Source organism: Xiphias gladius, chromosome 15 (genome assembly GCF_016859285.1).
Source record: "Xiphias gladius isolate SHS-SW01 ecotype Sanya breed wild chromosome 15, ASM1685928v1, whole genome shotgun sequence".
In the NCBI taxonomy this organism is placed as follows: Eukaryota; Metazoa; Chordata; class Actinopteri; order Istiophoriformes; family Xiphiidae; genus Xiphias; species Xiphias gladius.
In genome coordinates this window covers 13,884,162-14,163,272 of record NC_053414.1, presented here as the reverse complement: position 1 = coordinate 14,163,272, position 279,111 = coordinate 13,884,162, and the positions used below count along the sequence as shown (strand labels likewise).

Below are 279,111 nucleotides of genomic sequence, written 5' to 3'. Positions count from 1 at the left end.
TTGTTTACGCTCTGACGTTTAATAGTGGAACTATCACGAATAGTCAGCACTGATCTTCAGCCGGTGACAGTAACGTGATAGCTGTGACAGACCAACATGTCATTATTATAATTGGGGAAAGAATTAGCACGCTTCAAAAAATGCCACACTTTCAACATTTTTTTAGATGTATTGTCAAGTTATTCTTACATATTTTGATGAAAGTCCAATCAGCTTCTTCACAGAATGAACATTTGAATTACAAAAGGGTATATTTCATCAAAACGTAAAAATGCAATATTCAATCCAAAATATCACTTTTTTTGAAAAGTTTGAGGAGAGCCTCACCAGAATTCAGATTATGACAGCAGCAGCTACAAACACAAAGAAATTTACCTTAGGCCTGCAACATAAGCTCTTAAAAATAATCTTCTTTTGGTGCCAGGAGGAACATAGTTAAATATTTTCATTTTTTTCATCTTATCCAAATAGGAGAGGCGGCCCATCCATGTAAGCACGACTCTGTCCAGCCTCTTAAGAACACCTGGTGTTCATTCATGGCCAGCTCTATTACATTTACTCAATGAGAGCACAGATAGCCACTGGTGAATTTACATCCAGATCATGGACCAGACCAACTACAGTGTCAGCTGCCTCAGGATGCGACGTGTGTGTGTCAAAGTGTGTGTATAGGTGTGCATGTGTGTGTGTGTGTGTTTGGGTTGTGGGGGGTGGGGGTGCTCCATTTCCTCTCTCTCTCTCTCTCTCTCTCTCTCTCCACTAGTCTGTCTGGGCTTGGTCTCCACAGATAAAAGCCCATTAGACACATCTCCCCCTACTTCCATTACCTTTTTCTGGGCTTTCTCCCTTAATTGCCAAAGCTGATCCATTGCTGGAACACTAAAGCATTTCAAATCACTTCCATGGTGCTACCCAGCAACTGTCTCCAAAAAAATGAACTGGAAAATATACGCACATGAAACTGGAGAGATACTACTGGGTGGCATTATTTAAGTCCTCTGAATACTGAAGCGCATCCCCTTCTAAACATGTCCTAGCAGGTAAATATTCGCCTTGTTAACCTATAAATACCAAATTATTCAGTAATATTGTCCCTGTGGCTTTAGGCTTTTCCCCCCCAAGAAGTCTGAAAGTCTAACTTTTTTTTAGCATGCACTAAAACATTAAACTATTATTATTTCTAATTTTTATGGCACAAATGTGAAGCCGGAAGTGCCCTATGCACCATCCATTCCAAATCAAGAGGTTCAGTGTCGATGTGGCATCCAAAACAACCCACGACCACCAGTAAACAAAACCTCCTTGGCTTAATGATCAGCCCTCCTCAGGGTCATTATTACTTAATCAATTCACCCCTGGAGCGAAATACGCAGCCCGAAGGCAATCAAGTCACGGACATTGATTTTCAGCCTGTAAACAAAGTTTAGGGAGACAGCAATGTTCAATACTTGGAGCTGGAGAGAGACACAGGGAGAGGAGGGAGAGGGGAAAGTGAGAGAGAAAGGTGGAGAGTGCGAGAAGGAGATTGAAGCAAGAAAAGTAGGAAAAGCCACGTCCGATGACGAACCATTGTGCCGCTGCTGCACCACGATGCCATTAATTACACTCAGTCTGGGTCTGTGGTAGACATTCAGATCAAAGGTCATGCATAGATAATCCGAAGTGGGGAGCGCGGTGCGATAGTGCAAATAAAACCCCGTAAAAATTAATCTGACATTGCCTCGATCACTTAGCAGTCGCACGGACGCAAATCGGGACAGGAAAAAGAGGGTGAAACGCATTTAACCGGACGGCAAGATATGGACGGACACACACACACACACACGCACACACACGGAGCATCACCTACCAGGTTCCCGTTGAGAAGAGCTCCCAGGATGCTACCAGCCTGCGACCGTGCAACGGCACATTACTGCGAAGCGATACGTGGGGGGAAAATAATGCAAAGATGCGAGAAGACGCACAGACACAGGCTGCCGGAGGAGAGCAGGGCGAGTGTGTGTGTGTGTGTGTGTGTGTGTGTATGTGTGTGTGTGCGTGCGTGCGTGTGCGTGTGTGTGTGTGTGTGTGTGTGTGTTCAGTGCGCTCAAAACAAAAGGACCATTTTTTATCGACTTTCTTGTCACGGTAGAAAAAGGTTGGAAAGTGCATAAATAAGCCAAAAGGTGTCGTACAAAAAGAGAGAGAGGGGGGGGAGGGAGGAATCGCAGATGGGGTTAGGTGTTTCCTCTCCGCTTGATCCGGGGGCTGTATTGTGTCTCTGCCTGGTCTCTGCTCAGTCCGTGTCTCCTGTCGCTGTGTGTGGCTGATTGGTGCTGAGGTGAGGAAGCAGGGCTGTGGACACCTACTGATCATTGGCTGGAAATTACTATAGAAACACTCGGGAGGTGGGAGGGATGGATGGCTCAGGGCGCCCAACGGGGAGAAAAATATCTACGGGAAACATCAGCGTCTTGCACTCTTATAACCCCCCTTTAAAAAAAAATCTATCTTTTAAAATACATTTCTTTCATGACGAGGTATTTAGAGTGGGGTAGGGGGTTGTCATTTGCCAGACGCGTCTCTTAATAAGGATTGGGGAAACTTGTCAAATTAATTTGAATGGAGCTGAGCTGTGATTCAGATAAAATGCCCCCCCCCCCAACCGCGTCCAACGACAGCCATAATTACTAAGACCCCCGGGATTCATCACCATTATAAATCCCGCCTGCTGGCCACCCATGCCTACAGCTCCCACAGGCTGACAACACAGGCACGCGTGGCACATTTATCCCACGAGCCCCCGTGTGACACTGTAGGTTCATTCATGTTGATGCTTACAAGCGTTGAAATAAAATGAAGTTATGACTCCAATCAGCGTCCGGGATTATCACCCCCCCCCCCCCACATCCGCATTTATCTTTCAGCTTCAGGATCCAGTTTAGAAAAAAAAAAATTAACACAGGGGCCAACACATCTGTAACTCCGGACTGAGGCTAATTAAACAAAACAAGGTTTAGTGGGCATATACTGTATTTCAGACAGAAGTTAGAGAAATGTCAAGTGTTTTTAGGCTGTAATATTACTGGACACATTTTTAAACACACAAAACTATATGGTCAAACCACAGGATAATAAAAGATAGTATATGATAAGGTCATTATAAACTAATTGGAAGCAAAGACACACCTATGATAACCTTTATGGTACCACTTGTTAATAAAGCATGCTTTATGACGAGTTTATAAGTTGTAACAAATAACTTTATTGAAGGTTAATAAATCGTTCAGTGTGGCTTGATAGATCATTTATAAACACTGATAATAACAATTCTTGGGTGACCAGGTTGTGAAAAATCCCACTTGCTGGAGTCAAGCCTTTTTTATTTGGTATTAATGCATTTGTAAATGGTGGTAGTCAGTTTATAACCGCTCATGGGTTTCTCACGTTCTGATAAGAAATCGGGTCTGAAGTTAAAAATTGTCAATAACTCATTAATAAAAGATTTCAATCCATTAAGTCTGCAGGTTTAAGTGTTTATAAATTAAATGGATTTTGGTCCAGGTTGTTTTTGACAAAAGCTGTTAGTTACAAATTTAAACCAGTAATAAACAAAAGCTTATTAGAAAGTGGTACCATCTTATATTCAATAATTAATTATGTCATTATCACAAGGGCTGTAACTAACAGTCGATTTTATTATTGATGACTTTGCAGGTTATTTTCTCGATTCGACCAGTCAGAAAATAGGAAAAAAAAACATCAGTTACAAGTTTCCAAAGACCAGGTTCATACCTTTTCTCACAAACAGTCCGAAACCCAACGATACTAAGAGAACCAGCAAATATTCATATTTGGGGCCAAAATGGAAGCTCGAAACAGTAGATTTTTGCTTAAAAACTGATTTAATCTTGTATCGAAATGATTGCAGACTTGATTAATCAGTTAATCTGTTAATCATTTCAGCTCCATATGAGGTATCACTTAAAATGACGTCATGTCACTGAGGAATAAACAATCCCTGCATTCCTTCCACTTTACGACAGGCTTAGGTGTGAGTAAACAAAGTGACAGCTGACACATTTCTAAGTCATACAGCCCTTCCAGGTGAGCTGTGTGACACAGGCCTATAGGCTGCTAAAGGCTACACCTTGATGAATTTCTTGAGAGCTGGCAATAGATAGGACTGCATTAAATGTTTCACAATCATGCGTGAGCGTATATGCAAATATGTTTTGGGGGTTGGGTCGGGGGGGTATGACTGCTGTTGTCTTTTTCATATGTGCTTTAGTTGATACAATGCCACACCTACAAGAAGCTTGTTCTCACACACACAAAACAAATCGTCACTCTTTCCGTGGCTGTCAGTCATCGTGTGCATGGTGACGTACCAACAACTTGGCCTCGGAAAGACTCGAGGGGTGCAACACATCAATGGAGCCCCAGAGCAGCAGTGGACCCGTGGATGTGTCACCAGGAACTGTTAGGTGTGTCACCAGAAGTGAGTGTTCAAGTAGATAGCAGTTGGTTGGTTTGGGTTTGGAGTGGTGGAGTTTAGCATCGACAGTCTGCCGACTAGACCTACACCACACGGTCACCTTTAAGCCCTGGATACTTTCATATCGGGTTCAAAGCCTTCATCTCTTCTTTCATCTAAATGCTTTCTTCATCTCGATCAATAAAAATAACTCTTTGACCACTTAAGTTGCTGTGTTACAGCTTTTGTCTGGTTACGTTAATGAAGGTAGAGTCATCATCAGTAACCAGTTGACACCCAGATTTTTGCCTTTCTTCCATGTGAAGTTGTTTGGCGTGTGAAGACTGGGTTGGACATATTTTGCTTCTGTTTTCAAACTGCACGTGACGTCACAATTGCCAGATGCAGACATGAAACGAGAGAAAATGCAGAGAAAGCATCTCATTTCATTTCTTTACAGAAGGATCATTATGGATCCATTTAAACTGGGTCTTGACAGCAATATTGTTATTAGACCTTCTGTTTATAGAATGACTTAACCATGTATACATTGGAGTAATCTACTGGTGTACATAAAAACAAACTCAGTGTGTCAATATTCGACTGTGAACTAAAACATCTATCTAATGTGGCCTACTGTCCACCTTGAACCCCAACCATACCTGTCATTACATCTATGACTTCCTCCTCTCCTGCTTATGGACTCTTATTTTGGAGGGTCTGTCCGTCTCATTTTCATTTCTTCGGTCTTTAAACAGACATCCCAGCTTTCAAGCTACGAAATGTTTCATCCAGTTGATATGAATTCTGTTCTTTGCAAAAAGGAGTTTATGAATAAATTTGTCTCGACATTTGCCCAAAATAATGATGAATCAGAAATTTTGATCTTTGACATGAGACACGATTGATGGTTACAATTAGAAAAAAAAAAAGGACCCATCCTTAAGGCATCTTTTTCCTCAGTATCCTCAGTATCAGTGGGATCTGTGTGAGTGGAAACTCCTCTGTCTGAAAATCATTTTATCTTTCAGGGGATAATAGCCCCCAGGGGAAATCTGCCTAGGTGGTCCTAACCTCTGTCTGCAGAGCCTCGGCAGTATGTGGGTCTCTAGCAGTGGGAGGCATGAACCCTCGTAGCGGGCCTTTGTTCCTGTCTGCGTGCTCCGGCGTTACTCCCCATGCGTCTACTCCTCCCCGTTTCCCGGGGCTTTCAACTGAACTTGGAGGAGTAATTAATAACCGTGGCCTCAGATTTAAATGTAGCAGTATACTTTAGTCGATGGAAATAGAATCAGGGAGCAGAGAAGTCATAAGACATGGGTGGTTGAGGGATGATGGTGCGAATCCATTGATTCATCTGTCTCAGTTTGATCTGGACTCTGTGCTCACATCTGTCAGGGGAAAGAAAGCGAAGACACAAGTAACATGGACATATCCGGTCTGGATTTCTCTTCTTTTGAAACTAGAAAAATCCTGCGAAACAAATTTAAACTAATTTGACCAAACTGAAATAAAAGAAGAAAAATATTAAGCTTTACAGCTGTACAGGGTATAAAACTGTTGGCTCAGCTGGCTTTCCTTATGTCTTCATTGTTATTTCAAGCATACTCTATACTTCCCTCTTGTTAGGATGCCCCGAAACACCAACAGGATGTATATATTTATGTATACAAGCAAAGCAATCCACAACAGAGTCCCCGTTGTTTCTCAGTGGAATTATGAAAATAAAAATCTGACCAGGAAAAGGGAGGAGCCTGACTGTGTCTCCTGGAGGTGATTCTGATGGACTCACACAGACTGTTATGGTAAACAGCATTCCTCTGAGGCCTTTAAAGCATGAAGAGAAAGACAAAGGCAGAACGTGAGCAAAGAGACAAGAGAGAGAGAGAGAGAGAGAGAGAGAGAGAGAGAGAGAGAGAGAGCAACTTGGGAAAATAAACAGTATGAGATTATAGGTTTGGCAGGGATGCGCCACATTGCAGCAGCAACCTTGGCAGTATTTATTTAGAAACCTGCCTCATTTCCTCCTGCAGGCTGGAGGATGTATGGTGCCCTCACTTCGCACACATTAGCCTTTCGCTGTGATTTGATGTGTATCACCCGGTTTTACACTGCTTTCCTCAGTTACAGTCGAGCGATCCCTCCTCCCTTTGCCATCGCCTGCTAATTGGAGTGTACAGAGCACCCTTAATTATCCAGTTAGTAGCTTTGCTGAAAGAAAGCCAACTCCTGGCACATAGTCTGGTACAGAGGACAGAACCCGTCACACATTCACTTCCAAACCTCGAGTAACTTGTGGATAGAAAGTATCTGCATGTAGGCTGCATGAATGAAAGTTCATATCTGATTTTAAAACTGTCTTCAGATAGAGGGAACGACACTGGAGATTTCTGCTATTATCATGTCTGGTTGTGTCTGTGGTTTATTTGTGCACATTATGCACCAGCAACGTAAGATTAACATTCCTACTTTGGATTAATCCATCACTCTCAATGACTGGATTACATAAATGGCATTTGCAGGCGTGTTTTCTTTAAAGCCGGCATCTCCTGCACACTAAGAAGCTACGACAGAAAGCTTACTGGGCGACAACATATAGATCAAATCAAACTGAACATTTATTTGAATGTTGGATGTTTTACCTCAATGATGATCTACGACGAACACAGGAGCGGTGGAAGAAGTATTCAGCTCCTTTACTATAGTAAAATGTGGCAGTGTCACAATGTAAAAATACCCCACTACAAATAAGAGTTCTGCATTCAACATCTCACTTGAGTGAGAAAATTGGTATTACCAGTAAAATTTAAGTGCTAAAAAATGCCCCCCCGTGAGGGAAAATTGTACTTGGTTACAGTACTTGACCAAACGTACTTACTGTATTTTCTTTCCTCCACTGGAATATTTAGGCTACTTGCCTCTTTAGTTGACATTAATGACTCAATCATTGTCAAACTTTTATGATCTTGTACAAAGGGGGAAAAAATGTGACCATTTATTTTGTCAAGCATCCAATCGGAATGCTTTACGAACATGTACTTGTGTGTATTTTGTTTTATATGATGTCTTTTTTCATACTGGTTTCACCAAACGTACTTTGTATTTGGTAGTTTAGTGTCAAATTTTTTTCCTATGACATATTCAATATGTCTCTTTATGAGTGTAGAGTGCAGTGCAGTGCACTGCATAACAATGCAGTGTCACACAATTCATTGGTAAAGGCCAGATAGTGGCTTGCATTCAGAGCAAAAAATATTTAATGCACACTCAGAAAACAAACATAGCACCAGTAATTACATTGAAATTTTTCCACAATAGACCTTGACAGTATGACAAAGTATATTGTTTCATTTTAGATTTGTGGAGACTGGAGAGTAAATTTTTAGTTGGATCAGGTGAGCGTGTCTGCCCTGACTGGCTGCGTCACAGACAGGCTATAAGAACAGTAGCGTTGTAGGTGACAAAGGTCATTAGCTGGAATGGAAAGCCAATGTACAGTCCACAATCAATATTTGCTCTAACCTGTCACAGGGCTGTCCTGCCACATGACTGTAAACACTCAAACATCAATGATCCTTCTTTTCATGTCATAAGCTATTAAACTGACCAGAGAAGATAGACAGGACTGTGTTGTAGAGGCCGAGTTAGGTGTCTACAAAGTGTCAAGCCTTTGTCGGAAATTCATGTCGAACATTTTTGAATGTTCTCTTATTGCGGCTGCTGTAGTCAAACTCCCACTGCAACAATGTCAGAAGGATTTCTTGCCCTCATTGAAGGTTTCTCAACCCTCTCCTTGCCTGTGACCCCTGTGTTAGGTCCCAAAATTCTAATTCACATGATTTTTGTCGGTTTGATTATTGTTTTACGTTCTGTTTTCCATAGGGAGCACCAAATTGATTGTAGAGAAATGATGATATATTTCATATCTAACAGTTTTTTTAAGTCATTTAATTTACCGCAAACTCATCAAGAGACCTCACACAGTGTCTAGACTCGAAGGCTGAGAAACGTCCTTCAGCCGTTGCACCAATTTTCAACAATCTTTCAGGAGAATGTTTCTTATATACACCGAGGCAGTTACCCATTTAAAAAAAAATTGTTCAACAAATAAAAACCGAAACTTATGAAACCCTGACAAGCGATTCAACTTTAAGTGTCTCTCCTCATGAAGTAGGACTTCTGTTTTTTGTGCTAATATGTGAAAACACAGTCACGATGCTCATCTGTCAGTGTGGGTGAGCAAACAGCTTCAGCAAACACAAACATCTTGGAAGCACCCGGTTAAGTCCATAAGTCACATTCACGATGTGACTCAGTTTTAAGCGGTTCAAACAACATCGGGCTTGCACTCTGACTTTTCGGACTTTCTGGAGAAAGTGTTTAAATCTGGACATGACACCATCGAATCTCTGCTGCCCTGCTAACGGCCGCTGCAGCAGTGTACTTTTATAGAACAGCAGCTGGTAACGAGGCCGCTGGAATTTGGTTGTTGATTGTGCATATTTTATAACCAAATCTGGATTAATGACATAAAGACCCCATTTACACTCGCTATTAACATGCAGTCTGTGTCTGTCTCTGTTATCTGGTTAATGATATGTGATCACGGGCCTTTGCATTTACACCTGGTATTAATAAGCGTTCCTGTTATCTCATTTCTGCTTACACTGTGATCAGAACTTGATATGCAAATTGGATACTTTAGGTGAGACGGATTGACTTATCAACAAACATTGTGTGTCCTAGGTCAAGGGAAATGATGCTGTTTTTCATGGGCTCAACTTATTTTGCTTTTGTTGAGCTCTCAGATGTATTTAGTGGATGTATTTCTTAAACACATCCATGTTTTTGCCAAACTTGCTCGACCTTTTAACTGGTTGAAGGGTAAGCAGATTCCTTTTTCCTTATCCAGACACCGTGTGATATCCCGATACATATTGCCTGCTAATACCAGGTGTAATGAGAATATGCCTTGATCTAAATATTGAGTTTTCTTATCTGCTTTACATAAAGAAGACAATTAACATATTCTAGTTTTTAGCTACAAAATGTAAGTGTTTGCATCTGGCACACAAAAACTTTTACTTAATGATCTTTTGCTTTCTACGTGGCGTCTGTGATGAATGGTGATGACTGAGAGCATGACTTTCACTTTTTCCTAAAATAAAAACAGAAATTCTAATGCTTTCAAGTAGACCTCACCAGAATGCAGTTTTGGTTTGGTTTTGGTCAAATTAGTCCTGCTCTCTCATGCATTTAGGCTCGTAGGTTGCTAAGAAGAACATTTTCTACCTATCTGCTCAGTTTGTATTTTTAACATTCTCCATCGGAACGCGATGTTCATGTATACTTTAAGCAACCCTGTCTGCTAGAGATGACATTCATATACAAACAGCAAATACATTTTGTATGAAACGTAATGCAGACAGGATTATGTTTTCTATTAACCTAATGAGGAAATGTTGTTAATTTATGTATTTTGCAATTCTGATCGGATATCTGATCTTGCAGTAAAATATCCACTTGTAGCGACAACAGCCTTATTAAACTTTTTTATGGTTATGTTCAGGCGCTCTTAGCACTTGGTTAAGGTTTGGGAAAGAAAAAGTTCACAGTGGCTAAATGTGTTTATTTACATTTAACCAAACCACGGTAGGGACTGTGGATGCGGACCCTGGTCCCTGGTCAGAAAGCTGTGCACGTCGTACACCTACAGTCCGGCCCGACCACCTTCTTGAGAATCCACTGCTGTTAATAAATGTGTTGCTTCATTCATTCAAAAAACAAGTTGACTCGGAATGTAATTAAGCCAGGAATTACATTTGCTACAAAACGTATTGGCTGTCGCAGTTTAGTCGTATAGAAACGTAATTTCTGGGAGACAGGGTTGATATTGGGTGTCTAGATGAACTGTTTGCTTTGATACATCAGATTATACATTGGGTAGAAGTGAGAAACACTGCACCAGCTATAACAACCATTAATATTATCAATATGGAGATGGAGAAAGAGCCAGGCAGGCAGAGAGACATGACACATACTGACACTATCAAAGCTACTTATCACAGTGATCATTTCATCAACATTAGGTGAAATGAATACAACTTTTTATGCTTCTTTCAGAACTGTCATCCAGAACTAGCCTCTATTCATCTGTGTGTTGACTCAACCTCTGAGCCGCAGCCTTGGCTTTGACAAAGTCAACAATGGCAGATGCTGAATCTGTCTCCTGCACAATAGCAGTGCAAAAATCAATGTAAGGGAGCAAAAACTGTCTGGAACAACCATAACAGTGAATGAGCTCTGAGTTGCAGTAACACAGAGCACGACTGACCAAAGTTTTCGTGACAGTGTGGAGAAGTCAGTGTCCTCAATTCTGTTATTTTAAAAGGGTGTGTGTATCTATGAGCTTTAGTGTGACAGAAAGTACTTTTTAAATGTTTCCTGCCAGGTAACATAGCACTACAAGTATACTCTGAGTGATGCAATATGCAGCATTACTGGGGACAGATCCCCCAAACTTGCTTAACTAATCCACAGGCATGAAACCAACCCATTTTCAGTCCTAAACTGCGTAAATGTGGCATCATTTCCTGACTTTTTGAACGTAAGTGCTTGACGTTTCAACATGTCAGGCCTTCTGTTCAATACATTCAAAATTTGAACGGCATGTGATACAAAAATGTTCACAGACTAGTGGGTCTCAGTTTGTGGCAGCCTCCTTAGCATGTAACAGCATAGATAATTTTTTCAGTTGTCTAAAAGAATACCAGTCTCGTACTTTGTTTTGTATTGCGTATACATACTGTAGGCTACGGTTTTTTCTTTTCCTTTTGTGGTTGCTGACTGTGCGGCTCCCATCAACGCAAACAGCTTCAGACTGCTGTAAAAAAATATATTTAGCCGGGTCGAGACATTGTCAGCTTGTATTTACATTGCATTTTGTTCCTGCGAAATTTTGAAAAACAGGTAATGTTTATAGGAGAGCAGGTAATCTTGGCAAATAAAGTTGGGTTACACACATACTGTGCTCAGGGGCCACTGGTCACTGACGACGTTACCTCTGTGTTGTTTTTTAAAACGTTGCTTTAAACCTCAAACCTGCATTAACTGATATTTTTGGCCACATGGAGGCAGCAGATACAATTTGTGAACATATCACTGCTTAAACTGATATTGCTAGCTAGTTAGCAAATAGTTCCTCATTTACACATCCAGCAGTTACAAGGGCCATTATCATTAATTTGGACTCATGTTTTGTGGATTGGAAGATCAATATTCACTCTCTTGTAGTTCTTTTTTTTTTTTTAAATCTTTGCCAACTCCTGAGGGAAAATTTTGTTTCTAGCTGCTAAATGTTCCACTATGTTCACCATCTGATTGCTAACTGTGCCTGCTAGTTGGTGCCGATCAGGTAGTGCACAGTGAGATTTTAGATCTTTTTCTCTGAAAAAAGCTGCCTACTGTGGCAAAAAAAGGGGATGCTACGAGAGCAGTGAGAGAGCACCAGAACAGTAAAGTTGCTGGCCAGACAGCTTAACAATGCGCTGAAACTCACTATAAAGCTGCGTAAAAACCAAGGAGAGCTGCAGATTCTGTGATAATCTGTGGGCTCATTGCTATGAGTGACCCCGTCCACATTGTCACATTGTTTTCACATTGTCATTTGATACATTGTTATGGGAATATGAATTACGGTCACTTCAAAGTTTTGTTCTTGTCATCATGATATTTGGGCTGGACCACGACAGCGAGGCCAGCCCTAAAAAACGTGAACGTCTGTGACTGAGTGTCTGAGTTTCACTATTGGCCGTTGCTCTTTCAAAAGGAATTTGTGCAAACAGTTTCTAACATATCATCAGGAGGGCGTGTTTCCAACCATTGTTGCTAGATTTAGCGACTTTTAGATTTAGCAACTTTTTTTCAGAAAAGAACCTAGCGACAAATCTAGAGACTTTCTGGACAAACCTTAGCTACTTTCCATAGAAGGGAGTCTTCAATATTATCCTGCGAGCGTTAGGTTGGGCTTTCCCTCCGCAGGCACGCCTCTCTATGCGTCTCGTTTAAGTGACAGCACGGCAGCTGACACAGACGTAAATGATCTTCTAACTTTCTCACTGAGTGATAATTTTACAAGTAAATATAGCTGAAATCACAGCCGACTTTAACTTACGTGTCTGGTGATTTTGTCAGACGACGTCGTGGTTATAAAATGAGGATTTTAGCAGTGCAGAGCAGCAGCTTGGAAATGGCTTGGAAGTGACTGCTGGTTAACATGTAGTCTTAATTGGCTGCGTTTCAGTCACTATTTCACACTTGTTCCATTGTCTGACAACAGAAACAGAAAAACATGTAAATGAGAGGAGCTTTATAGGGAATTCAGCTGTATTAAATTACTGTATATCTGAGAACAGAGACTATGAGAGAAGCAAACAGAGAAAGAACTGTCCAGCTACATACTAGGTTTTGTTTCAAGGACTCTGAGTTACTGCAATTCAGCACTGGTGACAATATTACCGAGATCACATCACATAGGTAGCTTGCAAATCAATAGCAAAAATCCTCAACAGTACATAAAACATGATGTCCAAAATATAGTTCCTTATGCCTCATGTTACTAATCTTTCACACTTATAACCTGGAAAATATGCAGGCTGACCAACTGTGTGAGGCAGCCCATGGTAAGATGAAACAGAAAGACATCCGTGGTCAAGTTCAGAGTTGAAATCCAGGTTAGACTCTGCTCTACTTGGTTTAAAAAGTTCAGCACTGAGCTCGAGTTTGGTGTCACTAGCTGTTCAAAATGTCATCACCTGTTTCTGAAAGCATTATAATGTAACTGTGCATTTGACATTTCCATGAACTGTATTTTTTGAGAGAAAGGCTCCGTTGCCAAGATGATGGACCTGAAATAACCTACTGAAATATTCCCTCCCATGTCACACATGTGAAAGGTGCATTCACGTGTTTCCTAGAGCCCTGATGGATAGAAACACGGACCAGACGCACTCTTACACTCTGTGTCAGTCATTCTGTGAGGCAGGGAAACATAGAGGGAGGCATCCATAAAACAAACATGGTAGCAGCGGTGGAAGGGCAGAAGTGGCAGGATGGGAACTGCAGCCAGACACATTACAAGGAGCTCTAATGAGGGAGCCCACACTACCAACCCCCCCCACCACCACCACCACAGAGGAACGCGAGGCGGGAATTAATTGTGAGGGCGATGATGGCGAGCGAGCTGAGGAGCAGGTCATTACTGCACGCCTCCTCCTGGAGCGCCGCGGGCAGAGCGTGGAACGCCACGCTACTTGCACAATTCCCATGATCCCACAGGAGGGAGGAACAGATAGCAGTAGGGGGAATGAAGGGGACATAGAGAGAGAGCGAAATAGGAACATACTGTATATTGGAAGAGGAGGCAGGCGGTTTCCTCTCTGTTGGAAACAAAAAAATGAAGTAAATGTGTTCATTGATATACATGATTAGAATACTTATTTATCTGCATTTGATTATAAATATTGTCATTTGCTATATATCTTTCACTGTAGATTTGATTTTCTTTTTCCCTCATACCATGGTAACTGCTAATAATAAACAAGTAATAGTGTAACAAGAATGTTTTATTTGTCCCTTAAGGTCCTTCCTCTTTCCCCTTTTTGTTTTTTAATAAATCACTGACTGCAAGCTTGATCTTTACTAGATTTAATTTGCAATATGACACTGCAAGATGGACACAGTAGAAGAAAGAATTAAACATTGGCTGCAAATTGTTCAATAATCAGGTGCAAAGGTGTCCCACACCTCCTTGTCGAAGGAGAACCGAAAAAAAAAAAAAAAACGGCTGATTCGGGCTGCCTCATTCTTCTAATCTGCACACGGTGTAATAACTGACTCTTTGTCATTTCTCTTTGTGTGGGTTTGTCGCCCTTATGAAACCTATGACATCAGATTGAATGCATTGGACACATTGCCCTCTAGTGGATATTTAATGTATGTAGGTAATGTATATCACAGCCACAGACAAAAGTGACACGTGTAGAATTTCTAATGCTATTATCAGCAGTTAAATTCAACAGCAGATGTTAAAGGACTACGATTAATATTAAATTATTTATAGTGTCCTCTGTGGTTAGGAAGAATCATAGTTGCGTATATTTCCAGCAAAATTTATTTATAGCAATAATAAATTGAAAAAAAAGTTTAATCTTTAGTTCCATGTGGATGTGAGTTATCGTGGCTGTGACAAATAAATATATTCATGAATTACAAATATAAGTTGAATTCAGATAAAAGCCATCATTTATAATGGATTTCTCTGATTAAATTCATCTTGATCACAAAAGAGAAGATGTAAATATAGTGCAATGGACAAGCTAAAAAGGATTTTTAAACTCTGAGACAAATTACTGCTCACCTGCAATTCAGAACGAAGAAAATGTCCCTAATGTTTTGTATATTCACTGGAATACATCCAAGCTATGCAACTGGTGTTATTAGCTGCGACAAAATTAAATTTCCTTCTTAGATAGGGAAAATTCATTATGACTCCGTAATTAAATACAAAACCAGAAAAACAAGCAAACACTAACTGACTTCCCCCTACACACACCCCCCCTCCCCTCCCCCAGAACAGAGGAGCTTTTTGCGTTATCTTAACTTATAACGAGAGAGCAGAGACACACCTCTTTGATGATATATTTAACGACCCCATTCATTGCTTTTCCTTTTTCACTACTTTCATGACTAGAAACCCTAATGAGACCACTGTCGTTGCCTTGGGGATGGCCAAGCCCATTGCATTAGCATATGAAATCATTTAGGCCATGTCTCTCGGAATAAAACATCATTATGGTGAAGCTCTCTCTAAAAGTGAGGAGAAACCTCACCACTGCCAAGTTTTTTTGTGCAGATGAAGTATTCCAAGACGCAAGAGGGGACACAATGAGACTGGACTTAACTAAACTGCTCATCTTGCTTGCTTTGCTGTTGCATAAATGACACGTGGTAAAACAACTACAGTTTAGAGCCGCTGGTGAAGCTGAACTTAACCAAAAGTCAAAGATCTTAATGCAATATTCAGATACATCACCAATAGCTACAGAAACAGGCCGGTTTAATGGTCTCCATGAAGACAAAAGGCTGTGTTTGTTACACTTTTTAAATGAGACTGAAAACTAAGTCCTTTTCATGTGTTATTGCTCATTATATGATGACTCTATGACACTTTAAGGACTGAACCCATTAGTAAAATCTCCTTCATTTCTGATGAGTTCTTCTGATTAGTTGATTATAAAAAGCTTGAGTCGTGTTTTAGACGACTTTATTTGGGGCAGATTCTATTTATATAGCTTTAGACAGATGACAAAGTTCTTTGTTTGCAATCTAATGTTATATGAAAGTAGTTATGTTCTTATCTGACAAATGTTTCACCTCTGCATCAGTACTGTTGGTCTTTATATATCCATGTGGGATGGGTACTGGTGTATGTGTATGCAGTGGTGGAGAAGTATTCAGATCCGTTACTTAAAAAGTACCAATGCACAAAACCTAAATCCATCAAGAGTAAAAGTACTGCCTTCAAACTCCTAGCTAAGTAAAAGTTTATAAGTATTATCAATAAAATGTACTAAGAGTATCAAAAGATACAAAAAAAAAAAGACCCATGTGACAGATCAATCAATCGATCAATGCGGCTTGTAGCAGGTGGAGGCAGAGTGAGTTTAGTTTTGTATACAGTTAGGTAGTATAGTCCAGTGGTTCCCAACCAACCAATTTCCCAACCAGTTTTTACCGATTTATCATATGTCACAACCTTGACGCAGAATATAATATTGATTGTGTTTGCACCTCAGATTCTCCGTTTGCTTGACCTCCCTGTAAAGGAGGTCTAGATCGTCCAGTCTACTCTTTCATCGCAAACACGTCAGAGAAGTACAAAGTGCTACGGCTCTACAAACATTCGTGATTTGGTAATCTATGAGTCATCTCTAAATGTCTGGAGCAGGACTGTGACTGAAAGTGAAAGGTTAGAGCACATCACAACAACATCCAACATCCTCCCTGCCTGTTGCCTCCTGCAGATTCGTCTCAACTCACCTGTAGGATTTATCAGCTCTACACAGCATTAAGAAACAGATTTGACTTCTTTTTAACAGCAAGTATTTATGGAAATGAGTTTTTTGAAATGTTGGAGGGTCAAATAAGGGTGGGAGACACAAGGGTGGAATGGGGTTGAGGTTAAGATGATCAATCACAGGTCAAATGGATATCACTGACGGGTGAAAGCCAGAAGCATTTGTGATGAGGAGACTCCGGTTGGGGCAAAATCTCAGAGGTATTCCCCCCCCGTGGATCACATTATGAGAGAACAGGAGGCCACAAAAGTGTATAGGTTTTTTTTTTTTAGAGGAAGTGATGTGGAGAAAAGGGTTAGACACATCTTTAGGAATGATAAGATATAAAATTGGATGAAAAAGGGTTATAATACCTTCATTTTTTTGCATCCCCATCACAAGTTTTAGAGCTCATATTGTTACAGAGCAGCGTGTCCAGAAAGGCCAGCTGAGGCTCCAAATCCTTTCTGCTCAACTTCAAATATATTGAATAGCAGTACATCTATCTACTCAACTAAATATTTTATCTTGTTGTTTTGTCTTCATTTGTAGTCTCAAAAATATCCTTTTAAAAGTATGAACCCTTGTAAAATGTGATTGTTCAGGTTTATTAAAGGATAGGGTTGCAATTTTTCTAGTTTTTCTTGAAACAATACTCACATGCCAATATGCACCTTGAAACAGTTTTTGCTTTCTGTATTCAATCCTCCTGTTGGAGTCATGTTAGGAAGAAATCTGTTATTGGTCGATACAACCAAGGAAAACGGTTTCCATTTAAATAGGGGCATGTGGATACTGTCTTAAGGTGGACCTGAAAAAAGTGAACATATCCTTTAATACCGTATATGACTTTTTCTTTGGTTTATCCAACAGTCTGAGCTGCAGGTTTTACATCCTTTCCAATCTACCATTCATCCTTTCTTTGCTAAACCCCAGACCTGCAAGCAACATTACGGATACACCAGAAATATCTGCAGCAGCACAAAACATGATAATTTATGTAAGTATTTGTTTGCGAGTGGAGGAGGAGGGGGGGCATATCAGGGAGCGCTCGTGTTTGTACGTAAATCATGTCTAACCATATGTTGGCGTCCTCCGCAGCGCATACGCAGGTGAAATTGATCGTCAACCATCTCCTGCACACAACAGCATGGGTAGAGGGAGAGCAAGGTCACAGCCAAGGACTTGCCACAATCAGTGATTGGCTGCGGAGGGGGGGGGCTTATGTGTCATGGCACAGCTGTTACGCTACATACTCTGAGTCAGAAGCACATCTTTGCTGCCGCAAAATATCACCTTAATTACCTTAATGCCACAGTCTCTCTCCTCGTCTGGATGGATTCTGCTCTGCATACCTTAATCTGAGTTTAATCTCCACCATCGCCAGATACAGTTACTGTCTTAGGCGTAAAATCACAGCTTTGCCTTTCTTATCTGCGTTTATTTCCTGTCAGGTCTAAGTGTTTTATGGTTCAGCAGTTCAGAGGAAGGGAGGTTTGTCTGGTGATAGACAACAGGGCTGGGGGTGGTTGTTGCGCTGGGTGCTCATCATGCTGAACGAAGCCCGGAGCAGGTGAAGGGATGATTTCATGTCTGTGCTATTTAGAAGGACCGTCTCAGCTGCCAATGCATAGATAAGCAAGGAGGAGGCAGCTGCTGCTGCTAGGCAGCTGTGTGACTCTTTTCTGAGCCATGAGCTGCAGGCAGCTCAACAGGCTGGTTGTGCATCATTCCAGCCTAACAAACAAGTTGAGCAACAATTTTGAGCAAGTGCATTGTTTACAATCCTAGCAAGAGAAATCTTGTAGCCCCTAAGCTAGGTGCAAAATTTCAATGTTTACTCATTTTAAAAACAACAGTATTCCTGTGTGAGAATAACACTAAAACATCAGATTTTTGACTTACAGATGTGGGACACACACTATATTAATACTAACAAATGGGTGACAAATCGAAGGGAAAAACAACATAAAGTTTTGAAGTAAAGTGTTGTGCTACCACAAGCCACCAGAGTAGCTTCAATGCCCCTTGGCATAGACTCTACAAGTCTCCGAACCCTCCTGGAGGGAGGAAACACCAGACCTCCAAAAGATATCCCCTCATTTGGTCATTTGATGATAGTGGTGGAGAGCACTGTCCATAGGTTTGAGCTGAACTGACTTCTGTTGAATGTGGAGAACATACATTCGTGTCATTTTCGTAATACTCAAACCATTCAAATAGACTTCATGTCCTGTGTGGGAGCATCTGCATTTGTTATGTTGTTATTTTGATAGTTAAAATTAGCTCCACCTTAACCAACTACGGCATTAAAATCTTACTTACAAACTAATGTGTCGTTAATAATAAAATAATCTATCATATAAAAATACAATAATGTCATTGGGCCTGAATAATGAATATTAAGAATGTATATTTTATTGGTAATACCCTACTTTACTTTTAACTTACGAATTTTTTTGAATGTAGAACCAAGTATTTTACTAATACTTAGTAAAACCTCTATCTTACAATTCACTTGACAAACAGACAATCAGGCAGGAGTGAAAGGGGACTGTGATGTGCTCTGGCTGCTACAGCAGAGTGTTTGCTGCAGGGACAGTTGGTGGGCAGGTGGGACGCAAAACCAGAGGCCACCTGTAGGAGGATGGTGAATTAGGATGTTGTTCAGACTGTGGGGACCATTCAAAGCTGCTGTGGTGCGATGTGACATTAACAGTCACAAATGTCAAGTGCCAACTGTCTGCACATGGAGCGGCTGCATCTCATTTTCGTTCCTCTAAACAGGCACAAGTCATAACTCTGTTCGAAGAACAACTTTGTTGCTCTGCAAAACAATTCTCTGATTTCCCCTCACTTTAAATGCCTTATTTTTGGAGTTATATTACTTTTCTGAAGACCTAGACTGCAATAATAAAATAAAGATTGAAAACATTGACATTTCAAAAACAACGCAAGTTGCAGAAGGTCTCTGAATGCAAAAACATTTCTCTAGACTTTGTGAAAAGCATGGATCTCTATATGAATTGCAAAACAGCAATGAGGTTTCACAGTTCGTAGTAAAGTTTTAATATTAGTGTCCAGGAAACTAACTGAAGAAAACTACATGTTCGCTCAAACTGAAATACACAATCTCTATAAAAGGAGGATCAGATGCATTGTAGGTCATCGTGCTTCACCAGTAGGGGTCATCATCTGCTCCACACCAAACATCAGAGCATGTATTGTTAGAACAGTGGGGCTTCAGTACTTAAAGAGCAGTCTGTCAACTAGACCTTAATCCTGACCAGCCCGGGAACTGTAATTCTTCCGTTAAATTGTGTGACAATATTCCCAGATTTTACACGGATTTATAGTAGATAGGGGTCATTTCTGCTGCACTGGCTTCATGAAAAATTGTTGATATCTGTAACATTTTTATGCTTTAACAAAGTGAAACCTTTGAACAACCACAGAGTTTTTACTGTGTTTCCCCTTTCGGTTTAAAAAAGACTGTTACAAGCTTCGATCGGCACCAAAAACAGACAGTGGCTGATAGCAATGACCCAAACAAGCGAGGGCCAGGCGATGATTTCCCTCTTCAATAAGGGGGTGGAGAAGTGGGTGAGAGGCTTACATCACACAGCTGGTAAAAAGGGCTTCCCCGCTCTTAATAGAGGGCTGTGCCTATGGAGGTTTCAGCTGGGGGTGGTGCATACGGGGAGGATGGAAGCACCTGCAGCCTAAATGCGAGAACCAGCTCTTAAACCTCTCGCAAGCCGCTGGTCGCCACGGGAACAGCGGCAGGCCACGACTGGCCTTGTCCAACCCTGCTGTGCCCAGGGAGTAACTCTGTCAGATGGCACACACATGGCAGACAGAGAAGCACTGTGAAGTGGGGAAAAAGGTCCTGCAATTGCGTGTGTGCAGGAAATGTGAAATGAGACAAAACTGCACACAAATCTTCAAATTTGGTGGCTTTTGGAGCTCAATAATATCAAACAACTGTTTTCCAGTTACTCTCCCTTGCTTTCTGTAAACCCCCGTCGCCACCACCCTGCCCCACACCCCCTGCTGTGTCTTAAACAATTAGGCTATGTGAGACCCACACTAACGACTCTCTCTTGTCTTTTAAGATAACTACAGGAGGAGGGGCAGCAGTGGCTGACATCTTGTTAGGACGGAATCCTGTGGTCAGTCGCTTGTGTATTGGGCTCAAGCAGAGGATACCTAGTCATTACCCTACTTAAAGAGTTTGTGTGTGTGTGTGTGTGTGTGTGTGTGTGTGTGTGTGTGTGTGTGTGTGTGTGTGTGTGTGTGTGTTTAGATTGCCCCAGGTGAGATGTGTGATAATACCGCTGGTTCTTGAGAGAAGTGCTGCTTTTCTCAGCTTCACGATGCACCTCAGTAGCTCTGTCACGCCTCAGATGTCACCCTTTTCTCCCACTTTCAGACCAGTGTAAAGGAAGCTGTAAATCAATGCTTTCATCACAAATCAGCCTCCACCTTGTTTAAGACTAAATGACTCACACCAAATACAAAAATAAAACTTTTCCCAGCGGCAAAGTAAAGTCATGTCCTCAGTTATACCTTTTAAAAGTTGCTGTTCATACTGAAATGACACAACAATAGGAAAATAAGTCTCCAGTTTCCAATGGGCATGTGAAAGCCACTCGAGTCAGATGACATGACAATCACATGTTTTCCTTGTTCACCCAAAAAAGAAAGGTTTTGGAAAGGAGAAAAAGAGATGTGGTTTGAAATTAGTATGTATTAGTGTGGACATGGCCTGAAGGACTGTAAGATATCAAACAACCGTCATGCTGGTTCCACAGAGCTCTACATGAAAAACATTCACAATTGTGTCTCCCTTCAAATTTTGTGGCGAAAAGTTCTTTCTTAAACACGGATCAAACAGGGCACCATTCAAATACTCACTGTATAGTGTTGTGCTCAATTAATCTAGTATCTTATGGTAAAACATTTTACATTTTAAACATGTTTTAAACATAGCTCATGTCTCTAATCTCTTCTACATCTGCGCCGGTGCTGGGAAATGAAGTAATTCGGTATAAAACTGAGTTGGCTTTATCATTCTGACTTGTCAGTTACAGTTTCTTTTTTCCATGGCAAGTGAAACGTCAAAACGACTGACTCATTTCACTCTGGTTTTCAACAGACAATTTGATAAAGCTTCTTCAGGGAGTGGGACTATAAACCACCACATGACTTAAAGTGACACAGATCTCAAGACCAGAGGCCCAGATCTTTGACCTGGGGAACCAGGAGGGTCATGTCTTTGTTTAGTTTGGCATAAATCAACAAGAGCACCGGTCCCAGAAGAAAAACAGTTAAAATCCCTCACTAATGCTCATCGTCATCTTTAGGTGTGAAATCAGTCAAGTGACAAGTGTGCCTAAATTTTGATGACCCTGGGTCGGCATGAGGCCACAGCTCTGTGTTTACAGATGAGGTGACGGCACATGCCTCCATTCCTTTGAAATGTGACAAGGTGAGAGGAATAACGAGATAATCTCTGATTTACGAGTTACAGTAGCTTTCAGGGGAAGCAGCCCAGCAAGGAGCTCGCCTGCCTGATTGCTGACAATACACATGGCTCAAATCAATGCAGCCATTTTAAGTTGCATCCAAGACAAGCACTGATAAATGCGCTGAGTAAGAGTAAGAAAGAAATGCATTCATTTAGAGAGCTCATTGCCAGAGTATATCAAAACTCAACCTTATATTTAGCCTCAATGCAACTGACTGAACATAGAGACGTCTAATTTGCACAAAAGTTAAGAAAACTGTAATGTGTAGCTGAAATGATATTGAACCATACAAACTGACTGAGTGAACTCTCTTGTTTATAGCGGCGGCCAGAGGGCGCAGGGAGATGGAAGGAAGCTGACCAGTCGAAAGCCCTGCAGCACTGATCACAGGGATACTTCATGGGTGCACTCAGGTGCTCAGGTGCACTTTGATGGCCATTGATAAGGGGAAGGGGGGGAGGGGGGTCACTTCTTTTAACACCGTACTAAATGTAGTTCCTTGATCAAAATAACACCAAAATAAGATTTTTTTTTTTTTTTTTTTGGCCTGACACAACACTATGATGTCCATTAAAGGCTGTAAACTGTAATGGAGCACGTGCAATGAAGATAATAGGGGCCTTTACCTACTGTATATTTCCTCCTTTGTGACCAGTATAGATTTAAAGGGGGATCAATGAAGGCTTTTACCGAGATTCACCTCAACACTATTCCTCACGAAAAGAGTAAGTGTTCCTGATAGTCTGGACATTTCTATGTAAGCTTACTGCTAAAGGGAAAACCAGTGAACTATGTGAACTAACAGTGAACCACAAGCAGCAAGAGGTTTAAAGACTTAAGGAGGTTCATATCCATCTGTAACAACTGAGTTATGTCAAGAAAGAAGTCAGACTTGATGTAAAAGGGTCTATTTTGTCTTTGAAAGCTTTGTGTTGCAGCTAGTGACTCCTCCTTCCTATCTCTGCCTCTTCCCCTCCCACATTCTGTGTAAAAAGAAATCTCCTTTTCTGATCTAATTCTGAAACTACTGAGTCAACAAATGTCACTGCAGATAGGCAAAGGCTGCTGGGAAAGAGGTTGGGTCTCCTAAACTGCAGCTGAAGGCAGATTATTTTCAGAATTGACTCACCTGTTAGTAAATAGGCAATGAAATAGTAAAGTGAATGGAGGTGCCATTGAATATTCAGCATGCTAGTTAAAGCTGTAGCCAAATGTTAAGAAATGACAACAGGTTTTTTCAACACACCACTGCTGACAAATATTAACATACATTCTTTTTCTAAAAACATATGTTGTCCAAGTAGTGTTAATGGCACCAGTGGAACTGTTTTTGAGATTATGTTTATGGCCTTTAAAATCAAAGATGCAAAAAAAAAAAAAAAACCTCATTCTTGCACACTTGGCAAACTGAACCTCAGACTTACAACTCTGCATTTATGACCTAACACAGAAACCCACAACAAAAACCACAGCTTAAGTTTTAGTACTTGCCTCATTAAAACAGATTTTTACTCATGTAATTCTAACAACCTTTCAAGACTGAATTTGCCTTTTAAACCACCCTCAGCCCCTTTCTCTTTCACACTGCTCTCTCTATCTCTTCCAAGCCCACGTGGCCAGTGTCAACAGGAGGTGGGTCTTGGCAGACACATGAAGCAAAGTATGCTGTCTGTATGCAGGCTGAAGAGTGGTCTTACACCCCACTCTAAAAATGAGCCATCCAGCCAGCCAGCCAGCCAGCCAGCCAGCCAGCCAAGGGGTGCCAAAATAAGACACAGCCATTGCAAATGAGCACATTGCTCAACTGGTTGGGCTCCAAACTGGCCACATCTGATTGTTGCTTTTAGGCACTCAAAAATGAGAGCTATTACACCAAAGGGGAACTTCTGTAAACTATGACAGAGGAAGAAAAAAAAAAGAAAGAAGGAAGTTAAAATAGATAGAGTGAAAAGGGAGGGGAAAACCCAGAATAACTTGGCTTCCTGTCTGAGAAGAGGAAGGGGGTGGAGGTGCTTTCTACTCTGCTAGTCAGACAGTTGCAACCAGTGTAATGTTCAAGATAAAGTGTACCGGGGATGGAGTCCTGTCCTGCTCACTGAATCCACTCCAGTGCTTCAGGGCAGCCATCATAGTGTTCACTATTGTGTGCGGCTGAGGGAAGAAGAAAAAAAGAGGAGGGAGCAGAGGGGGAAAGAAAACCTGCCTCTTTGTGTGGGAATGACTCAGAAGGAAAGTGAATTTGTGATTATTTGAATATGCCAGCAAAGTAGGGCTCTTCCTCCTGACCTGCAACCAAATCTTGTCCACTCTGCATGCCTCTGCTGCCTTACACTAGAGTCACATATGAGTGTGCTTCTCAAGCCGGCAAACAGCGACACCCGGGCTTCTCCTGATGATGAGAGCTGACGTCAGAGTGGTTTCCATGAATATTGATGTGGAGGATAGTCTGTTTCATAGAAGAACAGAAGGAGGCAAGATGGCTGCCCTTTAGGATTTGTTAAAGAGGAGATCCAGACGGTTTGTTGGAATTTCTACAAAGTGGAGGGACGTAAAAAGGAGGTGAGAATTTGCTCAGTGGGTTAATACTCTGCTAACTCTTATCTCCCTTAACCTTGGATGTATTTTTGGTGGGTTTTGTATCAGGTGAGGTGTAGCAAATGTTCCCCACCGTAAAAGCAAGAGCCAACATAATAAGGAGGGGATATTAGATAAAGCTACTCCAACATGGCTGACGATTTTCTTTCTTTTTTTGCCAGCTGAAATTGAAATACACCTTCTCTGTTTTCGTGTCTGTTCTGTGTTCATTCAACATTCTTGCTGCTTTTGAATGCATCATAGAAAATGGTGTACTTAGACTGCTTGATCAGGAGTTTTTTCTTTAAGCATAATGTAAATGCCTTTATAATGCTCTCTTTCTTTTCTTAACATTTCATCCTTGCTTTTTTATTAGGCACATATAATTAAAGGTGTGTTTGAGTATGTAATAAGAGTGTTTTTGTATGAGTGCATTTGTTTTAAGAGGAGAAACACATTTTTAACATTTATGTGTAATTACTGGCTATTACAGAAAGATGATCTTTTTTATTAAATATGTTTAGATGCATGCAATATTACCTTCTGTGGCTTCTTATTTTAATATCCATAGCTGTGTATGTGTTTGTTTGTGCTGTTCAGGAGGGAGACTATATGTAGGAGAGTAAAAGTCCAACCTGGACATGTCCAGCAGTAAGTGCATAGTGTCTGCACAGCAGTGGAATAGCTTCTGGCTTTGTGTATCTCTGTGAATCAGCTTTCATTGCTTTCACCACTGAATGACAAGAAGACACAAAGGCAAATCCCAATGAGAAGCAAAAGAGAAGAGAATTGCGGGCGGCAGAGTGTAGTGAAGGCAGACAAGGTCAGAAAGCTCTGAAGGAACTGAAACTCAATCCTAACACACCATTAACTGGGGGAACAAGACTGGTAATTCCTGAGCAGGTTTTTCTTTCTTTCTTTCTTCCTTTTTTTTTTTTTTACTAGAGGCTAAACAAGCTGCTGTTGCCAGAGAACAGCGACAAACATATTTTCAATTGACTCAACTCAAACCAATAGTAACTTGAGAGGATTGTATATTTTTAATACAGTATAAGGAGTTAAAGGTTACAACAATCAGACTGGTGGATTCTTTTGGAAACTATTGATGAATAGATTATTGACAATACAAAGAGAAATGTGTGTCTGTGTGTGTGTTGTATAATCATTTTTAAAGGAATTGGTTTAGAATAAAAGCATGGTGACCTGGTTCTTTGTCAGATAGAGAAATAAACTACAATACAGAGTGACAGCAGTGAGATAATCACCTACATACCCTGACAGTTTAGGGTTTTGTGTTAGTATGCGTATACTTTAGAATTGCAGTAGTTAAATAAATGATAACATGTAAATTCAGATTGGTTATAGGACAGCAAGTCTCCTCTCAATTAGCAATAGCTAATTTGTTGTTAGTTTTTCCCCTTAACTCACTAAGTACTACTTCAAGATTAACATCTGAATGGCCCATTTGAATATAACCGTTCTCCCTCAGGTTTGTGAATGGGGTTTGTGTATTCTACTGACTACAGTCGTAATATAACTACAGCATGGCCTCAGGTAAAAAGCACAGTAAAGGTATGCCTGGAAGCTGGAGAATAATAACTGATCATTAACTGGGCATTGTAGCTTAACAGTGTGGGCTAACTTGTAGGAGCAATGCAGGACTTCAGTTTTAGTTAAGTCAATGCTGAAGTTTTCTGAATCTTAAAACTTCAAGTGAATACTGCCATAGTGAAAATAGTGACATTTACAGAGTGAAATGCATGGATAAAAGAAGAAGAAGGTGACGGGGCAGTGAAGTCAAAATAAAGTCAGGTGCATGTCAAATGACCCAATGAGCCTTTATGTAAACAGCCGATGATAGAAAAAGAGGAACATTATCCTCTAACAGCCAATTATTCCCTTTTTGAATTGAGCATTTATTCTAAAATGCTCATGTTTATATGCTGCATTTCTGTTGTTGCCTGCAGAGCATGTAGCCCTTACACTACACACACACTAACCATCTCCCCCAAAAAAGTAGAGAATCACATTTTACTTCTAGCGAACTGTCAGGAAACTTTTTAACCAACAATGGTGGTGTGCTCCTCTGACGCAATGGCATGACAGTGTTTTGATATGGCAGGCATGGTCATTGACTTCGTACTGTCAACACGAGTGCGTAAGCGGTGGTGTTCTCCATAGTATTCATAAAGTATGTTGTGACTGCATGAGATCAGGTGATCCCCGCTTTTGTGTGTGTGCGCCTACATGTATGGGTGTGTGCATTTGTGGTGATCCACTTGTCCCATTCATAATGTTAAGACACCCTTAGATAATGTTTCATGTGAACATCCAGATTAGGTCATACCAATTGGATATATTTGTTTTTATTTACTTAATATTAGAGATAAAATTTGTAAAATTCTTATTTGAAAAACGGGCCCACAACAAGTCAGTTCTATATCTTGTGTACTGAGTTGTCTATGTTTGATTTCTTGATTTATTTTTAACCACCCCTTCAAGCACATTAAACATTACATTCCACACATTATCTGCTGCATAGTTTGAATGGATTGCATCTAGCACAGTTCACTGCATACTAATGAAAACACGTTATTAATGGTCATCATAGTTTGAACGTACAATTTGTTATCTTCTTTGTGCTCAGTTGCACTGTATGCAGGATTTACAAAGGCTAATCCTGACCTGCATAATAACTTAATATTATGAAATTGAAAAATAAAAACACACAATCTTACTGGAGGTGATTTTATGAGGCTCTGCATGGCTGCTGTTACATCAGAAGCTGAAAAGGCACCAGAGCATTAATGGGCCCATAGGGGGCCGAGTGGGGGAAGGGCCAGATAGATCAATCACATGCACATAGCTTCTCTCATCTATCCACACCTACAGATAAAGCCATGCGGTTGGATTGCTCCTTCGTCATGGCCGTAAGTCCCCTTTATGTCTCTCCCAAGGGAAAGACAATATCACCTTTAGGAAGAATGTCCAGTTGCCATAGCGTTCTACAACAATGCTGTCCACTTACAATACCAAAGTCCTTACCCAAGCCCTCACCTCTGACCCAGCTCTATCCAGCTCATGCATCATATTTCCAGCCAGGGGCGGTTGCACAAATGACACAGAGAAACAGGTCCACTGGCAGGTTAGACATTTTAGATTGCACTACCTGCTGGCTTGCTGATCATAGCTCGACTGCTATGATACAAAATGGCGAGATACTGAGTGTTGTATTGATTTCTACAATATTGATTTCCCTCTTGTCTGCTATTGAGGGTTGGTTTTCTATAGAGAGTAAGGGAGAAGCAGCAAATAGCAATCAGTTGTTTCTGCAATGGAATCTGAGTGCGATAATGTCGTCACTGTTTTACACACATTTTTATACATCTTCACTTAATTTACCATCAATAATGCACAGCTGTGATGAATTTTCTTGTTAATGAAAGCCAAGCTGCAAACTAAAAGCACTGAGAAATGTGCAAATTAACATGGATTTACTGGATAAGGTTGAATGGTGTTAACCTCAGTCATCCCTGTTGAGTTTAAATGTATGCTATTTGTCATTTTACTCATATTTGCATGAGTTTTACCTTTTAAAGGACGGTTATCCATGTTGTAAGTACTGATCAGTTCTGAAGCCTGCTGAACGTATCAAATGGACTTTTGACTTGTGAATATTTTCTTTAAGTATGTACGTATTTCAAACCATTGTAGGTGTGAGAGAGTTACGCACTTGTCTATGTCTATTAATTGAAGCCATATCACAAAAAATATGTCAGTCATCAATAACTGCCAAACCAGATCCACGCCAAACCCCAACGAGAATCTTGGCTTTCCATCCCATGAAGGCCCAACCTTGTTGAAGAGACTCGATGGTTTATTGGTCGTCGCAATAGTAATAATGCTTTTATGAGTCTGAGATACAAAAATGTTATCAGTAATTGCCACACCGGACACATGCGAAACCAAAATATGACTTGTGGCCTTCTTTTTCCACTAGGCTGTGCATTGTTTACTGGCTGAGGCGTAATTATGGAGTGAGAGTGATAAGGCTCGTTTGAGTGGCACAGGGCTGGTGGGAGTGTTGCTGGCCCTCTGAGCATGTATCGATGTCAGGGTTTACCTCAGGGGTGAGATAGCGAGGGCAGCGACTCAAAAGCTTCCTCCACGTGAGCACACGCACATGGCCGCTCTGTTTACAAACACTATCCTGGCATTCTGCAGAGAGAGAGGCAAGTGATATGTTACGTAACCACCCCAAAGCGAATAGCATCTCTTCCCGCTTCTCGCCGGGCCGCTCCTCCTACGCTTGGACAATCTTCTTGAATGCTTTTATGCCAGTTCCGCTACTAGAAGTTAAGAACAAAAAAAAAGAAATTAAGAGCCACAGCCACAAAAGCGTCTGTGCTCGAGAACACGGCGAGACTGAGAGCAGGACTTTTCTTATGTTGGTGCCACTTTAATAACGAATAGCTCCTACGAAGGTCACGGTCTTAACAGTTGCACATCAGGAGAATAAACTGGCTGTAAACTTCTCTGTCAAATCAGATGATTTCATAAACTCTCTTTATAGTGCCAATTTTGGTAATTGAAAACTAAATTGCAATATTTGTAAGGTTTCATGGATCATCATAAAATGTCATCATAAAACTCAATGCCTGTAGTAAATACAAACACCTAATTGTGCCAAAACACTGGCATGGGCACATTTACTACATAGTGACACTTTCCATTGTGTTGCACTGCTTCAAGGAATTATTTATTTGAGGAAAAAAATAAATTATTCAATAATATTGTTGCTGTGACAAGAATTTATACAACCTTTGTTAATTCTAGAAGTAAAAATAATGTGAAGTTAAGTGAAGCTGAAATAAAGCTAGGGCTCTTGAAAGGGATATTAAAAAAGTCGTTTATTTATCATTTGTGGACAAAATTACTAGTGTGTCAGTATTGGAGAGTGGAAGATGCCTTCCTACCAGCCAAGTGGTAGCTTTTTAAACAAATGCTAACAACGTATGACAAAGTAGCAAACCCGCACACAGGTTGTCAATATGCCTTACAAAACTTGATGAGTGACCTAACCTCATGTTAGGATCTGACCCTTAGTAGGACTCTAACATCAAAATTTACAGAGGTCCGTCAGTTCCAGTTAAATCAAATATGTGAAAATGAGGAAGCTTTGCAAGAGTTTTAATTGGAGTTCATTGGGGAAAAAAAAGTTTGCTTTCAGCTCAATATAGCTTGTCAAAATTCCTCTTCTGCTAAAAAAAAAAAAAAAAGGCAAATCTAGATCAATATCTGAAAAGGAATTTCTATAGCTATTGCCCCTGTCACATGATATGCAAAGCTTTGTCATGATAGCACAATCTCAAAAGGGTCCATGGTGATCCAAACAACTGCTTCCAATGGGTGTTTTTTCCCTCCTCTAAAATGGCTGTCAGATGTGGATGGTTTTGCTGCTAAGAGCTGTCATTGAAAAGGTTAGGCCCCATGACCCCCTGTTGTCTACACAAGGAGCACAAAGACAGACAGCTGGTCCTGAATGTCATTTAGAAGCGTAACCCTACCAAAAGCTTTGAATGACATCACTAACTATTTCTGAGGGCTTCAAGTGGCTCAGGCTCAATATTGGGTTTCGTAAGTGGAATGTACGAGTACAGCAGCTGGTGTCTTTCCGAGCCAGACTGCTCAATGACAATCAGGTTGGTTTTGCGTCCATATATGTATTTGTATTGGGAAAGTCACAAAGTCTGATTTTAGCTCTGGGTCTGAATGGATAGAGAATCCTGGATGGGATAATATGCAGCATTCATGCACAATTAACATTCCTACTCTTGCTATACCAGCTTCCCTACCAAGAAAACAACCTTACAGATACGGTAGGTACAAATACAGTTTTCTGTGCCGTAAAACACCAATTTACATGGCGGAACGTGACTGATTATTCCTGAACCTTTGCCATATTTGAGTAACATACTTTGTCTTTAACGGAACACCAAAACAATATGCAGATCAACTTAAAGTACTCCTTGTTTACAATCTTAGTACTTGCTGATGAATTGCTGAGGTGTGAGAAATGCAGTGAAGGGTTTATACATCCTTACACTGAAGCCATGAATCACAAAAAATATCCCTCAGTCAGAAGGATTTGTAATTTCTATTCAATGAGAGTCACGTGCCTCCCACTCAGTGGAGGGAAAGAGGGTGCTTAGCAACAGCAGCTTAGGTCAGGCTGCTTAGAAACCAATGAGGGAAAGAATATCACCACAATCACTTTCCAGATGACAAAAGGGCACTTCGGAAATTTTTCTAATTTAAAATTATTCTAGGCACTACTGCAATATATTTTTGGCTTCACATTTGATGAATAGAAGAAAAAAGTAGAGATTTCAAAACTTGCTTTGCTTTTTGTTCACAGTGAACCCCTATATGTAGCTCAGTCTTTCATGAAACTGAAATCTGCCCTGGTATTGAGCCGATTTAGAATTCCTTCACTGCCATGTTGTGTACCACGTTTTAATTTCCCTCCTACAATAATGTTTCCCTTTGCTCTGTTTACTGTTCACCTCCGCTTCCTGTTTAATTGGAAGCTGGTTTGGATTTGGATCATGCAAACACAAAGGAAATATTTGCTAAATAAATGTGCCTTTGAGCTAATCACATGCCAAGACTTACAGGCCGGAGGGTGAATTGAAGAAACATGGGAATCAACGTTTGGACATCACTTGGCTTTGTGTATAAGTTCCATCTCATGCCAGATTGTAGTGGATGGGAAAATGAATGAAGAGGAAAAGGTCGATAAAAAGTCTTTCTTCCCTTACAATTCCAGCCAAGAGCAACTACAATATCTGTATTGGTAATGCTCTAAAAATAAATGTACTAACTCAAGACAACACACAAAGCCGAGTATCTTACATTTCAAGTAGTGCAACCTTAATTCAGAAAGATGTGGGCTAGAAATGTACTATTTCAGGCTTTGTGGCCCAACACATTTCTAAAATGCAATTTTAAAGGTGTTGATCCGCACAAATGCAAATGTAGGTTTCTGAATATGTGGCACTATTGATTTACTGGCAGGATCAATGCATAAAGCACATGTGCACACCACAGCAAAGCAGCCTATTCTGCAGTCAGCCATGCTGGGGTAATGTTTAGACCAGATGGGCTTTGTAGCGCTCATAAGATGGTCGCCATGGCTACCACGTACTCTGAAAGAAATTAACTTTGCTCTGTGCACAGTTCATCAAGTTACTCAGATATATTGACTGTTGCATAGACAAAGGTTTGGAGGTCAAAAGAGACAGGCAGCTTTGAAGAAAAAGTGCAATATTGTGAGGGGTTGGGGGCAGGTTAGTGGGTTTGTACGCTCAGAAGCCCATTTCTTAATTAGAGTCCACATGTGATGCAGTTTGAGGGCAGAGAAAAGGGTTTAGACTCTGCGTAAACTTTGCACAGGGTGCTTCCAAGCTGGGCAGGGTTTCTTCTCAGGTTGTGCTGATTAAACAGGAAAAATCAAGGACTAACAGGTTCATGAAGTCAGATCTGGGTTTAATGTTCAACTGCCTTCTACTATCAGGATTGACCTGTTCTGGGAAACCTTCTACACTTAAATGAATGTAAATGTCTGAAAAAAGGCACTGTTTTACTGAAATGGTTTCATATTTGGAAGAAAGGCTGATGATCAATAGATATGATCCATGAAGGACACTGTGGCCTGTTACCAGCAGTTGGTTGAGCAGTTTCAGTACTAATCAAATTATCATATTTCTGGGTTATAATTAAAAATAATAATTAGAGAAATACATTACTATCTAGTTTTTCATTTAGCTTTTACGCAGACATGGCAGAAAAATGCTAAAATGCTGAACAAATTAGACATATTTGAGTAGACAAGTGTAATCGTAGCACATGCCAGCATGATGTTTTCTGTGTGACTGTTGTGGGTGCAGTTTTCCCAGAATACCTGCTAAACAAGCTTTATCAGCAATGTACAGAGGCGGAGTTCATCCCCTACAACGAAAGCTGTTGAGTTATTCATACAAATGTCATCTACAAGAACTTAAATTTTCTAATCTCTCTTACCTTTGCCATTAATATGATGCTCAAACCTCCTTCATACTCTGACGCTGACTCATCAGACGTTCAAGACCATAAATCTTAAAGTATTTTTAAAGTCTATCAAGACTTTGAACTTCCTTATCTAATTCAAAAATCTCGAGACAAAGGCTCTGAAGGATTTGTCTAATAGTCTACGGGCTTTGAATCCACAATATGGACTGTGTCAAGTAACAACTGTCAGCATTTCAGACAGTTCAACCTCGCCCTTGAAAACTAGACTTGAAAAAAACAGTCATGTCCTTTGGTCCTTTAAAAGTTGCCACAAATTACTGACTCTTATGATCCTCAGAAGAGAACTTTGTGGGTCTTTGTGAGTAAATATATTTCACATCTTGCCCACTTCTTCCTGAGCTCCACAAAGATAAAAATCCCACTGAAGCGTGTACATAATTATCAAACATCTTTGATTAGTGTTGACATTTATCTTAATTATGGCTATGAGCACTTGGATATGGTTTATTATTATGGTGCCAGATAATCTCTCCTGTCTTTTCCCTCTCTCAGTTCATCTCTTTTTAACTTGAGGCAGGCCTACCAGTTTGACAAATAAGTGCAGCACTTCTTACTGTGGTGTCTGTAGACTCAATGCACTATTCCAGTTTTGCTTGTGTCTCCCTCTGACTATTTCAGGTTCACTTTCCAGCTGGATCATTTTAGACTGTTTTTCAGTTAGCCATGGAAGTATATAGTTAAGAAGCAGTTGTTGTAGTTATTAATACATCCTCTTGATAGTCGAGTGTACAGCCACAGACATTCATTTGCTGGGTTCAAGTTGTCACCTATCCGTATACCTGCAATCACTAATTTATCCATTCATTGGTGATAAAACGTAAGAACTCACAAAACTAAATCTCTATAGATTTGGCTGCCATTAGCCAAAGAGGGATAGATAATAGCCCTTGATATTTCCCTTTACATCATGTGCATGCTAACATAACATAATGAAAATCAGACTCTATATATAAGGCTTCAGATTTCCCTGAAATCCTGTTGCACACCTTAAAACCTGGGTACTCAACTGTTTCCTATTAATGGAAAATAAGTTAACTCAATAAAATAATGTTGACTAGTTCAAATTAATTTGCTCAAATAATACTATAGTTAGTTAATAGGTGTCAAAATACAATCAAAGCAGGCAAAGAGACAAAAAGCTGTTGAAACATAAAGACTGCAGTGGCACTCTCCACTAGTTGGCCACATCTGTCTTGCATTAGACATAAAGAACAATGTAGACTGTACAGATCCCTTTTTCGTATGGAGGGGGAGGTGGCTCTCTGGGGAAGAAATTACAAACAGAAGTATAGGTCTTCTGTGTTTCTTTTGCAATCCATTAATTTTGTCTTCAGATTCAAAGAAGAAATTCATGATGACCAATAGCATTTGCATGTATCTGTGTGCATATATCACTGAAAATCCCACAACACTTTGGAAAAGGCCTTGAAAATAAGACACAATTGCTAGATAATGGAAATATAACTGACACAATGTATCCCATTCAAATGTAAGGAGATTTTCACATGCTATTTAATGGAAGGTGTGAGTGATTTGTTTATGAGGATTCAGTTTCTCAGAAGGATGAGTTACCTGCAGAGCTGTACTGATTTTGTTCAACCATCAAGGAAGTGGACAGAAACGTGAAGAAAAACAGAGATCTGTTGCTCCAGGCTGTCATGTGATGTAGCCATCATTGCGACACAATCTAGTTATTAAGCCATAGTGAGAATCAACAGGAAATTGCACTGCTTTACCTAACAGAAATATGAGACCCGAGGTTGTACAGTGCAAAGTCAGGCTCCTCATGCAGCTACCATTGCTGTTATTAATGGAACCAACATGAGTCAAATCACCAACTCAGATGCTCAAGCCTGTGCATTCCTGGTAATAACCTACACATGTACCGTATCTGAATCTATTCAGTAACCAATACAAAAGACCGCCACATTTTAATGTAAAACAGAAGCTACATATGCCCCAATATGAGACGGGTGGAGCAACTGTTAGTTAGGGACAGCTTATGTATATCAATACAAGTTGATGCACAGCTGTGGTCTAAAAACAGTGCTACACCTTAAAATTTCAGATGACCTTGCAGTCTTAAAGCAATACTTCAATATTCTAGGAAATTTGCCAATTGGCTTAGTTGCAAAGAGTTAGCTGAAAAGACTGAAATCTCCCTCGTATCTGTACAGTAAAGGCTAAGCTTAGCTTAGCACCAAAAAAGGAAAAGGTGAAAACCACTAGCCTGGCTCTATCAAGTTTATCCGTTCCTCTGTAGCTCAGTAATACATATTTTATATCTTGCTTGTTTAATCCATTCAAAAATCAAACTGTAAAAATGGCAACTTGTGGTTTTTTTTTGGGGGGGGGGTTGTTAGTGCTGGACTGTTACTTGGCCGGGAGCAGTGACTTCCTGGAGCAGCCTTATATTTATGGTACAGACATGAGAGTGGCATTGTTCTCGTGTATAGCTCAGAATGTAAGCAAACAAGCTTTCCCAAAAAAAAAAATAAAAAATTCCCAAAATGTCAAACTATTCCTTTAAAGGAAAAGAAAAAGATATGTTGCTTTGATCTGACAAATGCGGAAATGGCAAGATGTCACGGAGCTCTGACCAGTGTAGGTGGTCTACTTTTATCTAGGGTTTTTGTTCTGGATTTCACTTTCAAGTTTAATTTGTTTAGATATTTCCTCAGTCCATGCTGGATGGAGTGCTATCAGGGCATAGATGCCACATGTTGCTAAGGTTCTTCATGTGAAAGAATTGCAACAAGATCAAAGCACTCCGAAGGAAATGCTGCAATGATCTGCCTAGCATGTAAATTTGGAGGATTATAGAAAATTACTGCAAACACAGTGGGCTTCTGTCTCTTAGCCAGGGTGGAGGGCGTCATATGTTCAGACTGATTAAAAGGAGGAGAGAGAGAGCACAAGCAACCATGTGAGGTGCATTGTACACCCTGCATGAGTCTGCCATGTGACATAAATCACAAGTGTTAGGTGCCTGACTGCAAGACTTCGTGAGATGCAGAACACTGAATGAACATCTGTCCTGCCGTGCTCGGTGAGCACAGTGGTCATCAGTAACAACACGTGCTACTGACACTTTACTTCACATTGTGCTTTGTGATTTGGTGTGTTGCGACCTTGCAGACTTTCCGGGTCCACCCCCTTAACTTTTCCCCAAAACTCTCTCCAGTGGAGTCAACCCCCCTCAGTTCATATGCCAACCATATGTCATGAACTGCCATAATTCAAAGTCTACACAGATGTCTAAAGGAATACTGAAACACGGCCTTAAATCAGGCAAATGTGTATGATTAAGAGCCCTCTCGTCTTTGTCAAGAGAGCTGCTTCAGGCTGTTTGATGATATGGCATCAAAAACCTATCAAAGACACACAAATTTTGAAGGTACAGTATGTATGATTTAGTACTAAGATGAGTGACAAAAGCAGAAATTCGGTCTAAGATTTTAAAAATGATCTGTAAGAGATTTTGTACTGTTTTTGAGTCTACATCTCTGCTGTTGACATAGGCAGCTGGAATGCAGAGTTGTGAAAATGTTGTCAGAGGTCATGAGGTTTGCAGAGCAGCGAGTCCAGCTCTATATTTACGGGAGGGATTTAAAACACTGTAGAATGCAAGTCATCTGACCTAATTAGACTGGTAGGGGTTGCTAAGGATGAAGTTTCACTTGCAGCTCTGCTGGACGCAGTCTGAACTGTCTAACTCCAGTTTGTCAGCATATACCACCATTACAGTATTACCAAAACTGATGTTACAAACAAGGACTTGGTTGTACGTCAGTTTCCTTATCATGATTTGTATTTATGTTTGTTTGAGTAAGATGTGAGAGGTTACTTCATCTCTACAATTCCAAGTAAGGGATCTTACTGAATTTAACAGTGGCTCCAATGAGGCTCATATATTTCAATTTTGCTGCTTTTGGTGTATTTCATTTTGCACCATGTTCAAATGTTAAGAATTACATTCTTCTGTATAAGTTGGGGCATTGAATACAGTAGAGGCCTAGAGAAATTGCACAAGCATTACACTAGCAGAAATAATTCTTTGACTCTTTTTTTTTTTTTAAAGTAAAAGTCTTTTCATTATCTATTGATACTTTCATATACATTTAAATTAAAGCCTGAGTTATATGAAATAAATATCAAGACTGGATTTCACTTTGCCTCAGTACATTATCTATACTATCTGTTGTGTTCAGGCAATTTGAAGACTTACAGTTAATGAAAGAGGTAGCGATGGTGTAGGTACAGAGGCTAAATGACTAGCAAAGTTGCTAAGAGGAGGAAGTGGCAGTTGCTATTGACTATTAATGTTTAACAAGTTGATAATAAACTGTCAACACTGACTGTTGACAAGCTCAGTTAGGTGAATGTTATAGGTATCTATTGTTGTAGTCATCGTGTCTTAGCATTGAGTTAAGGTAGTGAACTTACAGTTTGTTAAAGTTATAATATTCAGTCAGGTGATATTACGATGAATATTCGTATTGAACAGACTTTGTTTTGACCCAGTTCACAAGGCACATGGGTTTTTTTTTCCTTTACTAAGTGCTCTGAAAATTTATAGTCTCTGGACTGGATGCATGCTCCATGGTCTTATCTTTTAAACAGGAAAATGCAAATAAGCCTGTTTCAGCAAAGAAAAGGAAATGTACACTTGAGATTATGGCTTATTCTTGTGACTATTCTCCAAAACAGCGGTGTGGCTTGGAAAGTGTGCTTGATTTACAGGGCCGCTCTTCATCTCCCCTTCTCTCTCTCTTCAACAGCGGGGCTCTTTAGCCCAGCTGCCTAGGTCTCAACCTGAAAGTGCAGAGACCTGAGTCTCCCAGCAGCTGTCGTTAGTGGTGAATGTCACATACGGCTGCCAAGTCACGCCAAATAGACCCCGTCTACTATGGCAGCTCTCATATTTCACTGGTTCTCTCTGGGAATAACAAAAACACAGTGCGAGTCCAGCACACTAAACTTCGTTACACTAGTGTTATAATGACAAAGCCTTGTGCTACTAGAGGTGATAGGAAGCTCATTTTTTATAATCTAGAGTGGACAAAAAGATAATATTTTAGCAAGTCAGTGGACAAACTGAAAGACATATACTCTTGCATTTGGTAAGCAAAGCTATATCAAAAACAAGACATTCAGTTATTAAAATCAGGCTCCACTGTCATGTGCATTAACTGTCGCCTTTAAATGACTCTTGTGCAAACTGTGTCCATTGTTTTACAACACTGATCACACTGTGTCCAAGAGTCCACCCTTGCCCCCAGGCTTCAAAGCACTAAAGCAACCGACCATCTATAAATCCCAACAAATACATAGCTGCATAGGCAGTAACTCAGGGCAATGACTGTCTACATTTCTACAACAGCACTTAGCAGCCAGGTTCATAACTACGCAGACTAGATGACAGACAGAACAGGAGGGAAGTAGATGAATGGCAGATAGAAGTACAGAGGAACCTGGAGTATAATTACAGGGCAGAGGGCTGTAGATGAGGCTGTGGGAGAGAGAGGGAAGCCAAACAACAGCATATAGAGACAAAGAAACTGACATCTGGAGGGAAAGGAAGCTTTGTTGGGAATCCAGTCCAAGCCAAGCAAGTTGAGTTATATCATAAACTGAAACAGAGTGCTCATTTCCCTGGTGGACATTAGTTACTAGAAAGAAAACCAAAATAGATCAAAGCATTATAACTTCCAGTCCTAAAGCCGCTGCAAAGCAGTGCCTCTGCTTTAGTTTAGTGCTCCACTTCCAGAGCAGAAATAGATCTCCCTGTGAATCTAATAAATAATGAAGAGAGTGCAGCCAGTACTCTAAACATCTAAAAGCAAAGCATATTCAAAGTTGGACTTACACCATTGTGTAATTGTTAATTATTTGTATGTTTGTACGTGTACAGGCGCGCACACACTCAGCTGGGATCTCTGGCTTTGTTCTGGGTTTGCAAAGATTTTTTTTTTTTGTTGTCAGTGTGGGTGTATCCAACTGTGACAAGCTGCTTGGCTCCATTCAGTCCTTTGTAAACCCTGGAGTGTCCCTTAGGAATGGAGCTGCACTAAGAGCAGCCCAGGACCAGTGTTCATCTCTCGACTTAGTTACTGATTTACAGACTGCACTGAGGGCCAGACAAAACAAAGGAGCAGTCACATGGGGATGAGAAGTTGTATTCACTTGCTTATCTCATTGTTATGTTTTCAGGAATTGGATGCTTTATATGTGACAGAGTGCAAAAAAGGTTGGAGCATTAGTTTACTCCTTTTTCTCTTACCAGACGTAGTTACAATGATGTGGTCACTGGCGGATCGCAAACCAACAAAGTGCACTCCGCCACCTACTGTATTGCAGTGTGTAGATACGCAAGTGTACTGGGGTGCAGAACAACATTACTAATGTAAAAAACCTGAGCGGCGGGGTAGTGGAGGGGGGGGGGGCAATCGTACTCAGGCACGATGGGAAGCAATAATGCCTATTATGAAAATGCTCTTCGTCAATACTCAGGAAGAAATTACAAATCCAGGGAGAAAATATTGGCAAATGGACAACTTGTTGGTATACAGACATTGTGATTCACTGTCAGTCATTTTTTTGATCAATTTGCAGCATCCATATTGATTGAGACCGTTAAGTTAAGATGCAACTCCATGCACTACTCTCTGCACTAAATTCAGTGTGACTGATCATAACCCCCTCATCTCTTTTCAACAAGCCACACAGAAACCAATGCTAATCCAAACAGCACATTAGAAATGAACAGATCTGCCACAGATGAGGACATCCAAATGTCGCTTTGTATGAATCAAGATGCCTTCTGGATGCAAAGATCATTTGCCATTCATCCAATGGAGCCATGCACATCTCACAACTTCCACGTGGTTTCAATTTTAATAACTCTGACATAATCATAAAGAGGCTCTGTGACACTTCTGATTATAAGGCTGGTGGTGGCATCCCGCTGTGGCATTTTACATCCGTCTGTGTCTGACGGCAGAAAAAAGGAGACTAGTTGTGCAGCCTGTCGCCTGAACAGCTCATGAGATGTTCCATCTCCAGGTTCCAGTACTGCCTCAATATAACTTGCAAACTTATGAATAGTTTTATCCATAGAGTTTATAGTTTAATCTTATCCGTTTTATAGTAGTCACTTTGTTTGAGTTGCTAGACTACAGCCCTTGACCATAGATTCATATTTCATTACAAACCAGATCATCCTTAAAAGACATTACACAAGGAAATTTAGAGGCATTTTTAAAATCAGTCATGAACTAGATCATTTTAAGCATATAATCTTTTTAAACAAGCTGAAACAATAACCTACATGGGACCATCCTTAGAAAATAGACAGGGAATCTTTGTGATTCTCACTACCACTGCCTGTCGGTAGATGCATAATAGCTCGATTTAAGTGATGTGTGAACAGCTTCTGACTTTGAGCTTGCAAGGCAGTTATTCGAAAAAAAAGTTGATGGAAGATGCCCACTCTTCACCCAACAAGGACGAAAAGACACCTTTCAGGCTCTTTTCTCAAGCCATTGACCCGAGAGCTGTCTTTTCGTTTTCAGTGTGCTGCTTTCCTCTTCCAGCTGCTAACAGGCAGCTGCCTTCTCTGTTGTGACAACAGTGGGAGCTTCCAGACACCCTTGTAACAGCTCGGCTCGTTAGTGGGAGATTTAGCACTCTAACTTTGGGGGTCTGGAGGGCTGCTAATGTCCTGGAGGGGTGATTGACACAGGGAAGAAGATCATTAAGTCGACCAGCTCGCGTGCCTGGGCAAATCTTGGCCTCACAGCTTTTCTGTGTAGGTTGTCTTGGTCCAGACGGTAGAATGTGCTACAATTGCAGAAGAGTGCCTTTCTGTTGTTGTTTTTGTTTTGTTTTGTTTTGTTTGTTTGCCTCATTCAAGGTCCACATGACCAGGCTGGACATTTTGGTTAAGGAAAATCAGGAGCCGGTCTCTGAAAGAGCATAGTATCTTGAGGTCTTGAATTACTTTATGAAGTGAAAACTTTTTGAAAGCCAACTGAATTGGTTGAAAGATGACTGAAGCGGTCACCCAAAATTCATGTCATCTGGTGCTGCATTTTAAGACCTTCAAAAAAACTTCTGCAAACTAGCCCAGTCTACAGTCACCCCAGAGTTAAAATATTTCTTCTATGTGTAGTTTAATATATTAAATTGATATTTTTCAAACCATATTACCCATCTGTACAGTCAAATCTAATTCACTTAAATTTTAGACGTTTCCATGAATTCCAAAGCATTACTGAATCTTACCTTTGTTTATAGTCTTTATTGAGTGAAGCAATGTACAGGATTAATAGATGATTTTTCTTTAAAAGGCCGTGCATTTAGTGGTTGAAATGGATAATGTACATACACAAGCATTTTTCAAAATAAGTTATCAGTCTTTGGATAAAACATGTCTTTCGAAGACGACAACTCTTTTGTAGGCATTGTAAGCAGCTGTAACTGGTTCCAGATGTGGTAATCAGGCTCAGTGATGGAGCAAAATATGCCAAACGAAACATGCCATAGTACCTCAAATATTTGGCATTTTTTTTCTTTCCTTTCCCCCCAAACATCAGTCAGTGCCTATGCTGAACCTATAGTAGGTTTACATTAACAGGAGGGCTTTGTGGGAATTTAAAGCTGGATCCAATTATGTTTTCAAAGGTTGTATAGCATATTTTTTTGAACTTGACTATAGCAGCCGGCAGTTGTGACCCAAGGCTTCACTCAGGGCTCAAAGACATAATTTTCTTTTTAAGCACACGTACACTGTTTAGCTGACATAATTTCTTAGAACATAAATCAGGAATAGTTATAGTTATAACCACTTCCTTACATGATATATTTGCCCAAATCTTGGAGATACTTGGAATTTTTTTTTTCAACTTACTGGAATTTAATTTTCCTTGATGAACATGTTTTCTTATATTGCTGTTTACCTGAATTGACCTAATTGAAACTGTCCCCCCATTTTGACCAGTAGGCATATAGTGTGAAAAATTATGAGTTATGACAGAATGCCTCATCATATGCCTGCTGTAACTATAGAGGCATTTAACACCTCTAACAGTTGTCACCTTCAATTAAACATATTCAACATTAACGCAAAGGTTTTGAAAACTGACAAATGAATAATGTGAATATGGACTGCTGGTTTTTTTTTTTTTTCTAGGTAGCTGGTATTTATTAATTCATTAGGATCTTGTTATGACCTTTGTTGCATTTGTGAAATGTTTTGGATGAATTAAATTATCGCTAGCTAACTTATTATTTTATAATAAAGTGTGAAAATGAAGGCTGTTAATGGCTGATTAATAACATATGTTGACTTTAAAGTACTAAATATTGTGATCAGCCTGTTGGGTTTCATATTATATTATCATCAAAAGGGGTCATACACTATACCCATCCAAGTTTTACAAATTTCTTTAAGTATTCATAGTAGAAGGTTGTTGTGATTCTGTAGGGTGTTTGTATGTAGGTGGAGAAACCACTATTTAAATTTAGGAAAAAAGGCATCTTCTCTTGTCTTCAACATATGTGGGAAAATAATGCTCAGGGACAAGCACAGCGTGTTTGAAAAGATGGCAGCCCGTATTGCATTTGATATTGATTACCACAAGCTAAATGGAAAATCTTTGTTGAAATCAGTCAAAAAAAACTTAAGCAGTAAACAGATAGAGATGTTTTCAAGATAACAAATAACAGTGGGAGGAGGAAGAGAAACTGAAGTCAATTAATCTGAATGACTGGTTTGTTATATATATTGTATAAGGACATCTAAACTCTTTCATCTCCTGCCAACTGCAAATCTGAATTATCAGTAAAATCAGTTTCTCTCTTCTGCCTTTAATCTCCAAAACTAGCTCTTTTATTTTAACACTGAACACTAAATCTGGGCCCCTCTTGGTGCTCATTGGCTGCCCATTCCTTTAGCATCTGCACGAGAGTCGCTCATAATTATGATGGATTAGACAGCGGCTCTTTGTGCCTGTGCACTGCAATTGTTTTGCAGATGCTGTGGATGTGACCTGCATTAATAATGGAGGGTGGCAGACAGAAATCAATATTCTACTGGAATCACTGGAATCTATTTGCTTTTGGCAGAGAGAGAGCACAGGGAAAGCAAAATGAACCCACAAGAAACCATAAGCTCAGCTTGCTGCTGAACCTTCTGCAGTGATCTCGTTTTCTACACCTCACATTTACTTCCTATTCATATTACTTTGTCACTAGACCTACAGCTCCAAAGTTATAAAATCAAAATCTAGCTCTCTTTCAGCTTAATTTACTTACTTTTTCATCACTTTTTAAAAGTCCAGAAATAGCACTGATGTGCAAAATTGTCGTGTCCTGTGTTGTAAATGCTACACTTAATGCTCAGCTGAAACTAGACAGAAAGACTAATGTAAATTGCCATGTGTAATATTCACCCACATTTTGCAACCAAACTGTTATTTTGAGGTTTGTCAGTTTATCCGTGGAACCAACTTCAACAAGACTTAATTACATTACATTTATTTGGCAGGCGTTTTTGTCAAGCTGAAGAAACATTAAGTATAGAAGTTTATCAGGATGATTAAGTCAGTGTGGGAAACCTTTGTGGGGGTGAGTTTAAATTCTGTGCTCATAACTTCAAGACACAATCTTACAATGCTAGACTGTAGACCTGATTACAAAGGCCTTAAACTTGAGAACTGAAATTATAATTGCATATTTGACATTACAATGTGGTAAGGGTGCGGAATACGACAACAGCTGACAAGCAGCCAACTCTTCCTCCCATCTACCATCTGGGGCATTAACCTTGCATCCTACTGCCTTTAATCAACTGGACTTATGCTTTGTTTACTATATCCTATCTTTTGGTATTATAACTAATGAACCAAATTCAGAAAAAAGTCTGTTCTGTCATTACAATTTTACTCAATATTGCAAGTTACTTGAAACCTGTGCAAAGAAATGTTCCAAACACCTCTGCCCTGGATGGTGCATTTTAAATTGATCATTCCTCCAGCCTCTCTTTTCTATTTCCTCTTAGAACACGTTCCTGGTGTTTCTATTTAAAATGATTGCCATTGTATACTAATGTTTAGAGTACAATGAAGTTGGATATACATAAAGTTCCCTCTATGTTTTTTATGAAAGCAAACTGAACACCAGCTGGTTGATGGACATTTTTGCAACCAGTAGGTTTGTTTTAAAACAGTGTAGTCATAGCAATTTCCTAATATTCCCCCAGTTCTTAACCTGCACAGCAGTTGTATAGGTGATAGTATGAATTTGGGCTATTGTGGTATTTTTGGAATTACTATCCACATACAATAAATAACAGGAAGTGACAGCTTTCAGTTTGAGATAAGCGTCTTCAAAAGGAAACACAAATATTGCCAAGCAGTCCAGATACTGGGCACTAAAAATATTTCCACAAAAATTGGTGTTGATTCAGGACACCCTTTGTTAAGCTGTGTATGTTAAATTCAGAATGGTTACTCACAGTCCACTGTCAGCCATAATAGCCCGGTCATAACCTCTAGTCTGTATTCATCTACTTCCTCACTTTGTACTTGCTATCTGGTCTTCAGCTGGTTGAGGGATGAGGCTAGGGTGACTCTACTTCTATGACAGGTTCGCGTTGCCAGCTGATACACATTCAGTGACAAGCCTAAACACATTCATCCACTGACTTTCCCCCCACTAAGGCCATATTCCAACCTAAAGTAAGGTGTTTGTCAGCAGAGTGTGACAGTAATGGAATCCGTGAAGTTGATGTCAAATGACTAAAAAGGTGGGGCTTCCTGAAAATAATTAACTAGGCTTCAACAGTTTCAGAGACAATTGAAAATTAAAGATGATAATTAGAAACCCTAATATTTAACAATATTTCAGATCTGAAAAGTTTTCAATTCACAATATAGTAGCTTTACAATCCAGTAGCCCCCAGACAAATCTGATAAAGTTCCTGCACACATCTATGTTAAAATAAATCCTCTGGGAGATGCTTTGTCCTATATAATCTTTATTAATAAGGATATACAGTGCATGTCCTACAAGTCCAAATTGGCACATCTAACTTTTGTTTCTAATGAACTTTCTAATTTATTTTAATAATTTCATTTCTTTGCAGAAAAATTATATTTAAATGTTAACTATTATAGATTATTTTGCCTTTATTCTATAATGCAGTGAGTCTGCATGGCATCTATAATTTTACTCACCATTAGTATGCATAATAAGGCATCATAAAGTAGAAGTTTATACAGAAAAAAAAAGAGTAGGCTACACGTGATTAGAAGATGGATTTGGTTCACTTGTGTGAACCACTTGTGTTGGAAGCAAATTGAAACTTTGTCATATTTGTTTGGCTTAGAAAAGTTAACTGTATCCAACTGTGTCTGGGGGTTTGTCATACTATATGTACACTACAAAGTTGACTGGGTGGGTCTTCTTGCTTTTACACTATACTATGTTGACACATGCATGACCAGACCCCAGTGCATCTTCAATGCATAGGGGTGCAACCGCATAAAGAATATTTTTTTGTGAACACTAAAATATCAGCACAGCAGTTTGAATTACATAGTACCTACAAATTACTGTATTTCAAAACATAACTCTGACTAAAGAATGACGTAACCAAACATCTGTCCCATATTCTGCCTTGCAGGACGGACAGAGGGCAGCCCTGTGGATGGACTCTGAGCAGGCCAGATGGAAACAGAACAGGCCAGACATGAGACGGAAGAAAGTCTGATATTAGCACAGTTTGGCACATCTCGCAACATCTCTAACAAATTACAAAATGGAATCCAGTCCTCGGAGGGAGATTCTATGCAGATCACTGGGGATACGAACTGGAACCATTACAAGCTCAGCACAGGTGCCAACTCCATGAAGAGGCACAGGGAGAACTGCAACAGCCCTGCTTCAGGACAGGAGCTTTTCGATCAAGGAGCCTACATGATGAATGGAGAGTTGATGAATGGAGAGTTGAAGCACGCACTTACTGAGCAGTCTTTACTGGTCCACCAGCCAAAAAAACTTAAAGTAAATTCTGAGATCAAAGGAAATGACGACATGAGCTCTGGTTTGGTGGACAACTTTCCTGAGTTGACAAAAGCAACAGAATTTGAATGCAATGCCCCACAGACAGAGACTAAGTTAGACAAGAGGAACTGTAATTTTCCAAATGGTGATATTTTCTATCTACCAAGGAATAAACAAGTTTCGATTCCAAATGGTGCTTTATCACCCCCCTCAACCATAGAAAGCACTCCGGGTGATCTTTTGGAGAAAACTTTGTCTCAGTATTATCCTGAGCAAGTGTCAATTGCACCACAAACATCTGGATCACCACTAGATGCTGTCAATGGTTCACTGGCAAATAAACTGCCCAGTGAAGGTGCTCAACCCCCCTCTTTAACCTCAGGACTGCCCAGTTCAGCTCAGATGCCTGACCCACAGCAACAGCAGCCTGGGGCATCTGGCAATGCTGAAGGAGGCAAAAATTACAACTCTGTCAACTATTTAGTTAATGGATACTGCAACAATTTTGGAGTAGACCACCAGCAGCAACAGCAACAGCAGCGGCCACCTTCTTACTCTGGTCAGGAGCTGTCTCTAGGTCAGCTGCCTGGTATGATCTCACCTACGAATACTGCGAATAGCTCACAGCAGCATCAAAATGGCTCACTGTGTTATCCAGATGATACAAATCCTCAAGGTAAATATGTGAAAGCCAACCAGGAGTTTAACCAGAACTCTTTTCTGGAGCGTGGTGTTTCTCTACAGGCGGCAGAAACAGGTGGATATGGACCCTATGGTCCCAACTCTGGGATACAGAAGATGGTGCAAAGTGAGGGACCCGGGTCTGGTCAGGGTCAGCACCATGGCACTGACAGGGGCCATCAGTATGGAATTCAACCCCAGAAGTTTAACCAAAATGCTGGGAAGCCACGTGGAGCTGACAGTGTGGGACCCATGGGGCCCGGTCTCCAGCAGCCACATCATGCTGGGTTAAAAAATGGGATGGAGAATGCGTCTCAGCAGAGATCATGTTCGAATCCCCACCAGAGAGGCTGGATAGAGCTGAACACTTCACATTCCCAGCAGCAACCAGCTTGTGGCCAGTCATCTCAGGCACAAGAGCAGGACATATGGAGGGGCTTCTCTGCTAAGCCTCAGTCAGAGCAGCAGGCAGCTAACGACCAGGTTCACGGCCAGATGTTGGAGCCAAACCCAGAGCAAAGATTCCAGACACAGGGAGTTTTCACTGATAGCAGCCAGGGTTCTAACAGCTTCCAGCAGCAACAGCAGGACTGTCTCCCAGCAAAAACACGCTGTGCTCCAGCCCAGCACAGCACTGGCCCTGAGTGGCAGCAATCAAATTCTAAAGCACCTCAAATGCAGCAGTCACTACCCCAGAAAATGCCTGAGCAGCATAACTTCTCCCAAAATCAGCAGGCAGACAGCCACTACCACACCCAGATGCAATCAGAACACTTATGTGAAGACCCTGATTTGCAGGATATACTGTCACCTGGGTTTTTAGCAACACAGCAACAACAACAGCACTATCATCTTCAGCGTCCACTGTCCCATCCACCACAATTTGAAGGGCAGCAACTCAAGTCTCCCAATTACAGACCTCACAGTCAGCCTCCACCAGGTCAGCAGCAGCTTCAACCCAGCCAGCCACTTAAAAACATTTCTGCTCAATCCAACAACCAACACATCCAACAAAGTGACCATGCAACATTCATTTACAATAACTCAACAGAATTGCAACAATTACAACAACATCAAAGGCGGTATCCACCAAATTTAGGCAGCAGTAACCTCAAGCAATTTCAACTACAGCAGCCTAACAACCACAGCCACCAGCCCAACCACACAGACTTCCCTCAGACCTCTACGCAGTCACAAGCTCACTTACCACAAGGTGCATTAAACCAACAGGTATCAACACAGATGTATCCTAAAGCTGAACAGCAGCTGAAGACATCATGCACTCAGTTCCAAAGGGGACCTCGACTACCTCTGGGACCTGTAAGTCCCCATGGAGACTTTCAGAGGCATGCAGCCCTGCGTATGCACTTGTTACAAAAGCAGGAGCGCCAGGGCCCTCCTCATCCCCCTCAGAGCACTAGTGACCCCAAACATGGCCTGAGAGCTGTGAAAATGGAAAATGGATCCAGATTTGAGCTGCCCGTTTCACAGCAACAGGAGCAGCCGTTACAGATGCGAGAAGCAGGCATAAGCGGAATACAAGTCAAGCAGGAGAATCAACAATCCTTGTGTGCGCAAAGCAAGAGGCAGGGAAGCATCTTGGCCTCTATGGAACAAAGCCTGAGGCAGTTCCAGCTTTCAACTGTGTTTGAGAAGAAATCCCTTGTCATCAATTCAGCAAATAGAGTCAAGGTGGAATCTTCTGGGCCTGTCACAGTCCTGTCAACCAACACTGACCTTAGTGGAGTGGAATCATCTGCAGCTGCCTCAGCCACTTTAGCTCTAAAAAAACCACATGATTCCACCCCTAAGAAGGAACACCTCCTACAAAGTTTTATGGACTCTCCTATGAAGCTACTGGATACACCTATAAAGAATCTACTGGATACCCCCATGAAAACACAATATGACATTGCATCCTGTCACTGTGTTGGTGAGTCTCATAATGTTGGTTCTGAAACATGATTGATCTTTTGGTATGTAAATATTAATGTATGTTCCTTTATGATATTTAGAACAAATCAGTGAGAAGGATGAAGGCCCATACTACACTCACCTGGGGTCAGCACCTAGTGTTTCTGGTATACGGGAGATGATGGAGAAAAGGTTAACCGCGATTTTTACCTCTTGAAAAAAAATACTGTAAACATGGACTGTGTTACATAACCACTGTGTACTGTTGTACTTGTGTTTACTTTAATGCCTTCATGCTTTTTTAAGGTCTGGTCTAACTGGTCGTGCCATCAGGATTGAGAAAGTAATATACACCGGCAAGGAAGGAAAAAGTACACAGGGGTGCCCCATAGCCAAATGGGTAAGAACTATTTTTGTATATTTAATTTGAGAAGTAGGTAAATCAGCTGCCCTTGTATTTGCCTCAAATATCTGCATGTGAAAATATTGTAATACTTGTGATGTTTCAGGTGATTCGTCGATCCAGCGTAGAAGAAAAGCTACTGGTGCTTGTGCGAGAACGTACTGGTCACACGTGTGAGACAGCCTGTATCATTGTGGTAATCCTGGTCTGGGAGGGCATCCTGCCCAGCCTGGCTGACCGCCTCTACCTCGAGCTAAGTGAAACTCTAACAAAGCATGGAGCCCTCACCCAGAGACGTTGTGCTCTCAATGAGGAGTAAGTGGCTGAACCAGAGAACTAAAATCTGGCCAAGTGGGATACAGCATTTTTTAAGTCTAACACAAGAGTGTTAAAATATAATATAATACATACACACACATATATATATAAAGTGCTATTCAGAAAGTATTCAGACTCCTTCCCTTTTTTCACATTATTATGTTGCAGCCTTATGCTAAACTAGTTCAAATTATCAGTCCCTCATCAGTCTACACTCAATATCCCCATCATAACAAAGTGAAATTTAGAAATTGTAATACAACATTTAGTCTTCTTGGGTATCACGTGACAAGCTTTGCACACCTGGATCTGGGGATTTTCTGCCGTTCTTCTCTGCAAATCCTCTCAAGCTGTCAGGTTGGATGGGGACCATCGGTGGGCAGCCATTTCCAGGTCTCTCCAGAGCTTTTCGATTGTGTAAAAGTCAGGGCTTGGGCTGGGCCACTCAAGGACATTCAAAGAGTCATCCCTAAGCCACTCCTGCATTGTCTTGGCTGTGTGCTTAGGGTCATTATCCTGTTAGAAGGTCAACCTTCAGCCCAGTCTGAGGGCCTGAGCACTCTGGACCAGGTTTTCATTAAGGATATCTGTGTGCTTTGTTCCGTTGACCTTTCCCTCAACTCTGACCAGTCTCCCTGCCCCTGCTGCTGAAAAACACCCCCACAGCATAATGATGCCACAACCATGCTTCACCATTGGGATGATATTGGGCAGGTGATGAGCGTTGTCTGGTTTCATCCAGACATGATGCTTAGAATTGGGGGCAAACAGTTCAATCATGGTTTAATCGGACCGGAGAATCTTGTTTCTCACAGTCTGAGTCCTTTAGGCACGTTTTTGCAAACTCCAAGCGGCTTTCATATGTCTTTCACTAAGGAGAGGCTTCTGTCTGGCCACTCTGCCATAAAGCCAGATCGGTGTAGTGCTCCAGTGATGGTTGTCCTTCTGGATGTTTCTCCCATCTCCACACAGGATCTCAGGAGATCAGCCAGTGTGACAATCAGGTTCTTGGTCACCTCTCTTACCAAAGGCCCTACTCCCCCAACTGATCAGTCAGGCTGGTTGGGTGCCTAGTTGAAGAATCTTCAGGCCACTGTGCTCTTGGGAAACTTTGATGCAGCAGAATTTTTTGTAGCCTTTCCCAGATATGTGCCTTAACACATTCCTCACTTTGAGGTCTGGAGGCAGTTCTTTCTACCTCATGGCTTGGTTTGTACACTGATATGCATTGTCAGCTGTGAGACCTTATATAGACAGGTGTGTGCCTTTCCAAATCGTGTCCTATCAATTGAATTTACCACAGGTTGACTCCAATCAAGGTGCAGAAACATCTCAAAGATGATAAAGAGAAAGCTAAATTTCAAGTGTTATAGAAAAGGGTCCGAGTACTTATGTCAATGTGATATTTCAGTTATTTCTTTTTAATACATTTGCAAAAAATAGATAAAATTCTGTTTTCGTTTTGTCATTATGGGGTTTTGAGTGTAGATTGCTTAGGGGAAAAAAAAAAGAATTTAAATGATTTGAGCATAAGACTGAAACATTAAAAAATGTAACAAAATAAAGAAAGGAATGTTTGGTTCTTTGTTCTTACTTGTTACTTTGCAGCAAGTCAAAGGGTACCAATTCCCAATTTGATCCTGAATCCTCAGTTTTTGTTACCATTGAACCTCGCCAAAATTACCCATTTTGATTTTCTGTCTTCCCCCTTCAGGAGGACCTGTGCATGCCAGGGGTTAGATCCTGATGCATGTGGAGCATCTTTCTCTTTTGGCTGCTCTTGGAGCATGTACTACAATGGCTGCAAGTTTGCCCGGAGCAAAATCCCAAGAAAATTCAAGCTACTAGGAGATGACGTGAAAGAGGTATTTCATGGAGATATTACAATATTAGTCTTAATGTGCACCATGGTTACGTTAATATAACATGTTAATTAAAGTAACTTTCTATTGCCAATTTTTGCCTTACAGGAAGAGAAACTGGAGTACAACTTTCAAAATTTGGCAACCTTATTGGCTCCCTTGTATAAAACTTTGGCACCTGAAGCTTATGGAAACCAGGTGAGTATATGTGGACATTGTAAAGACTGCTTGTCTATCCAAATCTACATCCTAATAATTTATTATAACTAAAAAATATAGAATGAAAATGTCCTGTTTCTCAAAGGTATTGGTTTTCAGATCAAAACTAAACGAAGCAGGGTTTTAAGACACAATGTATAACATATAAGTGATGTAGCTTGCATGCAGGAATTCATTACCAACAATAAGTATATAAGTATATTGTTTAATAACGTTCAGAAAATTTTAATATTCAAAGTTACCTCTCGTCGTTCCTGGACACAGGTGGAACATGAACACAGGGCACCAGATTGCCGTCTGGGGGTCAAGGAGGGCCGTCCCTTCTCTGGGGTTACTGCTTGCCTGGACTTCTGTGCCCATGCTCACAGAGACCTCCACAACATGCAAGGCGGCAGCACTGTGGTAAGCAGAGTCTGGGAAACTTTCTAAGTATCTTGTATTTTTTTGAAGACGGAATAGATACTGACACTAAAAATGCACATCGAGCTTTGCATTAATGTCCCATCGAAACATGGCTTTGGAACAGATATTTGAATAACAATAGTAACTTGTTATTTAAGGTCTCTGACATTCTCACAAAACGTATTTAACTCACCCTGTTTTTCCAGGTGTGTACATTAACAAGGGAGGATAACCGAGAGATTGGAAAGATACCAGAGGATGAGCAGCTCCATGTCCTGCCTCTTTATAAGACTTCCAACACAGACGAATTTGGCAGTGAGGAGGGTCAGCAAGAGAAAATCCAGTCAGGCGCCATCCAAGTCCTCAGTGCCTTCCGACGCCAGGTGCGCATGCTTGCAGAGCCCGCCAAGTCTTGCCGGCAAAAGAAGCTGGATGCTAAGAAGGCAGCGGCCAACAAGAATGCAATGCTGGACAGCTCTAATGATAAGGCAGAGAAGGCCCTCCTGGCCAAGTCAAAAGTTGGCACTTACGAGAATACCACTCACAGCACTCCCTTGGCAGGTAGCGTAACATTTATTCTGACACATTTTATAAATTGCATATTAAAAACTTTATATCTTTGTAGGGATATATTGCCAATATACTAAATTAACACTGAAAAACCCAGGAGCAATTAATTGACAAAAAGTGATACGATTGGAGGTTTGTTTATTTATTTTTTTCTACTGCTTAGCCCTTTATCTTTTGGGGGTTTTATTTTCTAGGACCTATTCAAGGTGCTGTGGGAGCAACCCTACAGCCAGGTCAGCCAACACATCCCCAACTACAGCAACAACAGCACCAGAGCATTCTTCCCCCTTATCCTGGATCAACACATGCAGCCAGCTACCACAGGTTCCCTAACCATCCTGGATCTTTTCCAAGCACTTCCAAGCCAGGCAGCATGTATCCCCCTCAGCCACCAACACCAACCAGCCCTTATCCCTCCCCACTCCATGTACCAAACTCTTACATTAATGGATCAAATCGTCCATACCCAGGTTATCAATGTAATGGAGGAATGCCCCTTGACAATTACCATGCATATTATGCTTCGAACCCAAAGCACCTGGACATGTATCGACAACAGCGGCCAGCGCTTTACACAGAACAGCAGTACGGTGTACATCAACGTTATGAGGTCAATTATCCCCCGAGGTACAGTGAGCCAGGTTTGCAGGTCAATGGTTACAATGCCATCAGCATGAGGCCAGTTCACCCCATGAGACCGTACGCCCCCTATGGTCCTAATGGAGCCTCAGAACCCCAGTTTATGGACCCCCTCTCAAGAGCACCCTCAGCTCATGGAGGTCTTGACTATACAGCTGCTGTGAGCAAAGGCAATCAGTTTGGAGGATACCCAAATCCATACCTCTCTCGGAGCCCTCAAATCTTACCCCCTGGCAAAGATCCTTTCCATATGCAAATCAAGACAGAGATGGGCATGGCTGGCCCACAGATGCGTTCTTCTCAGTTAAGTGGTGGGTGTTTAAACCCTGAGACACAGCCAGAGTTAGGTCTGGCTAATGGAAGCTTCATGGGCTCTGGTATTAAGCAAGAGCCTGGAACACCACAAATACCCACTACACCACAAAAGCCTGAGATGTGGTCAGACAATGAGCACAACTTCTTGGACCCTGATATTGGTGGTGTGGCAGTGGCACCTAGCCACGGCTCAGTCCTCATTGAGTGTGCTAAACGGGAGCTCCACGCCACAACACCCCTTAAAAACCCAGACCGCAACCACCCAACTCGCATCTCCTTGGTTTTCTACCAGCACAAAAATATGAATGAGGCCAAGCATGGCTTAGCGCTATGGGAAGCCAAGATGGCAGAGAAGGCTCGAGAGAAGGAGGAAGATGCCGAGAGGAATGGTGGTGAGGGGACACCTAGCAAGGGCAGCAGGAAGGGGGTGAAGCGGGAGCATCCGGAGTCATCAGAAACCACCGGGGAGCCTCCTTACAAGCGTTTTATTCAGGCACTATTGGAGGGATCCTTGTCATGCACAACAAACACCTATGTCAGTACATCTCCATACGCCTTCACCAAGGTCACAGGGCCTTACAGTCAGTTTGTGTAGAAAACACCCATGATGAAGAAAATTGAAGGTGCTTTATTTATCACAAACAAAGACCACAAGCGCAACTGGGCTCATCTAAACACTCCTTCCTATCTGTAAGGTTAACAACAGCGTTGCATAGAAAAAGGAACCTGTGATCAGATGAGATAAAAATCACCTTTTACATCAGGTCTTTCACCTCTTTAACAATCAAGCTTTACAAGTTGACGCTACCGAGGATGTATTTATTTTTGTTTGGTAACTTTTGCAAGATACACACTGTCAAAATCTCTGGTGCTTCTAGTCTGATACATAAGAACCTATTTTTACTGGAAACAAAGTTTCTTTTTCGGTGGCTTTATTTTTCTTACACAAAATTTGGAGATGTAATCTTGGCATAAATAACTGACTTTCTAAATGACAACATTCACGGTGCTAAAGTGTGTGCTTATTACCATTTTTTAAAATTCAAATGCCTTCACACTATAACCATAACACACTCTATGAGTGACACACAGTGACACACTGAAAATATTATCCCACTGTTAAATTATCAGCATCATAATGGTTTTTGGCAAGTTAGTGTTTCTTAAAGCACTTTTTGATAATAAGAGTAAAATGTTTTGGAAATACCGTTAAATCATAAAATCTGGTTATAATGTATTGCTGCAGTGACAGTAATGAATTTCCTAGCATCAGTAAACTGATGAATTTATATCAGAGGGTTGTATGAGCAATCCATGAAACAATTTTGAGTTCATGCAAAAAGATTTTTTAAAAACTATCATTGTGTTGGTGCTTCTTTCACTTTCCTATGTCATTTATACTGTAAATTGAGCCATTCTAATGGTGCATTTTTAACATTATGACGAAAAAAAAAAAATCTATGTTTGTGTTATTTTAGTTTTTTCCAGGAGTACTATGTTGTCAGCGACTGTTTTTAATGTTCCTTACTGTAGGTTCATTGAACAAACCTGGATTGTGAATATTACATGTAGTTTTATGTCTGTTGTGCTTAGTAAATGTGCTTTTATACACTGAGGAACACGAAACAGGGTAAGCTCAGTGTCAGTTTCAGAGGGCAGCTGGCTTGCTGTGGGGTCTTTAATTAATGTAATGTAACTGTAAGATAAACAGGTGAGATTTGTACAGTAAATTAATTTCCCTTTTTGGAATTACTGTTATAGATTTTGTGTTGTAAAGAATGCTAACAGCCTATTTCATTGTCTTTCTTTGGGTTTTATTTCATAAGGTGCTATCCAACCTACTAGAAACATACAATGTGAGACTCTTTGGGCAGTGAGAAGGCTTTTAAATAATGTACAGTACAAACCTGTCATATACCTCAAAACTAGTTTGGCAATAGGATTATAACATTTTTCTTTCTTCCTTTGTATATTACTTTCAAAATGTTAATAACAGTCAAACTTCAGGCCACCAAAAGGCATAAAAGTTCATTTCTTACTTTCTTATCAATCCCATAGAAAGTATTACTTGAACTTGAGACTTTGATGTTACTGTAAAATCAGGGACATTTTCAACTAATCTTGTGTACATGTTCATCGCCTGTATTCATCTTGTCAGTTTCCATTCAGGGACTTGCCATTGCATCCTGAATCCCAATATAATTCTTCTCTACTACACTTCACATGGACAAAAAATATTTTGTGAGGAAACAGATACTTTCCTGCAAATCTTTACTTATATTTTAGCTAGTAGGATGGTGGTAATCTTTAAAAAAGTAATTTGAACATTTATGCACTGAGTTGATTAAAGGGAAAGTATGATATTGACGAAGTAAAAAGCAATCTATTTGCTTTTGTTATGAGGCAAGACCAGGGCAGTGATTAACGTAGTTACACATCTTTGTGCCCATGTATAGTTAAATTTATTTATAACCACTAAGCAATTGTATAATGATTTTTCTTCCCTGTCTATCTGATTTAATTAATGCCATATATAATGGAATGACTGTCATGTTACAGTAACAACTCACCCCACTCTTAAACATATTCATTTTCTGAAAGCACTTCATTTTTTTCAGGAAAATAAAATATGTAATTAAGAATTGCAAAACATTTTATTTAAACAGATTGTAAATGTGTTTAAAAAAATAAATAAATAAATTATGTCACAGTGTACATACCAAGAATTTGTATTGCAGGAATACAACTCATTCTTTGATGTTGATGTAGTTTCTTGTTCTGTCAAACTGACCCACAGCTTCTCTATCAGCAATCCTCATCATATCTTAAAATATTCTTTTGACTCTTTCAGGTTAAAAGAAAGATCATGGTTAGATTATCCAGGAAGTCTTTGTAAATATTATGCTCACTGTCACAGCAAATGTTTACAGTTATAGTATCCTGTTAGCTCAGACATTAGAAGTTCTAGTTTGTTTCTTTTTTTTTCTTCTTTATTTTTAAAAAACTGTTCCAGTTTTGTAAAATAAATCTACATCAAAAAAATGTTGAATTTCATTGTACAGGACCCAGCTACAGTAGCAGGTTGTGGTTGAGAAAGCCGTGGTGTCTAAGATATAGCGGGTTACAAGCATAGCCATACTTGAAGATGCTTCAGAGTGTTTCTGAGTGAGTCAACATTACTTGAATGACTTTCTGGGCTTAACTAGCGCACTATATGTGCTCAGCTCGAAGGTTAAGCTAGCAGTTGATACACATTTGGTTTTTTTGCAGTTAGACACTAAAGGTATAAAAAATGTGCAACTTTTTGCCTGTCATTTTATTTTTTAAGGCTTTCCTAGTTCTCCTGAAGTTTGGTATGCTACAAAAAATGGATTTAAGGATGGGTATTGATACTGTAAGTATTGTAATGTACTGAATGCAGTTTATTTGAAAGCTGTTTATTATATCATTCCTGATATTGCTGAGATGTGGGTGTTTTTTTTTTTTAAATAAAAATTATATTTATTTAAAGCAATCTGATTTGTTACTTCAAGTTAATACTAATATCTAAATTCTGTGCTTTATTATCCACATGTTGAAGCTTTTAAATGTGTAATTACGGATGAAACTGTGAAGAGCTCTTGTCATGTTCACACCTTAATTTTATTATTTTGCAAACAAGAAGAAATTGTTTAAACGTTACAAACAAATTTACATTGTATTTGTGGTTGCAAGTACAAACTGATTACAGTCTTAAAGGCAAATTAGAGCATATCAGCATGACTTTCAGTCCTGTACAGTACAAGGCTGGACCTGGACATTGGCTGCCAAAAATACTGCAATACATATAAAAATGTAATTTACAATTTAATAAAATTAAATAGAAAGGAGACCAATATTTTTGTGATTAACCTCTAAATTAGAATTGCTGTGAACAGCAATAAATCAATCTGGTGTCCAACATGACACCCAAAATCACATCTTGCTTCTGGCTTTTTACTTAGCATAACAAAAGTACAGATCTTCGTTGGCTCACACTATCAATGTACTGGGTATAATCCTTCTCTTTCCTTTTTCTTTTTGAACATATTATTGGATGGTAAATGCAGATTGCACTTTATACAGATGAGAACAAGTCCTTACCAAAAATAAATCCACCTGTGTGCGAAAAATGCAGCAATATTGGTACAGCTTCAAAGGATGTTAGGAGTTTTTTGCTGGTTTCCAAATTGTCTTTGCTGCTCAGACAAAATGCCACTTGTCCACTGTACAAGAAAAGAATTACATAAAAATTTAAGCATTAAACCCTATAACAACTTAAATTCTCCAAATTTAGCGTGAGTCACTCACTATTTACTTACCCTCTGAAGACACAGGATGTGGGCTACCAAATGCTGGGGCCTGAGGAGTCACAAAATACACATGAAAATTACTAAACATAACCCTCGTACAGTTTTATATGCTATTATAGTGTTTGCTATCACAAACAGCATATGGAACTTCTCACCGACTGGACCACATCTCTGGCCTCATCGGCACTGCATTTCATAGGGCTCTCACAGCAAGAGATATTTTTGCTGAACAAAGAGGAATTATTCAAAATAAAAAGTCAGTACTGTTAATGACACTTACATAGCCAATTCATTTGTTCACCACACACATACACACTGCAGAGGCCTCACATCCCAACCAACTTACCATTCAATCCCTCCACTATTTGTCTGCTTCTGCACTAGTGCCCTCCAGTGCTCATGGGTGGACTTAATGATCTCAACTGCAAAGTCCTATAAAAAGAACAAAGAACATCGGAGAAGACAACATCATTTGGATTTCTTAGGGAGCAATCCATTTCAGCCAATTCAGTTTTAACCACTTAAACCAGAGTGGACCGCAGCCCCTCGTATACCAACTGTCATGGCTTATCTGTGTATGTAGTATTACAAAGGTCTCAGTACCTTGTCTTTAAATTGTCCACTGAAACCAAAGTCGTTCTCAGGCTTTCCGTCAGGCACCTTATATTTCCTAAACCAGTCGACGGTTGCCTCTAAATGACCGGGTCGGCTCTTGCGGACATCCTCTATGCCTTTGGACACAAACGCATTAAACAGAATAAGAGCAGAGGGACCAGGATTTGCAGCTTGTTTGGTATGATTAGATATGAAACTGTATTCCATTTACACATGGCATTAGGTATATATCTTAACAAAAAATTAGAATATGTTATATATGTATGTATTTCTGAAGGAAATTTAGAGAATTGTGCTGCAAATAGTGGTGGTGATTACATATGACTGAGCTTGTAATACATTTATAGTGGGTCACAAAAGGTAGCACTGCTCCGATACAACAACATAAGGACAAGGTTGCTGCTGATGTAAACAATGCAGGCTTAAAAATGTTCAGAAACGGAATTTGAAAATGACGTATGACGAAAAAAATGCATTCAACATGAATGATACACCTTAAGGATACAAACAATATGTTTTGGAGAGAAACGTTTACCGTAAACAAAACCATGTTGACAATAAGAATTCCACAGGGTACGTTTCTAGGTTTGCATTTAAACAACAGACATCTAGTCTGAAGTTACTGTCTGAGCTGCCAACCATCTAAAAGGATTTCCGTGTTGGATCTGCAAATTATTCTCTCCAAATTCAATCACTTGGATGCAGTGCAGGTACACTGATACCTTATTCATAATATGAGGTCAAATGCAGGTCTGATAAATTGTGGAGACTGGCTGGGCGGCTAATCTTAAAAGGCTGTGCATTACTTCCATTGACACATGTATGTTATTATAAACCTTCACCTTTGTACTCGATGTCTTGTTTTGCAAATTCCAGGTAAAATTCTAATTTCCATAACTTATAATCATGCCAGGTTCACTGTACTTAATTTCTTCAGGGTAGAGAATAGATCAGTGTAAGGCAGTTTCTAGATGATGACTGTTGCTATGATAACACCCACTATTAAGGTTTCTGGCATCCGGGTCCTTAGCATTGATAGCAATGACCTTCCAGTCCATTTCTCCCTCGTCGATCATGGCCAAGATGCCGAGCACTTTCACTTGGATCACCTGACCTGGAAAGCACACCTGAGCAGGCCAACAAAGTACAAATAAAGGGTCAATCAATTAACCAAACAATACCAAAAGTAATCTTTGAAAAGTATATGTAAAGTAACTAAAGCAGTCTTACCTGGGTGCCAATGTCACAAACATCAATGGGATCATTATCACCGCAACACTTGGTCTCCGTGTCTGTGTGATTTGGGTCCTCCCATGTCTTTTCCAGGGAACAGTTCAAAAACATGTAAGAAATCTATTTTTCTAAAATATGTTTAAAAAAAAAAACTAACTGAGTGAATGAGTGAATAAAAAGGATCACTTCCTAATGCACTGAAAAGCTTAAAAACACCGGACTAAATTGTGAGCATCAATTATGAAATGCAATGAGCACTGAATTAAATTCATCACAAGGCGTTTAAATTGCTGTATTGTTATTTGTCAGCTGCTGACAAGGATCGAAATAAACACAGCATGGGGATGGTGGACGTAGAGTATACACAAAACTAAAAACTCTCAATGAACTGAGCTCTATTGTATCCCAGACCCATTTTCCTCACCTGTGGTAGTGCCCCATAATTCCAAATGTAACCTTTATGGGGAAATATATTGGCAACATATCGGAGCTTGCCTTTCTTTACATCTTGTTTGATCGGATTCAGCGGTTCCTTTGTTGCAATCTGGAAAGTGAAGCAATTGTGAAAGCATACGCAGGTCTATGTATTTATGTGTGAGTGCATACGTGATTTAACACTCAGTGTCTCAGATTCTGGCTACTGCTATGCTAGCTAGCTAAATAACAGTAGCTTCAGGCTACGGGTACGCTAACTGGTATGTGAAACATTTTGGTTCTTTGCGAGTTAGCTGTGCAATGTCACAACTGGTATCGTCAGTTGAGGGGTTCATCTACTAATACATAAAATAGCTTCAGAGTACCGCTATGCTAGGTCATTTATAATCCAAAATACACTCTTGGGAAATGTATAATGGAGCATCACTGAGTGAAAGTTGACATACCAGTCAGTGCATAACTACGGTGTTAATACTTAAACATTTCAATTTGAGACAGCCTTTACTGAAGTAGTAGTAGTAGTGGCAGAAGTGTAATAATTAAATTATTTATTTTTAAAAAAAGTGAGATTCTGTATCTATAGCCTGTATATAGATGTGGATATACTGTCTCTAAACTTACCTCCATTTTAGCATTTGACCATCGAGGTACCTCCACAACCATGTTAAAGAGCACCTGAAAGTAAAGAAGACAGCTGTATACAGTTCATGCGGGGGTAAAAGTAAAAAATGACATAAAACATTTGAATTTGACACTACCTCATTCTCATCACGCCTGGCTTTTTTAGTTGGCACAGCATTGTCCTGTTGAAAGGAAGAAAATTAGCTGCTAGTTCGACTATTATGTTTTTGTAGTTCATTTGATAGCTAAAAAGTATTCATGACTTTTCTGCGGCAGTTATCACACAGAAACTAAAATCTCCACTGTCGCAAGACCTACCTGTTCTGTGTCCGCTAGAAGTGGAATATCATGGAATGGTGAAATGTATTTCCCTTCAGAGGTTTCTAAGAAAAAAAAAAAAAAAAAACACGAGTAAAAATACAAAACAAACCCTCTGTTCACATACACACAAGGCACCATGAAATCCCAGAAGACTGTTCATTGTAAGTACAATGATTATACCACAGATAGAAATGGCTTAATCTCTGGTCAGTATAGTTCTTAGTGTCAGGTTTGTCTTTAAAATGTCTAGATTTGTGACAACAACGTCAAGTTAAGCAAAAGTGTACATAGCTAATGGCAAGATAAGCAAAAGTGTTTGGATTTTGGCTAATTGACTAATATTTCACAGAGAGGATTCTTAAAATTTTGCTTTGGATTCAGTGCATGTTATCCCAAATACAGCTTTTTTGACTTAAAATTTTGACTTAAGACTAAAGATGTTGCTCTAAACCACAAAACAACATTTCAAGTTAAGTATGAAAGAAACCAAAAAAAAAAACTCAAGGACCGTTTACAAGCTTCTTCCAGCGCTTTCAGTCACATCTCATGGTCTTCCATGGCAGAGGGAGTTTGCATGATTGTCACTGAGACAGCTCAGACTTATAAGGACACTGAAATATCTCCATGACAACTGAGCCAACTACATCCACTATGGAAGAGTGTGAAGATGCATTTGAAAGCGCTGGAAAAAGATACTTAGTTGAGGTTTTTCTGTCAAACATTACATTTCTTGGTGAGTCTCAGGTAGTTGTGTACTATCAGTCACAAATAGTGTCAGGGCTCATTAAAAAAAAAAAAAAACTCACTGTTGATTTATTTATTGACTAATTATGCTGAGCATCATTTCCACATTGCTAATGTTTTCTCAGACGTTATCAACCCCTCATTTGCTTATATAAAAGGGGTATTTCAGCAATTTATTACTGCACTCTCATTAAGTCACAAGAATCTGATTAAAGGAGGAAAGGTCAAAACTGAAGCCGCAGAGGCCAAAATATCCCAACTTCTAAAGTCCCTAGCATGGGTCAAGTTCCAAAACTGCTGGATCCTAATCTTGCATATTTTATTAAAAGTTTCTCTGCCTGATATAAGCAAGTCCCCGGTAACAGTGGTGGACTCTGAAGCAATTTTGGTGTAGTGGCTGCACTGGGTTACTACAGCTAACACTTTCGTGATGCACACTGGGCCAAAAAGCATCCCCCCCCCCCCGCCCCACACGCAATCGCTGGAAATGAGGCAGCTGTAAAACAGTGCGTGCATTTTTTTGTGTGAGCATCACAAACTCCTGAAGATGAATATTTTCATTATAGAATTTGATCCATTTGGTCCAGTAACATGTGGAAAGTCTAGACGAGCCGTTTGATTAAATTATTTTATCCCATTCATGTATGCGGGGAGCCAACAGGAAGTCAGCTGGCTCGGGCTTTGGAAGTCTCAGACAGACATGCTCTCAGCTGGCTCAACTGGAGAAGGACTCTGGTGCTGTCTTTAAGCCATGTATGAAAACACCAGCCATCATAGTGAGATAAAAAAAATTACCATCACAACATTCAATACTGCGATATTTGATAAACCAATACTGTTTGGCTAGTGCTGCGAGTGCTGCCTTGCTATCATGGCTGGATTAACCTCCCTAGAGGCCCCGGTGAAAAAGATTGTTGTTGGGCTACTATTGATCCTCACTATATGTGGCATTGTCATTATTTCTCTAAGCCCAGAAACCAACCAGTACTGCAATTATTAATTGTTTAGTCCACTGACAGAAATTTTATCTGCAACAATTGTGATGATTGATTAATCCTTTAAGTAATTTTAAAGCAAAAAAAAATAAAAAAAATAAAAATACTGGTACCAGCTTCTCAAATATGAATATTTGCCAGTTTCCCTACTTTTCTACAACAGTAAACTCCAATTCTTTGGGTTTTGAGTGTTGGTCAGACAACAAAAGCAATTTCAATATGGTAGCTTCGGCTTCAGCCAACAATGATGAATTTTACACTTTTTTCTGACATGTGAAAGACTAAACAATCAATTGATTATTTAAAAAATAATTGCCAAATGTATTGGTAATTAAAGTAATTGCTGTTTACAACCTTACAGTACTTCTGTGATGGAGGTTTTCTGTGTTGATGACTTGACACGCAGAGAAAAAAGGAGGCAGTTTTAAGAAATGCTTTACAACAAACAACCAAACTACACACTTAAACAGTTAAGGTCTTAAACTAGATTTAGCCGCTGGCTCGCCGTACATGACAGAGGATCCGTCAGAGTTGATACTGCGCCTCCAGTGATGCAAATTTCCAACAAAGTTGCGATTAATCAAATTATGTAGACCCAAATGATGAAGAGTAAGCCTGGGGCACCTGGGCAGTCGCCCGCTTTGCCCGGTTGGTAATCCAGCCTTGATCACTAGCATTACTAGTTGACGAAAACTAAATAAGAATTACTGAAATCTCCTGTGGTTAATTTGATTATACAAAAGAGTGATCATCATCATCACTTGTTGCATCACAATTCAATAAGTTTAACTTCATATGATATGTGGGACTGAATTTAACCACTGCTGCTGGGAAAATACCAGTGTTTCTCTTTCTGTGATGGTTTGTGTGTGTGTGTGTTTGTGTGTGTGTGTGTGTGTGTGTGTGTGTGTGTGTGTGTGTGTGGGGAGGGGGGGTGGTATATGTCCACGTGACCGCCCAACAGGAAGAGAAACCATGTGACCAAAAAAAAAAAAAAAAAAAAAGCCGGGGACTGACAGGAGCAGGGTTTCGGCTCCAAAGCTAAGTGGTAAATGTACCACATGCCACCAAAACCCCCTGCGCGTTCATCCCAAAAGGTCAAACGTTAACCTTGACCCGGAGCGCAGTGGTTACCTGTCAGGCACGGGGCCACGTTACTAAAGCGTTGGACCAGGAAATGCAGGGCGATAAACAGGGCTTCTCCCGCTCCCGCGCACGTTAACTTACTAAAATAAATCCGGTAGTCGGGAGAGTTGGGGTGTCCTCGCTCCTCCGTTTGATAGTGCATCGCTTTTCTCAAATAACACAGACCTGCTCGTGTCAGGACTGGGTTTCGGGAAGCGGCAGGCGGGCCCAAAACAGTCACCAGGCCGCCGAGCGAAGAGCGCAGCAGGAGCAGCAGCGGCGGTCTCATTGCGGACGCTTCGCCTCGCCTCGGTTCCTGCTTCCCGTCCGCCACCTCCGCCGCATCCAGAGCAGTCAAGCCCGCCAGGGTGAAACCGGCACTTCCGATCAGCGCTTTTTCAAAAAATAAAAGCAGGGGCTGTGGCAAGTCATTGGAAAAGTCTATGGAAAAAAAATCTAACTTAGATTTTAATGTAAGCGCTAATGGAAAATATAATAGTGCAGATTGGTCATTTAAAAAAAAAAAAAAAGGCTTTTATTCCCTTGGGAACATTAGAGATCATCACATGCGTAGCGATTTGCCAGTAACTTGTGTACAAAATGGACATTTTTGTTTGAGGTTGGCGCTGTAAGAAAGCTCCTGGTGTATCCGAAATGGAAAGGGTTCATTTCTGGATGACTGAATGTGTGATGTGAATTACGCTCCTGTCTGTCCATTCAGTTTTGGTGTGTCTTTTGATCGTGTGAGCTCTTTTGCCCCGACACCTGGCGCTATAGGCCTGGAGGAGAGGTGATCGCAGTGACTAAAACATGTATGAGACATAAAAATATGTTTTATACCAATATTTTTTATTCAATATTCCGAATGTTTCAGTAACAGCTTCTGGTATGTGACACTACATCTCAACAGGCTACTTGTTCTGATCAGAGAATCGTTGTAACTGGAAGTGAGTGAGGTTTTTTTCGACGCCGACTTGACGATTCCTGCGTCGCACGCTTTTGGTCCCCGTGTAGCAGCTTTATTTTACCGCCACCTAGCTGATCTCCCCCGTTCCCCCCGGAGGATGACTGACATAGAAAAACACATTAATCACGATCATCGACTTTTTCCTTTCCTTTCCTTTCCTTTCCTTTCCTCTCCTTTCCTCTCCTTTCCCTCTGTCCTTATCATTGTTTCTATCAGCGAGCTACAGTATAAACAATAAAGGGAGTGTCAGTATCTGTCACTTTCTATTGTATTGACAATAATTATAACACAATCCGAGCAATCTATATAACTACTACCACAGAAAAATGAAGAGGAAGGAAAGCAGACGCAAGACATTGGTGTCCAATCATGCTAAAACACATCAGGCACATCGTTTTCCAGAGCGAATGGAGAAAAGAGCAGCGTTAATCCTCCATTTCGAGACCTTCCCCTTTGCTTTGGTTTTTACAACCTGAGGTTAATGGATTTGATGGTGGCAATCTCCACAATAGATCACGAGATCAAAGTCCATATGTATCCATTGTGCTATAAACAAACACACACCCCAGATGCCTTGATGTGTAGTCTAGGTTGGTTTCTGTCCAAACAAATGACACGCACATGGGCAGCCAGAAAAAGCTGGTTTATTAAAATCCTAAAGTGCATGCTTGCCTTTGATGCAGCTGCCAAAGGCGTTTGGTTTTGCTGTGCACAAAATTCATATTAATTCTATTAATTCTGTGTGTTTCAGCGACCAGGACACATTTGACCTATCTTGCTGAAGTTAGCAGTTGACAAGGAAAGATTTCAAGCTGTAAACCTGCAAGTTAGACAGTATTGCCGGGCTGTTGTGGCACAATGTTAAAAAGCGAGACTGTGGAAGGTTCACAGAGAACTTGAAAGCCTGGTGTCCGATCACATCGAACCTCTTTACTGATTTGGAGAATTTGGATGGAGAGCCAAATTAAAGCGAATGTCCCTCTCTACAAGTGCCCATAAGCAAAGCATTCAGCCACGACTCTTCCCGTGATGGTGCCTAAGAGGCCAGCAGCACTTGGGCACCATCACTGTAACGGACAGTTTCAGGCGTAACTGTGTTTTTATTTCATCTCGCTTTATTCACTGATGCAGCTGCTGCAGCTACTTTCCATGAGAAAATAAGGTTTTCTTTGATATTTTGTCTCAACAAAGAAGTTTCGAAAAAGAAGTTCTGGTGGTATTTTTTTTAAATTTCATTTTAAGAATTTTTTTTTCTGACTGTTGATTGAAAACATATGCTGTCAATTGTCATAGTCATTTGTCAAACAGCAGCTTGTTACAAAAGTATTTTTTTCTGTTTAACTAATGTATTTCACACTAAGTGCAACAATCATCAATCAATCAACAATCGAGTCCTAATCTAAAGATGAGTTTTATTCTGCGGGCAGTATATGTTTAGTTTTAGTGCCTGACATTTTTTCTTAGGTGTGAATTCATTCTAAAGAGTACGCTTCTGTCTTTGAGCAGGTCAAGAGTAGCCACACCCTGAGTGACATGATGTCCCGTAAGCTCCCTCAAGGCAAAACACTTGATACTGGCATGCTGACAGCACACAGGAGATGACACTCACTTGCATGTTTGTACAGCATACGTGATTATTCGCTTGGTTTGCTTGGTTACATAATACTGCTAACACTGACGTCTGTTATGTTTTTACTACAATTCAACTGTATTTGTTTGACAGGAAGACAATCAATTAGCATTTCATTGTTTAATTCTTAGGATCTTCTTAAATACACACATAGCTGATGATGATAATGATGCGATGTCAGATACAGTCTTGCGTTGATGACCAGCTGACATATAGCTGTGAGCCATATGAGTGCATCTGGTCTAAATAGAAGTTAAAGAGGTGTGCTATGAGCACACTGCACAGTGATCTGAAACCCCAAAAAGGGTCGTGTGTCGGTGAATTACCAGTCTAACTACGTTTGATATTTTATGAGCGTCAATTTATGGCTTAGCACTAGAAAGAATACGTTTTTGTAAAAGGAAACAAAGACTTAGAAAATAAATTGTGAATAACAATGTGAAGAGTTTTCCAAAAGTAGATTTTCATTGTTCAAAAAACACAACCCACCAACACAACCCATTCTATTTTTCAACACATATGAGTTTGTCCCGTCACACAGAAATGTGACGTGAAACTTATAGAGCATCAGTGCAATGCATTTGTATAGACTGTTATGGCACTATATACTGATTTGTTGCAGAGACCTGATGAATCCATTTACTGTATTTAACATTAGCTCAGCTGCTTACAGCTTGACATGTCGAGTGGTTTGCCTTTTTATTCAGTTAAAGAGTACATCGTAGACATACATTTTTTGCTCTGGATATTCATGTACTGTGTGAATAACACACTCTGTATTGCCAAGTGTGATTTATCGTGCCCAGGCCATTTACATACATACGTTCTTGTCAGTATTTGGCACATTGTGTGCGTCTCTGTGAGGGCTCACATTCATTTGATTTTGAAGAGCAAAAACAAGACTGTAGCTGATTAGCCATTGCTCCGTCCACAAATGTTTGAGAGTAAGTGATGAGATGCACTTTCACTCCCGGGAAATAATGTTCTAAAGGGAAGAAGCATAGCACAGCAGTGGAGAGGTGTGGCCACACAGCTCTCATGACAGGTAGGCATAGGGAGGAGCTACATTACCTGCGGAGAGCCGGCAGTCAGTGCACAGTGAACAGTACACCTGTTGCACTGTGTCTGTCCCTTTCCCTGCCCTTCTCTCTTCCCCTCTCTTTTCTCTTTGACTGGTCTCAAAGCACAAGGTAGCTGACAGCCTCACTATGGACCCCAAGGAGGCCAGTGGGAGTGAGAAGGAGAAGGAAAAAGAGAAGGAGAAAGTAATAAAGAGGAGGAACCGGCCTGTGTTCCTGCGTTACCTGGAGAGGAGAAAGACGGACACTATTGTGGCTGATGACATGGCCAAAGGTGACATCAACCTGGGGACGCTGGTGAGGAGGAGTCAGTCTGACAAGACGGAGTACAGCGCTAAACTTAAAGGTACGTTAGCCAATGATCTCCCCAGGGGTCAAAACTATAGCAACAATCTAAACACACACGTGAGCCAATACTTAGTCTGAAAAGTCTCTCAACTCTCCACATTGCAAACTTGCTGATAACACACTGGCTAAGCAAACTTTTAGACAAATATGTCCACTATAGATGGACTATAAGAACACCATCTACGGCTTGAGGGCAAACATTCATCACACACAGACACACGCACATAGAGAATGCACTGCTCTACAGCTCTGGATACTGGGCATCTGTTGCGTTACTATGTGTTGAGCAGGAGATACTCCCAGAGGGATGGAGCCACATATGCAAACTGTGCTCCAGACTCAGGCACTGAGGAGTGGCTTCAGAGGTGTTCCAGACCAGCTGGTAAACAAGATCTAGATACCAGTGACGTGTGAGGAAGGACATTATACACTTGTGCATATTTTTCTTCACCAACTTTAGTCAAAGAGTTTCAAGATATTTCAGGCACTTGGTCTTACAGTTTGATTTACACTGATTATAACATTTGACCAAAGAATTTGTAGTTATTGGCCTGGGACGTAAGAACCAGATGGGAAAGGTAAATTCGATTGTGATTAAAAAAAAACAACATATGTATATAGATGCAGCTTCATGTTGCCTCATCACATCAGCTGACACAGTCTTTTCAGAAATGTCTGCGTTTCAGAAAAACTGGCTGCACCTGTCCTTAGAGTGCGGTCAGTGCCTGGGAATGCTGCACTTCAGGCAAAATGACTGATATCACTGTGTCAGCAGGGGGTTAGTATTAAAGATTAGCCAAAGTATGTAGGTTTTCCTGAGCCACTTGTTCCTTGGTTTCCTGTCCCGTGAACAGTACACATAAAAAAAAAATGATTCATGCCACTTTCTTAGAATTAGCAAAGTATAATCTACTTCTCACTTGGTGTTGTGCTGACAGGATAGCTTTCCCTTGCCCTGTTTGCCTGAAATAGAGACACTTTCTGCTTCTTTGCACTTTCTGTTTTTCTTGACCAACCTGCATCATAGCAGGCGGGGTTGTCAAAAGAACAAACAAAAAAAAAAACACTGGGTTGTTTTCAGTAAACCAATCACCCACCCTCTTTGACTTCAGCCTCACACCTGACGAGCGCTATTACATATTCACAATAGTATTATCATTGTACATATTGAAAGAATGATGACTCGACTGAAAGAGGAAATATGTGAGCTGCTCCTTGACTAAATATCTGATATCAGATCACGCCTAACCTCTGTACTGATTTGGAAAATCTGGATGGAGAGCCAAATTAAAGCGAGTGTCCCTTCCTTTAGTTTCTGTCAAAATGCCCATAAACAAAGCACTCAACCACGACGGTTCCGGTGATGGTGCCCAAGCAGCCAGCAGCAAAAGTCTATGGCTGTAAAGGACAGTTTTACGGCTCTAGGAAAATTTTGATGGACATCTTTTACTATTTTTTTGACATTTAATAAACCAAATGATGACTGGAGAAAATAATCTGCAGATTATTCATTAATAGGGGTCCTAATCTGAGGCCGATGTGAGAGGCCTCACACCTGACGAGCAGTATTACATATTTACAGTGGTGTTACCATTTCAAATATTGACAGAGCGATGACCTCATTGAAAGAGGAAACATGTGAGCTGCCGCCCGACAGTCAGTTCTCATCTGCTTGTCAGACAGGTTGGTCGAGCCACAGAGCCATGGCAACATGATGTCAGTATGTCTAATTATTTACAGTTATACAAGTAAATATAAGAGTTCTGACAATGATTTACCAGCACAAAACTCACATATAGGGACAGTCATGAACCAAATATTCCTCTGTATTTATCAACTAATCAGGCATGGAGCAGGTTACTTGCTGTAGGTTTACAATGTTTTAGGACTGACTTTTCCGTGTGTGTGTTGGTGTGTGTGAGTGTGTGTGTGTGTGTGTGTGTGTGTTTGTGTGTGTGTGTGTCACCCTGAGACTTTTTGGCATTAAGCTTTTTGTGGCACTTTATTTTAATGAGACATGATATATTGTTACATGCTTAAAGACAAATGTCCATCTTTCCTTTTAGTGATTTTTAAAAAAAAAAATAGATCTTCAGGCTTTGTTCAAACTCAGCACACTTCCCTAATATATTCTCAATATTCTCAGTGATAAAATCCAGTTGTACTTTGCTGTGTGGCAGAGTCATTCTTCTTGATGGCGATACGTGATACATCATTCCTTGTATTGCGTTCTGGGGCTGCCTGCTGGATCCCTTTCAATGGGCTGAACACTGAAAAAGCCCTGTATCCACTTTCATGGGAACTCCTGTGCCGGCGACCGTACCTAAACAAACATAATGCTGGCAAAAGGATAAGTCAGCACAGCCAGAGATCTGCTGCTGAGTGTTGGTAGGCTGTAGCGCATTTCATTTTTTGTAACATTGTGAATGAATCAGTGTGGGGGAATCTTTTAAAGGCCAGTTTTGAATGGGACACATTTCACAAAGAATTCAAAGTGCTTTTACAAAAAATCTGTATGACGTTTCTCTTATTACAACTTCGTACCGTGGCAAGAAAATATTGGGGTAAAAAGTGACGATGTATGAAAAGAGTTGAAACCGGATTAAAAATAGCATACGCTTCTGTCCAGCAAGCCATCAAGATACCTCACCTGATCTCTCATTAAGGGGACTTTTCTCACGGGTGGAGGTTTTCAGAGATTCTAGGGTCTCTCTTCACACTGAAAGCCCATGTAGACATGTGACACTTGATGATACTGTTGAAATGGGAATGTGATACTTTTTTTTTTTACATAAGGTTTCCACTAGTAAAACTGTGTCTTTGATACTTTTACTAGAATTCATGAAAGTGTTATTCCACAGTAAAACATAGATTTATAGGTAAAAGGAATTTACTCCAAAGCTTCATCAGACTCATACTTATTGTCTTTTTCTGGAGGCACTATCAGACACTGTCAAGTTAATTAATAACTCCTGAAGAAAAAAATGACTGCACAGCTATGGTCCCTCTTATGACAGTCAAAGTACTGTATATACACTGAGTTTACCAAACATGTTTTTACTGTGTAATACAAGGGGAATTCCTACAGATTTCACCTGTTAAATTGTCTTCAATCATTAAGAGGAGATTAAAACAAACACGAGGAGGAGGTTATAGCAACTTCAGTTCATACGCTGACTGAACAAAATGCAACTGCATTTATACCAAGTGTTAAAGTGTGAGCTGCATGAAGATGCAAGGGGAGGACAGAAAGCATGAGCAATGCTTTACAATCAAATAGTCCCCCAATGACATGGTGAAGCTTATAATGTTCAGGGTTTTTTTTTAAATGATCAGAAAAGTGATGATTCACCGCCGTAGGCGTTCACTTTGTCCTCGTTTCCTGGGGAAAAAGAAAAACGCAAGATGTAACTGTACACAGAATGTGATCAGACCTCTGTTGCAGGCAACCACCTGTGAACACAATCCGTGCATTCATACGAAGGTGCTGCCGACTGGCCAAAAACACACAACCCATTCTACTCAGCTCCAGCAAAAGGCTCCAGCCACTGGTTTTCTGTACCTTTCCATTATCTGCAGTCCTGTTCCTATAAAAACAAAAGACTTTTTGAAAATGAAATGATAAGGAAACAGAAGCTACAGCTGCCATACTTGTTTTCTTTGACTGTGCAACTTCCTCGCTTTCTTGCCAAAAAAATTCGATTTGAATTAACCCAGAATTAATGAGAACACATACAAATACCAGGTGTAAATGCAAAGCTTGTGACTGGTCTAATCATTATCCACACAACTAATATGTGACGTATTCCTGTGCAAATGGTCCCTTGAGTGCAGCTAACCTTACTGTAAGGAAGGTCTTGATAATATTGTTGAACCTCTTATGGTCAAATCTTATGCATGTTTACCCCCCGTTTGTGTGTGTGTGCATGTGTGTGTGTGTGTGTGTGTGTTAGTGTGCGCATATATTTGTAAAATGAGTAAGCTGAAGTGGATGGAGTTTGTTTGTATTTACATGCATGCCTGTGTGTTCCTCTTTTGTGTGCACCTGACCTGCATGACTCAATGTCAGCGTGTGTGTGTGTGTGTGTGTGTGTGTCCTTGCCTCTGTAGGTGTGTGTTCATCATTGCGTGCCACTCCCCCATCACACACACTCAGTCTGAGCAGATGGAATGCCTGAGCATATCGTAGCATTACATCAGCGGCACGATTAGTTCCGTAACCTGACACGGGCTTCGCAGTCTTCTGTCTCCCTCCCTCCCTCAACCTCCCTGTCCCTCTCTCTCTCTCTCTCTCCGTTCAACCCCCCCCCCCCAGAGGAGGAAGTGGTATGTGGTGTCGATTAGGCAGCAAGGAAGCATCCCTCTTCCCTGAACAGACACTCCTGCCTGCCATGCAAAGCACAGAGCAGCCACAGACTGATTAGGCGGCGGAGCAATAAAAAAAAAAAAAAAAAAAAAAAAGAGCAGTGAGCCTGACTGGCATGTTAAGTGAGGCCTTTTGGCGTTGGAGTCAAAATAATTAGATCACCGTGAAATACTGATGGCTCCTCAGGCGTCAAGCGGATGTGTTAGAGGAGATGTATGTTTTTCCATGCATACACAGTCCGCAGGGCCAGGGTGTTTACCACAATATGAACATACGCATATGTGCCACAGATGGCCTGAAATGCTGGGGGAAAAAAAAAAAAAATTTTTTTTTGAATTTGCAGATTTACACCAAAATGTAGGTGTACGCTGTAAAAATAAACTATTTGTTTAAACTTTAAAAAGTTAGTGTCAAGGCTGCCTGAAAATTTTAGGATGACTGAATTTGACAAGACAAGTTGAGGTAATTTTTTTAATGACTCAAAACAAGTAAACTTGATATTAATTCAGTTGTACTTAAATCCCTTAGTGTATGCAACTTAATCAGAGTTCAGTTCCTATAGAATTCACTAGTAGAGTCAACACGATCTTTCAGTTTCTTTCAACTGGAATTCCAAAGCTGAAAATACTTAATTTACAGTTCAGTTTACCTGCAATATCCTCACATCATCGTTAGCTTTGCATGACCTTGTATGGCTTCTGATAGACAAATTGACAAAAAAAACAACAACACCCGAGCTTACTTACATCTTTGTTTATTTTATAATATTGTTATAATGCCATTTGTACTCTCAGAGAAAATGACACCACATGACCTGTCCACACCTCCGTCTCCAGCCCTGGACCTTGAGGAGGTTCGTTTGAGGAAGATGAACCGCAGGGCGAAGATCATCCAGGAGCTTGTGCAGACTGAAAAGGACTACCTCACAGACCTGGAGCTGTGCATCAGAGAAGTGGTCCAGCCTTTACGAAACATGCAGGTAGATGTCTGCTGTTGTTGTTTTTTAACAATAACATTTGCTTCGATAAAACTCCATTTGCAAAATTCAACATTAATACTCAACTAGTTTGAGAATAATCTACATCGTGACCAGCCTGACTTTAACCTGACTCTAACCTTATTTCTAACCTCTATACATTATTTATCAGAAAATCATGAGAATTGAATCAAACTTTAGGGACATTTTACTAACAAATAGGGAGTCAGGAATCAACACTTAATTATCCAAATAAAGTGCGACCAAATAGTTTTATTAATATTAAGCACAGTTTATTTTTATAGTAAATAAATCATTGTTTTGATTGACATTTGGACATAAAATGTACTATTATTTTTTGAGTTCTTTTTTTTATCATTTCATTTGGATACAGTAGTACAAACCCATATTTTACACTATAGTTTCCTTATCCCCCATTAGGTTGTGGATATAGATCGGCTGTTCACCAACACGGAGACAGTGTGTGAGGTATCTGCAGCCCTCCTTCACAGACTGCATGAGGCCATGGCTGAGCCTGATCCAGAGGCAGTGGTCATAGGTAACCCTATTTTGACTCCTGCCTGATTTAATTTTTTGTTGGCTTTTACTGCTCTGGATAATTTTGAGACGAAAGAGCTGATGTCCCATTTTTCTTTGAAGGAGAAGTATTCATCCAGGCGAAGGCAGCTTTAGAAGATGTATATAAGATTTACTGTTACCATCACGATGACGCCAACATGTCACTCAAATCCTATGAGAAAGAGGAAGAAATAAAGCAACATTTCACCACATGTGTTTTAGCACTGAAGTAAGTGAAGTCACTTCCTCCAAATATTAATCATATTAAAAAACTTAACTTCCCTGCTATTCTAAACATTATGATTTGCTTTGTAGAATCTATGATGGTGACTGTGCCTTCTTTGTCTTTGTATTTACAGGAAAATCTACGACCAAGAGTAAGTACCCAATGATGAAAGATTGATGTCGGCATTTAAAATGTCTTGAATTAGATACTGAATATACAGTCATATATAAATCTTGATTATTGCATTGATTTAGCAGTTTCATGCACATCATGTTTACTATATAATAAACTTATTTACACAGAGGAAAACCTAACCTGCTGGACATGGGCTCACTGCTCATCAAACCTGTCCAGAGGATCATGAAGTACCCGTTGCTGCTTGGGGAACTGTGGCAGGCCACACCTGAAGACCATCCTGACTATCGGCCGCTGCAGGAGGCATTCACTGCAGCCAAGATCATAAATGTGAACATCAATGAGTTCAAGAGGCGGAAGGATATAGGTGAGATTTTTTTTTATCAAAAGCATGATTTTGCAACCTTATTAATCCCTATCAAATGATATTAGTGGTCCTGCTGACTTATCTGCTATCCTGCCCTAATTCCATGTCTTTTAATCTTCATTATTTCAATTTTGGTCCCATATTTTCATCTATTCTCAGTTATGAAGTACAAGAGGTTGGAAGATGAAGGCACACTGAGGGGCAAACTACACAAGTTAAACATACACTCCATCCGTAAGAAAGGCGACAGGTTTGCTGGCTATCTCAAGATCCTCACTGGAGTCGAACCACAGGTAAAATGCGGTGGCAAAAACTTTTTTAGAGTTCACTGCACAGTCACTATGACTGTAATAAAATAGAAGTAAAAGGAATAGAAATGACAAAAGTTGCATTTTGTAATTTCTGGCCTAAAGTTTTCTGGCCTAAAGGTATATTATTAATATAGGAATTGCTGCTATTATACAGCCGCTAGTGGCATTTGCAAGTGCAGACATTTAGTTTAAGGCAAAGGCATAATTGGCATTTAGCTAGTATTTAAGGTACATATTTCAATTGTTCTTTTGTAGGTGAGAGATGAAGTATTTGATAGAGAGGAGAAGCTGTTCAGGGGTCTGGAGAAGGCTGTGAGGCAGCTGGTCAAGAATGTGAACTGTTACCTGCAGCACACTCAGGTAGGTATATATTAGCAAACCATTTCCTGTTGTAAAATGGGCATGTTAGATGCTGTTTTAATGTTAATATTTTGTTAAATATTTTTCGTTTTTTTCTTAATGTATTTTCTGCAGGAGATGGTGTCTGTAGCTGTCCAGAATGTCCAGGACATGGAGAACATGGTTAAGGATCCAAACAAAAATGGCATAAACGGCTCATTGCACAATAATGGAAATGACCCCTATAAGCACTTTGTAAGTATGGCTTTTGTTGTACTTCACAACAAAAACGTTATCAGTTTTATTCAGGGCATAACTTACTTTACTGTCCAGCTTTTCCCCTCTTCCCTTTCCTCCCTGAATCGTCTGTATTTGTGCCTGTCCTTGCTTTGCTGTCCTGTTCCTACATGACCTTCCATCCACCCTCCAACTGTGGGTCATCTGTCACTTTGCCCATAGCTGCCTGTCTTCTGTCCATTTTATTAATCCTCTCCCCCTATGCCTCTAACCTCTCTAGTAGATCCTCTAGTTACGCTGCCACATTCCCTTTCCTACTCTCTTCTCTCTGTGGATTGCACTGTTGCCAATTCTGATATAACTAAACCTTTGAATAAGATTATTTGTGTAACAGCTCTTCACTGCAGCAGTTCAGCACTGGCCCAAACAAAGTCTGTAATGACCTTTACAAAAATAACTGTAGACACAAGGCATGTGAACGCTAAGAGGAAAAGCAACAGACTTATTTTGTATGAAAGGTTTCCATTGTGCCTCCTACAATCAAAACATGACTGCTGTAACTGGTGTTGGATAATTCTTTTTCTTTATGTGTAGTACTACCCATTACATGCTCCTTGCTATAATAGATGAAGTCTTTTATGTCTGCTAAACTCTATAATATAAGCTGAACAACATCAGTGCCTTTTGTTTGTCTGAATGCAAATTAAGCTGTAGCAGCTGTCCTGTTGTTGTGTATTCAAGGATAAAAGATACTTTACTTAAAGGATACTTTACTGTCCTCCCTTGGAGAAAATTGCTGTGAAACAGAGACACTGCTGAATACTAAAAACAAGACATTTCATACTTTATACACTATAAAAAAGTCATTTAAAAACACAGGAGTACACTAAAAGTACCAGTTTACATGTACAGAATACATAATGAAAATAGGCAGACTAATACTGTAAATCTCTTTTCATCTTCTGCACTCTCACTGACTTCTTTCCTCAGAGAGACAGTATGGAGCGCTTGGTCCTCCTCCCCCTCTCCTCCCTGCAGGGCATGTTCACAGCCCCCCAGAAGCTCATACAGAAACGTTACGACAAATTGCTGGATTACTGCAGCCGCCTGGAGCGCTCTTCCTCTTTTTCATCCCCATCATCCACCGCTTCGTCCTCTCCTTCAACGTTGTCAGAGGACCCGCCTGGTCCTGCGAGGAGGGACTATGAGGCTCTCAATGCCTTGCTAGTGGAGGAGTTGCAGAGGTTCAACATGGCTGCCTATACTATCCTGTCCAACTGTGTGGTGTATCTAGTTGCCCTACTCAGAGAGCTGATGGATAAAATACTACTCCGTGCTCCATCCATACAGCAGCTACCAGTGAGGATCCTGATCATAATACACATTATTAGACTCATTTCATTTTTAGTCTATTTAATACTGAAACTTAAATTTGTCATGTTTCCTTTTCCAGGCTCCATTGTCAAACATTGCTGAAGTGCAGAACAGCATCATGGACGAGCTGAATAATCTGGCTTTTGTTAAAGATAATGCACAGAAGCTAATGGAGCGCAAAGTCAGCTTTGAGAGACAACGAGACAAGAAAATATCGGTAAGAAAGTGGAAATAATCTATAATTATTCACATCTAGAGACTAATCTAGAGACTAAAATTTGCCATTATAGCTTGCAGTCTGTACTATTTAGATCCCTGATGAGTTGTGTAAGTGTCTGTGGGATCCTCATTGACCCCAGATTAAAACAAAAGCCCCACATATTCCTGTGAGTGTTTAAAAATGTTTTTGAACCAATTCCAAGCCATAGATCAGCCGCTATAAGTCTCATCAAAGGCAGACACAGAGAACGGCTCTAGGCTGTGATTAACTGGAGCACTTGGCAACCTAAAGCTCCACCCGGTATCAGTCCCCTGAGATTTATATATCTAAATGTGTGTAGGTGTACACAAATGCACATACATCTGTACATATATGAGTGCTATTGTGCTTGGACATGTGAAATTTTTATTTGAAGCTCCTACACCCAGGAGCTTATTACCTTTGGGCGTTCCTAGAATACTCTCCTACACTAATAACCAGCAACATGCCCGCATTTGCCCACACACCGTACCCACTTCAAATATTGACACTCCTCTGTGCCGTGCTATCCTCCAGATGCTGGAGGTGCAGCATCAAACCGAGGAACAGCGTGCCTGGCTGTTGGCGGAATACCCGCTGAGCCGTCTGTACCAGCTGAAGAGGAAGTGCAACGGCTGCCAGGAGCAGGACCTCAGCCTGCTAGAAGGAGAGCTGGTCGCCCTGTTGGAGGACACAGACCCATTGGGCAGCAGCAGCCGCTGGCTGGTTCACACCGGAGGCAAGTGTGTGTGTGTGTGCATGTGTGCGTGCGTTCATAAGGACAGAGACCCTCAAAGCCGAGGCAGCTCTTGGCGCATACTGTTAGTAAGACATAAAAGGTGAATTAAGTTGTCACACTCGATCATCTGCAGGTATGGCTGGTATACGTCTCTTTCAAAGCAGATACCTCTGCGGAGGGACCTGTATCTATTAGATGACTGGGGCTTTGTAGACACACCAAACTTTACTTTTCTGACTCTGACAAGTCGTCACATAAGAATCAGTCCCATGAGCTCCTGTGATGTCATGGTTGCTGGTACCCCTTTGCGTGCCTCCGGAGATGGTTGCCTCACAACAGGGCCACAGCTCCATAGCTTGTCTCTATCTCCCCTCGATGTCTTGCAGCAGCACCAGAGATCCCGACGTCTTGTTTGGAACAAACCGCTGTGCGTTGTAAGCAGTGTTACTTAGAGTACAAAGCCTTTCCCTTTGGGTATTCAGAAACAAGGATAGAGAGATGCTGCTTGCATGCCCCTCTGTACTCTGCAATAACAAGTTCTTTTTTTATGAGCCCTAGAAAAAAAGTGTGTGTACGTTTCTTGGTACATTCTTCACAGAATCGTCTTTTCCTTTGGGATACAAGCATTCCCAGGAAGTTGTTGTTCATCCTTCTGTTGATATCAACACCATGAATATGCTTGCCTCATATTTACACTCTTCAGGTTGCTCACTGTAACTGGATTTAAGATTGTGTAAGCAAGTACTCCCATCTTATGCTTACAGCCTTAATGCGAGACATGCAGTCCCACATATTAAACACATTTTTTATCGTCCAGAAATTATGCCCATTTATTTGGAGGAAGCAGTTTTGTGATTAACAGAGGAAAATGTCTTCAACAGTAGTTTGTTCTGCAATTACTTTACTGTTAGATATGTAAAGGGTCAGTTTGCTCAAATTTCAAAAGAACCAAGTTCTCACCAGTAATATCTGGCCATTGAGATTTTGACGTGCATCTCTGAGATTTTGCTTTCTGCCCAATACAATGTCAATGGAGTTTTGCACTAAAGAAACTTGCTTTTTTATCTTGATTTCTTGTGCTGCACAGTGTTTAGTATTCTTCCTCATTTTATTCTGGTGGAGTCAGAAGACTCAGAGATCGATATCTGGACAAAATAAAACTAATCTACATGGTTAGCTACCACTACCACTACTTTGTAATTTGGGTGAACCAACCCTTTGTGGGTTGGTTGGGTGGAGAAGTCAGCCATCCTGACAAACAGCCCATGTGTGTCCCTGTTAGGTACACAAGGCTACGTCTATTCCACATTCCTGAAGCAGTACAACCCTCTGAGGGACTCACAGCGGGCAGGCCAGATGGCCAAAGAGCAGCAACAGCAGCAGCCACCTGCCATGGCGGACGACGACTTCGACGACCTCAGCCTGTTTGTGTCAGGCAGTGGCAGCAGCAGCCTGCGCAGCTTCAACCTCAATACCACCGACAGCAGCTCAACCCTCTCTGGTCTACAGGGGGAGCTGGAGAGCCCAGAAGACCTGGAGGACACACTTGACGCAGAGGCTCAGCAGGTGTGTGTGGTCGCCTGCATGTGTTTCTCTGAACTGTTCTTTCACCATATAGATACGACTTTAAGATACTGCATTGCTTAGCACGGCGGAGGGTTAAAGAAAAACTAAAAGCTGCAGAATGACTGTGCTTCAAACTACACGTACTATGTGCATGTACACAAGTGTGTGTACAGACAAACTCACAATTTGAAATCAACCAAGCAGTATCAAAACTTCAGAAAAAACAAGGGGACAAAACTGAAACGCAACAAGCCACACACCACGTAAACCTCATTATTGCAATAAAACTCAGCAGACCATGTAATTTTAACTGGTTTTCAGAGGACCACAAGGGTATTATCAAAGAAGAGAGTCCAACTATAAAAATATGAGTCATCAGAGGGGCAGTAAAACCGAGGTGTGCATGTATATTGACTGGATCAGCAGATGTGTTACTGCAGAAGCACATTTGATAGCTTTATAGTGTCTATGTCTAGCTTTGCATTTAAATTAAATGGGTTGAATGACATCACACGATGACAGTGGGCTTCGTCCTTCTTGTGGTCCTGTCTTCATCTGCTATGACTACCCAATATGCCTCTGATCTTCATCATAGCGTGACACAGATACTGGCCTCAAAAAAATATAAAGGCGCTGTCCAGGGTCCGTAAATTGTAATGAAAATTAGGAAGGGATGGTAACAGTCTGTCGGTGTGGAAAACTAATAAACAGTGCCACCTTCTGGGTTTACAGTAAGATACACTTTAACATAATTTCATGCCAATTTGCTGTTTTGGTTTCATAAAAAACACCGAAAGAAACAAAGCTGCTGTCAATTTTTCAGACGGTTGATTTTTTTTTTTTTTGTGTGCCTATGACTACATTTGATTTGTGTCTGTTTCCACAGTTTTATGCCGTGTATGCATTTCAAGCCCGCTGTGACCAGGAGCTGACCTTGCAGGAGTACCAGCATGTCCGCATTCTCAAATTCTGTGACCTGGGAGGCAATAAGGAGTGGTGGTTAGCTGAGGCTAACGGACAGAAGGGATATGTCCCTGCCAACTACCTTGGCAGGATGTCCTATGCCTAAATAGAGGCCCTCTATTAAGGTATTGGATTTCCGCAAACCCACTTATTCTTTGATACATAATTCAAGTAGTCCTGAGCAAACCCTGGACAGGTTGCCAGTCTATAACAGGGCTGACGTATAGAGACAAACAGCCCTTCACGCTCACACCTATGGGCAAATCAGAGTCGCCAGTTAACCTAACCTGCATCTCTGGACTGTGGGACCAAAGCAGGATTGGGGAGACTATACAGGGGATCCCCAGCTGGCAAGCAGGTTCAAACCCAGAGCCTTCTTGCTGTGAGGTGACAGTGCTAACCACTGCACCACCATGCCACTTTAAAAAGTTATTATCAGATGTCTCATACCAAAAGTATTGATGTTAAGTCTGCTTTGCCTCCAGAAGATCATAACAAAAGAGCTCACCAATGGAGCTTGACCAATAATCTAACAAATATGGATAATGATGGTAGCAAAATACAGGGCACTGTGCGGAGCACTTTTGTACTTCAGTGTTGTTGAGTTTATATTGATAATGAAGAGATTTATTCATGAAGCAAATGTTATATGTGAAATGGTTTATAGATGAAGCAAATGTTATATGTGAAATGGTTTATAGATGAAGCAAATGTTATATGTGAAATGGTTTATAGATGAAGCAAATGTTATATGTGAAATGATTTATAGATGAAGCAAATGTTATATATGAAATTGTTTATAGAATGAAAATGTTGTTATATATGAATGATTTATATATCAAATATATGTTTTTATATTTTGTGAAATGAAGAAATATTAAAAATTGTTTTTATTATATATATTATAATATATATTATATTTGTCCCCTCTAATATAACTATTATTTCTCATTCTCCCCACATGCCTATATAATATAATGAGTAACATTCAGGGACACCACATGCTACAAAGTCATTGCTATGGCCAGTTTATAAGAAGAGGATATTTAATGACATTTGTTGAAAAAAGTGAAAGTCACTTTTTCGATGTTTGGATTTGTTAGGACAGAACGAGGCACACAGAGTCCAGCAGCATTTACACAAAGTAGGATTCAAGTATTTGACTGGATGGTGTTAATCCATGTACAGATACTCTGGTAATACAAACATAATGTTCTGGCACTAATTTCACACTGTTTAAGCGTTTATTTTCTACTCCCTCAGATCTCCTCCTCCTCTTCGTTTCGCTCTCTCTCTACTCATTTCTTCAGTTTTTTCTGCGCCGCTTTCTTCTTCACCAGTTGCAACCGTTTCATGGCGTTAAGCTGAGACTCTTGAGATGTAGGTGCTTTGTCCCCTGGTGGAACCTTTGACCCATTCCCATTGTTCCCATTACCTCCTCCATTATTGCCTCCATTCCCTCCTGCACTCGCCTGGGAGCTGCTCGGGGAGCCGGCCCCTGACGAAGCAGAGCCTTTCCCTTGGTTTTCAGCACTAGATGAACGGTTCAGTGGCTGCTTACCCAGGGTCAGGGGTGGAGGAGGTTTCAGAGGCACTTGGCTGGAGCCATTTCCATTGCCCCCACTGGGTACCTTTGAACCCCCAACTCCTGACTTGGCTCCAGCTAGCCCAGACAGCCCGACAGGTTTCTGGCCAGAGGGAGCTGTCAAGGTCTTGCTGCTTCCACTTGGGCCTGAGGATCCCAGTTTGGAGCTGGGAGGAAGAGAAGGGCTTGTCTTGGCGCCAAATGCAGCCCAGCCTGTAAGACCACTGCCGGAGGAGGAGGAGCTGCTACTGGTGGGATTGGCGGATGTTGTGTTTGCCTGCATGAAATGAAAAACAGTCACCACAATTATCACAGTACAACACACATTCAACAGATAATGAATGAAGATGACGCCAATGACTTCTGGAGTCAAATACCAACAAATTAATTTCACCACTGCAACTACTACTGTAACAACAACTACTGCTACTACTACTACTACTACTACTACTACTACTACTGTTACTGTTACTGCAACTACTACTACGAGTAGTAGTTACAGTACAAAATAACCACAAAATAACTTTGTGGTGAACTCCAATAAGTAAAAGTACTTTGAAAAGTTTTCAACCCATTCTCTCTGGAGAAATGATACAGCAGTAGAAGTCTGCGGTCTAATCCTTAAAAGTAAGTGTATACTTTCTACTCATTTTCCTCTGCAGAGATTTATGCTGTCTACCTTTTAGAGAAGTCTTGCACATTGACAGCTATTACTCTTTTGTCACTTGCTACCATTAAAAACAATTCAGAATCATAGTTTTTGCTTGATTTCAGGATGACACAGAACATCTGAGACACAACTAATGGTTGCTTATTACACAGGTTAGCCAAATGCATGTTAACCATTCACATCTTCTTACTAAACATGACAGGCCTCACTACCACCTTGCATGCTTTTAAAGTCTCATACACTGTGAAAACCATAATGAGTCAACATATACCTTCACTTCTGTTCTTTTGAAGGCTTGGAAGGTGCTGGCTGTGTCAGGTTTGGATTTAAACTCTGTCTTTTTCACCAGTGTGTCTTTTACAACAGGGGCTGATGATGCAGACGCAGGGGACGGCTTCTGTGGAGGTTTCTGGGCCTAGGGGACAAACAAAAATAGTTTCAAACAGAAACAACAGGTCCTAGTAACATGACTATGCACTTATCAGTCATATAGTCAGTGGTGATGTGCTACAAATTATTACTAAGTTGATACTGAAACATAATTCATTTTCCTCACCATACGTTTCATTTGCCTGGTGCAGCGGGCACAATACCAAACAAGCCGTGGGTCATTAACTTCTTTGTCCGTCACCTGGGGCTTGTGACAGTCCTGGTGGTACAGATTATGGCACTCTTGGCACTCCACCAACTGGTTTCCCATTGTAACCGTCATTTGTCTTAGGTAATTAAAACCGCAACAAGACAGAATGTGAATGGAACACTGTTAGGTTAGTCACCGAGTTTAACTTTCTAGGCTTGAAAGCTGAGTAGAAATGTTAACAACTGCACAGGAATATGCACTGATATCCTCAAGCTCATGCAAAAGGGGGAGAGAAGAAAATAAAACAAAACAAAACAAAACAAAACAAAACAAAAAAAAAAAACACCCCACTTTATTTACACATACCTGCAAACCACACAAGCCAGGCCCATTTCCATGGCAAAGTCATCAGCGTTGGTCTCATCATAGTCGTTTATGTTTGGCAGGAGGTCTTTGCTCGTCTGAACGGTAATTGGAGAAGAACGATTTTCCTGTTTCTCTAAACGAGGCTTTTTCGGAGGGTCCACCTCACCCAAGTCCACCCTAACCTGTTTGTCAGTAAGACAGAAAGAGGTCAGTTTAGACACTGCATCAAATGACGCTGATTCATCACATCACGTCAACATTTGGCCACCTTATACTAGTAGTCCTTTATGTAATTATGCATGCATGCTTCTTGCACTTCAAGGAAATCTCTGAACTCTACTCTCCTCATCACGTTATCAGTTATGACCTGAACTGTATGGATCTGCTTAGTCTGTCTTGCAGAGTGCAGCTCTGCAATATAGTGCAGTAGGTCTAAAAGAGACTTGAAAACCAAGACATAAAAAGCATAGCATTTTTCTTTCAGCCATCTTGACGGTCATTCTAAAATGACAGATGTATACACGTAGTTTTACCTTTGGATCATGAGTTAAACAGTTTCACAATTTATGCTGCACTACTTCACAAAGCGACAAGTTCACAGGCAACCAAACAGGATTAGAACATAGTTGACAACGATGTACAAAATGTTTTTGAGTGATTTTGAATTTATTTTGGAATGTCCATTTCCTCCTATAGGATAGTATTTGACATCTGGCACACATTTGCATGCAAGATCGTGTCAGAAATGGTAATGCTTTAAGATCTTTCCTAGCATAAACAAATTTTATTCTGATTAAAAAAAAAAAAAAGATACAAAATTTATCCAGTACCTTCTCAGAGGGTCTCTTCTCTCCCTCTTTCTTGCTTTTTTCGGAGCTGGATTTGCTACTGCCACTGCTGCTGCTGGAGGATGAGGAACCTGAAGAGGATTTGGAGTCCTGTTTACTCAAGCTCAGTTTTGACACGGACCCCTTGGACACCTCTATATCCTGAGGATACACAATGATAATACAGAGAATTTAGCGTTTAGTTGTATATATTTAATACAAATTAAATCGAGAGAGAAAATATCAATAAGACAGCGCAAATTAAGAATGAATCAACATAAATACGTGATGAAATTCGTACTTTCTGTGATGAACGGTAAGATGAGTCACTTCCTCTTGCAAGGGACTCATCTAGCAAAGCTTTGAGTTTCTCAGCTGAGTCTTTACTCTTGGAGTGCAGGTAACTCAATCCCTTTAGGAAGATGGGATCCAAGTCCAGACTGACAGGTCCAGCCATGGTTTAAACTGGAAATCATAAATAATGTGAGTTTATTCGGCTTCAGTTACGACTTCATCAATTACCACTGCTATGGCCATTCTGAGACAATTTTGGTTGAATTAGTTGCTGATATTATAATATAAAAGAACAAAATAAAGCAAAAGCTGTAGCTGTCATAGACATTGCAGTGTTACCTTGGACTGACCCTACACTTGGTTTAGGCCTTGAAGATTAAATGCCGACAAGGTACAAAGAAACTCTGCATTGATTCTAAGAACAAAATGTCTTTTCAAGGCCTTTATCTGTACAGATCTTTGCTACATTCAAGACATCCGGTAACAAAGTGTAAACAAAGGCTTTCTTGCATCTGCAGCTTCCTAGCCGGAATCACTTACTTACTTAATGTGCAGTCTTAATGTCCATTCCCACATTCAGCTGTATTTTTGTTTTTAACTGTGGGCTGTTAAAATTAAAGAAAAAACAAAAAAAAAACAAAACACAAAACACAAAACATTTCCCCTCCACATTAAACATTTAGGAGGACTGAACTAATCCGTGGTAACTGTCTGTGTGTTTGTCTTAAGTGAAGCCTTGCCCCAGTTTGCCACTCACATAATCACTGTTTTTATATTAGAGACATTTGCATTGATGACCATGGCCATCAATAATAATTACATCAGATGACACAACAACAATAATACAGTGAGAGGAAGGGTGGAGAGAGAATAGGCCAAAGAAAAACCTCTGAAGGGTGAGGAAGACATTGTAGTCGACTCGGGCTGTTCACGCTGATGCTTCATTTACACCTCTGTCCTTTACCGTAATTTCACATCAGCTGTAATGATTATTATTATTTTTTTTTATTTTAGTGGGAATATTACATTATTTTCGGGGGAAGGCTGGTCCTCTGCTTTGAGGCCCATGCGTCCTCGTTGCCCCGATTCAGACAGTTGGGTTTCCTATAAATAAATACATACCTTAAAACCGAGTTAACTGACTGCTCCGCAGTGTTGTCAGTCCGGCCAGCCCGGAGCACCGTCACGGCGGTGCAGTGGCCAAAGTTGCCCTCCCCCCTCAGCTGCCAGTAATAAAAAAAATAAAAATAAAAATAAAAAACCAAGTTCCCAGGTTGCTAACTTCAGTTGGGTTACAGTTACCTCGCGCTCTGTTTCTGGGGCAAATCCTGTCCCGCGAGCCGGTGTTTTCGTTTCGGAGAACAAATGACGGTTGCGCGGCGCTTCCTGCGAGAGACGCGGACGGCCGGGACGGACCTTCGTCTTGCAACCCGTGCAACCGTTAAATACGCCCGGAATCTAGGCGCGCGGAACCTTGTGTAAACTTTGGTTCTATTCAACAATCCTGCAGAACCATCTGCATTTTAAATTCAATTATACATGTTTTTTTGTGTGTGTATTTAATACAGCATGTTAATATACTCCATATTTCCATTTGTATTGATTCGTACGTTTTGACAGCAGACAGCTGATGGCGCTGTGGAGCCATCTTAGCTTTGTAGCATAAGGGAAGGAAGAAGCGGCACTGCGCGTACCAACAGGAAGCGTGTACCGTAACAACGTGGTTTTATTGAAATTGCCAGTGTATATGTGCGCATTTCTAAAGCTGTTGTGCGTATCTATTAATGTCAGTTTATCCAGTATGGTGTTTTAGCTTACACGTCCTAGCTGCCATCCTTTAAGAGATACTCGACAACATATCCAGAGCTCATTACTGGTTGACCTACCTCTGTTTTTACCCCAAAGTCGTAACGTTATTTACAATGAAGCACACGGACGAAAAGCAGCAGCAGCATCCCTCCCTTTATTTAGAAATGTGTGTCCAAGGTGAGGAGCCGCGTCTTCCGCTGCACACCTCTATTGCCCTGTTTCTCCTGTCGTACTGCGAGTGCAAGTCTTTCAAAGTTTTTCTGGTTTCCACCAAGCCTGCCAGCTCCCAGTCACCGAAGAGCCGGCTACCAGAGTCCCTGGATGTGTCTGAGACTCAGGTGGAGGCTCTGCCTCAGTTGGTGAAGGGCTGCCGTCTCCCCGCGGTTTTGGATGAGTCCCGGCGGCTCTGCAGGGCTGGACTGGCGGTGGTCCTGAGACATATCATCAACAAGACCTTAGAGGCCGACCCTTCTAGGAGTGATGTGCTGGCACTGCTGGGCTTCAAGAAGACCTGTCTGAAGGCCTGCGCTGAGGTTAGTTGAAACCAGGGACACAAATCACCAATGCACAACAAAAGAAACAGAAATAGGTATTTAGCAGCAGTCATATAGAGTGGGTGTTGATAGCTTCACCTGCTTGCAAGGTGCAGGGGGGAGGGAGGAGAGCTTTAAAGGGTCAAAACTTCAGCAACACATGTAATATCAAGAACAACTTTATTGTGAGATCTATACATTTTGGCTATTATGACAGTGTCAGTCAGTCAAAATTTCAGTAACACTTAATTTTAAGGGGTCCATAAATTCCTAGAAAGGAACTGAGACGCAAAAGTATATTAATCAGAAGGTTATTAATAATTTGGTTCCAATCGTAGGGAATATTGAGGGTTTCCAATTTACACACTTCCAAATAATTAATTCTGATCAATTGCTGGTATAACTTAGTCTTTTCGTCAGGACACAGCAGGTCAGATGAACATGCAAACATTTAACCTTTATCCGTTTCTACATGTTCATTATATGTTTATTTGCGACCTGCTTATAAATTCAGTACATCTAACAAACCTCAAATAATTGCCTCACAACTTTGTCTCAATTTTTCCAAAAATGTGATACCGAATTATGCAGTTCTTCACCGGACACTTACTTGTAAGTGTCCGGCTTGTTGTTCAGCTGATTGTGGGTTAAAGTCTTAATGGGTTCTCGACTCTATACTTAATCTTCGGCTGATGAAATTTCAAGGAGCTCAGTGGTTAAACTGCTCCTCTTTCTAATGGTCTAACAAGGTTTCAGCCGAAAGTTACTTTTACTTTCCTATAATGACCACAAAATATAACCAGGACCAATCAAAGGTTTTTGTTACAGCAGGTTAGTTAGGTTTTGATCACAGTTTCATAGGCTTAGACAGACATCAATATAAGATTTCACACAATAAACAGTTAACCAGTGTCTTTCAGTTTAAAGACAGTGCTGTATTTGACCTCACAAATCTTTTAAAATCGTTATCTCATCTCATTTCCTCACTCTCAGGTGAGCAAGTGGACCAGACTGTGTGAAATTGGCATCCCCTCTGCTGTAGAAGAACACCTCCAAAATCCTACAAATCAATATCAGCAGCTGCCTCTCTCCATCCTCACCCTAGAGCAAAGGCTTGCGGAGCCTGTCAAAGTCCACAATGATGACAAAATACGGAGGAAGAAACTCCAAGAGCAGAAACAGAATGAAAAGGATGAGTCCCCTGAAGCCCAAGGGGATGTGGACGCCGAGTCCAAACCTGGACCTCAGGTCCGTGATGGACTTGAACTCCGGGCTGCTTTGGCCAAGCTGTCTGTGGATTCAGTTCCAGCTTTGACCACTAGAGAGAACTCTGAGATCAGGAAAGTGAAGACCACAGATCTCCCTCCCCTGGAGCATGTGTTTGCTGAGGGACTGTACTTCACTCTGACTGATGTGGTGCTGCTGCCATGCATCTATCAGTACCTGGTAAGGGCCTTGGAATTTCTGATTTATGTTTTAGAGTGTTGTCTGTAATGAACCCTTGTGGCTAAGGGCCCTGCTTTTAGTACTGTCTCAAGTTATTGCATAATTTGTATCCATGAATACACATCATATTTTCATTTGATTTTAGCATGTTTCCTGTGTAAGCCTTGTATTTTCACTGTTTGACACAATATGATCTTTACAATATTTAGTATAAGCAAAATTCCCATTATTGTTCCACGAGTAATCAAATGTAACCATACAAGACTACATAAACAGTAGCACATACGACTTAGGTCCGATGTCACCATATAGCTGGTGCCATTCAAGCTGCAGAACCCCTATTACACGAATTTACTGGCTTTTTAATGCCATTATTATGATGACTTGTCAAATCATGCATGGCTTTTGGTTTTAGCACTCTGTTCGGGGTGAGCTGACAGTACATCGGGCTCCTTTTCAGATCTATCTGGGCAGAAACTTGAGTTATGAAGACTCACTGCTTCAGACTTGGCACAGGTTTTGCTCTCAAAGGTGGTCTAGAGCCACCTGGCAAAGAGTGATAACAGTGTATGGGAGAGTTTCTATTCAAACGCAGCAGGTTGAAATGCATTTCAATGATTTTACCTTGGGAACATGTTTTTCTCTGCAACAGATCTAGAATTGGTGGGTTGTTATGTTGACCTTAAAACTCTTAACTTCAAAAAAATTTTCTGCAAGACTTGAAGAAAATCTCACAAACATTTTCTGAGTTTTCATTAACATAATATTTGCATATTTTACAAGTAAAGTTGCTAGCAGCAATTAAAGTAACTGCAGTGGAGACCAGAGAGTACCATGGCTGTTAAGTTCCGTGGTATATTGTTATTGATCAGGAATGCTGCACTGTCAGCCAGTGAAGTGGATCTCAACCTCCATTTCACCCTTCAGTCGTCTCCCAGCTAGCCTCGACTGTGGGAATGAACTGAATTCTCACAATGAGGCTTTTAGTAGTCAGCTGTGCTCCAGTGGTTTCCAGTTTCACACTCAGCCTAGCGTGTCTCCTCTTAACGGCCATCACTGTCCACGACACAAGCAGCCACGACTGATCCCTTCCACTCCACCCCCTTGTCCTACTGCAGAGTGCCCCTTCTCGCTCTCTGTCTGTGTCCCTCTGTCTTTCTTCTGCCTCCCACACACAGTCACACACGGTGACACTGCTTCTCTGATCATGTCTCTGTTTGTGCCCCCCCCCCACCTGCCAGCATTGTTTTCATGTTTTTCCTGCTTGCCCCTCGTGTGTCTGTCCACCAGTGTGATGAGTGAATCCCGTTGGAACCTGACATCTCGCTTCGCTGGCGATGACACGTCAGATGAGTCACTTAATCAATATCTCTTTGTTTTTCTTCATTCGCTCTTTCATTCCTCTTATTGTCTCCGACAGTTTTCCCTCCAAGCCCACGCCGCGAGCACTCTACATCGGCTCCCCCACCTGCTGCGTTGGTACAGCCATGTACAAGAGGTACCTGGGGTCCTTCGGGCAGCAAAGGCTTGTGGGATGGCTCTCTCCATCCCCCAAGTTCCCTCATCCCGACTCCCAGGGACGTCAGCAGAAGACAACCCGACTAGCTTACTGGAGCAAGAGGAAGACCAGGAGATGACCACACAGCTGCCTTTTGTCGGTGGCCCCAGGCCCACAATGACTAAACTTAAAGTAAACTTTTACATTCCTTACTTATTTCTCATCATGCTTTACCTCTCTGTGCTCTCCAAATATATTTGCTTTAAGTCACACAAATACAGACTGTAAATTTAAGAAGCTATATACCATTGTTCCTTCACAACACAATAGACAGAGTGGAGGCTCCAACTGGTTGTTAACCATTATCCCTATAATTTCATGCCTCCATTTTCTGCTGATTGTGCCTTCAGGAGTGTAGCTCTAAGTTAACGTTTTGGCTTCTGGCAGACTTTGTTAATTGATTAAATTTTCGTCTTTCTGCCAGTGCTTAAACTTTAAATGCTTTCAGTCACAGGATTAACACTTTAAGTGGGCTATTTAAAGGTTTTAGGATGGTTATTTGTATACATGATTTTCTTCTCACAGAGGTTGTTTGTATTACAGTATATTTATCAGTCAAGACAAAAGTGACCTTTCTTTAAAAAAAAAAAAAAACAATCTGGTTATAAGAACAGTATTTTACTGCCCTCACTACATTTTAAAATGCTCAGCTCAGTAATATCAGTGGATCGTGTTGTTACTTGGAATATTGCAGACAGCTCACATTCAGTTTATCCACATTTCCGGTGCAATAACAATGAATTAATCCACAAAACAATGTGTTATAGCCAGACTAAGTACTCACTAATAATGGCTGAAAATCTTAGTATAAAGAGACAAGACAGCACACAATACTAGCATAATGTGTCCACACTCTTAAAATGTAGTTCCGTCATCAAGCATGGGCAAGACGCATACACAATCACACATATTTATAGCTTTCCTAGCTCCAAAGCACACCAAAAATTGCCCCTGCAACATTTTTTGGAAAGCTTTTTCAGCAGGAGATAAACAATCCCAGCTGTTTAAAAGGAGACTGACTCCTCAGCCCTGACTAACACCTCACCACTGAGCCTTCAGACTGTCCTCTTAGCCTTGTTGCTCTGCTCTCTCAGCAAAAGGTATTTCTGAGATTTCCTGCTGGCTAAGTGTCCATAACAATGTGATCTTAAGGGAAGGGGAGAGAGCAGAGGGGGAAACCAGCTGGGTGGTCAGGACGGGATGTGTCTTAAACGTGCCATGTTGCCGGATGAAATTTGGTTATGCACAGATGTGCTCAAATGACAGTCTTGACGGCAGGTTGAAATCAGAAATTAAAACTGAGAGGAATGTGTGCACACACACACAATGGCCACCATTCTTTTTTTGCCTTTAGGGATTACAAGGGTGTCTGTGTGTCGCCACCATCATGTCTGCAGTGCAGCTGTTGTGTGGTCTCGGCCAAGGTGCATGTGTGTGTGTGTGTGTGTGTGTGTGTGTGTGTGTGTGTGTGTGTGTGTGTGTGTGTGTGTGTGTGTGTGTGTGTGTGTGTGTTCATACGTCCTCTTACATGTATATGACCGTGTGTCTGCCAAGGCAAGTACATAGTGACAGAGAGGTCTGTCATCTGACATGGCGACACTCGATCCTTCACTGCTGCTTACCAGAGGCACCAGGCTCATCTCGCTACACTAGCCACAATGTAAATGGCCCATAAACTCTTTCTCCCTTCAGTTAACACACACTGATCCATGCCAGTCAAACTGCCTGTGCAATGAGGTGTAGACACACAACCTGTGAAATAAATGTAAAAAAAAAAGGGTAGCCCCAACACCACAATGCAAGATTGAAACCTGTCTGCTCTTACTCCCTACTTGATTGACAGGTCTGTTACTCTTAGCATCGTACAACTATGGTCTAACTAAGTCAAAGTATATGTATTAATGATCTAGATAGATTTCATACAGTTTGATTGTGAGGACTATTTACTTTGAACTCTACATAGAGATCAGGTGTATATAAATGTAAAGCATTTGTGCAGTCTGTTTCATGTATTTTTAAATTTGGTAATACATTTTACTGGATTACCTACATTGAGTATTTCAGGAGAATTAGACTTCGTTAAATCAGTAACGGTTATTGCGGAGCATGGCTGGAGCCACATATTGGCTTGGTGGAATTGCTTAAAACTGAATCACTTGTTTTAGGTTAAATTAATTCTGGCTTTTCCAGAAGCCCAGCTCTACTTAGTCTACTTTCTGAAATATACTTCACGCGCCATCATCCAGTGACCGAAAAAAATTAAACTCCCTCCAGGTCCACTGCAATACATTTCAATAGAGTTCAATTTTCAATTTTATTCAATTCTCTAATATACAGCATATGACTGCGGGGGCTGTTGTATTGCATGCGTTGCATTACATCATGCAAGTGTTTGTATTTTTCTGGTCTCTAAGTGTATATCTCATCTATGTCAAGTTATTTATATAATGTACATTGCAGTGACTAGGCCTAAGCAATATGCTATCATATTGAGGTATACCTATGGGAATTTTGCGGAGTCACTGCAACTTTAGGATCACTTTCTTAGATGGTTGTGTTTCTTTTTTTTAAGCTCAGTAATCATGAAATAATGCATAGACGCAATAACCAAATAATATTTGAAAAAAGCCCCACCATTTCCACAACAAGGAAAGACTTAAATGAGCCTTCACATTAGTGTAGAAGTGTTGTTTCAACCAAAACAAACACAAGTTATTGCCAGATACCACTATACTTTTCAAATTAAGGAAAATGTGAACGATATTTTCCCTTCCCCCACACACTTCTTCATGTTTATTGGTGGCTATGTAGGACCTATCATCAGTGTTAATTAGGAAGGCCATTCATGTGAAGGCAAACGTGCAACTGTCAGAAAAGATTTTTCCATAACAGACGTCTCAAAATCAATTTGTATTGATCAATAATGATTCTATACCATTTCCATGCCTTAATAGACCTTCTCGAAGTATCTATTTATTCTTCCAACCCTCTTATCATTAAAGACAGAGACGAAAAAAGTACTTTACCTTGTCTGCCTCAATTTTCTATGTCTTTTCAGTATTTCACCAAATTGTATTGGATGTGCAGGAGTATGTAATGTACCGGTGAAACATTTGTTCTGTCTTGAGAGAGTAATAAATGCACTTGAAGTGAGTTCTCCTCAGGTATAGCTTTAGGATCAGTGTGAGCAAGGTAACAAAGGGCTTGTTCAAGAGCAGCTCTCTTTGATTCGCTTCATTACAACCATTTGGACCACAGAACCTCAAGGCTGTAGAGCGGTTGCTATGGTAACGTGTGTACTTGTGTGTGCTTGTTCGTTCCTCTCTTAGGAAAATGGCATCGAGGCAGTCTTCGATCCTCATCCTTGCCCTGCCTGGACCCTCCCATGGGACAGTTTACCAGGAGCTATCAACCCCACTGAAGGTAAAGTCAAAACTCTACCTAGTGGGTCCTCCCTTTGCTTCCTCCTTTTTCCTTTTGCCTCGCTGTCCTTGCACTCTTTTCTCTGCTGTACTTTTTTTTTCTTTTTGTTTTTCAGATTTTTTGTTTTGTTTTCTTGCTCTGCGCTTCGTCCGAATACACCTCTTTCCATCTGCAACAAATCCTCCTCCTCTCATTGTTTTTACCTCCCCCATCTCTTTATCAGTATGCCTCCACATCACTCCCTGCTCGTTCTTTCTCTCACCTTATTACTTGGCCAAAGTCTAAACAAATACTCTTCGTACTGTATATGTAGCAAGAGTGAGGAATGTGCATATGTATTTGCATAAAAACTTTCTGTACTGCTGTGGCCTGGTAATTTTCAGTGGCACCTTGCAGCCCCCCAAAAGAAAACATTAGCCACTGACACATTGTGAAGCTTACTATTCAGCCTCAGCTGGTTGTGTTTCCCCATGAGCCCCCCTAATGAATTTTAAAGTGCTTATCTCGATTAGTTATCCTCCTTTCGTTGTAGGGTGAGAGTGTGAAACAGGTCTGGGACAGAAACAGACTCAGCACAACAGAAACTCGCAAAACCGTGCATACACAGAAGGCACAAACAACTAATGTGCAATGTCGAACTTGCACATATGCCTTAGTGGATACTGATTGTAGTGAGAGCAATATCTAATAGGCAGTGGAAGGGTTGTTGATTGCTGGCCAAGGTTGCACCGGTGAAGCAGAGAGAAGACATATCCGTTTCTCTGTCTCCCTTTCCCTTGCCTGCATCGTTTTTCTTCTTATTAGTGACGTCTGTGGAGCAGCTGCAATAAAATAAGTGTTATCATTATAAGAAAATGGAGGAGGTCAATAAAGACACATTTATACATAATATGAATATTTAGATATTTCCTTTTCTCTACACCATTTTGTCCTTTCATTTTCAAGTATGTGCACAATTGTGACAAGCAGAATTTCATTCCCGTCGCTTATTTCCTCCTCTTATCAGAGAACATGGGAAAATGAAACCAGAAGGCATTTCATCATTAAGATATACATGTATATGGTGCCGTAAATTCAGCTTCCTTCCTCTTTTGGCTGATGTGTTTGTGCAGGCCTAGCTTCCACTTCATTACAGTATTATCATGTTAATGAGCTATAACATTCACGCTCTTACAGAAGAAGGGTCTGAATGGAAAGACCAGTTTGTGGTCCATCTCTTACTTATATTGCTTTGGGACTTCATCATGTAAAATACTGATGATTTTTTTCTGACTTAATATCACTATGTAACTATTTTTCTTTTCATTAATTCAACAGGTGACAATCACAACAATTACAACAAGTAATTTTTTTTTTTTTTTGTATGACTGTCATTTTCTGAAGACGTGAATATTCCACGCATCAATCCAATATGACCCTAATTTAAACTGTCGCTTTTGATTGGTTTATTTACTTGCATTAGGTTTACATATACAGTGCAATTATCAATATTAGAAGAGTGACACATTTCTTATTGTGCTGGGTCAGTAGTCTAGAACCATGGACTTGAGATGAAATAATGACTATAACATTAAAGTTCCGACTTTCATTCAGTTTCATTTGATGGCGTTTACATCTACAACAGATGAACAGTGTATGAATTGTAGCCTTTTAATCCATAGTCCCTCAATTTCTGGGGACCCACAGACAACAGCTCTTCACGGCATCCATCCTCACTTATTGCTTGTTTCGTGCTCTTTTTCAATCACTCTGGTTTTCAGCAATTCAAACAAATCATCAGCTGGATTGACATAGGGTCACTTTGTTACCTTGTCTGTACATTTTGGATCAGTTTCCAGCTGCATTGTCTTAAAATTGAGTGGCCTTGTACGAAGGGGGCTGCGAGTCTGAATGCTGTTGTACCCAAAGTGGATGAGAATACCCTCAAACACAAAAATATTGGCAGTGGAATTGGTAGTACATGTGTAACTGAAAGCCAGCACTTTAACCTGATATTCACTGTTTCACTTCAAGTACAAAGTGCTGTATAGAGGCCAAAACAATGAAAAACACATCACTATCCCCCTACTGTCTTACTACACTGTGCTAGTTGTAATTTTGACAGGCATTTTGTAGCCTATTAATGTGTCTCCGAGAAGTACTCTTGATGATGTGGACAGTGTGTCTATTCTGAGAGTGTGAATCCAGGAGAGAGACTAAATTTTAGCTGTCGCACTTTTGTCGCCGCTCTACATGATAAATGGCGCTGTTGATATCTCCTTCTGCAGTATTTGGTTGGTGGGTAGGTAGCACCCTGCGCTTCAGTAATGTTTCAGTTGTGTAATTAAAGAGGAGCAGAGAGGAAAGGCAGCCAATTTGTCCTGAACCCAGCGCGTGGGCTTTCCCATCCATCTGCTCCTACAGTATACACAAATCGCTACACACACGCCTACACGTGCACACCAAAATTGCAGCATTTTCCCCTTACGTATGCATAAATATTTCCATACCTGCAAAACCAATATAACACACACGTCTTCGAAAGCTATCTTATTTAAATGTATTGGCTTACCTTTTTCATCTAAGTGCATAAACAGTTCAGTCTGCAAGTATTTGGATAGTTATGGCTCTGTACTTCAGCGCATTGGGTTTAAAATCAGACAGTGACTAGGAGGTTAAAGTGCTAATGTACAGCTTTAATTTCACTGTTTACATCCACATTCAATGAACGCTGTACAAATTTTAGTTCTTTTTTTTCATATCCCCAAAGGGTAAAAAAGTTTATTGCACATCCACTATGGATGTAAACACCTCCAAGCGCTCTTAAAGCTAAAATCCGGCCCTGAAATGTTGTTTTTTTTATTTTTATTTATTTTTTTTTTTTTCACTTGAAATGCATTATTATCTCGTAGAGGCAAAACAAAAAAGAACATATCTCTGTCTTGATACTTTCTGACCGCACTTATATTTCTTTCAGACTTATAGTACACATTTTCTTCCTCAAAACGCATGTAAAATGCATTGTTTTATATATTGCTCCAGTCTATTGACCCAACTAATTTGTATTCAATGGTAACAAATCCTACAGGCAGATGCTCAGGTAAGCACATTTTATAGATGAACAAAGGGACCTCTGTGAATGTGAAGATTTTTTTTTTCTTGTCCCCTTAGTGTGGAGGGCTGCTTTGCTAAATATGGCTAGGGTTCTTTTCCGACAGGTAAACATAAACGTGAATAAAGGGGCCATTGTATAGAGCAGCCAGTGTCTTGTCTCCAGCACTCCACTTAATAGAGGAAGGAGGGGAGGCAGGGAATAAAGCAGGCTAGAATGATGGAGTGTGTGACAGTGGAAGATTGAGATAGGAGTGAGACCGCATGAAGAGACAGGGGTTATCAGCAGAAAACATGGCAGGGGAAGAGGGGTGAACGAGACAATGAGGCATAAAAAAAAAAAAAGGGAGGGCTACTGAGGAAACTGCATAGTTGTCATGCTTGAGACATGTTGCTATTAGGTCCTCCAGGCTTGTTTTGGTACAAGGAGATGAGATGAGTTTCCATGTCTTTGTCTTAGGTTACAACAGTATGACAGAAGTTGAACTGCTGGAGTGAAAACTGGCTCCATTTGTCTCTGTCTCCCTGCTTTAATTGCAGCAGAGATGTGATTGAGATCTCACAAACTCCACACTTGTCTGGTGTGATTTTTCTTTTCTTTCTTTTTTTTCCCTCCTTGTTGGTCTTGTAGAAACTATGAGGCCAAGAAAACAGCTGAACAACGTACATTAGCTTGTGTTAATTTGTAGAAATGTTACCACAGTTGTCATCCCAGTTATGATTCCTTATCCCAACATGAAATCCACATGATTACATGTTTTGCAAGTGGTAACTGGACTTGGGAACTTATTTTAGGGGTAAAATCAAACTTCAGTACCTCTTGGAAAACTGGTCAAGTAGAATATGTGGATTTTGTTCAAATATTCATTATTTATCTTGTTTCTACTGAAAATAACTCACAATTTCAAAGAGAAGCAGAGCGCCAACCATCTGGTTTTGACGGTTTATTAACTCATATCCATATCCAGTGAAGATTTCTATTTCCATCCAAAAGCTAAATCCCCCTGATCATCCCTCAAAAAGGAACATTTGGTAATATCCAATATGTTCTCTGTTCTTTTATGCTATACATTGCATGTTATACGATCAAAAACACTTTTCATTCCACTCCTCATTCCAATTAAACTTCGCTCACTTTCTTCATAGACCTGAAATAACTGAGTTTTTTGCCGTTTGCGTGAAGCGGACGAAGCTGGAAACAAAGCATCAACATATTATCACCTTTTAATAACTTGCTGGCCAACAGTTGCCTATTAACACATCCAGCAGATGCTGAACAACAATAATATTCATTTGGAGTTGTGTTTCTGGCTCCGTGGTGGATATAAGTCCAACATTTACTCTCCCTTTAGCTCTGTTTTGGTCTCCACTAACTCCTGAATGAAATATGTGTCTCTGTAGCAGCTCACTGCTTCACTATGTTCACCAACTAGCAGCTAACTTTGTTTGTCTGCTGTTTCTGCAGCTAAGAAGTTAGTATACAGTGTTTGTTTAAGTATTTTTCACTGAAAGCAGCTGCCGGCAATGGGCCAAAATGATGTTGATGAGAGCAATGACAGTGACTCAAAACGGTGAAGTTGAGGGCTTTAAAACCAAATAAATGAGCTGAAAGATGCTAAAAAATTCTCAGTAAAGCTGAGGGGAACTGCAGATTCAGGTGATAAATTTTTGTTAGCTCATCATTACGAGCCAACTCTAAGTTATGGGATCCATAGTTTATGTGCAAATATTTATTATAGCCGCTTTAAGAATGCAGTCATCTTTTCTGCTCTAGGAAAAGTGAGTTATTAAACTGACTGTACATGTGCAGTAACCTTGACAAAACCTATTTAACAAAGTCTTAATACACACAGTTTCAGCTCATATATTGTTGTCATGTAATATCAAGCTTGCTGTACTATGATGTGCATGTGGTCAACTCACTGTATATCATGATATTGCTAAGCCTGTAGCATGGCAGCTGATGGTAGCTTGTTATGGGGTTGATTCTTGTGGTAATGGCCATTCAGCAGGATGATGGCCATGCAGTGTTAGGTGGTTTCACAGGATCCTGAGGCAGCATTAAGAACAGTTGCAGCGCAATGTTTGCAGCCGACCTGGAACTTCCTCCTCCTTCACAGACATCCTCCTGCATCATCATCTTTGTAATTTCAATCCCAATAGAAATTTTAGCCACACCGGAAGTCATGGCCCACACTTTTCAATGCTTTGCTTGATTTTTTTACACTTTGCAGAGGTATAATGAGTAGTTAAACATGTGTCCTGCTTAGATTCCAGATACCTCTCAGATGTTCACCAAATTAGTTTGGGAATTGAAGGATCTGTCTGTAAGATGCATCAAAGATGGAATATCAATCAAGCAACAACTAACAGATATTTTATTATGTAGGTGGATATTTTTTCTCCTATGTTTACAAAAGCTTCTCTATGACTTTGATTTAAAGATGTTAAACGTGTTCCGATACAGCGCTGATGTGTCTGTTTTCTTCCACTGTTAGATCAGTTTGGCTGTCTTTAATGGACAAGATTTCCCCTCAGGCATATCGTTGAAACGTAATTGAACTTAGATGATGATAATTAGCTGGATCTGAATCAAGTCTAGATTTATGAATTTCCCATTACATTTTCTTAATTTTCTTAGAGTAGACATTAGAGTTGATATATTGACAAGGTGCCCTAAGGAAACAATACAATTTCTTTCAGCTGCTTAACACAGGTGCATTATTGTTAACTTTAAATAAAGGAATGTGGTGGTGATTATATTTCCCCACTTATTGACGATTGTTTCCTTCATAATTCTGTAAAAATTAACATAGTGTTTTATCTGATTGTAATCTGTGTAAGGTATTTATAGAACTAATACTCACTGGGAATTACATTAATAGTAGTTTAAGGCTGTTTCAACAAGAGATCAGATTTAAAGATTAGATGCGGGGATCATGACGAAACTGATCCATTAATCTGTATTTTTATGGATTCAGGCACTTCCACTCTTATAAATTTCACATCATAGGACAGTCTATACAGATTTAAAGCTACTCTAATCAATATTTTTATTTTTATTTTATTAAGAATGGATCAAGTGATAAAGTGATCTCCAATTCCCCTCAGCTCTGTGGAGTGTTTTTAGCTGATGATCATAGTGGAGCATTTAGCAGTTTAAGAGCCAGATATTTCCCTAAGGAGTCGGTGAAGACCAAATTGGGGCTAAAGGGAGATTGGATACTGGACTTACATTTGCCACATGGCCAAAAACGTGACTTAACGTGAATTCCACCGTCACTGGATATGTAAATGGGCAATTCTTTGCTAACACATTCACCATAACAACTTTGTAAGGCAATAATACAGTATGTCAGTGTTGTGTTTACAACTTGTTGAGGTGCTCCCAAGTTGCCTAAAAAACAAAAGAATTACATTAATTAATTAATTAATTAATTAATAGTTGTTTTTTTTTTTTAAAAAGCAACAAGCCAATAAATATGTGCTAATTACCAAACCTTAATTTAAAAGTTTCTACCCTTAATAATTTATGTTGTATTCAACTTAATTATTTTTTGTTTTTTGCAATCATTGGTTATTGAAAGAAATGTTGTTTTTTGCAGTATTCTACATAGTGTAGTTATTTTTGGGGGCTGTATAAAGATCAGATCCATCCAGTGAATTTAAGAATTACATTACATTTTATCTTTCTGAATCCAAGGTTAACCTCTCTTAAGGTACAATAGACTATAGACATCAGCCAAAATAAATCCATCCTCTTACTCCTACTGAGATGGAAGCATCTAGCAAATATGTCTAAATTTTTTTTTTTTTAATTTATTTGTTTATGTACTGGTATTTGAGTAATTCAAACTCATTAAAGCCATCAAACATTGAGTTTTTGGGAAAAACTAGAAATGTGGTTGACTGAAATGTTTTGGTTTAGCGGAACATCATTATATTTTCCCTTTCTTACCTGTGGTGCTTGTGCACTACACTTCAATTATCCAGCTGAATTGGAGTCTGTGTATGTGGTTGTTTTTCCCTGTCCAGCTGTCAGGCTGAATGGAGCACTGAAGAGAGACACATAGCAGGCTTAGTCACAGATCTGTTTAACCGCTACCCTGCACATTACCTTATCAGCTTAGTCTACAAGTGATGTTGACTGACTCTCTCTTCCTTTTTTTCCAAATGCATTAGTGTTTTTTGGGTTTTCTGAGTTTAAAAAACAGTGACAAGGGCAAAGTCAAGGCGTAGGGCAAGAGGATTTATCAAAAAAGTCTGTCTGCCTGTCAGATGATCGTCAAGAGGTGCTTGCCATCCTTAGGCTTCCGTCAGTCAAATGCCAAGGGAAATCTAGATGGAAGATCAGCAGGTTGATTTTCGCCTCAGACACTTGCATGTACACACAAATAAATCTAATTATATCAATCCTTGAAGTGTGCGTCCAGTTTCCCAACACTTATTATAGCTTACTGATCTTATCACCTTTCAAAAATTCATCTGCCCCAATCCAAATGCTTGTAATGAATGAAATATTCCACCTCAGAGCATCTTGTAGAGTGTTTGATCAGGAAATCAGAGTTGCAAAGGAAGATGAGTAGGAATTGCATGCCATGACGACTATGCTGACATGCTGATGATTAGCTGAAATAATATTTAGCATCTTCACCATCTTAGATCAGTGTGTTAGCCTGCTAACGTTTGAAAATTAGTACTAAACACAGAGTACAGCTGAGGCTGCAAGGAATATCATTAATTCTCATGATGGTGTTAGAGGATAAGTCAGAGGATTACAAAAGACATTAGACTCTATCTGGGAACCATGACTGTTGGTATGAAATGTTGTGGATAACCATCCAGTAGATGCTGAATTATTTGACCTGCTAATGGTGCTAAATGAAAAGTCAGGGGAACACCAAGATTAGTAAGCTTCATCGTATGGAGACAGCGAAGGGTTTTACAAAATTTCATGGCAATTCATACAATAGTTGTTGAGATATTTCAGTCTGGACCGAAGTAACGGAGCAACTGACAGACCGACATTGCCCTCTCTACAGCCACAATGCTAGCATGGCTAAAAGTTGCATGTATTAAAACTAGAGATCAAAGAGAGCATCTGTTAAAATAAAAACACATAGATGTGATTTAAAAATGTTATCGAACCTTGGTGAGGATATCTGTTCGTACTATGTGCTAGCATTAGGTTAACACCTCATTCCCCAGGGTTTACAGCTCCAAACAGCAGGCTGTGTCCAAGATCACTCCTCTCACTCTCAATTAATTGAACTCATTAGAGCCTTTTAAATTGGAGATTTAAAGATATGCAGCAAACATGGGACCAAGCACAACAGCCAAGCAGCTTTGTTACCCCCAATTAGAGGGATAATTGGCACTTTATTTCTACCATTCAAGTTCAAACACATCTAGGCTCCTCGGAGGGTTACCACAGAGTTTCACTGTTTGCAGTGATGTTTGAGTTGTGGCCATTTAAATGCAGAGCCACTGGCTGCCTTCATGATGCGCTCCTTGCAAATGTCATATCATGAATATTCATTTGTCTCCTTAGTTTTGTTTTGTGTTCAGTAATCTCTGGTGAGGCACTGTAGTGTGGGTACGAAGCGAGGACACAATTTGCCTAACCCTCAGCCAGCTTTCAGTGAGTTTTGGATTACATAATGTTTCATATGCCGTTTTACTAGACTCATAATTAATTACTTAGTTGTGTCTTAGCCCTGAGCAGAATATTAAACAAAATCTTTTCTCGGTAGGCCTTTCCTTTGGAACACAGTTTACCACACTTTGTCTATTAAAATCTTGTATGTTCAGAATGCAGAGATGACATTTGAAGGGTACAACAGATTAAAAGCAATAATTTTCTTCTTATCTTTTAGTCATTAACACTTTTTGCCATCATAGACATATGGCAAATGTCTTTAGGGATTTGTCAGACCCGATAATAAACACAGTTTTCTGTTCCCTCGAGAGACGCCGTACATAGCTTCAGTTATTAAAGATGAATAAAAGAAAAAAAACTGATAGCATTTTCAAGGCTGATTGATCAGTAACATTTCTACAATGACACTTTTTATTTATTATATCAATCGAAGGTGTTCTGCAATGTTCAAAAGTTATGTATTTATGACTACCAAAGGAAAGAAGGTAGATTTTTCAACAGTCAGATATTATTTGCGAAGTTACATTAGGCTTATTTTATCTGGTAAGTGTTTAACAAGTTTATTATTATTTCAGTATTTGTCTTTTAACTTGAATAGGAACAAGAGAAGATGTGATATAGAAATCATTGCCCTGGTGTTTTCCCACCCTTATTCTTTTTTAAATACGTTTCATTATATGACTGAGTGTAATGATGCATGAAGATAAAAATGAACAGTTCTGACAAGGTCTGACTGAATCAAACTGACAGTTGACTATTCCTTGTTTATCCTGTTATATAAATTGTCCAATAAAGAAATAAATAAGACATTTTTAAAAACCTTTTATACCATAGTTGTCTATAAATGTCTAGGCAAAATCAAAGTAATAGAAATAAAAATAAAATGTCTCTGAGATCCTTTTTAAACAGACATAATGCCAAACTGAAGAATAAAACAAAATATGTAGATAAGAATGTTCTCATTAATAAAAGTAGGAAATGTTTGAACTTGGATGGACTTGGACGTCCTCAAAAAATCTTTGTCTGCCGTGGACTTCAAATTTTCAAATTTTTACTCCATAAATGTAGTGAAGGCCGACACTGAGTTGCATTATACAGTGTGAAGTGATATAAAGAGGCGACATTAATTCAAAGAAAGTCAGAGGGAGAGATGCAAATGGAGGTGAACAGATGCAGATCTGCATTCCCACCTCAGAGTGAGAGAGCAGAGGGTGAGGTGGAAAATAAATGAAAGCTACGTCCTGATTTGATGAATAATATGTGCCACAGTGTCTTGAACCACTTCAGTAACCCAAATTAGCAACTCAAAGTTGAAAACAGTAACATGATACTTCATTTGGAAAGGTGGTCAGTACATCTGTCAGTTTAATTTGTACAATTTATGGCTTGGCATCTTATGTAATACAGAGAAAAATGTAGTTATTTGTTTTATTTTTCCATTCTTATATTTTTCCATTCCTTTTATCTTTCCTTCTGTTTGATTTTCTTCAATTTTTTCCCCTCTCTTTGTTTTAGTTTATTTCTCTATTCACTGTATGTTGTCTCTTTCTTACTTTTCTGTCCTCCTTCTTTGCCTACCTGCCCTGCATTGTCATTACATTTCTGATCTCTTAAATTTTTTTAACTTTCCTCCACAACCTCGGGCTGTAAACATTACTTTGGCATGAAGGGAACATTTAAAAATGTATTTTCACACACTCCTGACAAGAAATTTAAAGCATTTTCCTACTGTCAAAAGTAAGTGCATCGCTTTTGTATTTGTTGTTCCCATCCCTGAACAAAGTAATCTTACTGGAGTCTCTAATTTTGTCGGCATAGGCTCAAAGAAAAGCTCAAGAGTTATTATTATGTTCTGTATCTGGTGAACACTGTAATAGATGATGTGTCACATTTGATTTCAGTGTAGTACTGTGAGATGTGCTTCTTCTGTATGAGAGACCTCCCCCAGTGCCCACATCTAATTTGGCTCAAAAGAAGGTTTTTTTTATGGACTTTTGAAAGACTTTGTCTGTCTGTGTTCTACATCTTGTTGTTAGTGGTGTTGTCCCTCATGTTTTTTACACCCACATGGTGTTGGCTTACACTGCTGTAGGGGTGAGTTGTCATTTGTGTGTGGGTGTGAGTTAGTGTGTGTTTTGTCTGTTTCTGCATGTGCAGAGCATTGAACAATAAACATAAATCACCTGAATTGCAGGGGCTTCCATAGATCTACCTTTTCATATTTTGATAACTATTATGGCTTTTACATGTTCAGTTGTACATACTATGTGCCTGATAAAATGTGGATGGTCATTCATATCCACAGAGTTGCGGGCACAAATCTGTCCTTTTGCTAAAATTTCATGTCATATAAGTTAAGTTATTTTGGCTAATATTTTGTGAGAAGTGGTAAGAGAGAGCCAAGATTTGAGGACCTGCAAGAACTGGAGAGAAACAATAGCTTGTATTAAGTGTTTTTCTAGTATGCAGGTGGCTCCTACGAAAGCATAATGATTCATGCAAATAATGCTCTAATTATCCAAAGGGCAAATGTAGTGTTTGTGGCCAATCTGCAGTCCCTTGATTCTTGTCCCACTTTCCTAAATAAGAATATTTGTGAATTGCCAAGGCATTTGCAGATATAATAAAGATATAAATACATATTGAGACTAATTGCATATTGTCCATCACAGAAATGAAATGCCCGTTTTAGAAAATATTTAAGGGATAATGATGTGCATTCTGTCAAGAAAAAGTATTTGTTGAAAACTTTCTTTCCAAACACCAGGAGTCTTCTGCTGCAGTGGCAATATAAGCCTAATGCACAGAGTTGTAAATAAAGGGAGAATCCCTTTATTTCTCTTAATAGAGGGGCCCTGGCTTTGGAAACCCAACATTTCATAAGAAAACCAGGAGGAGCAGGGACACCAGCTGGCTGGAGTCCAACCAGTCTTTTTTTTATCCTTGACTTAGTACTGCAGAGCTAGGGCTGAAAGACATACTGTAAGATTTTTCAATGGTGGCAGGCCAAAAGATGTTGACATGGCCCTCCACAGACGCCATTGTTGTGCCATTTACTCCCCTACTTTGAAAGCCCCGGAAGAGAACAGAGAGCAAGGGATGAAAGGGAAGAGTTGTGACCTGAATAAAAACAAACTGCTTAGTTTAAAAGAGAAATTGTGGGGGAAGGTTTTCAGGAGACATAACAGGAAGAACAGCTGCATTTATTTTGTTGACTTTATTTTCAGAAAATATATATTCCATATATACTTCTGCTCATTTTTAAAGTATAAGAAACTAAAAATTTTGCTTCTTCTAATTAAAGTAATGCATGAGAGAAATAAAACATAGATGATGCCCATTCTGTTGTGCATGAAAATTGTGTACTTACAGTACAGTCATGCAAACAAATAATCCTAGTAGTAGTCAGTAATTTACCATTTCCATTTTTTAAAATTTAAGTCAAGTCAGTGTCGTAAAATCCATCTGCTTGGTGATGTTAAAAGTAGATCTAACTTTTTTTTTTTTTCCTTTGATGCCCATCCACTCCCACAACTGCTTATACCCGCACATTTGCACACCATACTTACTTAAAAGATCTTGTTCCAAACCCACCAGGAAACCCAGACCCCAATGTTCAGGGATACAACTAACAACTTTTAAGTGTCACTAAAAATTCTTCTCTAAAATGTCAAATATTAATGAAGAATTCCAATTAAAAATTCCCAGCGGCAGAAGTGATTTTATTCAGCTGTGTGCAATTTACAATAAATATACTAATTGGTAATTTTACATAATAAATTCCTTACGTCAAAAAGTGAGAATAGAAAATTTTCTATCGCTCGTCTACTCGATTCATCACCTAGACATTTTAGCTCTCTTACATTTGTTCACTTGTTGGTGGAAACACAGAATAACACTCTCAGATGATGGTGTAAACATGGTGTGTCTCACCTATAAAAAATGCGGTGCTTCTTTGAAGTTGCTTTTTTCCCCCAAATTATACTTTCCATATCCATTTTGTGCCAATGGGCCGCAACAAGGTTCTGTGTTACATAAATTTCATCATCTGCCCACCTCAGCAACGTGTAGTCCATCCACGTGCATCTTAAAATTTTCAACTGTATGCCGGGACTGTTAATGCCAACAACCACTGAACACATCCATGTATGCAGACACCCAATGTAGTATAAACAGATACATGTCCAAAACACACAGACTGTCCTTGTGCAGCCCGAAATTTAGCAGACACCCAGTATGGTATTTTATTTATGTGCACGTCATGGGTTACGGAGTATGTCTGGCACCTTAGGGTGTACCGATGGCAGTTTTGGAGGAGATATAGTATGTTAAGGTTTTTAGTACAGGAAAATGAAATTGGAGAGTAGCCTCAATAACACATTACAATATCCATATTCCATCATTCCTCTGTACATGGTCCTTAGCTCAGGATGGGAATTCTGTGTTGAGTGATGCATCTTACACTACTTTTCTGATTTTAGCCTGTTGTGAGTATTTTGGTCAAATTTATGGTCATGTGCAGCCAATCTTGTTTTGCTGTTTGTGTGTATGTAAAACAATTCTACTTTTGTTATATCACAGGTTGATATACTAACATTTAAAATCCATTTTAACTCCATAGATATAGCAAAAAATTTGTGTTTTCCTTGTGGACATGACTTACCAATGTGTCATCTTGTGGGCAGCCTCAGATCATTTGTTTCTTACCTGAACTGAACTGTGAATGTGTTGGACAGGATCACTTAAGTTCAGTCATTTGAATCCTCTCTGAACAACCATAATATTTGTTTTCCACTGTCCATGCCAAATACAAATTCACTGACAGGATGGATTAATTCCAAACTCCCTGATTTTTAAAGCACAGGAGTGTAGTTGTTGTTTTGCTACGTCCACTTCAAACAGTACAGTGAACAGCACTCAGGAGACACAGCCTGGACAGTAAATGGTATCTAAAAGGGGTGAGATTGTTCTGTCTGCTAGGCATGTGCCAATATGAAAATGTCATATTGCGATTATCGCCCAAAATATACAATTATTATCTTGATAAATGTTGAAATAAAATAGAAGTAACAGAGATGTGTTGTTGAACTTATCATGGTGTTGCCTTTGGCTCTCTTTCGCCATTCTTTTAAAACATTTTCAAGAATAGTTTTCAGTTGAAGGCATATACACCGATTAGCCACAACATTAAAACCACCTGCCTGATATTGTGCAGGTCCCCATTGTCCCCCTAAAACAGCTCCAATCCGCTGAGGCAAGACCTCTGAAGGTGTCCTCTCGTATCTGGCACCAAGAAATTAACATCAGATCAATTGAGTCCTATAATTTGCGAGGTGGGGCCTCCATGGATGGGACCTGTTTTTCGAGCACATCCTGCAAAAGCTCATTTGGATTGAGATCTGGGGGATTTGGAGAACAAATCAACACCTTGAACTCTTTGTTACGTTCTTCAAACCATTCCAGAACAGTTTTTGCAGTGTGGCAGGGCACAATACCCTGCTAAAGGGGCCACTGCCATCAGGGAATACTGTTGCCATGAAGGGGTGTCCTTGGTCTGCAACAGTGTTTAAGTAGGTGGTACATGTCCTAGTAAGCGCCACATGAATGCCAGGACCCAAGGTTTCCCAGCAGAAATTGATCAGAACATCATACTGTTTCCGAAGGCTTGTCTTCTTCCCATAGTGCATCATGGTGCCACCTCTTCCTCAGGTACGACGCACATGCACCAGACCGTCCACATAATGTAAAAGAAAATATAATTCATCAGACCAGGCCACCTTCTTCCATTGCTCCATGGTTCAGTTGTGACGCTAACATACCCATTGTAGGCGCTTTCAATGGCGGACAGGGGTCAGTATGTCTCTAACCGATCTGCAGCTATGCAGCAAACTGCAATGCACTGTGTGCTCTGGAAGCTTTCTGTCATAGCAAGCATTAACTTTCTCATCAATTTGTGCTACAGTAGCTCTTCTGTGGGAATGCACCACAAGGGCCAGCCTTCACTCCCCATGCCATCTGTGTGATAGGTTTTTTTTTATTTTTTCAGTCAAATGATGGCCTCCTTCATTTGCATCGACACCTCTTTGGACCGCATATTGAGAGTTCCCATGAGCAGCTACCAAATGCAAATTCAAGGCTTAAAATCAACTCAGGACCTTTTTATCTGCTTAGTTTATAATGAAATAATGAAAGAACAGGCTACACCCAGCCATAAAAACTGATCATCTGTCAATTTTCTAATTATTTCTGAGCCTCTGAAAATGAGGCACTATGTATAAAAATGGCTTTAATTCCTAAACAGTTAATGCAATATCTTTTTTTTAAACCCTTTGAATTAAAGATGAAAGTCTACACTTCAATCACATCTTGATGGCTTCATTTCAGATCCACCCTAGTTGTATGCAGAGGCAAAATAATGAAAATTCTGTCACTGTCCAAATACTTATGGACCTAACTGTACATTTCTCATTGATTTATTTATCCATTCAAGCTCATCAAAAGTTTCCAGAGTTAAAATTATTCTTTTAAACAGCTTTTTTTTGACTAACAAAAAAATCAAAAAATCCAAATGGATTAAATTTACACCATAACCACTTCAGCCCTACCAGCACAAGTTCAGATTTCCAGTATGACAGTTGATGTAGAGTTAAAGTGTTAAGCATGTATTGATGTGATGCTCTGTCCATGTGCAGCAGAAAAGTTAATAATTGGATGTATTTAGAAGCACAAAACTGATATCTCAGTTTGCTTCTATGCCCATTTTCAAACAAAGCACGTTAGACAAATTAGGTATGTGCTGTGACCTGTAGGAGGGACCATGGGAGTTCCATAATTATGCAGACCTCTCGCCTACAGCTACGTCTGGTCTTGTTTTGACAGACATTCCAAAGCTGCTGAAGGATGCACAGTGAGAACTTTATTCCTCTTGTGTTTGTCTTCATTACCTTTCTTTTTTCTTGTCATCACAGTCTTACGCAAATACATTGAAAAATTTCAGTAACTGCTGCTGTGAAAGCGAACAACTTGACAGCAATTGAAGCTTTCAGTATTGTGAATGTCTTTTTCTACTTCAAGCCGACTCAACAAGATTATGCAGTATTTAGGTGCTGCTCGGTGTTTGGCTGTGTAAATACCTCACAGCACAATTGCAGTTATGTTGTGTGGTGCTGTAGCTTTTGGGATTGTTCCCTGGAATATTTACACTGCCAGAAAAGCACTCTGAATTCAGATTTCTCTCTAGATCCTCCCATCAACACTTTGCATAGATGTAACAAAGTCCCTCCAATGTACCTTTGGTCCGTAGATTTCCATAATAAAGAACATAACCTTTTCTGCACCAGTGCATATAGTTCAAAGTTCCAAATTGTAAATTATGGAGAAGACACTGCAAGTTGCCTGTAATAGTCCATGCCAAGGTAAACCTATAGCCATGCCAGCAAAATATTATTATATATTATTCATCCGTTCATGAAAACATGGGTTACTGCCAGAATCTTGTCCCACAAAGAATATGAAGAAGGTGGCTTTAACTCTGTGGAATTGTGATAAATCATTTTGGTTCCCTCTACAGAAATTAAAACCATGCAAAGCGGATCCAGCACTGACGAGATAACCTCATTTGTTTTAAAACGTTTTTAATTTGCTGGCTCATATTTCAAATCATGGCTCCTATTGTGCAACAGCTGTCTACTTTCCCCTCCAATTTCCCTGATCATACTTACACATCTCTATGAGCAGCAGCTACATGTGCACACGCCAACAAACTACACAGAACTGATAGAAAACTTAAACAAGGACTTGTGGTTAAAGACTTTGTGCTCGTAGGGAGGATTGCTTGGCTTGTTCTGTGTTGTTTTAAAGATATTCAAAGAATGCATTGAGAAAACGTTCTACTTAAAATCGAGAGCTCTTGCATGTGTTCTGACAGGCTATAGCAAACGTGTAATTAGCTGTGTAATTAGAGTTTTAATTCGCTAAGTATCAAATGTTTTACATGAACAAAACATCTAGAATATTTCTATTAGTTACAATGGTGCAGTTGTATAAACCATGACCCCTTGGACTTCACTTAATGTAACCATCACAAAGTGATCATCAAGTCATTAATGAAGTATTTGAACAAGACACAGGATATTTTGGTGATACTTTCATACCGTGCAGAAACGTTCTCCTTAATGTCAAGAAACTCAGGATTTTAAGAGGTCATGTTTTCCTGCTCTCCTAAGCCGGTGCCCTATTATGTACCATGTTGTTAAGCCTGTAGCTTTCCCTGCGTATTCTTATGTCAGAATCTTGGTAATCCACTTTACTTTTGTTACTGAGCTCCACACTGTTTGTTTATTAGGTGGTCAGAAGCACTATTTACAGTGCTCAGTTTACTCCTGCAGAACCCAGGTGCGATGCAATTCACAGCACTTTGCATTCTTTGCACTCAGTCACATAAAGGAAATACAGGATCCTCTCTCACACCAGGCAGTTTAACAGGAGTCACGGTTGAAATAGTCAGCCTTTTGTTGGCATGGCACATTCACATACCTGGACCAGTAGTGGATTAGTCAATGAACGGATTTGATATCATTCAGTAGTTACAACAACACTGGTTGATTTTATGACACACACACTGCATTGTTCTGAGCAACTGCCGAGACAAAAAAAACATTGTTATTGTTCCTCAGAAGGACTAAGACAGACAACCTGATCCTGTCTGAACTGACTCACTTGTACATTCATGACTACCTGAGCAGTATCCAGGCATTCAGACATGATACATATCAGAGGAGCTGCTGAAAGTCAGGCTGAGTAGTTAATGATCCACCACACCTTGCTGTATCTATTTCACTTCACACAACACTTACACATATTGTTTGCCCCTGTGTATACATGAACAGTTAGATCAGGAGTGCTTGGATACGGCCTGATTGCACACGACCCATGTGCACATGCACATCATGCCATTAATACTGACACATACACTAAGATCTATGGATCTGAATGCAAAGGTTTACACTTAAGAGCGGTCCAGTATTGCTTACTTCAGATGGAATGTCTCCCTTCTCGCTAGTGACACTTTTCAGAGTTTCTCCAGGATTTATTGACCGGTGCTTTTGCTTATTTGCTTTCATTAAATTGGTTGTGAGGTGTGAAAACCGAACTAATAAAAAAATCATTACGGTTGCCTTCTCCTGGAGGAGTATAAACATTGCCACGCCAAAGGATGAAACAGTGTTGCCCCGAACATTTGTGTATTTTATGCAATACTCAGCAGTATTCCATATCAGCCCATAATAAGATGATGATTATAAAATGACAAGCTATTGTGCGGCAGCGGTTTTGGGTAAAGACTATTTGAAGATGTAAAACAGACATACCATGTTTAATATCTTTTGAATATATATTGACATTAAAATAAAAATACATTTTTTTATAAAAGCACATTAACCAACACAACAGGAGTTAATGAGCATGTAAAATACAATAAAATAATGAAATCATTCATTGTACTACTTAGTCATATACTCACATATTCTTGGAAGCAGTCAGTTTTAGAAACATGTACAGTAAAGTTTCTCGGTAATGTGTTTTCAAATCTGTCCTTTTAGGGCTCACCATTTTCTAACGTGACGTCCTGTGACACCATATGTTTTGGTCGTTGCCCCAAACATATGGTGTCTCCACTGTCTGGGACATTTCTGTGGTAAACACATCTGGAGATGCTTTCCTTCCAAAAGCAGCAAAACACGTAACGTGAGCCAGCAGATGACTTCTGTAAGTTGCTGGGCACTTTTGGGGCCGTGTAACTTTGGTGTACACACTTTAGGTGAATATATGGAAATTTTCTAGCCTAAAATTAAGGCTAGAAATAATCTACATAACAGTACACTGATAAAGTAACAGGCTTACTCTGTCAACAAGAGCTGGTACATTCTCTTTTCATAGAGAGCATGTAAATTGTTTTCAGATATAATTATATAACAATTCCCCTCTTTCTAATGTGGTTTTCAGAAAGGAACCATTTCCTATATGTATTTTGCCTAGTATGGAAATAACTACAGTTAGCCATACTTTTTCAAAACAAATATAAAATGAAAACACTGTAACTGAAAATACTGAAACTTTATCTAAACCTGGATCTCCAACCAGCTCTCCTCATGTTTGCTCTTCAAACCAGCATGTCCGCTGAGAGATGTTAGCTTTTGGATCCTGCGGAGCCCAAACAGAGGCCCCCCTGTGCCACAGCGGTGTGTTTGCGTTCTAATCTGTGTGATGGACCTGCTTGATAAGGCCGTGGGGTAAGGAAGAGAACAGGGCTCTCTGCCAGCAGCAGCAGAGGTAGGCACCTTTTCACAGTAGACGACACACAGGCTAATGGATCCTCAGTCTCCCCCAGTGAGCAGCCACAGTATGTTTTCTTCTGAGTGAGCACTGGGATATATCAACCCGCTTGAAAATTAGAAAAATTGTTTCCTTGGTATCAAGATGATTATTGGTTCTTTCATCTCCGGCTTTGTGCCAGTAGTTGGGATGCGGGTGGGATGGTGTCAATGCACTTGTTCATAAACACCACCAGTATATTCTGTTTTCGGCTCATATTAGCCTGTGAAAGGAGGTTAAACAGAAAAGTCTTTGAGCAGAAAACACCTGAGCCCCATCAGATTCCAACCAAAGGGACATATCAGCAGAATATAGAGGTCAAGGAAACCTAACCCGGAAAAAGGAAGTAATTACATTTTCATTCAGTCGAATCTAAAAATCCAAAGAATATTGTAATTATGTTATGCATTTATTTTTCATCATTTTTTTTTTTAACTCTTAGAACAAGAAACACATCTGTCATCTGTCTGATAATTGCACTTGTTCCCATTGCAGTTTCCCTTGTGTCAGGTTTTGTTCAGAAATTAGTATCTTCAGAAAAAACATAAACAGGCAGATAGCTGCACTGCTATCAAGTAAATTACACTTGATTCTGATTCTTTTTTTTGGTTCTCCTTGTTGTAAGAAAAATAAGACCTTATTATGCAATCAAAGTTGGCCAAAGATTGTATTTTCCTTTGCAAGTGTGTTCAAATTGTTTCTCTAATACAATTAGAGAATTATACTCCGTGATTCCAAGTTTCAGTTTGAAAGGAGTCTTTTAATCCAGTTATTTATAGCCTTTAATTTCCTGTAACATCGTCTCAGACATATAGCTTTACTTGATGTATTCTTAATCTTCACTCATTCAGTGATAATTCATGTATGTTTATTTGCATTTTTATATATAGAGAATTATAGTGTAATGCTAAAAAAAGACAGTGCCTGACTAATTGCTAAAACAATGGCGCTCATCCTCAGTCTTGTACATACTATGTGATGTGAATGATGACAGAGAAGGAGAGTTCAGTTAATGTCCATCTGTCAGCGACTCTTCTTGGTAGTGGATCGTTTTGCCCTGGCTAGATGACAGTTGCAGTCAGTTTCTGTCATACTTGTGATTGCTGTGGCTGCTTATATTGGCTGGAAGACAGCAGATCTAGTTGGCATGCATGAGAAAAGAAGTGCAAAAAAATTACCGTGGAGATTTGCCCCTCTCTTTCATAGCTCTCTGTGAATTACAGGGTCTGTGATTGTTTTTTCTCTCGTAAGTTGGGATAAAACTTTTGAGGTTTCCATGTCAAAATCGTGGTGTTATGTTTTATTCTCCTGAGCCTCATTCTGATGCAGTGGTTGTATTCACTGTCATTGAGGCTAATGCTAGCTGTCACATGATAGCTTATTCTTAAGCTGGCAACTTCGGCATCATGTTGTCATGTAATGATTTTGTTTATTGAATAGGGAGACCATCCTAGCTTCAAGCCCTGCATTGATACCTATGTTTCCTGCTGTCTAATACATGCACGGTGATAAGTGTGACGGAGAGACATTACAGCTGCGGTAAATTTATCTAATACTTGAAGGGTAACAGTGGTGACAGGGCTTCCTGTAGATGGTCAAAAAGAAGGTTCACATACACGCTGGCAACACAGGCCAATGATGGTCGGTCCATCCATCCTTCCATCCACTCACTCACTTGTCCTGGTCAAGGCTGTGGCGGCAACAGAGAGGCTGACCTCAGTTGCACTCCTGGAAAAAAGGAAACATGCCTATTTGTCAGATACTTTCTCCGTCTCTTCCTGGGGATCCCAAGCAGGACACCATCTGAGCGATTTTTACCTTTCAGTGTGTCCTTGGTGTCCCTGCCAGTTGCTTGTGTCTCGAACACCTCTGACAGGTCATGAGGCATTCTTACTAGAGTTTGTGCCCTGTCTCAGACCACTAATTAATGCTATCTTTCTAGCCACACTTGCCATACTAACCATACTGTAGTCGCTGTGTATGGATATTGTAGGAATAAGTGATAAAAATGTTGACTTTGACTATTCAAAAACCTTTTAATTGAACATATTCCATGGTTTCACAGAATCATCCGGTATCAGCATTCTGCCAGGCAAGTGGATTGCAAATCAGTGCCGAGTTGTTCCTGAAAGACAAATGAGGATGTCCCATGATGCCCCTGGGCTTGCCTACAAGTTGTATCTGCACCCCTCTGAGCAAAGAAGCAATGTAGGACCATAACCTTTGGAGCTCATTACGCGGCAGCACTGCTTGATAGAGAATGGGCAGGGTCAAGAGGTACTTCTCCTATGGAACTGGATACATCTCTATACACCAGATCAAACTGAGAGGTGAACGAAGCAAGTTCACATGTACCAGCGTCCATATGACCCATCTTTTAGTGATTGGAAAAAAAAGTGACATACCCAGAATAATTGTCTCTACCTTAGAGTGTAATACAGTGAAATACTGATACCTTTTATCGGTACTACTACTGATATTAAGCATCATTTTTCAGCAGTGGCACAAGTGACAGCCAATGAAGATTAATATATTAATTAAGTATTGAATATTTAACAGCCTCACAGTTTACACACACTTTCAGCTGTGTTAAGGCAGAAAGAGAGGACTAAATGAAACCTTCAATGAGGTTGCAAGTTGAGGGGGAAATTCTCTTTGGGGATTGATATGGTCAGTCATTCTGATTTTGATAAAACTATATTTCAATGTTAAAACTATGTAATAATTATAAGCATTTGTATCTTTGATTAGCAGCTGTAATAGCGGGGCTGGTATTGTTTTCACTTTGTGTGTTTGTGTGTGTGTCATCGTGGCAAAATGTGGTCCTGGAGACACCTACTACCACAGGGGCAGTTTTGAATACTTTGGCAGGTGTCTGTCTGTCTGTACATTGGTTTTAAGTCGTAGAGCACTGTATCCCAGTTTCAATCATTCTCCTCCTCTCTAAGACATCAGGTAAAACTACAGACAGTCTTGGCGATGGGATCACACCAGGCGCGACTCTTGTCAATAATGCAGTAATGACTACTGAGTACTCATGGGGTCGGAACATCGACATCACGTCTGGCGTGATTCCATCGCAAGACGGTCTCTGGTTAAGATACTGATTTTTCTCCCTTTCCCTTTTCTCCCAAAGCACTTACCAAAATAAAGAGAAAATAAATAAAACTTTTTTCCTCTAATGTGTCTACTACAAATTCATAGTGTATGACATTTTTTGAAGACTCACTTTATACCTTAAAGTCCACTTTATAGGTGAACCATTTGAAATCCAAGGAAAATATGACGAAACTATTCTCATGTTATTTGTGTCATTAAACTTATATAGGAATATTTAGTATTCTCTACAGTGTGTTCTCTCTCTTGTGTTTCTTTTCACATCTTTTGACCTCTACTCTGTGTGACATATACTCTATGATGTTCATCAAATATTGTTCGAATTTGATGCAATTACAGTGACCCAGCACATGAACTTTAAAGATCTCTCTCAGACTTACTCTTTTCCCTCAACCCACATTAAAAAAGTGAGACTGAAAACAAAGGCAGAAGTCGACTGGCATGTGTATAGCTCCTCTGCTGCCACCCACTCAGTTCTACGTAGCTTATGGGTTTGACCGTAAGCTGTGTGGTCAACACAGCTTTCATCAAAGAAAGTCCCGTTTGAGTAGAAATACAGAAAATCAAACATACACAGACAAACACAGACTGTAAAATCAATTTATACACTTTTTTTATACATGGAACACACAACTTTTTGCACTTCAGTTTTTGTTTTGTTTTGTGTAACTGACCTCAGTCCCTTTCTGCACTCAGCAGATATTTAAAAATTTAAGGATGTGTCTGATACATTTGTGCAACCTTTTGTAAACACCTTTGACTGGCCCAACACACATTCTTGCCTTTGAAGCATAAAACAGGATTTGTACATCCTCGCTCACAAATGCGTCAACAACAAATCAAAGTTTACAGTGAAAGTTTGGGAATCGGGATATTTAGCAAAACACTAAGTTTAAGGCATTTCCTAGATTGGGTATTGGGCAAAACCTTCTATTTTTTCAAGTGGCCATAATCAGTATTTTTACAAACAATGGATCATATGACTGCTTGTATATGAAAGTGGCCACTTGTAGAGATGAACTCACTTATGCGACTCTGCAGTTCCCCACAGCTCTAGAGAGCGTTTTAACGTCTTTCAGCTGATTCTTTTGATTTTCAGGCCCACAACCCTTCTTTTTCGGTTTAATCTCACCACTCTCATAGCGTTTCCAGCTGCTGCAGACAGCTGATTTCAGCAAGAAAGCTCTACAAACGCTACCTGTCCAGCACCAAATAACAGACAGTGAACATAATGAAGCATTTAGCAGCTAAAGAGACAGATATTCTCCTCCGGAGTTGGTGGAGACCATAACAGAGCTAAAAATAGAGGGAATTTGGGACTTACTTTAGTCAGGTTGCCGGAAACACGATTCCAAATGAATGCTAATGTTGCTCTGTATCTGCTAAATGTGTTAATATCCAAGGTTTTGCTAACAAGTTTGCCATATCAACTACATTAGGTAATAATATGTGAGTGTTGCACCCAAGTGGTTAAAATGTCAGTTTTCGCATGTTTAGTGTGTTCGACATCACATGAGAAGTTTGAGTCCTATGTGGATAACCTACACTGTTTCTCTGTCTGGTTATTATATTTTTCCATACTAAGCCTTTCTATTTCTGCCCTGTTGAATTTGATCACCCACTGCATTGCAATTAGCAATTAAAATCTACATATGTTCAGATGAATCAAAACGCCTCTATACTAAGCCTCTCCAGAGCTGTGGATTCATAGAAGTGCCTGGACCTGTGTGAATTACTCATCCAAAAGAAGAGCACAGTCTTGTCAATACCCTCCCACTGTTTCTCTCCATTTCAGTTCATCCCTCACTTCCTTCATTGTGCTTTCCCTGCAACTGGGATCAGCTCAATAACAACCAGTGTGAGCAGCTGAATGAAATTTCCTATTAGTGTCTCTGGAATGAAAAGTTTCTTCCGCTGTCTATCCTCCCCCATTGTCGTATACAGAGCAAGAAAGTATATTTTAGTATTTTTCTGATATTCCAGCTGTGTGGATATGAGGGTGTGACTCTGGAGTAATTGAAACACTCGTCACTCTAGATTTATGGACAAGAGAGGGTTTCGGCAAAGCGTGTCAACAGCTCAGTGCCAATGTGGCGTGCTAGAAGATGGGAGAGGAAAACGCAGGAGACTGAAATGTGCTTTGAGTTAATGGGGTACATACTGCTCGCACAGCAAGAGAAAGTTGTGTTGCAAACAAGGAGGATGCACAATTTTGTCTCAGAGGCTTGCTTTTGAGGATGTTAAAAGATTGTTTGGCTGGAAACTTGCTGATGAGAGAGTGGACGCCTTTTCATCATTGTGCTATAGCCAATACCTGAAATGTTTGTTTGTAAATCAAAAGATGAGCAGTTGGAGGGGTGTGGGGAGATGGTGTGGGGGCATGGAAGGGAAGACATTAGAGTAATGAAAAATCTGTAGTGTGATTTTTAACATGTATTCTGACATCTTTTTTAAGCCAAAGCAGGGTGAATTGTAATGAGTCAGTATTGAGTGGAACCAACAAAGCTTCAAAACAGGCTTTTAAAATTATAATGATTTTCCATTTATGTTTGTTTACGTATGTATGTTTATGTATGTTTTCCCTCAATCGAGTTATCAGAGGAACTGCCTGTAAAAACTTGTTGCTTTTTCCACTTTATGCTCAGATGACAACTTGTGCTCTTTTGCAGGGAAAATGTCAAATATCCGTGCAGTCAGGAAGAGGCAACAGCTGAATAACTTGGTTGCCATGGTTACAGAGCTAGCCAGGCCAGGTTACACCATTGTGGATTTCTGCAGTGGAACGGTACGTGTACTCATCCATCAGTCCAGCTTTTTCATGTATATTTATCACTGCACCTGACCTTGGGTACATTAGACTGCTGCTCCATTAGCAGCCATCTGAAAGGAACTAGTTCTCATAGTTTTCTTTACTCTTTAAATGCATTTTGTTTTTGGCTGGTGTACACAGGCAGACTAATAATTACACTCATGAAAATGTATGCTCAGAGCAGTAGCCCTGCATGGCGAAATGGTTCAGCACTTGTTTGGAAAGGGCAGCACTAATCATAACTGTATTGATGCCCTCCTTGATGTGTGCCATTTTCCTTGTTGTGCATTTTCATTTCTTCTTTATTTTTCTCTGTGCTGTCTTTTAGGGCCATGTAGGGATTGTGTTGGCTCACACTCTTCCCGATTGCCAGGTAACGTGTGTCTATTTGTGCAGATGTGTGTGTTTAATCAAAAGACTAAAAGATGAATAGATAAACCGATAGATCAACCGATGATGATGAATTGATTATTTTTAATCATTAAATGCATGCTTGCAATACTCCTGTATTGTGTCTGTGGTCTTTATGTTTTGTCCTGTTGTTCTATTTATTATCCAAGAATAGGCCTCCTTTAATTTTATTCACACTTTTATTGTTTTTTTCCTACGTCGATCTTGAACTATGTATGCGCTTGCCATACATTTTAATTTTATTATAGCTCATCCCAGGTCATCTGAAGAAGTAGCAATCACATGCTGCTCTTTGAGTTTTTTAAGTTTTTATTCAAGGTCATCCTCATAGAGAACAAAGAAGAGTCCTTGGTGAGGGCCCAGTGTCGCAGTGCAGAGATCGGTCTGAAAAACATCGGCTTCATTCAGGCCAATTTGGATTACTTCACAGGACCTTTTCATATTGGGGTGAGCATAGCAAGTAACTCTGTACAAGGAAATGTGCCTTTGCATCAATTTTGTCTCCATCTGTTGTTTGATGATTCATAGAATCTGTAGACAACATGGTAACCATTTCATGTGACTTAGCAATTGAAGACTTAACTAATTTGTGAATAACTGAAGCTAAAGTATTGTAAGTAAATGCAAAGTAAAATTTGTTTTAAAAAGTCTCTGATTGCAAAAGTCACCATGTTTAATGTAACGGTAGTTATAATATTATCTGTACTATACCATATTTTCATTACGTTTGTAACTGCTATAATACAGAAGCTGTAGTTCGGCAATATTTGTAGCACTTATTTAATTTCCTTTGTCTTGATTTGATTTGCATTTTTTTTAAAACTAATCATAATCCAACTTTCAAATTTCACACGTTTTAAGCAAATCAAATTACTTTTTCCGCTAACAGAATTGTCTGCTAACAGAATTGTCTGCTAACAGAACAATTAAAAAATAGGGAAAATGGAATTAGCAATCTTAAGGCAAAATGATGGCTTTTGTGCATGAAAACACAGAGAATCAGACTGGTGTAGTCCCACTGCCATCTTATTGAGCTACATTGCAAAGAAAATATGCTTCCATCTGCAATTCCAAGACATGAAGAAATTAATTTATTAGACTGCATTAAAATTCATTAACAGTTCTATCACCAGAGGAATTATCCAATTCCATATACTATAATGTATGTAAGATGTTAGCCCGATGTTTGAAAGTATTGCTGTGAAAACAGTTGCCATCATTTGGCTTTTATATCAATTTTTGTGAAGCGTATGCATATATACAGTCGACTGACTTTTTGACAGTGAGGCATAACACGACCTTTTGGTTCGGAAGTTAAAATATTAATATATATAATAATAATAATTAAGCCAATAACCCAGTGGCTCTAATTTCTGATGAAGGATTGAAACACCTTCGATTAACACTCCATAAACAATGTGCGACTTCCTACTCTGCCACAATCACAACTTTACTGCAAGGTGTCTGAACACTGTATTTTTAGTCTTGAAAAATTTATATATTTCAGAGAAGACACAGCCAGACATCACATGGAGAGACATGTCATTCCTTCATCTTTTTCCAGAAACTGCAAATGCCAACGTGTAATTATTTTTGTCAGAGTAACTAAGATGGCTTTTCATTTCCCAAAGTGGAGCTCTTAATCAAATCCTTTTAGTGGTCTGCACTTCAGTTAAGCAGTGTATGATACTGTCCCCTCTTTAATTATTGGAGAGCCAAAAGGTAGGACAAAGGTAATGTCAACTTAAAAGGATCTCTTGAATGAGGAATATTAATAATTTGCTTTCCTTTGTTTGTTCTTGTTTACTGTACAAATCTTCTGCCCAAACATGCTTTTGGTTTCCTTCCAAAAACATTTTGCCAGGATCTTAAGAGTTATGCTCTTATTAAAGGTTTACCAGTCATCTTTAGAAAGGGGAGTGTAATCTTTGGAAAGTCTTAGTAATAAATGTAAAAATGGCTGCCAGCCATTCCAAGTTTTATGCAAGCACCTCGGCTTTGTCAGCTTTTTACATCTTAATTCATTACACAGTTGTTTAATTCTGCACAGATACCTATGACAACAGAATACATATTTTACTAGCTTTCCAATTCATGCTAAATTGGGCTAACACAAACTAAAATTCAGCTCTGGGTAGCACTCCAGCTGCAAATCGGAACCCTTTCTGGTCCTATTCAAAACACCCACCTCCATCTACAGAGCTCTTGACTTCTCAAACAGATAATTACTATCAATTTAGAGCAAATAGGTCCTTAACTGTGGTTGTATATGGGTTTTTTGAATCCGGCTCTGTCACACAAAAACAACTTGGGATTAAAAAAAAAACAAAAAACTAACCCCCCTCTAACCCTTCGTAGACTCTAAATTTCTATTCCCACACATGCATCTTTTCGCTTTCCTATAGAACCCCGGCAATCATCACTCTTGATCACTGTCGTTATTTATGTGTCTCAGGTCAGTGTCTTAGCCCAGTTCCAGAAAAACCAACTGCTCTTGTAGCCTTACTTTAACTCTCTCTGGGAAAAACGAGAATATATATGTACGTGCTGTAATTAGAAGTAGCTGTTGTTCCAGTATTGCCACTCCACTGAGACCTGTTCCACTTGGCAATAAACAAAGAGTACAGATTATCCTTCTCTACAATATCTGGGTTTTTTTTTTTTTTTTAACATATTTCAGATATTTCCACATGAAGTAGACAGTCATCACACTGATTTTAATCCTGTCATGTATTATACGTGGTCCCATTATTACCATGACACGGTCATTGAATCAGGCTAATTAAGTTGAGGTGTCCCTATTCTTGGGGACACCTTAACAGTGTCTACTATTCCTGTCTATAGTTGCCTGACCCAGGTATTAGACTGGTTTCAGAACCAGTCTGTCTTATTTTCCCTAACATTGAGCCTACAGAACTTGGAGGCAGGAAATAATGTGGAGCTTGAAGTTGATTTTGATTTTTATTAGATCCCGGTCCATTATTGGTTCTGCTTGAGGGTCTGATTGTTAACAATAAATCCTTCCTGTTGACTTCTTTATGTCGCGGGAAGAAAATTGTACTTTCTGTTATTGCATTAAGACTTATGTAGAAATGGGCATTGATCAATTCCAATAAGGCTTTATCAGGTGTAATTCCAATACTGATTTAAGGAGTCCAGTTTTTCTTTCTTGTTTTTTTTTTTTTTTTAACTCTTCAAGATTGAGTCTTTTAATCTCCAGTAAAATTTGGTATCGCATCCACCTTTGAAATGCAAACAATGCTTTGATTATATGTAATCACATTTATTCTAGTCTTTTCCACTCAAATACACATGCACATATTTGTATGGCCATACAAACACAATTCAGGCACACACATTATAGATACAATACAGGACAGCTCAATTGTTTAGGTTCTGCTGAGATAAAGTTTTTGGATATGATGCATGTTGTTGGGTAATATCAAGTTCCATATAACAAAGTCAGTGCAATAAACAAAACTGAACTTTGAAAAATCCAACACAGCAAAGAAAAGCCACCAGAGCTTTCAAAAATGGTTGCATCACTCTCCTCTGCAACAGTATGGAGCTGCAGACGAGTGTGATGTTGATTGAGTAGAGTATTAATAGGCTGTACCACAGGAACTTGTTCTGTCTCAGGCCCCTATAGGACAGCAGAGGGATGTAATTACTGGAATAAGACTGAATAATGAAGCCTTGTAATTTCTGAGATGTGATTATTGAGAGAGATATACAGATTGAAACAGCTTTTCTGCTCCCCACAAGACACATTTATTTAAAAAAGAAAAAACAACGTAGTTTTATTAAAGCTTTAGGCTCTTCCGTTGTTTCATATTCATTTATGATTTCATCTTCCAGCTAAATCTTTGTGCAGAGGCAAACTTAGTATGTCATGTTAGAAATACTGTACTATATGTCTGTAAGATGGCTTTAAATCAGCCTGGCATACATTTTCTTCTTCCATTTTGCATTTTTATTTAGTAACACAAAAAATAAAAAAATATTCTTAACAATGATGCTGTATACATTAAGGATTGGAAATGCATGTTGTCATCACAACATATCAGAATGTGTTTTAGTGTTGTGTGTTGTGTGCATTTGATTTGGTTGAGTGGTTTTGTGTTTATGTTAAATCAAGGCTAAAGGTTATAAAATGTAATTAGGATTTTCCACAGCATGACTAATGTACTACATTAAGTAGCTGGGTAAGAGTGATGGTGTAACTTTGTTAATTATTTTTGCTTTGGATGTGGGGGATGTAAAATCATGCATTATTTGATAGCAACTCCTCCTCCTAATCAGCAGTCTGAAACATGCTGTTGAAAGAATATAAGACTTTTCCCCTGATGCCATGAATACATGCAGGAGAGAAAATCAGGTGTCAGATGCAAGGCTAAGCAGGTAATTGATGCTAATTCCCCAATTTTTACTTTCTGGTTATTCTTTCAAGTGTAGTCTCTCCTTGTATAACTTCACATTTAAATAAATTAATTATTAAATCTTTCTGTAGAGGAATAAATTATTCTTTTGCTGCTGAACTTTCACAGGCCAAAGACATCATATTTGCATGTGGAGCGCTTCACACAGATGAGAAAACTTATTTCCAAGTACAGACTGTGAAATTACACATAAGAATTTTCAGTGTACACCTTTGGTCTCTTGTGTAGTTGTGAACTGAATGATTGCTGCTACAGGGCAACTTCCAGGGAGAGCTTATTTACATCTGAGTGGGTTTGGCCGTGTTTAGAGTGTCTCTATCTGCGCTAATCTTGGGAGCCTCAGCCAATCTTGGCTTAGTCCTGTCCTGACCGGCTCTGAACTTCTGCTCTGTGGCACCGTTGTCAAGGCAACGTGCAGTGGATTCAGACTCAGGGACGCCAAGATGACAACTTCTTGGAAAAGGAGAATAGAAATTTGAGGTTTCTACTTGAGTTAGATGGGGTTAATTTCAGTGACACTGAAAAGCTATTTTCACATCAGACTGTTAATGCATTTTATTTGGACTATTAACAGAGAACCTATTTAGCTAATGTATGTTTGAGAGGAAAATCATCTGTTTTACCACTGTACTTTATATAATAAACCTTTTGTCTTTGAAGAGACATAATGTATTTTTGCAGATGGACCTTGAAAGAGAGATGGCTGGAATACAGACAGGCTATAATATTGGGTCTTCTAGTCCCTTTCCACTTTCCAGTATATAAGCACACCATTACTAATGCATAGCTGGGTGTTCATCACCACAGTTACCATTCAATGGGAATTCGTGCCTCTGCTTCAAAAGCACTAATACATTTTCTTTGCTCTAACTCCCCAAGTCTGCACCTTTGAGAGCATAGCTGGCCTTCATAGCAGCAGCCATTATGAAGTAATCAATGAGACTGAGTGCATGTACTCAAGTGCTCTGAGTTTTGGTCTTTCTGTTGGACAAAGAAGGTTTTCAGCAAAGCTTGGGTTTTGTTGGTGAAAGCAGGTCGTTTTTTTTTTTCTTTTTCTTTTCGTCTGTTTGCTTCTACAGGTGGCGCTCCATGCATGTGGCGTTGCAACAGACATGGTGATGGAGCATTGCCTCAAGTCAGGAGCTGCCTTTGTCATCAGTCCCTGTTGCTACGGCTTCATCCAGAACGCAGTCAAGTTCACCTTCCCCAAGAGGTTTGTACCTGCACGCCAAACTTCACTCCAGTGTCACCTCTCTAGGTTTCTTCCTTTTAAAATAATGTTTCTGACCTGGTAGTTGTCTTGTTAGATCACTGCTTGTATCGGTGCTTCTCACCTCTCCCATTCTCTTAGTTATTTTTTTTTTTTAGTTTCTCTTTAGTGCTCTCACTCTCAATCATTGTCCCACTCATTTTGTCGCTCTCTCTCACGCATATACACACAATCTATATATTGTCGCTACTTTCTGTTCACCTCCTGTCTCTTATCATCACAACTAACAGTATGAGGCAGCAGTGTCGCATTGCCTCCACAACAGGGTCCACCCCTCACCTTTTTAAGCTCAGCCCTGTTCTATCTGCAACACAGAATAGGGCTTTCTATGTAGAGGCTGTAATGGATGTTACAGACTGACTTGAAAATCCAGTTGAAGGTACAGACAAGAGATGCTACTCTTATTGGAATTACATTATCACACAAAGTCTTACAGAGAATTAACCACTTCATTTTCAGTCCTAGTTATATTGTAAGCTAAAAAATGATGCTGTTTGAATAGAGATGGAAGAAAAAAAAACAACAGCATAGAGGGAAAGGTGGAAAGACAGGCTGTACTTTAATGGTGTTGAGCATGTTGCTATAGCAGCCCTTTGTTGACTCATAGTACCATAATGGCTTAAGAACCATTACGAGGTAGCATGTCACTAAAACAACTGAGATCCTGAAGGCTACAAAACACAGCTGTCGTGTAGGATTGCTGTCGTAGCAACTGAGAGACTGTGATCAATAGCAAGTTAAGGATGAGATACATGTTGTATTTGTTGGGCTGATTATAGCCATGGTTTTGGCATTAAGACTGACTGGACCAAGTTGGGCCAAGTCTTTTCCAGCTTGGCCGTTTGTGGTGATACCATCATACAGGGTGTGGTGATTAAGGATTTTACAAATGTTTTTTCTGATGTAGTTGCTTCCCATTGTTCTCTTTATGGTTATTTTAACCATGACTGGAAACATCACAGAGTACAAGATTTTTATTTATTTATTTTTTTAACTGTACAAAAATGCCAGGGAAACAGCAAAATGGTACTATGTGTCTGAGTGAAAATTATTTTAGAATTTAGTTATCAGTATTCATTGCAGAGTCACAGCTAGCCTAAAGTTGAGTTACCTCTGGCTCTCTCTGCGATCTCCTACTTTTTCTCTTTTCTCCATCCAGTATTCCATCCAAATGTAACATTTTCCCCATTTGCTTATTGGATGCCAGTGTTCTTTCAGGATTTCAAAGGTTTGCAACTCTGGTCACAGACTGACTGCCAGTGTGACAGTGTGTCAAGTGTTTTACTGTCATCCATTAAATGATTCTTTCTGTGACTAAAAAATCGTTTTTTTATAGGTTTCAATCAACTGAAAAGATACGCTGTAAATTTTTTGACAGTAGCAATAGTAGATTCTACCAGTGGGACGGTGACATTCTGTTTTCATGTGGTACATTCCAGCAGCATACTACAACCAGTATCAGCAGCGGTATCCCTATAAGGAATCGCCGCAAACGAGTGGGGACTGGTATATAGCAGTGGAAGTCAAATACCATTTTCATGTGCCACAAGCTGGTCGAACAGCAGTGACATACCACTTAAGATCGGCATAGGACACTTAAAAAAAAGTGGCACACCACCAGTGGTATGCAAGTATATGCCCATCAAAAGATGCATTCATGGATCATGATTTGTTTTAAAGCATCATGTTCATTTGAGTTACTTACATACTCTGTTACACCGCAATGAGACAAGGTTTTGCTTTCACTAGTTGCATCTTAATTATGATGCTGCTGCATTAATAGAAGTAAAATACTTGGCAAAATCTTTAGGCACTTAAAGGAAGAATTCTAAATGAGGATGCTTTCAAAAATCATGCCATTAATAGTTTTTTATTTATCAATTATCTTAATACAAAGTGCAGCAACCAGAAAAAACCTAAATCAAATCAGTATTTGGTGTGACCACCCTTTGCCTTTAAACAGCACCAGTTCTCCTCGGTACGCAAAAAGTTTTTCAAGGTACTTGGCAGGTAGGTTGGTCCAAGCATCTTGGAGAACTTATCACAGTTCCTCTGTGGATTTAGTCTCTCTCAGTGTCTTCTCTTCATGTGATCCCAAACTGACTCCATAATGTTGAGATCAGGGCTCTCTGGGGGCGAGACCATCTGTCGCAGGACTCCTTGTTCTTATTTTGCTGTAGATAGCTCTTTATGACGCTTCCCTGATAGTACCGCGCGATAGATAAGAATCTAAAAATCTTAAGGTACCTGAAACTCCTGCACAGCACTTCGTAATGGAATTATAGTGTATTAAAAGTTAGAGCTTCACATGCCTCAACCAGATTGCAGTGACCCAGTGAAAGATGAAAGAGCTTTTTCATACCACACTCATCAACACCCAGCAATGAATGCACACCACCTGTGCTATCTGCCAGTGAAATAGAAAAGATAAGCCATCAAATAAGTTGCACTCAGCATCAGCATATTATAAATAGCAGTGGCGTATGTCAATTAAAGTGGGTGTATGTCAGTGAGAAATGTATATGATAGTGAGAATGAGGGACATAGGGTTTATTATTGCCATAAGCCAGCAGAATGGCAGCGGCATACCAAAAAGCGACACCTGCCACAAAAACAGGAGTGTGATACCATCAGTGATCTCCGTGTTGCTGGCAGTTTAAAGAATCTTTATGCTCCTTTCGCCACAACTTGTAACCCAGCATAAAGCGTAGATATTGTTGCTGTGGTTACCAGGTCTTTAATATACTTACACACTTATGTAGAGCACTGGTTAAATAGTTGACTGTTACTATGTTTCAGGTGTTCTGACGTGAATTTGGGGACCCCGTCCAACAAATGAGGAATGATTCCTTTCTTTGTCCAATTACTTTTCTGCCTCCTAAATGAGGAACTATGCATAAAAATGGCTGTAATAAAGCCCATGAATTAAAGCTGAAAGTTTACACTTCAATCACATCTTGATGGCTTCATTTCAAATTCATTGTGGTGGTGTACAGAGGCAAAATTACAAACATTAGTTAATTTAAAATAAGTTTCTCCTTTCCTTACGTTTGCTAACTTGACATTTCACACCTTCTGACTCCTCATAAATTATTAAAGAATGACAAAAAGACTTTGCAGCTGTAATAGACAACAAGAAGCTGTGTTCCTGCAGGGCAGTATGTGTGAGGGGCCTACGCACCTGACTGTGTCAATTTTCATCTTGCTGCTTTTAGTGTTTTGCCCCTCAGGTCATGTTCCAGATAATCATGTGGATATTATGCAGGTGTAGACATTCCAGGCGGTTCACAGGTTTTTATGAGCTGTGAAACTAAACTGCCCATTTCATTAATGCCCTAACTACTCCAGTTAAACGTGGGTCTTCTTTCCATGTGACCTGAGTGGCTCCTAACCCCTGACCCTCTTCGTGTTGATTTTTAATTAGCTTCAACAATGATCTGACTATGTTTAACCATCACAAACAAACTGACTTTGTTCCCATGTAATAGCAAAAGCCTGTTTTTATAAAAGGTCCTCTTTTGCTGAAAGACAGTGGTTTGTTTTAGAGACAATGCATGTTGTTTGTGATTTTCCCTAAAATAACATCTCCACCTCAGACCTGAGCAAGTAATCAAATGACATACAAGTGTAGTAAATACATTTTACTCCAATGTCTTAATCACTGCACTTTTAACATCAAAATGTTTTCTGTTTTTACAGCAAAAGGTTCCAAGAAACCCTGACTTATAAGGTATGCTTTTAAATGTGATTAAATTCCTCTATTGCATATTAGTCATTTACACTGAGGCAAAGTATCAAGAATATTGAATTACAGCAATTCAGTTATTACAAGGATTGTGTTTAAGGTTCACCAAATGCACGCCAAAAGACGCCTTTGTGGGACATGACTTAATTTAAAACATCATATCCATTAGAGTCTTATATATTCTGCTACAACAAAATGAGACAGGTTTTTCTTCTCGCTAATTGCACCTCAGTTAAGATGCCGCTGCAGTAACAGAAGTGCAACTGAACCAGAGGCATTTAGTTTAGAAGTTATAGTTTCACATGTCTGGACCAGAGTGCAATGACCCACTGAAAGGTGAAAGTGCTTTTTCATGCCGCAATTGTCAACACCCAGCAAACACAGCAGCCAGACAAGATTCAGACATATGTTCAGACAACTGAGAAACTAATTGAGGAGCAGACACACACCTGGATTGGGTTGAAAAGGCTATTTGTAAATCCATTACTAAGTTTCTGAATTCCTTTCTAAATTCTTAGTAACTACTAGCTAGTTTCAAAGTAGTGGTTTGCTAAACCGTGTTGCACCATTAAAACTTGGTTGCTTGGAAACGTCAGTAGGGCAACTTCTATATGTAAACAGGAAGTATGAACTTTACATCACAATTGTAACATAACCTTTAAAAAAATCAAAGTTTTATGGGGGCAAAAAAAGTATCTTAAACTTTACTTCCAGTCCTTTGAAAAAGTAGGTATGACCTTGTTTTGTTTATAAATACGTGAAGAAATAATTGTGTTTCACAGAGGGAAATATCTGATTATGCTAGCAAAGCTACTGTAACCTACGTGTTACCTTATTTAGCAAAAGTTATTGGCATAGCATTGTATAATTTGAGGTATGAAAACGTATTTTTTTGAAATGTGACATAAAATCTTCCTAGTTATTTCACTATGAAACAGCATTTTATCATGTGTTGGGTCAGATTGGCCATATTCCATTATTATCTTTTACTCTTTGCACTAAACTGGTCCCACTGTTTTAGCAAGCCAACATTAGTGTTGTGAGTTGGTTCATTTGGCTATGTAACAATTACACACAGCAGTGAGCGTAAATATTTAGTAACAACTAATCTCTATGTAAGAACTTGTTTGTTTGGTGCAGCCCATTTTAATTTAGTGATGCATAAAGAGGACTTAATCTAGAGTTGTATTGTAAATAAGCTAAATTGACCTCAGTAAGAGCTGGCGCAAACGACTCATGGTGTAATTCAGAAGTACCAGAAATCTAAAAATATTCAAAAGTAGTTGACATGAATTTATTCTGTCTGGCGTGAGTAAGGTTTTTCTTCGCTTGTGTCTAGGATATTGCTTTCTTTGCTTTTTTTTTTTTTTTTTTTAATTAATTTATTTTATTTCTTTTATGGGACAATAAAAATAAAATTAATGAGATCTCTGATCTCATCACTGTCTTGGGAACAAAGATTCTTCAGGCAGTTACAAGAGGGAGGCTCACACCCTCCAGTCTTCAATCCCTTATCGCTCAGCACAGACACGACACTGTGCTCTGCGAGGGCCCATTCCATGATGATGTATGAGACCTGCCAGTGCCCCTGGGGAGAATCTGTGCAATATTTGCTGCAGGTCCTAGCCATAGCAACCTCGGGAGTTAACATGTCACAACATCAGACCACCTCTAACTTCTTTTCTTTTGTGCACTAAAGTAAACACATTCTTACAGATGGGGCTTGAGAGCCACAGAAGATTAGATATTATTTACAAGACACGGGGCAATTGTACTGTTCTGCGATACTGAGCTGTAATTTTTCTACTGTTTGTCCAAAAGCCCAGTGAGGACAAGAAATCACGATATTTTCTGTTTGGAAATAAGAAGCTAAATATGTTGCCACACAGCAGGAAAAATCTTCTATCTAAACCAGCAGACACATTATCTGCCATTTTAAACCTGAGCTCTGAATCTCCCCTGCCTCTCCCTATGGTTTTTACTTTGAACAACCGTGTCTGCTATTTGCCATTCATTTGGGCTTAGTATACAGAACCCCACTGTTTCCTGTGTCTCTGCTCCAAAACACCGGCTGGCACTTGCAGATATATAAGCTGCATGACATCATTTTATAGCAGGACCATAGTTTTCCTTCCTGAACTACAGTTGGTAAACAGAATGACAGCAAACTGACAAATGGAATAAAGGGATAATGGGAGACAGGGCTAATGGTGTGAGATATTGGTACTCAGCTCTAATTTTAAGCATCTGCTCCGTGGCCTTGCATTCAGCGTCGAACCTGGCGAAATGAAGAGTAGAAGTTGATAAATTAAAGTAGAAGCAGGTTAGAGATGACTAACTGCTCTCCTGAGTCACTTGTTGACTGAACCATAGCGAGGTAACCACAGAACAGAACGACTGAATAGAAATAAATAACCTGGGTTCTTCGGACCTTTCTGGAGGGATGATTTTACGAAAAGAATCTCAGAGTCATATGATTTCGTTGACACAGAACTTACCATGCAAATTGTCTTTCCATGTTTATTTTTTTATGTGTTTAACGTCTTACATCTGGTCAACTATTCTAACATACTGTAAACTGGTCTGCTAATGATCTACACAATCCAGTCGATCAAAACAACACACTGAAACAAGCAGGAGTCTACAGCCATGCTAGTGGCTCTGTGAAGCTGTATGCTAATATCAGCATGCGGTCTTGCTCACAGCGACTATACTAACACACCACTGTTATAGCAAGTAATATTTACCTGGTTCACCTTCTTAGTTTGGCCTGATAGCACGCTAACGTTAGCTAATTTGCTGATTAGAGGAAGACATGAAACCCAGGAATCTTATTCATGTGATCGACTAGCGATCCAATGAATGCCTCTCAGCAAGGGCATGCTGAGATAGGCTCAATCCGTCCACGGCTGTAAGTAGGATAAGATGTAGAGGAAAAAAGATTGATGAATAGATGGAACATATTCACTCAGGCTTGTGTGTTAGTGCATGCAAAATAATGTTTCACTGAATGTCTCAATTTAAAAATCAATCTTCGTGGAATTCTTTAAATCGCTTATAGACTTGATTGATGATTTTGCAGGTATTGCAGTGGCAAGACCAAAAGGTGTTAGCATTAATTTCACCTGTAATAAACTGTTACTGTACTTATTGCCTGTCCTTGTTTCAGGAACACATGATCCTCTGCCGCTTTGCAGACCAAACGGCTGTCCAGCTCCCTCCTGAGAGGCGACTTATAGGTACAGTATTATAATAATAATATTGTTATTGATTGTTCTTGGCTATTGTTACGAAATCCTGGAATTTTTACAGTAAATGTACAATTCTTAAAGTTCACATCATGAAGAAATTTATCAGGCACTTTTTTCCAGAATGACTCCTGAAATTTGTGACCTTGCCAGCTCAAGATCACAACCTCAGTTAGGTTTCTGTTTATCACATAGTCTAGTATGATGGACACCAATATCAAATATTGACATGTGACTTTGTTTTGCTTTTTTTGTCACACCGAAACAGTTGCCTTCGTACATCTTGATGTTTTGTTTTCTGAGATTTTTACTCTTTGACTTAACACCACGTCTCTGCTTTCACAAAGGGTCTGGACTTTTTTTTTCTCACTTCTTGAGAAGTGTGAAAAAATGTTAATGCAGGGATTTCTACAGTGTGACAAAACAGCTGCAGTGAACAGCTGCCGGATCAGTTTTGTCAGATTCAGAGGGAAATGTTTTGTCAGGCTGAAACCTCCAGGCCTGTGCTGAAGCTTCACTGTACAGTGTTTCATTATGTCGAGGACTCTCTTCCCCCTTATAGCACTCCAGCTTATCAAAGCCTCGCTCTGAAGGCTCTGAGGCTCCCCGTTGCCTCGTCACTCTGAAGCCCTTTCATATGTACCTGACATCAACTGTCACAGCGGTTTCTGCTCTATATCTGTTAACAGGGCTCAACCTCTCCCACTAACATTTTCTAACCATGTTTGATCTCATCTCTCTCTAGAGTCTGCCAGTGTGACTGTGACCGTCTAGGCAGCATGGCAGACCAAAGCTCCCATTTAACTGTGTCTGCTACATGCTACCTAACTGCTAAACTGCATAATACATTTGAAGTTTGTGTTTAAAGGAAATCCTAAGGAAAAAGCATGATAATCAGTGTGAAGTTGTTGATGAATTAGTGGTTTCCGTAGGGCACTGATACATTATGAATGCTAGGAACATGCAGGAAGTGGAGAAAATAAGAGGAACACCTTAGAATATGCAAACCGATACACTACCAGTACAGTAAATGCTGCTGAATTAGAGCCCGAATGATACGTTAATCTGCTGATATTGGCTGAGCTTTGTCAACAGAAGCAGCATACACAGATGGGTGAAAAAAATTAAATAAAAATACCGAGCCTGCCAACGCAAGCTGCCAAAACGGCTTCAGTGCTCCTTGGTATACATTCCCAAAATCTCTATAAATCTACTGGAGACAGTCTCCCATAGGTGTTCAGTTGTGTTAAAATCTGATGTGTGTAAAGGTGATGTCATATGATTCAAATCATTTTCAAACTCATCAGCTCATTCGGTGAACCTTCCTGATAGCATTGCTTCATCAAAGGACAAAGTCGCTCAGATCTTTTCCTCTTGTCATTTTGAACCAAACTCGAAGTAAACTGGGTCTGCCCTGCGTTTTTATACATGTCACGGAGCAAGACAGGATGTCCATGTTTAATTGAACCGCACAGTACGCAAGTATGGCAGCATCTGAAAACCTAGCATAAGTTTCACTGGTTTATTCCTCTTTTCCTTTTCATTTGTAACCCATCTGTATCTGGCAGATATGCAAACAGAAATTGCAGTACATTAGGGTTCAATACACTGTGTGTTATGTGTATTTTACAGTTACTTTGTTTGATTTTGGTTGTATATGTCACCGTTAACAAGATTTCAATTTCACCATAGCTCACTGTTCAAAAATTTGAATTAGGTTTACAGTCACTCTCAACTTTGACAATAAAGTTTACTCTTCAAGCGTAAAATAAACTGCCAATAATAACTAAATTTGAGCAACACAAAAATGTTTATGTATATTATTTGAATATGTTGAAAACATATATCTTTACAAAATTTCAAAATTAGATAGAGCAGAAATTATTAGTGAATTGTTGGTTAGTTGATTGACAGAAAGTATATGGCAGCTATTGTAATTATCAATTGCAAGCAATTGTGTTTTCTTATTCTAGCCTCTCCAATATGAGGATTAAATATCTTTGGTTTTTGACAGGATCGTATAAAACAAGACATTTAAAGACGTCACCTTGCAATCTGGAAAGGTTCAATGGGTAGTTTTTGTTATTCTGACATTTTATAGACAAAGCAATTAATCGGTTAATTGAGAAAATTATCGGAAGATTAGTCGATAATAAAAATAATTGTTAGTTGCAGCCCTAAAATTAGTTTTGCTCTACTCATACCTAGTGTTATCGCATTGGCCTAAAACCATCCAGTATCAGTCAAGCTCTAGTTGCTAGTTTAGTTAAGTGTTTCTGTTATTTTGTCTCTACATTTAAGAACAAAAAAGTAAAAACAAGTTCTTTGATAAGTGACAGATCTTTTATTTTTGCATATATTTTTTCTTTTTTGACCACGATAGGTAAAAAGTGTATGGGCCTGGTAGACTTGGACCGGTCGTGGGCGGCAGAGACTCATGGGTACTCGGTGCGGGTGATGACCATGGAGCCTGAAAGCTGTTCACCAAAGAACAACATGCTGGTGGGAAGGCCGCCGCAGAAGAGTGGACTGGAAGTCAGTGCTGGCCAACTGGAAGCACCAGTGTGTAATTAGGACTGCAAGCGCCCGTGTACACCAGAGCAACCTCAGCATGGTCAGGGTTTGTTACAGTACCCAGTTTCTGTGGCTCCTGGCTGTGTCGTGACGGGGCTGAGAATACAACTATTTTATATCCACTCACAACATTTTCTTGTTATTAATTTTTTACAAACACTTTTGTAAGAAATGGCCTTGGAAAATAAAGAGAGATGTTTGCTTATTATTTCTGTATTAGCAAAAATCCTCTTCTAAAATTTCGTTCAGCCTTACGGTGAAAGCAACAGTTTGATGATTTTTGACTTAATAAACACGGGGGAGAATGCTCTCTGAAAACTTCCCACTCTTCTAAATTAAGCGTGCTCAATTATTGGCTACTTAGTTGTAGTAAAAGATAAAAAAGCTCAAGCCTCTCACCAACTGCTACATTATGTGTGTGATTTTGCCTAAACTGTGTGATAAAACTGTCAGCGTAAACAGTAGCAGCAAGGAATTACAGACCCACATTGTGAAATAAGTACACCGTACATCCACATGCTGTTTCTGCAAATAGTCTGTAGACGGCCTTCTGTGATGGAACTCCACTGTCAGCTCCCTTTGTTGCCAGGTATTGATGTAAGAAAGACAAATTTAGTGCTGCAAAACTCATCTACACTTAAAGATGAGATGGGGAATTATAATTATCTACCTTTCCCCTGTGTGTGTTTTGGGGGGGGGGGTACAGAAAGAGAGAAACTGGGTTTAAACTCATATCACATGAGGTAAAATATAGCGTTTGTCAAGGATCTACAGAGAAACTGATTATTCCTCATAAAGAATGGATGTGAATATGGTATGCAAGCCGTAATACGTTCAGCACCGATGAATATTTTATGATGCTGGCGAAAAGGTCAGTGTGCTTGATTAGCTGGCGATGTTCAGAGCCTAGTAGCTAAAAATCACACAATTCGCTCCGTTTTTTTTCCAATCCTGTACACTCACTACAGCCTGTTAAGCTTTCCTTCTCGCAGGTGAAACTGGCCATCTGTCTATCTGAAAAATCCTGTGATGCCATCTTTGACAGTGTTTAGCAGCTGCTTGAGAAATCTGAGGAGGAGAGCCAGTTTTCCTGCTCACGCTGAAGGGTTAGACGAAGGATGTGCAGGCTTTTCCAGCGTCGAGCTCATCTGAATTCAGTCAGCAGAGTCAATCTATCCTGAGGTGAATGGCCACAGCACAGCTCCTTCCAAGAACTGGAATTATTTCAAAAGGAGACATCTGACTCTCCCCATTCAAGCTTGTGGCTCTGCACAAGTGCACATTACAGAAACGCATATGGGCATGAAGGAGGGGAGAGAGAGAGTAGGTGGCACTACTTAAAGCTTGGATGAGAGAGGTGAATATTGAGGTGTCAAGTGAGTCGATTCAAGCCAAACACCCGAGGCTAGAAGGTTGAGAGTGAGTGAGATATCTGAGCTTTTTTCTATGTAAATGCACAGCGTTTCTTAACTATTGATCACCTTTGTGAAGCCATTCTGTGTAATTAACGGATTGGCCTCAAAAGTTAAAAGTTAATAAAGTTAACAATGTGATCTGAACCTGAAACAAATGATTTTTGAACGTTTCTGGAGCAAAAGGAACCTGTGACTGAATAAAAACTAACTACTAACTAGATTTTCTTCTAATCAGTGAGCAGTTTTTATGTAAATGCCTATAATCAGTGTCAAAATAATCGTGGCTTGATACTTTGCTCAAGAATATTTTCTCAGAATTCGCTCAGAATATCTCTTGTCACCATTTCTGGAGGTTTTGAAAAGCAGCTCTGAACTCAACAGTCTGTTGCGGCAGAAAACCTCCACCAGGAAATAACGAATCTTTCATTGTTTCATTAACTTCAGTCATTACTTGTGATTAAAATTCTGCTCGTCTTGGTGTTTTGGCCATCAGTTTTCCATTTCATTACACCGGCAGTGTTTACGACCGTTTGTCTGCAGCAGCTCATTGCTGTATATTTGGGGGTCCCTCCCTGCCGATATGAATTTTCCCTTTTGACAATCAGTGGTCACTCATCATGTGTTCTGGGTCACTAAAACAAGCACCGATGTAACGTACAAGCCGAGATGAAATGGATACAAGGGGGCTCTGTACTGCCCTTTCCATGATCTCAAATATCATACTTGCTCTTTCATAATAATCATTTAACACGCATTATCACCAATAAAAATGCGTTTCATGCGACTTCAATATTTCTTCCAAATAAACAATTTTGAGCATAATTATAGGAGTCCAGAATAACAATAGTTATTATGCACACATTCTCTCTCTGGTTGTTTACGGCAGGTTCCAGCTGCTAGTGTTTTGTGCACCCTAATAATGTTTATCTGTTTACCGATGCTCCTCATCCTACTTATCACATCAGATGTCACCTTTATATATACCCGGTTTAGGATTTCCCTGCTTATGTTCTATTTTATGCGTTTATTTTCTTATTTTTTCTTCTGTAGCACGGTCTGTTTTGTTCAAAATGCAATGACTTGTTTTCCCCAGGGGGATCATTAAAGGGTAAGTTCATCAAAATACACAAAAATACTTTTTTTTCTTCTTTTTTTATTTGCCATTGACACTTAAGGGCATTTTTTGTGGATTATCCAGAGTAAATTTGACATAATATCTGGAAAGACATGTTGACGCTTATTTTTTTTCAATACTTTGAGCACGACAGCCAAAAATTTTGATATATTTTATTGTACAGATCCCTAATTGCTTTATTATTTCCTAGAAGGTTTCCTGGAAAGAACAATGGAATTTGGCACTAATATAGGTAAAATAGTGTAGTTTCAGTTTGCAATCACTACCCTTCCAATTACTTAATTAAAATGACTTTCTAGTGTAACGTAAAGAGTGTCTGCTCAGTACTCAGCAGGTCAACTGACAATGCAAAAATGTCAAATTCAAGTTAACACAGTATAAGAAACTAAAGTGTCCAGCAATAAATGACTAATGAATTCATATTTACCTGGGTTTAAATTGAGCAATTTTTCAAGGAAATCCCTTTAGAAATCAACAATTGCTTATAAATTCAATTAATTTCTAACAACTTCAGCAGGGGGAAAAAAAAACTGAAAGGAGTAAGTTAGGGAGATAATTAGAGTAAGTGAGACTAATGTATTTTTGTCTTTTGGGTGAAACTACCCTTTAAAGGGTTCATCTCATCAGTCTTGGCTTTCAGCAGCATGACCCTCATTTGTAAATGCAATAAATCATCACGGAATCGCATTCTTAAAGTTCAGTCGCGAAAAATAATGTGATTAATAGTGTAATTACACCCAACCGGCATTTTCTGCCTTCGCCTGCTTGCAGAGGCGCCAAGACCCCGGGGCCGCAGCGTCGATTAATCAAACCGGTGACGGGGCCCATCGACACGCCGCGTCCCTCGTGTCGGGAGACGGCGGTGCCTGCGAACAACCAGCAGTAGCCTAATCATGCCAAACCTTCCGTCTCATTCGTCTCCCGCGCCATGTTCGGTTACCCGGCACCCTTGAGTCCTCGCGGGAACGTGTACCTTTCAAGCAGGGGAGCGCCTCGGGTTCCGGAAGCCGAGGGCCCTTGGTGGGTCCCGCCGCCAGAAGAGGAAGCTCAAGTCACCAGACGTCCGACGCGAAGGGGCTGCGTGTTCAGACGGGGAGATAATCGCCCTCTAACGGTCTCAGACAAACCATCACGGCGAGGAGTGCGAACAATACGGAGCAATTTCATACCGGGTGCAACGCGTTTTCAACAAGTGTGTCGTGCGATGTTTGACGGGAAAATTGCATTCAACGGCAGATGAATGCTCCTGGTTTTTGTTTGTTTCTTTCTTTCTTTCTTCCTTTTGTGTTTTAAATAAAAAGGCACCAGACAAAATATCTGACACAAAAGCAGAGACAGAGCGTCTGGTGCTGAAACTGATACGTCAGGAGATATTTCAATCAAAACCCATAGGTTATCACTTGTGTTTTTATTTACAATAATGACACAGCTCTCACGGAAGCCTCTCTGTTTGGCCACACGTGCTCGCCAGACGTTGTCAACCCGCTCATTTTGTTGCTGCGTGATGCTTATCTTTTTGCCCTCCGCAGATTGAGCCCCGGCAATTCCCACCGCGAGCAGCGTCTACCTGGGTGGGCGACGCACCTGCGTGCCTCGGCAGGCCGCGCGGCTTGATTGCGGGCGGCCTCTCCCTCGCCGACGCACAGGTCGCGGCGCGGCCGTTGCACTAAAAGTCCCCCCCCCCGCGAGCGCTGGCGGCCGCCACCGGCGTCCAGTGCGGCCGCCGGAGAAGAAGCGAGATAAGCTCGGACTGCGGCGGGCGCTGCTCGGGTGTGAGAGGCCCCGCTGGCTGGACTTGTGAGGGAGAGGACGGAGAGGGAGGCTGTGCGCCCTCCTCCCGGCAGAGTGCGTCCCGCTCCGCGAGCGCTCCCACACAAACACACACACACACACACACACACACACACACACACATCGGGGACACTCTACTCCCAGGCAGCGGACTGGTCTGTCTCCCGCACGTGAACAGTCCGAGGGACGTCAGCAGACCTTTTCCCACCTGGGCACCTTAAGCGTGCGTGCAAGAAAAGAACTGCTTTTTTTTTTTTTCCAACTGTTTCCTCCGCGGTTCTCCAACCGGTGCCTCTGGATTACGGAGAGAATAGCGAGCGGCGTGGGCGCGTAACTCTCGGAATCATGGAATTATGGATAAAGTTGATGTTGTTGTGCAGCTGCTGCTTTGGAGCAAGTGCGGACTTTGACGGCAGGTAATCGCACATGGTTCGTTGTCCGGGAAAGCGGATGCTTTTGTGAGATAACGCTGATTTCGAGTAAGCGTCGGCTACAGTTTGATGATCGCAGTTCAATCTCCGATGTTATTTCACGATGTTTATGATGGGTGTCTCTGCGAAAACGGCGCCTTTGGTTAAAGGCAACACTTTGCTGGAGCGGTTGGAAACCAAAGCATTATTTTCTAAGATCTCCAAACTGTTCCGCTCAATTTAGGTCCGACTTAAAACGCGTTGCCCCTGTGACATTATGTGCGCTCAAGTGCGCTATGTCCACCGATTCGCGGTCCTGGCACCTCCGCTTTATCCTTTTCAGTGTATTATCCCTAACTTTTATTCCTATGAGGACAGTAATGATCCAAGTGCATTCAAAACATTTGGTTTCTGCGCCTCAGAGCGCACATTAGAGACGGCGTTTAGTTTATAGGTGCAAAGAAAATGACACCGAGCGGCTCTTGTCTTGTGCGAATATCAGACTGACTATAAAGTGGCGTGACAGCACATTGCCCGGCGGTTCATGTTCAAACACGATTTCGATAAAGTATGTGAAGACAGAGGTGTGGAGACGTGCCAGACCCCAAAGAAAGCATGTGACGGAGATTTCGATCTGCCCATAGGTGCATCTGAGTTCAACATGATGACTTTTTTTTTTTGTTTCCCAACGATGCATTAAAAAAAAAACAACCAAGGTGTAATTTAGGTCTAACCCTGGCCCACGTCTGTGAAACAAGTAATTATTCACTGTGATAAATTAATTGTATCTCCCGTGTTCACTGGCAGAGAAAAACTACTTGTTAAGGACTTTTAGAGGTTAGTAAAAATCGAAACTATACTCCATCTCTCACTGAGTGTCATATCGAGACGAATTCCTGGAGCCTCCTCCAAGTCCATCCAAACAGTGAGAGAGGCACACCAGCAGAGTCCTACTGCCAGATTTCCCACATCTGCAACAGAGAATGCAGCCAAGTATTTTACTGTATTTTTCCTCACGTATCTCTGTCAGACAGGCTGAGCTTCATGGCCCAATCCTCTCCCATGTTCAGTGTTCCTCAAATGAATGAAAAACGTTGAAGATTATAAAGGTAATTGTTATTGAAATAGTGCGCATGCATTTCAAAAAAGCCCCTTTCAGACAGACTGCCATTCCACCTGCTTGTTGATAGATTTTACATCTGGAGGTATATAGCCTTTTTTTTTTTTTCCCCTCTCCGCAGCTCTTTCAATTCAGTTTTAAGCTGTGTTGAAAACTGTTTTAAAAGAAGCAATTTGTATATCAAAGGTTCCAGCAAGGAGCAAAAGTGTGTCTTTGTGAGAGCAAAAGTGAAGGAGAAGGTAGAGAATAACACAGAGAATTAGAGTTTAGCAGTAGAGCACGTATGTTATTGTTATTTAGGACATTTTTCACCATGGCTAATGTCTGTGAAACAGGCCGTGGTCTGATGAGATGCGTAGGGCTTTAACTTTTATTTCACGCATTGCCTTTGTGTAATGATCATTTACTTTAACGTAGCAGCAGCATATTGTACATTATTAACATTCCTGCTGATGGAGTGGCTTGTCACCACGGCCATAATTTGCCAATTTTTATGGGTATAAACGTGCCCAGGCCTGAGCCTCCGCTTCAGTATTAATTCATTGAGAGAATATCCCCTGAGACCAAGCACAAGCAAAAAGAGCCATTTATTACCTAGTCTCCCTTACTTATTGCCTTTTAGAAAGCGTTCCTAACAGGCTTATCCATCTAGCCCTGAAGGGTCCTTCACGGGCAGTACTGGCAAGATCATTTTGTTCTCCCATAGCTTTGTATAATATGCCTACCTGCAAATCTGTGGTTTAAAAGCATTACCACTTCTTTTATTCCCGCCAAGGACTCAACGACAGCCCATTTCTTGTCATGTAGCAAACTTCGTCGAAACGAAAGGCAAAGCACGTACACTACAGGATATGCTTCTCCAGTGATGTCACTAAATCCTTAAGTCCACCACAGCCAAGCAGCACATACCAGACCTCCTCAGTAATAATCCAAAGTCGTGGACGGGTGCCAGGTTATGTTGGCATTGAAATGTCAGACCCACATTTGGGCCTTTAAGGTTGGAGAAACACTGTTGAAGTCAAGTCTTATGGGTAACAGGAAGTATGAATTAAAAAATAATACACTTATATTTTTGTCAGTGTTCAGTGCCTGGCATACTGCATGTCAATGTAGTAATGAAGATTGTATCAACATCTTTATGACAAGGCATAGAGAAGATTTAAAGTGTAACCCTGACAAACCTTTTTGTGCGAGCGGACAATAAGTAAAGAAAGTTCGGTGTTGTCTTGCCTATTGAGAAACATGCCTTCACTTAGCAGTGCACCTCCCTCAACAAGTCACATCAGTTTTAATAAACTGACGAGTTCCATCGGAAAATGCAGCATGTAGCATTTCAGTTTGTTTGATTGTACAGGCGCAGACATTGACTGGTCCCATTGTTGCCGGTTGGCAGAGACTGCTGCACAATACACTGTGTGACCACCTGTAGGCTGCAGTGCCATTCAACGGTTCTGTAATACTTTCTAATCAATCCCATATTAATTGTTGCTCATGCTGTGGCACAGTTAATTCCGTGGTAGTTTGTAAGGCAGGGCAGCAGAGTCACTGCCTATTTTCCGCCGTGAAAAACTGCACCCGGACACGCCGTGCTAGTCTATTGTCACTACTGATTATCTGGCAGTTATTTTCCCAATTACGGTATTGTCGATAAAATGTTGAAAAATACTGAAAAGTGCCATTTACACGTTCACATTAATGTTCTTGAATTTTCTTGTGTTGTCCAACCAACAGTCCAATTTAGTGTCATATATGACAGAGAAGCAGCAAATCCTCACATCTGAGAAGCTGGAAAACAGCATTTTTCTTTGGCACTCTTGCATGAAAATGATTAAAATGATGAAACTATCAAAATAGTTGTAATTCAACTAATTGATTAATCGACTAATCGTTACAGCTCTAATGCAAGTACTTACAAATGTTTCGTTTCTTTTTAAAAAATAGTGTAATGTAAGACATGTAATATATTGCAGTGCATTATACTGTAAGGTATTTCTAAGATTTTGCTCCACCATTTTTGTGAATGAGGTGGACATGTTTCAGTATGATGCACTCCAACGCGGCATCATTTCAATGTACAGTCTGAGTGGCACAGAATTCAATCACATCAATTCCTACATTGGGAACATTTTAGTTGTGTTTATTGTAGGGCTACTGTCTTGCATTGCACCACATCGTACAGGCTTTTTAGTGTTCTGGCCACTCACTGAACACCTTCCACTATGTCTTGTTTCTATAAAAAAAAAAAAAAATCGTTTATATTTAACAGGCCAGCTGATTTCTCACTTTAAATCTTTGCCCCAGATATTTGCCAATATCCCGCATGGTGCTGTGTGTTAACGTATGCAGCCCTAGAAGCCTGCATGCAGGCCTGGCAGTTTGTGCAGCCACGGTGGTTCATTTAGACACCTCATGACTCCACAAGCTCAAGCTTTCAGCTGAGCTCTGCAGGTCTGAGCAAGTCTCTCACCCGAGATGCTACAAACGCAGCAGCCAAAATCCATGGGTGTTTGTGAGAAAACTCCATTGAGCCGTCACGCTTTGCATGCGTCAGTGTGGGCCGGTGGATGGAAGGCAGATTAATAGATTAAACTATTGTCCCTCTGAATGACGACCATGCCTTCATGGTTCCGATTATCAGACCAGAACCCTGCACTGCTCCCGCGTGAGCGATGGTCTGACTTCTCCTCGCTGTCAGGCAGGGAAGATGTGCCAACTCCATGTCCATGGTAAAACAATGGAATTAGGATGGTGTCACCCATTGCATCAACCTCTCCGATTCTGCTGGAGGAACCTTGACTGTGCTCGTGGAGAGTTGTCATGCGTGAAGGGTGATAATTATCAGCTTGAGTTCCATCAAGGGTTTGTGCAATTTAGGATCATTATTCAGAGACTCAGGGTAATAAATACACATTTTATACTAATGTCCATCTGATATATCAGCTTTCCATTTAGTAGAATATTACTGGGGATACATCTGAAAAAAAGCTCCTCTTCCTTGTGCAGCGTGACCATAACTTCCATTGTTGATCGAGATTAGTCATCATTTTCAGGCCCCAAATGTTCTAAGAATTGAAAAATACAGTATGCATGTGACAGTGCTGCAGTTCTGATGCGACGAAACAGTGATCTGATGAATTGAATGCATTAAATCCTAGGTTCCATGCTCAGATCATGTTGTGGTGCACAACTGCCGCAGGCTAAATTCAGCAAGAAAAGGACTGAGAGAAGCACTGAGAACATGAAACTGTATGTTGGCGCCTCTATATATGAATGTGTAGGAGAAAGCATTACAGGAAAATATTTGATTCAATTGACGTGTTGTTCTACAGTCCAAAAACCAAAGATGATCAATTCACTATCTTAGAGGACCAAGAAAAACGGTAAATGATCAAGTCTGAACCATAGGGACCAGTTTAATTAATTAACCAATTAATTAATTTTCTGTCAATCACCTTTTTGATTAATCAACAAAATGAAGGACCAAATAATGGGAACAAAAATTAGGACATTTTCATCACATAACTTTCAAGTACCCGATTCAAGCAAGATGACTGCTTTGGCAAGTGATATAAGTTGAAGCTAATTAGCTGCACACACTGTGTGTCTAAACAACATCTTGCTATCAACACTGTCAGATGTGATTTACAAAGAAACTTGTGGCATCTGGAAGACTTCAAGGGGCTGAAAAAGAAGAGGTGGTAGAACAACAAGAGTGTTAGTCACACAATTTGCTATTTAAAAAAAAAAAAGTTGCACAAAGAAGACTTTTCTGGATGAGGAGATCACGGTCTGGTCTTAGAAATTACTTCAAAAGTGGGTTTATACATCTGTTACAGAGTTTCTGGTATTAAGGACTGGGCTGTCATTTGAAAAGAGCTTTTATTCAAGGCCATTACACTGAGCATGTAAAGAAGACAAAAATTGGACTTGTGACTTAGATGGAGCTCTGGCAGAAATTCAAATATATATTTAATCCTCTTTTGAAAACTGTTAAATGTGATGGTGTGTTCTACTTGGAGTCTGGTGACAATTTTGTAATGTCATATATCGGCAAAGAAATATGAGGCCATTAGGTTGGACCGGAGCAGGTGCACCGCCAGCAGCATAAACTCGTCCCACATGTCGTCTCCGTATTCTGAGATGACAATTACCTTACGCACACTGGCGAATAAATTCAGGAGTGTGAGCATCAGGATGAAATCAGCTTCTAGTCACCAGATTTAAATGTCACTAAAATGTCACAGGAGGTTGTCACCATCCCACAGTAGGGAGGGACGGCAGGTTACCATATGCGTGCTTGTGTGTGTTTGGGCGCATTCCACTTGCAGAGATAGTAGCCTCTAAACCTGGCTGTTGTCCAGACCTCTCCTTTTCCTTCTTCCTTTTCTCTTTTCCTTTTCCTCTTTGCTTTTTCCTTTCCGTTCCTCTCCTCTCCTCTCCTCTAATACCGTGTGCTTGGAGTTTCTCCCTGCCTGACTGCCTTCCTGCTTGCCAGACAGCAGACAAACATTTTCCCTGGATCTGCCACTCTCACTTAGCATCCATCTGGTTTTTTTCCAATGAGGTGATTGGCAGCGGGGGCAAGCATTAGCATTTCCACATCTTGGCATAGAGACACTAACTAGGCAGGGATAACAGCAGAGCGTGTGCCTTGAATACTGAGCAACAACCTCACCCTCTCATTGAGACACAAAAGAAGGCATCTTTTGTGTAAAGGAAGTATGTCAAGAGAACTTCTCCTTTGTTTTCTAACTGGATTACAGTGTTTCCAGCACCTCCGTGCAGCTCCAAACCCGAATAGTCAGTTCACGTCAATCAGTTATCATATACTGGATTTATCCAATGATCTTTGCAAAACCGTGATGTGCTCCAGACCTCTTATAATGATAATGAAATAGTAGTCTCAGCGCTTAAGGAGACAGATAGTTTTCTTTATTCTACTGTAGGACAGCTCACCCCGTTTGGTCTTTCCTTGCTTCAGATCCATTTATTATTTGCTTGATTTTAGGTAACATCTCAGAGCCAGGCTCTCAAAGTATGCGGCTTGGATTTTCATCAGTATCCTTAAATGGACTCATTCCTTCACCCTATTCTCTCCATAAATATGTGGTGAGCTTTGGTACAGATAAAAAGGTAATCCACACTCACTGTCTGCCAAGAAGCTATTTCTTGCTCGGAGCAGAATAGAACATGGTGTAACAAAAAAAAATGCAGCTGTAATTTCTCTAAGAGGAACCGCAGTTACTGGTTTTAATGTTGTGGCTGATGAAATTGAAATTTTGAGACTGTCTGATAGGTTCTTCAAACATATGATACAGCAGCAGTTAGTGTGACATGTGTCAATGTAATAAATGGAGACAGAAAACATACTGTACTTTCAAGGGCACCGGGCCGTGCGTGGCTTCTAATCTGTTTCACGAGCCTCAGAACGAACACTACAGAAAGCGTAGTCTTCTCCGATTTGAGTGTCGGGGTTGCACTGATGCACACTGAAGGCTAAATTCATAACCGGTCTGGCAGGCTTTCAGCACAGATCTACCGTTTGACATCACACGAACCAACACAATCTGATGCGCTATCACGTTTATTTCTGTAATACAAAGATAACCTTCTATAGTGAAGCAATGAAACGTCAGCCTTCAACACCCTTAGACAACGTAGTGTGAGTTTTATTTTTTATACTACTTGTTTTTATTTTTATATAGAGTTAAAACAATTAGTTGATTAATTGATTGGTTGATTGACAGATTTGCATTTGCATTTTGGGCTGTTAGTCAAAAAAAAACATAGGATTGAGAGATGCCACCTTGGGATCTGGGAAAATGAGATTTAATAGAGAAATATCACTGTAGTATCCCTGATGTACCTCTGCGGTATCGCTGCCCTCCCCAGAAAGGTGCAAGTCTAGTATTTTTTCCTTGCATATTCAAGCACAGTACATGTTAAATAATTTGGGCCCCTCAGTGCTATTTGAAAGCTATAATATACTTAAAAACATCGACACAGATTAGTCACGTCGGGTCACTTTTATTTATATATAGCTCAAAATAGCAAATTTACTTGAACGGTCTTTACAGTCTGTACAACATACGACAGCCTCTATCCATAGACTCTTAATTAAGACAATGATAAAACTACTCCCTAAAAACCCTTTAACAGTTTAAAAAGAAAAGGAATTTTTTTTCATTCATAAAAAAGAAAACTTTCCCTGTTTCCACCTTATACCAGTCTTTTCTCTCCACAGCAGCAGAATGAAAGGAATCGTGAAAACTCTGAAGCCTTTCTCCAAACAACATTGAAAAGACCCCTGCTTTCCATTAAAACATTTTAATTGGCTGTGAACTAATTATGTCATCCCCTCGCAGGTGGCCACGGCAGATGGCCTCATCCAATGGCCTGTGTCGATACGGGGCCAGGGTGGACTGCTGCTGGGGATGGACGCGCCGCTCCTGGGGTCACTGCCAGCGTGAGTGCCACTATGCCTGCTGCTGCTGCTGGGGGCAAACAGGGCTAACAAGGTTGCAGGGTTTCAAGCTGGGGTCAGAGATGCTATTAGACAGATGAGACAGTGTAACAGCAAAGATTCTGGGAAACACACACACACACACACTCACGTACAGCACATGCACGTTGTCACAACAGAAACACGTACAACTAATGGAGCATCACACCTGGGACAATCTTTGAGTAAAGATTGATGGTAATGGCTGCTTGAATGGAGGACCGGCTGACATTTATATTCACACTGCGGGTGGCCATATTGAGGGAGAGACTGTAGGTGCAGGTGGACACATTCAAGGGTAGACATGAGATTGATTATTGATTTACTATTGTGCAAAAACAAGCTAGACACCACTGTCAGAAGAAGGAAAACAGGAACAGTGGTGTGCACACAATTCATGTTGTTGTCAGGTGTACATACCTCGACTCGTGTATTCAGCAATGCCACTTGGAGGATTCAGTGGATGTGTCCTGTCGTTACCTTTTTATAGTATCAGAAGCACCGCACGCCTGTGTCAGATGAACTGCATGAAATATTAACACATCACATTTTCGACATATTTACATTGTGTAAAGAGATCCTCTGCTCCCCTGTAATTCTACCCGGGGAGGTGTGAATATACTAACATGGGCTTCAAATCTGGCCAGTTGCCTCACAGATGCTACGTCCCCTGCATGGCTTGGTAGCTGCTGCTTTGCTGTGGACGTTTATCAAGAAGAGGGGTAATGCACAAATAGGCTTTTTCCACTGAAGGAGCTGAGCAACCTGCAACTTGAAGGAATAGTTGGACATTATGGGAAATATTATTCGTGTCCATGCCAAGAGTTGGATTAGAAAATCAATACCACTTTCATATCTGTTTGTTAAATATTAAGCCACAGCCAGCAGCCAAATAGCTTAGTATAAACACTGGAAACAGTTAGCCTGGCTCTGTCCAAAGGTAAAAATTTCAAGCTCACGCTATGTTACAAATTAAACAAAGATCTTAGTGAGCTTTAGAGATGCTGGTAGGCAAATGCTTTTTACCTCTGGACAGAGCCAGACTAGCTGTATGTGACTGGCATCAATCTTTTCACCTAAGCGAATAATCGCGTTTTAAAAAACATCAAACTACCAGTTGTGCTCTTGTTTCCACCGTTCTCTGAGACTAAACTTTAGAGCTGATCAGGAGGTGTTGATCACGATGGGTCGAGCTGATCCTCACATCACAACAAAGGATGACCACAAAAAAAAAAAGCCAGGGACATAGGGATAACCATCTGCATCAGTCTGGGGAACCAACATTTTTCAAACTGATTTTTAAAACAATGGAGAGTGCTTGTTTGACCAACAAGGTAAAGGTTTTACTGTTTGTCATTCTTACATTTTTTCAGCAGTGTTGAATATGCTTGTTTTAGTTCCTCAGACCTGTAGCTTTCACAATTTGATCTATCCGTCTAGCTTCTCCTATCTCCGGTTTTCCACTCTCCTTTGGAATTCTTTCCATCTTTGCTGATGTATTCATGAAAAGGGAAAGAAAAATCAGCACCAGGATTAGCATCTTTTCCTACATTTTTTTCTGTCGTACAACTGCACTCACCTACCAAACAGTGCATAGAAAAGGACGTCTGTGCCCTTTTTAAGGGCATATAGCGATTCAAAGAGGTGTCTCCTTTTCAATGACGTTTATCCAGAATATCCCACCGTGGAAACAAAAGGCAGAACCTAGCACCAAACCCTTACAAGTTCTTAAAAGTTCAGGTTATTGGAAGCTCCAGTTTATGGGTTGTAAGGTCCTGTAGTGGAAAAGGCCTAAAAAGGTTCATAAAACTCTGCATGTTGGTTCCGGCCACATATTATAGCTTGTTACCAGCTGCCACAGCGTGGCTGGTATTGTCTTTATCTTGTGAATTTGTGTGTGTGTGTGTGTGTGTGTGTGTGTGTGTGTGTGTGTGTGTGTGTGTGTGTGTGTGTGTGTGTGTGTGTGTGTGTGTGTGTGTGTGTGTTTCATCATGGCAAAATGTGGTTCTGGAGACACCTACTGAAGTGGTTTTGAGTACCTTGCCAGCTGTTTATCTGTCTACCTGTTTGTCTGTTTGTGGACAGATTTTGCCACCACCTGTGCAACACACACTCAAGAAACTTTACCGGAGTGTAGTTGAGATCAAACTGAGGGCCGAGTACAAAGATGGATGTGGTCCGACCCATGGGTACTGAGTACCCATGTAGTAATGTATTAATGAGTACTGAGTACCCATGGGTCAGACATGGTCTCTGTTAAAAATAATGTTTATTAATCCAATCATTTTGTGTTTTTCATCATTGAAATGGCCACTTTTTCATAAATGTTTTTATGTGTTGAAGCTCATCCTGCCATGCTATAACTGACCTTCTGTTTAACTTACTGTGTTTCATACATTTTTTGTGCAAAAACATGTCACACACTGCTTGTTGGGTCCAAAGGTCTGTGCCATTGTATCGGAAAGGTTGCTGAATTTGCTGGGTTTAGCAGCTATTCTTCACTCCGGCTTCGTGTTAAAGTGGCAGAATGCCACCTTTTCACTTGATGTTAAAGTGTACTGCACAATTTCTTATTGTGTTCTGGAGAATATAAACGGTGTTATTTGAGTTCATGGTTGCAGTGTTTTGTTTTGTTTTTTTGTTTTTTTTAGCTCAGCCAGATTAACCTAAGGTCTGGGCAAAGAAAATCTGCTTTTTATCCTCCTCTTGCCTCATATCTGTTAGAAATGATATATGATCATTCTATCTTAAATAAGCACTTGGAGTCAGAAAAACAAGTTATACTAATGGTTTATGAGACAGACCTAGCCTTGTAGCTTTAGGGCAGTTAATTTCATGGTTCGAAATTAGAGGGGTTTTTTTTTTTTTTTTGCAAGAGTTGGCTTTGTTTGAAAAGCTCCTCCCTGACACTTGAACTACACAATGTGAGCTGGAATGAATTAAGCGAAAGCATCACTGTTTTACACAGACAGCTCAATTGTATCATTTGATACTGTTTGTTTGAACACGGGGCCAGACTCAGCACTAATCCTGGCAGGAGTCAGCCATCTCACTGCCCAATACCTCCCAGTGCGTCTGTACTGGGCTGTCTGCCTTGACAGCTTCCCATGTTCAGAAAATTCACAGTGGAATAGATGTAGGCTTTGGACAAGGATGAAATAGATGAAGATGACTTGATTGCCACAGACGCTTAGATTACGGGGCAAGATATGATTCATGTGCTCATATTTCGCCCACATAAAATCCAAACATCAGTGAAAATTGCCACAGCACGTGCTGTAGCGTAATTACAATTGCACAAGACATAGCAATCATTGTTTTGCTATTAGAAATCAAGAGTGATAACACATCGTAATTGGAGTTCATTTAATAATAAATTAAGCACTCTCACATTACAAAAAACAATGTTTGCATCAGTTACTCAACCACCCAAAAAGCAGTGTGGGAACATGTTTTCTTTGTCGTTCTGGAGTCCCACATGTTCCATGCTGAACCAAAACATCAGCTAAAATTTCGATCCTAACCACCATATCAAGCTGCTACTCTTTTATTCTTTTTTTTTTCACCAAAACTGTATCTGCTCTGTGTGTTAAATCACTCACTGTGTGCTTGCCTTAATGCTTCCAAATGCTCCTGACTGGTTGCGCAGCTCAAATCCCTTCACTTGAGACTGCAATCAGTATTCCATCAAGTCGGTAAGGTGCTGATTTAAACCTTGGAGGAGGGAGGTGGACGGTTTAGGGAAGAAAGGGAGTGTAATCATCGCTTTGTGTGTGTGTGTGTGTACTTGTACTTGTATCTTTGTGAGGACCAGTTTGACTTATAGACCTAACGGAGTGACGACATTTTGGCCGGGTCCTCACTCTCTGACACACCCTGAAAGGGCTGTTTCGGGGTTAAGACTTGGTTTTAAGGGTTCAGGCTAGAATTAGGTTTAGGTTATGGTTATGGTAAGGATTGGGTTTAGACATTTAGTTGGGAATGCATTATGTCAATGAGTGTCCCCAGAAAGATAGAAGTACATACGTGCGTGCGCCTGCGTGCGTTTGTTTGTGTGGGCGGGAACCTTTGTGTGCGTGCGTGTGATAGGATGCATCGCAGATTTCAGGTCTTGGTAAATTTTTGTGGCGATAGAAGAGATTAGATTGGAGCTATCGGATTGGGGTTTTTTCAGCCATGGAGCTCAGTGATAGGTTTGTGCTGCTTCTCTCAAAGAATGAGAAATTGGATCAACCTTGACTTCTTTTTTTTTTTTTTAAAGCTCCCAGAGCCGAAACAGTGAGGGGGAGAGAAAAGAAAAAAAAAACTAAAAGTTGAAGAAAGTAGAAATCCTGAGGTGAAAGGAAAATGGTTTAGAGGTAAGGAGTTAAAGATGATTGCTGCCGGAGTGGGGAAGAGGGAGACAAGTGAGAAAATCAGGTGGATGGAGAGAGATAGAGAGGAGGTTTAGATTTATAGTAGACTGAAGCTCCACTTATAATGCTTTGACAGGCCATCAGGCAGTCAGAGCCACACTTGAAGCTAGTTATTCTAAGCAGCTGCCATCATGAGCACTTTACTGCCACTGTCAGCATTTGAACGGAACTAAGCGCCTTTCCAGTGTAATACAGTTACCACACCAAACAGTAACCATAGTAAAATACTTCTAATCTTTTCCACTCCTGATGAAGATTCAAAACTGTCTAATCAACATGTTTATACCACTAGTCTTAATATCAATGGGTCCATTCAGTCAGTCATAGCAGGAGCTTTGATCATTTATTACATTTGATGTTAGGTCATATAAAATCTGTGATGTTGTGAACAGACCCACTTTAATTTGAAGCCAATTTTATCCATATTAGATGTTTTGAAAAGCAAAATTGTTTGGTCTTTTGCTTCAAAACAGGCTGAAGAATCATTATACGGTCCGGTGTTCTTCTGATTTAAGTTCATGTTGGATTATTCTATTTTATGTCAGTGCAGGCAGTAGTGTGCCATATGTATTTAGCAAGGTGGAGAGTAAGGGTGTGAAGGTTGGGGATAGTGGGTTGGGGTGTAGTGCCTCCATCTTTCAGGCAGGAGACAGAAATCTGGGTCCGGTCACAGGCCTGCAATTACCCCCCCCCCCCTACGTAAACCACAATTTTTCCCTAACCTTAACTAAGTGATTTTAGTTACCTAACCATAGCCACAGTTTATTTGCTTATTATCAGATACTGTGGAAAGGAACATCTTTAAAATAAGAATCCGGTGATTTATCTCTGATCTTCCATAAAAGCAAATCAGCATTGGCGAGATATCCTGACATTTAGTCCCAAGCATGAGTCACCCGCTGGATCCTAGACTTCCCATAACACAACTTGATATGTCTTTCACCAGACCATCACTATCTGATAATTATCCCGATCTTTCAAACCCCGCACCGTAAATAAATAAAAATGAAAAACAATAAATACTGTAAAACAGCGACAGGCAGCCATTAGGTGGGTTTCCATCCAACTGTTTTCATGTGCATTTCATTAGTTTCCGGAAAAAAAACCCCTGAAACGCCGAAAAATTCGGAAGAAGCTCAAAAACAAAGACGTTTTTTATGCTTGGCTGAGGTGGAAAAGTTGGTGTATCGATAAACGCAAAATGCGACAAAGTTCGATGGAGATGGACTGAGAAAATCAACCATGACATACATGATGCATGTGTCTTAAATGTCCAGCGAAGCTTCCACTGCAGAAAAATGTTGGCAGACGAAAACATCAGGTCTGTGTGGAGCGACGGGGACACTGTAACCTTCTCTTATAATGGCGTCATCTTGTTGCACCGGCTTCTCCTCCAATGGGTTGAAGGCACCCGACTGAAAATTTAGTGCCACCAACTGTTTATCTCAATGAACGAACTCCTAACATTTGCATAACAGTAGTGAATGGAAGCGCGCATTAATTTACATGAAAATTACATGTTCAAATGTTTTGTCGCCTTAATGGTCAGCATTCACAGACCCTGAAAGACTTACAAATGACTTAAAATTTGATTATGAAGACCCGTGACTTGACCTGGACAATGGAGATGTCTCAAAGGACTTGAAGATTGTTTCGATTAATTTGAATCTTCCCAAAAGCTGCGGTAGAAAGACACGCATTGATTTCCTCTGCATCGTAACGGGCTCCGGGTCGAATTTCACTTCCATATTAAATAGTTGACACGTTCTAATTTCCTCAGAGGTCCTGGTGGATTTAACAAATCCACTGAGACCAGGATTTAGTTTGACTGACTGCAGTCTTTGTTTCTGCAAATGGAGGGGACACGATTTAGGCAGGACTTCTGAATTGGTAATGTGAGCTAACAAGTGAGCGGTGAAAGCAGAAAAGTGATACCTCAGTTTAAGTAATTCACTTTATAATGATTGTCTGTGTGGTTTGCTTGTCTACTCGACTTTCTTTCACGATCACTGGGTTGTAAAAGCCCGTCTAAAAGTGTGCCTTCTCATCTGTTTGAGGTAATTAGGTGAAAACAAAATGGAAGGGTTTGCTTGTAAAAACGAGAGGGAGTGCATGCAGGAATAAAAGGCACATATTCAGAATTATTTGACACAACTCTGTCTTTAAAGGCACTTTGAAACAGTACTGATTCAAAAATCAAATGCCTGGTGAAAAGGCAATCTGTTCACAGTCAGGAAGCTGCAGCATTTATTTTTATATTGAGGAAGCCAGGACCATGATCTCATTGAATGATAATGTGGGTATTTTCATCTCTCAGTGCAGTTGATGTAATTCAAAAGAGAATTATAATTTTACTGTTTCACAGTGTGTGAGGGGACACTACTTTATTCACTCACATTTAGATGTGGCCGGTAAGGAATATGAAGTTAACATTTTCAGAAATAAGAGGAGACAGTGGTTCTAGTCAGACGTCATTTTAATTATTAAAACTCCAATTCAAATGCATTCAAAATGTACCTGTTACCCAAACGCAACTGCATAGGAACATGTGTGACTCCAGAACTCCAGACTGTGTGAGTGTGTGTGTGGGTGTTTTGGTTTTTTTTCTTTGTTTTGTTTTTCAGGAATGTTTGCTTGTCAAAGTGACCAGGCTCTGCCTTCTAACGTCGTGTCCATTTTTTTCTCTCTCTCAAAGACTAAACAGTGCCTGCTACCTTTGTTTGTTTGGCTATTTGTTTTGCAGCTCTCTTCGCCTTAACTCACAGAGTAGTCGGGATAAGGTGCCTGCCCCAAGGTTAGCTCCACATGTTTCTTATAAATAATCTTGCTAGATATGTATTGCCGTGGGGCACATCCTCTGAATCCTGGGCTCACACACTTATTTTTAGAGCCCCCCCCCCCCCAAAAAAAAAAAAACTCCCCAACCCCCATCCACCCAAAATCACTAACACCTCACACCCCTTGGCAGCAACCATCTCCTTCCCTCTGGCCTCAGATCTATGCAAACTACTTACACTCCGTAGACCTGATTTCAAAATGGATTATGCTGAATTTCTTTACTGGTGTATTAAGATTCAACTATCCCCCTCGACCCCTTGGAATACTAATGGAATACCCTGAAAGCTGAAATCCATAATGTTTTTTAATTAATACATTAATAATATATCCATCTGAGTATTTAGTGTGGTTGGAGAGGCTCTGCACACATAACTACATAGAAATCTTGATTGGGTTAGTCAGGTGGAGAATGGCAATGCTATCATACTTCATCACTTGAGTAAATAAAATATTCACCCTGACATTACCCAGTGGATCCATGGCATTTTCATTCCCCACCAACAACAACAAGTTAAAACTTATTCAGACACTAGATGATCTGTCATCCGCGGTATGTATGCCGACACTGATTAGTAGATTAATTGGTCATTAATAAGCCGAACAAGTCGGATAATAAATTATTCTCTGGTTCCAGTGTCTCAAAAGTTACAATTTTCTCCTTTTCTCTGTTTAATGTAAATTGTAAACTGAATACTTTTTGGGTTTGGTACTGTTGATCTGACAAATAAGCAGTTTTAAGACGTCACCTTGGTCTCTGGGAACTTTTTGTCATTTTCAAACAGAAAGATTTACATTACAATAAGAAAATCAACCGATAATGAAATAATCATTAGAAGCAGCCCTAGGGGATTAATTAGTTGATTCCAAGTTGATGCAGCTTGTTATTAACAATGTAATGTTCTTCCCATCTTACCTTGATGGCAATGCATTACACTGGTATAAAAATTCATACAGTATCAATTGAAAAAAATAATACTTTCCTTTGTGCTAACCAGACATCCACAAATAGACAATAAATAAAAAGATTCTGCACTAGAACCGGCCTTCTGCTGTCCAGAGGAATGGCTGATGTAAACCAGAGTGAAAGTGTGTCATCGCTCGGCATGTTTTGATGGTTGTTCATGGAACAAGGGTCATATGTGCTATGTCTGGCCTTCCAGCTGGAAGGGCCATTTTTAGTCCTCCGTGTCCTTTGCTGTGGTTAATGAAGACTGGCCGTTTGCGACTGACCCTCAGACACGAAGCCTGTTGATGGCTGCCTCTGATCCTGCTAATCAAATCCTCCCCCATGCAGAGGAAAACAAAAAGCACTCCCCTTGACGACCCTCTAACTAACAGTACATCAGCTTCTTTCCTTTTATCTGCTAACCAGACCAAGGTCTAGCAAACTTCTGCCTTCAGAAAAATACAAATCTCTTTCTTTCCTCCAACAAATTGGGCCATTTTTAATCTGTAATTGTGAATTTTGACTGCTCAGTGTGCTAACAGCCTGGCTCATATCACAGGCTTAACCAAGTAGGCTAACAGTACTTTCTTCCTATTTGATTACAAAGCCTAATAAATTGGAATGAGTCTAGATATGTTATCTACTCCAGTTAAAGGATTCATCTCATACCTTTGCCTGTGTATTCAGTTTGAACAGTGTTAAAGACTGAAACCTAAGGAGCTAAAGTTGTTCCTCTTGAATAGACCTGCTGCCTTGCAAGCTCAGTATGTATGAATGGAAATTTCTAAGATTGCAATTTGATTCTCAGTGTATGTATTTCCTATTCAGAGAATATAATTCAACCTTTTCTTCTTCAGTTCTAGTAGGTTTCCCTCAGTATGTGTTAAAGCGGCTTTCACCTTATTTTTTAACATCTATAAGAATCATTGAAAAGATGACACTTAGAGAGTGTCATCTCCAACAAGGCTGCACAGTTCAATGGGAACGTATACAATACCGTTAAGATGTGCAATTAATATACATCATAGAGTTGCAAATGTGCAGTGTGGTCAGAAATGTATGGCAGTTAGTGTAAAATACACCACACAGTATGACTGTGTAGGCTAGTCCAGTTATCCAGTTACTGTTATGTACTACATTTGGTGAATATTGAAATGGAGGAACAATGAAAAAACTGTTTTGCAAAGAAAATTACAATCTGTTCAGAGCCAAATAAATGTTGTTTCAGTTGATAAATGAAACCAGGAACATAGACACTTTGTCACCTCACAAGTTTAATGAACAAGCAGAAATATAAAGTGCTTTATGGTGGTGCTATCCACACCGCAAAGTAAGACCGTGTTCAGATGGACAGTAGCATTGAGTCAAAAAACACAACTCCCTCTATCGTTTCATTGAGACCACTGTGTCGGCACAACAGCTGTCCTAATGCTGGAGGCTCCAGAAAATAAACGCAGGGTCATGTAAGTTTAACTTACCTTTACTTTTTCTGCAATGCATCGTCATCTGGCAACGCATGTTGGCCAATCAATTACTGTATGTGAAACACACGTTGCTGGTCCATTACTTTATAATGCGAACTGTGTTATTCTACCATTTTACTCTGCAAACATTAAAAAATAAGAATAGCTTTCCAGACTCTGTCTTTCAGTATTGTAAATCACTGTGCAGTGTTTTAGCCCCTGAAAAGCCTCAAAAATCATAGATATGTTAATCACGTATTTATTTTATTAAACTGGACCTCCTGGGTCATATTTCATCTTCTCACGTGTACTCAAAACAACACCCACACCAACACAGCCCCCTTGCAATTTTTGATGCAGTGCTATTTTCAGTCTGAACATCTTTTGCCCAATGAACATGCCACCCAATTTAACTGAAATCTGTTAAGTAGTTTTTGAACTATCCTGCTATTGGTCGTACCGACAAACACGAGGCAGCAAAAACAAAACCTCCTTCGTGGGGGTCATTTACCAAGAGGGTTGTTTGGTTTTAATATGTAAGGCATCACTGACACAACAGTATAGTAAACCCTACGGCTGTATTACCATGGGTAAATCTTAGTAAACAATCACACCTTTCCAGATACAGTACACAACAAACTGGCTGGTGTGATAAGCACTATCCACCAGAATTGCTCTCTCTCTCAAATACACACACACACTCACACACAACCACTCACTCACTCACTCACTCACTCACTCTCACTCACTCACTCACTCACTCACTCACACAGAAACACACGCACACACACACACTGCCTCTTCCACCACAGTGATAATTAAGTCCTCTGATTGCACTGTATTATGACAGAATTAATGAAGCTTTTAATGAAAATTAGTAACACTTGGCCGAGGCTCCGTGTATCAGACATGCTTAGCAGCAGGCTGCAGTAAGCACAGTCAGATAAGCAGGGTAAGCCTCCAGCTAACTGAGACAGAGCACAGAGTCAGGGAAGCTGTGTGGCTGCCGCAAATACCGCGTCTCTGTACACACTCAAAATACCACTATCCATACACAGTGTACAAAGTGCGAGGGCAGCTCTTCACAGGGGCACTAATTATAATCTACTATTTTGGTTCTCTAATTTTTTTTCAGCTTCAGTCTAGGGGGGGAATATTATTCGCCTAGGAAATTCTCATTGGCCGTATGGAAGTGTAAATATCAGTGCTGCATTTTATAACCATAAAAATACAAACTTTTCTTGGTGTTAAAAGGTCAGACTTCTCATTTATCTCATACAGTCAAAAATGATTTAATATCAGTAAGCACAATAAAACTTTCCCAAGAGTCAGTGCTGAGCAATGAGAAAAAAAAAAGCAATATATAATGTGGCTATCTGAAAATAGCTGCTCTATTATCATTAGTCAATGATAATAACACTGTCACACAAGGAGAAACAAACAAACACATTTCCCTTATGAATGAGGCATCACGCTGTCTTATTGCTGTTATGTGAAGTAAACAGATCATTTACAGCCAAGGGGTTGTAGAAGTCAAGAAGCAGTAGGATTAAGTGCTTTGTCATCCTGATCTGGTACAAGAAGTCTACCAGGGCGTTGCACTGATCTGCTTCTTCCTCTTTGAATCCTCCCTGAACAGCTGTGTGCCAGCCCAGCTGTAAGCATGGAGACTGCGTGGGACCTAATAAATGCAAGTGCCGCCCCGGCTTCACTGGCAAGACCTGCAATCAAGGTGAGCTTTTACCTAGAACCTGCAGACACAATGAAAACACAGCTGTTACTTTGCAGTTGCATGTGACTTTTTATTTGTCATTCTGCACTGAAATTGAAACATAAACTACAAAGAAAAAGGTAGAGTCAGAGAGTATGTGGTCCCCCTGAGCATATCATGACTCAAAATCCCCCTGAAGCAACACACAGGCCTGCTGACATGAACATTTTTCACATGAAAAATAAGTGAAGGAGAACCCCTGCCCTGAGCAATGGCAGGGTAATCATTGTTTACTGTGGTCAGATCTTCACCGCACCAACACCAGCGCATTAAAGTTGCCACTTACTCATCGAGCGGAAGCTTGTTTTCCACCAGCCAACAGTAGCGAGATGCTTTAATCTCAAGGGAAGGAGGTGGAGAGAGAAAGCTGATTCAGCTCAAATGTAAATGAGTGGTGGGGCCGTGTTGAATGAGCCCAGGAGTGCATCCTCTCCTGTGAACATCTCAATTACTGACCTGAGATAACCTGGCCTGGCTGAGTGCAACCAATGCTATTAAAAAGTTTGTTGGTGTGTGTGTGTGTGTGTGTGTGTGTGTGCTTGAGTTTTTGTGCATTTTCATCAATGACCGATTGTTGAAAAGCGTTAGCTGTGAGCTGACGTGCATCCAAGCAGCTTGAGAAATACTTACGGAATTCACGCCCAGAGACAGGAATAGGCTAGTGTGTAATTGAAAACAAGGGAGGTGGAGGTGGAGGCGGGGGAGGAGGGGTTGGAGGTGTTGAAATCCTTTCCGGAATGTTCTAAATGACTCATCCTGCATTTCGGGGCTATAGGTGGCTCCTGTCTGCCCGGCCAGACGGCTCTACTTTGTCTCAATCTGCAACAAAGGGGAGAGGAAAAAGGATCCAAGTCCCATATCCAACTACAATAGACTTTGCTGCCAACCATTTAGACGGCCTTATCTGACAAATGTGATTTCGAGACCTTTCAAGATGAAACCGTACTTTCAAGTGTCCATCGAACGCCCATTTGTCCAATAAGCTCAAGACGTTTTACAGGGCTGACCATTTTATACTCAGCTTTGAATGGCAGACTTGCCCTTTCAGCCTATTTAGTGAGAGATAACCTTGGATTCTGTTTTTGAGCTGGCGCATGCAATGGAAACCAATTTAATTATTCAGAAGCCATAGATTAGATTTTCTCATTTAAATGCAGCCTTCGTTAAACATTGATTTGAGGTTTACTATTGATGTGCCAGGTGGCCAATGTTTTGAAGCATTCCAATACCCTGTCCCTCTGGAGCCCCACGTTTATCTTGAGGAGTCAACCGGAGGAGTGAAATAAGTTGCCCAGAGCTGCTTGTCTGACCTCGATGCTGCTAAAGGTCAAGTAGTAATCCTGATACACTGCAAAACATCATACAGAAATTTTGTCATTTTAAATTATTTAAAACTGAAATTCCTAGTTTTCCATTTCCGACCGCTTTAGAAGTTATAAACATGAGTTATTCTGACTTCTGACATATTTTTTATTCAATGTACTGCTGTGTGTTCATTAAACTAAAATTAAGTTTCTAAAGAAACATCATTAGCATATTAGCACATTCCCCAGTATGCCTTGTTTTAGAGCAAAATCTCTCCAGAGACCCCTTCTTTTTTATAGTTTGAAGAAAAAAGATATGGAAGAAACTTGCTGTGTGTCTTTTATATATATGAAGTCCTAAGTGTTTCTTCTTCTAATAATGAAAACAATGCAAACCATAATGAATGTTGTTATCATTTTCAGTCCCTTCCCCAATTTGAAGCAATTATTCAATTTTATTATCCCATTTCTAGGGCATCAGGAAAATTTACATTTTTAAACTGAACCACATTAAAATGTTTTACAGTGTAGCTTTTAAATTACTTTATGATCTGTGGATTTGTTTTGGGCATGACGATGTCTCCAAATAAGATGTTTAATGAGCAAGAAGTGGAATCAATCATTGAAATACTGTAATGCAGAATTACTGTCTATAAACCTCTCTGGCAAAGAGATATTTTGCAATCCACGCACTAATGGACACACGTTCCTCTGCTCAGTGGAAGGTGTGGACAGATGCACGACCCCGGGGGCACTCTGATTAACAAGAGTGTTAAACGCCTCCGAAAAAAACAGTTGTACGGAGCCCAAACAAACCACAGAGGAAACAAGGGTGTTTACACCAAACACATGCACAGCAGCCACTGTATTGCTTTCATCACTTTCAGAATCAAAGCCATACTCCCCTCAAAACTTCCACAGTATCAGCTGGAACTGCTCTGAGAAATGTATTCTTCAAGGACTACATGTCTATTTTTAGTGGCAGCTCCTGTCACCCGCTAAATAATTTCACCTTAGTGCTTATTTCATTTTCGCTGCTTCAAGACTTGAGTGGGTTATGATTTGAATGAATCTGATTATTTTCATCATTAAATTAACGGGGCACTCAGCTGTCAAGAATAACAACCACTAATTTCAGAATCTCAATCATTTTTGAAAAAAGTGCCTCACCCTTGTTGCTGATGAGAATTGTATCTGTCATACAGTATGCTGAGGATAGATGACTACGCTCTCGCTGCACAAATAAACTCATTATAGGGATAATCCCTTTAACAATTTGGCAGAACACTTTCCCTGCTGATTCAATCATTTTAATAAGATGAGTATTCTGTGCAGGTGGATTTAATTAGGTGTACTTGACCTGCTGTTAAGACACTATTAAAAGATTTTGCTGGAGGAACAATATCTCAGACAGCAGAAGCGATACAGGTGCAGTAACTCCAGATGCTGCATTGTTCTTTTTCGCCTTTATCTGTCAGCCAACTATATATAATTAATACCGTTTCAAGTATGATAGTCTAGCACTGTGGTTGAAGTAAGTATACAGTTTGTTTCTATATCTGTTTTTAGAATATTGGCTCACGTCTGGACCTTCTACTGCTTTATCTTGGCTTTGTCAAGATAAAGCAGTCTCAGAAAATTTTACGGCTACTTCCACTAATCTTCTCATGAATTTAATTCAGTCTAGGTGTAGGCCGATACTTTAGAGATGTTGGTTTAGAAACCGATACTCTCTCTGTCACTGTTTGTGTTCCTGGCTGTGTGCTGTTAACAGTCAAACAGCTGCACGTATTTGAAAAATTGCATGCAGGTCATCATACTGTGTATTTTCCCTCGACTATCATATAATTACTCCAAATTGTGTTTATTTGATCTATTTTCTGTTTTCTAACAAGGTCATTAAAGGGGTATGAAGTAATATTTGACCCTGACCTTACAGTGTATATGCAAGAAGTAGGAACCGAAATTGAAATGACAGAACAGACCTCATTCTAACCTTCCCTTGAGTGGTGATTGTAATGATGAATGAAAAAATAAAAAAGTCACATTTTGCCCGTAAAGATGAGTAAGCAATTGAATTACTGGTTGAACAAATGTCTATGAAGGGGCAAAATATTATAATACGAAACACTATGGCAGTAGTACCGCTTGAATGTCCCCTTATACCAGGTGTTTGATTGCAGGACTGCCCTCTATTATTGAGCCAATGAAAATGCAATGAGATACCCAGGAAGGTTTCGCATGGATACAGACCAGAGAGTGAGCATTAAAATCTCTTGCACCTGGCTAAGTGATAAATAATGCCACATAAACCTACCGCAGATTCTTTGTGTTATCACAGAGAATATATTGTGCCGCATTAAATTAAAGAGTCATCACAAAAAATACTTAAAATATAACTTCCTTTATGTTCTTACTATGGCTGTAGTAGAATTCAGCAACAGCTGCACAGCGCAGTCTGTTTTAACAGTTTCAGTATGCAAGCCAGATGTTGTGTATTTCACTAACACTGATGCCCGTCGGACTTGACAAGTCGCAGATCCCATCAGATAAACATGCAGAATTTTCCACTTTCCTGTGGTAAAGTTCACGTTAAGCTTTTGTCCAAACATTTTACGAGCATCTGCATTGTCCGTCATATGCATATATATGTGAAATGGCAATATCTAAAATAGAATAGTGAGGTACTACCCCACTACTAAATACAGCCTCAGAGTAGGTGTTTAAGCAACACTTATTTTACACAATGTCAAAACAAACTGAGCAGTTTGAGCTTCACAAAGGCCATTGCAGGGCTGTTGCACTGTATTTCCTCAGATGTTAGAGGTCTACTTAATGTACTTGTATAGTTTTTGAAGATTCCAGAAGAATATGAGCCAATTTGTTCCTCATTTACTCTCTGCGTGGACTGTTTACCTGCCTGCCCACAGTCTAAGTCCAACCCCCGCTTGTAGTTCAAATGGGAATCCTTGCAATTTTGATGCTTTTACAATTGTTGTATGCCTACACACATCCGTACTGGAATAAAGGCAAGCTGTTACTAGACAATGCCTCACTGGTCAGATGATTCTGCCAGTGAAGATTTGTTTTAGCCACTAAAACCTCTTGTACCAATACCCATCAACTGTGCCGATTTGCCTAAAACAAGTGTTTCAGTCCTGAGCCCCGAGTTAGCAAGTGTGCAGTAGGCCTGCATAATGCCTCAGTTCAAATGACTGTATCCCTCAGCTGGGGGTCGCTTGAATGATTTGAAGCATGCAAAACAGTCAGAGGTTTGTGTCATCTTGCTGTCACGTAACAATAGGTGTTGTTAGCTCACTGCCAGAGGAAAGGTTGCTGGATGGATGGATGGGTAGACAGAGAGGGAAGGGGCTTAAATTCTTCAGGCCGCAGTGTTTGTAGTCAAGCAGTGAATTGCCTTTTTAAATGGTAACGCCTGTCTACCTTTGAACCTCCAGATACAAATTGAGAAGGGCTCCTCTGAGTCCGTGAGATACTGTAATTCTCCGAGATCCCATTTCACCCTCATGACAAAAAAGGAATGCAGAAGAGAAGAAAGGGCAGGAGGAGAAGGGACGCAAAAATTACTTTCGCTGTTTTTCCCATGTACCCTCACTTTTTTTCTGATACTCAGCTCACGTCCAATTCCCACAAATGTAATCCTCTTTGATGCATAATGTTCCTCTTTACTTTCCAGGAATGTGGTGTGGTCAGAGGTGTTCTAATCCATTGGTTGGTGCTTTTCATTTTCACCACATCTCTCTCTCTATCTCTCTCTCTCTCTCACTCTCTCTCACTCTCTCTCTCTCTCTGTCCTTCTTACTTATTCTCCACCCTTTACTATCTTATCTCAAACCCTCAAAACCCCAATCCCACTCCCCCCACCCCCTCTAACAGATTTTCTTTTGTCTAAAGAAGAAGAGCTGGACTATTTTACCCCACCAGTGTGGGCCAGTCACCTCCCTATCTTTCTTCCCACGGACCATCAGCCAGCGAGAGTAGTGATGGAGGGTGAGATTCGTCGATCGACCTCCCCCCAGCAGCTTCTCTTCGCTCACGTCTCAGCAACATGCATGGAGCTGCACTGTGCAGACTGAGGAGTGAATGTTGCTCTCAGCTATTTTCTTAGTGCTTTCTGTCTTCTGCTGGCAGAAGAGACACCACTCAAGAACAGCTTTTCGGTTGAAATGCCAGCATGAATGCCAAGCATGTCATAGTCTTTACCACTCTACATCTACATCTCTTCCTTTCTCTCTCTACCCTAAAAAAAAAACAATTTCTCAGTACCAGACAGACATCAGGATTCTTTCTTTATGGCTCTGCCACCTTCTTTTTTCTCAAGAGTTCCTCTTTCCCCTTAAAACCATCATCGACATGGACACAGCACTCAATGGCTCCTCCAGTACCGTTAGAAACCAGGCCTCGAGTTCTACCCAGTGTTTTCTTCTTTAGAGACAAGCATATCCCCAAGAAAGAGACCCCTGCTAATCTCTCTGTCAGTGATAGAGGCGTGTCGGGAATGTAGCAGAGCATACCTCAGTGGAGCTGACCCAATAAATCACTGCACTTTGCATCACTTCAGATATGTCTTAGCAGTTCATTTACCCTACAGTGAACACCCCAGAGGAGCTTTCTACCTCTGCTATCACACAGTCTTCTGCAGTCCTGGGGCCATGTCGAACTGTCAGTCGGTGGTCATATCTATCTTTTACTCTCAATTTTTCAGTCCCGCCGTGTCCTCTTGCTGTCCTTTTTTTTTTTTTTTTTTACATAGAGGAGACCGTGGCTGTTACTTGTGTCTGGCATGTGCTGATGCTCACGGAGCTGCCTCTGTCTGAGAATGTGACCATTTCAATAATCCCTCATTTACATTTTTAAGCTGTTTTTCAGAGCAATGGGCAAGTGGAGACCTGTTTCTCTGCCACACTGACAATGGATATTGTTGCTATGGTTTTCTGTAATCGCAATAATGAGACTGCCAGATGTTTACTGTGAAAACCAGGGAGGAAAACAGGGTTGACACTAATTAAAAAAGTGAAGAGGGGGGATTTGAGTGTGTGTGTGTGTGCGCATGTCTGTGTGTGTGCAGGTGTGAGTGTCGTAGACATCATCTTGTGGGAGAAGAAAACTGTTGTAGGGCTTTTGAAAATGAACAGTGCAAAACCTTATGTCAGACAAGGACAGGATAAATAATTTATATTTTTGTGGTTTTGATAAAGAATCGAGAAGCATTAATATCAGTTCAGAAAGAAAGTATCAATTTTTCAACAGGCTTTCAACAAGGCTTTTAAAAAAAACCCAGTTGCTTCTGTGTTCATATGGTGTGCGTGCGACACGGTCTCAGTGCAATTTGCACTGGGCAACAAAACCTTCTGCGTGTGTGCAGTGCAATTTCGGGATTCACCGTGGCACGACATTGCACCTGCATTACTGCCTGCTTAGAAATCCTCTTTTTGCAAACACATGCAAATAGAAAATTGTTTGGGTTTACCTTGAAGAGGCAAACACACACACACCCCAAGTTTGCAATTGAACCTGCACAGCGTTTCATCAGAAATTTGGCTTTATATATTCGCTCAATCACGTTTATATCCACTGCTGAATTTAGATCATAATATTAAACGCAACCTTTAATCAATTAACATTCAGCTTGCTTGACACAGTTGTCTATGTTTAGTAGAATAAGAAAATTGATGTCTTGTAGAACACTCTCCAATATCTAGTCCTTGTTATTCTTACTTTTGTATTCAGTGAAAGTAAAGCTATATATATATATATAGCTTATAGCTATATATATATATATATATATATATATATATATATATATATAGTTATGGAACATGACTTTAGCCTGATTGCACTTCAACAAGCAGATGGTCAGTCCAAATTCCAGCCGCATCCATTGACTCAGCCAACATGGCTTTAGTAGACCAGAAGCTACCATTAATAGAAGGTGGGGTCCATGGATGTACCAGCTCGGCATCTGCTCCGTCATTCATCCATATTAATCTATGGTATCTGTTAAATGTAGGAGGCATGTGGCACTCAAAGAATGCACCCTGCATATGCCCACGGAGCTAAACACGGCACCATTTACAATGTAGCCGGCCTGGATGAAAATGACCCCTCATGTGCTGTACAGTGAGAGGCAGTCTATTTGTGATGGCTCTGCTGTGTCCCAGAAACGAGGATTGATGTTTCCAGTTTAAGTTCTTTATATTTCTTGGAAGCCGTTTCATCATTCCAGTGTGATGGATTCCTTTGTAGTTTCAAGTAGGATTTTCACCTCGTGGGCCTGTTACTCCCAGCGGACCCCAAATTTAAGTGGGGGGCAGGAGAAAATGTTTTTGGTGAAATATGAAAGAAATATGTGATTCTTGCTAAGTCAGACATTCACTCTTTGCAACGACATCCATAAATCCAAGTGCGGCTTTAAAATGATTTCCCACCATTCATAATGTCAGCCTTTACTTAATTTGAAAGAATATCCTCCAGTAGAATTAAGCTAAATGCTATACTTATAACTGATAACAAACATCTTAACATCTTAACAACATCAGTTGTTTCATGATGAATCTTTACACCAGAGTTTGGCATAATGAGTGTTAACTCCTACAGATTGTAAAAATGATGTTTTTCCCTCAGAGCCACTTATTGTGGTTGCATGATAATTAGGCTACCACAAACCACAATTGGATAGCTTTTAAGAATACCCTTCTAAAGTAGAAGCTACTCTTACTTTACTAAATAATACTAAAAGTAGAAGTAGAAATACATTTTGAAACCTTCTCAAGACATGTTCTTTTGAAAATGGCTGTGAGCAAGAGTTGGGGCCATGAAAAAGCTCATCTGGTTCAGTACTAACATGCTTCACCATCCAGTCCCTCTTCAATTCAGTGATGCTCTACGAGAAAAGTTGCACCCTTTTCTTTATGAGAAAACTTAATCTTAAAAATTGCTTTAGGAGGAAAAGAAAGTTTAAAAACAAAGTGAAATGAAAAATCTTCATCTCTGTGTCAGAACAATATAACTCCAAGCTACTCTATAATCCTTCCCTTTCTAAAAGGGTGCAAAAGAATCAAGATTCTTCTTAAATAAATTATTGAATTTAGTATACTCAGATTTAACAAATGCACGGCAACGACTCTCAATTACAGTAATGAGAGTAATTATTTACATTCAACCACAACTAATGACAGCATGATCAATATTCTACTAAGAGCAATGTGCATGTAGAATGTGTGTAGATCTTTTTTACAGCAGACATTTTTGACTTGTCTAAGCAGGAGAAGCATAAGTGTATCTGCTAACATTACTGATGGCTCTTTTACATTTCTGAGCCAGTCAGCCATCATGCACAATAACGGGGCCCCGGTACAGGCGTGCATAGATGGAACGAATCAATTTATTAATGGTGTACCTGTGCTTTTCCTGTTACAGTGACAAAAAAAGCTACTGTGAAAAAAAGGAGATAGAGCAATCAAAGCCTTTTTGGTATGTTTTCTACCATTTCAATGCTGAATATTAATAATACATATTTTATATGTATATATATATTTTAATAAAAGCAGCTAAAGTGAACATGAATTCGATAGGGTGGAGATGGAACACTACTATAACTCAAGCCCAAGAGATCTTTCCCCCAATGGACATTTGACTTGTCAGAGCAGAAAAAAGCGTAGGTTGAACTTATAACATCGATGATACCTCTGCACCATATAGGTGTACCAGTGAGATAACATGCTCAACACCGGGGCTCTGAGAACTGAGACACCTAAATGGAGATGCAGACATTTTTAATGTTATTAGTTACACCTGTGCCTTTCATGCAAGTACCTGTCAAAATGTCTGCCATGAAAAGGGACTTTAGACCTGTCAAGCCTTTAATGTTTAGTTTGCTAATAAGTTCAGATGTTGTGAATGTTACTTTAGCTGCATTCTTTCAAAAGGGTGTTCGGCGGAGTCTACAGTAAGAAATAAACACGTTTATTTATGCCTCAATGCATTTTTCATGAAGGCCGCTTTGACTTGCTATAGCAGGAAGGACAAGTGTGACTAATAACATTAACGACGGCTCTGTTCAATATAGGAGTGTGTCAGTTAGTCATCCCAGTGAGGCAGCATGCACAACCCCCGGGCCCTGGGACGGAAATACCTGAGTGGAATGCAGGCATTATTGATGTTAATAGTTACACCTGTGGTTTTCTTGCTATTACGTGTCAAAATGTGTGACATTAGAAAAGACAATAGGGCTACAGTATACGGCTTTTTATTGGTTGCTTTGCTATAGTTTTAATTTAACCTTATTTTAGTTAGATAAGATTTAATCGGAATCTACATTAAGAAGAAGTAAATGCATATGTATAAATGTACTTATTTCGCTTGGCTTCAATAAACCCTTTCACATGGCGGACACTTTGACTTGTTATGGCAGGAAGTGCACAGGTGTAACTAATAACATTGATGACAGCTCAGTTCCATTTAGTAATGTCATTACATCAGCCCAGTGAGGCAGTGGGCACAACACAGGGGTCCCGGGACTAAAATACAGGGGGGGTCCAAAAATCTGAGACCACTTTTCAAGTGAATGGGGAAAGCGGTGTCAGACTTTTGGACCCCAACTGTATATAAATGAAATGCAGACATTAATAATCTTATTAGTTACACCTGTGTTTGACTCGTCAAAGTGTCTGCTGTGAGAAAGGTATAGTGGCTTGAATTTGCATACGGATTTGACAGGTGTTGAGCTCGGTACATATTCCTTTCTCCCTGGAGCCCTACCTGCTTCCAGCTCACACAGTATAATTTTCTAATAAGATTTTCATGGGCTGTTGTGGGTGAGATATCTCAACTTTTATGCCTGCATAAAAGCAGTGTAATTATATGTGTTTATTAAAGAGTGCTGGATGGTGCAGCTACAACCCTCATGAAGTCACGGTGAGTCAGAGGGTAATAACAGCATCTTTTATCGGCAGGTTGACAGTTGACACTGGCTTCCTGTTAAACCATCAAAGAGGGGAGTTGCGGGCCTGTCAGAACATGGCAGCACTTCACTTCCTTGAAGACATCCCTTCACCCCTTCCACAGCATACACACAATGACACACATGCAGACAGACAGACACCTCAAACCCCACATAAATGGATGGGTGAGGTTTGACGTGATTGACCTCTTCACCCTTGCCCTCTGACTCTGCATAGGGGGTGCCTCCCTCTCTGTCCTTCAGGCCACTTATGCCCTCTCTCTCTGTCTGCAGACCTGAATGAGTGTGGCCTGAAGCCGAGGCCTTGTAAACACAGGTGCATGAACACATATGGGAGTTACAAGTGCTACTGCCTAAACGGCTACATGCTGATGCCTGACGGGACCTGTGGAAGTGAGTGTGTCTCTCTCTCTCTCTCACACATACACACACACACACACACACACACACGTCTCTGTTATTGTGCACGCAGTCTGTATTGTTATCCGAAATGCAGATATTTTCAGGTTTCTTTTTCACAATCTCGCTTTGTAGCCTGGATGTGTAACTGTGAAGCCTTTCTTCACTTCCCCTGCAAATGTATTCATCTGAATGCCTGCGCAAGGAAATGCTGATGACATATGCTCTCTATTATAAAATGCATTTTCCTAGAGTACCTCTGACAGCAGCCTCACAATCCTTTGATAGACTGTTTTGATTAAAGCCCCATGTTGATCCGTTTCATTATAGCAGCTCTACAGTCTGAAGAACCCCTGTGAAGAACCCTAAGAGGGCTAAAATGAAAAATATGAAAAAAAAAAAAAAAACCACAATCTTTAGACCCTCAAGTGAATGTGCAGTTCTTATTGGTTGCCCTGAGGTATTCCACAGAATGAGAGCTGATACCTGCACATGTCTCCCTGTAAATTCTGTTTCCCTCCCGATAACCATTTTCTCCTCACGTTTCCACTCAAGGATGGTGTGACTCCCAGTGCCTCACTTTAATTAGCTCTTTTTATCAGAAGAAAATTAATTTTCTCCCCTTTAAAGTTTGGATTGCTCACCACTTGAGGCAATCTCAAACTATCGTAGGTGTTGTGTGATAATAGCATGATGGTGTTAAACACCTTGCTGCTCTTCTTCTCTCCCTTGCTACTGCTTTGATCAATAGATCACTGTAGCATTTAATCAGCCCGGCCTGCCTCAGTCATCAAACTGTACTCCAGGGTACCCGCGGCAGCTGAAGTAGCTGCGGCAGCATGAGCCTCACTTTTAATTTCCTTCTTAGGGTCCGAAGTTATCAGGAGAGGCTGTTCCATTATATTCCTATTATTTTCGAGGGTCTTGATCTGCCCGTCATGGCTCAACAACAGAGGTGCTGCACGCCGGCGCTACACACCGGCGCTTCGATAGGGTGGAGATGGATTATGAGTCTTCAAGTGTAGAAAAAGGATAAAAATTGGTGAGGGACAATTGCGTGGGCAAGGTGTGAGCACTGACAAACTGCGCAGCACAGGAATCTAATAATGGCAGAGTGTGCGCTGCTCTGTTCTCTACACCCCAGGGTCAACCTGGCTAATATCAGAACAAGCAGGCAAGTGGCTCTTACACATTGGCTGGAGGATAAGGGCAAAATTCTGAGGGAGGAAAAAAAGAACTTGTGGCTGGGAGTGAGAGCGGTATAATCTGTCCCCACCTTTGCACTCTCCTGTGGCACCAGCATGTGTTAATATGTGCTGTGTTTTTCTTGTGTCCGTCAGATGCTCGCACTTGTGGCATGGCCAACTGCCAGTACGGCTGCGAGGTGCTGAAAGGAGAGGTCCGATGTCAGTGCCCGTCACCGGGGCTACAGCTGGCTCCAGATGGAAGAACCTGTGTGGGTACGTCACAGTCTTTATATATCTCCACAGGCCTGAAAACTGAGCCTTTATCTTAACCACTCCCTTCCATGTGCAACTCATGAAAAGCATCACAAATGAGAATGTTGTTCCTTTTTTTCTTTTTTCTTTTTTTTATGTGTTCCTCTTAGCTTTTAAATTTGCCGAGTGATAATCAAATGCAACTGTTTTGGCAGCGCAATGAAGAAAACTTGGCAGTGAAAATGCAATTTGGGAACTCAAACAAAACCTCCTAGCATGCAAAGCTGAAATCCATCCAAAATATTTACCAATAGATCTTTTTTTGCTTTGTTCAAGGACCACAGCAATCTAACAGTCCTTGTCAACCAAATCGGGACTTTATTCCACTTACTACCTCCAGATTTTACAGCAGAAATGTGATCAGGAGAAGCCCAGCCCCTCCACTACACCAATCATCCCCTCCTTCTTTCATTACCAGTTTTACGTGGCACAGCTCCTCAGATGGGTAACTAACAGATGCAGGGGGCGAGTTGAGGCAGTTAACCTGTGTCAGGTTTAAATACAGGCCGTTCCAGACGGGGCTGTTCCTGTTACTCTGCGGTATAGTCCCGCCTAACTGCCGGCTGGCTAATGGGCGGCGGATTTCTAAAAGAGGACGGACATCAGTCATGAAGAATGATGGAGGAGAGGACGGAAAGGTTGCCTGCCACAGGTGTTACGACAGTGTAATGGAATGTTTCCGGATCCCTCTGGAAGCAAATGCTTTATGGGGGGGTTTTTATGGAGAGTTTCTAATCTAATTTATGGAGGTGTATTCCTTCTAGTAGCCACAGCCTTAGATGGGGGAGTTTGCACAGATGCAGAGTTATTTTTATTCATTATGATGCCTTGAAATCTAATGTATCAACACGTTTTTGTTCTAGCTTTAAAAGTGACCTGGGCCTGCATCTGTCAAACTTTAAAGAATTACACTTAAGAATGTTCTAAAGGGTCAATTTAGGAGTGAAAAATTCCTACACTGACTGTGAAGAATAAGGCTCTTTATCAAGCGACTTACTCCTACTTACAGCACATTATCCGGCCCACAAATATTCGCTCTCTTTTCCCTTCACTTCTACTGAAGCCAACGCAACGGACAAATTCAAGCCTGCGCCTCCTGTTTCGCCAGCTCCTACAGACTCTCAAGTCAGAGTTCACCTGCACTGTGTTTGGAAATCCTAATTTTCAGTCACCATATATCACACTACCAGACTACAAACTGTAGTATCGCTCTCACACAGTGTTTGTTGTTTGTGATCGCTCTGATCGATATTTATTTATTACCCGCTTGAGAGTCGTAACATCACGTCCTTATTGGGGGCCGAGTGCAGAGCCGTTTTATTGATCGTAAAATAACGTGAACATACCTTAAGAGTAACTTTGAGGAGCAGCTCTCAAGTGATCACATGATTAATCATATGTATGCTGGAAAGAAATTCTACTGCTACTAATTGAGGCACATCAGGGTAATCATGTATTAGAGAGACTTTAGTGCCACAGTGACATGTGCAGACGGTGAAGATGTACTGAATGGCAATCGCAAAAAATCAAGACCAACTTTATTTTTACTGTTTGCAGCCCTGATAAATGAAAAATGAACGATTTTTGCTTTTATTTTTCCATTTAGCTGTTTAATAGGCCCGAATTTTGACTCAGTAATTTTTGGTGTATGATTGTGTTCGAGATTTAGTATCTTTTAAATTTCTATTGGCTTTTTTTAAGAAACCGATTAGACCAGGAATCCCTTACCAGGGATCTCTTATGATGCGCTAGAAGGAAGAATTTATTTGTTTTTGCACTGTGACACAGCTGCAACAAAACCTTTGATTAATGACAATGTGAATTAATGTTTTTGCACTGCTGCAGAAGTTTGGGATGACACAGCTTCATATTTCAGTGCGGCCTCTCAAAGAAATTGCTTCATGTATCAGACAAGTTGTCAAGTAAAAAGCAGTTGCAGAGCTTAACATGGGCTAATAAAGGCTTATGTGTGTTGTGTGTTGTGTGTGCGCGTGTGTGCGGGCGTGTGTGTGTGTGTGTGTGTGTGTGTGTGTGTGTGTGTGTGTGTGTGTGTGTGTAATTGGAAATATGAATTGAAATAAGGTCTTTAAACATTTTCTACTTTGAAAGAAAAATCTTAGCTGTCTTCAAAGCCAGATGTGAGTATTAATAAAATCAGGGATTTATAAGCGACAATATATTGTATATAAAGACACACTGTATAGTAACTGTATTGATGTGTGATTGTGTGTGCTATCTAAAACATAATAATTCACCCTTGTCCTGTCACTAGCTGAATAATGCTGCTGCAGCCTCTAAATCTTGTCCATTAAACAGCTTCACTGGAGCAGTTTGGGATTAAGTGCCTTGCTGATGAGAACCTCAGCAGTAGTTGTTAAGGGGATAAGTGTTTTTAAGGTCCTTTTAAACAACAGTCCCTTAGCCCCACAGTGCCTCAGCAGCATAATGCAGCCGATAAATTAATGATTTTAAGGCAAATGCTTTGAGCTTCGCAGTGTCTAAATATTAATGCCCATATGCCTGCAAAGGTGATCAATGGAGACATTTAGAATAGGTCATTAAATAATGAAAGAAGGTAGTGTGCACTGTATTCTGCTTACTGAACAGAATGCATGATGTGCTTTGTTCATAAATGAATACTAAGCAGGGAAGGTGGAAAAAGTCTTCGGGTATGAATAGAAATGGTTGTTTAGTTTTGAGTTTAATTGCCTTTTTTAATCTTGAGGTTTTTCATTGCATTGTATTATTTTGAATGTATTCTGTCCTAAAAGGCAACTTAAGTGGGAAAATGATGAATAAAGTGTAGTATGTGTTGATTTGAGTTTCTTCTTGTGTGTAATAATCTGTATCATTTTTTCTTTTGCAGATGTGGATGAGTGTGCAGCAGGAATAGCTGTGTGTCCCAGGTTCAGGAAATGCATCAACACCTTTGGTAGCTACATCTGCAAGTGCCACGAAGGGTTTGACCTGCAATACATCAATGGGAAATACCAGTGCAATGGTACAGTCACAAGGCCTCATTTCAGTGAGGCTTTTACAGATAAAATTTACGAAGCTCATAGATGGGCCGAGGTCCTTTGACTTGTTACCAAGTCATTTTTAGTGATGCAGGTTGTTTTTTTGTTTTTTTTTCAGACATCAAGGGAGCAAGTTGAAAAGAAAAAAGAAATGTACATATACATTTTTATGCACATTATTAGTGTTGCATGAACTGCGTGTGGTTATTTGACATTAATAGAAGCTCGGTAATGTTACTCTCAAAAGGATTTTGTTTGTTTGTTTATATTCTACTTTTTATTCCAGTTAATTTATTTGGCGACTATAGTAACTCGTCACTTTGCAGATTAAGATTTACATACAACACATATTTTTATAGATTAAACTACCCAGTATAAAGCAGTTCAAATTAGCTCTACATTAAACAACATTAAAGTACTGCTTACATGTTAATGTATTAATTATAATAATCCAATAACTTAATATAATAATATAACACTTTGGAAGGAGCCATTCCACATGATGAGTAGTTTTACTTTTTACTTTAATGCAGGACTCTTACTTTTAATGGAGGATATTTACACTGAGGTATTGCTACTTTTACGTCTTCCACCACTGGAATGTATATGGAATCTACCAGCAATGTGTTTAAAATCAATATAGTCACGGCTGTATCATAAAGTAGGATTAATGCTATTAGTTGGACAAAACCTCTGGGTAAAATCCTTTACCCACAAGGCGATCAGGTGTGACAATATCTTGAATTAAGGCTTGTCAATAAATGCAAAGAATAGATTGGATAGAAAATATAATTAAGAAATGTGCCTCCATTTTGTACCCTGTATTTTTGTATTTTCTGTAGCTGAAGTAGTAAACAAAGAAAATGATAAAGGAGGGACCGAAAATACTTGAGAATACTTCAGATTTAACGAACTTTCACCAAACTACTGCAAAACGAATTCAAACTGCTCTTTCAGTTTCATGTTATTAAATTTGGCCCCACCAGTGCACTGCAGTGATATGCGCCACACCTGTGAATACCTGCCATCTGAAATTTGCATTAGTATTCTACACAAATCCACATTACCTTGAATCTCAGCAGCATCTGGAGAGTACACCACCTCCAATCTTTATTTATTCATTTTTTAGAACAAACTTTTGAGGGAAGAAAAAGGGCTGAGCAGTGATAGATAAAGGATTTGGTAGCAGTTGCTTCCACAATGATTCAAAGACCTTGAGGCTCTATATCACAGGAAAGATGTTTACTCTCGTAATGATGTTTTTCTGGCATTCACAGAAGGATCACTGTTATTCACTTAAATGCTTTCACTAACGGTACATATGAGCCGTCCTAGAAGTGGATGTGAAGCAATTAGACTTTGATATTCTGCTGTTATGTCTGAAGCGTTTTACACTCGCACCAGGTAGCTGAATGTTGTCATGTTTCCATTGTCTTTCAGATGTGGATGAATGCTCTTTAGGTCAGAGCTACTGCAGCAGCTTTGCCACCTGCTACAACACGCTGGGCTCATACAAGTGCAAATGCAAAGACGGCTACAGGGGGATGGGCCACGACTGCAAACGTAAGGATTGAGAACAAAACCCTAGCCCCGATGTTCACTGCTGCAAAGAGGATCAGGGCCTCACATTTTTGTTTTCTTTGCCTGTGTTTTTTAAAAAGGTGGGAAGGCAAGAAAGAGGGTGGAATAGCCTTGCGAGCACAGAGCTGGGACTGACATTCCTTTCTTTGTCAGGCATTACTCAAATCAGCCTGCTCCCCAATCACACGTGCCCAGAGTGAGCCTTGACTCCTGTCTTGACATTTGGCCGTTTTGATCAGCCAAAAAAGAGGAGACATCATCAGACGTGAAATATTTCTTTCTTTTTATTTTATTTTAATGGTAGTTTGTCTCATTCTGCTTGCTGAAATGCAGTTCATTATGTTGTGTGTCTGCAGTCTTTACAGCAGCTCAGTGGACAAGAAGTCACTTATTCTCCAGAGTTATTTAATCATCCAACAGACACAACTGGTGTAACAGTCCATAGAGCAGAGAGGATGCCTTCTGGCATAGTGCACTGCAAATACTTCACCCTGTCGCCTGCCCAAAGGGTGTGAGCCACAAGTGCTCTGGGAGTCGAGTTGCAATATCCAATTTGTGTATCACATATCAAAGTCGCCTGCAACCCGAGAAGGCAATAACTGAGTTCAAACCATTTGCCTTTGTCCACTCTCATTCCTCACTCATGAAACCCTTATGAACCCCCCCACCACCACCACCCCAACACCCCAATCTCTGTCTCTGCTCCTAAGGTGAAGAATGTGTGGAGGAACAAAGGAATGGGAGTTGTAACTTTAATGACGGCAGCGCAGCGAGGGTGATCTCTGGGGCATAGCAGCCTGTTTGAGCGCAGAGATGATTCCACACACACAGAGCAGCTTTAGCTTAATGCTGGGAAGCCTCAGGCTATGGGCACACAAAGAATTACTAATCAGAACGAGCACAAATAAAAAAAGCCATGGTCAGAAAACATTGTCAGATTCACAAAAGCAGATATTCATTTCGTGCTTTAGTTTGCGAAGGCACATTGCCATGTACACATGAACCCTTCGTTATTATTTTTTTAACGGTCCCACTGAGGAAAATATGTCTAGATCTGTCTTTAAGAAGCCCCAAACTGAATGAATGTGAACTTGCAGCATGCTGATTTTATGGGCTGCTTGTGCAAGTGTGATCTTTTCCTTCAGTGAGATTTGTGACGCCCAATATCTTTTAGAATGCTAACATTTAATTAATAGATATCACGAAGAGTAAATGAAAGAAAACCCTGCTCTGGAAAAGTCTGGCTAATCATTGCAATGAGTCTGCAATTCTACGCCTAGTTAACTTAAGTGCTCATATTTCAGTGCTCCATCTGGATTCTCTTATTATTTCAGCCATTCCTAAGGTGGTTATTGACCCCCCGAGACCAGGTAAACTGCCTCCAAATCATCACAACCACATCCCTGACTTGGATCACAGGAGGACCAGCACCACCATCCGCCCACCAGTGACTCCAAAGAGAATCTTCCCTATTATCCCCAGATCAACACCGGCCACCACCACAACAACAACAACCACAACCACAACCACAACGAAGGCACCCCTGCTTCCAGAGAAGGTCAACCCAGCTCCGCACAAGCCGTCAGTTCCCACCCGGAAGCCCTTCATCCCCACCAGGAAGCCACCAATGCCCACACGCAAGCCCTACATCCCAGCAAGGCCAGTTGCTCCCACCAGAAGCCCCACAACACCACCAACAATCACCCCTGTAGACAACACCATCCAGAAGGAGGTCACCAAACAGAGAGGGGATGTCCACAGTAAGAACAAAATTTTTATTTTATTCTGTTTTATTTTTACATACTTTAACTAACCCAATAATATTTTTGTGACTTTGTAGAAAATGATACCTTTTTACACCTTTTACACTGCTGTATAGACACGCAAGTTCTTGAGCATCTAAACCTACGAAGTTTACTCACACACATAATTGAAGACTTGAAGAACTTATAATATAATAAATACTGATAATGTAAGCAAACCTTTAAAACTGCATCCATGAATTTTTTTTAGTTTTTTGGGGGGGTGCTAGCTGTAAATACAACACAGACATATTATCAGCTTTTAACTAGCTACCAAACAGTTGCCTTCTTGCACATCCAGGAGAAAGAGAGCAACATTAGCGTTCATTTGGAGTCATGTTTCTGGCCAACAGCTCAGAAAACATAATAACTTGTTGCATTAGCAGGCTCTAATCTCTACATTTTTATGTTTAACGATGCAGTGAAGCTTTTGTTTACTTTTGGGTCACAGACTTTAACTTTAAAAGGCATTTTTTTGTCTTACAATTCATCTTCATCAACTCCCAGGCAGGTCTCTGCATCCAAATTGGAGCAAATTTGCATATTTCTTCATCTGAATCCTGGAAAACTGTGTTTATTATGAAACATGTTCCATTCTGTGGAATCAGAAGCAATGGTTACTTGACAGATGATGTGTATCATCGTATCCATTTTGTATTCAAACACATGAATATGTGGATGTAACTTATCCGAGCAGTTGGCAATCAGCTCCCATGTGTACACAGTTTATCTGATGGTTAACCACATGACAGATTTAAATTCAATATAAACCTGTAAAGAAACTTGAAAATGTTTTTAATGTAAACCAAAAATGGTTGGAATCAAAGGTTACCATATATCCGATTCAATTTAAGGCTCTCACTGTAATACGTAGGCCTCTCATATATGAGAATTCAACGTGATAAATATGTAAATCAAGCTATATCCACCCTCAAATTAAAGTTTGATACACAGATTGTCAGAAAATAATGCAATTTTTTACATAATGACTAATTAGTCTCACTAAGTGTTAAAGTAAAAATATTTTTCTCTCAACGTAATTGTCTTTTTGGCTACAGTTAAAAAACACAAACTGGTGCACAGCCAGACTGTTGTTTATCTGCATGTCACACTGTGCTCTCTGCCAAATATGAATCTTTGACACCAATTGCATTCAAAATGCATCATCAGTCTTTGTTTGAGTTTGACATTCTTGGTCAAAACCAAATAACAGGCCTGAATTCAAAATACTGTAGCAATGAGAGGTGGTTGAGATTGTTTCTTTTTGCTTTACCAAAGAAGGTAATCACAGCAATCATCTGCTGCTGTCTTCTCGCATTGCTAAATGCATCCACCTTTTCAAAATGGTGAATTGTTTTTTAATGAGATAGTCCTTGTGACATGTGACAATTCTGCATTTTTTCTTTTGGATCTACTAGGTGATTTGTCTGCAGGTAAACACTTTTCATTACAGTATTTAAAGGATAAGGCTGGTTTAATTCCATTTTTACCAGCTGTGATAGCGGGTTTGGTATTGTTTTCACCTTGTTAGTCTGTGTGTGTGTGTGTGTGTGTGTGTGTGTGTGTGTGTGTGTGTGTGTGTGTGTGTGTGTGTGTGTGTGTGTGTGTGTGTGTGTGTGTCATCATGTCATCATCACACAATATGTGGTCCTGGAGACACCTACTGTAGCAGGAACTACCACAGAAGCAGTTTTGAGTACTTTGGCAGTCATTTAAACGTCTGTCTGTCTGTGAACAGATTTTGTCCCACAATAGCATCATGACCTTGCAAGATCCAGTCACGAAATTTTACAGGTGCGTAGTTGAGATCAAAATTAAGGTCGATTTGGAAGATGGGTATGGTCTGACCAAGGACGGCGGAAGTAGGGGGGTTGGAAGTAGGGAAGGAGCCATTGGCCCCATTGTGATCCCATCGCAAGATGGTCTCTAGTTTTCTGATTGTAATCAAATCCCATGAAAACCAACAATGAACTGATCCTACTAAAAACACCTGTCTGTGTATCCATAGCCTGATTTAGCTTACTCTTCTGTGCAATAAACCTCCATAGTTGTCCAAAAACTTTTGACAACACATCAGTGAGCCACACTGTTGCACTGTGTGAAAACAAAAATTTAATTTACCTCCATTGTATTTGGGTGGGAACAGAACTTTCAGAGTTGAATAATTTAAAAGCTGGACACATAAAACCTAAACAATCTGCATGGCTGGATACCATGAGGGCTGATTGATAAAATTAGTTACTTGCCTGGTTAAACTGACCCTGTGAAAAAATGCACAGGGAATAATTTATTATTCAAACATGCTGGTCCTGCAAATTCTTATGATTACACCTATTGCATATTCATCCGCAGGTTAAAATAGTCCCCAAGAAAATGCTCTATTTACTTATTTATGAGTAAAGGTTGGTCAAAATTACAGTGCCCAGCTGTTTGAAGAAATTAGTTAGCCTATAAAAAATTAAACCATATATTCTTGACCCATTTTTAAGGATTTACTTCTTCAGTAGGAATAAATTAACTTTAAAGGGCTAGGAGCCACAGACAGGATAGGGAAGTTGGAAATTATTAAGGACTGGACTAAAGTATTGTTGGTTTTGGTCTTTTTCAAGCATCTGTTGGCAATGACAGAACTATAGAATAATTTCAGCTGTATCCTTTCATTTCTTGCATTGCTCAAATGTAACTTTTTGGTATCTACCAAGTTCACACTGCATACAACAAACAGATGAACTGGGAACTACGCAAACATGTAGATTCAGTAAATTTGCACATTATGATACAGTATACAGCCAAACAGAAAACGGAGCAGAAGGTGAGAATGTTAAGTCCAGATGTGCCAATAGTATAAATTGCACAAAAACTGTAACTGAACATAGATAGAAGTGTGTTTGTTTCACGGTCATTTTTAGGCACAGCAAAAGTTAGTGTTTACCAAAACCCAACATTAAGCTCCTTTGGCATAGGAATGTTTGGTGAGAACAGTAAAGTACAGGATAAGAGGTGAAATACTGTGGTTCCTACTCAACTTGCCAGATGGCAGCACATAATTAGAAAAAGGAAAGAGGAGAGAAGATTACATTAACACCTGTCTGCACTGCTTGAAGAAGACATCAATCTAATAGTTCGCAGCACAGCAGAGCAGTTCTGGAAATCAGAGCTTCCGGAAGATGGTTTGAATAAGATGAGAGAGGGAAGGAGGAGAGACACAGCTGAGTGATTATTCAAATAATTAGACGGAAACAGGAATCATTTGAATAAGAGCCTCAGGGCATGAAGAACACCTCAGCTGTGCCTCAAGTGCAGGTGTGTGCTGTGGTCAGAACAATTTTCAGAGCTTCAGAGGTTTCCTCTCAGTCTGGACAATTGAAAAATTCAATCTTCAATTTTTTTCTTATTTTTTGTTCAGGAATGGTTAAAGGAATAGTTCAGAATTTTGGAAAAATACACAAATTCACTTTCTTGCCAAGAATTATGTTGATACTACTCTAGTGTCTGTCTGTCAGATATGAATCTGGAGCTAGGAAGCGAGTAGCTTAGTTTAGCATAAGGCTTAGCAGAAAGAAGCAGGGAAACAGCTAGCCTATCTCTCTCCAAAGTTTAAAAATACACCTATCAACACATCTAAAGCTCCAAAATAGCACTATGTGTTCTTATTACAACAGGTCCTTCAGCCTAAACAACCATACAGATTTTTTGTCCCTACCCTGGGCATACCGAAACCTTTGTCATCATGGAAACAATATTAAACAGCTTAAGGTTGTGGAACGGTCACGCTTTGGTTCAGGCACAAAAACTACTTGTTAGGTTTAGGGAAAGATCTTGGTTTGAGTTAAAGTACCTCCTTAAGGTGGGAGGACCTTCATCATCATGGTTACACTAATAAACAAGAGGTTAAGGTTGGGGATGGTCATTGATAAAAGAAACAACATCGACATGGGAACGAACAATGGTCTCCTGTGTGAAAACCCTGTGTTTTTCCAACCCATCCATCCACCCCAACCTCCTCCCTGCACAGACTTTGTTGCTCTGTATAATACATCATCTAACTTCCTCCTTTGCTCCGGTCATAATTACTACGGCTGGTAGAGGTTGCTTAACAGCAAAACATAAGTATGGGTCGTAATAAGCTGCTTTACAGAAGGAAAGTCTTGTCAGTCTAATCTTCTGTTTGTGTTAATTAGTGGGTTTTAAAGATACTAGTTGTTAGATTCTTTAAATTTGCAGAGAGACACAGGCTAGCTTCTCCCCCCTGCTTCAGCTCTGTGGGTCCATACTTAAGGAAATCTTTTCAACTCATAGCAGGAAAATAAATAAGCATATTTCCCAAAATGTAAATATACTTCTCTTAAAGAACTACAGGCTCCTTTGTAAGATGAGAAAACCCTCTGACACTATTAAAACCCTTTCAACACCCTCTGGATTGTGCCAAAAACATTTATGTTAAGCCAAGAACAAGGCTGTTTTTCCCAGTGACAGTGATGTGAATGTGATGATTTAATGTTGTGAACAATGGGAAAGTTAGACACACTGCATCTGAAAAAAAAGAATATTATGAAATATGCTGTATTTCTTTCCAATTTTTAAAAGACAAGGAAAGGAAAGTGTTCCATTGATTGGTTATGACTTTGTTTGCTCAACATTTTGGCAGAACATAGGAAATCTCCCTAGAGCAGCTTTTAATGACCCCCCAAAATATTTGGATAGAATAAATCATAAAGGCCAAAAGATGCAATAATAAGCCCAGCCAATGTAGTAACATTTAGTGTGAAGCGTTTCAACACAGATGTTGAACAAAGTGTTTTACGAGGTCGCTTCCCTCAAATTACAAACCTACTTCTGAAGGTAGCTAGCCATGCAGAGAGTTTATGTTGTATATGCTGAGGTTTTACGATGTTTATGATTTCTGCCAACACCTCAATACAGTGAATAGGAATGGCATTTTGTTTGTGGTGCTCAAAGCATTGAAGGAATACATCTGAAGCAATTTGTCTCTGCAGAATCAGTGTCCCAGTTACTCTGGACAATCCACTGACCTTGCTTTGAAAAGTTTTCATTTGAACTACTTTCTCCTGAAGAAAAAGTCACATGAAAACGGTTGAAAGTGAGATCTGTGGATCATACACAGTAACCAGGGCGTCATTTCTGGAAAGACTCGTATTTTTTGAGTTTTTCAAATATACATTTTCAGTGGTTTGAGCAGCGTCCGTGTCGGGAATGTCTTTATTTACAGCCAATGTGAGATACCTACAGAGAATTATCACCCAATCTTAGTTAATAATTTTTTTTTTCATGTTTTTGGAGATAAAATATGTTGTTTTGCACTTTGGTTAAAGTGACCCTTTAACATACAAAACAGGAGCAGAGAAAACAAATATAAGTAGAAGTTGTTTGTTAGCCAGAATTAGAGTTAAATACACAATATCCATAGCCCATCAAGATGTTGATAGCCCAACAGCTGTTTTTTTACTACTAATCACACTGTCATGGTTCAAATTACTGCTCCCTTAATTGGAACATCACTTCATTTACTCTTTATATATCCACGCTATGACTGGACGCACAACTTCTGGGGGGATTTCCTTAAAAGCACCGACACACACAAACACAGACACAGACGCACACACAGACCTGCATGCCTGGGATTGCTGGAGAGCCTAGTGTGAGTGCGACCTCCCTGCTGTCAGATTCCAACGACTGACAGACTGCATCGCAGTCTGCCGGCTGGTGTGACCCAACATACGGGGATGGGCAATTTCAGTTCTCAGGCTGACTCAGGGGGGCACATGTTGGGGACTCTGGGGGACTGACAGTTCAAGTGCAGGTTACAGTGCATTTGTAGCATAGGAACAAGAATCTGTCTGGGATGTTGGGAATAGTTGTATTTATGGTTTGTCTCTTTGCAGTAAACCCCACTGAACAGTCTCATCTTCAAATACAATAAATACTAAAATGAAGATGTGTATCTATGTTTTACATTAATTGACGTTTTTACACTCTTCATAAAGGAATTTAAAACCAGTTAAGAGAACTGTCATTCTAATAGAGTTAAAAGTTCAAAGTGTTTTTTCCTGCAAAAGATGTATCACAGTAAAAGTATCAACTTTCTATGTTTGACTTGTCAGTTGACCTTTCATAAGATGGCTTGGCTTATAGTATTTTAGGCAGTGTGACCCCATTGCAGAAGGAAAGAGGCTATTTCAGGACCGGCTGTGTACTGTGTGTGTGTGTGTGTGTGTGTGTGTGTGTGTGTGTGTGTGTGTGTGTGTGTGTGTGTGTGTGTGTGTGTGTGTGTGTGTGTGTGTGTGTGTGTGTGTGTATGTATGTATGTATGTAGCTCCAAGTTGTGAAGCAGCAACATCGACCCAGAGAGCAGTTACGATTCACATTTGACTTGTGGCGTTTCTGCAGGTTTTCTCAGACAGCCTGCTCTCTGTGGTCAACGATGCAGCGTTGTTAAATGTGAATTACTCGGGATACGCAGGCACTAAACCATGACATTGATTCATCCTTGTAGAGTCCTTGTAGAGTAATGAAACAAATCCACACAATAGCCACAAACAGGGCCAGTGCTCAGTGAACAAATATAATACCTTTGTTAATCCTTTATCTAAACCTGCGTCTCTCACCTTTCTCCTCAGTCCCTCGGAACCACGGCCATAACACCGTTCTCGGCATTGACTTTGACATTGAGCTTGGCAACACGGCAGATGAAGCCAAAGACGACCCAGGTAAACACAACACATTTGAGAAAGACAATCAGCAACAGCCCAGCTCATAGCAGACTGCAGAGCTCAAACAGTGACAGACGAGCTGCATTTGCTACGGGCAAAATGAAACTGACAATCAACTCCTGCAGTGTTGCTGCCGAGGCGAAGACATTATAGTGACCAGATGTGTTTTGATAGGCCTTTCATCAGGAGGTGACACATGACGTCTGGCCATATCCGTTTAAATAATGGCTCACAGCCCAGGACTGCCAGACTTTTCCACTTTTCACATTATGTGATCTTGACTGCTTGAATGACTAATTGATCATTCTGGAAGTACATCGGTGCTGTGCCCATAAGCTCCAGACCGCTCGATGTAGAATTCCTACAAAAACAATAAGAAAATAGATTTTGAGAAGAGACAGTGCTATATCTGTCATATTTGCTTGATGGGATTTATTGATGTAAATGGTATCCAGATTAAATTGCCTAATGATTTAGTTGCATGTTTATTTTGGTTCACAATGCATCATTTGCTATGCGGTGTCAAGAGAGAGGGCATTTTTATTGGCTGAGAAAATGAACTGAGAAGTGTTTTTGGAAACCCTCTTTCAGGGACAAAATGATGGATGTTTTTCTTATCTTTGAACCAATTTGTAGAGCAATGCATGGATAATACTGTAAATGTTTTGCCTGCGTTCTCTTAACGTTATTGTCTAGGCATCATCGCAAGGAAAGAAATCATCAGTCATTCATTTTTATGATTCCTTGTTGTAAGCATAATGTATTTCATGGTGTATGGCACGCATACAATAAGATGTATTTGCAGAAGTACACTCAGTCACATACACACACACTGATACAGCAATTCCAGCAACTGATACAAATATATTTGTAATTTTTTTAGATTAATGTAATTCAACATTTTTTGTGATTTATGGAGCTCCAGTTCCACTTGTTTTGTTTTTTTTCTCAATGCATAAGCTCTCTTCAGAGACTACAACATTATAAAAAATGTTAACTATTTTATTTTATTTGTATCATCCTGTTCCTCAGAGGGAGCTTCAACAGTCCTTTTGCTCTCGATGTAGTTAGGGGCACACAACTGGACAGGCTGAAGCCTTTTTGCGCGTGTGTGTGTGTGTGTGTCCTCCTCTTCTCTGAAAAATGTGTTTTATTCCCTTCAGAGTCGGGGTATCTGAGCTGCTCCTTTGATGATGGTCTTTGCGGCTGGATCAGGGACAAAGATGGAGACCTGCACTGGGAGACGACGCCTGATCCGTCAGGTAACTTAAGGGAGGGAGCCAACTTTAGAAAATTGTTCATTTTATAGTTAGTAAATTGAAAAGACAAAAGCTGCGTTCCTTTACTGACACGCACACACATGCAAACACACACAGTCAGACAATCTAAGTGGCTCAATTTTGTTCTGCTCAATTACAGGTCACGATGAAAATTACTTGAGGGAAGTAGTTTGTCTTTTCTGCAGATTAGCGCTTTGCTCTACAAAGTGATGCATATGAGAAGTGGATTACGCGACCCGTCAGTGATACCTGTGGCTTACATTCAATTGGAACACAACACTGTTTTTCTTGGAGTTCAGACAAGGAGAAGTTGTGGTGAATTACGTTGAGAGGATTCAGTTGAGGAGGGTAGAGGACTAAATAGTGTCACGTACTAGCACTCTTTAAGCAACACTAACAACACTAAAGGCTTAGTCTTGCAGTTAGTAGTGTGTTTCCAGACATCCAGACTGAGGATTCATTTCAGCCACTTTTGTGCTCTCCCATTACTGCAAATAAAAACTGTATTTTTGCCCAGACCTGGAAAATCATTTACAGTGAATCATAAACTAAGCCCTGACAAAGAGTAATTTGCAATAGCCTGTGGTGGATATGTTTAATCAGAACATTTGAATAATATGTTTTTATTGGATATGTGTGTCCATCTATACACAGCTTCTCCGTCTTCAGTGTGTCGTGAAGCATGTAACTGTCTACTGTTCATCGCTTTAAGTCCTTTAATAGACAGCCACTGGCAAACTCTCATGGCTCTTAAAGGATTGGCACAGATTTGGAGGGAGGTCATAACATATTCAGAAAGCCTTGGTGGCCTAAAGATACTTATTGGACCCCCTGTGGTTAACAACAGCCATACACAGATCCACAAGATAAGCAATATACATCAGCATTAATCAGCTATTACCCAGAAGCACTTTTACCTTTAAATTTTTTAAAACTATATAGCTCTACTATGACTAACTAATGCATGAATTAATTTTTAAAAAAGTAGTTGCCACTGGCAACTGGCTCTTTTGAGGTGAAGAAACATAAGTGGGTCAACTCAATTTTTTCACCCTGTCCTATTGCAAAGGATGAAATCTACATTGTTCAAGTGTGTTATGACAGACAGAAAGACTTACCCACCTGACTTCCTGCTTTTTTAAAGAATCAGTTTACCCAAACAAAGAAAAAAAGTGTTTTCTGTATAGTAGTAATAATGTTTGATTTTTGTTTCTTTTGGCAACCAAATACAGTGAAGTGTATTGAATTTCATTTGCGCTGCTCAAAGAAATCAGAAATTGTGTTTTGGAAAAATCAACTGCAACGTGGCTTTCCGGAAGAGTGTTTATACCCGGGACAATCCACAGACGTTGTTTTTGGCAGTCTGCACGGGCGGTGTTCCTTAAGAAGAAAGTAGCTCCAATGAAAATTGTTCATAGTAAGGTCTGTGGATTATCTTGACTACCCTATCCTAACAAATGAGATTCCACACCAGCTGGCTTGGAGTGGCATTGTAGGTTTAAAGAAGGATATGTGAAAAGAAAATGAAAACTCTTCATGGTTTGCAGCCCCGAAGAGAAAGTGAAAAATATATATTTTCTTGTTTTTTTTTCTTTTTTCTTTTGGGTGAACCAACCCTTTAACAACTAGCCCAGCTATAAATGGTGTCATTTATTTTCACTTTATACTGTGGTTGTCTACTTCAACAGATTTTGTTCCAAATCATTTCATGTCAACCTTAAGAGAGAGATGGAAAATAATGTCAATTTTTTTTTTTTTTTTTTTTTTTTAATAACTCAAAATTACATAGAAATGTATTACAAGTTGTTCTGAAGGACACATTCCCTCAGATAACACAGCAGGTTTGACTGCAGGTCTGACTCACTTCAAGATTTGTAAAAATACAATTTGTAGTTTGTGCCTCTGCAAATGTATTTGTTTCAGCTAGAGTGATAACATCTGGCAGAGCCTCAGATACACAACTTTTAATGAAGATTTACACACATATTAAAAGAAACATTCAAAATTCCTGAAAAAAAATGCTAATACAGTATGAGACTGGGATTGTGGCTGGAGGGAGTTCAGTTTCTGAAAGCATGAAAGGATATAGGGATATAGAGTTGTATGCAGACTGAATGGGCGCCAGATGTTTATATGGACCACCTATTGTGAGAGATAGGTTATAGATATACATGAGCAGGATGCATGGAACATGTGACTGTAAAATAACTTCCGCGCCTGTCTGGACTACTACGAGGCTCCACTAGTTTGATTTCATTAACTGACTCTAATCTGTCTGTCACCCACTTCCTCAGGTGGACGGTACCTGACCATCCCTGAGGTAGGAAACAAGAGGACTGGACGAGGGGCCCGGCTGGTCCTCCCACTCACCCCTCCCTGGAATGACGGCAATCTGTGCCTGTCATTCCGGCACAAGCTGGCAGGCCACCATGTGGGCATGCTGCAAGTGTTTGTGAAGAAGGGGAAGCAGTACAGTCCAGCAGTCTGGGGCCGGACAGGCGGAAACGGCTGGAGGCACACCCAAATCACATTATGGGGCGCAGGCCTGGAAAGCGTAAGCATAACAATAAACACGTCGAAGAAGTTCAGTCATGCAGCAACTATTTAAATTTGAATAGTTATTTCTACAAACATTCTTGACAGTAGTGAAGAGAAATGTTTGTTATCCTGTTTATAAAAAATAAATCAGAGCAGCAGTTTACATTTCAAAAGAATGGATCTGTAAAATTAAAGATTGACTTTCCACTTTGAGAACAAATGCAGTAAGTCTTCTTTTATCATAAAGTAGCCTGTGATGATTGTTCCTCTATGGTGGGACCTCAGTGTGCACTGTGCTGTTGTTCACCAGGTGATCCTGAAGGGGGAGCGTGGGCGAGGCAGGAGCGGAGAGATGGCTGTGGACGACATCACCCTGAGGAAAGGCTCCTGCACAGAGGAGCACAATCTGAGGAGACTCTGACTGACAGAACAGAAAAAGGCAGAAAGAAAACAGGAGGGAAAATCATCTCAAAGAGAACTGACTCTGTTGTGAGACCCCCTCACTCTGCCTGGGCTCTCACTGACAACCGCCACCCCCCCCCCTCCCCCCGCAACCATCCTATGAACGATATCCGAAAAATTGTGCATCAATAGAACAGTGGGTTTCTATCTCTCGGCTGTCCGTGCATAAAAGGACTGAGCCAAATCTCATGGGTGGATCCGAGAAGCACACTCATGTCTTCTCAGCCTGCCTCTCGCTCAATCACCTTGATACTCTGAAACCTGCATGTACCAACTAACCATAGAAATATCCACCACCTAACACAATCCTGGCAGCCTTCTGGCCACACTGCTAAGAGGCCCATATCACTTCATTTCCTCCTGGAGAGAGGATTGTTCCCTCACTTTTTCCTTGCTTTGATCCTTTAAACCACAAGCTGTTGCTTTTTATTTGCTTGATGTTAACATATGTGGCCAGGGGTGCATTTTTCAACCGTTTTGATCAGCAAAACATCAGAGGTGGTAGGTATTAAAAAAAAAAAAAAACTGTATAAAACACAAATTGTGTTTGTCATAATTTGGTTCTAATCGGGATTACTCCAAATCTGAGTCAGAGTCAGTTTAGGTCTGCTTTTGTTGGTCTACTTTGAGTTTTTGGTATCGCTACTGTTCTATAGCACAGTTTTGACTGAAACAGCGCAGCTTTTTCTTTTGTTGTCACAGTATTTCAAAGATCTGTTTGGTAGAAGAGAGCCTGAAAAATTAAGCACTTTTTCCGCCCTGATCTTTTATTGAAGCCTCCTAAAGTTGTTTAAACACTCCACAGTCATGTTTTTCAGATACTTGAAATGTGTCAAACAGAATCAGTGTATGATTTTTGACAATTACAAATCAACGGTTACTTTCTATTATACAGTATGTGCTTTGTTATATTAAGTGCAGTTTGTTATAAAGACAACACCAACAACTTTTTAGGCTTTCACAAATTGTATTATTGTAAATGTAGTTGCGTGTACATACTCAAAATCTACAATCCCATTTGTTGTGTGGTTTGTACATTATGTTAATTCATACATGAATATTAATTGGATTTCAAAATGGTTGGTATTTCAACTATTAATTAAAGGACATGTATACAGATTGAAATCTTGTGTAGTGCAAGGCAGTGTTTAAAGTGCACAAAATGTGTACTGTGTGTTCATGTCTTACAGTATAATGCTCTGTCTGTAACTAGCAAAGCACATAGTTGCATATTGTATGCTGTGATAATGAAGGGCATCGGCTGGAATTTAGAGGTTTTCTGTATGCATGGGTGCATTCACCAGATTCAGATTTAGCGAGACCAGTATGTAAATAAAACACATTTGACTGATATGTTATGAAACACAAAATGTTTTTTCCTTGTCGCTGAGAGTAACACAGTGTTTAGAAGAGAAGCTGAAGTAAAGCTTATTTTTTAAACGTAACCCGTTGAGTTTTTGACTACTAGGGGCGTTGTTGAACAATGTTTTGATGAGCAGCATTGTACTGTTTGAATGTAGGCAAACATGCACAGTACAAGCACAGGGGTATTAGCAGTTGATGCCATAAAGGATACGAATACTATAATAGATTAGGAGAAGAAGAAGAGGACGGCAATTTAATGTTAACAATTCAGATTTTATTCCACTCACCAAGGACTCTATTAGGAATGCCTGCATATTGATGCAATGCAATCCATCAACCAATCATGTGACAGCAGTGCAATGCATAAAATCATGCAGGAGCTCCAGTTAATATTCACATCAAACATCAGAATTGGGGAAAAAATATAATCTCAGTGACTTTGATTGTGACATGATTGTTGGTGCCAGGCAGGCTGGTTTGAGTATTTCTGAAACTGCTGTTCTCTTGGGATTTCCACATACAATAGTCTCTACAGTTTACTCAGAGTAGTGTGAAAAACAAAAAACATCGAGTTAGCTGCAGTTCTGTGGACTGAAACGCCTTGTTGATGAGAGAGGTCAGAAGAGAATGGCCAGACTGGTTAGAGCTGACAGAAAGGCTACGGTAACTCAGACAACCGCTCTCTGCAACCGTTGTGAGCAGAAAATCATCTCAGAAAGCACAACACATCGAACCTTGAGGCGGATGGGCTACAACAGCAGAAGACCACGTTGGGTTCCACTCCTTTCAGCCAAGAGCAGAAATCTGAGGTTGCAGTGGACACAGGCTCACTATAATGGTTGACAGATGAAGGCTGGAAAAACGTAGCGATGAATCTCAGTTTCTTTTGAGGAATGCAGATGGCAGGGTCAGAATTTGGAATCAACAGCATGAATCCATGGACCCAACCTGCCTTGTGGAAACAGTCCGGGCTGGTGGTGGTGGTGTAATGGTGTAGGGAATGTTTTTTTGGCTCAATTTGGGCCCCTTAACGGTGCTATATTTAAGTTTTTGGTAACACTAAATATCCAACATTAGCATTAACAGTTGTTTACTTACCAATAACGTCAGCCATCGTTGCGTTTACAAGACAAGTGATTAGAAAGTGGTTTTACGAGACGGGATGGGCCGGGGCTATGTGGTTAGCATGCTAACCTCAGTAGAAGAAAAGAAGTGATAGAAATAGAAGCAAAACAAGACTTAACATTGGCGTTGCTTTCCACCGCTAGAGGACAGCTCTTGGCGAGTAAAGGACTGAAGTTTGATGGTAAATGGTAAATGAACTGCTCTTATATAACACTTTTCTAGTCTTATTGACAACTCAAAGCGCTTTACATTACTGCCACATTCACCCATTCACACACACATTCACAAGGCGCTTTTCTATACAAACAGTGCTTTCTATACACACACACATTCACACACCGATGATACATCGGAGGCAATTTTGGGTTCAATATCTTGCTTAAGGACACTTTGATATGCGGACTGGAGGGGACCGAACCACCAGGCTTCCGGTTAGTGGACTCTACCTCCTGAGCCACAGCCGCCCCGATGCTGAACTCATAACGTTTCTTCAAGACTGGTAGGTAAATGGCTGTTAATGCTAATGTTAGCTATGTAGTGATAGCAAAAACTTACATATTGCTCCTTTAATACTAATCAATCATCGTTTGAATGCCACAGCCTATGTGAGTATAGTTGCTGACCATGTGCATCCCTTTATGACCACAATTTGTCATCTTCTTCTAATCTCTTAATGGCTACCTCCAGCATGATAATACACCATCACAAAGCAAAAAATATTTCAAACTGGTTTTATGAACATGACAATGAGTTCAATGTACTTTAGCGGCCTCCCCAGTCACCAGATCTGAATACAATAGAGCACCTTTGAGATGTTGTAGAACTGGATATTGGCTGCATGATTGTGCAGCTAACAAATCTGCAGAAATGATGGGATGCAATCATGTCAACCTGGAGCAGAATCTCAAAGGAATGTGTCCAACATCTTGCCACAAAGAATTGATGCTGTGCTGAGAGCAAGGTGAGGCCCTATTCAGTATTAGTATGGTGTTCCTAATAAAGTGTCCATGAGTGTATATTCAACGAAAGATTTGGAAAATGCCTGAAGAGGTAGGAAATGCATTTATCATGTTTATTAAACCCTAAGGTTGCACACAATGTAGTTTTGTGAGAAACAAACAAAACTGAGGAGAAACTCAAAAAGGTACCTTTAATACAATGATGCCCCAGAACGTCAAACTACTTTTCCTATGCTGGGGCTGGGTAAAATGATCAAAGAATCAGATCACAGTTTTTTTTCTTTTTTATGTCAGAATTATTGTATGACTGTGCTTGATTTATAAAGTAACTTGTTTCATAACAAAATCCAATTACCGCTGCAGTTCACAAACTTTCTTCTCTAATCAGTTTGTTTACTCTTTAAAGGCCAATTTGCTTTATTTGGTACAATTTAATATTAGAATATTGGTCAACTTTGGGGATTGAAAGATCATAATTTATTAATTCAGCACCAGAGATTGACAAATCCTCAAAAAATCTTTATTCAAGACACTGCATGCAATATAGGGCCTTGTTAAATTTGATGCAAATTAAAAGATTAGAGGATCAGGTCATCTGAATTAATTTGAAGATGCTGAATTATTTTGTTGGAAATTGAATGTGAAAAATACCATGGAGAGCACAGTGGTTTGAAAGAAAACGTTCTTTTCTGATGACCCACACGACCTGACCTCTTCTAGTATTCATACTGGTAATAGGTAGGAGAACACATGCTTTGATTTCACATTTCATATTCCTCATAGACATTTAAGAATACATTTTATTTATTTATACCATGGCCATGGAGCATACTTGTGTCTAAAGACTGGCAGGCATCTGAAAAAACTGAATAGAAAGCCTCAAACTCAGTTCCTGTCATTAATTCAACCACCATTGTAAATGAGAACCCCAAGCAACCACAATACATATCCTTCACACTACATTATTTGTTAACTCTTGCCTTTAATGTAACTGTGTCGGACTGACTACTTAGATATAAACACAGCCTCCCTGTGTAACAGAGTACCATGGTATATTGCTGTATAAGCACAATGAAGTTGTCAGTGGAGGACTTATTCACCTTGTCAATTTTCCTTATTTCGGGATACCTTATTATATCCACAAAAGTAGAAGCATTTAAATCACTCAATGTGCTTACAGCAGTGAATTAAACTTTCATAAAGTTTTCAGCTTTGGTTAACTGTGGACTGTGAAATCACGCAGTTGGCCAACAGAAAAGAGTTTGCTGATCTCTAAGGAGGAAGGTTTGATAGCTAACCTCTCTCGCTCTCTCTCTGTCTCTCTCTATTTCAAATTTTTGTTTGCTCAAAAAAGGGCTGCAGTGCCAATATTAGATCAGTATCCAAACAGATGATTCTGCAAAGTCCTGTCACCGACCTGTGATGAAATATCTATAGAAATCTTCATTTTGCCTCGGGGCAGCTTATTTGGGACAAAAAGGGCAAGCAAACAGTTATTTATTAAGATAAACTACCACAGCAGAGAGAAATCCAGAGGGCAGAGGCAATAGCTAATACAAATGTGTGTATTTCCCTGTATCTCTGTATTTTTGTGTTTTCATCTCTGTGGTTTCCCAATCATCTCTAGAAGAGTGGCAAAGTCAGTACTCATTAGCCCCCAACTCCACCTCGCTGTGTTGGTGTTCTCCCTAGAGAATGACAGGGTCACCTCCATGTGACTGTAAGTTGCTGGGAGGAAGGCTCTGACTGTTGTTTGTGCTTATTCACCAAACAGCAGTTTATTGGAGTCTCTGGGTGTAGTCCTGGAAAGGATATGACCTGGGGACTCTATAGTTCTCCTGGGGGACTTCAATGTCCACATGGGCAATGATGGAGAAAACCTGGAAGGGGGTGATTGGGAGGAACAGTCTGTCTAATCTGAACCCGTTTGGTGTTTTGTTATTGGAATTCTGTGCTCGTCATGGATTGGCCATAACAAACACCAGTTTCAAGCATAGGGTGGTTCATAACTGTACTTGTTACCCGAAAACCCTAGGCCTAAGATTGATGATCAACTTTGTTGTCATATCATCAGATCTGCAATCGTATTTCTGTCAACTGATCACTACTTGGTGGTGAGTTGGATCAGATGGCACGGGAGGCTGCCGGGCAGACCTCGTTTAATGTGAGGGTGGCCTGTCACTGAGGTCTTAAACTCACAACTCCGGAAGAACTTCTCATTCATCCAGGAGGAGGTCGGCGACATTGAATCTGAGAGGGCCATTTCCAGGGCCTCCATTGTGGTGGCGGCAGTTCAGAGTTGTGGTCCGAAGGCTGTAGGTGCCTGTCGTGGCGGCAACCTGAGAACCCTATGCTGGACACAAGTAGTGAGGGAGGTTGTCAAGCTGAAGAAGGAGGCCTTTCGGGTATGGTTGGCCTTGGGGTCTCCTGAAGCAGCAGATGGGATTTTTGATGAGTCATTTGTATGTGCATATTCTACTCTGTTTTCCAACTAATAATGGTACAAGAAAAGCCTTCCAGTTTGATGTAGTGTGTTTTCACAGTTTCACTCACTGGTGGTGTGGGAATCTTTCGCTCTAAGCAAGAGGTCTTCCAGGTTAGTTTGACAATGCTAACTCAACAGAGAAGCATTGGCAGGTCAGAGCAGATGACTGTTAGATGTTCTCAAAGAGGGAGAATGCAGAAATTAATTGAGGATAAAGTTGGAAGGGAAGTTAGAGACCAATTTGAGTAACTTGGTAGACATCCCTTCTGAATAGGAGTCAGTGCTGGAAGGGTCATGGTCAGGGCCAGGGTTAACGGTGGCAGAGATCACTGTGAAAGTCTGAAAGCTCCTCATTGGCAATTTGCTGAGGGGGGGGGCATTGTTTCTGAAATGTTGCAAACTTACCTCCCATTCTTGATGTTGTTGCCTCTGCTCCATCCAGACATGGGAAAAGCAGTTGCCTTAACCTTAACTTTAAAGGACATAAGGTTTGTGCTTTAGCTATTCTGCATGACTTGTTCCAGACCATGGTCACAAAAAATCTCTGCTGTTGTATACAAGAGCTGAGGTTCATATTACTTACCATGATTGCAGTAGTCTATTGGATGAAAACAATCATACAGGCCATTGTACTGAAATTAAAGTTCCCTGTGGACCTGATAACAATGCCCTCCTATTATTTCCATTTGGATGAGGTCCAAAACTTCAAAAAGCTGACTGACTGTTCTGCTCACTCTGTTTACACTACAACCCTGATGATGAAAAACAAAGAAAGATGGCATTCTGAAAAAAGGGCAAACCACAGAGTATTGCAAACATCTCTGACTGGACTACTAATGATATTAGGGTACTAGTACTCTTTCTTTACTCTCAAAATTTTACAGTAAAAAAACCTCACACCTCTACATGCACAACTGCCTACATGCTGCAGATGGAGAACCACAGAGTACAAATAAATGAAATCTAAGCAGGACATGAGCAGCTAAAAGGCATCTAAGCAGCTACACCAACACATTAGCTTTTTATCTGTTTTAAAACTTACTGTGGCATGAGGATGACAGCTATTTTGTAGGTAGACGTTTGTAGGACTAACATAATTTGATATTTGAACACAAATAACCTGTTAATAGATCAAACCAGCATGTTTACAGCCTTATGTCAATATACCACAAATTGCACATTTTCTGTGCTGCTGCTGACCATTTTCTAAAACATACAACAGAGTGTTACCTTCCAGGCATTTCTTGCTTTTTTTCACTACAATACAGTAGTGCATTTTGAAAGTATTCAGATCCCTTACTTTTTTTAAGCATTTTGTTGTATTGCAACCTTATGCTAAAATCATTTAAATTCATATTTTCCCTCATCAATCTACACTCATTACAATGACAAAGTGAAAACAGAATTTAAAAAAATTTGCAAAGTTATTAAAAAGGGAAAAATGAAATATTATATTGACATAAGTATTCAGACCCTTTACTCACTCCTTAGTTGAAGCACCTTTGGCAGCAAATAAAGCCTCGACTCTTCTTGGTTATGATGCGACAAGGTTTGCACACCTGGATTTGAGGGTAAAGTGCAACTCTTCACTCTAGATTCTTTCAAACTCTGTCTGGTTGGATGGGGAATGGCGGTGGACAGCCAATTTTCAGGTCTGTCCGGAGATGTTCCATTGGGTTCAAGTCAGGGCTCAGGCTGGGCCACTCAAGAACATTCACAGAGTTGTCCCTAGGCCACTCCTGCATTGTCTTTGCTGTGTGCTGAGGGTCATTGTCCTGTTGGATGGGATGGTATTGGGTAGGTGATGAGTGTTGCCTGGTTCCCTCCAGATGTGATTCTTACAATTGAGGCCAAACAGTTCAATCTTGGTTTCATCAGACCAGAGAATCTTGTTTTCCACAGTCTGAGAGTCCTTTAGGTGATTTTTTGCAAACTCTGGGCAGCTTTCCTGTGTCCACTGGGAAGAGGCCTCTGTCTGGCCACTCTGCCATAAAGCCTAGAATTGGTGTAGTGCTGCAGTGATGGTTGTCCTTTTGGAAGTTTCTTCCTTCTCCACACAGGATCTCTGGAGCTCAGCCAGCGTGACCATCAGGCTCTTGGTCACCTCTCTTACCAAGGCCCTTCTCTCCTTATTGCTCAGTTTCGCCAGGCAGCCAGCTCTAGGAAGAGTCCTGGTCCTTTCAAACTTCTTCCATTTAAGGATTATGGAGGAAACTGTGCTCTCGGGAACCTTCAATACAGCAGAAAGGCACTCATGAAACCATGAGATGGAAATTTTATGAATATTAGCTGTAATTCAAAAGTTAAGTGCCCTAGATTAAAGGCTATGTTTCATTGTTCAATTTTAAAAGACCCTCACAAAGAAATAAAAAAAAGAAAACTGGATAGTAACAATTTTTTTTTTTCATTGACCAAGCCTATACAGTAGATAATAGTGATGCACCTGTCCAGGGTTGACAGCTGAATGCTGGCCTGAGCAAGAAATGATCACCATGGTGACAAACTTGACCAACTCAGCCTCAGGGATTCCTGAGAAATAAAGAAAACAGCAAGAATTGATATATTTAGATTAGTTAAGAAGAAGGCTTCTGTCCAAAAAATGTATTATGCAGAGTAATGGTAATTAAAAATGTATTCTATGAATAATAAATGTGAGCTTGTCTTTAAGCCCAACTATGCATGTCTGGGAAAGAAATCCATGTTCAAAAATGTCCTGAATCCACCTCTACAGTTCAGAGTCCTGGCAAACCTCAGCATCACTCATGGCCAGGCACTCCCTTCACAAACCTTTAAGAGAAGTAGAACTCTTCTTAAATTAGGTATTTTAAATGACAACACAACACAAAAACACTGGGACAAATTCTAATCAGGTTTTAGACCACTACACTGCAGCTTTTTCAGGGGCGTCCAATATATCGTTAGGCTCTCTTTACAATGTTAAATTATTACTTTGACATCCTTCAGGAACACTTATGTCACATAACAAATGAAACTGGAAATACAGTTTTACCTAACATCTACTCTTGGAGATGCTCCCTGCTGCAGCAATACAGCGTATCAGCATGAAATACATAGGAACAGGAGGGATAACATGAAGGAAGCGTTATAAACACACCCCCACAACAACCCCAGCATACAGTAGACCCTGGGGTTACAGTACGATTATGCTTATTAAAAAACAAACCACTGTTTCTGCGGCCTGTTTTAGCTCTTTCCAACTTGCAAAGGAAGCTTGTTTATTGTGCTGCTTATCACTTCGCCTTTTTCACTTAGAGACTTTCAAAATATTCTTTTTCTTCTTGAAAGATGAAGGCAGAGAAACCGGTCCCTGCAGAGCTGCCTACCTTCTACATTTCAAAACAGCCCACAGAACTTGGCTCAGTTCACTTCTGTGTTCCCTTAGTATGTAAAACACATCACTTCCTGTGCCCTGAGAAGACTTTCTCACACTAGTTATGCCTGACACAGGGGACGGAAATCGACCAAACCAGGACATTAGCATTATTAGTAGGTGTAGGACAGAGAATATAGCAATAATTGTTATTACAGTGTAGGTTATAGTGAATTTTCTGTATCATGTTATTACTTTTTAACGAGAGGAAACAGATTACATATGAAGTCAAGTTTAACATAGTTGTGTATTTACCAAAGAATTAGGTAGCAAGAACACCTCTGGAAAACTTGGGTTCAGTTACATGTTTTTTTTTTTTATTCTGAGCACCTTAAAAGTACACATACTCTTTTACAGCTGTTGTACTCCACTACAACAACCATTATATTTTGAAACAAGATACTAAATTGTGACATTGCAAAGTATGAAGCCATATATTACATGCATTCTTTAGTCTAAAGATGCTTACAAGTGGTTTCAGTGTATATACCCAACGTCCCTACAGCACTAGCTAAGCTGGGGAAAGTGCCTATAATACCTATAGATGATCCCCTAAAAGCATGAGTCCATCATTCCTGTAGTAGACATTTGGCACAGTCTCCAGTCAACGCTCAGCAATGTCATCTGGTATACAGAAGTCGAGCTAAGTGATTGATCTGGAGTGTGTAAAAGGTGTGAGGAATCAGGAGCTGAGGGAAATGCCAAATTTAGAGATTATCACAAGTTTAAAAAAACTAGCGCCTGTTTGACAACCTGCTATATTATTGATAGTATCACAGTAAGTATCACAGTGGGTAATTTAAAGGAATAGTTCAACATTTTGGGAAAAACTCTTGTCACCTTTCTTGCTGAGAAAGCAAGTTTCAGGCATTGTGCTAAGCTACAGTAAACTAACCAGCTGCTGGCTGCAGCAATAAACTCTGTCAGCAATGTGTGTAGCACCTTTTTGACAAACTGCTAATGGGTGTTTCGCATTCAAAAAATGTGTAGTACTTGACACTGCTTTGCATGAACCTCGCAGGGTAAGTGCACCACGGGCATGTTGTACAGTACTGAGAATGGAAAAACCAGAAGGTGAGTGCACAGCAGGTGAGTTGATGCTCGCTGAAATCTGCACTTCTTTGACAATATTTGCCTTCAACCATTTATATTCAGAATTAGTAGGAGAAAACACTGGATTGTCATCTGCTTCAGCTACTGAAAAGATAAATATTCATGACTGATTCATTGAACGTACTCATTAAAACTGCACTAAGTAAGATATTTATCTAAAAAAGGCTGAAACAGACTAATGTCTTGTCATCTTCAGGTAGTCATTTTTTTCTGTTTTCGCAAGTTTTCTTGGGAGAATCAAACGCAAGAAATGAACTGAGATGACCAATTATGTGAGGTGTCGAGCCGAAACTCTCTAACTTTTCAGTTTTTTTCTCTTTCTAGGAGTACATTTTAAAGTTGTCTGGAAAATTTGGCATGAAGGACTTTGAAGTCCTTCACGCCACTGTGTGAGGCACTATCTAACACAGTCTGACTTACTCCACGCTTAACTTGCTGACTCGGCTGTTCAAGTTTTCAAAAAAAAAAAAAAATCCATTATAACGAATATCTGCCATTGAAATCCACAGTTTGTTTGTTTGTCTGTTTTTTTCTCTATACATTCATGATTACAATGCCTGGAAAAAAGGGGTGTTCATTTATCAATCAGTTGCACAAAGCTGTCATACTGTATAGCATCCGTTTTTTTTATAAATTGGTAACAATAAACCTGCTATGTTTGCCAATAACTGTGTGTAAACTGTGAGTAAGACTAAGCATTTCACTCTAATGTTAATGACTCATTCAGCTTTATATAATATGTGTGAGGTAAACTGAGCCTGTCTACCAAAGTATATCCAAATCCATATATAGGGAACACAATAAAACTCACTACACACTATGAAACTGATTGACAAAGTTGCACCTATTAAATAGCAGATCTCTTGTAACAAAATATGATAAGTAGACCATTCTATAAAGGTCCCTGACTGAATGTTACTGAAGGAGTCCACATGGTGGTGCTATAAAGAAAAGCTTAATGTTCAAACATTTCACATTAGGCCATAAATCCAGTGCCCTTTGTCCAATAAACCAACTAGGTCAAACTCACTTTATACAGTAGTAAATCTTAAAACTGTTTTCCCCTGGAATTCATGTTAGATGTATCCTGCCACATTAAGCTCAAGTATTGTTTAAATTTGTCTCACCTGAATAGCAATTGGCATCAACTTATCATCAGGTGTTTTGTGGAGTAGGATGAAGGGAGCCATCGAGTACTGCCTTTTCCCATTGTAGGTGTTTGGTTTCACTCAATCGAAACGCATGTAGTCAAACAGGAAAATGTTGCCTTTCTGTTTGATTATAATCGAACAGATTATGATTATAATCTTGTGCGTTTTGGGGAGGATGATTAACGAAGCAGGCCAGTCACATATGATTAGTTAAAATATTGACATGAACTTTTCTAAAGACAGCTACTGATGGGATCTGACCTTTAACAGTGGAGTTTTTAATCCCTGATTTTCCCCTTAAATTTAGTCTTAAATTTCTTAAAAGTTAAAAAAAAAAAAATCCCATGCATTGTGCATTTGCTTTTGCCTACACTTTGGAGCAAGCAAATGCCTTCATGCAATGAGGTGGTCCCTCTTCATACACATCCCAGCTAGATAAAATAGAGCAGACTGGTGAAGGATAGCAATTTTAAACATAGAATGAGTACAGTATAATACACTATATATTCTTACAAAATGTAAATGATCTAGTAATAAGATTGAGATTAAAATGATCCACAATTACAGAAAGCAAAGGTTTATGTTTCACTAAGTTTAACAATATCAAGGGTTCATGGGTTTTGGTTCTGGAGCACATAATAATATACATTAATTCTCAGCACTGCTCACTCAGCTTCAGTTCCTTCTCTCTACTGTACTTCCCAAGATAATGGTTGTCATCAAAGATTTTCAGAGCTGAGAAAATAAAAAACAGCACTAAATAATAATCTGCTCTCTTAAACAGTACAATCTACTGTAAGAGTCCCGTACAGTTCCACAAACCTGTCCCTTCTCTAAACAGGTGAGCCTCACTGTCAGAGGTCCAGTGGTAGATGGGAAAGTTGTAGGAGTTTTCCTCCGGGAACTTCACTTGGCAAGGAAACCAAGAGTCTTCCGGAAACAGTGGGAGAGACTTTCCGTCAACCTCAATCAGCACCAGCTTTCCGAGGGAGGTAGGGCAAGACAAAGAAAATTTAGACTCCTGCAAACAAGGAGAAGGTGAGAGAAGCTCTGTGCTCTGTTTGTGTGCAGATGCACAGCCTGTGGTAGTACAAACATGGGCACCGTTACAAATTGCATATACAATTTTGTTAGAATTACGTCAATTTCTTTGCACCTGAAGTGAAATTTATGCAGATAAGGGAAGAGAAGTGAAATTTTGGTATCTATTTTGGCATTATGCTACGCTTATCTCGAACACAAGTGCATAAAGCAATTTAAGTGCCCTTATACTGCCCTGATGTTCATTTTTAATCTAGTACACATTTTTAAATACTGATCAAAATACATGAATGTGACTATGGTCCATTTTGGGTTGTATTAATGGGTGTTTCTTCACGGTAATTTCATCCACAAATGTTTCTTGGAATCACAAACCACCCATCCATCCATCCAAATGTTTATAATCTAGATCATCTAGATTCACTGCTCCTAAATAGGAGGTGGCAGTCCCTTTAATACTAGTGAGCCATGTGCGATTACTTCTCCTGTTTGAGCTCAAAAGCTTATTACTTACATTATCTGCTTTGAGGAGCAGATGAAAACTGCTGGAGAATAAAGAGATACAATAACTACACTCCATTATATTAACAAATTGAATATAATAAAACAAATAACGAAGCCTTGTTTCAGTCAGGACAACATGCTGCCATGCAATCTTGCAACATACAATCTTAACACAGACTAGAGGATTTTTGTCCAAACGCTAACTATTGCAATCACCAGCCTCCTTGACTTACAGATGCTCCTCACAAAACAGAGTTTTCTGGGGTGGTTTACCTTTCCTTTTATATGGACAGTACAGGTTTAAGCGTGTGTCAGTGATGGATGTCCATCCACAGAGCAACCTTAACCTTAACTTTAGAGGTAAGAGGTGACACTGTAGAAATGACTCAAACATAAACTGACTCTGAACTGAACACACCCTTGTATTGTGCACAGTGCAGCTAATTTAAGATACTGTAACGTATCCGCAACAATATGACAATAAAGTTTGATGTAAACACTATAAGTCAAGTCAAAAAAGTCTTTATAGTGAAATGTAAACAATCAAGTGCAGAAATCACCACGTGCAGGTTGACCTGAATTGTTTGAGGTAACAAGCTCACTAAACAACTGTTGTAGAAAAACCATGGGACCTATTAATTCATGTGTTAAGGCATAAAAGCATGAAACGGAAAAAAAAAAGAAAGTGCTTGTCATATTTTTATTAAGCTGGTTAAAAAACCAATACCAACACCAATCTGTCTGTCTGGAAGTAATGTAATGCTTCTCTTGGAGTGTGTACTGAACACTCGGTTGTGTGTACCTTTGTTAAATCTCGTGTTGTATCTTGCTTCAAAAATAATAAAAAAATAATAATACAACCAATGATTAACCCTCTCCCCTTCCTCCATCACAAACAAAAACAAAAACAAAAAATAAATACATGAAATTAAACATATAACACTATATGATGTAATGAATTTTGTAGGCCAGGGAGTCAGATCTGTGGAGAGGGGACCGTCATGAGTAAAGGGTGCTATAGTCTGTCCATCCCTTCCTCAACAAAAAAAAAACAAATGGGAAGTTTACCCTAGATATAAATAGGGATGATTGAAGCCTTTAAACCTGGAAAGATTAGTATTGAAAATAGAAAAATACATGCATGAATGTAATGGCACTGCTAATGCCATCTATTTATATAATTGCCAGGAGCATCTCTTATCTTTGTTTTTTGCAAAATGCAGATCCACATCGATGTAACATCTTCAGAAAAATACTGAATATGGGGTGTGCCGCCTACGCACACTAACCTGAGTAGTGGGAGGTAACTGCAATAAATACTTGAACAGAAAAGACAGGTTGTGCTGCAGAGCACTGTGCAAAGTATAGTAATTACTGTCACCAGCACAGTCGTGGTAATAACAACAATGAGGCAAGATAGTGTCAATTTGTCATTCCTCTTAGTTAATGTCTTCTGTTGGGACTCAGAAGTTGACTCAGCAAAAGTTGGGGCACCTGTAGGAATTGTTTGCATCACCTTTCAAGGCTTCACTTACTTCTATTCCATCAGAAAAGCAGTAAGTTAATCTCTTACTTGATCCCTGAAAAGGGCCTTTTGTTTTATTTATTTGTTTAAATTGACATGATTTTTCAGTTGACTGCTGAAAATTAAAAAATAAATAAATAAAAATAACTAGAAAAAGCGGGGATGTACTAAAACTTTTAGTGTAGTAATAGTAGTGTATATAAAGATAAAATTCATGTGGCTAATTTGTCATTTAATAATTACAGCAAAAGTCTCAACTGAAGACTTTTGATGTGAGTTAAAAAAAACTGAGTTAAAAAAACTTTTTAACTTGTAGCTTTTCTGCGGGAATAGAAGAAAGTGAAGTCTTGAAAGTTGATGCAAACGATTCCTACAGGTGCCACTGTAGTGCAGGAAATAGTGATGTATATTTCCACCATAATATCGAGAAACGGGCAATTACGGGAAGACAGACTGGTTGGTCAGGGGTTCATCCTATAGCAGGATTCTGACCCAAAACATTAGAAGAACAGAACTAGACGGTGGCTTCACATGATGGAAGACCAGCACAGTCTCCAAACGTAAACCCCATGGAGCTGGTCTGAGATGAACATTGTAGAAAGAAGTTTGTACGGCTGTTGAATGAGTCAAAAGTTAAATCAGTTCAATAAGAAGATTTCATGATTCCTTGTTTTTTACAATCTTCAATTGTTTATTTTTTTTATGCTTTAATTTCAGAAACACTGAGACATTGAGTTTTGTAAATTTAAACAACAGCTGGAAAAATTGAGGCGTTCTAAAACTTTTGACCAGAAGTGTAAACCATCATGTTTGTTTTCATCTCTACAGCACATGAAGCTAAATAAGTGTAACTGAAAGTTTCTTTTATCAGTAACATTTTGAGAAAAATTGTAAACAAGAATAAAACAATGCAAATCTCACTTATGAAATACTTTTTATTGTTTCTCACAAAAATATGTTCAGTAATAATGCTCTATAGGTTAACTAGCTCAGAATAAAACTGGCTCACATGCAAATCAAACTGGGGCTCAGTTTATTAGTGCACAGCTAATTCACAACACACATACAGTACACACATACTGTAGTAGTTGTTCCAGGAAAAAATAACTTACTCAGCAATTTAGGTGTTGAGACAGAAAAGAATAAAACAATAGTCAAGTGATAGCAAACAAGTGTCACATTTTGTTCAGTAAACATGCATGTCTTTATAAAAGATGTGGCTTCACATCTTGTATTTTATATTTTTGTTTTTTTCTTTTTTCTTTTTTGATAAACTGCTCTGTATAGTGTACTAATGAGCTGGGGAGATTTAAGATGTGGATAATGATGGAAAACAGTAATTTTTCATTAGAGTGTAATCAATGAGGCTGTATATAAATCACAGATCAACATACAATGCTCACATACAGTAGTTCTTTTGCACTAGAATTTGAGTTAAGAACAGTACATGCAGTTCTCCCCCTGCTCCCTTGTGTTAATGTGAAGGTGAATTTGGCCAACAGCTGAGGAGGTCACACCTTCCGATATTCAAATGGCAACACTATTTCTTACCTCCGTTGGATCCATGTATGTGTATGGGACTTCCAGACTCTTGTTTCCGGCTTTGATGGCTGCACTTAACAATTCAAGTTCTCCCCGAAAATCATTTATCAGCTTGCACGGAACCTCCTCACTGAAATGGTCTTCCAAGTGGGACCTGATGATCAGCAATACATTTGAAAAGTTGTTTTTTTCCCACTAACATTCATGTATTTCTTCATGAATTTTTGGTACTTACAAAGTCAGAAGACTGCTTGCTAAGTAGCCACATAGTGGACATGCCCTGAACTGTTGTGTTAACGTCAGGGAATGTCTGCAGCATCATGGTCTCACTTGTTGTCCCCTTTGTGGTTGCTTGGGAGAGCTGTAGATAGATGGGAGTGTTGGCCATCTAGCCAACATAGTCATACTGCAATAAACAAATGATTAGTGGATAACTGGTTAATACTTTTTGAAGCATACAGTATCAGTATGATCATGCTCTTGGATGTATATATAAGATTATTGTAATCAAGCCAAACACACAAAATGACTTTTAAAAGCAGCATGTTTTCAGTGGCTTGGCTCCAGGGATGTCAGTCATTTCAAACTTACTAAAAAAATTTCAACAACTACTGGATGAATGGCCACAACAGTTTGTACAGGCATTCATGGCCCCCAGAGGATGAATCCTAATGACTTTCATGATGCCCATACTCATCCAGCACCACCATGAGGTTACAATTGGTGGTTTTGAGAGAAATGTCTCAACAACGTTCTGCTGGATTGCCATTAAATTTGTTTCAGACATTCACATTCATCTCAGGATGAATTGCAATCACTTTTTTGATCCTCTGACTTTTCATCTAGCGTCATCATCTGATCAAAAACTCTTTTTGTTCAAAACTATGGTTTATGACCAAATACCTGCAAAACTAATGGCATCATTATCAGCCTCAGCTGTACTTTGTGTTTTGTGCTTATCAACAAATGTTATGATAAAAATCCGCATGTTTGCATTGTCAATGTGGGCATGTTAGCATTTGCAGCATTTAGCTCAGAGCACCATATGTCTACGTATAGTCTCACAGACCCACTGGATGTAGGCTCTTAGCCCTGTTTATGTTAATGGATATCCTCAAAGTCAGAAGTAATTTATTTGGCTGGAATTCATCCCTTCTCTCTCCAGGTCAGAGAAAAACTGCAACACCTCACCAATCCATTCCACAAAAACAGAAACATTATAATTGATCATCCCGGTAAATTAAAAGGATTCACCTGTCCGGAGTTCACAGCTGAGTGGTGGACTGAGCAAGTGAAGATCAACATGGTGACAAACTTGATCAGCTCAGCAATGGAGGTAAATCTCTGTGGAATTCCTAAGAATTAGAGAGTATAAACTGGATTACTAAAAGTGGTAGTCATCTAATTTACATGACTAAATTAAAGTTTAATTCATGAATGATTTGTAATAACATATTTGTACATAAATGTGCATTCAAAGCACCATTTATCATCATAAAGATTGAGTTTTTCTTTAAACCCCACCTGTGTGTACTTGAAAAAGGAATCCATGCTCAAAAATGTCCCAAATCCACTTCTGCAGCTCAGAGTCTTGCTTGACCTCAGTATCATTCTTTTAGTAGAAGCTGAGCATTTCCTGCACAAACCTTTGAGAAATGTGGATAAGCACTTTAAAACACATTCCTGCTTGACTTATACTTTTTTTATACACACTGTAGTAGTAAAAGATTCATGTGAGATAATTTAATGGCCATCCCTTTAGCAGAAGAGATTAGAGGATGTTCTTTTTTGGGAACTTAGTGCAATGTTCGACAGAGGACCACACAACTTTAAAGGAATAGATTTAACATTTTTGGAAATAAACTTATTTCCTTTCTTGCCTAGTGTTAGTTGAGAAGATCAATAGAGCTTGTTTATCTGTACATTAAGTATGGAGCTACAGCAGAGTAGCTTAGCATGAAGACTGGATTCAGCAGGCAACCACTAGCCTGTCTCACTTCAAAGTTAGTCTGTATGCCTACCAACACCTCTAAATTATAATAATTAACACGTTGTATCTCTTTTGTTTTTTGCCGTACACAAGCAAAAATGCAAACTGAGAAGTTGTGGTTTTACAGAGAGCTACATGCTGGAGTCTGGTGGTTTCCTAGCAACCTCACAGAGAGGACACCAGGATTAAATAATCCATATAAAATGTCTTAAGAAATATGTCTAATAGTTTTCTTTTTATTTTTGGGCATTTTCTGCCTTTATCAAATAGCAATAGTGGAGAAATGGCAAAAAGTGAGGGAGAGTATGATGCAACAAAGGTCCTCGTCTGGACTCAAACTGGGGACATTGCGGGTCTTTGTTGACATATTAACCCCCTAGACATGGAGGCTCCCCAAGTTTACTCAATTGACATCAGTGACAGTAGACCACTGTAAATATTAGAAACAGCCCTTTGTTTAGCAATAAAATTCTACAGAACCACAAACTACATTCTCCAAATTGATCAAAAAGTTGAATCAATACCTCTCTAAAATGCGACTGCTATCCAGAAGAATGTTTTTCAACATAAACCGTTCAAATGATATTGTTTTGATGGGCTAACTGAAAGAACTGATGCACAGAAACTGTTGGTAAGAAGCAGAAGGATGGAATAGAAGGAGTGGAGCTCGAATGTTACAGTTTAGTAGTTGATACCTTTAGATGATGTACAAAAAAAACCCTACCCTACAAGTGACAGCTTTTGAGAAAGACTGATAAAATAAATCATTTATGAGGAACCCAACTGAGACACGTAAGAGAACAAAAGCTAGTAATAGAGGGGGCAGGATTTGAGATCTCTTATTTGCCTATATAAACGCAGTCAAAGGTAAATGATGTCGGAGCAGCCAGATACTTCAGTCACTTCTGATTAATAGTGGAAAATCAAACCCCTTACTCCACAGAAAAAGTCTGACTCAGTAATAGGTTGGTAATGAAATGGCAGATCAGTTTGAATATCAGTCTAAGCTGTTGTTGTGGAGTTGGATGGCCAAGCCAGGCGTCATTTATCAGAGCGTGGAGCACAATTTGGGGATGAACTAAATGTAATAAAATGTACCCTCTAATCCTACATTTTCAGGTTGCTCTCCTTCAAGGATCAGTGCTCCCTGCTTGCTTCAAAGTTCAACTATATGCTTACCAGCACGTATAAAATATAGTAACTAAACGTTGTATCTCTTTTGGCTGTACACAAGCAGAAATGTTCCCTGCTGGAGCAATATCATCAACACAGAAGTGTTGCCTTTGTACTGGATAGCTAATATATCCTGTCCTCGTTACCATCACTTAAGTTGAAGAAAGCACATGATTCAATTGTTTGCTTGGTTTCTAGAAAAACAACTACACTACTTAAGTATAACAACAGTTTTTTTTTCCTGCAATAGGAAACGGAAATACTAATCCTGTTCTGAAATCTCTGACCTTAACCCTCATCTGAGACAAACACTGTGCAAACCATGTTTTTTCCACATTAGCTTACTTCAAACCCTCTAAATATATTCTAACTAACCCTGACTAGGTGTAAGTCTTCATACTGTATGAACATAACGCAGAATGAAAACTGCCTATAATACCTATAGATGATATTCCAAAGCTTGAGTCCATCATCCCTGTAGAAGACGTTCGGCACAACCTCCAGTCCACGCTCAGCAATGCCGTCTGGTATACAGGGGGAGCTGTAGGTCACTGAGGACAGTGATCTCTTCAGGATTGTGATCATAGCCTCTCCACCAGAGGCTGCAAACTAGGGAGAAGTCAAATATGAAAAGAATATAGTGAAAGACAAACAGTGTTCATGATATTAAAAGAAAAGAAAACATTGTGTAGGCAATGGTCTACTGAGCATGCTGGTCTTTTCGTACCTGGGGGGAAACTCCAGTGTCAGATATTAGAAGAAGTTGAGCTAAGAAGTGGATCTGCAGAGTGCGGTGAGTGTGAGGTACGAGGAGCTGAGGGAAAGAGGGAACTCTGTCTGCAACTTTATTACTTGTTAACAAAGTCAGACATCTTGATGCTTCTATACCAGTTAGCAGTGTGAAATACTTGTAAATATATAAACACTATAACATTATGGTTCATCAACTTCCATAGACAGAAAAATCAGCAAGTTGAAAAAATTTTAATTACAGTAAGTTCAGTACTCTCCCGTTCAGTTACCTTGTACAGTGGATGCAATATGGGCATGTGAGTGCGCAGCAGGTGAAAGTTGGGTTGATGCTCGCTGAAATCTGCACTTCTCACAAAAATCTTGGCCATCAACCAGTCATACTCAGAATCAAAAAAGATTAAGTTGTGATCTGCTGGAGTCTGCTTCAGCTACAGGACAAGATAGAGGGATAGCCGGGGTAGCTGTCACTTGCAAAGAACCCAGTGTCTTGCTTGAAGACAGATTCAAAGTAGATGCTTCCTGTCGCAAGAGAAGCAACATGATAGCCGCCTCAATCAATAATCAATAGAGTCCATCCAAACGCTTGTAGTCACACAGGAATATGTTGCCTTTCTGTTTGACATTTTAGTGAGGCTAGGAAATAATTTGCAGTCATGGGGGAAAACATGGTTCTTTTACTAAGATCAACTAGATACAAGTACATTTTCAGTCAGTATGAGACAATCACCTCAATTTCGTTTGCCAGGCTACGCTGACCATGGAGGAAGACCTTGACATCAGTGACAGGAAAGTTATTAGGTAGGACTTTGCAACGTCTGATCAACATGGGGTTGACACCATTTAGAAACTGGTAGCCGAAGAAAGCATCCTACTTCCAATGTTACTGGACGTAGTCTTGAAAAAGAACAGAGCTGAACTCCACTGAGTTTTCAAACTTTGGGCTTGACAATCTTGCTCTGCCACTGTTATTAGCTTAACTGTACACTGCATGTGAAACGGGGAAATGGGACACAATATGTTACACAGACTTCAGAGTTGCCCGCATGAATTAATGTTGTGTCTAGTTATTTCAAAGTCAGTTTCCAGGCATAGTCTTGATTATATGCAATTTACAGTACAGTAACTAGTTTTCTCATGAGCCAAGCATAGAATTAGGAAACTTCTACATGTTTTGACACACGCACATTTCCTTCTCTGTCACATTCAATGAGCCAAGTAAGGAAGCCAATAGAGTATTAAGTATTCAGTGAAATCTGAACTACCCTATCTCAGGAATAAAAACAATTATAATATTTTTAGGTAGCATAACAGACTACAGTGGAATGTCTGAATGAATACAGTTAAATGTATACTAGTGTGCATACAGTATCAAGTATTCCATTAACCTATCATGATAGCACAGGACCTGATATGTCAGTCCGTTTGATTAATAGCATCAATATCAGTCCACTTCTCCTTGCAATCTGTCAGTCCCTTCAGTTTCAGCTCGGTCAACCTAGAAAATAAAAACAGAGTAACTTTATTATGATGCCTTAAATCATTTTGAAAGGTAGGTTCATAGATAAATAGATAAATATCTGACAGAATTTGAGGACGTTTCCCCGTGAATGCTGTGTAGAGAAACTCTGTAGTCTTAGTGAAGGAGAACCGGACCTCACAAGGCAGAGAAAGGAGGCTTTCTGCCTTTATGTTGTGGGGTATTCCCTCTACATACAGATCCTAGCTGGGAAGAAAAAGAGAAGAGCAGGGTGGGGAAAAACTTTGAACTTTGATCTGCCATTTTAATTTAGAATAAGCAATATGCATTATATACTGTACTTGCATAATATACTTGACAAGTACTCATGTAATCAATAATACAATTTTGTAACATATCTTATAGTGTAATGCATTTTAATAAACCTTGGCAGATGTAACAGTGCCATATGTTGTATGTTAGATTTGGGGTGTATAATGCTAAAATTTGTACAAGCTCTGATCTCACCGATAATCTTCAACTCGCTGCTTCAGCTCCTGCTGCCTACTGTACCTGCCTGGATGATGATTGTCTTCAAAGACTTTCAGAGCTTAAAAGAAAAGCAACAAACACAAGTTTTAAAATTGTTTATATATACAACATGTTGGAATGAATTTGATCTAGCCTTTCTTTTGTCTTCAGTGGTCAGTAAACAGCATATAGGATGAGAACAATTATAGAATGAAATGGAGATAGAGTGGATTTGATAACCAAGAACTGAGCTGTAACATCCAAATAACTAGTATACAACTACTGAACGTAGAACAGTGGACAAAATAAAACATGCAATATGATGGCCCTGCATATAATACCAATATTGTGAAGGTCATTATGGGGAGTTTTGGTTAATTTGGCCTTCTTTGTGGCCGCAAGCTGCAGAGCTACAGAGCTGCACATATACTGTTGCTTCACACATGAGTCTAAGTTTGGCGCGGGTTTACATCAGCCTCTCTAAACTAGGATTCAATGTGCCAATAATTTCTAACAGGCAAAGTTGAGGAAGTGTGCCAGACTTACTGCTCCAGAGATGAAGGATGCGGCCCCTTTAATGCCAGTGAGCCACTTGCGTTTGTTCTCCCCATCTGTGCCCACCAGCTTAATAAAGACGTGGCACTGGTGATTTTGGGAGTGAATACTGTCACTTTATAATTCATCGTTTTCACACTCTGGAAAGTTAAAGAATCCTGGCAGGGAAGGACTAACCTGGTAGGGAAGGAATAACAATAACCATTCTCAGCACTGATTAGGTTAACTGTCACTAGATGAACCCGAGTACATGAGACCTTACTGGCCATACTGGCATCATAATGAAAAAGCTCACTGGCAAAAGTTATTACAACTAACACTAACAACAACAACTAATATTAAATTTCCCTTTTCTCATTTATCTTTTACAGTCCAATAGTTGCTGACTTATGTTATTTCAAAATGTATCTTCTTACCTCTGTTAATGAGATCAAGAAATTCCCATGATGGAAATCACCACTGATTTCTCTTTTTATGCATTCAGTTTTGTGAGAGTGTCCAGCCAGTAGCAATAGTAAGCTTTGGTGATAGAATGTTGGATATGTACGAACAATTACAGGAAGATGATGCCAATCATGGCATCTTAAGGCACACTAGTTCATCTAATAAACCTTAACCAGCTTCCCACTATAAAATGTGAAATCTTTATCTAGATTTATCTGATAGTTTTATTATTAACAACTATAACATGATAAAAATAAATTCCTTTAGCATGATAAGTACATACAGCAGAATACAGAAATAATTCAGAGACTTGTAAACAAGTTAAATGCAAATACTAGTGAAATCGTGTTGTTTTTATTGTTTCTCATATAAACATTTAACATAGTTCGCTAGATCAACTGGTTCTGAGCAGACAGACTGACATACATCAAAATGTACTGGACACAGGCAGCTCAGTTTATCAGTGCAAAGCTACTACAACACATAGCAGTTGTTCCAGAAAACAATAACTGATTCATTTATTCTTGATTTGAAAAAGAAAATTATAGAACAGTTGTGCTCTTAGTACAGTCCTGGTTGAAAGTATTGGCACCCCTGAATTTTAAGAACAGAATTTAGAATATCTTTTGAAACAAATGGAAATTAAACAATTTTTTATGATGTTACAGAACAAAATAAAATTATAAAAGAAAACTTGCAATAAAGTGAAATAATACAAACACAAAATGTACCCCAGACAAAATTATTGGCAACCTTCACTAATATTTGGTTGCAGAATCTTTGGCAACAATGGCAGCCTCTAAACATTTATTGTAGCCATCTAGAAGCTTCTTGCACCTGTCTGCTGGCAGTTTCTGCCATTCTTCCAGTGCTATATGTTCAAGCTCTTTCAAGTTTACACAAGTCCTTTATGCAATGGCAGATTTCAGTTCTCTCCAAAGGTTTTCAATGGGATTTAGGTCAGGACTCATTGCTGGCCACTTTAAAACATTCCATCTTTTCCTTTTCAACCATTCCTTGGGGCTGCTAGATGTGTGTGCTTTGGGTCATTATCCTGCTGAAAGACCCAAGATCTTCACCTCAAACCTAGTTTCCTGACACTGGATAACACATTTTGCTCTAAAATACCTTGGTACTCTTCTGATTTCATCATTCCTTTGATATATTCAATGCCTCCAGTACCAGAGGCAGCAAAGCAGCTCCTGCGCATGATAGAACCGCCACCATATTTTACTGTAGGTAGGGTGCTCTTTTACTTCTGGGCGTCAGTTTGTCGCCTATAAACAAACTGATGCACTGCATTCCCAAAGAGCTCTAGTTTGGTTTCATCTGTTCATAGAACATTATCCAAGAAAAACTGTGTCTTCTCTAGAAAAGTTTTTGCAAACATTAGTCTTGTCTTTTTGTGCCTTTCTTTCAATAGTGATAGTGTTCCTTGGACTTTGCCCACAGAGCCCTACTTGGTTTAGTGTGCCGTGAATGGTACGGGTTAAAACCACCAGCCATATTGCTCCAGGTCAGACTGAAGCTCTTCAGATGTCTTGTGTGGTGTTTTTTCTCAGGTGAGTTTTATTTGTTTATATTTTGTTTGAGGAACTCATTTAAATTCATCAAAAGTGTGTTAATAATTGTGTTGAGCTTACATTACATGCCTGTATTTTTTAATTCACTTTTATGTTGTTGTTCAGTAACTCTGGACATTTTATTACACATTCTGATAATACACAACTGGTTAATTTGCATTTATTTCTGAAGATATCCTAAATTCTGTACTTAAAATTAAGGGGTATCGATTTATTTCAACCAGGACTGTATATATGGAAATGAAATCAAACTGGGTTAAGGAGGATTATTTACATTTTTTCAATGCAGTTTGTCATTTTGCACCACAGTTGAATTAGAATGTATAAAAAATGTTAAATACAATGACGACACTTCAATATCAGCTCAAAATGTAATATACAGTTCTTCCACTTTTCCCTTTTGCTAATGTGAAGCTGAGGAATGGGGTCAGATCTGAGGGGAGGGGACAGTCAGGAGTCCGGTGGGCTTCAGCTTGTTGATCCCTCCATCCAAGATACAAACCCGTGGGATATTTACCATAACTAGATGTGCTGCAAACTGGGAAGAAATTAAAAAGAGAGAAGGACATTTAATTTTTCTCCCTCCAGGATTAACAAGTAGGCTACTCATTATCTCACTCGATTCCTACATTGTTATGTGGGTAGCATGAATTAATACTCCTGAATTCCTGCAGTTGCTTTTCATGAGAAACTAGAATGGCAATCAGTAGAGCGCATACCTCCGCCAGGTCAATGTCAAACTATGTACACCAGACTTCAGGGGAATCAATTCAAAGTTAAAGTAAATTATTTGGATCTGCCCAGAATTTAATGGGCTTTTCCCTGGCCTATGCACATCCCTCCACCACGTTCGGTGCAAATCGGTTCAGGACTTTTTACGTAATCCTGCTGACAAATAAACAAATAAAAACAACAAAAAGTGGGGATGAAAACAAAACCTCCTTGGCGAACAACCCTTCAGCAATTAGGAGACACCTTGATGCAATATGTGTAATACCATATACTAACGATCATCTTCAACAACTCTGTGGAACAGTCTCAACATATGTTGCACATCAGACCATTAGGGAATCACTAATTTGCCACATGTTCTGATCTTCAGCCTGGTAATTTATCTACATTCACAGGCTACAGATATGTCTGAGCAATAATTCAATCTATTGCTTATAACTATCAGTGGATATCTTGATATGGTCACATTATTTCATTGCTTTACGAATTTATTGTTGTCCAAATAATTCCAAATGAATAATAATCAAAAATTACTACAAAAATTACTTGTGCTTTTATTATAAATGTGAAGACTTTTGTGTAACATATTGCCTATAGCAGAGAAACCAAGTTAACTGGACTGAACGTAGGCTTGACTGATTGTTGGAGCTACGCTGGGAAGTACCCAAGGTCTCAGGGCTCCATTTACCGATAAGTGTGATAAAGTGGATTTTTGTCCCATTCTGTGAAGTGCAACAAAGCAAACAGGGGAGTCACGGAAACTTCTGGCACCCACTGAGTGCCAGAGATCTGAAAATGTGTGTGACTAGTGTCGTCGAAATTGCCTGTAAAACACTCAGCACACGTAAAATAAACACAGAAAACACTGACAGGTTGAAGGTTCATATACTGTATATATGTATGTACAATACAAGAGAATAAAACCTTACCACCAAAGTCAGAAGAGAAAGTCTCAAAGAGGGTAAATAAAGTTTAATTTTTTTTTGCCTTTTTAAATTAAAAAGAACTAGAACATGATTGGCCATTTGCCCTAAAACAACCAGTATTAACCAATTGGCAAGAAGCCACAAGATGTTCACAAGCTGTCTATGCGCTTAACGTAAGCTATCTGCATTGACAGGAGTCGTATCACAATTCCAGGAAAAGGGGTTTCCATGTAAAAAATGAGAATGAGGAATCAGTTTTACTTCTGAATGCCAATAGGGTTTAAATCCTAAAGGTTTACAGTAAATCCTGACCCAACAATGAGTGGACTTACTGTTTTACCCCAATGCTAATGATAATGCCACTGGTGCAGTGCACAGAAATCTGAATGGCATTAAAGCACAACTGAGTAATTTTATTGACCTTTAATTTCGTGACCTGCACAGCTGAAAGGTCTGATGAATTACTGGGGTTTATCATAAAACTAAAGTGTGGAATTTCAAGCGTGGGGTTGATCAGGGTGGGGTGTGGGGGTGGGGGTACTTGGTGTTGCAAAATACCACATATTAAAGCCTCACAATTATGAATTTCAATTGATCCTATCATAAGTATGATGAATAGTCATCCTACTTATAGCTTGTGTGATGATGAAGTTAATGATCAACCGTCATTCTGAATGCCTTTATGATGGTGATGATGAACAACTATTATAAAGATGTTTGTGTTACAACACTGATTTTGTACTTACAGTAGCATCCCTGGTCAAAATTTCTGTTACTGTGAATAGCTAAGTGACTAGAAGATGAAGTGATCTCCAAAAGGCATAAAGTTAAAGGTGAAACATTCTTTTCAACATTTTAAGCAAGATTAGTGTATTATTTTTGTTTAGTGCAATTTTAGAGTGAAAAAAGGAAAGGAGCACCATACAAAAGTTTGGTCACCCAAAGAGATATTAGCTCTCAGATTACTTTTACCAAGGTCTAAGACCTTAATTAGCTTGTTAGGGCTATGGTTTGTTCACAATCATCATTAGGAAAGGCCAAGTGATGCAAATTTCAAAGCTTTATAAATACTCTGACTCCCCAAACCTTGTCCCAACAATCAGCGGCCATGGGCTCCTCTAAGCAGCTGTTTGGCACTCTGAAAATTAAATAATTAACGCCCACAAAGAGGGAGAAGGCTATAAGAAAATAGCAAAGTCTTTTCAGGTAGCTGTTTCCTCAGTTTGTAATGTAGTTAAGATATGGCAGTTAACAGGAACAGTGAGGGTCAAGTTCAGGACAGGAAGACCAAGATAACTTTCAGAGACAACTGCTGGTAGGATTGCTAGAGAGGCAAATCGAACCTTGTTTGACCACAAAACTCCTTCAGTGAGATTTAGCAGACTCTGGGGTGGTGGTGCACTGTTCTACTGTGCAGCGATACCTGCACAAATATGGCCTTCATGGAAGAGTAATCAGGAGAGAACCTTCCTTCATCCTCACCACAAAAATTCAGGATCAGAAGTTTGCAAAGGAACATCTAAACAAGCCCGATGCATTTTGGAAACAAATCCTTTGAACTGATGAAGTTAAAACTGAATTTTTTGGCCATAATGAGCAAAGGTATGTTTGGAGAAAAAAGGGTGCAGATTTTCATGAAAAGAACACCTCTCAAACTGTTAAGAACGGGGTTGGTTCCATCATGCCAGTGGAACGGGGATCATTTCACTGGTAGAGGTAAGAATGGATTCAATTAAATACCAGCAAATTCTGGGAGCAAACATCACATCGTCTGTAAAAAAGCTGAAGATGAAAAGAAGATGGCTTCTAGAACAGAATAATGATCCTAAACACGACTCAAAATCCACAATGGTTTACCTCAAGGTGAAGGTTTTGCCATGGCCCTCACAGTCACCTGACGTAAAAATCATTGAAAATCTGTGAATAGACCTCAAAAGAGAATCTCACAGATATAGAAGCCTATTGCAGGAAGAATGGGCGAACATCCCCCAAACAAGAAATGAAATCCTCTTAGCTGCTACGAAAAGTGTTTATGAGCTGTGATTCTTGCCAAAGGGGGCGTTACTAAGCACTGACAATCCTTTTTTGTTATTTTTAAACTGTAAAAGATAGAAATAAATAGAAAAAGTAATCTTGTTTAAAATATTAAAGAAATGTGTCATCTTTAACTTCCTGACTTTTTGGAGACCAGGTCATAATTTACTTACGTAGCTATTCACTGTAACAGATATTTTGACCAGTGGTGCTTTGTTACTGTTATTTTTTGAAGCCCTTGCAACCAAGTTAGACAGCAAAATTTTACTGCTGCTTCCTTTAAAATACAGGAGATCCTCCTCAATTAAGGAGAGCTCCTTATTTTTCTCTTTTACTCTTTTCCAACATATGGAAGTAGGACATCTTTATTAAAATGGGATGTTGCTTGAAGCAATATCCCTGCTGAGTTTTTAAATTTAAGTTTATTTATTCCAAAGAGGGTACCAAAGGAGAATTTATAATGATCAATATAGTTCTCTTTTCTGTTACGCTGAAGCGAGCAAAATTACTTTTGTGCATTGAAATGTCACGGACAATGATTTATTAAAAATACCGTTTCAGCCTCGTCTAATGTCCTAGTGTCTTTTAGAAAAAGATAAAAGGCAAAAATAAATTAGGTTATCATAGTACCGTGAATCAGAACAATAAAGTTACAGTACTAAGAACTTACAGTTTTTATTCCCAACCCAAACTAAACCAGAGTGGCTGAATCCTGATGCAAGTCTTCTTCAGAATTTTGTCCAGTCTGCTGTGGATTTGACCAGACAGAGGTTGGGATATGGGGGATCTGTGTCTTAGCAAAATATTTTATGTTAACAAGACTGGGAGTCTTCAACCATGCCAGTGGCTCTGTGATGCTGTAAGCACAGCAGTCCCTAAGCTCAATGCTAATAGCAACATGCTAACGTGCTAACAATGACAATGCTAAAATGCATATGTTGAGCAGTCATAATGCTTACCATGTTCAGCATCTTGGTTTTTCATGTTGACATGCTAAAATGTGCTAATTAGCACTGAACACAAAGAACAGCCTAGCCTGATGGGAATATCATCAGTTTTCCAAGTTTGATAATAAACCAAGGTATTGAAAAAATTCAAACTTTGCCCTAATGATGGCACTAGATAAATGTTGAAGAGTCAACATAGTCATTAAAACTTATCCTGAGAGAGACATAAATGTCCAAAATTATACCAAATGTAACAAATGTCATTGCAATCTATCCAACAGTTGTCAAGCTATTTCTCAAAACCATAAATGTACTCTGCATTGTGGAGCTAAAGGAAGAGTAAGGGGATCACCGAAGTCGTGAGAAGACATCATTTGGAAACCATGAATTTATGGATAAAAGTTTGTGCCAGTTGATCTAGTAGAAGTTGAGATATTTCACAAAATATTTGCAAACTTTGATCTGCTTATGGTACTAGAAAAAAAGCCAGGCAATCATCCACGTCAAAATTTCATGGTAACACATCCAACAGTTGTTGGACTGTGAAACACTGTAAGTGTTGTAGCGTGAGCTATTTTTATACAGAATTATAAAATATAAGCCCTCATAGGGCACCACCTGCTTTTTTAGGAAATTAATTAATCTAATTAATTAATTAAACTAATCATTCTAATATCATAGGCTGTGGCTTCCCAATTCAATGGATCTCCGATCTCTACTTCAAAAGGAACACAAAGCATTTAAGACTCATTAAAACATGAAACATAAAATGATATATAAACATAACGGGATTATTAATGATAGAAAGGAAAAATAAAAAATCAGATTTCACATCAGTACAGTAATCAAAACTTCAACATACTGCAAGTGGTTAATTGACTACACGACATAACAAAAAGGTTCCTAACACTAATAATAAAAGAATGGAGACAAGTATGGGACAAAAGTAAACTACAGATCTGGTTATGGTGCTAGGTGAAAAGTGGAGGGATCAAAAAAGTGGTTAAATATCATTGTTTGGGTGACATGTATGTATCCAACAGTTGTTGGATACATAACATTTCACTCTAAACTACAAATGACGACCTCATTGTGGTGCTAGAGGAAAAGTGGAGGCCAGAGTGAGTGGGATTCATCATCGGGGATCCATAAATCTCTATAGAAAATTTCATGATAATTCATCCAAGAGTTGTTGAGATATTTCATTCTGAACCACAGTGGTAGACCAACCAACAGACAGACATTGCCATCCCTACGGCTAAATGAAACAGTAAACTCGGGGGAGCTTAGGGATTTATAAGTGCCACAGGGGGTTTTAACAACACCAGGAAGTATAACCTTACACTTGGTTATCTATACTATATTGTAACTGAATATACTACTGTTCTCTCAATATTTCTAATGCACTTTAAAATAATAGCAGTGCCAACCACTGTCTCCCTAATATACTACAAAACACTTGCACAACATCTCAAGAGATTGATTCACTTTTTATGATTCTATTGACAAATCATCAGCCAATCAAATTGTGCTAATCTTTGCTGTTTTCTTGGAAATTATGAATAATAATCTAATGTATTTTTACCTTCATATAATTTACACCACAGGAAAAATAAGTGTGAATTTGCATCATGCGAAGATCCAAAATATTTGACTATTTAGAAATAGCAACACTTTGCTCAAAGGACTACACAATAAATTGTATGTACATATATATGACATTACCCTGGTAATGTGGACCATATAATACAAATCGTGGGTGAGATGAGTAACATTACTGGCCTAAACCTATACCAGCAGGCAAACTCAGCCATAATTTCGCTCCAGATAAATATTATGCGCTGTGTGCTCAGTCATATGTATGTATAGTACATATGAGTCTAAGTGGTATGTATGCTGATGTGCTGTACACAGGTGTATCTGTGCGTGTCTGTGTGGCTACTTTCTCACCATAGCAGCACTCTTCATAGTGTGGCTGATGACCACAATTACACGTCCTCTGTAGTTCTGGAGGATTCCTGTTGCGGGACACTGCACTAGCTCACCGTCAGGGCTGAACGCTGCACTGAAGGGATTGTTGATGCTGCCAGAAATATGGCCTCTGCTGAAGCTGGAGGCAGTGGGGTTAAGGAGCATGCCTTTGAACAGGTATAGATATAGGACAGATATGTATATATACGTACACATATACAAAAAATATACAAAAATACATATGAATACACATACACACATATACATATGTACATATGTACAAATACACATATACATACATACATATATATATATACATATACATAGATATATATATACATACAAATATATATATGTATACACACACACATACACACATATATACAGTATACACACAGAGCAGTAGGTTACATAGTTCTGTGTACAATTTAATCCACTAGCTGACAAATCCTATTGTGCAACATTCAACCTTGGAATTACAGGTTGCACATGCCACTTGTTTTACAGAAGAGAATATCCATCTGGCACATAGAAAGCTAAATCTAGATTGCCCTGATTTCCCCCACAAAGGTCTTAATTTAATCCACTTTTTGATACCGCAGACACCCACAACAGAGCTTTGTGCAAGATCACAATAAAGGCAAACAAGGGTCACCAAATCCTGTGAAAGTGGTCAAATCCCTTTTGTCCGTGTGAGTTATCCTGAGGGGCCTCTGTCCATCAGGAGGCTCTAGAGTAGGAATTTGGCTAGAAGACCTGCCATTTCAAATCCGTACTCTGTCCACTAATCCTTATTGATTAATGGCTCTTTAACCACTTAGACAATTACGAATTCCACTGATGAGCCGAAGGGTGAGGCTCACTCCTTCTGGTGCTCTGCATTTTTTATAGGCAGGGTTTTCTGGGACACTATACTCTTAGTAATAAATAGAAATTATCCATCTGCAAAAGAAAAAAATAATTTATGTAATATTGTAATTTTGTGCAGAGCTATGAAAAAGATGGATAAAAGGGGCTATTGAAAGGGGCAAGCAGTAGAAAGTTTCAATTTTTTTTATCTAAGGAACTTGCAGAGAATATATTTTTATTGGAGACCTACATTACAGCGTGTGTATGCATATTAACCCGTTCATATTGTCGTTGTCCTGCAAAAACCATGTACCTCCAAAATGTCAGCTTTTCATGAGGAAAGAATAACTACCTTGTTTTCATCTTTTTGATAATTTCAGCTAACTCAGTGTTTTTTTAAACCATTATTTAGCTGAAGAAGCATTAGAATTTTCTCAAGAAGCCATAAAGAAACACTTCAACACTTCAACACTTCAGTTTGTCTAAAAAATTCTGAATTGCCACTTCTGGAGACACATGGTTTTCTTTGGACGGCGAACACACACACATACACAGACATACGCTACACCCAGTGGTCACAAAGAGACTCTCCACTTGATATACTCAGGCATCGTACTGTTTATCTTAACAAAAAAGGTTTTTATGTACACAGCTGTTTAACCAAAGTGATTATCAGCTGACTGTTAAAAAACACAAGACTAAAGAATTCTCTCATGAAAAAAAAGGAAAAAAGAAGGAAAAAAAATCGAATATACTGTATCATGTAAAGGAGGAAATTATGGCCAGAAAAATGTATTCTGCTTGGGTTCAAAGGCTAATTTCCACTGCTTTTTGCCTCTGATTCTCAGACTGCAGGATGTGGTTGAGCAGCCCGGGTGAATATGAAGGGCCCAACTGAATGCTGCAGATCGTTCGTCTTGAATCTGGCCCTACCGGCCTTTGAGGGGAACCAAACATTAGTCTTTAGTCAGGAATGAAAAGAAAACAAAGTTTCACAAATCAAACCAGCTTTTATATAGCACAGGCGTATGATATACGAACAGCTACTGACATGATATAAACACACGGTGCATATATTCAGAGCTGCAATGATTACAGCTTTGACACGCTCACCAGAGTAATCTCATATCTGTGTGCAAGAAGATCAATATCAGTGAGGCTGTCTGCAGAGAAGACACTAAGTTGTAGTCATTGTCTTCGCACCTGCATATCTGTTATTCTTGCTAACCAGCACCTCAAAGCCAATACAAGAAAACACAACTGGAATCAATCACAATACATTGTCAGTAGTGGAAAACGATGACAGTATTGTGACTGTGTTTGATACTACTTTAATAAAATTAGTAAGTACTTTTCATTCATTTCATCTTACAGCCTACTAGATTGAACAAGACAAAATACTTTTGTTATTCGTCTTCAAAAGGCACAACAGGTTTGTAAAGAAATAAACGTACTGTCCAAGAATGCTTCTACTGAATGTAAAGAGATGGCTGGAAAACCAGTTTTTAAGGTCTTTACTTGTATCTTTTGTCAGAATTAAGCATGTTAGACTGTGTCCTAACAAAAACCAGCAGCAAACAATGTGTTGTAAACATAACCTTCATACACTGTTTTGATAGGGATGGCGAAAAATTAAAATTAAGAAAAGGCTTAACAGTAACAACCTGAAGGTAATATGAGACAGTAGATATCAGAGTGATGAGTCAGATTTGATGACTACTTATTATATTATAACAATGAATTAAATGAAACTATAATCAAATATTTTTTTTAAAATAGGGCATTAACAGCTCATTTGGCAGATAACACAATTTTCCCAGGACTGTGGTGGTTCGGTCAGGTCATACTTGATTGAAAGCTATCTGTCCCGGATGCTATTCGATAAGACTGCCATAGATAGACTCAGCTCAGTGCCAATTCTGGACATCACTGATCACTGCTTCCAAGTGAACCTAAAAATGGAGAAATTTCTAGGCTGGAGCAAAGTACAGGATACTAGGAACAGTCTGTGCAAAGGGGCTGTGTGGGGGTTTCTTCAAAATGTTTAACCTAACCACTAGCACAGGATTAAGTTACACAATTTCTAGACCTTTTTCAAAAGTCTGTTATTATTCCTGTGATGCAGAGCAAATCACCTGATGAGCAAGAGTTTTCTCGAACCACTGCAAAGAATTAACAAGGTAAACCGAGGGGTTGACGATGGTATAGTAGATTCATTTGTATAGGCATCCTAAGGAACAAAAACCCATGCACGACTCTTATTTAAAGATTTCTTTACAGCTTCAAATACAATCAAGCAACACATATTAGCCAGTAAATTCCCAGTAACATCTTTAATGCAAATGATTTTATTTTTCAGATGTTTTGGAGTCAGTCTTCATATTTCCCTTACTTCTCTCGGTATGGGGGTGATTGTGTCTATTAAAAGTGCTCTAAAGCAGCCAGACAAAATACTGATGTGCAAGAGTGTACATCCCTCTTGCCTCTTGCCTTGCCTGAATTGTCTGTACTATGTCCTTACTGCAGCCAAACATCTCCCGGTGTGCCGTCACACTGGATTTGCCATTCGCTGGCTAGTAAATTGACCCTGCCTCTTTTGCTTTGCACAGAGTTCAATCAGACTGAACAGTGACGCCAGAAAAAAAATTGCAAGGCTCTCCAGTGTGCAACCAGATTTGAGAGAGGAGATGAGATTGATCTCTCATTCAGAAAATATTATATATATAGTATATAGTATAGTGTGTGTGTATATATATATATATATATATATATATATATATATATATATATATATATATATATATATATATATATATATATATATATATATATATATAGTATATTCTCATTTCCTTGACCACAAGCAGTAGAGAAGGAATGATTCTGCTTGGCTGCAGTGAGTGCAAGAACAGTGACTAGTATTTTTGACACAAGTGTTTGATAAGAAGCTATATAATTTTCAACCATGTGGAATGTTGCTTCTAGCCAGATAGTCATACTAGCCTGCATTGTTAATGAGAAGAAACATCAGCAACAGGAAGATTGCTGGTGAGGCACGTTTGCTGACATAAATTCTGCAGAATTTCTACTGGAAGCAGCTTCTCTTTAACTACCAGTATCATACCGTATATCTCAGTTAGCTTTGTGGGACATAATTCAATGTTGCTCAAACAAACAAGCTTCACCCCCTGTTAAGCTGACAGAGAAAAATGAGAAATGTATTTAAATGTCTATGTATCCTTACTGTTAAGACAACTGCTGAAAGAAGTGACTGACTGACAGGTAAATTTCATAGCTGCACAGAAATGGAAAGGATACTCCTCCACGCTGCGGATGTCGACAGCAATGATTTTGGGCTTGCCGGCTTTGGTCCGCTTGGTGGGCCCAGCCAATGACAGCTCACAGAGGTCGATTAAGTCCTCAGCCGAGACCCGTGGGGAAACTTCTGCTTTCAGGTCGCACAGCGCCAGAGGATCACGAGACTAACAGAGAGGAAGTCATCGGACAGCAGATGAAGAGGAAGAAAATTATAGTACAGGCTTTCTGAGAATTTCTAAATATAATGTGAATAATGGAATTTGGATAAGTAATCATTGCAAAATGACACAAGAGAGACAGAAAGAATAGCGTCAGGATAGATATTGTTTCTCAAAAACCTGGAGACCAGTGATTAGGCCTGAATGTCATCTATGTTAAGTAAATCTCCTCTGTGTTAATGATATTTTCGACACCATCCTTTAAAACAGTCTATATGACAAACTCAGGATAGAATTACATTATGTATTACCATATAAACAGCTGAGAGAGCACCACAGATGACCAGCAGTAGTGGCTTGAACATGATCATTTCCCAGTTACCACCTGCATTGCCAAATAGGTTCATTAAAGCACCCAGCCAGAGGCAAGGCTGCAGGGGACTCAACCCTGGTCTGCAGTGGTGAGCAGGTGTGGTACCTCTGTGAATCCCATCTGCCCTGAAATCATTTTAAGCGTAAAATGTGACCAAAAAAAAAAAAAAAAAAAACCTGAAGATGCCGCCAGTTTTTAACAAGTCCCTTCAAAAAAACAAAACAAAAAACAAAACAAAAAACAAACAAAAAAAACCCAAACTAACAAAAGAAATGTATTGTGATAATGAGTAGTTATTTAACAGTCTGGTACTTCCATTCATTGTTATGCAAATTAAATAGTTGAGAAATGTTAACAGCTTTATCTGTGAACTTCAGCATGCTGTGTGAAAGCCATTTATAGAACAGAGAAGGGCCAACTGCACGTCGAGTAGGTTAAGTGCCAAAGCTCTGCCATCCATGAAATAAAATGTTTGAAAGCAGCTCCACTGGCTAGCTGAACAATCTTCCACCCACCCAACAGTGAAGAAGTCAGCGTTGCAAAGCAGGCACGTCCAGAGTCCAGAAAGAATTACATTTTTTTTTTCTCTTTTTTTTTTTTGGACAAGAATTTAATATAACAATTTCATGCACTAGAGCTGGTGCCCTGAAATCCAGGTATTAGTACCGTGTTTTTAAATCAGCAGAGTGTTGCTAATTTACATATTCCTTTCCCATACAGTATAATGAATATATGGTTCTCCAAGTAAAGTTCTAATAAGTTAGCCTACTTATAGATCAGAGTATTTTTTTTTTATTAGTATGGTATTCCTAATTTTACTTAAGTAAACTATCTAGATACTTCCTCCATCACTGACTCTACACAGCTTTCAGGAATAAACTAAACTAGTTAGTCTGTACCCTCTCATTCATGTGTTTAAATTGAGCAAGTAAATTGTCTATGTAATCATAACAACCAAATAATTATAACATCTGAAAGTAGAAAATGTGCTCAGTAGAGCGCAGATCTCCACCAAGGCCAATGTCAAACAACATAAACCAGAACTGAGAGGAAAAAAATGCAAATTCATAGTAAATGATCTGCATCTGCCCCAAAATTGCATGGGTTCTTCCCTGGCCCATGCCCCAGTCCTCAACCAAGTTTGGTGAAAATCGCTTCAGTTGTTTTTGCGTAATCCAGCTGACAAATAAAAAAAACAAATCAACCAATGAACAAGCAGACACAGGTGATCACATAACCTCCTTGACAGAGCTAACAAACCCTTCCAATTAAGTGTCACCAGGCATAAAGAAAGTTTTTGTCCGTCTAGCCAAAACCCTATACTGGTGGTTATTTGACTCACACTGTCAATATTGCATAATCTGACTGCAAGGTTATACTGAGGCCCAATTCTGAGTACGTCTGAACCCCATTCTCTCCTTGTAAAGCTTGACTGTTGGCTGTGACAAGAGACAGCTGCTACATTTCCTCTTTCAAATTTTCTCAAATAATTGGGATTTTGTTTTTGTTTCTAATAAATATTGATAGTCTTATCATTTCAACAGGTATCAGATTTTAGGCTGATAATAGTAAAAACTTTGTCTCTGTGCAGCTTCAACACAGAGTCAGAATGGGAAAGGGGAAGAGACTTGAGGAGGGATGCAATATCAAGGCATGGTGACAGTGTAACAATCAGAGTAGTATGTGTAAACCAGCTAGTTCAAGGCCAATAGCAAGCCACTTGTCCAAGTTCGGTGAAAACATCAGAGTACTCGAGAGTAAATTGGGGTGTGACTGCCAAAGAACACACCTCGTCAGTCAAACCTCCCTTTGTAGACTAAGCTTCGAATTAAAAACCAACTGTAAAGTGATTGATGACTTTCATTTACACAGTAATCTATTCTGACGCTTTACGCATCTGTCGTTTATCAAATTTTATTTAAATAGCCCAATATCTCAAATCACAAATTTACAGTTCCTCCCTGTTTTATTCTACATCTTTTTCAAATGATTTCAATACATTAAACAAACTTTTTTTATTTTTATTCAAAGATATGAGAAAGGAAATGAAAAAGATAATATTTTGTTGCTTCACAAATCTAAAACAATTCAGGCATGAGCAGGACATGTTGAAAGAAAAACAATGTACATCTTGGCTATAATATCCCTTTTAAATCATTAATCTTCAAAGGGATCACTAACATGCTCGAGTGATAGATAAAATGACATGATACATGGTAAGTAATTAATTTTTTCGTCATCATCATGACGTGCTATTTACAAATTGTTACTGTTACTGTAATCTTCTGCATGCTGATGCTCCCTCAAGCAGCAAGACAGAAATTAAATGTTCAAAATGGATCAAACTAACGTGTTAATCAAAATTTCTAAATTCCTCAGCATCTACACTCAGACCAAACTGGCATGTTTTTGTGTTTCGTAATATGTCTCTACTGAGATAAATGTGTTACACATAAAGAATCTAGTATTAATCTAGTTTTAACTTATACATTTTTCACACTATCTGAATATTCTCTCATCTTGGCCTTGCAGCTTTTCAATTTACATCCAGCTCCCCTTAAAGATACCCAAGCCTCCCAGATAGCACTTACTACTGGGAAGTGGAGGTTATTTATTTCAGATGAAAACTTGTGATCCATGATGATAAATTCTGCAACAAGATGAAATAAAATCCAATTCCAAAAGGACCACATTGGTACCAGTCTCTCCATTCAATGTGAAAGGGTACTTTGGTTTTTGACCAGATACAGTGTCAGTGTGTTCAGCTGGGTCTTAACCTCGGGAACTGACAGAGCTTTTCACTGTAATTATGAACGTTTACAGCAAGTCCTTTTGACTAACACTTGCCGGTTTATGGCTGAGGCAATGGTGCATGAGGCTGTTTTCATGGGTGCATGAAAAATCACTTGAGTCACATACTCTAGCGTACTAGATGTAAAGCTGCTGGTCGATATAAAATACGATTTGCTCCTCGTCTCATGTAGTCAGGTACTCAAGTTAATGAGTAAAGAGAGGGGAAAAGAGAAGAAAGGGAACAATAAGAACGGGTGTTTACTGATAAATAAATTCTGACTCCAGTTTAATGATCAGTCACTCTTTTGACCTGTATATATTTTTCAGCATTTCACTAAATAAACACCAATCAGACAAAAAGAGGTGAAAATGGCAGAGTGGGTCCATCAGTCTTCCTTTAAGGAATGCTTTTTAAAAGATTACCCACTAGAGTTAAAAATGCCTTTTAAGCACATGGTATAAACTTAGCAAAAGACCATGGATTATCAGCTGTTATGAGAGCCCAACAATGCTAATCTTTTCTGTACACATTACTAGAGAACACTGATGGATGATTGTTCAACATGTTGTGTTTGGTAACGGGAAATTTTGAACCTTTCTGCTGAAGGTCATCAGCTAGGCCAGCTATGAGTTAGTCTGAACTCAGCAAATTGGTGCTATAAGCTGAGTCATCATGTACTGTGGGAGCAGACGTCCTACTCTGATGCCCAGAGTCCTGTGCTAAGTGCTAAGATGTGGGACTGTTGTATTCAACTGGTCTGTGACTTTGTCTGAAAAGTGGATGATGACACTGGACAGCTCCAAAGAGCTGAATGGGCCCATCTGCTTGGATCATATGAGCTGATCAGCAAAGATGAGTGGCAACACCTAATAATGTCTTCAGTACATTTAGCAAAACATACTACTACTACTACTACTACTACTACTACTACTATAATAATAATAATAATAATAATAATAATAATATAGCCTACTGACAGAAATAGGGGGAAAAAAAGCATCCTGTATTTGCCGGGGGCTGATGGAGCACTTTGTCGTGATGTAAATGTCACGATGAGCAGTGTGTGCCAGCTGAGAATGGCTAAATGACACTTTAGCATTTCACTGGCCTGAAAGTGATGAGCCAAAGCTGGAGCTGCTGATAAACAGACATAAGACACTGCTTTGGATTTGTGTGTGTGTCTATGCACAAATGCTCATGTACATATTTGACAGAAATCATCACTATCACTTAACATGTTGAACTTGGAACTACAGTGTTGTACAGCTTGGATAAAGCTTGATGACAAAGTCAATGACTCATTTAAAGTGCGTTCACACTGCGTGATTGTAACTGTGCTGAGATTTTTACATATCAAACACAGTCTGTGGTGTTTGAGCCTAATTTCTAAAACAAAGACATGTTTTATCTGATAGGTTTGCAGTCAGACAAAGTGAAGAAGAGCATATTTGAGGCCATGATCTGAGAAAAACGCTGACAACAAATACCCCTCAAATACAAACAGCAATTTCCACATAGGACGATTTTAAAATGAAAAATCCTCCCAGCTTTTCATATACTTCCTGTTTTAATTCTGGCCACACAGCAGTTTCCGATAGTGCTCTAACATGAATGATTTTTCTTGGGAAGAGCAGAAAACCAGCCTCCTCTAATGAAAAGTTATCCCTATTTTTGCTGACCAAGTACAGAATTTGAGTCCAGACGTGCACTTTGACAAGTGAGTTCCAGAGCCTGAAATATAATGCTGTTTTAGTGTTGCATAAGCAACTTGCTTTGAACTTAAGTGTAATGACTAAAACAGGTTTTCATATTTTGCTCACCTTTGTGAAGCATATACCGTTCAGTTTTTGTTGACAATGTGTCAGAGAAGTATTCATTCAACTCTCTGGTCATTTTTTATGCCATAGTTAGTGGTGGTGCTGTATTGGATTGTATAATATTGATTAATATTTTTAAAACATTTCATATTCTCAACAAATCTGTATATAATAAGCTTCAAAACACTACAATTTATTGCAGGGGTTTTGTATTAGACTGCATTATATACTATGTTTATATTATAGAGTTGTTCTTGTGATTGTGACTAAGCCCGGTGCAACATAAATTATAATAAGTCAAGAATGAATAAACAAGTTTAAACCATTCACTACAAATGCTCCATTCACTCACAATTTTACATGTTCATGGGAACACATAGCACACAAGTACTGACAAACTGGAACCAGGGAGCATTCCTCTTTACTCATGGACATCAGTTTGCTCAGTCATTGAAATATGAGCTCTGCCAGCCGTTAGGTGACAGTGAGCGAAACATCTGCTCATCCGCAGGGAATGGCACTAGACTCCTGTGAACTGTACCACATTATGATTAACTTGAATCTTCTCAAAGTAACCAATATTCCCGATAACTTCCCAGCCCAATCTAACACGAACCTCTTAATGTGTATTTCAGTGGCTAGAAAATGCACAAGTCTTTCATGTGTGTTTATTTTGTTGAGGTGGGCAACTTATACATGCGGGAACACATTTAGCTGTGTAGAGCTGTTATGGCACGAAAGCTGGCCTACAATGGCTCCCACTTAATATAGCAGGCTTCATGTGCACAAACGTGTATGTGAATGCCATTATCAAGAAGGGATATGAGAAAGAAGAAGACCATCTAACTGAAGGCAACCTAAATTCATGCCAAATACTGATGAAACAATTTAATTAAGAGTACAATATTTTCATGTTTTTTTTTGTTGCTATTTTGACATTCTCTTATTAGTGACCAAGAGAATGGAGAAGTAGAGCTTTCTTCCTCCTTTTTCACTCACTCACACCAAGCTGACTGGACACTAGCTGTCCAGTGAGATGGATCTCTGTTCACTACGAGGGCTGAAAATACGCTGACAGAGCCTCCTACTCTGTTACCAGAGAGAGGGGCAATAGGGAGGCACGCAAGATAAACATACAGTATATGTGTCACTACAGTATCAGCCATCCCACTTTTTATTTTATTTTTTGGCAGGCTAGTTCTACTGCTCTACAGGATCAGTAGGTATTGTGCCTCGTGATCTCTGTCCTGACAAAAATTTTCCTTTTGGAAATTTTTCATGCTAGAACTCTTAGTTCTTTTATATTCAAGGCTTAAGACTGTTCTATTTGCCACTGGCTTTTATCAGATTACATTTGGGACTATTGATTCATTTCTTGCACTCTCCATTGCAGCTATGCTGTAACTTTTATTCTATCCGTTTCAAAGGATAAGTTAACATTTTCAAGGCTGTCTTAAAACAATAACCTGGTGCCCGTATGAACACTGCAACCAGTTTTGTACTGACTTATCATTCCTCTTGCTCATACTGTGTTTGAGTATCTGTGTTTTCACATGTCACATTTTAATCTGTTGAATCTCCAACTGAACTTCATAATCCATGGCAGCCATGGATCAATGCCACCACACATACAAATGAGCCTCAGATGAATGAGAAAGATTACAGCTGTCACTTGAGGACACAGCAGACAGGGCTGACAAGAATATTTGTGAGTTTTCTGAACCCAATGCATTGAGGTGTGAAAGGCAAACAGGTCTGCGCCACGAAAACTAAACAAAGACAAAAAGCCTGTATGAGTGACAGCATTATATCAATGAACACTCCTCAAAATAAGTATTAACTGAGTAATAACACCTTTTATTCTGGTTTGTTTGAATACATTTTTATTTTTAATTGCACATATATATATGTATTACTGTATCTTAGGAGGGATGGGCTTGCATTTTTAAACAAATAAATATTTGGCCACTGTGGGACTTAGGGACTGAAGTTGCCATGCACTGCATCGAACTATAACTTTTGATTGCTGAGTACTGGGTTCTCTATGCACCTCTAAAATCAGGTGTTGATTAATGAAGAACAAGTGTTGGGTAACGTGCAGTGTGTCACTCTTGGTGATATTCAGACAGAGGGTGGGAGTAGCAAGAATTTATAACCTGTGACCAAACAGAAAAAAATGGATAGCAACAGTCTGAGGTCTTTGGAAACATTTCTCAAAGAAATAAATATTGGAGAAGTAAAATCTGCCACACAACTTAAATAAGCTGTGCTGATAATACACATTTAATAAACCTTTTATAAAGCTCGAGGCAAAAATCATCCATCATGTCTGTATGGGTGACAATGAATAAGATGTAGAAACGATCCTTCAGTCTTGTTTTACAGAATACTGACACAGCATAAGAACCACTTCCATGTACTGACTATGTTAACAAATGATAAATGGTACAGATTTATTCCAGAACAGAAATCAGAAAGCACATATTTTACCAATTGGGGGTTCCCTTACATTAATAGGTTGATATTCATATTTCAATTTAGTGAATCAGAGCATTTGAAATGAAATTGGCAGTATTGCCTTACAATAAAAGAATGTTTGGAAAGTGAAGGGAGAGGAATTTCAGTATTATATTTTGGTAATTATTGATGGTTATTTCTTGTGATAGTGAAAATATTACACTGATAATACCCTTTGAGTATTGTAATAACCACTACCATAATATCGACAAGCATATTACCTGTTTTCACTACTACTTACTCCTCAAAACAGAACCTTACCTTAACGTCGCCTAGTATTGCTCTGCATTTGCATCAGCTCAAACTTAAGACAGAAAGATTTTACTCTGATTTCGCCCATCTGTTATTGAGACAATATTACCGGCTTGAAAGTGGATATTTTTAGTAGACAGTTTGCCCATATCTATCTACATGTTCTTGAGTTACTTTAAGCCATAATTGGTACTCTATTACAAAAATAAAACCACAATATACCAAGATATTCTTATTGTTCTTACCAAGCTAATACCTCTGAAATTACCCAAACTATCTATTACTATGTTATTACCAAGCTGAAACATAAAGTGTTATTAATTATTTCACTTGTTTGTTAAAAGGGAGAGTTCTGGCAGCATAAAAAGTGTTATTCTGTCTCTAAAGTATATTTTCATTGAAAACTCTGTTATGTTGTGTTGAGGCCTTGAACAGTCGGAGTAGATTTAATGACATAGCTATTGACCTCAGATACCAGATACGACGGTTGCCTTACAAGGTCTAAGTCGTCCACTGCGCTGAGTAACACCAGGAAAGAAATAATAAAAGAACACCTCCCTCTGTCAATTAATGTAAAACGTCACTGACCCAGTAAGCGTGCGAAGTTTCACAGTTCACACATCATTTCACAATCTCAGATCCCAGATACCATGGTTGTGTTACAAGAATGAAACCTTCCAGTGTGCTGAATAAAGGATACAGTATAAAAACAAGTCCCTACAAGTTCCCACCTTTGTGAATCAAAGGTGGCAAAATTTCAGTTTCACTTTCTGCATTTTTGTACAGTTAATGTATATGACTGTGTGTGTGCGTGCGCGTGTGTGTAATAAGTAAAACTTACTAGGTCGGTCTTGGGCATGTCCTGGTAGTCAGACGAGTGGTATGTTGCTGTTTTCCCAAAGCCATTGTCGCCAGCGACCTTCGGCGGCTGAGCATGTTGTCTGTATGTAGCGCTCTTTGGAGTCCAGCAGAAGAGGTTGATGGATTCACGGACACAGCGCTCAATGTCAATTTCTGTGCGACAAAAAGGATGGGAGAAAAACACGAAAACGTTACTTGCCAATGTTGGAGGCAACAGGGTAGTCCTAATATTGTTTTTTTCATGGATTTCCTTAAAAAAGTGGCCAATAAAAAAGCTAGTAAACATTGCTCTCCACCCAGTTAGTGAAATCGAAACTTTTTTTTTAAGCTTACCTAACTAGGCAGTCAAACGTACCTTTAACACCATATGCCTAGTCATCATCAAAGAAATGTGGAAATTAGCAGTCTTGGACAGTAGCTTTTTACAACACAACACTTAAAGTATTGGAAAAACTAAAATTGTGTCCCACTAAATAATAAGTTAAGAGATCACCAAGGTTATTACAATTCATCCTAAAGTCATAATTGTTGAATTAAATTCAATGATAATCCATTCAATAGTTTTGGAAACATTTCACTTAAAACCTCAGAACACAGGGTATTCTGTTAATCTCTTAATCCTCAATTTCTACTGACGACATTTTACTCAAACAATTTATTTAACTGCTGTGTGAGAAAAAACATAAATGAATAAACAAAGTCAAAAGCATGAGAATAAAAACATGCGATTCCCTCCCTTAAATCACACATAAATCAGAAGAGATTATGTAAATGTGTTGTGGGAGTATGAGTTGTAGAAGTGAGTAGCTTGACCTTGGCATTTTGCTTTAAGATTAATAATCTTAAATAGTCATCCAGCAGCGCCTGCAGCGCCAGCAGCTCTTTAAAATGATAACTACCCGTTTAGCTGCTGCCCATAATCTGAGCTCTTGTCCCAAAATAAGTTTTTAGTGCATAGTAAATTTTTCTTCTCTTCCCCCTAGTGCCTCTCCAGCAGTATCCATCCTTCTCCTGCCTCTCACATTGAGAATAGAGAGGATTAGGGAGCAGGGACTCTGTGGATTAGCCAAGGATTTGGGTAAATTAGGAATTCTTTCTTTCACACTGACCGCCTCTCTCTTTCACTCCCCTTTTATGTGGATAATAAGAAAGTCTGGTTAATGAGCGCTCTTCGGTATGACCTGCACCGGGGCCAGGCTAAAGTGAAATTATATGGAAGATGTATCTCACCCCCCCCCCCCATCCATCCCACAGCGGTGTCAAGGTTAGGGGATTGTCAGCTCTCAAGGGCTAGGACCTCACAGACTCAGTTACAAGGTTCATTCCAGTGAAAAACACACTGGTGGTCTGAGATTTCTCACCCACAGCCTCACAGGCAGTTCAGGGAAACACATTTTCCCTCCCTGGAGCGACAAATTCTGCACGCAATCATTCCTTCTGCTAAAAGAGGCAGAAAGGAGGAAGAGGAGATTGATAGCGACTTTAACAAGCCCTGGGCTCAGCTGGGAATTCCACAGTAGCCAATTCTGTTAAGGAGCAATTTTTCTTTTTAGTCCGACAAAAGTAATTATGTATAGGTGTTGATTGTGGGCTGTGACTTGTTGCCACAAATAGTAGAACAGTATGATTAGTTAAGAGCAGCTCTGAGGCTTTGTGGAATTGGACTGTGGCGCAAAGGAAGATACAGCTGACAATAAGGGAAATGAAAGAATTTAGTGAAATAAAATAAAGAGGGAAAGTCTGTTGTACTATAACGTTCCAACCCATTATTTTATAACAAACACACCATGAAATCAGGAAAATTAGTCTTGATCGTCATTCCATTATATAAAGCCAACCAACGGTACAACCATCCTTTTTCTCAATAGCCATTTAATTGTAAACCAAGAATAAATTGATGATATTAGGTGTGGTGATGGGAGTGGGAAGTGACTATCTATTGTCCAGGGGTTTGTCCATCCATCCAGCTTTCATACATAAAAAACACGAGGGAAAGATGCATGCCCTTGCTCTATCCCATTTCAATGTTAAACTGATTAAGTTAAGGTAGTATTCCAACGGCTGGTTGTTTGTTCTGATGAAACTTAGATGCATGATGCATTGTCTTTGTATGCCTTCAAGAGATAAATGTATCATTCTTGGAAGATAACGCAAAATGTACCATAATTATTTCTTTACTTAGAACGGCTCTAATTTAAGTAATCAATCAATATTTAGGGCTCTCGTTTATCCACCATCTCATACTATAAATACTTTATGTCCTCACTGACCTGAAGTCATCAGCGTGGTATGTATTTGATTCTAATTCTAGGCTTAGGAGTAAAAGCACATCATCGCCTGTCTTTATCTTGGATATATTCTTATCTCCCATAGGATTTAGGAGAGCTATAAAAGGTGCCTAACCTGGTAGAAGTTTCCAGTGTAGACAATGTTACCTGAGCACAAACATGCATGCTTATTCCAGGAAGTGTGAAAAAAAATGTAAAAATTCAAATATATTGCTATTATTGAAACTTCTCTTGGCTGAATCTGTCTGGGACAATCAGCCCACCCACAATTGGTGCCTGATTTGGAGGAAACATGTTCATGTAATCTGAAATGAAACTTAACTGAAAGCAGAGAAAATGCTCTGGGAAGCCACTACTGTGACTGTTTATTTTTTGGTGTTGTTTTTTAATTCTAAAGAATGTAAATGATGTGGCCAAAGGGTTCGGCTGCGCTTGATGCGCAGATGCACCAGGAACACTGAGAGGGAGCAACAGCAGTACCAAAGCATCGTCCAAATTATTACTGTGCCAAGGAACTGCCAAGGCATGTTCGTACTTAACAGGATTACATAGTTTTACTATATGCGTAACGCTAACAAAAAACAGAAACAGTCTTACTGGATAAAAAGTGCAAGATGAGAGACTTGATTTAAATCAATTGGTTTCTGCCACCCACAATGAAATCTGTGCACCATTTTCAGTTTAGGTTAAATACGTTTTCAGTCTTTACATGTGTGCAACTTGCTTGTCATACAAGTGGTGCTATTGGCCGTTTTCGTTGTGGTTGTTATTTCCCGCATGAAATTGTATCCGGATCAGCCCATCAATCTACTGAATGTGTTGACTGCACCACGAAACCACTCAGAAAAACTGGAAGATGACATTACTAATTCAATTTTACGGTTCTGAGTGTCATAAACCAGTCAAGTGTCAGTCTAAAAATGAGAACTGCTACTCTCCCAAGAGTGAGTGTACGAAGCTCACAAATAACTCAAATTCTCTGACGTCTGAGTGTTTTTTTTAGGCATAGTTTTACTTTAAGCACAACTGGAGTGAATAAGTACTGAATCTGGTCAGTACTGTCAGGACACTATGGATATTACTGAGGTCCACCTTAACTTCTTCTGTTCATTTCCTGCAGGATAGGATTTATTTGTACACTCAATTTAAAATGAATGCAGACCAGGTGATCAACCAAATCCCTAAATGCAAATGTAAATATGTCGTGCCAAATTTGTCATGCACTACCGACACTAAACCTTCATCACCAGTGTTCTACTTCTCCTTCTGCCACAGTTCTCACTGTGTCCCTGTTTGAAGTGTTGCCATGAGCACTATCAGCAGCTCATGGTTGTTTTTCTCAGAACTAAACGTCTATAACTAGAGCTCATCAGTTCTGTGCCCAGCTCTGCTCATTGAGACAGATGCTAATGTCCCGTGAAGGCAAATGCCGCTGCATCATCAGTAAACACACGGTTCCTGTCAGCCGGAGAGCCTCTCTGGTCCATTGTGAATCAATGAAGTCTCCAAACAAGACAAAAGTTATAGATTACCCTTGGCCACAAGACTAAGCAAATGTGAATCACAAAATGAGATTAATTGTCAACAAATGGCAGGTTGAGATGTATTGCTGGCTCCAAGGCAAAATGTTGCAGCGCAGGTCTTACCTATTTCACATTTACTTTTATTTTAGACTCAAATGTACTGAATGATATAATTCAAAAAACTTGACTGAAAACAATTCAGCAATAATTTACTATTCTGTAATAGTCGGTAGGGTCAAGACTACTTAAGGAACATCTTTGTGAAGAGAAAGTTGTATGCAGGGTGATGAGTTTCAGTATAGTATATGACTCAACTGACATATTGACAATCAGGGGTACCAGTGGTTGAACATGACCTCATAGTCTGTAACACTTCCCATTAAATCTGGACTTCTCCTCTTCATTGTAATATTGGCAGCTATAGACTACACACTGGTATGTGTAATAGGCTTGTCACTGAGAATTATTGTCACTGACCCCATTTACTGCCTAGAAAGAGAGAAAGAGAGGAGTGTGTCTGAATCATTTAAGAGCCACTGTCCTGTAACGTTATCTTGACCATGAACTTTTATTCCGACGGTTGCAGACAGGAATAGAAAGAGAGCAGACTTTTTTCATTTCAAAACTAAATGTCAAGCCTACTTATGCATCTTTCAACCATCTCTCTGAACCTCAGATTAAGTCAAAATGTATAATGCAAGGTCCTTTACCTTTTTAGCACTGACACAGTCATCGCTACTAAGAACAAGTTTCCATCAAGCACAGGCTAAAACAGACAAAAATAGCAATCATGATTTGTACCCAATTGAACGGTACAGAGTAAGAAATGATAAACTACAGAAACATGTTTGGATAGTCACTGAACTGCACGATGGCTCAGTTTAAAATAGTAACTCCTAGTTTATAATGTAAATACAGCGCTAACATGTTTGCTGAACTCTTTCATCCTTTCCTGTAGGGCTTAAAGACAATATGCACATTAAAATTGGCTTTATCCTATATTTTTCAGTGTAGCTAAAAAAAATCAAAAAAACATCTTACTCAAAAGCATTCCCTTTGATTTTCCTTCCAATATGTGCTAACTAAGCTAGATTAGGTGTGTTTTTTTTTATTTTATAAATTCCAGCCAGCATCAGGGTATGTGTTTTTGGCTTTAAACATACAGTTCCTGTTGTTACAAACAAAGGAATGTGAGCCTCAGTTATATGAGGACATAAATTCTGCACGCCTGATGGCAGAAAGGAGCAGGTGTGTGCCACAAATCGAATATCCACCATAACTCGCAGTCTATGCACTGTATGTGTGCGGGGTGTGTGTGTTTATAACTACATGAGTGTGTTAAGACAGAGCACATACACACTGACCTCCAAACTCTTGCTTGCAGCAAAGGCTGACAAGCCCTGTTACAAACTTGCATAACTTACCAATATAACATGGCCAAACCTACTGTATGTTTCTTTTCAAGTTCTATGCATTGCATCATATGCAATGAATAATATACTCAAAGAAAATATTTACCACATAACTGTTAAGAAGGGTTAGGGAAGGAACAAGACTTAAGAGTCTACAGCCATGCTGGCAGCTCCTTGAGGCTATACTTTGCTTTAAGATAAATGCTAACATCGCCATGCTAGCATGCTGATGTTTAGTAGATATAATGGGTGACATGGTCACTGTCTTAGTTTAGCATGCTGGCATGCTAACATTTGTTAATTAGCCCTGAACAGGAGAATATCACTAATTCTGCATTGGAAAAGTGAAATAAATTTGACCTGATTTTGGTCCTAGTAGAAAAGTCAGAGGATCCCCAAAGTAGGTTTCAGTAGGTTTCATCCTTTCAGAACCATGAACATCTGTACGAAATTTCATCCACTAGCTGTTAAGATATTGCAATTTGGACCGAGGTGGTGGACTGACCTACAAGCAGACCCATATTGCCATCCCAAGAGCTGTGCTGCTAGCACGGCTAAAAGAAAAACGAAATAAACTCTGCACATTCCACGCCAACAAGCCCGAAGGTAATAAATGTTGTGCTGAAGTGAATTGGATTTAGCAGTCTGTGCCTGTAACAAGTTATATGAAACTATCTTGAGTGTGGACCAGAACATGGCTGGAAACTTAAGTAAACAAGTCCTGTCTGAGGTCACTCTGCCGCCCAGAATTAATTCCTAATATAGTTTCGAGAGACTGCCAGATACTACACTGTAACTACCCAGGTATACACAGGCAGTGATATACAGAAACGAGCTGGCAGAAGCAGCCACTCTCAGGAAATCTTGCCAAGGAAGCTGACTGCAGCTCTAAGCCAACATATTTTACCTTTATAAGGACAACTGGCTCTCTTTTTCCCTTCCGCCTCAATCACATGAATCTGTTGGACTCGGGCAGTAAAACACAGTGAAGTATGGCAACACTGAATTTAAGCAGAGGGGGAGGCTGCTGGCCTTAGTTTACAGAGTTCTCCAGCATGCCTTCTGGACAAATCGTCCCTGTCTCTGTTGGTTTTAAAAGCCCCAGTGTCATTCTGCCTAAGGAAAGGAAATTGTTTGAGCTATCCTCCAGGCGGGAGGTACATTCTGAAGAAATACATTATGAATGGTGCTCTCAGATTTTATGTTACCTATACTTTGCTGAAGTAATCACTTTGTGTAAGTGAAAAGGAGCAGTAAAAAGAGCACGTATTAAGAAACACTGTTAGGATTCTTCACTCTGTGTGGCATAGACAGTTGACAAAACAGCAAAATCCCCGGGGCAATGTGTTCGTGTCTGCCTACACCACGTTAAATACCCCTTGGACAAGGAGTCAGTCTGTTAGAAGTACTTTACAATACATGTAACCGACAGAGCAAAGCTAATAAGTATGCATTTCCATCAACCATTATGACTAGAATCAACCCCCTGAATTCCTCCTTGATCTGTCAGCGCCTCCTCCTGTGTCTTATTAAAGAAAGGAGGCAGAATTGCTCCTCTTTACTGTATTGCAGTGAAACCTGCAGGGAGTAACAACCACACTGCTGAGTTAAAAGACTTTATTTCAGTATTTGCCACCTCACCTCCCCTCTTCCCACACCTTACTTCTGCACCACAGTGACATGTCACTTACATGGTGCTAGGAGAAGTTAAAGAATTATAATTCACAGTCTGCGCCATTATTTTTAACTAGTGTAGAAAAAAAAAAACAGATTCAAGCATATCACATATGTTGTTTCTTAAAGTAGATTATGCCCATTTCCTACTCTTTTTTTCTGCCAGTGCCATTTCCCACCACCACAGCTTCAATCTGTGTCACTGCAGTTTTTAATACAAAGCTCAGTGTCTTTAATCTGAAAATCAGGTAAATGCCTCAGGCAGCCGGTTAGCCCCCTACTTCCATGCTAACCCTTGGCTTTATTTTTTTGTGTATGTCTCCATTTCTGCCATGAGTAATCCTGCATTTGTGATTCAGAGTTGAAAAAGTCAAACTTAGTCTGTCTGGTTCATGTCTGATAGCACTGAAGAGCCCAACAGCAACAGCTTACTTTAATGATATTGCACCAGAGTGGCCAAAAAGCCCTCACAGACTAAAGATGGACTTGAAAGTCTGAAATGAAGATGATTAGTGATGGAAAAACTGGAGGGCCATAGGGGCTGTGATTGCGGTGGCAGACAATTCCCAGGGTGCAGAAGCCGACTGTTTGACAGATGCAGAGCAGAGTGTGGCACGTCTAGAGCACATCAAGGAGGGAGTATGTCTGTGTAGGAGTGCTGAGCTGCCTGCTTTGAGGATAGCAATAATTCAGACACATTAGCACACATTAGTATTCCGAGGAACAAAACATTGCGTCCTGCAAATGCCAGTTTCTCCTACAGAGGGATAACCCTCAAGTCAGGTTTAGGGAAGGTAGAAAAAAGTATTCTGGTATGATTTTCACTTGTTTATAAACAACAGAGGTACTACAGCTTAACACATGCAGAAAGTAAACAAGCCAGTTGTTTATTATCAGGTAACATTTGGCCTAGCCCGAGTAGGGAATGTGCTGAAAAGAAGGTTACATATAAGACACTGAATACACAAAGATGTAAATAAAAGCTCATATTCAAACCTGGCAGGTCAGAGAAGAGTAGGATGCACTCATTGAAGCCATTAGCCAAGAGACGATCCCTGAGCTGTTGCAATATGGCCACGCCAATACAGAAGGGGAAAGAGGAGTTACCCAGCAGCAGCGTGTCCCACAGGTGAAAGATCTTGTGCAGTGGAAACACATCTGTATGGCGGGTACAGAAATAAACACAACAAGGGAAGATTTTACAAAATGACTAAAAACAAGAGTGCCTGAAAAGATAAATCCCTTGAGGGATGCACAATAGGATCCTGCAAACAGGACAATAGTATTGAACATGCACACAGTGAGAAATGGGGAATCAGTTTGTACATAATCAGTGTGATTTGCATGTGCATAGCGCATTAACTCGCCAAACAAAATTGTGCATTGGCAAGGTTGCCTGGAGGGATATTTGATGTGGGGGAGGCAGCTGGGAAAATGTTTTCAGGTGGGTGTTGTTGTGGAAATGTGACAGGAAGAACATCAGGGGGCTGAGGAGCTTTAGAGCAAGGAACCTGCACAGGTTATTTCGAGCCAAACAAAACCACATCCTGATAATACGTCCCACTGCAGTTATTATTTCAGTCTTATTGCTTACAGTTTTTGAAAAATTAATGTTTCCTCCCTATTGAGACTTATGCATGAGAAAAAGTACTGTCCACCTGTTTATGTCATATCGGGGTTTGTTAACGTGGATGCTAGGCAGTAGACGTTTGTGTGGGCAGAGTGTGACTGTAGTGAGTGTGGTGACAAAATGCCTTGGAGGGTCTGCACCGCATTAGCAGTCAGCTGAGCAGAATGGTCCATGTGAGTGACAGGCACTGTGTCTGAGTCTGTGTGTGTGTGTGTGTGTGTGTGTGTGTGTGTGTGTGTGTGTGTGTGTGTGTGTGTGTGTGTGTGTGTGTGTGTGTGTGAGAGAGAGAATGGAAGTTGACCCTCCAACCTTGTCTTATATTGGATTGGGGACATTAGCAGTCAGAGGGGCACACCTCCTGCATACTGGACTCACACACTGCCTCAGGAGAATGATAAGGGGTAAAAGGGTCACACCTCACCCCCTCTACCCCGGGAGTGGTCTCTGTGTGAGTGTGTATGTGTTTGTTTAACTGAAGAATGAAATATCCCACCGCAAAGTGCAGGGTTCAGATAAATCAATGGATGCAGTACGTCAAGATTAATTTGGCTACAATTAGTGTAAATCACGTGTTCTATCTGTAAGAGTTTGCAGACTAGCAAAGTTCTAGTGTAACTATCCAAAATTATCTCAAGAAGGCAAAAAGTTATTCAAACAGTTGTACTGTCTGATAGCGCTGCACCTAGAAAACACAGAAGTTAATTGCATATAATTTAATTTGTAACAATAATCTGGGACCCCTGTTAATACGCTCATATATCAGAGCTCCAACTGTGCTCAGCGGAAAGATAAAAGCATAATGCTGCCATCAACTGACAAACTGCATGCTGAGAACCAGCCAAATTAAAACCTTTATGTACCTCTCATGCAGCACAGAAGGTGAAAGGGCTCATTGCCAGAATCTGTAATATTCCTTTGTAAAAGGTTGTAATTTGTAATTTTTTTGTTAACACTCCTGTTCAATAGTTTTGCTAAAACTACCCAGTACTCAGAAAACATATGACTCTCACCTGCCAAATTTAATCAATCAAATAGTTGCCAGTCATCTTCCATTCAGCAAATTTACATTTTGCACAGAAACCTATAATTTGAAAGTGTCCTGCAAGAATGCTGGTCCAAAAAAATGATCACAGAACTGCAGGCACCCCAGTCACCACCATGGTGACCATGACCTGTAACTGTAATGAGTTACATCTAAACTAATGCTAATTAGATGAAACTAACTGAATCAACACTTCACTCTTCAACCCTCACAAAACAGGCTTGTAAGTCTCAACAGAAGCTGAACATTACAAGGTAAGATAAGGGCTGTTGAATTTTTAAATTTTTTATAATGTATTAAATCCATATTTATTAAAAGGCTCTTTATTTTTTCCATTCTCGAAGTGTGAACCTGGAATTGACTTTGTCTGCCACATCCGACCCATGTATCTAGACATAATGTGGTTTTTCACTTTCTAATATCACCTCAAAAATTGTTAAGGTGACTGTTGGCCAATACATTAATTGTGTACTTTCCGCTGACTGTAATATCATGACAACATTTTTGAAATAGCTGTGTGATAACAGCCACCCCTACATCCACACTGACCTTAATACTGTATTTCAGAAAAGAGTTGGGTGTTATATTCCTAGTTTGCTACATTGATTGTCTCAGTGAGTCACTACTTAGACGCAGGGAATTGTGCAGACCGGTCCATAGGGAGCACTATAATAAGCCTGTAATGTCCACAGCTCGGTTCCGCCACTCTGTTTAGTCACAGAAGCACTTAGATGTGACACTTGGAACAGACGTGTCTGCATACAAAAGACTCTTGCCTTTTAAAAACTACAATATAATGGCCACCATCCATTTCTGGCTGGCATTTTGGATTTTGGAAACAGAGTTATGCACCACTGGCCCGGTGGTGCATAATTAAAATTAAAATTTTAATTTTATTAAGTGTAATTTGATTAAAGAGCAGTCTCAGAAGACATAGTTTTACTAGCCTGTTAGCTTAAAAAAAAAAGTGGTGGAAGATATTTTCACATCATGTAGTATTTTTTAGAACTAAAAAAAATATTCCATCTGACAGAAGTGTTGGCTACACAATGTACTTAAAGTATCAAAAGTAAAAGTACTCATTAAGCAGAATTGATTGTTATAAGTTATGCATTAACATGTAAGCGGAACTTGAAAATGTTGTAGTCAGTCAGTGTAGAGTTAATTTTAACTGTATTATATACTTTATATATTCTATTATATACTAAATTTAATCTAGATTTTATTATTAAACAATTATTGGATGAGCATATTGTTTGCAAAGTACACTCTTTTTTTTGTCCCAGGCTTTAAAGCTTCTTCATTGCATATTGAACTCAGTAAAATAATTGAATCTGTGTCAGTTCATTGTGTCAGTTGTCACGGATCCGGTTATAGATCAACTGAGCAATGATAACTGAGCAGTCCATCCCCTTAAGTAGACCGTGTGATGCAAATGGGATCTTTGAAAAAAGCTAGTTAGAAGGCCCTGAGCTTTTTTGGGGTTTTTTTGTCAAAATGTTTGTGATGTTTGTGACTGGTACTTGGCTTTCTGATCTTTTCCCACATGGAGGAGAAATATTGCTGCAAGAAGCTGTCTTAGCTTTATAATGAGATTTTAAATTTGTTTGGATAAATACACATTACAGATAAGTAAAAATGTGCGGGTAAAAATCTGAGGTAGTGTAGGATTGAGCATTTGTGTCCTTTCCTTTCAGGAATAGAATTAATTAGCAGCTGAAATAAAGGTCACCAAGGAAAAAAAAAAAAAAAAAAACACACAAAAACCTTTAGAACTTGTCCATTCTGGAGCCACTGACCTTTTCAGTCTCTTTTATTGTTAGTCTAATTGAAACAGACTCAAAATACCCTCTGAAATTTTTGGATTACACTCAGTGCCAAATGATATCCACATTGTGAAAAAAGGAGAAGCTACTTACGTGTAAACATCGTCAGGAACCATGGAATAGCATAAAGCTGCAAGGAAAAGAAAAAAAAGAGAATGAGATATAAGCACATTTATGAGATAATGTAGCATCCATTTGTATGTAATATTCCATTTGTCAAGTGCTCAAATGAAAAAAATGAACTGCTTTCTCACTAGAGAGATTTCTTTCTATAAAGACAAGCAACACACATGGCTGCACATCTCTACGGCCTCTGAGAAACAGAAACGGCAATAAAGAACAAACGGCTGAGTTTGGTTATTAATCAATGGGGAGAAAGCTAACAATGAATCTCATTATACCAATCTTGTCATCCTTCCTTCTCCTCATCGTCTCTCCGCTTTCACTCTCTCCATTCTGCACTTTCCCAGGAGGAAATGCATAAAATTGAAATTAAAGACCACACACACACACACACACACTCACGGTTAATGTACACGCACACGCACTCCACCATTAACCACCTGTTCAAACACCTGCCAGTCATTGGCCGCTCTCACCATGGCTCTTTAATATTCAGCAGCAAAGGGTCTCGAGCAGCCAGTTAATTGATAGCTAATTGCAGGGGAGCTGGTGCCTGTTCAGAGGACCTCTACTGTGCCCAGGAGTGATGAGCAGGAGAGAAAGCCACTGCACTGTGAGTTCCACCCTCGACCTCAACAGCTCGGCAGCAGGACTGCAAGTCCAGCCATATAGGATTAGTGTGGGTGTAAATGGCAGACCCAGGAGAGGAGATGTGGCCACATTGAAAATGGCCTGAATGAAACCACTGGCTGCAGGCAATCTGACTCTCTGCCTATGGCATTACTGGAGCAGAGGCCTTTAACACCACAATGTTTCCAAGGATTACTTGTGGTTTTGCATTCTTGCACAAGATTTGTCTTTTTTTTAAAAGAAGAAACTGTATTGAGCTAGCCATGTTTTGGTATGCATATATGGGAAATCAAATTCATACTGCAGTGACATTTGGTCTTTTATGGCAGACAGATTTATTGCCTCACTAAAACTACGGTTCAGAGTGTTCTCTGAAGTTCAGAGAGGGAAAAGGGATTTAAGGTCTGGAAAGTCTAATTACTGGGATTGACATCAACCATGAAAGCTGTATCAACCAAGCTTGTTCCAATATTATCAGGGTCTAACAATGAAAACAGGCATGCAAAGTATCCTCTGAAAAGCCTTGAATGCTGGTAGTGCTGTACATGCAGTAAGTGTCAAGGCAGCATCATAAGACCATGCTTTTCTCTGAAGATACAACATAGGGGCAGGATATTGAATCACAAGGGGACATCTGTTCAAGTTTAGGTTTTGTTTAAAGAAAAATAGAACACCTACAAGTGATATTTGTGCAACAAGCCAAGGTATCTTCCATACTATTGTTTTTTTAACAACGCAGTTTAAATTATTTCAGACAAGCACAGTTTGGTGCTTCACTCGCACCACTTTAGAAAAGGAGCTGCAGCGACAGAATCTGCAAGGAGTAGGAGCATTAAATCGCTGACTCCTCCGTGATAAAGACCCCACTTTTCATCGGGTAATGTCCCAGAGGCCGGTCAACAGGTGACACACATTCATCAACACACTAACTGAAACCCTAGAGAGACAGTGCAGACTTTAACCTTGTCACTGTCTGAGCACAGCTGTAAGAACGAAAGCGAAGGGCAGGAAGAGGTGGCACAGAGTAAGTGAAATAAGGTAAGCCTGGCAGAGGACAATCATTAAGTGTGCCTTGCAGACATTAGGCGTTGTATAAATCATCACCAGTGGACTATAGGGAGAGCTTGACCCTGGCAACAAATTCTGGAAAGGGGAATGTGGAAAAAAATATGTCAATGACAATGAAAAGATATAGATTGTGATCTATGGATAGTCATTTACTTTGCCCATGGTGTAGAGCCAGAAACTATCTTTGACTTCCCATTAAAGGTAAACTTGCATTAAAAGACAAATGTTGCTATCCAGCTATGTCCTCCACCACTATTTATTGTCAGTTTAACAGAGCACTCGCACTTTTGATAACTTACATCTGGGATGAAGCCGATCTCATTTAGATGGTTGCTTAGCTCTGGGTCATGGAAGGCAATCATTTGGGAGAAGACAGTCAAGTATTCTGAAACACAGGCAAAAGGGCAAAAGTAAAATCTACCATGCAACTTGAGAGGAAATGTGTTCAACCAAACAAGACTTTACAGTAAAGAAAAGAGAATGGAAGAGGTATTGCAAAATACATACATTTATATAGATTTTTTAAATCAGTAATCATGCGATCATAAGATCTGATACTTTTAGATGACTATTTGCTCCCTTATGATAAAGAACTGTGAGCAAAAGCGGACATTTTCTGACTGTCTTTTTTTTTTCTTTTCCGTGGTTTGAATGTTCAAAAGGAGTCAGAAACCCAAAAAATGTCGCAGGTAGGTTGCTGATCCACCGTGCGACCTTGGAAACTAACTTCTGTACATGTCAAGTGGAACCTCATGCAGCGTAATGCTGTGCCATTCCTCCCACTGTAAGTCAACAAAGGAGCTCTGATAGCTCTGACGGATAAACATAAGCTAGCTCTCCAGCATCTAGCAGTGGAAAGAAATGATAATAGCCACATTCCCCACAGAGATCAAGAGGTATCTGCTATAGCAGTTTATCAGTCACATAGGCATCGCTTGTGACATTTCACTGCAGGCTTTTGCAGTTTCATTTGTTTCCCTATTTCTAAATGATGTGGCTCAGCTGCAAACTCCATTAAGACAGACTGAAATTAGTTTTCACAGCTTAGGAGCAACATGGAGCCAAAATTTAATCAACATTGAGCTGACGGCCTGATGCTCTGTGCCAGCAGATGTTAATTTCTTTTTGAAGTTAGCTGAATGCTCCGGCCATCTTTAATACCTATTACTTAACTTGCAGTGGCAGTTCACTGCACTAGCTCAACAACACTGGTTGTCTGAAGTGGAAAAAAGTGAAAAAGGAAAAAGGAAAAAGGAAAAAGGAAAAAAGGAAGCAGAGTTTGTAATTTCTAATACAATCAGGAAAAATGAAAAATATATGCTTTAGAGCTCACAGTGCTATATCCCTGTGCAAAACACAGTAGAGTCATATGACTTTTCCACACACAAGAAGTAGTATAGCTCACCTTGGATGACATGAGAGTTGTCCTTCAGGAAAAAGTTGTACAAGTATTTGGGGATGAACGCAGACATGCAGGCATATGCCAGGGCTGTGAAGAGTATGACATAAGAAGGAAGGCAGAGCTAAAAACACTGAGCAGTAATAGTAGTAAGCTATTTAACAAGATCAAATTATTACCTTCATTGTTGAAATTCAAGTAAAGGAATGGAGCACAAAGTGAATCCAAACCTGAAGTGAAAAGAAAATCAAAACAGTTAATATTATGGCTTTGCTGTAGGGTCACAGAGTTATACCTGGGGGCAGGGAAGGGAGTTTACATGATGTGACATGACCACCATCTAGTGTCCAGTCACGTAAAGCACAATAAGAAAAAGTGCAAATGGAAGAGGGAGAGAAAAAAATAAAACAGAAAAAGGAGATCAAGACATGAGAGAAACATCACGTGTGACAGTAAAAGAGATCGACAGGGGAGTGACTAACCCTGCCAGTAGACCAGGTCAGGGTGGGAGACCACCCAGGCTTTCAACACACGCCTGAACTTAATGTGGCCCTGAGGAGATGACAGCAGCTCATCATACTGGTGGCAGCGTGGGATGTCCACCTCAATCTGTAAACATCCACCAAGAACACACACACAGACAACGTGTTTGGATGTAAAATCCCCTTTAAAGGTGTTAACACTGTAAATAAGTGACTCAAGATTTTGCTGCTATGTACATTTAAAAAGAAAAAAAATGACCTGTCTGTCAGTTGGAATGGGTGTATCCTTGTCTATGGCCTCATATTTGGCTTGAATGTCTCCCTGTGAGAAAAAGTAAGACAAGTGTCCTCACAAAACAAATTTGTAACCATGCATTTTCTCAACACAGGACTATAATTTCTCTCTTGTACCTCAATGCCCAGTAGTGCAGCCCAGGCCAATCCTCGAACAAGAGGGGGAACATCCACTCTGGCCTCTTTCCACACTAGGTTCTTCTTGTAAGGATAGGCCTGAAGACCAAACATTGAAGAATATATACATCACCCAGCTTTAATTCAACAGTGATCTTTTTGAATAACAATTTGTTATGAATACAGGAAATAACATTTAAGTTGAAACAAGCACCAGGCTCTGACTCTTTGAGGCACTCTAATAAGGAAAGACATTTTCATGTGTGCGGCATCCAATGAACGTGTTGTATGCTTGTGACTCAAAGTGTGTGCATGTGTGTACGCGTGTGAATTTGTATGGAGCCCAGACCTTGAGCAGCCTGTCAAAGAGGATGATGCGGATGAGTTGGTACTCTGTGTCTCTCTCGCGGATGATGAGTGGCAGCGTGACGGTGGCCGACAGCTCATTGCTGCTGTTGGACTGGGACAGACTTGACTGTCTGAGGGAGGGAGGAGTAGAGGGAAGATGACATTATCTAAGCGGAAAAAAAAAAACCGATGGGGCCGACGAAAAAATTTTTGACAGGTGAAGAGGGGACAACAGCAGCAGGTTCAGGATGGAGATGCTTACTCATCTTCCAGCAGAGGGTAATAGGCTTCTCCCGCTACATCCTTCAGTCTCTGGATAAGGCAGAGAGAAGCTCAACTTAAAAAACGAATGGTAATCTGTTACACAGATGCTTATTGAAACAGCATTGCAAAACACCCAGATTCACGGAGCCAGTTGTGTTTATCACCCATTTTGGGGCACATTTCACAAACTACTACAAACTACAAACTACAAAAAATGTTGTTTATGGCAGAGTTCTGTTAACAAGTGTGATAAACAAGCACTTATTAATGCAAATAATGTCAAGTTTAATGAGTGCTGTGTTGCTGAAATTGTCATTTCCCTTTGTAAAAAATTGTGGTAAAGAGTTCTTAAGGGGCATGCAGAGAATTCCAATTTGATAATTAACTTTAAGGTGGCAACTAATGAAAATTTTCTTGATTAATTTATCAATAAACAATTAAAAATGTCCATGGAGTCCATGGTGATGTCTTCAAATGTCTTGCTTTGTCTGACCAACAGACAAAACCCAAAGATATACAGTTTACAGTGAAGGTAAAACAACGAAAATCATCAAATTTGAGAAGCTGGGACCATCAAATGTTTGGCTTTTTTTCTTGTAGAATGACTGAAACAATTAATTTATTATCAAAATAGTTGACGATTAATTTTCTTTCAATCTACTAAATCAATGAATCAACCATTCTTTGCTAATTTGCTTTCTTCTCTAATTATCTTAAACACTCAGTAATCGATGCAGAGTATCAATTCCTAATCTTATGCACGATACTAGGGATGCCCCGATCCAATACTGTTATCTGATATCAGTCAGATACTGACTAAAATAGCTGGATCAAGTTTCTGTGACAATAGGGACAATCTATGGGGCTAAAAACAATGGGTCCCCAGTTTGGAGGTCTTTCCCGCTTGCTATGCAAACAAGTTCTATGGCTACTTGCAATCAGATGAGGCATCAGATGGGTACTCAGTATCTGCCGATACCCAAAGCCCAGGTATCAGTATCAGTATCAGGACTGAGAACGTCGGACCGATGCATCCCTACACAATACCTTAATTTACACTATTTTGTACATGTACACGTTTTTGTTATCTTACATTTCTGAGTTGGCACAGAGACAGTGTCACTGTAGTGTCGTCTAGCAAGAAACTCCGATCCCTGCCTTGGCCAAATGACTCTCCGTCTTCTAGGACAAAACTAAAGAAAAAAGTTAAAAAAAAAAAAACAGAAAAAGTAAGACACATTTTACCGTATCGGAGTATGAAATTATCTAGCAAATGCACCAGTGTGTGTGTGTGTGTGTGTGTGTGTGTGTGTGTGTGTGTGTGTGTGTGTGTGTGTGTGTGTGTTTATGTATGTGCGTGATGTACTTGGGCAGTGTGCAGATTGGAGGTTTGGACTGTATGATCTCCTTATTCGTCAGCTCCTTCTCCAGGTCTCCCCCAGCCAGACACCACAGATGATACACCTCATCTATGGCCCGCTCTGACAGGTAGTCTTCATCATCGTCTAATGTCACGCACACAAAACAGTGAACACCTCCCCACAGGCACAGGTGGCGCTGTAACACGTGCAGCCTAATGGTTTCTTTATTAGCAAGTTGAATTAACAATTCATGACATCAAGACATGTTTAATCACACGGCAGCGGTATAGTGTTTGAACCTTATTTTAAGAAAATTCCACTAATAAATGTCACTTTTGAGATTTCATCGGGCCTACAATAGTAAGACAAACCACCTGCACTCATGCTCAATGGTCAGTTTACCCCCGATCCGCAAGATTGTTCCTGTGCACCTTTCAATTTTTTAACCCAGTTTAATGTTAGGCAGGCTTGACATATAGTATGTTTCAAAGGTTTTAGAACGGAACAAACTCAATTATGTGCAATTTCTGGAAATAGGAGGTGACAGCAAATGTCCAATATTATATTATAACATACAAAAATACAAATTAGGCTACAGTAAGGAACTGATTAGTGTTGAAATTTAGTAAAATTATCTGTTCAGCTTTCTGATGCCTGGAATACAAAAGGACAAAACTATATATATAAAAAAAAATGTTTTAATAACAGTTTATCTGAGATATCAAAAAACTTCCTAAATATCAAATGATTGTTTATTATTACCAATATTGATGCCAGCATGCCTAACTAAAGCTGCTTCAAGATAATCAATTCAGATTTAAGAAATTGTATTTTTTTGAGGTGACTGGTGTGTTTGTTGAGTGTCAGTGTGTCTTCGGGTCTGCATGCACTGTACAGTTGTGTGTATTTGGGCAGACCTTTACAAAGGTCACTGATGTCCTCTGGGAGCTCCAGATGTGCACAGCGCAGGGAAGAGGAGAACAGGCTAACAGGCTTCTGGAAGGGTGTATACAGGCAAGAGACCCCATTGAACACGGGGTCTCCCAGCAGCTCTGCAGGGGTTGGCCTGGAGGATACACACAAAGACTTCATGGTCATAACAGCAAAATATCCAAAAACACAAAGCTTGCCTTTAAGCTGTAATTTTGTAAAAAAAAAATATTATATTAAACCTTTAGTTGCACAAGGTCATAAAAGCTGTTATCAAAGTGTAAGGCACTAAGTTACATCTGTTTATTTTGGTATTATTTCACTCGATGGTTTTTACCATGCTGGAATCCCTTCTGATGTACATGCTGCAAGACTACTTCATAACATGCATAACCAAAGTGTTTTGGAAACTAAATGGCCAATGTCTTCCAACAGGATATGATATCCAACAGAGAGGTTATTTACCTTTTGGATGGAAGAAAGGTCAAGCATTTCCTTAATAACTCGAGAACATTCTTAGGCAGCTCCTGTAAAAATGGCTTTATTAGCTGTAATACACACAATACAGACAGATCCCATTTAAACTTCCCATAATCTCAAAAAGTCAAGGAAGGTTTGCAAGTGGTTACACAAAACTTTAAATTATTAAATTTGTATTTATAATCATTACCAGGGATCGATGAGTGAAAGAGACAGTGCTTACATACAAATAGCCCCTTTGCTTGCTAACAGATCATTTAGAAACACCTAGAAAATCTATTCGTTACAGGGCTGGGTACCGAACTTCAACGCTTTTGAGTACCAACAGTAGCATCAGGGGGTATAGACAACTGTCAAAAATCATAAAGGCAAGCAAAATTGACAGATGCTGAGGCTGGTTTACTTATTTTTTGATCATATATTTAACCCTGATGTTATTGAGCAGTTTAGTAGTGTTGTTAAATAAAAAACAAAAAATGATTTCCCAAATAAAGATTCTAAAAAAAGTACTGTTTTGATATCTGTACCTGAACTCAGGTCTTGTATTATACACTCAGTTAGCAGTTTATTAGGTACACCTAATAAAACTAAAGCTAATGCAGTCTAATATAGCATTAATGCAAGTAAATCTTCCCCTCATGAAGGTTATAATGCTCTGTTTGTGTTGAAATTGTCTTAGAGAGTTGTTGATTCAACCTTAAGGTCATTTTGGAGGCTGCAGTTTGAATTGTATTGCATCACACAGATAGGTGTTTCTATTATTTTGTCTACCCCATTTATATCAATGAGGGTTGGCTAAATAACAGAAACACCTCATCAGCACCACAAACTACATCCTAAAAAATGATGACGAATGACAGTTGAATCAACATCTCTGAAACAGTTTCAACACAAAATGAACATTATAACCTTCCTGACGGTAGTATATATTGCAGGACTGCTGTATTAGACTGCATTAGTTTTACTTAGGTATACCTAATAAACCACTACCAATACTAAAACTTTTCAAAATGTTTCAAGGGCCTTTTGCTTTATAAAGATTAAGTGTTATTTTTCTTTAATATAATATTGAGATGCCAATAGTGTAACCTAATTTTGCAGTAAGGGCTAATGGCTCTTTCCTTACAAAATGCCTTTAAGAATTTCATACCTTCATATAAAACAATACCTTCATATATGAAGTATATTATTAACTAAGGTCAAGGCAGCCAAAGATTTTTACTACCTTAACTGTATCCAGGCAACCATGTTCCTCAGCAAGGACAGTGACAATGTCATCCATGCAACCTGAGAATGAAAATATCGTGGTGTCAGCTTTATTGAGTTAAAGAGAATACTGCTCAGTACTTAAAATAATTATGCCCCTTTTCACTTACCCAGGGTTAGAATGAATTTCAATCTCTCACTTATATCAATATTCTGCAGCAGTCGCCTACCCTGTAGCAGATTCACAGCATTAGATTTTAAGGTGAAAATGATCCACACTTAATGAGATTCAGGCAAAACCCTAACAGCATAAAAAGTCTTATATGAATGTCTTATACTTGTATGAAGCGATTAATGAAGGACCCTTACTGCACACAATTCAAAGAGCAACACCCCAAGTGACCAGACATCAGACTTGGGTCCTGAGGGCAGAGGAGATTCATCATGGGAAGGGTCACTAGGGTGGAAAGAGCCCTGAGCGATCACCTCTGGAGCAAGGTATGATGGGTACCTGAGGTCAGGATCACAGAGCTAATAAGCACATTACTTTGTCAGCCTCTGAACAACATTTATTGTAGATACCTAGTTTCCTCCAGTAATCTAAACTGTGCTTAATGAAATTGCACCATAACTAAGTAAATAACCATGTAAAGTAATCATGTCGTTCGCTTCTCTGTGATTAGGTGTTGTATGTACTGTTATTTCCCAAGACAATCTGCCTAACTGCTGGACAGTGACATTCATTACATTTTCCATCCAGATGTTTTACTGAAAATCATGGGCATGTGCCGTCATTCCTCTTTTCAATCTGCAAGAGGATATTACACAGAGATACTTGGTAGAGCACAAAGGCCTTTGGATTAGGATAAAAGTCCAACAATCGGTTACAGTTCCTCGACCAGGAAGCTATTTTGATGCCCCAAAACCTGGTTTTTATGAAAAAGGATGGACAATTATGCTTCAATTTTATGGCCAATTGCCTTTTTTCATGATCTGACAAACATCAAACAGATACCAGTGAACCTTTGACCCTGAACAGACAGCTCACATAGCTCAGTCCAAGCAGTTGAAGAGTTCCAGAGGAGCACTAATGAACCTTTCGCTGTGATAAATGAGGCGAAAAAGACGTACCCAATGGGAAAATCTACATCGGCCCCATGATCAGTCATGTGATAAAGGCCAAACTTTGCCAGCTTGACATTCCCCTACAAAGAAAAAATCCATCTTAGAGTGACAGTATTGAATGTAGGTAATCATTTAATTTTCTATTTAACTGGACAGACATTCAGACATACACAAAACAGCTCAATTTGATGAAAACGGTACCTTACAGTCCATCAGCACATTGTGTACGCTGAGGGCCCTGTGCACCATAGCATGTTTGTTCATAAACTCCAGACCTTCAAGGACCTCAAAGGCTATCTGCAGCACCTTCTCTGGGCTAACACAAACACAAACACAACTGAGTGCCAAAATTTTTTGAGGGTCAGGTGGTGACTGGGTAAAAGAAGAGATATGTGGGAGAATTTATCTACATTTTAAACACTCAAGTACAAGAAACTAGGTAGACTGTTGTTATTACGCAAACCTAACCTCGGCCAGTAGATGGCAAAGTTAATGAATACAATTTCCCTGCCCCTCACGTACAATATCATTTATCAACAGTAGAAGGTTTAACAATAACTGCTCACCGGCAAGTCAACATATATACTTTAATTACTGCTGAACAGTTAAACAAGATTTGTAATGACCATCTCACCAGGCAGTTTTCCCCTGTTTTTGGAAATCACTTAAACTGCTTTCATAGTGTTCAGCAACAACAATCAGCCGTTCTATAAAACAAGAAGAAACTGAAGTAAAGAAATGCAACTGAGTTAGCAAACGTTTATTAATATTTATTTATAATGAGAAAGCATGTGTGTTTTTTGACAGCGTGTCATAGAGGTGTTGACTAAAACTCTATAGTAACTTAACGGGCTGCTGTTTAGTTCTGTTGAACTGCAAAAAATGCTGTCCACCTGCTGTAAATATGAGCAGTGAGGGTACACATGAAGGACAGAATATCAGCAGCTGAAACTGCATTAACATGAAGCGCGATGAAATCGAAGGACAGGGTGTAGAATATGGTTAGGCCCCTTACAAAGGGCAGGACAGAAAGTCGTACCATGTTTCCCTCTGGAGATGTCCACATACTGACAGAGTCTGGGATGAGTGATGGTCTTGAGGATCTGAAAGCGTCCCAGGATTTTGATGGAGTTGGGGGTGAGAGGGAGGCCATTGCTCCCACAGACATCATGAGGGAGAGCTGAGGCAAAGAAGGTGAAGGCCCCCAACTGAGCATCTTTGAGGGGCCTCATCCCGCCACTGGCTTGAAGCACTGAGAAGGGGGAAAGAGAGCCTTCATTACAATGTATGAATAATAGGTGATAATATATATGACTCTGAATGAGAGGAAAATTGTAATCATCAGCATAATATGTTATATTAACATCCAGTTTCTCATTTATACCGTTCAATGTTAGCCAGGTGGTTAAAAACACGAAACCTGATTAGTGAACGATTGTAAATGTGTTAAGGCTGTCTCGGGGAAAGACCATCATTAGACCAAGTGACAGGTTAAAACTCTCATTGTAATTATATAGACGAGATACACATTAACCTCGAAAACAAAACACACTGTGTTAAAGCCGCGGTGTTTGTGTAGCTACGTTATGAATATAATTGACTTATTACCGTTGATATAAAAAAAAATGTATCTACTCACACTTAACAGGAAGACTGCATAGTCATGTCGACAGAATGAACTTGAAATTATTTTTTTAAATATTTTTTAAATGAAATCCTTTCCTGCTTCTGCGATGTAATGAGAACAGCTGAGTGAACGTGATGTGACGACGTCAATTTTGTGCGACAAAGTAGTGCATAAAAGACTCTTTCTAAGAATAAAACCACTTAAATCGGTCAAAAAAGATATTTCAGCAAAGTTGTTCTTGAATCGATTTTTCGTATTTTTCTACCACCTATTTTTTCATTCCAGTCATTACACACAGGCGATTACCGTTGCCTCCTTGCAGTTTTGTGTCGATCTGTAGAAAATATGGCTAGTGAACGAAGAGGCAAAATTCACAAGCCCGCTTCCCATCCGGATTGTACAGAGATCTACTCGCGGGGGGCCTGGATTAGCCTGTCTGCGACTAGCTGATCTAACTTTAGCAAAGCTAGAAGCTGTCAAGCCCCCACCGCTGCCTGAAACGTGTTGGGTTTTGCTGCTCAGAGTCCATGTAAGTTTAAAATAAGCGTCTGCGCTTTATTCTACTGCTTTAACTAGCCATTGCTATATTTGATTCGTAAACGGTCAGTACCATATAACCGTCCCTCTAGCTAGTAGCTTACCAGGAATAGCTGCATGAGAATCGATAGCTTACTGATTTAACTGACGCAACGTGAAGTAATGTTCAGATCACAGTCTTGAGCAATTGTGCTCTCTACAATACACATTTAGTTTGGTTAAGAGATTAACACAACCCCAATGTAAAATAAGATGATTGTTTTTTGGTTACTTTCATTTGCAAATGTCTCCAACTACAGGAAGTCATAACCTATATCATTAATAAGCTAGCGCTGCAGCCAACGATTTCAGTTTCATTTAAATTTGTGATTGTCATCGTTCTTTAAGTCAGCATAGATAACAAAATTATTATTTCTTAAATTACGTATTTTGTGGTGCCGGAAGCCAAAACCCCCAAGGTGTTCAGTTTTTAAATAGTGGTATAAAAAAGTAAAAATCAAATAAATCCTCACATTAGAGAAACAAATAATTATTAAATCGTCACATTTACATCAGAAACAAATAAACAATAATTGCAGTAACCTGCTTAATTTTTTTTTGTCCATGATAAATGACTTAAACAATTAATTATCAAAAATATCATTAGTAAATGTTCTATCCATGTTTGAGGGGACTTTATAGTAACTTAACGATCAGTGGTTTTAAACCCCTTCTAGATTCAGTGTGTTGATAAAATATGGCCACATTTTATTCCATCAAAGGCCAAATATTAGCAAGTCAATCGCATCTTGTGTGAGAGCTATGCATCTCTATTTTTTTTTTTTTTTAAATGTGTAGGTCCTTGCAATGCCTTCAGGTGGTGCTGGCATACTGCACTCTCTTTTCTTTCATAATGGCCTGATTGGCAGATAGGTAGGGAACTAACCTCCTACAGAATATTTTACTGTGGGAATGAAAAGAGGAAACACTTGTCCCCTAGTGGGTCTTCTCACACACGACCACTATACAAAAGAAAGCTGCTGGTTGAAAATAACAGATTTACGGATTTGACTCAAACCCACATGTATATCTTGTGCTTAGCTATGCAGAATTATCATTTATATTTTAGTTTGAAAATGAATGTGGACATAAAATATTTGTGAAGACTGTTGTATGAAGAAAAAAAAAAGTCATTGCTGTTTTTAGGAGATAAGATAAGAATGCAAGTAGTCAGTTGCCTTCTGCCAGTTGAGCACCAACCTGCTAAATTTATACAGAAGATGCATCAAAGATATTGAGCACCAACCTGCTAAATTTATACAGAAGATGCATCAAAGATATTTTAATTCCCATACAGTGAAGATAGGTACATTAGGCAGACTGAAGGACAGTTAAAGCCCAGGTCACTTTAATATAGTTAACACATTTGGCTATTTCCATCTGAAACCAAATCTGCAATGACCTCTTCATGTCTTTATGCTACAGGCAATGCCTCGGCCCCACGACCCATTTTCAGAGGTTATCCAAATGAGAACAGCCTCTTTGTAGCTCTTGTTATTACTCCACCACTGGTCCTGTTTAAATCAATTCAATTTCTCAAAAAACAATGCTTTGATCCTTGATTTTATCAACTCCAGCTCTTTTGTGTTTCTAATTTCCTCATCCCCCAACATTTTGTTTTCATCTTGGGCCAGCTGTTGTTTTCCAGTGCCTCCCTGTAATATGTGTAAGAAGTTTTCTTCTCCATGCCTCGGCCTGTAAAAATCTTTCTTTTCCTCTTTCTTCAAGAAGTAATTTGCCAAGCTCAGAAAGAGAAAGGAACATAAACCTAAACCCAAACTGGTGTTCAGCTGTATTTCGGTTGAGTGGCACAGGAGATGCTGATCCCTTTTGAACTTTATCCCCAAGAGTGAATGCAAAATGTAATGCTAGTATGATTTAAAGGATAAAGGAATTGTTACTGTGAAAGACAGAAAGGAATTCATCCAAGAATTTGGTTTGACCAAGGAATTGACTTGACTTGGAACTTGTCAAGGCTTTTATGAGGTTTTTAAACACTGAAATCTTATAGCAAACATTCACATTTGACAAGTTTGGAATCAAGATTTTCTGATTTACTGTCATTTTCATGAAAATCATGTGCTAATTATCTCCCCACAAGCCTTGTGGACAGGGGTCAGATCTTGTCTCTTTGGGGAACTAACTCATGTAGAACAGTCATGAAATTCGCTTTAACACATGGTTTAAAGCCTACTAGGGCTGCATGTCACGGAAAACATGTCAAAATATGATCGATCTGTCAGACATATTGCAATTTGGCATCCACAGTGCCTTATTTTATTTAGGAATATGCAGTATTTAATGAAGAAGCTGAAATGCTGCCACAATATGACATTATGGAATATTACAGAAAATAAGAAACCCCCGTAGAATGCAATGTAGTGCATATTACAATGTTCACAATTGAGACTGTCAGAGAGAAGTTGACTCTACTCTGTGGTCATTTTGGAGGCTGTAGTTTGTGATGGGGTTGTACTGGAATGCAAACCTTGTATCTCCAAATAAGTATCTTTTGTAGATGTTCAGCATGGTACTTGAAAATACGATCTCTTTTTATATTGCTACCTGAGTCAAACTGGTTGATTTTTAAAAACAATAAATAGAGTGACTTATTAAGTATTCACTACACATGACCCCTCACTTATATTTAAAACAAAGGGAAACATACTCCACATATAAATCCCAATACAGTCATTTCGTTATATTATTCAGCCTTAATATCTACTTGTTTTTATGTAGCATTTCATAGTTTTGTGATTGTCTTTGTTGTCTTTTAGGTTCCTGGCTCGCTCCTTGGTCAAGATGTCAACTCCCAATCCTTTGTTGAGGCTGGAGCAGCGAGCAGTCGAGGCTGACCAGATCATCGAGTACCTCAAACAGCAAGTCCAACTGCTGAAGGAGAAAGCCAGTAAGCGAGGACACCACACGCTAACATCCATACATAACAACTCTGTCAGCCAATGAGAGGCATATTGCAAAAGCCCAATATAAATGCAGTCCATTTAAAGTTGCAAATTTCATTTTATCTAGACTGTGGCCATATGAGTGACATTCCAGTAAATAAATGGTCAAATCAGCCAAATCTAAAACTGTTGATTTATTTATCCGTTATTGTCAAGAATCAAATCAACTTTGGAAAAGACAATATTTAATACAACAAATTAATAAATGAGTTGAATGTATGCCATATTTTTGTTGAAGTTGTGTTAATGATATCCATCTCCATTATCCTAAATCATTCCACAGTTTACATGTTCTCACCTGCACAAATTGAGATAGAAGAATTATACCAAAGGGTAAAAAAAAAAAAAAAACTTCTAAACCATAAAAAGAAACAAGTAGTTCAAAATTTCGTTGCTTCTTTAACCCTAGAAGATTCACAATATTGATTTCAACAGTCAACATATTTTAGTCAGTAATATATTCGTACTAGTTAAACAGTTCTAAAATGAGCTTTGGGAAGTTGCAATTAAATTCCTGTGCTGTGGTAAAAAAGAATTTGCCTCGTTGCAGTCATCCAGGCCAGTGTCAGAGAAGAGAAGAAACTGATGGTGGAGAATGCAAAACTGAAAAATGACATCGAGGAACTGAAAAAACAGCTGCTGGAAAAAGAGAAGAGGAGGGGAGGTATGTTGAGTTTGGTTCCCAGCAAAGTCTTCCATCTCAGATCAACTGTTTGTTTGTCTTTTAAAAAGACCTTGATGATGTCATACTTTATATCTAGGTAGAGAAGCAGTTGTGCGTACCTGACTTAGGAACATTTGGTTTTCAGTTGTTGCTCATTAGAGCATAGTTTGGTTTCTACTATCAATGACAACATCTCGTGCATTCTCTCTACAGCCCATTATGACCAGATATTTTTTTGTTTTTATTATAAGCAACCATAGTGCTTCAAGAATCCCCATTACAGTCATGGGGACAACATGTCTGTCAGCTATTGTGCGTCTAACATACGTTGACATTCAAGGGGTAAAAAGCTCAGATCACACACATTAAGGCACATTTAATGCTTTCCAGAAAGAAGCTGCAGGAATAAAGGCAGACTGGAAGAAATAAGCAATTTAACCTCATTCAAAAACACTCTTTATGTTAGTGTTGGAACGTTGAAAGAATGTGTTCCAATACACCCGGGACTATGTTTTTCCACATATTCTACCTAATTGAGATGTTTATTCTTTGGGTTTCTTTTCAATGGCTTTAAGGTGGCATAAATAGCGTAGTCAAAACACGAACCTTTTTGAGAGGAATTTCAATCAGCTTTGCTGATTTGTTTATTGAGATGAGAAAAACTGTTCAATGCAACTATAATGGTGCCAGTTAGAAAAACAACTTTTCTACAGCAAAAAAATTAAAATAATGACAATTGAAGTTCAGTGTCAAATTTGCTTCAGCCCCTTTTTAAAGTTGACAATCTTTAAATCTGCTGGATCCATCTGTGGCTCCTTTTAAATCATTTTTCAATAAAAATGGAGAATTTACAGCTGCATGACCTTTTGGGTCCATTTTGGTTGTTCTATTATTATGTCATGAAGTTGTTATTGCAAACATGACTGCAGATACTTGACAAATGTAAGTCCAGTAGTCACTGGCCTTTTAGCTCTGTTCTGGTTCCTCACCAACCGCCAAGGGAAATCTCTGTCTCTTTAGCTGCTAAATACATAACTGTGTTCACTGGCTAGCCGCTAACTTTGTCTTTCTGTCGTTTTGTGCAAAGCGGATAGCGTACAGTGGGTTTATCTGAGCTCTTTCACTGAAACAACTGCCTGCTGCAGCTGGAAACCTCGTTGATAACAGCAGGGTTTGCAGACTCTAAAGACTAAAACAATGAGCTAAAAGAGCAATAAAAGCTCTGTAGACCTGAGAAGGACTGCAGAGTTGGGGGATGGGTCTGTGGGGGTTTGTCACAATGAGCAAAACATATTAAACTGATCCATTGTTAACATTACAATATTAATTTGTGTAGCTTTAATTAAAAATTCTTGACGAGATCCATTGTATCTAGAGATTCCAGATATGTCCGGCTTAGTTTTGGGAAGAGTGTGTAAAGTAATGCGCCAGATGTCTAAATAAAATCCATTTGATCTAATTGTGTTATTATAGAAAACATGGTGTTTTGGGGCTGAATATTTCACTCGCTTTGAGTATCGTTATGTGATATAACAGTGCTTAATTTTTTTTTCTCTAAATGTAAAAAAACCTTGACAGGAAACTCAAAGTGGAATATCAAGAGTTTAAGAGGCTATTGCCCATAATTCCAAGGTAAACCGGAAAAGTCCTGATCTCAGGTCCTAACGTAGAATTAAGGTAATTAAAAGCATTATGGTGATGGTGGTGTGCCTGCAGACCGATGTTTGTCAGACACAGGCACAGGATTTTGTAGGAACTCAAACATCAGGCGCCTTAAATGAGGGGTTATTTTTTTCAGGGGAGTTATTGTAGGACATTGTTCCCTGCTTTATGGCTCCAATATCTTGTTTCCATCAGCTTGGAAACTGTGTCATTTTCCCATCAAAACTGTTTGCATCAGGAGAGAAGTCCTCCCACTGGTTGTGTAATTAAAGCTCCCTCTATATCATTGCATTGTATTATGTTGATGCAACCAGCTCTTTGCGTGAAAAGGCACAACTAAGAAGTAGGTTGCCTTGTGTACTTGCAATGTAAATTATCTCTGTTTTGCAGCAGTGCAGATATGCTCTTGTCTGTCCTTTCATTCACAGTGAGGCAACCAAGTGTGTGCAGAAAAATAGCAGTTGTCAGACATGCTTGAGAAAAAGTCTCTGATAGCAACTATGATCCACTATTTAACCCTTTCTTTGTACTAACATATTGGATACGTCCTTCTTGTAGTGCAGGTGGCGGCCATGCCTTCAGGTGAACCCACCGTTGAGTGCAGTTCGAAGCCCACCCCTCCCAAATCCTCTGGTCCAGCACCCTCTGCTTCCCCTGCTGCTGCTGTCCAGAGCCCCTCTCCCAAAGATGAGAATAAAAAGAAGAAGCCAGAGAAAAAAGGTAATGGCTGAATGAAAAAATATGGCACATTGTGGGTTTTATTAGTAATCTTTTGAAGTTTTCACATCCAATAAAATAGTTTTAGAAGGTTAAATTAAGCCTGCTTAGGCGATGTTATATAGCAACATTCTTGTCATGTGTTTCATTTTCAGTTTGTTGGCACGACCATATTAAAGCTATAAAAACTATAAAAATGAGTTACCTCTCGCCCCTGAGGGATTTCTTCATCAATACTATCATTATTATTGTTTTTTGAACTGAAGGTTTTGTTTAAGATCCAGTTTTTCTACGAGCAGTTGGCTACATGCAAATATCATTGACCTTCTCCAAACATGTTTATCATGTTGAATTTCTAATATCAGGTGGCAATGGATGTAAGGCAGCGATATCTGGCTCTTAATGGATCCAAGGTCTCTGGGCCTCAAGTGGAAGATGTTTTGTGAAACTTAATTTGTTTATGAAGTTTTATGATTTTTGAGGAGGCATCCTTGTCTGATGTCACCACCAACTGATTCCAATTTGAGAATGTTTTTAATGTTTATGTTTTGTGGATGTACGTCATTCTAGGACCCTATCCTAAACCCAAAAACCCCTTATGCAAGAAACATAATGAAGTTAAACCGTTTTACATTTATGATAAGTTTAGAATACAAAACAAGAAAATCTGTGCCACAGAATTTCAATTAATTGGCAGTGAATCACTCAGATATTTAGTTCTGTTTCAGCTATTTGCTATCTGGACTAATTAGAAGAACTGAACAGACAGGGAACATGGAATAATCGGTGCAGGAAGTGTTAATGCAGTTATCATTTAGAAAGAGAAAGCAACAAGCTTTAGGACCCTGACAGATTCATTGGAGTGTCTGGCATTTCTTACATCCAGATGTTAATGAGAGACACTTATTCCTCTTGATAAGCTATTGTACACGCTAAATTCTGTCTTACTTTAATGGAACTATGTTCTCACCTCATCCAAACAGTCATCACTTGTTAGTTTACAAACCCATGTCTAACCTTGGTGGAGTACTGATAATGTTACTGTCATCACAGCAGTGCAAAGATTACTCAAGGGACAAATGTGGAATATCAAAGGCAGGGGTTGGAATTTATATTCCTCAGAGTTGGTGTGAGCTCAGAGGAATGATTAAAGACTGTGTGATCATTTGATCAGTGCAATCCACTGGTGTGCAAGAAAGCCAGGCGAGTTGGTGAAAGCTTTGGAAGCATCTGTTAATCTGCTATGTCTCTGTATCATGTAGCACTCACCTTCAGCCAAAAGTTGGTATTGGAATTGTCATTTAGTCAAGCTACGTAGCCCACATTTCTGGGAAGAAGTGGAAATTTTAATAATTTTCTTTCCTTAATTTTTTATTCACTTGTAGATCACATGAAACGCATGCCAACCTGAGGCCTGCCATTGGTGGGCTTTGTTTTCATTTATGGGAGGAAATTAAATCAGATTCCAGACAGATGCCCAGTATTGTTTCAACCATGATTTGTTTTTTTTAATAATTTTCCTTGGAAAGATACAAGCTGGCTGAAATATTCTTAGTGCTTTTAAACAATAGTAATAGCCTGAAAACACTCACAGATTCATCTCTTTATCAAACCTTTCTTTAACACTTGATGGATAGCTACTGTCTGATGTTCTGTGCTGGAAATGTACAGCAACCAACCAAATTGTCATATGAAACTCTCATTGACATAACCCAAATTAAAAGAACTGGAACATGAAATTTCAAGGCAGTGTGTGTTTGTGTGCATTATTAGTTTAGCAGTATTTTCCGCTCTCTGATGTCAGGAGGGGAGAAAGCAGAGAAAAAGCAGGCAGCTCCCAGCCAAGAGGATGCCAAGGTGGACGTGTCTCGCTTGGACCTGCGTATTGGACGTATAATCACAGCCGAGAAGCATCCAGATGCCGACAGTCTCTATGTGGAGCAGGTTGACGTGGGAGAGGCCTCACCCAGGACAGTGGTTAGCGGGCTGGTCAAGCACATACCTCTGGACCAGGTACAATCTTAGGCCTTTTAGATATGATCAACAGAAGTTAGAACAGGGAACTTTGTAAACTGATATTTTGGCTACATCACAATAATATCCCAGGATGTTTGAAGAGATGCATACTAATTTAGTCATTTAGTTTGTGTTTATGAGGTGAGGAAAAAAAATTTAAAAAGTCACTTCTCTGTTGGAAACCAGTTCCCCTTGTACTTGTCACATGGTACTGATCTAACCTGAAGGTCACTGAATGTCTCATCAAGCTTCAGATTGCAAGCCATTAGATGTCAAAAGCAACACCTGCCAGTTAACTGGCATTCTACATTGTCTGCTAATGAGTAAGATGGAAGATGTAGACTGAAATACAAATTAGATTCTTATATTAGCCTCATAAATCCCTGCAGAGACTCTGTTTGAGATTTATTGTCACTAGACACACAGGCAGTGCTGTATGCTTATACATTTGACTCACTAGGTTCATAATAAGGTTTTATTAGTCTATTTAAAGTGACTTCTTAGGATGACTGTGCTGATTATTCAGCAGTCAAACATTTTATGTTGATGATTCAGGATCTCCATATGCATGTTTATTTTGCTTTCATGTGGATTTATGATTTGTTCCTGAAGAAAAACAATCTGTATGTAGAGTTTCACCTAAATGAAAAGCACCAGTTACGTTTAAATGGAAACATACTGTATGCCTGCTGAAATCATGTATACAAAAAAACACTGTCTGACTCTGCCAAAAAAAAAGCTATTGCGTCTAAAAGGAAATATTTGGAAGTGGCAACAGTCTTTCCATGCACGTAGGCAAATATTAGACAGTAGCTTCTTAAAATAGTTGACTGTGTTGCAGCAATAAAATTTAGTAGCACATCCTTATTAAGTGCTCATTGACTACAGTTAGAAAGTTAGAGCTATTTCTGTCTTTTGCGTGTCTGAGTCAGTCCATTACTCACAGAGGTAATAAATCAAATCAAATTCCTAATTGACTTTCTGGTTATCTGTCTTATTTATATGAGCCATTATCTATTTCTGTTAAGTCAGTAGGAGTGAAATATCTGAGGAGATACACTAAGAGTTTTATGGCTATAATTTGAGTGATACATGTCGGAGACAGGCTAATCATAAAAAAACTGTTAGGACAAAAGTCTACAGTATACATGAAATACCTCTCAAGTTAAACGGTCTATTTTGAAAATACCGTTACAAAACATTCACATACTATCCAAGCCTGCCACAAGGATGAAAAATTAAAACTACCACCAAAGCCCTGTGAAAGCAACATCAGTGAGTTTAGATTTATGTAGCAGTTTTGTAAAGGATGTCCTTTGAAGAAAGGTATGATTATTTCTTAAGATCTGGCATACATCATCTCATGAAATGTTAGATTTCTCTTCTTCTCAACTTTTGGGAGAAACTTACTCTGGTCTTCTTTTAAATTTTGGTGAGCCACAGACCTCTCCAGGCTCAAGCATCTAATGTTTTCCTGTTTGCGATCCTTGGTACATGAAATGATGCAAACAAACCATAGACCCTCAGACACAGTAATTTTAAATAAAGAGAATGGACTTGGCATTAGTGTTTGTATTGGATTATGAAATTATCTGTCCCGTAGCCAAACGGACCACATCAGTTGAAGGGGGATTTTTTTTGTTTGTTTTTTTTTTTTTACTTAAGTAAATTGGGTTTAATTAGTTTTCATCTCTGTTGTGTACGGCATATGGTTTGTAAAAATGTATTTAATCTTCTGTTCTCTGTGCAGATGCAGAACCGCATGGCAGTCCTGCTGTGTAACCTGAAGCCAGCCAAGATGAGAGGAGTAGTGTCCCAGGCTATGGTCATGTGTGCCAGCTCACCAGACAAGGTCGAGATCCTTGATCCTCCAAGTGGAGCAGTACCAGGGGACAGAGTTACTTTCCAGGGCTTCCCAGGTACTACAATCTGATTACTGTACCTTCAAAAACAGTTGAATCATTAGCATGAAGCTTAACGTTAAAATCAACCAAACACACACACTGGTGATGCTTCATTACCACTGAGTGATTGTCATTGAGTTGAGTACACTGAAAGAATTTCTCAGCGTAGTATCCAAAAAAATACCTCTGTTTTTAGGAAATGAAGGGTGTCGTTGAACCTTTTTGCTGTCCATTCCCCCGAAGACACTATTCCTGATGCATTCTCAGACCCAACTCAAAACTCTCCTGAGTTCTGTTTGGTGGTGGCTAAATGGCCTGTGACTGCTGATTTGACAGGCTAATTAGCGTTCATTGCGAGGAACCTATTCTTTTTTTTTTTTTAATAGTCAGCTGGAAAGATAAGTATCCTAACTGCCCTGTTAAGTTGAACTTATGTATTCTGTTTATTAAAAAAACAAAATATGAACCCTATTCGCTATCAAATAGCACATCAACTACATTGTATTAGAGTCAAGGTTCTTCCTGTGAAGTCTTCCAAACAAAGATCTTAATGAATGTGGCCTGAAAAAAAACACCACCAAGTAGCCCAGTGGTTCTAAAAGTCTTCAAAGCTGAGTATGAGAAGAAATATACTCTTGTTATGCATATATTCTTCCGAGAACAATAACCAAATTTGGAATTCCTTTTCAAGAAAGTGAAGAGGAGTATTTGATGAAGATGGATCTGTGTACCAAGTACACACAGCCCAGCTGCATCAGCCAAGGCACGCTGTTTGATTCATGAGGGATCCCTTTAGCCTGAATGATTTTTATGGATGCTACATTAAAAAGAGTCTAATTCAAACAATTCCGTGAAAACCCGGTTCAAGAGAAAACAGGATGAGTGGAAATAGAGCAAAGACAGGATTGGTTGATGGTTTCTCATGCGGTTTAGGTCGTGTTTGTTTACAACATAAAAACCTGGGCTGTTGTCTAAATTACATTTAATGGAAAATAAATGATGAAAGAAGTTGTACTTTTTCCTGGGGTCCCTCTTTTCTCCAACAAGACCCCCGTAGAGCAGATTCAGTTACAGCCAATCGACTGTTGGTGTGAGTATATTATTATAATTGTCCCCATTTTCCTGACCAATGGTGCCCAGTACTTCTGCTTGAACTCAAGAATTTCCACAAGTTGCTCATTGAAACCTCTGTCACGCTTCTGATCAAAAGTGATTGTTGCCACTCTTTGGCTGTAAAGCGGCAGAAATCGGAGCCTTGGGATATGAAATACATTTGTGTCTACATAACCTTGAGATCATGGTACAGAGTGGAAAAAGTTGACACTAGAGTAATGACTTTGAATTTTCACAAATTTTCACAAATGCCAAACAACATCAAAAACAGAGCCATCGTGAAATGAGAACTTCCCTTGATTGATTTCCATAGTTTGCATAGTTTAATTCTGAGAATTTCAGTTTAGTTGGTTTGAATTACAGCTAAGAACAAATGGCTGAGGCTGTAATAGAACATGATAGAAAGTCCGAGTATTCACAATTCATGTGGGAGAAATAAGTCATGGATATAATTGTCGGTCATTTGCTCAGCATTTTTATTTTCTTCAGCTTGTTATACAGATTGTATCAGTGTATACTGAATATGAAGAATCCATGAAAGAAAATATAGTCATCAATTAAGTCATCTATCAATGTGTCTTAGCACTCGTATTAAGCAATGTTTGAGTAGGTTATAAGAGGGCATGAAATACCACAAAAAGTTCATAAAAACATCAGTACTGGATTCATAAATCCTGCATGCGTGATGTGAGTTTTTTCTCATGTACCAGTCTGACTTCTTGATTGCAGGTGAACCAGACAAAGAACTGAACCCTAAAAAGAAGGTATGGGAGCAGGTTCAGCCAGACCTACGCACGGATGGCCAGTGTGTTGCAACCTACAAGGGAGCTGCTTTTGAAGTTGCCGGCAAGGGGGTGTGCAAAGCCCAAACTATGGGCAACAGTGGAATCAAATAAAATAACAGAGCTGCTTGAAATAGCTCTGTGTTTACTTGGCAATCATCAAGAGTGATGATGAAGGTTTTGAGCAACAGGATAGTGATGAATGGGAGTAAATGCTTTGAAGATGTTCAATAAAGGGATTTGAGAATACAGGTCCTAAGAATCTTTCCTATGAAAATCAGTTCTTTTTTGACCTCTGAAATATACAGTCATGGTCTATAAAGTATAGTTAAGCAATGCAGCTGTGTTTAAGGTTTAATTCTCAAAGTTTGTCTCTTCTCCTAGGGCACATTAGCTTGATTGTGCTTTGATTTTGAGGTTGTAACTCTAAAGGACATAATGTATTGGACTTGAGGAAGCATCGTGGGTTTCCACGTCATCTGGCCTTGGGCATTTTAACGAGCAGGAGATGAATCGGGGGAAGTTATACTACAAAGCCCAACAAAAACAGATTGGGTTCTCAAGCTCTTTGCAGAGGCTATTTAGCTGGTACTCAGCCCGGGCACTCCAATCTTCTGGCCCACTGTCATTATCTCAATCCTGGCTCTGTGATGTCAGTGCCATGTGCTTTGTTTTATTGTCCCCTTGGAAGAAAAAGTCCATCTACCCCCGGAAGTATCAGACTACACGGAAGACAGGCAAAGAGCTGTGCACCAGAGCCTCTAATTTTTCATCAACAGTAATTAAGACCATCCTCTTTGCAAAACCATCTCTCATGGGCGAAGGTCGACCAACACGCAAAACTTGTGCTTACTATTTTAGTCCTATTCATAAGTACTCTGAAAATTTAATATGTTCAACTGCACATTTTTCTCATCTTTTTTTCCTATGAGGTTATTAAGTGTGACGGAAAAAAGACAGATTTATTGTTATGTGATTACATACCACCAGATATTTTTTTTAGATGCAAAGTGCCTCATAGAACTAGGCTATACGTCACTTGCACATACACGTTTATTAGGCTCATTTAGCTGTTCAGTCAATGCCAAACAGTAAAGGTAAAAGAACAGCATCAGTAGTATAACACCTCGACCTCTTTTTTTAGCTAATTAAAATAATTGTAAATAATTATGGAGCATCCCAGTCCAGCGAATAATAGATCCTCAAATAGAAAACAATTTGTGTGTGACAAGTAGTCAATAAGTGACCCTAAAGTGCAACACACTCCAGCCCTGTTGCATCAGTCATCAAGGTGCAGTAGCTGGGATGTGCTCATCCGGGGAGCACAATTCAAATTTTGCTGCTTTTCGGGCGAGTTGATGCTCATCATTGTTGAGAAATAGGAGAGTTATTAGTTGATGCACGTCAACTCATGATGACGCATGTCCAGACGTTGCCAGTGTGTGGGCTTACATAGACAACATTTGGGAGCAGATAAGAACTCTCTGGAGAAAGGGTCACCTGTGCAGAGCTCACTATTCTACCAACAGACCATAGATATAGGAATGAATGATATCAATAACAATAGACTTCTTTTCCACTATTCAGCACCAAGTACAGAACTGAGTCAACCCAAGTTGCTAATTGTTTTCTGTTACCTGCAGTTCACATAACTTACATTTTGCATGTTTGCAATGTAAAATGTGAAATGCAAACAGCCACAATTAAAATACAGTTTCAGTTGTAATACTCATTGTCTGTAGGTGGCACAAGTGTCAATTGCAGAAGCCATTACTCTCCTTACATGTATGTTCATATCAACAAACCTACAGCTTTTGCTGTTAATTTTGTTTCCAATAGATGACACAGCATGGATCTGAAGTGCAGTTCTGAAAATGCTACAAAGGAATACATTAGTTGGGCTTGGTTTTGGGCTGCTTCACTGCAACGTGTTATTATTTTTCTGATCTAGATTGAGGGCATAAACACTCTTCTGTTGCAGCACACAAACAGTCTCTAACTAGAAACATCTTCCTGATTTCCTATCAAACAGTGTCCTATGATCTGTATATGCTTTCAAATGACTTGAGCTGTCCTTTCCAGGACTTCTATAGGCTTAAAGTAACTATTTAGCGATCCTTGATGAAGAAAACCTCTCACTTTAATTTAGATGACATGGACAGCTCGAATAAGTGACCTCCGCTGAAGTGTATTCTCACCTAAACCACAGTGTTCTTTCTGGGTTTTCTGTGACCGCAAGGAGTCTTGAAACCTGAGAGAAAGCTCAGTCCAGGATATTTTGAGTCAGACATTTGCAGACCACACGTTCCCCAACTGAATTTTCAGCTGCAACTGGTGCACACTATGTGAAGCAATTACCCATTCGTCCTAACATAATATCTGCACGTCATCCATAACTGACTAGAGTTTTCCTGAGTATTCTGTGTGCCGACTGTTGAGTGGGCATGGGACACAGCGATTTTGGTGTAGTATTGTGAGGCCGTAACTGTTGATTTCACAAATAGCTGGCTCACACATTGCATATGCTTTGTGATAACCCATACATCAAAACAACACCTTTGCACTTGTCATGTCCAGCTGCTGCAACTATTCACTGCGCTCTAGATATTGTTGATGTTTGGGTTTCTTTCCCAAAATCTAAAATGAAGAAGGCCTGTAGTTGTTGCTGTTTCATTTTTCCCACCTCATTCTTTATCCTCCAAGTTATTATGTCCTCAAACTGACCTGAGCAAAAAAAATTATTCTTCTAACAGGCCATTGTGAAGGTGGACACATACAAATGCAACACCTCAGACATGACTGAATGTGAAGAAAAGGAGAAAGAATTTTTGGAAAAACCCAAACAACTCTTTTGATGTGATGGAGCTTTACTCCACCCATCTGAAAGCATGATTTGGTGTATTGGTAACTATGACTAACAGGAATTTTTTATATTATTTTTCTCTAAACGTTGGGTTCGAAGTTCCACAAAAATAGTGGCCCAACAGCCAAACCATCATGAAACAGCAGAGAGTATGAGGAAAATATTTGTCAAGTGTGAAAGTCAAACTATGACAGGTCTTTATAAAGGAATGCAAACCTCTGGGATATGTTTCATATTGGACAACATGAGTTTCAATTTTGCAAGATCCGATTTGGTGGGAATCAAGACATCCTGTGTTTCTTGATTACTTCAAGACCCTTTTGATGTGTGTAGCATCCTGTCAACTTGATAAATTTGTTATTGTTTTTTTTTTTAAACGACATTTTTCCCCACCCCAATTTAAAAAATGATATATTAGCTGCTGATCCATTTCATTGTGTTTGCTGCTTAGCAATAAAATCCCCCCATGCAAGTTGAGTTGAACATGTCTTCAGTATATGCAACACTGTAACAAAGACACGCTTTTATTTTTGATATATTTTAGTGTTGTACAGTAGCTGTGTACTGTACCCCTACTGGATCCACTCTACAGTTTTTTCTTTGAATCCATTGTATAGCATTTTATAATATTTAAAATATTTAAATATATATATAATATTTAATAATATTTGATATTTAATAGATGAAACCACAATACAATAATATGTAACTTGGCATACAGTTTGTGACAATTTACAATTTTCCATCACAATTAATAATCAAAAGGGCAAATGGCATTAATTTTGTTTAGTTATTTACTTATTGATTGATTAAAGTCCTTTGTTTTGTTCTACTCTTGGCTGCTCTTTGCTCAGACACAGAATGATACTGAGCAGCCCAACCTGATCATTTGTTTAACATCATCAAATAAATTAAGCCGAGCTTTCTCATGTCACCTGTACCTGATACTCCATGCATTATTCATAAAAGGAAGCTAATTGATTTTACCGTGCACATTGGAAGGACTTTCTATTTTGTCTGCATTTACAAATGATAATTATATCATGAAGTATTGTTACTTCCAAATCATAAATATCTTCCAAGCCGAGGCCATGGCTAGAATCGTCTTTCTATCCCGTACCTACAATCCCTTTATTCATTTTGCATTGTAAATGTCAGTGTTTAAAGCTGCATTAACTGATTCTTTTTTGCCAATTGGGGCAGAAGAGCTCCTCAACGATACTGACAGAGACACAGCCCTGACATATTAAGGTGTAGGCAAACATTTCCCTCGTTACACATCAAGTAGACACAGAGCAACGTTATTTGCATTCATAATCCAAGTCCAAAATTCACTCTCTTAGTACAGAAACTGGTTTGGACAGCCAAAAACATCTGGGTGTGAAGTTTGCCAGCTGCCCGACTTTACACCAGCTATTCTTTTGTTTTATCTGTCATTTGGCGCAGTTAAGACTCAACCGCACAGTAAATTTGCAGGTAGTAAAACCAAACACAATTGGCTAAAACAGGTTGAAAACCCACGTAGAGCTGCGGAGTTGGGTGATATAATCTGTGGGTTTAGTACTGTGAGGAACCTCTTTGTCATTACACAGTAATTTCATTTTTGTGTATGCATTCGTATGATGGTTATTGTGTATGAACATTCTTCAACAGTCTATATATACTCTATCTTCATCTTAAAAGCCACTCTCTTGTTTACGTCTGCACATAAATTCGTGAGTAAAAGCCTCACTCTGATCCACAACACACTGCACAACCGCCATAAACCATATAAGTAATTTATCAGTTTTAATAACTTAATTTGATTGATTGACACCACACAATTTTATAAGCCTAAAATTTAGATTCAGAAAGACGGTGTTTATAATTGAAAGCATTAGCAAATAAACTTTTAGGTGACAGTTTAACATTATCTTTAAATCCTTCCCCACTTGCTAATGATAAGTGGTTATTACATAATGGAAAATTTGTTAAATGTGACCAATCAGAATTTCCAATAAACAAACAACCTACAAATTAAAATAATCAAGCGCGTTGTTTTGTTAATAGCAGTTGATGGTCAGAAACATGTTTTGGGTGGAAAATACTGTAGAGGGCTAAGGGAAAGACAAATCTCCATGAACATATTTTGGCTGTAGTTGAAAGAGCAGCTCTTGCATGCTCCTTTGTGTGTGGTTTCATGCTTCACCAGTGTTCACAACGAACAAAAGTATCCAAGCTTCTCTTTCAACTGGAGGAAATCTATTGCCCATATCATGGGCCCTACGAGACATTTCAATGCACTGGTTACATATAAGCCAACATTTCTGTAACTCATCTGAATGACCTGAGTATTTTGATTATTTGAAGAGTGTGGATAATTCAGCTGGTAGCATTGGTGAACAAACTCCTGCACACTTTCTTCACTTGCGGCTTAATAGCTGTGACTTTTCTGTCATATTACCTCAATTCATCAGGCAACAATAAGACAACCGCAGGAATTACAGAATATATAAATTCCTGGGGAGCAGCACAGACTAATATAACACTTTATTCCAAAGGAAGCAGCTGTAGGCTATCCTCAGTCTGGGTTATGTTGTCTGACAGGTCCAACTTAAAGCAGGAAATTCCCACCAGTTATTCTATAAACATAGCCAACCAATAAAAAAGCAAGAGGGAAAAATTAACGGCAAAGCAGATCACTGTAATAGAACGTAATGCATCAAACTCACATGGTAAAAAAATACAGTCGTCCAAAAAATGCTATATATATATATATATATATATATATATTTAAAAAAACAACAACATTGAAGTATAGGAGAAATAAGCAACAACACTGAGGTGTAAAAGTTGATTCTTAACTAATTGACCTTGGAAACACCAGTGGACAAAATAATCACACCACAAGGTCCTTTCAGTAGCTGTTCTGGAGCTTTCAGTCAAATCACACGCGCTTCCTGATGATGTCAGACGATGTAGATGTTGAAATCTTATGACAAACATAATATGTAACAAAGTAATCTAAGCTCACAGGTCCACTTCTCAGAGATTTCAACCGCATCTGACAGTCTGCATTCAGCGAATGGAGCTGTTGTCACGTGACCAAGTTTTCACACTCAGGTCACATGATGGCACATGAAATGAGCTTGAGATGTGGTGAAAAAAAGCTAGAAAATGAACCACTGACATTAGCTTGTTTTCTTATACTGCCCCTAATGGTTCGAGAATACACTTCTATGCTCTAAAAGACACGTGGAGACATGGAGTCATTTATACAATAGAGAAATATTTGGAAATCACCTCTATTTTGTGGTATTTAATTTGCTACGATTAACTAGCTTGATATTATTATTGTAGAGTGCTTAGTAAGAACCAGTAACAAACTCAGTCACTCACCAAACTGGCATTTTCAAGAAATACACAGAGCTACACAAAAAAAAATATAGTGATACCAGCAATGGATAGTACTGGTAACAAAAACATTTCAACACTTTTCTATGTATAAAGAGAGTATTTCCATTGGTGATAAATATATGTAAATACAGCAAACATGTATTTTGTCTCCTTCTGAGCCAACAGTTCAATATTATTTTGTCTTACTTTTTGTCTCTGTATCTATTTGTGTACTCACCTTCAAATCACTTGTCATTATTTGTGAATATTTCCATTAGTCTTTTAAACATTTCCAAGATCTCCCCTGCCGATTTAAAGAACTTATGTATGTGCACTTCAGTGTACAATCATCATCCTGGCAACATGCTCATTCCACTGCAACATAGACCTACGACACCAGGGCCCTGAAACTGAAGCAGCAAAATGGAATTCAGCCATCATTCCTTTCATTATTTATTTATTTTTGCTTTTTGTAATGCGACATGTCAAAATGTCTTCAGTGGAAAAGACCTACTGGTAACGACAAACTGAATAATCCAAAACAAGGGGAAAATGTTGAACCAAATTTAACTAAAGGGTCTTTGTCGTCACAGGTATTTGCCACAGTACACAGGAATAGAAACCACTGAAGAGGAAAATTTATTGTACCTCTGAGACACCTTGAGAGTTGCTGCGCTGACCACAGGAGGGCAGAGCCCCACCACTAAATTACCATCCCCACGACACAAAGAATAGGTTTTGTGCATTTCATTGAAGAGTTAAACGTGCTTGATTGAGGTGACCTTTACTATGGAGAATTGCCTTTTTTTTTTTCCTCTGTTGACATGTAAGCCAGTTTGAAGTGGCAGGAGGAAAGTCCAGCTCATGCGGATTCATTCATTGCTGCAGCAATGGGTAAGGGGATGAAGGAGGAAGTATTATATGACTGTATAATTATCCTTCTGAGCAAAATGCTTTGTTTGTGCTTATCTGATCCATTGGTGATACTGATCCATACTGGGCTGGTACATCTAGCCATTCATTTCTTATCAGTGCGCTAAGTGATGGAAGACTATATCGGAAACAGAGATTTGAGTTTTAAAAAAATTTATCAGAACAGAGTGAATAAGGATGTGGTTAGCCGCCCTAATTACTGGACCTGTTGCCAAAGAATGAAAAAGGAAAAGGCAGCTGAGACATGTGTTTTGAGTTGCAACCTTCACTCTTATAACCTCATTTGTCTTAGGAGATGGTTGAGAAACAGTATAACTCGAAACGTTTTGGGAGGGCTTTATTTGTCAGCACAGATCATGGATCAGCTTGGTTACCCATTTTGGGCTAAAAATAAAACGCCTCACACAAAACTGACTATTATATACCTAGGCTATTGTCTGGGCAGCAACACTAAAACCCTGCTCGGGGTCTAGCATCTTGATGAGCTCATTCATCTTTCAGGAGTCAACAGGCCTGAGGAGACACTTCCACATGCCAAAAAAGATAAGACAATTGACAGAGAGAGTCTCCAGTGAGACTCCAGCGGAGCCTCTCCTTCTCAGCTCTGGCTTGTCTTAATTTTCCTTGACACTTAATGAGTCAGTCTGAGTGTGTCTTTAGGCCCCTCGGAGGAGGGGGAGGAGGGAAGTTCCCAGGGGGAAACTTTTGAGGTGAGGACCATAATTAGTATCAAACAAGGACACCACTGTCCCCTGCATCCACAGGTGAAACCTAAGATAACAAGGAAGGGAGATTTGAATGGGAGCTTTTTTGGACAAATTAAGACTCAAAGTTAAGGCCCTCTATCTGTTTTTGGTTTATAGCCTCTTGCCTGTTGTTAAAGGACCTACTTATTTATATGCCACCAGTTATGGTGATGGGATCTTGGATATGATGGTGGATAACAGTCAGAAGTGTAGGGTAAGGGTAATTTTATACCTAGTGAATTGGTGAACACAATTATTTGATTTACAGAGTGAGACTTGGACAAGGAGCTCTTGTTTCGCTGTGGTTGTTATCTTATAATGTAGTATTATTATTCAGAGAATGAGATCAGTTTACCTTTCTACACTCTGTCAGGGTTTTTGACTGAGGACAAAGTCCAACTCACATCAAAGCAGATGCAGTGTACATGCAGTCAATTACCATATGCGGACAAATGATATTGTTATATTAGTGAAAGGCACCATGTAATCCAGCTTTGTCTTAAATAACATGCGGTGCACTCAGCGGAGCAGCTGTTTTAGGTCTAAACAATGAAGACAAGCATTATTGGTGCCTACAGTCCTTACTGTAGTTGCCACATTGGATATAATGTTCCTGTTTTAATGCTTGTTGATTCGGTTTATTTGCCCATAGTATTTTGGGGAAATCCCCTCGTTCATGGACAGAAGGGGAAGTGCTGATGCAGGATTTTGACATCCTGGTGCTGAATCACTAAATAACCACATATGCGCACAATATAAACTAGACCGAGACCAGGCTAATCTTTTATATCCTAGAAATATGCTGTCATGTTCTACAAATTAATCCCTCGTCAAAGTAGTTCAGCTGCATATTTTTTGGACATTGAGAAAAGGACAAGGGTTTCATGTCACTCAAAAATTACCAGTAATAACAGTCCAAATAGTGTTTCATAATTAAGATAATTATTCCATGAATCTATTCATACGTTAAGCAGGTGATTCCATTTTGAATATCGCTGCTTTTCAGCTGCATAGAGATGTATGCAGCTGTGACTAATGCAAACGAGCTCTGCCAAAGTATTTGGAGGACCACTCACACAAACTCTGTCTCCCTCCAGTAACACAACATCAGACAATGGAAATACTGAGTGTAATGACTTCAGTGTCTCCTAATAGTCAGACCAAAGGGCTGAACTCCAGACCCCAAGAAACACACCTGAACTATGCTGCTGACTCACCAGACTGTGTGTGTGTGTGTGTGTGTGTGTGTGTGTGTGTGTGTGTGTGTGTGTGTGTGTGTGTGTGTGTGTGTGTGTGTGTGTGTGTGTGTGTGTGTGTCCTGGTTACAAACGGCGCTCAGCAGCCAAAAGGTGGATGGTAGGCTCTGATGTCACCCCTGAGTGGAAAATTAGTGAGCCATGACTGTACCTGACAGATCTGTTGCTTGGTGGTGAAGCAGTCACTTTTCAGAAAAAAATCTCCCGAGTTTGTTTTAGCCACTCTAGCGGGGGGGGGGGGTTGATAGTGTCAACGTCTTGTAGATCAGTGCACCACATTCAGACTGAAATATATAAACAACTGGGAAATAGAATGTCATGAAATTTAGTACCAACATTCATGTTTACCAGAGCATAATTTCCTAATAACTATGGTGATCCTCTGACTTTTTCTCTAGCACCAACATGAGGTCAAAGTTTCCACTTCTCCCCTGACACATCTCAAAATCTTCAAGAACTGTTGGCTGGATTGCCTTGAAATTTAGTACACGGATTCATGTCTCCCTCAGGGGGAATTTTGCCGTCATCCCGTTGCTTTAAGGTCAGAATTTTAATTTACGCAATACTTTGATTTATGACCAGATAAAGTCAATTCCCATGGACCTCAGCCGTACTGTTTAGTGCTAATTTGCAAATGTTAGCATGTTAGCATGCTAAACCAAGATGGTTAACATGGTTAACAATATACCTGGTAGCATCGGCATGTTAGCATTTTCACTGTGAGCATGCTGATGTTAGCATTTAGCCCAAGGCACCACTTTGCCTAAGTACAGCTGCACAGAGCCACTAAAGCAGGACTGTAGACCCTTAGACTTGTTTCTCCTCAATGAAGCTCAGAAAGTGGCGTGCCAAACTCAACCTCACAGTCTAAAGTGCAACCATGTAATTTACCATGATAAAGCTCAGGCTATGAATCTTGTTGAGTGACCCTGAGTTTAAACCCTGTCAGTCATGTCTGCCTTATCATCCAGCAGTTGATTGAAAGATATGCTCAGTGTCACGTAGGAGTATAAAGCCATCCCCTCCACTGATCTTATCTCACAGGCCTCAGATTATGTTACAGGGGTAAACAAAAATAAAAAGCCACAGAGATAAATGGAGCTCCATACAGGCTCATTACTACACATAATGACAAAGACATGCAAATCATTTACCCTGATAAACAAACTGTTAGTGGCTCTCTCCAACAGATGTAGATTAAATATGCTTATAAAATCAATTCTGATCCAATTACACAACAGTTGTATCTTATTTTCCCTGGAAGGGGAATGAGGAACAGTTTTCACAGTCGTTATTCTTCAGAACATTTAAAAGGTTTTTTAAAGAAAAGCATTCGTGGCACTTTGACTGAAATTACTTGCGTATGATTTAAGGCCGGCGCATGTGTGAACAAATGTTTAGGATTATGTCACTGAGGCAAAGCCAGGCACTAAAAAAATGAGCTGTCCAACGTGCTGAATCCCAAGGGGAAGATAATACAGGACGTAAAATGTACAGAATACCATCACACAACCTTCATAAAGATAAAGAAGAATAATCACCGGTTATTTTTTCTCCTAAGGTTCTCTTAGGATGGCTGTTTGTGGGTTTTAAGAATTTTAATCTTATGTATTTTATTTATTCTGTTGCTTGATTGTGTGATGACACACATCACTTCTTTTTTTATTGTGTTTTCATTTTTTAAAGGAGAGTTGGTGGTAGGACATATGTAGCATCTATATTGTGTGTGAGCCAGTGTACTATGTGTGTATTGGCCAGCTGTTATTTGTGTGAGAAGAATAGATTGCATGGGAATCCTGCTTTTTTCTCATAGTGGAACACTGAAAGGGATGTCCACTAAAGAATCACATCAGCCTGTCCCGTGGAGACGCTTAGATAAACACACGGCTAAAATAGAGGGGGAGTCAGGTTGCACCATGAGGTATTGGTAAGAGAAAGGAGACGGAAAAAGCATTGTGAAAGCATTATGGTCGCTCTGTTTTCTATCCCAGGTATTTTTTTCCCTTTTTGCAGACCGGACACCCATAATTTCTGAAACAAACACAAAACAACATCCTCCAAAGCCTCAAAACAATAGCCTGGAGACCTGATATAATAATTGGAGTTGGGCGAGTATACTGGGTTTGTCTCAGGAGTCACTCATGGCCCGAGGAGACAGCTGGACCAAGGAAGCTTTTGGAAGGGGCCTTTGACCAAGTGTATCAGTTGAAGGTCAATGAGGTCGTGAATGAACAACTGTCATCACTTAACATTACCCATTTCACCTGAGGACCTGGTGGATGGTGAGACTGCCACTGACTGATGGTTGAATCACTATTTGATTCACTGAGCAACTCTACTTTGCAACATTTTACATCTGGACTGTGTTTTTTTACTTGACTGCCAAGTAACTGTCATGCAGACTTTGATTTACCCAAGAATTATCTAAAGTGTTTCTGTGATGTTAAAGAAGACAAAAGTGGGAAACAAGAAGCAAAATGACTTTGATTGGGCTCCACCTTATATTAATGTAAAAGACTTTTGAAAACACTCAGGCCCAAAGTAAAATTCCCCTTCTGAATCACTCACAAGTATTTGGAAACAAGAGTCCGACTACCAGTAACTGTAGTCAAAGAGTTTTTGTGGGACCTGACATGTACGTCCTTTTGAAAGCTATTCTGGCTGTCATTAAAGATTTATTTCCTTTACCAAATATGAAAGCGAGTGATATATTTTGGGAAGCAAAAATATGGAGCGCAAATATTATCAAAGCTCTAACTCTTCATGAAAATATGCATGTGTGCGATTGTAAGGTTTTTTTTAAACACAGATGTTTGAGCTGCAATCAAGCAATATGCGAAAGTGAAACAATAAATGTGCTAAAGGTCAAAACCTTCGATAGACATGAACCTTTTGATATACACTCTTACGTGATGAGCTTTGTGGAAAAAAAATAAGCGAAGTTCGGTATTACGTCAGGATTTTGGGAGCAGTATTTTTTTAGTTTTTATTTATTTATTTTTTTTGCCTCAACGGCACATCACCCAAAACCACTGATGCCAACTTTGTTTTCTGAAATCTATCACGACAGTGATATACTGTATGTGGTATTTAAAGTGATTTTATTAGCAAAAATGCAAATGATTTGTGTGTTTAAGTTGTTGGAGTTCAAATGTATTAATTATATGATCTTC

The 279,111-nt window shown here is 39.6% G+C and overlaps 9 protein-coding genes and 1 pseudogene across 20 annotated transcripts; 6 read left to right on the top strand and 4 right to left on the bottom strand.

The window, feature by feature from the left end:
* The first annotated feature begins 24,276 nt into the window (after nucleotides 1-24,276).
* tet2 (tet methylcytosine dioxygenase 2) lies at nucleotides 24,277-56,666 on the top strand. Its single transcript, XM_040145946.1, has 10 exons — nucleotides 24,277-24,662; nucleotides 45,496-48,489; nucleotides 48,572-48,662; nucleotides 48,777-48,870; nucleotides 48,980-49,188; nucleotides 50,906-51,056; nucleotides 51,162-51,251; nucleotides 51,537-51,674; nucleotides 51,881-52,235; nucleotides 52,439-56,666. Exons 2-10 carry the CDS (start codon nucleotides 45,540-45,542, stop codon nucleotides 53,791-53,793), a joined length of 5,433 nt encoding a protein of 1,810 aa, XP_040001880.1. The 5' UTR covers nucleotides 24,277-24,662; nucleotides 45,496-45,539; the 3' UTR covers nucleotides 53,794-56,666.
* A 168-nt stretch (nucleotides 56,667-56,834) lies between these two features.
* ppa2 (inorganic pyrophosphatase 2) lies at nucleotides 56,835-63,981 on the bottom strand. 2 transcript variants are annotated; one of them, XR_005708855.1, is made up of 13 exons: nucleotides 63,721-63,981; nucleotides 60,752-60,816; nucleotides 60,571-60,615; nucleotides 60,434-60,487; nucleotides 59,802-59,921; nucleotides 59,375-59,461; nucleotides 59,145-59,271; nucleotides 58,133-58,260; nucleotides 57,876-57,961; nucleotides 57,685-57,754; nucleotides 57,539-57,578; nucleotides 57,321-57,442; nucleotides 56,835-57,013 (listed from the first exon to the last, which is right to left on the bottom strand). XR_005708855.1 is itself a non-coding variant. In XM_040144784.1 (12 exons), exons 1-12 carry the CDS (start codon nucleotides 63,905-63,907, stop codon nucleotides 57,420-57,422), a joined length of 1,032 nt encoding a protein of 343 aa, XP_040000718.1. In that variant the 5' UTR covers nucleotides 63,908-63,981; the 3' UTR covers nucleotides 56,835-57,419. The 2 variants fall into 2 exon arrangements, 1 of the variants encoding a protein (XP_040000718.1); XM_040144784.1 differs by having other exon boundaries at nucleotides 56,835-57,442.
* A 3,354-nt stretch (nucleotides 63,982-67,335) lies between these two features.
* On the top strand, nucleotides 67,336-73,796 carry LOC120800440 (rho guanine nucleotide exchange factor 38-like). Its single transcript, XM_040146544.1, has 4 exons — nucleotides 67,336-67,640; nucleotides 72,803-72,987; nucleotides 73,426-73,543; nucleotides 73,645-73,796. Exons 1-4 carry the CDS (start codon nucleotides 67,424-67,426, stop codon nucleotides 73,794-73,796), a joined length of 672 nt encoding a protein of 223 aa, XP_040002478.1. The 5' UTR covers nucleotides 67,336-67,423.
* A 317-nt stretch (nucleotides 73,797-74,113) lies between these two features.
* On the top strand, nucleotides 74,114-80,164 carry LOC120800550 (rho guanine nucleotide exchange factor 38-like). Its single transcript, XM_040146737.1, has 9 exons — nucleotides 74,114-74,291; nucleotides 74,451-74,584; nucleotides 74,858-74,962; nucleotides 75,077-75,196; nucleotides 76,169-76,537; nucleotides 76,632-76,769; nucleotides 77,328-77,529; nucleotides 78,812-79,095; nucleotides 79,982-80,164. The coding sequence occupies exons 1-9, from the start codon at nucleotides 74,114-74,116 to the stop codon at nucleotides 80,162-80,164; spliced, it is 1,713 nt and encodes a 570-aa protein (XP_040002671.1).
* Nucleotides 80,165-81,081: 917 nt separating this feature from the next.
* Nucleotides 81,082-85,815, bottom strand: ints12 (integrator complex subunit 12). Of its 2 annotated transcripts, XM_040145906.1 has the most exons (8): nucleotides 85,683-85,813; nucleotides 85,503-85,603; nucleotides 84,388-84,551; nucleotides 84,090-84,248; nucleotides 83,260-83,441; nucleotides 82,870-83,029; nucleotides 82,585-82,728; nucleotides 81,082-81,920 (listed from the first exon to the last, which is right to left on the bottom strand). In XM_040145906.1, the coding sequence occupies exons 3-8, from the start codon at nucleotides 84,541-84,543 to the stop codon at nucleotides 81,357-81,359; spliced, it is 1,365 nt and encodes a 454-aa protein (XP_040001840.1). In that variant the 5' UTR covers nucleotides 84,544-84,551; nucleotides 85,503-85,603; nucleotides 85,683-85,813; the 3' UTR covers nucleotides 81,082-81,356. The 2 variants fall into 2 exon arrangements, with proteins under 2 accessions (XP_040001840.1, XP_040001839.1); XM_040145905.1 differs by lacking the exon at nucleotides 85,503-85,603 and having other exon boundaries at nucleotides 85,683-85,815.
* A 56-nt stretch (nucleotides 85,816-85,871) lies between these two features.
* On the top strand, nucleotides 85,872-136,346 carry gstcd (glutathione S-transferase, C-terminal domain containing). 4 transcript variants are annotated; one of them, XM_040145903.1, is made up of 13 exons: nucleotides 85,873-86,150; nucleotides 86,286-86,366; nucleotides 86,445-86,722; nucleotides 87,716-88,168; nucleotides 89,589-89,858; nucleotides 93,056-93,149; nucleotides 118,056-118,171; nucleotides 118,524-118,568; nucleotides 118,925-119,053; nucleotides 124,125-124,258; nucleotides 128,015-128,045; nucleotides 131,230-131,299; nucleotides 133,692-136,346. In XM_040145903.1, exons 2-13 carry the CDS (start codon nucleotides 86,303-86,305, stop codon nucleotides 133,880-133,882), a joined length of 1,875 nt encoding a protein of 624 aa, XP_040001837.1. In that variant the 5' UTR covers nucleotides 85,873-86,150; nucleotides 86,286-86,302; the 3' UTR covers nucleotides 133,883-136,346. The 4 variants fall into 4 exon arrangements, with proteins under 4 accessions (XP_040001838.1, XP_040001837.1, XP_040001834.1 ...); XM_040145904.1 differs by having other exon boundaries at nucleotides 85,872-86,366; XM_040145900.1 differs by having other exon boundaries at nucleotides 86,286-86,722; nucleotides 133,692-136,345.
* Nucleotides 136,347-138,371: 2,025 nt separating this feature from the next.
* Nucleotides 138,372-188,684, top strand: npnta (nephronectin a). 5 transcript variants are annotated; one of them, XM_040145033.1, is made up of 14 exons: nucleotides 138,372-138,639; nucleotides 146,119-146,219; nucleotides 153,414-153,464; nucleotides 157,557-157,649; nucleotides 162,911-163,003; nucleotides 168,249-168,368; nucleotides 169,715-169,834; nucleotides 172,740-172,874; nucleotides 174,331-174,453; nucleotides 175,806-176,231; nucleotides 182,912-183,001; nucleotides 184,168-184,266; nucleotides 186,579-186,838; nucleotides 187,133-188,684. In XM_040145033.1, the coding sequence occupies exons 1-14, from the start codon at nucleotides 138,569-138,571 to the stop codon at nucleotides 187,241-187,243; spliced, it is 1,893 nt and encodes a 630-aa protein (XP_040000967.1). In that variant the 5' UTR covers nucleotides 138,372-138,568; the 3' UTR covers nucleotides 187,244-188,684. The 5 variants fall into 5 exon arrangements, with proteins under 5 accessions (XP_040000967.1, XP_040000966.1, XP_040000968.1 ...); XM_040145032.1 differs by having other exon boundaries at nucleotides 162,908-163,003; XM_040145034.1 differs by lacking the exon at nucleotides 153,414-153,464 and having other exon boundaries at nucleotides 162,908-163,003.
* Nucleotides 188,685-203,470: 14,786 nt separating this feature from the next.
* Nucleotides 203,471-210,071, bottom strand: LOC120800543 (annotated as a pseudogene).
* Nucleotides 210,072-211,498: 1,427 nt separating this feature from the next.
* tbck (TBC1 domain containing kinase) lies at nucleotides 211,499-254,785 on the bottom strand. 3 transcript variants are annotated; one of them, XM_040145617.1, is made up of 26 exons: nucleotides 254,675-254,785; nucleotides 253,781-253,993; nucleotides 253,376-253,448; nucleotides 252,943-253,057; nucleotides 252,748-252,821; nucleotides 251,986-252,127; nucleotides 251,787-251,847; nucleotides 251,636-251,697; nucleotides 250,396-250,457; nucleotides 249,918-250,066; nucleotides 249,006-249,144; nucleotides 248,733-248,832; nucleotides 247,638-247,687; nucleotides 247,377-247,506; nucleotides 247,028-247,126; nucleotides 246,876-246,938; nucleotides 246,617-246,743; nucleotides 246,314-246,364; nucleotides 246,141-246,224; nucleotides 245,035-245,120; nucleotides 243,008-243,044; nucleotides 239,413-239,574; nucleotides 231,500-231,672; nucleotides 222,748-222,911; nucleotides 218,560-218,719; nucleotides 211,499-212,508 (listed from the first exon to the last, which is right to left on the bottom strand). In XM_040145617.1, exons 2-26 carry the CDS (start codon nucleotides 253,971-253,973, stop codon nucleotides 212,398-212,400), a joined length of 2,667 nt encoding a protein of 888 aa, XP_040001551.1. In that variant the 5' UTR covers nucleotides 253,974-253,993; nucleotides 254,675-254,785; the 3' UTR covers nucleotides 211,499-212,397. The 3 variants fall into 3 exon arrangements, with proteins under 3 accessions (XP_040001551.1, XP_040001550.1, XP_040001552.1); XM_040145616.1 differs by lacking the exon at nucleotides 254,675-254,785 and adding an exon at nucleotides 254,381-254,665; XM_040145618.1 differs by lacking the exons at nucleotides 211,499-212,508; nucleotides 218,560-218,719; nucleotides 222,748-222,911; nucleotides 231,500-231,672; nucleotides 254,675-254,785 and adding exons at nucleotides 238,400-239,086; nucleotides 254,381-254,665.
* aimp1a (aminoacyl tRNA synthetase complex interacting multifunctional protein 1a) lies at nucleotides 254,770-267,016 on the top strand. Its single transcript, XM_040145619.1, has 7 exons — nucleotides 254,770-254,897; nucleotides 257,722-257,852; nucleotides 258,458-258,571; nucleotides 260,792-260,953; nucleotides 262,755-262,963; nucleotides 264,717-264,885; nucleotides 266,713-267,016. Coding segments are annotated over exons 1-7 (954 nt in total). The 5' UTR covers nucleotides 254,770-254,895; the 3' UTR covers nucleotides 266,880-267,016.
* The last annotated feature ends 12,095 nt before the right edge of the window (nucleotides 267,017-279,111 follow it).

Coding starts and splice junctions, on each gene's coding strand:
- tet2 (XM_040145946.1), top strand. CDS start 45,540: ATGGAAACAGAACAGGCCAGACATGAGACGGAAGAAAGTCTGATATTA. Junction 51,057..51,161: donor TAGGAGATGACGTGAAAGAG/GTATTTCATGGA, acceptor TTTGCCTTACAG/GAAGAGAAACTGGAGTACAA. Junction 52,236..52,438: donor TCACAGCACTCCCTTGGCAG/GTAGCGTAACAT, acceptor TTTATTTTCTAG/GACCTATTCAAGGTGCTGTG.
- ppa2 (XM_040144784.1), bottom strand. CDS start 63,907: ATGAGACCGCCGCTGCTGCTCCTGCTGCGCTCTTCGCTCGGCGGCCTG. Junction 60,817..63,720: donor CGACTACCGGATTTATTTTA/GTAAGTTAACGT, acceptor TTTTTTTCTTAG/AAACCTCTGAAGGGAAATAC. Junction 59,462..59,801: donor ATTATGGGGCACTACCACAG/GTGAGGAAAATG, acceptor TCCCTGGAAAAG/ACATGGGAGGACCCAAATCA.
- LOC120800440 (XM_040146544.1), top strand. CDS start 67,424: ATGGACCCCAAGGAGGCCAGTGGGAGTGAGAAGGAGAAGGAAAAAGAG. Junction 67,641..72,802: donor GTACAGCGCTAAACTTAAAG/GTACGTTAGCCA, acceptor TTGTACTCTCAG/AGAAAATGACACCACATGAC. Junction 73,544..73,644: donor TCCAGAGGCAGTGGTCATAG/GTAACCCTATTT, acceptor TTTTCTTTGAAG/GAGAAGTATTCATCCAGGCG.
- LOC120800550 (XM_040146737.1), top strand. CDS start 74,114: ATGGGCTCACTGCTCATCAAACCTGTCCAGAGGATCATGAAGTACCCG. Junction 74,585..74,857: donor TCACTGGAGTCGAACCACAG/GTAAAATGCGGT, acceptor GTTCTTTTGTAG/GTGAGAGATGAAGTATTTGA. Junction 74,963..75,076: donor GTTACCTGCAGCACACTCAG/GTAGGTATATAT, acceptor TATTTTCTGCAG/GAGATGGTGTCTGTAGCTGT.
- ints12 (XM_040145905.1), bottom strand. CDS start 84,543: ATGGCTGGACCTGTCAGTCTGGACTTGGATCCCATCTTCCTAAAGGGA. Junction 82,729..82,869: donor CCAGGCAAATGAAACGTATG/GTGAGGAAAATG, acceptor TTTGTCCCCTAG/GCCCAGAAACCTCCACAGAA. Junction 81,921..82,584: donor TCAAAAGAACAGAAGTGAAG/GTATATGTTGAC, acceptor CATTTCATGCAG/GCAAACACAACATCCGCCAA.
- gstcd (XM_040145901.1), top strand. CDS start 86,303: ATGAAGCACACGGACGAAAAGCAGCAGCAGCATCCCTCCCTTTATTTA. Junction 86,723..87,715: donor GTCTGAAGGCCTGCGCTGAG/GTTAGTTGAAAC, acceptor CCTCACTCTCAG/GTGAGCAAGTGGACCAGACT. Junction 128,046..131,229: donor AAGAAACCCTGACTTATAAG/GTATGCTTTTAA, acceptor TCCTTGTTTCAG/GAACACATGATCCTCTGCCG.
- npnta (XM_040145032.1), top strand. CDS start 138,569: ATGGAATTATGGATAAAGTTGATGTTGTTGTGCAGCTGCTGCTTTGGA. Junction 146,220..153,413: donor CTCCTGGGGTCACTGCCAGC/GTGAGTGCCACT, acceptor TTTGTTTTGCAG/CTCTCTTCGCCTTAACTCAC. Junction 176,232..182,911: donor ACAGAGAGGGGATGTCCACA/GTAAGAACAAAA, acceptor CTTTCTCCTCAG/TCCCTCGGAACCACGGCCAT.
- tbck (XM_040145617.1), bottom strand. CDS start 253,973: ATGAGGCCCCTCAAAGATGCTCAGTTGGGGGCCTTCACCTTCTTTGCC. Junction 252,822..252,942: donor ATGTGCTGATGGACTGTAAG/GTACCGTTTTCA, acceptor TTTTCTTTGTAG/GGGAATGTCAAGCTGGCAAA. Junction 239,575..243,007: donor GTTCCTGACGATGTTTACAC/GTAAGTAGCTTC, acceptor CCCGCCATACAG/ATGTGTTTCCACTGCACAAG.
- aimp1a (XM_040145619.1), top strand. Junction 260,954..262,754: donor GAAGAAGCCAGAGAAAAAAG/GTAATGGCTGAA, acceptor CTCTGATGTCAG/GAGGGGAGAAAGCAGAGAAA. Junction 264,886..266,712: donor TACTTTCCAGGGCTTCCCAG/GTACTACAATCT, acceptor TCTTGATTGCAG/GTGAACCAGACAAAGAACTG.